Genomic DNA, 288,358 nt, shown 5'->3' with positions numbered 1-288,358 from the left:
GGCCCTAAGTACTAAGGACCCTCAGTTGAGTATTTTGGGGCCAAAAAAGCACTATTTCTATGTAAAACGTAAAAGTAAAGGGCTTTAGGGCCGATTTTCTGTTTGTTTTAACCTATCTCTAAGCGTTTAGGAGATATCGCCCGTCGTAATGCAATCTCCCCCCTAGGGCGCCACCCCGCACCGCGGCATCGCTGAGGTATGTCCCGCACCACTTACTAGAGACTTCCCCTCAAACCCCTCCCCTCCCTCGGCAAGGACTTCGCTCCTGATGACAAGATTTACATACTTGTGGTACAGTATTGAATAGGTTGTTCCTTTTGTGTCATGATTAATGTTGTTAAAGCCTATAATGTCAATTTTAACCCTTCAATGCCGTCCTATGTATTGGGTACCGACCTCTTAAACCTTGATTTTTTGCCGCCAAACGGCCGCGAACCATTCCAGCAGGCTTTGTTCCAAAGTGCTTTTTATGTACAAAATATTATAAGCATGTGATAGAAATGTGTCTATGAATAATAAAGGAATGAAGGGAATGAGCAGGGCTTCCAGGGCTTACAAAGTAAATAGAAATATTCAAGGAAGATGAAACGAGGCAGTAGGTTCACGGATGTATATCACTGTGGATAGATAGAGATAGTTCTTGTGTATAGTGTGCAAAGGATAGGAAGAGCTAAGTTTTTTAGGATGTGAGGAGAAAAGTGGTGAAATAAATACTTTATCATGAACGTGACGTTCATTTTAAGAATAGACCAACAAGGAAAGGAAATGTAATCAAGACAAAATCCAGGCATTGAACTGGTTGGAACAGAAAGTGAAGAAATACTCGGCTCAAATTTATCGACAGTGAGAGAAGTACTATGTGTTTTCTCTATCTCCTAATGGGTTCGAAATTTGTAAGACTTAGTGCGAGAAAAACCGTGAGAAATGCGTCTCATTTATAGTATAAAACTAGAATTCCTGTTTTTACGGAAAATCGGGCGATTGAAAAGTTAGAAAAATGACGCAAAGAATGGATGAACATGCAACGGCATAAAGAGAACGCGAACTACGGTGGATATGAAGAGAAGAGAATCTTTCGTAACAAATCTTGATGATTTGCTTGGCATTACAAGGTGCGGTACCATTGAATTTTTGACGCGCGAGGAGGAAAGTGCAGTTAATCTCTCGGATAAATGTGCTAGGGCTGAAGAAATAAAGTTCTTACGCAAATAAAGAGGAGAACAAAATGCAGTTATTGGTGGAATAGATTTCAATATATTCAAGAAGAAATGAAAAGATGTGGTTCTCCGCTCCTTTTGTTGCATTAGCTCCCATCAGTGACCCGTAGTTCCTGCAAAGACTTGTTAATTACGAAAGTGTTAACCTAGACATAGCGAAAGCAGCACAAAAGAGGTTTTCAAACTACTTGTGGTACATGGGTGAGGAGTTTGTAGGCCTGTCCTTCTTTGACGGATCCATTTCTAGGTGTGAAAAAAAACGTGATACGCCGTATGTGGTCTTGTGTAGGAAAATATGATCCACCGAAGAAGGCATTATATAAACGTAAAGACATGACTAAGGTATCTATACCAAATTTTGTCACCACTAATTCGAGAAAGCTATTTAATGTATTGTAAATATGCATTGCATTCTTCGATGTGAACATACGAGAATGGGATGAACATACAAGAACGATTTGCAAATTATTCGGGGTCATCAAGTGGGAAATGATTGTGCAGCGAGAGGAGTGAAACTAATTCAAGATTTTTGGGCAGTCACGTTGAAGGAAGACAGCTTTCAAAATTTATTACTAACAATAAGTGTGACTTTTCATCGCAATACAATCCTTAAGTGCGGAAAGGCACTTTCATTGCCAAAAGTAGGATGTCAGTGAAAAATTAGAAATACAATGAAAATCTTTTTTATTTTGGTTAATGTACCGAAATTCATGGACAGAGTGAAAATAAATTGATCTCTTGGATTGGAAGTATTGTTATGGCAATTAAATTCTTTCTAAGGTAAGCACATTTCTTCAGAGGCTAGATCTTGACATCAGGAGCAAAGTCCTTGCCGAGGGAGGGGAGGGGTTTGAGGGGAAGTCTCTAGTAAGTGGTGCGGGACATACCTCAGCGATGCCGCGGTGCGGGGTGGCGCCCTAGGGGGGAGATTGCATTACGACGGGCGATATCTCCTAAACGCTTAGAGATAGGTTAAAACAAACAGAAAATCGGCCCTAAAGCCCTTTACTTTTACGTTTTACATAGAAATAGTGCTTTTTTGGCCCCAAAATACTCAACTGAGGGTCCTTAGTACTTAGGGCCCTTGGGGCACGGGTTGCCGTTATTTTAAAGTAACCAAATTTTAACACGTGAATATGAACACCATTTGGATCATTTTGAGACCAGGAAAACATAACTTTTCGCAATTCTGAAAAATAAGGGCCGGCCTAGTGTACACGCTATAAAAATACAGGCCAGTACAATTTAAGGCAGTTTATTTTATGTGCATAGTGAACAATCATAGGTTTGAAGCATATTAAATAAAAGAAATAAAAGCATATTATATTTTAATATATAAATGATGTTACTTTCTATTCATACACGTCGTATTTTTAATATATATTTAATAATAAACAGTTTGCTGAAAAATATAATTTCAATTTTTGTTGAAAAATGAGTGTTACTGGAAAAATTAGTTCTTTAATAATATTAAATCTATATAAAAAATAAATGGATAATAATTATTTCAGTTTTCACTTCTGTCGGCCAGTCCCACAACTGCCCCGCTTTTTATCTTGACTACGGCCTGGTATTTATTCCAGTGGTAACTAACATTTCCATAAGTCAATATTTAAATAATGCTTAAGTTATTTCGGGTATCAGTAAGTAATTAACCCACATCTTAGTGTTCATCGAAAGTTCTTACGCATCACATTAAGCTTTTATAATTTATTCATTTATATACTATAGCTGACCCGGGAAATATTTTTTTATTGCCACATAAATAATTTCTAGAGAATATTTTTGATAAAACAAATCCTGGAGTACAGGTCACTGGGGCGCAGCTAGGAATTAAGGCAGGGGGTGTATTTAGGTGCAACTAATACCAGGGTGCGTGGGGGGTATGGAATACCCACCAGGATAAGCGGTAGGTGCGAGATTAATAAAATGCGGAATTTTAAAGATAAATGGTTCACAATGGTGAGTTTTACGGCTTTCTGAGGGATATTTTATTAATCCTTACACTATTCTATAAGTAATACTAATCCAATTAAGTGAAATTGATTAAACTTAAAAAAATTTCTGAGCTCTGGAAGGGGGGGGTTTTATCCCCCAAACCTAATTTATTCATTCATTGCCTACCAGGTTGCCTACAATAGTTGCTCTCAACAATCAAATGGACTATCCTCTTGGTATAAATAATTAGCGATTAATATGAGACTCGAGATAAAAGTAGGTGGGGAAAAACTTGAGCAGGTAGAGTAATTCAACTATTTGGGCAGCGCATTAGGGGAAAACGGACACAGTAGCAAAGACATCAGGATGCACTTGCAAAGGAGGCGAGGGTGCCGACAAATTCGGGAGGCAACAGGGTGATTTCCTTCATCAAAGAATGCGAAATAAAGGCATTGATTGCGATTCGTTACCCACCATCAGTATATTCATAATACCTATACAAATTATTTGGTTTTATAAATCCCAGTTTAGAGGAATGGCCACGGTCAATTTCAACCTCATTTGAAAAAGGCCAGATTGGCACCCATACGATGCCACTCCACGTGACGTCACAGGGACCTAGTTTCTATACGAGTAGATAGGAGTTTAACATCGTCTGAGATTACCAATGCATGCATGAGGCACAGAGATTGTCTAAGGTCGGAAAGTTTCCTTCGTTTGATAAGGTATTAATAATCCTTATTTAAGCCAAGCGATACCTGCTAGCAGGGTACTCAGCTACCTGCTAGCAGCCTGCGTCGTATCAGCGCTCAAGTCTCGCCCAAAGGTCACCTCACACGCCGACAGCTGAAACCAGAAATGCGTCACACGGGCTTTTCCCATCATTCATACTTAGCCGTTGCGTTTTCGAGCGCTTTAAATTTTTCACTTTTCGTTTAATCGCGAAAAATAGATATCGTCATTCGAAAATCTTAGCGCATGAAATGCGCACTCCAGAATACAAAAATTTGCTTCTGAATATAACTCAAGGTACTCTCTCCAATCGTGGTAAAAGTATATTAACATTAAATTGTCATCCAATTCTGAGCTATCCTGAAAATTTCAGAGCTCTAATTAATCCGGAAGTGGTCGAAATTTGAGTCGCAAGATTTTTTCCAGAAGGACAAACAAGGAAGCGAGTACAGTGAAACGTGGTAAAAAAAATCATATTCGCATTGCGTTGAGGTGCGAAATAGTGCATACATTTCGTTCCTAGTTATGTTTTCTTTTGTCTAAATTATTTGGTAAATATTTGGCGTGAATAGCGTTTTCATTTGTCTAAATTATTTGGTGAATCATTGGCGTGAATCGCGTTTTCTTTTGTCTAAATTATTTGGTGAATCTTTGGCGTGAATCACGTTTTATTTTGTCTAAATTATTTCGTGAATCTTTTACGTGAATCGCGTTTTCTTTTGGCTAAATTGTTTGGTGAATCTTTTACGTAAATCGCGTTTTCTTTTGTCTAAATTATTCGGTGAATCTTTGGCGTGAATCGCGATTTCTTTTGTCTAAATTATTTGGTGAATTTTTGGCGTGAATTGCGTTTTCTTTTGTCTTAATTATTCGGTGAATCTTTGGCGTGAATCGCGATTTCTTTTGTCTAAATTATTTGGTAAATCTTTTGCGTGAATTGCGTTTTCTTTTGTCTAAATTATTTGGTAAATCTTTTGCGTGAATTGCGTTTTCTTTTGTCTAAATTATTTGGTGAATCTTTGGCGTGAATCGCGTTTTATTTTGTCTAAATTATTTGGTGAATATTTGGCGTGAATCGCGTTTTTCTTTTGTCTAAATTATTCGGTGAATCTTTTGCGTGAATTGCGTTTTTCTTTTGTCTTAATTATTCGATGAATCTTTGGCGTGAATCGCGTTTTCTTTTGTCTAAATTATTTGGCGAATCTTTTGCGTGAATCGCGTTTACTTTTGTCTTAATTATTCGGTGAATCTTTGGCGTGAATCGCGTTTTCTTTTGTCTAAATTATTTGGCGAATCTTTTGCGTGAATTGCGTTTTCTTTTGTCTTAATTATTCGGCGAATCTTTGGCGTGAATCGCGTTTTCTTTTGTCTAAATTATTTGGTAAATCTTTTGCGTGAATTGCGTTTTCTTTTGTCTAAATTATTTGGTGAATCTATGGCGTGAATCGCGTTTTCTTTTGTCTAAATTATTTGGTGAATATTTGGCGTGAATCGCGTTTTTCTTTTGTCTAAATTATTCGGTGAATCTTTTGCGTGAATTGCGTTTTTCTTTTGTCTTAATTATTCGGTGAATCTTTGGCGTGAATCGCGTTTTCTTTTGTCTAAATTATTCGGTGAATCTTTTGCGTGAATCGCGATTTCTTTTGTCTAAATTATTTGGTGAATTTTTGGCGTGAATTGCGTTTTCTTTTGTCTTAATTATTCGGCGAATCTTTGGCGTGAATCGCGTTTTCTTTTGTCTAAATTATTTGGTAAATCTTTTGCGTGAATTGCGTTTTCTTTTGTCTAAATTATTTGGTAAATCTTTTGCGTGAATTGCGTTTTCTTTTGTCTAAATTATTTGGTGAATCTTTGGCGTGAATCGCGTTTTCTTTTGTCTAAATTATTTGGTGAATATTTGGCGTGAATCGCGTTTTTCTTTTGTCTAAATTATTCGGTGAATCTTTTGCGTGAATTGCGTTTTTCTTTTGTCTTAATTATTCGGTGAATCTTTGGCGTGAATCGCATTTTCTTTTGTCTAAATTATTTGGCGAATCTTTTGCGTGAATCGCGTTTTCTTTTGTCTAAATTATTTGGTAAATCTTTTGCGTGAATTGCGTTTTCTTTTGTCTAAATTATTTGGTGAATCTATGGCGTGAATCGCGTTTTCTTTTGTCTAAATTATTTGGTGAATATTTGGCGTGAATCGCGTTTTTCTTTTGTCTAAATTATTCGGTGAATCTTTTGCGTGAATTGCGTTTTTCTTTTGTCTTAATTATTCGGTGAATCTTTGGCGTGAATCGCGTTTTCTTTTGTCTAAATTATTCGGTGAATCTTTTGCGTGAATCGCGTTTACTTTTGTCTTAATTATTCGGTGAATCATTGGCGTGAATCGCGTTTTCTTTTGTCTAAATTATTTGGCGAATCTTTTGCGTGAATCGCGTTTTCTTTTGTCTAAATTATTTGGTAAATCTTTTGCGTGAATTGCGTTTTCTTTTGTCTAACTTATTTGGTGAATCTTTGGCGTGAATTGCGTTTTCTTTTGTCTAAATTAATTGGTGAATCTTTGGCGTGAATCGCGTTTTATTTTGTCTAAATTATTTGGTGAATATTTGGCGTGAATCGCGTTTTTCTTTTGTCTAAATTATTCGGTGAATCTTTTGCGTGAATTGCGTTTTTCTTTTGTCTTAATTATTCGGTGAATCTTTGGCGTGAATCGCGACTTCTTTTGTCTAAATTATTTGGTGAATATTTGGCGTGAATCACGTTTTCTTTTGTCTAAATTATTTGGTGAATCTTTGGCGTGAATCGCGTTTTCTTTTGTCTAAATTATTCCGTGAATCTTTTCCGTGAATTTCATTTTCTTTTGTATAAATTATTCGGTGAATCTTTGGCGTGAATCGCGTTTATCTTTTGTCTAAATTATTCGGTGAATCATTTAGCTCGTTTACATGACATGACTTCAGCCCAACCACCTTAATTATTACCTACCGTTGTTTTTCCTAAAAAATCCGCTATTATTGCTCCGCACTCTCATTTGCACCTGTATTATCCTTTCCGACTTCAGGTCAGACCGAGGAGAATGGTGAAGAGGGCAGCTGACCCGTTGTGTGATGGTAAGGCGCTTAACTGCGACAGCGCCTGCAAAAAACTTCAAATCTGCGCCGATTTGGGCGACGGATTCCAGACATTAACAAGTGTGACTTGCGGAGGTAGCACCCCTTACTGCAGCAACAAAGTGACACCCGCTTCCTGCGTGAGTCAAGTTCCAGAGGATTGCGATTCTGGATTCAAGTGCTTAGCGGAAGGGTAAGTGATATCTCACAGGGATGGGTTACGTACCGGAAAATTGCACAAGCCGCTTATAAAAATTTGCTATCAGTGACGAGTACCATTTGCGATTTTCAAAAGTAACCGGCTTCAGGTTTGCCATCGACTAAGTAAGCTATCGTCCTGAAAACGAGGGACTATCCTTTCGTAATAGTTTTCATTCAGCGGCCTATTTCTTCTGAGGCGTACGGCTTAGGGATTTCTTCTAAAGAATCTCGTCTCGCGTTGAATTAAACCGAACAAATTGTTCACAGTATCATCGTCTCCTGCGATTAAAATCGCCAGCGCTTCTACTGGAATCGCATTACCGCCCATTTTGAATGTTTCTGCTGTTTGGTCACGTGACTGATCACTGCTCAGCAACCGTTGAGCAGATCGCAACGACCGGTCGCTCACCGGTGAGGGGTCTCTTGATCCCGGTGAGTATCCGCTGAACGCGAGCAATAACGTGTTTTGGATATATATCAAACTCATTTCGATATCCGATGGATGTCGTCTGCTGCTACCAAACACCTCATAGGTAGCTCGCACGCTTGAGTCTCTAAAAGAGTCGCCAAAAACGAGTAAGATGACCTCAATACGTAACTTTTAATAAATACTCGTTTAAAATTACTGTTTTTGAGTCCTAAAAATCAAGTTTTCAACATCAAAAATACCAAAAATATTCCATGGAGGACACCCTTTTGCCCTGGGGTATTTTCCATGCACTCGAAATCTCTGGTAATTTCAAAACCCTCACTATGCCACCGCTCACGATATTAACTCACAGGGCTTTATGTAGATGTATCTTATCTTTTACAGGACCATCCCGGATCCGAAAAACTGTTCAGTGTACCACTACTGCTATCCGGTAGGGACAACGCTGAAAGATGCGATGGGTTACTGCGATCCTGGATACGTCTTCTCCTCCGAACTTGAAGGCTGCAAACTCAGGACTAGTTCCTACGACTGCCACGTGGCCACGTGTCCTTCCGGCGCCACCGGCTTATACGCATTCCCCTCGGAGCCTCGCTTCTATGTCGTATGCGAAGCAGGGTCTCCCATTTATGTGCTCAAATGTCCGGATGGGAAGGAGTACACCAACAAAGGAATTTGCGAGGTAAGCAACACACCCGAATTGTATCAGGGTGCCTTTATGCTTTTACCTACTAAAGACGTAAATATACGTGTGGACGTTTCTTGACCCGGGATACGAAAGCCGTATATTTCCGTCTGAGATTTTCAGACGGAAATATACGGCTGACCAGAATAGCGAAAGCCATATATATACGTTTCCTAGCTCTCCCCCTATTATGACGGTCGTGGGTGTATAACGTCTTTGTTTCGGGACCCAATAATAATGCGGGGTTTAGGCTTTACCCTCGGAATCCGGGAGCGGGTACCCTGACCCCTCGTCTCTTATTACCCCTCTTAGCGGTAAGGGACAGCGGTCATACAATTGTTTAACCAGTAAGTTTTCGAAATAATTATTTGTTCATTTCTCTAGAAAAAAATAGAAACTTTTCTTTTGCGCAGTAAAGTTTAATGGCTAAATATGTAGCTGCCGCAATAATAGGGTGGTTTCCTATTATTTTTATCGTCTTAATATAAAAATTATTACTCCTGGAGTACGTATTTCATGCTTTTAGATTTTTTAAATCACGATATCTATTTTTCGCGATTAAATGAAAAGTAAAAAATTTCAAGCGCGCGAAAACGCGACCGTTAAGTATCAATGCTTGGAAAAGCCCATGTGACGTCATTCTAGTTCCGGCTGCCGCTGTGTGAGGCTACTTTTGAGTGCCGCTACGATGCAGGCTGCTGGCAGGTAGCAGATAACCTCGCTAGCTGGTTGCGCTTTGCTTGAATAAGGATTATTAATACCCTATCAAATGAACGAAACTTTCCAAACTTAGGCAGTTTTAATAGGTGATTATTAAGACATGTTTCCCTGAGCTCTGCGCCTCATGCACGCATTGGTAATCTCAGACGATGTATAACTCCTATCTACTTGTATAAAAACTAGGTCCCTGTGATGTCACGTGGAGTGGTATCGCATGGGCGCCAATCTGGCCATTTTCAAATGAGGTTAAAATTGACCGCTGCCATTCGTCTAAACTGGGATTTCTAAAACCAAATAATTTGTATATAATGAATAATGGTGGTTTACGAATCGCAATCAATGCCTTTCGTTTTCTTTGATGAAGGATACTACCCTATCATAATTGAGTAGAAATTGTTCAAATTTTTTTTTTAGAATGAGGAGTCTGGTGATTTAATTTCTACCACAAACAGCTCTGGGTTAGAAAGTGCTGAACCAACTAAACGCCTTCAAAGCAAATGATTTGTAGCGATGAATGGCAACTTTTTGATTCCATGTGGTGTGTGGTTCGACCCAATTTAGGGGCAGGGGACCACATTAGCCTCCCCCCTCCCAAAATAGAATCGCCATTGACAGCTAACGGAGGACCCATGTTCATAATTAACGTTTTATTTTGTTGCAGGTGGTTTGCAAAAAAGCCGGCAGATTCCCGAACCCAGACGTCCCGAAATGCCAGGGTTACATCGAGTGCTTGGCCTCCACCTCATACGGACCTCCTTACAAGAGATACGAGAGAAAGTGCCCGGGGGCTCAAACATTCAATCCTTCCTCGAGCAAGTGCGAAAACAATTATACGTGTCCTGCTGCACCTGCCCCTCCTCCAGCAACTACCGTGAAGCCTTAATGAGATGTACGTTTCATCCCCAACGTTGGCAGCCATTAAGGGAGTCATGGCAACACCATTGTTGACCTCCCGACAAGAGACCCTGTTTGGACATGATTAACGGACAATTATTACCGGCTGGTTAATCCCACAACTTCTTAAAGCAATGCTTAAAACTCAAATGTAGTGAGTACCATCGATTATTATCTACGATGTAATCTTTCTCAACACTGAATAAATATCCTCGCAGAATATTCCATTTCTCATTTCATTATTCTCCTCTTCAATTTCCGTATGAAAACGAACACATTTTATTTTTCCTAATTTCCAAAATTCCTGTGTTAATTGTCCATATCTCTTTATAACGAGAGTTCGTTACAAGGAGACATGTTGCACTCACAAAAGAAGGCATCTCGAGAGTGAGAGATTCTATGTGTGATCCTCTTGCACTTCATAACCACAATTTTTCCTTAATTCCTGTGTTAAGTGTACTTACTCGTTATAACGAAGGTTCGTCATGAAGAGACCTTCTGTACTTAAACTAGAACATCTCCAGAGTGGTGTTCGGGATTTGAACGACGATGTAATTTTATGAAAATGTGCGGGAAAATTAGAAAATCGTCAGGGCTTTCTTTCCCATAGGCCCGGGTTCGAGAGATAATCGCAAGTACAGATTTCGCCATGGTTTTCATTCATGGCAAAAGAGCCTGTTTGAATATGGTTATCGAACAATTTTTACAGGCTGGTTAAACCCAGACCTTCTTTGAAGCGATTCTTAAAAGCAAATGTAGTGAATTGCATTGATTACCTACGATGTAATATTCCTCAGCACTGAATAAAAGTCCTCGGAATAAAATTCCATCTCTATTGCATTATTCTCCTCCTTAACTTCCCAATGAAAATGATCACATTTTCCTGATTTCCAAAATTTATGTGTTAAGTGTCCGTACTTCCTATAACGAGAGTTCGTTATAAAGAGACATTTTGCACTCGCAATAGATAATATCTCCGGAGTGGTGTTCAGGATTTGAACGACGATATTTTTTCTGAAACTATGCGGACAATTTAGAAAAATCATTGCGGCTTCCTTTCCCTCAGGCCCGGGTACGAAATAAAATAGCAGGTATAAATTTCGCCATGGCGACAGAATGGGGTGCTCTCATAAAATTAAAAAGGGAATTTTTTTACATTCCTTTATAAGTAAGTTAAATTTATTAACGTATGCGAAATATGACTTCATAATTCTCAATACTCTTGTTACTAGAGAACTTCAAAGTTCGCAAAAATTACTAAATTCTTTCGCGCTACAAGAACGCCCTGTGACGTCAGAATGCGAGTAAGCAGACTGGCTCCATGGCAACAACAAAACAGTAACGACGATAACAAACATCTACGATAATACTGATTCATAAGTTAAAGGGTGTGTGGAGACAGTTGTGAATAGTTTAAAAGTTTTACGGTGCGTATATTGCGCAATGGTTGACTTCGAAAAGACGCATTCTGGGAACATTCTGAAGGTAGATTAATATAGTAATTTTCTAATACTGTGGAAATCGCCGTAGACAATGATGATGAAAAAGTAATAAGCGCTTTTTTTAAAAGTCTGTTCTGCATCTTCCAGTATGCATACATTCTTTAAACCTGCCAATTATTCAGGATAAATATTTCACATGACTGATGATGAAATTGACACATAAAAAAATAAATTGTACAGAGAGATACATAGGTTTTTCTAAAACTGGGACAAATAGTCTACTCTCTACTGGCATCACGTAAACGTATTGTTTTCTGGACTCTGACGTCACGATCAGCCAACATGGCGATGGGTCGTTTGGAGCGCAAGATTCAAGGATAATTTTCAAATTGGAATTTTACGAATAGTACGCAAGTTAGAGAAGAATTGCTTGCATTGTAATTTTCAGCACGAAGGATATTTTTGTATCGCATAATCATCCATTTTCAGTGGAAATCCCCATTGTTGTCATCCCTACAAGAGGCGAGGCTCTATTCAGGATTGATTGTTGAATAATTCATATCGGCTGATAAATCCGAAAACTTCTTTAAAGCAATGCTTAAAAATCAAATGTAGTGACTAGCATTGATTGCCTACGATGTAATCTTCCTCAGCACTGAATAAAAGTCCTCGGAATAAAATTTCATCTCTATTGCATTATTCTCCTCCTTAACTTCCCAATGAAAATGATCACATTTTCCTGATTTCCAAAATTTATGTGTTAAGTGTACGTACTTTCTATAACGAGAGTTCGTTATAAAGAGACATTTTTCACTCGCAATAGATGACATCTCAGGAGTGGTGTTCAGAATTTGAACGACAATATTTTTTCCGAAACTATTCGGAAAATTTAGAAAAATCATTGCGGCTTCCTTTCCCTCATGGCCCGGGTTCGAAATAAAATAGCAGGCATAAATTTCGCCATGGAGACACAATTGTTGTCATCCCTACAAGGGGCGAGGCTCTATTCAGGATTGATTGTTGAATAATTGATATCGGCTCTTAAATCCCAAAATTTCTTTAAAGCAATGACTAAAAATCAAATGTAGTGAGTAGCATTGATTGCCTACGATGTAATCTCCCTCAGCACTGAATGAAAATCTTCGGAAGATCAATCCGTGTCTTTTCAATATTACCTGGGTTATCCTCCTGAATTTCCGAATGAAAATTAAAGAAATAGTGTATGGTTCGACCTAATTTAGGGGCGGGGGACCGCATTAGCCTCCCCCCCCAATGGATTCGATGATAGATACTCGATAGCCCTCGTGTTTTTTAATTATTAATAATACTAACATCTGAGTAAGCGCATAATTACAAAACTGGAGCAGTTGAAGAAAAAATTTATAAAACCTAAATAGCATTGTTGTGGCAGTCTGAGCCACGGCCATTGGAGATGGATACGCTGATTGTAAGTTGACGTTATCGACGGCACCTCATTCATTCATGTAATTAAAACGATTTTGATGTTTTCTAGTGTCTATAATGCTTTTGTGTACAACAACTTCATCCATTTCTTCATTTGAACCAGAAAATTCGTCGTTTAGGACTGCCTGTGCTTGATTCGTAAGGTGAATACAACTTTTTCTCGCCGCTTGGAGATTTATACGAACATATTTTGTGCCAAAATATTGTTATTTTCAACGTGACAACTACCTTTAATCTACTGCTGTTTTTCACAATGCCAGTGGTTGTGATGCACAAAGTTTGACAGGGTTAAAAATTATCTGCCAAGAGTTGTTGAATCAGTGCTCAATTGTGATTGGTTTGTAAACAGTGGTATTACGCTATCGAGAAATGTCTGAGAGACATGTAAAAATTGACAGTCGCGTGTTTACCTTCGTTATTCACCGTAGAGTTTCTATTTAAAGATAAATATCCGACGATAGAGGCTCGAAAGCCCTCATATTTTGTATTATTTATAATATTAATATCTGAGTAAGGGGATAACATATAAAACTGGAGCAGTTAAACCAAAAATTATATAATACCTACATAACATCGTTGTAGGAGTCTGAGCCACGGCCGTTGGAAGGGGGATGCGTTAATTGTAAGTTGATGTTTTCGACGGCATATCATTCATTTAAGTATGTAATTAGAACGATTTTTATGTTTACTAATGTCCGCTTAGCTTTTATATACAATAACTTCATACGTTTATTCGTGGGTACAGAAGAATTCATCGTTTAGGACTATCTGTGCTTGTATTATGGGGTGAATTCCAGTCAATGCGACTTTTGCTCACTGATTGGAGACATCTAGGAACATTTTTGTGCCAAAATAGTGTTATTTTCAACGTGACATCTCCCGTTAAGCTAATGCTAATAATCACAGTGCCAGTGGCTGTAGTGCACAAAGTTTGACAATTTTGAAAAATATCGGCCAAGAGTTATCAGTGTTCCATCGTGATTGAATTGTGAAAAGTGCTGTTACGCTATCGATAAATGTCTAACAGTAGTGTAAAAATTGTCAGTGGCGTGTTAATCTCCGTTGTTCACCGTAGATATGACATTTCACGATCAAGCTATTGAAATAAAAACTGTGTGTGAAGTTTGTTATTCCATTATTTCAACGAATAGTAGTGAAAAAAAAATCACCTGTGTCACTTGCGTGGGCTAATTTAAGGCTTTAAATCAGTGATTAAATAGTAGTCTTCATCATAACGAGATCTGTGACTGTAAGTTGTACGTGATGAATATCAGAATGGTAGAGACTTCCAGTTTTTGATAATTGTATTTGCCTATTTCCCACCATATTTCTATGGTGTGTGCTAGTATATCGTTTGTGGATTTACCTGTATTATTGAAATAGGTTGTAACTTGTGTGTGTTGGCAGCGGAACCGATTCGCGATCTCACATGTGAATTGTGGGCAGATTGTTTTGCTGTGATTGTGTATTCGTGACACCAATGAAATGGTGAAACTCTGTCACATTACCTCGAAATAAAATTTTCTTGCAACCAGAAGTGCATATCTTCTGTTTCTTTAACCGTAATATGGGCAACATATTTTTCTGACGTAATCGGGCAAGGTGAGTCCAATGGACTCTTTTAACTTAAGCTTTTAATTTGAACTATTAAACAGTGAAAAATATTACTTTTCACATCAATTTGAAGATATTGTGCACTATAGAATCATGTAACATAAAATTGATTATTTTTTGTTCAACAAAAGCTTTACATTACTTATTAATTTCATACATAGTCAAACAGCGAGTACAGTGGACCCTTTTGACTAATTCTTTCTGTTTTCACTACATAAAACACCAAATATTTATCGTTACGTGTAAATAGCGATAATTTTATATTATTTTGACAATTCAAACCAAATGTTTGTAAAATTCACATTGCTTTTTTACATTTCGCGCAAACAGACTCACCTTGCCCAGAATTGTGGGAATTCAGGGAAAAAAATTATTTCTAAGTTACTTTAATTCCGAAAGAAGTTTGAATTACTCTAATTTATAGTAAATATAAAATCAGAAGAAGTAAAAAATTTACAACATGCTGACATTTCAATAACATAATAAAATTCTCAAAAATGTGATGCGATGAGTCCATTAGACTCACCTTGCCCGTATTAGGGTTAACTCACCAATGCTTTTCATAGATGGCAGCCTAAATGTTACTTTTCATTATTTATAAAAGTGCCTTTCTTGTGATCTCCGAAATGGCATTAGCTTTCCAAACCCCGTTACCTACACAAAAGGAATCCAGAGCATTTTTATTTCATACAAGTATTTTTTTCTTTCTATTATTTAGGCTCTTCACAAAAGTATTCGTGATGGATTTTCATATATATTTTTTTAAGACAGTGCGGTACCAGTTTTGATGGGATTGGTGGTTCGCCTATCCCGTCGGCCCTAAAAATACTTCTGTCGCAAATTTGTAATTTTCTACCATGTAAATTGTCATTACCTGCGTCTGCTTACATGTGATTTTTGTAGCTTTCTTTCTCAAGTCACTGCTAATTAATGTTTTATTCGACATTTTCTCCTAAAAATGAGACTAAGGGAGCAAAAAATCGTTCATTTGTTCCTTTTATGATATAAATTAACGAATAACATGCCCCGATATATCCATAAATAACACCATTGTCTTATTCAGTGGATTCGAAACACTGTAATCATTTGCCATTGGCTACCTAGCCGTTTTTGGGATGCAGCAGATCAGAATTTTTCATGCGAACGTCAAATCCGCCGCATCGCTCCTCTCCGGCCCCCGGAGAAGTCGTCTCCGCGTAGCGGTGACTCTCCGACCGTCCCATTCGCCACACCGTCCCACAGGGGACAGCGTGACACCGTGTAACGAACGGAAACTCCGCCGGCCGACCAAGTCAATACTATACGTTGTCAGCAGGCCTTTAAATATGTATGGGAGGTTAGGAAGTGGAGGCCATGGATCATCGACGGCTCTTGCCTATAAATAGAGTTTGTTTGTTGATATAAGAAAATATACAGGGCAATAATCATACTCCGTATTCTATACGCCTCACCCATATGGTCCTGCTCCCTAACCAAAAGCAACAAAAACAAGCTTGAAATACGCTCTCGGAAAATCTTAAGAAACATCTTGAAGATACCCACCTGCCTAGGAAATGAGTATCTACACGAGCTTGCTGATGAGCCAACCCTGACCTGGAGGATGAATGATGCAGCAGCGAAATTCTACGACAAAGCAGCCTTGAGCAACGTCAAAACTATCAACGATTTATCAAACGACGTCCCACAATAGGGTGGTTTCCTATTATTTTTTTATTGCCTACATAGAAAGATTATTACCCCTGGAGTACGCATTTCACGCTTTTAGATTTTTAAATGACGATATCTATTTTTCGCGATTAAATGAAAAGTGAAAAATTTCAAGCGTGCCAAAACGCGACGCGTAAGTATGAATGCCGGGAAATCTCTCCGTGTGACGTATTTCTGGTTCCCGCTGCCGCCCTGTGAGGTGACCTTGAGGGAGGCTTGAGCGCTGATACGACGCAGGCTACTAGCGGGTAGCTGTGTACCCTGCTGGCTGGTAGCGCTTGGCTTAAATAAGGATTATTAATACCTTATCAAATGAAGAAAACTTTCCGACCTTAGGCAGTTATAATAAGTGATTATTAAGAGATGTTTCCCTGAGCTCTGTGCCTCATGCATGCATTGGTAACCTCAGATAATGTAAAACTCCTATCTACTCGTATAGAAACTAGGTCCCTGTGACGTCACGTGGAGTGGCATCGCATGGGCGCCAATCTGGCCTTTTTCAAATTAAGTTAAAATTGACCATTGCCATTCGTCTAAACCGGTATTTCTAAAACCAAATAATTTGTATATTATGAATACAGTCATGGTGGGTAACGAATCGCAATCAATGCCTTTCGTTTTCTTTGATGAAACAAACTACCCTATGGTGGGATACCTACCGATATCATCCACAACCTTGGCCAAACACCAGCCCCCGAAGAAAGATTAATTTCTCAATGAATTAATCACCAGCGCGGGAAGCCGTGCACTAAACCAGCAACAGCGGCTGAGAGCCGGAAAGGGCGAAGAGTCGAATCCGTTCCCCGGAGAACGGGAATATCCTCACCTGCAAGAAAGAGTCCGTTTCCCTACTTTAAGCACACGATTCAAGTCCATTCCCCGTAGTAGCATATGGAATGCACTCAAAGAAAGAAGCCTTTTAGCGTACTTCCTGCAGTGCCCAGCGATTGCATAGTAAGAGTCAATCTTAGCTATACAATTAGCAATAGATTATACAACGTTTAAAGAACAACACCCCCCTTGCCAACGAACAAGTGCTCCCCTCCCACTCCCCTCTCTTTTCCATCCCCATCAATGATCTCCTACAGTGACAACCTTTAAATTTTCAAGTGCCTATCCACCTGTGTGCCTTTCCAAGAACGAATACTAAGCAGTGCCTTTGCCTAAATACCCCCAGTGACCCATGTCCTTCGGGGAAATCATTAACCCATACCAGCACCTTCCACAGCCGGACTCAACGACCTTCCATTGACTATTGTCATTTAGAAAACTCAATGTACCCTGCTAATCCTCTCTTTCTTACCCAACACCGCCACCTTCTTTAGCTCTCGTCTCCTCACCCACCTTAACCCTGCCCTCCCCTCGCTGGTCAGATACCTATCCTCACAGGAAAAACCCTTAACCCAAATCAAGGCTGCCCCTTTCCCCCTTATCCCCCCTCTCCCTATTCCATTCCGTGTTTAACCCTCACCCCCGCCCTTTCAACCAGTCCTTATCCTTTCCGATAGATGTCCTCACTGTCACTTGTGTACTTTGTTTACAAATGTATGATGCATGCAAGATCAGTCACCTGACGATGTAACCAAGTTACGAAACCCGGGTCGTGCCCATAATTAAATAACAGTGAACCTTACGAAGTTTTATTTCCTTACTTCCAATATGGAGAGGTTTCACAAAGTAAAGCCTGAAGTTATTAATTATATATTTCTTTAATTTTACTATCTGGTGATTATTTTATATCACTATTATAACCATTGTCAAGATATAAAAGTGAATGTGGCCATATATAGCATCCTCACGCTTGTATTTCTACGAAATAGCGCTTTTTTCAGAAGCACAGTTTATGGAGAATAATGACCGTGATACATACTTAGGAGAGTTAAATAAATATTTAAATTGAGCGTAATGAATAAATTAATTGAATTTCTAAGAAAACATACATCATCCGATGCAAGTACCTAATATACCTTCCGCGAAAACGAAATCATTTACTAAAAAATGCTAATTTTCTCTCCACTTGCCTTCAAGAGATGGTAATTGGGTCATATTCAGAGTATTTTCCTCGAATGGTACAATCGCGTCCATAAATTGCGTTCTCTACGAAGGAAAGGCGACTTTTTTTATTGTTTTTTTTTAATCGCGTCTTCTGTTTCATTAAGAGTATTTGAAGGCGAGGAGATTGCGACGTTTTTTTTTATTTCCTCTTCAATTTTCACAAATGTGGTTATTACACTTTAAAAACACTTTTTATAAGTTAAAAACTACGGGAGCAAAGACACATGCGCACGCCACAACATTAACAATCCAACTCCCTATACACTAGTGATATGGGTCGTTCATGAACGATTCGATCAAAACGATTGAATCACTAGGTGAATCAAATGACTCATGATTCACTTCGTTAAACAAGTCGATCGTTAATCACTCCGACTTCCGGTTTCATATCAATCATTTCCGGTTTCCGTTGTATTTCAAAATTTGGAACGATCGATGCTTGATCTGTTGTCGTCAGGGCATAAATAGTTCTGAGAAAATTAAATACTATGTTATAAAGAACTGAATACTTGCGTAATCTTTTTCTTATATGTTTTCTAGCAGTTAATCAGTATTAATAACACCACTACCCGTAAAAGGAAAATATTAGGATGACCCTTGTAGGAGAATGTTAAGAAGTTGAAGTTGCAACTGTTAACATTTTATTGTGCCGTTCATAAAATTATCCTGCAGATCAGATTCATGCATAGTGTGTGGTGTATTTTGTGTTATATTTTGAGATGTATAGTTTGAAATTAATCTATTAGTGTAAAGAAACTGTGACAGTTTTGCCTTCCCAAATATTTTCATGACACTACTTCCTTCATTTTTGCAATCTAATTCACTCATCTATGAATTCACGATCGAAATAGTATATGAAATGATAATGTGGATATCAATAGAGTTAACAATGCTCTTCGCAGATGCGGCAATATTTATTCGATTATTCAAAGTGATTTATTACATCCATTGATTGAGTCTTTCAATCTTGATTCCTTTGAGTCTTTTCGATCATAATGATTCAATCAATTGATTGAATCACTAAAATGATCGACTTTGCCTATCACTTAAGTCCACTACTCTCTCTCCCGCGCCGTCAACAACAATTGATCCACTCCCCTCTGCTACTCATTATTGTCCGCTTCATTGTTCTCCCCTCCCATCAATCGTCACACCAACAGCCAACTCAAAACGACTCAAAAATAAGTGTTACAAGATCAGCGAAGGAATATAACTCTCGTAATTCTTACGGCCTGGAGTCGCAAGCGCACCAATTTCCTCTTATCAATTTGTTTGAGAAGGAGGAAGTGAATATTTCTCCTCACGGACAAAAAAAGGAGATTAAAAATGTTCGCAATGATTCAATAATGCGTGTAGGTATTTCCAGTCCCGGTCGAAACAAGTTCTTCCACGCTGAAAGGACGAAATTGGCCGAGATATGGAACGTTCGACGTTGGCAGCCATCTTGTTCTCGCGCCATCAACGAATTTGTTTACCTTAGCAACAGTTTATTAGCCAAGGGCGTCGTAAATACGTGGAGGCAATGTTTCCGAGTTTTTAGTTTGGTCAGAGGTCCTCCATCTTAGTTTGAAACTTTTGAACATACCCTATGAATGATATTTTGAATTTATACGAGGTTTTATAAATTCTTACACTTTGAACTTAGAGGAACTTAGGAGCGAGTTATATTCGTGTTGACGTCGCAGTCGAGACCTTAATAACCAATGGGGAATTCCGCTGAGAAAGGATTATTATGCGATAAAAAAATATCCTTCGTTATGAAAATCACAGTGAAAGCAGTTCATCCCTAACCTGCGCATTATTCGTAAAATTCCACTTTGAAAATTGTGTGGTAATCTTGCGCTACAAACGACCCATCGCCATGTTGGCTGAACGTGACGTCAGAGTCCAGTAAACAATACGTTTACATGGTGCCAGTAAACTATTTGTACAAGTTTTAGAAAAACTTCTGTACCTCTCAGTTCCACTTTTTCATAGCATTATATGCTTATTTCATCATTAGTCGTGTGAAACATTTATCCGGAATAATTGACAGGTTTATAGAATTTATGGATACTGTAAGATGCAGCAGTCTTGAGAAATAGCGCTTAACACTTTTTCATCCTCCTCATCTCCGGCGATTTCCACAGTACATGGTTATTAGTCTCACTTTACGTTATGGTGTCACCTTAGCCCCAGCAGTGCAAAACGCTCAAATTTATTAACAGTTGAAGCTATCAAACCACTGCGACTCACCGTAAGCCTTTCTTCCAGACCTCAGGAATGCTCAGTAAAGCTCCGTCAAATATGTTCCGTTTTATTCTTCCAAAAACGTTAACTTCACACGTTCCAACATTGCACCAAGTACACATTAAAAGCGATGAGTGAATGACAGCAGAATGAGTAAATAGACATTAATTTAATGAGATACAAACCGAGATTTATATTACTAGCGAACGAGATTGTCGATTTAATTTACGTTACATTTCAACTTTGCGGCTTATCAACTCCGCGCCAAGAAATCTTCATTACTGGAGAAGAAACAATTGACCATGAATTAATCTACCTTCAGATTGATCCCAGAATGCGTCTTTACGAAGTCGGAGACAGCCTTTACGCAATACGCGCACCGTAAAAACTTTTAAACTATTCACAACTGTTTTCACTAGTGATGGGTCGATCATGAACGATTCGATCAAAAAGATTGAATCACTAGGTGAATCAAACGACTCATGATTCATTCCGGCAAACAAGTCGATCGTCAATCACTCCGACTTCCGGTTTCATATCAATAATTTCCGATTTCCGTTTTATTTCCAAATTTGGAACGATCGATGCTTGATATCACTTTCGCTAGGGCAGAAATAGTAGTGAGAAAATTAAATATTATGTTATAAAGAACTGAATACTTGTGTAATCTTTTGCTTAAATGTTTTCCAGCAGCAATTACTATTAATAACACGAATACACGTAAAAGGAAAATATTAAGATGACTCTTGTAGGAGAACGTTAAGAAGTAGAAATTGCAGCTGTTAACATTTTATTGTGCCGTTCATAAAATCATCCTGCACTTCAGATTCATGCATAGTGTGTGGTGTATTTTGTGTTATATTTTGAGATATATAGTTTGAAATTATTCTATTAGTGTTAAGAAACTGTGGCAGTTTTGCCTTCCCAAATATCTTCATGACACGCCTTCCTTCATTTTTGCAATCTAATTTACTCATCTAGGAATACACAATTAAAATAGTATATGAAATGATATGTGGATAGCAATCAGTAGGTATTACCAATGCTCTTCGCAGATGAGGCAGTATTTAATCGATTATTCAAAGTGATTTATTACATCCATTGATTGAGTATTTTCGATCTTGATTCATTTGGGTCTTTTCGATCATAACGATTGAATCAATTGATTGAATCATTTATGTGACTCGAGTCAAAATGATTGAATCAATAAAATGATCGACTTTGCCCATCACTAGTTTTCACACACCCTTCAAGTTATGAATCAGTATCGTCGTAGATGTTTGTTGTTGTCGCTATTGTTTTGTTATTGCCATGGAGCGAATCTGCTTACTCGAATTCACAGGGCGTTCTTGTCGCGCGAAAGAATATGGTAACTTTCGCGAACTTTGAAATTCTGTAGCAACAAGAATATTGGAAATGATGAAGTGATATTTTGCACGCATCGATAACTTTAACTTATTTTTCTTGAAATGTGAAAAAAATACCTTTTTGTAATTTTATGAGAGCACCCCATTTGCATGGTAATATGATTACAGATTGAAAAACACAGTGGAAACAACAAGTAAGAGACACACACAATGAGTGATTTCTATCAACATCTTTATTAATAATGTGAGCACCAAACAGTTCATGTACACATAACATCCTCAAGGTAATATTTGAACCTTTAAAAGTGAAAAGCATAGAAAGATGGCGTTCTCAACAGGAAAATAACATTTCTGTAGAGAGAACAGGTAATAGTTTATTAGAATATATATCAAAGGATTTAACAGCGATAGAATTCTTTAAAAACTTCGTAGTACAACGTGTAGAAGTGAGTACATTACTAATATAATAAAAACACCATAGTACAAAACACCAATGTACAATTTAATATATATTTTATACGACAATGTAAAATCTTCAACAATACATTAAAAATTCGTTCAAGTGATAAGCACTGATGAATAGTTGTCAATTAACAAAAATAAATTATCGGTTAATAAATCGGCATAGTTAGCGTAATGTATTTTATCATGTGGAATATCGTGACCCGACCAGCTGACAACAAGTCAAGTTGCCATGGAGAATAAACAAAGTATGAAATTGGCATGCTTGGCCTATTTCATTTTCAAAATGGAATGTCTTGACCCAATCCCCCGACGACAACCAAAGTTGCCATGGAGAATAAACAATCAACACGTAACATTGGCCGCCACCACAAGCAAAGAAATTGGGTAGGAAAATAGCAAGTTAATGGTGATTAGTTCTATATGAAAAATACGTTGTATGTTGAGTAGCAAAATGTTTTATTAGCACTGTGTATAATGTTCGTGCGTAAAGCAGGAATATCTAAGAAGTACCTATCGGAAAAATTGCTATCGATAAAAGTTGTCAATAAAGTCTTTAGCGTCACTGGTATTAATTCACAATACGCCTTGTTCAATATACACCAATTTTGTACAAATTCGCCTTCTAGTTCATTTCGGCACGTTTAACCTACGTTTCCATGTCATCTTAAAAAGGAGTAGTATTGATAAATATTTTTTAATTACCGACAGTGATTAAAAACGCTCATTTTTTTGTACCGCGCCCATCTTAACCCGTCGCGCTGAAAGGACGAGTCTATGACGTCACAAACTTCCGATGCCAAATGGCGCAATTACTAGTGTAATTCGTCATCAGATTTTTATGATTATAGCCGTTTTAGGGGGGACAATATAATTATTTTAAAAGTTGAACAATGCTAAAAGAGCCATCATTTACATAAAAAAAACCTCATATTTCAAGAATGTTTTTGCATGGTAGCATACTCGTGCCGTTAGCTACCCTAGTTTAGATATATCGCACCTAAATTCGGATTATCGGGACTCAACCGCATTTAGGATGTTATTCTCTCTTCTTTTTATCTTTGGGGGTGAGCTGGTGTGGCTAAAGCAACTGGAAGGGGTGAGGGGTGAGAGAGAAAGGTTCTCAACACGTGACTATCCCTCGGCCAATCAGCAGACAGCAGGCATGGCCTAGCGCTTCGGAATTTCAGTCGTTCTCCGACGCCAGTCGTGTTCACATTGCGAATCTGCTCATGGAGCAGTGTTGCCTAACTTAACGCGCTCTCCCTTTACGTATTTTAGCATGCCTTTCACAAACGGTACCTCATTAATTGTGGTAGCTGTCAATGTGATGCATTTCTGTGAAAGGATTATCGTCAATACCTTCCAATGGAGTGGGTATATTGTATCAGTGCCGGGCCCATGACATATCTGTGGCCAACCATGACACGAATGTTTCTAGTGACAAACTTGGGCAGCTGTGTACATTTGGCAACGTTGAGTTTACTCCTGCTCCCTCTATCTCTGTCGGTACTACCCCTTCCCCATCAGAGAAGCCCTTCGATAGTGTCCGGACTCTCAAGGCCGTTTTACACGGTACACAGAATTGCGCAATCTGACGTGCGCGCGAAGGCGCAGTCAAAATTGCGTCGTGTAAAAGCGGTGAATTGCTAGAACACATGCGAGAATGCGTGGATGCGAGACGGCAAAAAAATAGCCCCTGTTCCAAAATATCGTTCATGCATTCGCGCAATTCCACGCCATTTTAGAAATAAATGAAGCCCTAACTTGTGCAATTCCGTGCCCAGTGTGAAACGGCCTTCACCAAAGCTCACCCGCAGACATGAAGTGAAGAGATTATGGCTGAAGGGTAACGCAACATTCTCTACATCCTGGAACGTAGACACTATCAATACACAATCGTCCGATCGTAACCTACCTTCAAGGATGAATAAAAAATAGCGGGTGTTCACAAATCCAAGAGAGGTGTCGGACGCCTGGTGGTCAAATTTCGAAGCTTTGGAGAGGTATGAATATAGCTGTTTGAGTCCACGTGACACGAATATTCCAGAAGAGACAGTGATGCAGCGAGGGGGGGGAGAGTTTTGGGGGATAAGAACCCCCCCAGAACTCCGAGAATTTTTTAAGTTTAATCCATTTTCCTTAACCTTTATGCCTGTTCTACACGCTCCGATCAGCTCATCCGGCTTAGCTCAGCCAAATCGCTCAGCGCGAACCCATTCTTAACGAGAGGCTTAAGTCGACCCCTCGCCATCTGATGGCAATGACTGAAAGTCTAAGAACACTTGAGAATCGGCGAGCGCTGAAACATTTTATGGAAAATTTTCTAGCAAAGCAGATAATTACCGGATTTATTTTGGCAGATCAGTGTATTCCCGAGTTATTATCTGTGGTACTTCTACGGAAGGAGATGATTTTAGAATAATTCAGATGATTTTTCGTCTGCTAGGGCGACAATACTTCCTCACGTTTTGTTACAGGTTAAGTAGAGAATTTTGAAGTTTTTGCATCGTAAAAAGTTCTAAATATATATTTGGTATATTATGACTCCGTTAATTAAATATTACGACTGTTTTGGATCATCAATGGAATGGCTATGAAGGTGACCGCGAGAAGATTGCAAGAAGGCTGACGAGAAGGCGACGGCGGTAAAGGTTTTCAAATTTTTTGTTCACTGGGAACGGATTATAACATTCCAGTAAGGACGTTGGTCTCATCCACAATCTCATTTCGAGCACGTGCCGCTAACTTTGTCATTTATGGGCTCAGTGAGAAGAACCACACTTAGAAGAAAACCGAACGCAACCAAATACACGCGCCATGTGAGAGAGAGTTGACGACAACAGCGCAGCGTTTAACTTAAGCTGGCAACGTCTCTACACGGCAAGATCAGCCGCCAGGACGGCTGATCCTAGGCGCTGAACCGAGCGTGTAGAACAGGCATTAGCTACTGGCACAGGGTGATGGTAGATGGTCCCCGGCTGGTAGATTTGTAGTTCACTAGCAGGGTGATTTGATAACATCGCGTAGCTACTAAGTACAGTAGATTCCGTTTAATGGGTCCACCGGTTACTTGGGGCAGCCGCTTAATTGGGGCAGATCTTGAAGAACAGAACCCAATAGAGAGAAATATATCCGAGAGTAATCTCTGCTTAATTGGGACAGCATGCCGCATTATTGGGCCATGAGTCGGCGACATAGACTCTATACTCGCGACGAAATTAAAATTTTTTGTTTTCAGAATACTATTTTTTTTATTTTCCTCCTTTGATTTACTCTTATTTTTCACAAATGTTCCTATTCTTGCCCTATTTTGAAAGCTCTTGTTGTTATACTATCCGCAAGAAAATAGGAATTTTCTTTAATAGGACTTAGTAAAAAGACATTCATTCAGCGTCGCCTGAGGCTGTGAAAAATATTTTTAACAAAAATGTTATAATTCTTAAAAATCATAATAAATTAGCTAGACTCGCTGATTTATTAATCAAATTAATATTTTAATAAACTTATGTTCATTATAAACATTCTTTAGTCTTCTTTCCATCATTTCAACGTTTGTTTACGCCCATATATGTACAGGATAGTTCCCCTAATTGGGGCAGCCGCTTAATTGTGGCAAAGTGCCCAAGTCCCGATATGTCCGAATAAACAGGAATCTACTTTGTAGCTTCAAGTCTACCCCCCTCCTCCTCCTGCCAAACCGATTTTCCTCCGTCTACCCCACCCGTGAGAAGTGTAAACATTCTGCAAAGTCATCTGAAAACTGCGTACGTCCCTGTGTCATTAATTGAGTTCATAGGTACTTCGTTTTTTTTGCATGGATGTAATTACCGCTGTGAAGTGAAGCGGTGTACATTACTTTATTTTGCACTTTGTTAAAATAATTGAATTATGAATTCCAAGGACCAAGATTGAAGAGAAATTTAAATATGATTTTAACTTTTCACAAAAAAATGCAAAGGTTTTCTATAAAAATGTTTTAAAAATATTAAGTAAAAAAACATTGTGCACAGTTATCTGGTGACTCCATACGTCCTTGTATTACTAGTTTATAGATACTTTGTTTTTTTTCATTGAAGTAATTACCATTGCGAAGTTTTATTTTTCATTTTGTTACAACAATTGAATTATGATATCCAAGTCCTGGATAGAGAGATAATTAAATATGATTCTGCGTTTTCACAAAAACATGCAAACGTTTTTTTTCAATAACAATATGAAAAAATATTAAATATTGAAAATATCGAAACCTAATAATCTATAACTGTTGAAAATAGTTTATACTTTCAAAAATTCATGTTGGTTTTGACAAAACTTAAGTAGTTAATTTTGTTATTTATATATGTTAATTGTTGTTCTGGGGGGGGGTTCTAGTTTGTCATCAGTGGATACCGTGCCGTGACGTCACGCTCCGATGACGACGTGTTTCCAAGCAGCCGATGAAGGTTAATTTAATTAAAGACTCATAACTCAGCTAAAAAAAAACATTATTCGTCCGCCAGATTTTCGGCGAATACATTTGCGGTAGGGACCTTCATATTATATTTCTTTTATAAAATAGTGCTTTTTTCAATGACATTCAATGATATTCCACGCAATTGCAAAAACATTATACAATAATATTGGAAATCGGAAATTGGAAAAGGTGGATCGGATCGCGTTGCACTCATCACCGCCCCGCGGACATTTTTGGAAACCGATTTCAATGCGACCGAATCGACAACAGAAATCAGCCTTCTATGGGATGAAATTGTGCCGTCCCCTTACCACGCGGTATCCATAATTTTTTTTCAAGGCGTCCGTGAAGACTACGATTTACGTAATCAATACTGTATGTGATGGCTGGCAAAAATATGCATTCATAAATTAATTTTGTCCGAAACAAAATTTTCATCGGGAAAAGTAACGTCTATATAGCATTTGCTACGTGTGAACTTTTAGTGACTGTCTTGTGGCATAAATAACATGCTAATACCATCCCTAAACAGGCTAAAAGTAATATTTCATTACGTATAACGTTGAATATGCTGCCGTTCGCTGTCAAAATCGAATATTTACACCTACTGTGGTTTCCATGGAGCAAATACAATTTGCTACATACTCCTGAACATGAGCTTACAGCTATCACTTGTGATTACGGCATGTAACTAACAACTTGATCGGCAATTTTTACGTAATAATCGGAACTGAAAGATTTTCTGCCTTCAGTTAAAGGCTGCGGGCCAGCACTAATGTTTATTATATTAACTCAAAGACTTCAATTATTATCGAAGCCATCGATGAACTTTAATAAAATGACAAAATACGTCACGGCGAGTTGCATTGTACCGGTTGCAACGACGACGGTGATGCCACCATCGGCAATTACACTCGCGATTAGACCGTAGTCATAGAAACGCAAACAAAAATAAGACGGAGGAAATATGGCGGGCCAAAATAAACAAGCACACGTCTCCCGGGGCGACTATGCAAGCAGGATGCCAAAATCTTTGTGTACGGTAGGTTGGAAAATTAGAGATAACAAAAGATAAGAGAAGGTCGGAATGATTTACGGGGAAGCGAGGCATTCCAAGAGGTGCTTCCATGACAACGCAATGGCAAACAAAATTCGTGGGAAGAGTGGGTATTGAAATAATTCAGTCGACGGAGTTTAAAAGCAAGGAAGTAATAGACGCAGCAGACGGTAATAACCACAGAAGATTCCTATTAAAATATAAATGGTCAATTCTGATTAACTGACGTTAATAATAGTATTTTTCTATCATCAAAATATTTAGGTAATTAAAAGCTATAATTTGGTAAATTCAAAACATCTCCAATAGAAATTCAAGCCACAAACTAGTAAAAATTACAATCGATTTAGAGTGAAATCGAACTATTAAGCAGTAAATAACTGTGGTGAATAACAGTATTTTTCAACTACAAAAACTATCCGGTAATTATAAACAATTACCAATTACTATCCCATTATATCGAAAAATACGGCTGAGATAACAACAGAAAAATAACCGATTTCTATTGATAAACATTAGTTGCTCTGTAATAATGCATAAGCGACTTTTAAGCTATCATAATTTAGGGATAAATTAAAGTTTTGAGTAGCAGAGTCCAAAGACCGTTGAAAGGAAGAGAATATTTGGGGCCATACCGTAGTTTGAGGCAAATTCAACACTGAATCCGAAAGGAGTTTACAATAAAAAGAAGCAAACCAGGCCCCTTGGGACGTGTTGAAATACCTCTCGATATCTACCCGGCGCTAACGCCAACAATCCATACAGTATCGATGACATTTTTTCATCTCAAAACGCCTTCCTCCGTGATTTACGCTTTGAATGAACAAAACACTGGTGAAAAGCGCTCGAAACACTTGAAAAAAAAATGAATAAAACAAAGCCTGATCCCGAAATTTCACGCTGATCATCTCATCGATTCAAAATGGACCATACTCCACGACAATTCTTTCTAAAAACCTATGAAATAGACGTGTAGACACTAGAACCTCACACTAACTACACTCCCTACGGCTAATATGTGTATCACTCATTCTTTCTATAAGCCGGGCTGAACTCGTTATCCAAACAGCGACGTGCACCTATTTAAGTACATACGTAAATTTTATCATAAAGAGTACAAATTTCCACAACCATTGAGATGCAATATTGTCAAATAAGTGAGCAGAAGACACTTTGAAAACGTCTGCGAGCGATCTTCTTTTTTTTCTCTGTCGTCCACGCACATGTGTGAAGGATGTTAAATTCGATAAGGGGAGGTTTCCTCACAGTTAGGCATTACATTGACGAGACTAGAACATCCTCGCCTTCATCGAACAAACAAATGAAGGGCAAAAATTCAAAGTGCCAGAAATCGGCACCCACCATCGCGAAATTTAAACAAGAGGATCATCAAGTCGGCCTCTAAATGTGTTGTCACCGTTGTCACCAAGGAGATTGTAAATACAACGGAGGCGCTGTATTCGAGTTTAAAGCGTCGCCAGAATTCCGCCATCTTGGTTTGGCAATTTTTCGGACTTGGGCCGTTTTCCAATTCGAATTTATTCACCCTTCGTGCACTTTTCGATCGTCAACTTACGGATGTGACGACAGCAAGGGTGGATCCAATTGGCGAGGGCGCAAGGGAACGAAGGGTAAGTGAACAAGGGAACGTGGATGCTCCCTCGTTCACATGCCCTCGTGGGAAGTGGACGTGAAAATGGCGGCAATGGAAAACTCAGAAATTTTGAACTGGAGTTGTTAGTAATTTTGTGTTTATTATGTGAGCTCTTTTACGTAATATTATATCGGCATTGTGAATTCTAGCTCTTCACATGCAAAAATATGAGTATAAAGGTGAAATTGATTCTCGAATCAACCGCTAAATGTCCTAAAACTACCCCGTGGTCACATTTCGTCACTGTCAATAGTTCGCATTATTTCCGTTCACACTTTATGGCGCCAGTAGAGCATTAGTAAGGGAGCAGGGTGAAAGGGAGAAAGGGAACGAGTGAATAAGAGTGCATACTACGCGGATTGGATAACGGCCTTAGTCCCACACAGTGTATGCATATAATCAAGTATTCTATCCCTTAAATCGCCTCCGATTTATAAAACGAAAACGCAACAATTACTTCTTGATTGTCGTCGTAGTTTTCCAATTGTTTCTCATACTACTCGCTACCTTGGTTTGACAAGGTTCTAACTGACATTTTTGCAAAATTTGGTGTTTTCACTCAAGATAACTAAGTTTATGTTTCTCTACGTGTTGCACCGGTTTTTATTCCTCTATGTAAAATAATAACAGATTTAGAACAGTGACAAAGTTCCAACAGCAAGGAGAAAAAACTAATATTTGGTGTGACAAGGTTTTAACTGCATTTTACTTATTTTATTACTCATATAAACATGTGAAAAAATAAAATAAACAACATATTTTCTTAAAGTAATAATTGCTAGTGTATCTAGTGGATCACTAGTGTATTGCCAAAAATCAAAAATAAATTCCTATTAATAATAGAAATAGAGCAGTTTAAAACTTTGACAAGGTTTTTCTCAAAACCAGCTGAAGGTCAGTTAGAACCTTGTCAAACCAAGGTGGCGTACTGTGTACATTAAACTGTCCATGTAGTCATATCGTTGGCGATAATATATCGTCGCGAACATACTTTCGCGCTATTATTGCGACCGGTCCGCTATCGTAAGATTTCCATTGGCTGTAATCTTATTAATCACCGGTAGAAGTTCATGGGAATGGATATTTTACGCTCGCAAAATGTTATTTTCGGCTAAGACAGTTGCACAGCGGAACCGTAGTGATCGACAATAATTTTTCCTAAGGTAATCTCAAATACCGATTAGCTATATATCGCTAACCGTGAGTGAATCACCGCCATTGAAAAATAGCAGTCACGGCCGGTGACTTAATACTCGAAATCACTGTAGTTGTGGATTCGGTGAAGATAGCTGCTACCAAGTGATGAACGATATATCGATACCTTTGATTGAAGAGAAATAGCAATCACTGCCATTGACTTAATCGCTATAAATAATCGAAATCACTGCGACTGTGAATACGATGAAGATATCTCCGGCTGATACCAACTGCAGCAATTTTACGTATAAATGAAATGATGTCTTATTCATATTTTATGATGAATAAGACATCCTTTACGTAACACACAGCTAACGGTTTGGATATAATATATTTCCCCAACCTGTTTGCTTTGTTGGTATGCATGTATGTTAGTTATCTCGCAAAATATCGTAGTTTAAATAATAAAGTTAATAATAAAACTGAAATCTTATGGTCTATACGAAGATGTAATTCCTGGATAAGAGAACTTTTGAGCAACCGCGTCCAAAGAGTAGTATTAGACGGTACAGTCGCCAATGAGGTTAGAGTCACTTCTGGCGTCCCTCAGGGTAGTGTCATTGGCCCAATCCTATTCCTTCTTTACATAAACGACATTGGCGAAGTAGTACACAGTAAGTTACGATTATTTGCAGACGACACTATAGTTTACAGAGAAATCCGCACCAGCAAAGATACAGATGAACTAACGAATGACCTTGCTGCTACCCAAGCGTGGTGCGATGCTTGGCAGTTAAAATTAAATTTGAAAAAAAATGCGTTGTAATGAATTTCTGGAAGATGAATAACTCCCTACAACATTGCTATATAATTCGGAGTACCCAATTAGAGACTGTTGAATCCGTGAAATATCTAGGAGTTAGACTCAATAATGATCAATAGATCAATAATGAACAATATCGTGGAATCGTTAAAAGAATATTAGGAAAGTACGACGACCAAGTGAGAGAAATTAGCTACTTTTCCCTCGTTAGACCACATTTGGAATACGCTGCCAGTGTTTGGGACCCTCATGAAAAAGGCTTATTAACAGAGTTAGAACGCGTGCAAAGAAGAGCTGTTAGGTATGTGAAAGGTCGTTACGATAGTCTTGTTAGTGTAACTGACCTCTTAGATAAACTCGGATGGGAATCTCTGTCGGACCGTAGATTGAAAAATAGACTAAACCTTTTAGATAAATTCAAGAGCAGTGTCTTTTCTGATGAAGTCAGCCATATCTTACAGACGACAGCATACCACGTTACCATATAGATCATAAAAATAGAATTAGAGAGATAGACCGTACAACAGACAGATTCAGAATGTCTTCTTTTCCACGATCAACAAAAAACCATAAAGGCAGCGTTAGGACCTAGAAATAGAATAGTTGAGTGGTGGTGTTGCTTACTAGCTTACGTATCCCTACGACCTTTTCATTTCGATTAAAAATCTATCTTCCTGACGTTTTTCCTTCACTACTCTCGCTACACAACTTAGTCGATTAATCGATCTTTCGGTTCAATTTTCGATTTATTTTGAAAAGTCGATCTTTTCGTTTCGATTAAAAAAATCGATTGCTCGAAAACTCGATTTTGACTCACATTTTCCATCACTCCTCACGACGTGTACTCCGTAAAGCGTGATCAAACTAGGTAGGAAGGTAGGTAGCTCAGGTAGGGTTTGGCCGTAGAAGCCAAATTATTAAATTTCCCGAGCCACGATTCCATTTTATCGGTGACATAGCCCTCAAGTGTAACGGCTGATGAACACGCTATCATTTATTTCGTCCCTATCGAGTGATAGCTCGAGCGATAGGTTTTCAGGGACCAAAAAAAAAGCGATCGCTCATTGACGATTCATTTCGTGAATAACACGATAGTTCCCACCACCATTTTTGTCCGGTTTCGTCCTTTGCGTCGTTTTCCCATTACTGTTTGTTACGTCACGTCATACAACTTGTGTGGTTGGCCATCCTGACTGACTGACACCTCTTAACACGCTCGAAGAGAAAACGTAAAAAATCCTATTTGACCATGAATTCCAAGTTACAAGTTTCCAACTTCTCGAAGTACCATTCTTCCCTAGCAACGCCTGGTGGTCTGCTAGTAATAAACAAAAGTTTGCTGATAAATTTTCAAACTCTCCACGGTCAAATTGATTATATCGATGTCTAGTTCTAATAACACGTATCTCACTTTTTCGGAGCAAAAACACGATTAATATTTTTAATTGTACACCGAAATTAAAAACTAAAGGTTCATAAAACTGATAGAGAAGCATTCAATTACAAAAAAAGAGTTGTTATTTGCTTTAATTTTATTTTTTTAATGTTATTACGCTTTGTTCAAGATACCTGTCTCAAACTGGGCGAATTTTCAGATACGTGTTGATATTAATTAGCCATCCATATGCTGTCTAATATTTCGCATATATTCCGAGAGAGGAAATAAGATTGAGAGGTCGCAATCATGCATATAAGCAAGTGCTGTCGTTACATACACGATCGGATATAATGATCGCTATATTTACTTAAAATGAAATCGATTGTTTGCGGGACAATTTCAGAAATAAATTCTGCACGAAAATCCATAAAACAACACACGGATTGTTCAAATGGATCAAAATCATAGCGTAGAATGCTCCAGAGCAAATTTTTGGAGCCGATGCTTCTTGCCTTTCGTTTGTTTTCGCAATGCGGAGCAATGATGGGCAAAAATGGCCGACGTAGTGGAAACTGTCGACGCAACGCCAAGCTGTGAAGGCACCCATGCTTCAGGGAATTAGTTTTCAGTCAAATATTCCGATTTCTTAACGAATTAGCGATTGCAGAAGGCCTTAAGACGCCCAAAAAGAAAACTTCCAAGTGACCCATTGGAGCAAATGATTTATACAGGGCGGCGGGTGGCGTCACTAAATTGGTCCCAACATGCCTCGAGTGTCACTATGGTAACGACGGTTTTGTGTCACGATGACTTGCGTACGATTAGCGAAATGGTGGATAATTGCTGTGCATTTATTGGTGACAAGGGAAATCATTCAAGTGAAGCTCGTAGACCTTAAATAGGTGAGTTAAGCTAATAATATATAAATTAATTTATTGTACTTCATTTTGATGAGTGCCTAATTTTTCTTCCCGGAGTTGTTGATATTCAAATTTTCCACGTCACGTGATAAATATGTTGAGTACAATTGTTCACTGAAAAAGGCGCATCGCAACCCGCCCTCTTGCAATACCCAACTCTTAAAGCCTGAATATTACGATAATTTTATCCGCCATTTCCTAGAGTGATCACTCGAAAAATGATCGTCGCCGGCAATTGTTTTTCGCGATCGCGACGAGGATACCCATCGCTATTTTTCATCACTCTTCCGGTCGCTTTTTCCATCCCTAAAACCGTCACTAAAACCCCACGTCAGCCAACAGGAACGCATTCCCGTACGGAGCGATTGCAGCGCAGCGTTTGACAATCGTGGAAACGACACGTATAAACAAACACGCTATTTATATTTTCGTTATGCGGGTCCCATGACAACGATCTATCATATCGAAAGTGATCTGAAAGACGACGGTGGGAGTGACCGTGTGATTCAGAAAAAAGATCATTGGAGCGATCGGTTAAATTCCCGTCACGAAAAGCAATCGCTATAGTGATCATTCACTATAGCGAGTGGCCGTTTTACATTGGGCAAGTCACTGCGCAGGTAAACACTGTTGAAATTGCGAGGATGCGAGCTCGGAATTAGAGCAAAAGCTTTTTCGCCTTCTCGCATTCGCTTATTCTCGCATGCGTACCAGCAATTGGTTCAGGATTAAGGGTGTCCCAGACAAATAAAGGATATTTCACCTTCCCACAAACGTTAATGCATGAATATTCACTGAAAAATGGTTTAGTCTATCCATACCTATTGCAATCAACCTGTGAGCAGTAAGCGCAATTACAAATGACTGTTGACCTCAACACAATATTGAGTTACACAGCAAAATTATCGTATTATATACTTACTTTCCTGTACAAATTCTATGCATGGAAACTAATTATTTATTTATTTACCAAGCCAACCTTACATATGGTATAACTGGATAGCCCACGAATAATATGATTACAAGAGTACTTAGTCAACTTCAACATAGCCTAAGACACCAAATAACTCGTTCGATATTACGAGCAAAAGACTTGTCATAAACATGATCGTAAAGAGACTTTTTAACGCCATAAAACCCAGTCGTTTACATTTTCAGATATAGGTTTAAATACAAATCGGTCTTCAAATACCTTTACTATGTTGTCCACGACCCTACTCGTAACGAATACAAACTTGGACACACATAAAAAATGTTGGAAGAGTATAAACTCCTCATATATCCTTAAACACTCAGAAACATCATCATTATTGATTCAAATTCAATCTAGAGTCTTCTAAAATCCCTAATTCAGCATTTCCTAATCACATTTAACTGCAGACCGGAATGGTCGACACTGTATGGAACCCAAAAATTCCTAATTAACCCTAATTTTATCAATATTTACGCATGAAGTACTGATTCAAATAGAATATAAGTATCTCTGGGTAATTCGCTAAAAAACCACAAAATCGCACATAAACCTTGTCGCAACAACTATAAACGATGCAACAAGTTCGTAGCTAGGAACAAACGACACACAAATTTCTTGTGCAAAAATTGTCAACAAACATTGTTCATGTATAAAGCAAGCTGTTATTGTACACACATTCATATAAAATTACTTGGCAATATCTTTTCTTGAATATTGGTGATCTGGAGCAAACCAGAATTCTGTGTTTAAAAATTGGTATTTTGATACACGAAATGTATTGGTGCTTAGTCATAAAACACACATATAGTTATACATTGAGTATATGTATACTGTGCACCATTGGTTTACACTATTTATACGTATATTTCATGTATACTGTATCATGTGAGGTTTCAGGGTAAATTCAAGGATGTGTGTCCGTGATGCAAGTTTTGTGCATAAACAACATGACGTCCGTACACATTTTCAGGTAAGAAACGGAGCACTGTGCAGCATACTATTGACTTAATTTCCTGCCATCAAAAAACTACAAGGGTGAATTCCGATTCAAGTACACTACATTAGTGCATACTATGCACTAGCCAAAGTACACATACGAGGTGTAATAGTAAACTAGAAATTAGCTACCTACAACCGAAAGTGTTCTTACAAAGATGCGGACATCTACGTATTATAAACCATAACAAATCGCTTAACGCTGCGCTGAGCTCAAGTATAAGTTTAAAAAGTATGAATTCAAATACAGCAGACTCTCGATTATCCGTATGCGGATTATCCGTGTTGCAGATTATCCGTGCATAATTTTACACTCGTTTATAATTAACAAAGGTTTCGTGCTTTCCCGGCGAATGGACTTAGTAAAGAGTTCTAGGGATCGCCACCGGGTCAGGAACTCCATAACTGCCGACGTTTATTATTTTCCGCGATACATAATAAGAAAATGAAAAATGGACGCAAAAGTTTCCGACGTCGCGCGGTGGTTTTGATGCATTCGTGCCAACCACTTTTTTTAAATCCGTTACCTCGCAGCCGCGGGAACATGGTTATTGAAACCAGGTGTTATATGGAGCAGTAGGAATACGTGTACAATCACGTTATCTCCGTTAAAAAGATCGCGATCGAGAGAAGAAAGCTGTTCTTGAACCCGGAAAGCATAATAAAATAACAGAATATGTGCGAAAAATAACAAAAGATTGTTCGATTCACGTAAATTGTGAACATTGAAAGAATTGAATTGAAAGTTTGGATTATCCGTGTTTTCCGATTATTCGCGCATCCTCTCACCATCATTAGCGCGGATAATCTGGAGTATGCTGCAGTGAATGAAAGCCTCCAACTTTCCCATTGACACAATGACTCTCCAAGCAACGCTCAAATATTCTAAGATGGTCAGACAAACACAAGTCTCCATTTTATCCATTAAAATTTATGCGTATCCTTCAAAAACAATGCAGCAATAAGCGATTTACTTTGTCTCATAGTTTGTAGATGGCTAAATCACTATAAATACAAGCATAACGTTAGTTAGCGTTGAATATCCTTTTTAATTCCAACTTAAAACACAAATTACTAAAATATACACGCTTGTGTTGCTACAGATGATCTCTATTTTACACTAAGCTTTGCGACGGTCGTATTTCTCTGAGCATTAACATTGGACAGGAACTTGCTCTGATATTATAAACTAATCCGTGAAAAGAAGTGTATCTTAACAGTGAAATACTTGAACAGTGTTTGGTGTTACAACCAAGATAATAATAAAAGCATTTGTTTTAGCACTCGCTGCATACGTCAAATTATCCCTCTTAGTCCAGAGCATTTGCCTTCCTGCATAATTTCAAGTATTATCTGCAAGAATCCGCCATGCATGTCAATACTAATCACTTCCCATTTTCAGATCTGAAATTTTTATATTTGAAAAGGCGGTAACTCTACTTCACACTCGTTCATTTTGACAGGACTTGTTCTGTGGTGTTGTGGCAAATTTAGCGGTGCCGGAACGCACTTTCACAAGTGCACTATTACTCTATGCTGCTTTCAATTATTCCAGCTAACATAGAATTAACGAATCGAAAAAAAAATTATTTTGATCGGAAACATAGATAGAAATTAGAAATTTCTACGAACCAAAATTGATAAAATGTGTTATCTGACTATCGTGTCTTTTCTTGACCAATTTATAACCCAATTCTGCTCCTGAGCAACATCAAAAATTTGTAATTTTTCAGCTCCATTCGAGAAAGATTTTTAACTAGATGATATCAGGTGTTATAAATTTGAACGATGAAATATGTACCTTCCACGATAGTAATGATAGAGAATAAAATTTTCTCGTTTTTAAATTGAGAAATGTTGAAATTTTATCTTTCCCGTAAGCAGCTCTGGGTTAGATAAGGGTTAACCAGAGCAAGAAAAGGCGTTCCAGTGGCACCACTGGACCAAGAACATCCCGCTAACTACGAAAAGTGCCCCGCGCAGTCCCGTATTCATCTGACTATAGACCTCCCTTTTTTTCCAAAAATGCCCGCGGTAAAAGTAGAGATGGGAGAATAACATTCAAACGCATTTTTTTCAGTTTTCACAAAACTGAAGCCTCATATTTAAGAGGTTGGGACTATATCCGGAGGGGGAATACATTCGAAGAAATACGGTACTTTTCATTCGCTGAAAGATTATGCAATTCTCTGCCACAACCGTCAGTTCCTGTTCCGCAAACTGCCACGACTTCCAGTCCTCAGAAAACTTCAGTTTCATCAACATCTGAGTTCAACCTTCAGTCCCTAATAGCACAATTCCTCACACTGATCATCAAGCGAAAACTTTCCTCATTTCTTGACTAAGACTATGGCTTCCTACTCGATAGACGAATATAGAATATACGAATCGAAAAAAAAAATTGTTTTAATCGTAAAACGTAGATAAAAATTAGAAATTTCTAGGAACCAAAATTGATAAAAAGTGTTATTTGACTATTTTGTATTTTCTTAACTCATTACAACCCATTATTATTACAGTAGATTCCGTTTAATGGGTCCACCGGTTACTTGGGGCAGCTGCTTAATTGGGGCACATCTTGAAGAACAGAACCCAATAGATAGGAATATCCCAGAGTATTCTCCACTTAATTGGGACAGCATATGCCGCTTTATTGGGCCATGAGTCGGCGACATAGACTCTATACTCGCGACGAAATTAAAATTTTTTGTTTCCAGAGTACTATTTATTTATATCTTCCTCCTTTGATTTACTCTAATTTTTCACAAATGCTCCTATTTTTTCCCTATTTTGAAAGCTCTTGTTGTTATACTATCCGCAAGAGGATAGGACTTTCCTTTAATAGGACTTAGTAAAATACATTCCTTCCGCGTCGCCCGAGGCTATGAAAAATATTTTCAACTTAATTATTATAATTCTTCAAAATGACCATAACTTAACTAAACTCGCTGATTTATTAATCAAATTCATAGTTTAATAAACTTGTGTTCATTATAAACATTCTTTAGTCTTCTTTCCATCATTTCAGCATTTGTTTACGCCCATATACAGGATAGTTCGCCTAATTGGGGTGGCTGCTTAATTGGGGCAAAGTGCACAAGCCCCGATACGTCCCAACAAACAGGAATCAACTGTATTATAATCGCTTCTAAGCAATATCAATAAAATGTATCAATTTCCAGCTCAGTCATATATTCAGCTTCATTTAGGTCTAAGATCTAACCTTTATGATGTTAGGTGTTTTAAATTCAAATGACGAAATATGTAGCTTCCACGATATTTATGACTGAGAACAAAGGTTTCGCATTTTTTAAATGAGAAATCTTGAAATTTTATTTTTCCTGGATTTGGATTACGATTTAGATAATATAAGACTCTAATTTCTACTGGATAGACGTGACACTACAAGACACAACAAGCTACAAGGCCAAAGACCACATCTAACGATTAAACCACAACCTCCTTTCGTGAGACGATTGAAGAAAACATCGATGCTGTTTTTTTATAAAATAGAAGACATTTTTTTTCTTAGATTTTTACAAAAAAAAACGTGGAACTTTTTTTTAAAACGTTCCGACACAACCTTGTTTAATGCAGTGATCAGGATGCACGTGTTCTTGAGGAAAATTTACACGTCAAACATCAAACCTTCCGTTGAGCGCAACAGCGTTCTGAAACGCACAAACGTATAACGTTTTTCCATTTTACCCTATCCCTACGTTGTATAGTCGTGTGGATCTACAGGAAGCTATTCATTCAGACATGCTATATATTGTATATAAATCCTGCAATCAAAGTTACTTTGCAAAAATGTATTCCTTCGCTGTTGTGCTATAAATACCCAATATGTTACATTCAATACGATATAGTTAAATTATCCTTACCTTAACATTCACTATGCATTTGTCTGCAAACTACAAATATGGTAGTATCCTTCCAGCTAAGTTTCACTTTGAACCTCGCCTTCGAAATGTTGTTTCAGTTTGGTTACGAGAGCTCATAGCGGACAAACTTCTCACAATTTGTAAGACTGAATACATACAAATCCTTAATCTACGAGAGTCACTCCATAACTAATGCATCCAAATTTCCCAACACCATAACCTTTACTGAGGGCACTTCCAATTTTTACAGTGCATTAACACATCCTTGAGGTACACCATGCCACTTCACAACGTAACCTCCATCCTATTCAATAGCCTTACGCCAACTTGGAACTCAGGCGTGTATTCCTGTTCGGTAAAAATCGGACTCGGCGCGCACTACAGTGAGAGAGGTGTTTGTTCAGTTATGAGGTCTACCACAGCGTCCAATGATCTTCAATGTTGGCGTATGCGTTCTCACCAGATATTCTCAGTGCCCACAGACTAACTGTACTACGATCGACATCATCACCTCTCCACATCCTCTTTCAACCTTTCGAGAATGTTTCCAACCAAAGGCGGATCTAGGGGGGCACGGGGACGCCTTCCCCCCCCCCCCCCCCAGAACCTAAAAAATATGGAAGATTTTAATAAAGTCCCATTATCATTGCGTTCGTTATGTATTTCGAGGTATCCTTGTGCCCCACCCAGAATTATCCTGGACACGGCCTTGCTTGTGCCCCCCCTGCCCCTTAACCTTGATTAAAATGTGTTTGTACACTCCAAATCTAAATTTATAACCATTTAAAGAATCCAGTGGGGCTGTGCGAGGATGGATTATTTTCATCAAGCGACAATATGAAAAAATCTTGAATCTATGGAAAGATCCAATATTTTCTACCTTAATCAAGATATACAGTAAAATGTCTTTATAACGAACCTCAGTGTAACGAAATATTCAGAATAACGAAATTATATTCCGTCCCCCGTTTCCCAACCCTCTCATTCTCATAAAAAAGGAACTCAAATAGAGCTTTAAAAATGTTGCTTTCGATGGACTTCAATCGTGCCTGCCATTTTATAGGACTCTTACCAACAGGCCAGGATAGGTATCGCGTTCGAACGAATTTGAATAGACTCAGGAAGGGATGCTTCAATGCATTCTATTGATTGCAAATGCCTAGAGTAACAGCTGTGTTATCAGGAAATATGAGCCCATTAGTTTTGGAGATCTCCTCGTACTTAAATGTGAACATTCATATTATAACTTGATTTTGAAAGATGCACAACCTATAACGGTACACACATTTTAAATTGCTCATTGTAAAGGTAATAATCACCCATAACTTTGACGAAATTTTAAAATTGTAGAATATTAACCTTCTCACTGCTTCATTGCAGCTTTGGATTACAGCAAGATTGATGATTTATACGACACCTATCGTTATGGTAAATAACAAAGACTGCAGATGACTATTTGGCTCCATTGATACACAAACTTCTATAGCCCTAGCGTGTTTTATAAAATATGTCAGCTCACTCATTAGCCACTTCTTATTCAAAAATTAATTCAACGACTAGAAAAAACTTCTGAGCCACAACAATACGACGTAAATAAATTCAAAGTTCTTTTCAAGTATATGTATACAAGGTGCGATCGAAGCCGGATTGATTTCATTCTGCACAAAGGATCGAAACGAAATCAAGTGCGCCATATTGCGGCATATCTGACGACTAACGGCCGGGACACAATGAACGCTAACGTGAGACGCGAGCCGTTAACGGGAAGTGGTAAAAAGATGGCGGAAGGGAAAGCTTATTAAAAGGGATACAACCACCGTTTACAGAGAGTACGTAAACGCGAGAGATGGGAAACTTTCATCTCTTCCCCCTTGTCCCGTACACGGAAAGCCAATCAGAAGAGCCCGAATTTGGGAGACATGTTTACAGCGATACAGCATTGTTGGCGCCCATTGCTAAATAAAGCAGTTGCTGTTGTGCAACGTGAGCTGAAGAGAAGTCAGTTCAGGTAAGCCATTACTTAATTTAATTTACGTGCATACTATCCTCGTCGATATCAAACATTCTTCACAACTCTTCCTACACGCAAACGAAAAGACTGAAGACCACAAACAAAACCACTGCGCGCGCGTTAGTCAATTTTCTTTCCGGCCACGGGAACGTCAGCTGTGACCGCACGGTGGCGTTCCCCGTCTCGCGTTCTCCCGGATCCCGTATACCGTCTCGTGTTAGCACTGATTGTGTCCCAGCCTTAAAGCGGGAGGTGTTGCGTTCGTTTGCGTCGAGTCATCACGCAGTACATACGTGTCTTAACCAGTTCGTCGAAGGTTGAGGGCAGAGGGTAAGTGACTCCTACTAATACTCCTCCTGACAAATACTCGTACTTTTGTCCCTATGTCCACGTGATGGCAGTCAAGCACATCTTGAACTGAGAGGAAAACGCAAATGCCTGTTCTAAACGTTCGGATCAGCTCATCCAGCTTAGCTCAGCCAAATCGCTCAGCGCGAACCCATTCTTATGCCTCGTTCACATTACGATTGTCCAAGCCATCGTCCCAACGATAGTCGGCCGAACTAGCAGTGTGAATGCATGTCCTGACAATAGTTGACGTGTTTCCGAACGTTGCCACTAATCGCTACCTTGGTTTGACAAGGTTCTAACTGACATTTTTGCAAAATTTGGTGTTTTCACTCAAGATGACTAAGTTTATGTTTCTCTATGTGTTGCACCGATTTTTATTCCTCTATGTAAAATAATAACAGATTTAGAACAGTGACAAAGTTCCAACTGCAAGGAGAAAAAACTAATATTTGGTGTGGCTAACTGCAGTTTACTTATTTTATTACTCATATAAACATGCATAAAAATAAAATAAATAACATATTTTCTTAAAGTAATAATTACTAGTGTATCTAGTCGATAACTAGTGTATGTGCCAAAAATCAAAAATAAATTCCTATTAACAATAGAAATAGAGCAGTTTAAAACTTTGACAAGGTTTTTCTCAAAACTTGCTGATGGTCAGTTAGAACCTTGTCAAACCAAGGTAGCGACTTTACGATGGTCAGGTGCTGGGAGACCGGAAAGGGAAGCGACAATAGAAAGACGAAAAGCTTGTGAAGCTCTATTTTTTTAATGGATTTGTCCTAGGAAGGAAGAATATGGGCGGAAGAAAAATTATTCGGTAAATACAATTTTCTGTTATCCGTGATATCCGATTATTCGTGCCGTCTCTCCCCATCTTTAGCCCGGACAATCGGGAGTGTACTGTATATTTAGTTGGATTGACTTCCGATAGGTGACAGCGATATACGGAGCAGTTAAAATGTTGTCGGTAACCGAGGTGCGTTCCTAACAAAGAGAAGTGATTGAGTTTCTTACAGTGGGAAGCCAGGGTATCTCTCATATTAACCCTTTCGAGACGGCAGAGTTTTCGTCTTAGCATGACTGCTGTACTGAGCCCCAAGAGACTCTTCTTTCTCGTGGTATGGAGCATTTTTGGAGGACATAAGTTAAGGAGGGTCTCGCTGAACCTTTTTCGACCCCTCCCCACTGGGACTCCGCATTATCTCGGACTCCGAGAGTAGTTGTGCTCCCTCCTTTTCGGGTTTACGACCATACCTGCGGCATTGGTTCGCGGTCAACTTATGGATTGCTTATATGTATTTGGCAAATGGATAATTGTTTCTTGCACGTAAATTACAGACTTTGAATTGAATTCCTCATTTTTATCTAAGCATTGTCAAATTTTAAACCAAGTTCTAAGGTCATTATTAACGCATTTAACGCATCAACAATTTCCATGTTGATGTTTATACTTAACTCGAGATATGAGTTAATATTTGTCGTAGAATTTAGTTTAAAAATTGTAAACGCTGCTCAAAAGACAAATAATTCAATTCTTAGTGTATATTTCTTGAGAAATGAACAAATATTTATTTCGAAAATTGACTGTATAAACAATTGAATGACCGCTGTCCCGTACCGCTGAGAGGGGTTATAAAAGATGAAGGGTCCGGGTACGTGCTCCCGGATTCCGAGGGTTAATCCTAAACCCCTAAGCGTCGGGTCCCGAGACAAAGACGTCATAAACCCACGACCATCCTAAAAGGGGGGGGGGGGCTAGAAAACGTATATATATACGGCTTTTGATCTCCTGGCCGGGAAAATCTCACACGTATATATACGCCCATCGTTTTCCGGGTCAGGAAACGTCCACACGTATATATACGTGTACAGTAGGGAAAAGGTTAATAGGTGCTTGCAGCATGTCTACAGTGTTCTGGGGGCAAAAATGGAAACCAACAATGCGCAACACGTCGGGAAAACTTTAAAATATGATTGCGACTCAAAAATTTTAGGGTGAGAGGATCATATCATGATGCAATATCGTGCTTATTGAGCGAGCATGTTTTTGATTAAAACGAGCAGTTCTAGCAGTTCGTGATGGTCCAATAAATGCCAAAACATAGCCTAACTCAGGGCCGTTTTAAGGTCATCCTAGGCCCTAGGCACTTTCAAAGTCGTAGGCCCTCCCCGACTTTCTTTTTATTTATACCCGGATTTCTTTTGTTCTCACGGATGTTTGCTGACAAGAAAACTGTGGGCTGAAATGCTTACAGCACAAATACAGAAAAGTTGGTGACAAGTTTTCCAAATGTAAATATTGCTTTCCGGATCTATCATTCAATTTTTGGAACAATAGGGTGGTTTCCTATTATTTTTTTATTGCCAAAATCGAAAGATTATTACTCCTGGAGTACGTATTTCACGCTTTTAGATTTTTAAATGACGATATCTATTTTTCGCGATCAAATGAAAAGTGAAAATTTTCAAGCGCGCGAAAACGCGACGCTTAAGTATGAATGTCGGGAAGTCTCTCCGCGTGACGTATTTCTGGTTCCCCCTCCCGCCCTGCGAGGTGACCTTGAGGCGAGGCTTAGCGCTGATACGACGCAGGCTGCTAGCGGCTAGCCTAGTACCCTGCTGGCTGGTAGCTCTTGGCTTAAATAAGGATTATTAATAACTTATCAAACGAGGAAAACTTTCCGACCTTAGCCAGTTTTAATAGGTGATTGTTAAGACATGTTTCCTGAGCTCTGCGCCTCATGCATGCAATGGTAACCTCAGACGACGTATAACTCCTATCTTCTCGTATAGAAACTAGGTCCCTGTGACGTTACGTGGAGTGGCATCGCATTGGCGCCAATCTGGCCTTTTTCAAATGAGGATAAAAATGGACCATTGCCATTCGTCTAACCCGGTATTTCTAAAACAAAATAATTTGTATATTATGAATACACTAATGGTGGGTAACGAATCGCAATCAATGCTTTTCGTTTTCTTTGACGAAGGAAACCACCCTATTGCTGAAGGGGAATGTTCCTTTTCTAAACTCAAATTGATAAAAACGTATCTTCAGTCAACGATGGGACAAACACGACTATCCTCCCTGGCATTACTTTCAATCGAAAAGGATTTGATGAGGGAAATGAATATTTGAGGACGTCATACGTGACTTTGCTAAGACAAAGAGCCGAAAAGTTAACGTACTGTAATTTACAGATCTACAGCACTGCAGCTTGACTTGCTATAGGTGCTCATCTCACATGTTTATATATAGTTACTTTAATACAAACATCATTAAATTTAACTGGCATTCTGAACTTGTTTTCACTTTATGTTCTGGCTTTCGTAGGCCCTTGAAAAGTCCGTAGGCCCTATACACAGTGCCTACTGTGCCTAATTGATAAATTGGCCCTGGCCTAACTTACAACAAAACTTAAGGAACTAGCAAACAACACTTTTTAGGAACATGTAGATAGTGTTAAGCGACAGATATGCGTAACAAATACTTCTTCCCGTGAACCAACCTCTTAAAGATATAGCAATTAAGCCAATTTAGCAATAGGTCCTGAAAAACTACAGATGCCGTTCCAAAAGGATGAAGTGCAAAAGACACCAGAAGGTACAGAAAGTCCTCCTCCATAGAAGTAGAAGATAGATGCGTAGTCGCAATATGCAAAATAATATCAAAAATAGATTCGTAGTTGCTAGAGTAGATTCTATTAGAAAGTTCGTAGAAAGTCACACGTCAGTAGAAACACAAGGAATTTCTTTATAAAAAGCCCTTTAGATCCGAGTAGAAAGGTGTGAGTACAAAGTTCACGATACAAAAACAAATTCAGGACGCAGTTTTCTTCGGATCTCTTCGCAGTTCTTACCAAAGAGACTAAGTAGAATGTAATACAGTAAAACCTCTATGAAGTGAACCTCTTTACATCATAAACCTCCATACTTCATACCACCCTTACGGTCCCGTCAGATTTACATGTAAACTTATAGGCAAACCTCTTTGTAGTGAACCTCTTTAATTCGTAAAACCTCCACCTATAATACCAAGGAGACAATCCCGAGGTGGCCTAACTACCTCCGCAAATCGTACCAAGACAACTAGATACCATTAATTCAGCCGCGATTACATACATGGAATGACATTTTCAGCGATAAATGTTTCAACCTTTTTTTCTTCTTATACACCTTTAATATGCTGTAATATTCATGTTAAACAATAGTTGCAGCCATTTTGTTCCATATGAAAGCATACCTAACAGTAAATAAGAAAAAAGGTATCCAACTATCCTAATCATTTTAAATGACTGTTGAATTAAGAGAGATCACGTTGTTTCCTCTCAAATCGTGGTAAAAATCATGCAATAGCGCTCTCTTTCTGTAATTATTAAATAATAAATGAATGTTCACTAATGCATGCATGTTTGTTTAATCACTTAAATATAATGGTTTAAAAGACAGTAGTGCCAATAGTATTAAATTTTTTTTTAATTGTGAAAAATTGCAAATAGTTATTTCTATAAGTTCCTGATAGAGGCTTGTGGTTGGTGGATTGTGGTCTGTCTTTGTTCCGTAAACAGAGGTATATTTAGTTCTTGTAACTGCCACCGGAGGGCGTAGTTGTATTACGATGTTCAGTTTTTCTGTGCGTGTGCTTTCGACGAGTCGTCGTAATTCTCGGTGTGAGTTGAGTCAGTCAGCGAGTGGAACTGATGGTGAAAGTGTGTGGTGCCATCAGCTGCCCCGACCACTCCCCCGCCCCCCAAGTGCGCGCACGTGTTGGCCAAACGACAGACTGGAGGATTTGCTGACTGACTGATGGGTGAAGTTGCCCTCACTATTGTACTGATTAGTGAAAGTCATTATTATCCATTGCTTTCTTTATATTGTTAAGTCGTGAATATATGCATTTTTTTGAACGTTTAAAAACTGTTTCTCTGGTCCCTCGGGTGATAGTTGAAGGAACATCGTTCCTTTTCGTCCCACGACAGTCTTTTATGACTGAAGTCGGTGGTTGTTCATTTGCAATCCAAGTCGGTCCGATGCGGCAATGCGGGGGGTCGTTAAAGATCGAAAATAGGCTGAAAGTCGAGTCATTTGCAATGGTATAATGGTCGCTCGTGGATGAAATACTTCATCAAAAGTGATGCCTCAGTGTTAAAAAAGTTACCTACGCAGCAATTCCTGAAAACCACCACCAACATCTACGAAACTTGTTTTGCCCACCTAGGAAAACGGCTGATAGAGTTGTCTCGCACTCACGATCAAGAGCGTACAAAATTGCGTGTGAGAGATGCCACTCGGTTTGCGTGGGGCAGATGGGGGACTTTCAAGACGACAGTACGAGAACACGAAAGATGTTTCCACGCACATAAAGGAAATTATTAGGATGATTAGAGATGAGTGAAAATAGCACTTCCATTTTAATTTTATCGCACTTTCAATTACGTATTATAGCATTTTGTAGAATCAATTTTTTTCTTTATTTCCGTAACGTATCACTAGTAGCCGAAGACAAAGAGTGATGAAACACAGTTATTTGAAGAAATACGTAATAGTTAAAGTAACAATGGGGTATAAGCCAGTCTCGGTGGCGGCGGGGTAACGTCCTCGTCTGCCAAACAAGAGGTCGCAGGTTCGAGTCCCGCCTGGGTAGGTTTCCCCTGTCCACGGCATGGATGTTCTTGTATGTTTAATTATTAATTTTTTTGAATACAGTGAGTCCTCGTTCTACGTCACCCCGTTTAACGTCATTTCGCGATAACGTCACGAAAATTTTGAGACCGTCATTCGTTTATCGCACCTTCACTTCGCGATAACGTCAAGGCTTTTAAATTTCTCGCTAGAAAAAAAACGCGAAGCGGCGGACGTTGCAGGTTGTTCGTTTTGTGGGCGGTAATACAGTCAGTCAACTTTTCCAGTATATGCTGATGAAATCACCTATATGTAGTGTAATATTTTGACGATCAACTCATCATTCGATCAAAATTTTTCGTTTACAAAAACGCGCCATGAGAATCATTGCACGTAAAGGTTACAAATCTCCCAGCAGACCAATGTTTAATGACATGCTTATCCTCTCGATTCCGCGTGTATATATACAGTGGAACTTGGTTATAATGGCATCGGCTGTAACGTCAACTCGGTTTTAACGTCACATTTTATACAGACCAGCCAAAATTGAACATTTCATGTTGCACGAAAACCCGTTTATATCGTCAACAGATATTGCGACGCTCGGGTATAGCGTCAAAAATTTTGCGATTCTTAGGTTGCAAAAGTGGTAGTGTGATTGTATTATGTCCCAAATTTCATCGAAATCATGTGTAGAAACATCAAAAGCAAAAACAGGTCACAAGCTGGACGTTGAGCTGGTGACGGGATGCAACTCTTTTGTTTATATTTGCAATATTTAATTGTGAATATCATTTTTTATTAACGTTTTTTTTATTATACGCATTCCAATGTACGAGTAGATTTCAATAAACAGTGTTGAATATTGCAGAGCATTTGGGTTTTTACTTGGTCTATTCACTCAGATTTAAGGCTGCTTTCTTATAACGTCACTCGGATATAACGTTAAAAATCCTCTGGTCCCTTTGATGACGTTATAACCAAGTTCCAAAGTATATATATTGTAAACTATTATGTACAGTGGAACCTCGTTAAAGCGAGTACGGGCTATAGCGACACCCCCGCTATTACGAGAGATAGCCGATGCACCGTCAATTGACCCAATAATAAGCGTGTTAAAAAGTTCGTTTTTACGAGGCCCTTTTGGTGTTGGCTCTCGCCTTAGCGAGGGTTTCACCGCCGGAAAAACTTTCATCAAGACTCCTTAACCTCTGTAATTGCTAGCGATCTGTTAGAAATGAAGCTAATGGAGTGCTCAGTTTCAAATTTATGTGGTAAACTGTCGTTTTTGATAAATAAGTAGTTAATTTTGGTGAAAATATTGTGGCGTTAGCATTCGCGAATGCTTGATCTTCTTTTGTTCCTCGGGCGGCAGAAAGCAGTCGTGAGCATACCCGCACGTCCATGAGTTGCATGAATAGAAATCATTTGATGGCAGACACCATGGCCAAGAAAACACCAAACAATTAGCCGTTGTTTGAGTAAGGAAATTTATTGATGCAAATAAACATCACCTTTTGTCTGGATTTATGCTTATGTTTATCAGATAGAAATTTATCCGTCACCGCACCACTCTGTTCCTGTATAACTGTTCGCAACAGGTATACCATATTGGCTATTATTTGCTCCACCTCCGGTAAAGCGACAATTCGCTATAACGAGTGTTTATTGGTGCACCGTGGGGTGTCGTTTTATCGAGGTTGCACTGTATGTTAAGAACAACCTAAAAAATTATACTTTAAATAACTACGTACATAGTCATTATACAAAATCTCGTAGTGATATACACCATAATTTTGTACGAACGAATGTTGATGAAAGGGGTCCCAGAGAAATGGGCATAAAACTCTTTAATAATTTGCCTGCTGATCTCAAAAATGTTAATGATGGTATTTTGTTTAAAAATAAGTTGAAAAAACTCTTATTAAGAAAAATGTATTATTCAGTGGAGGAATATCTGGATGAATGTCTTTAACACTTAAATGTAAATATGTGTACATAGGGTAATATACTGTTTGTTATGTTGCTATCTATGTGTATATATTGTATGACTTGTCGTGCCTTATATCTGGGACATTATCTACTGTACAAGATCACTGGGCAAAAAAAATAATAAAAATAACAACGATAAAACATCCCATTTACCCAAACATATGCTACAAGAAAAACACCAGTGCCGTTTCGACCCTAAAATCCTGTATTGGCAAGTAATCGAGTAAAAGTAATCGAATTACTGCGAAAAATCCACAGAGGAAAAATCATTCGCCTTGACCGGGATTCGAACCTGGATCCCTCGATTTCCGTAAGCTAACAAGCGTGGCTAGTCCCGGTATACTTCAATAAATCTAGAGCGAACACCTCTTCGTGTTCAAAGTTCGGGCTTTGCTCTCCGGCTGTGGCGCCATACGCTAGTCGCATAATATGCTCAGCAGTCCATACCACCTTGTCCGGTAAAGTCCACAAATTTCCACAGGGGTGATTGACGCCTCGGTTGCTTAACTGGCTAAAGCACTCGGCCAGAAATCGAGGGATCTGGGTTCGAATCCTGATCAAGGCGGATGATTTTCCTCAGTGGATTTTTCGCTCTATTTGTGCATTGCTGGTGACTCCGTAAAAGTTATCACCGCGGCCAGTCCCGGTATACTTAAATAATCGAATTACTTTTAACGATTACTTTTACAGTAACTTGTTCTTGCAACAATTACTTTTTAACACTTTGCGTGCATGGAAATACCCCGGTACGCAACGCATTAAAACATAAAACCTGTCGCAAGTGTCTCGTGAAATGTCTTAATAACAAACGTCATTGTAACGAAATATTCAGAATAACGAAATTATTTTCCGTCCCTTATAACGAAATTTCGCATACAGCATATTTCCCGTATTGGAGCTGACTGTATTTCATTTAAGAAAAGATGGTATGTTGTTTGTCAGAGTGAGTGAAATTTCATAAATCGATCGAAAAAGATCATGATTGCACACGTCCGTTGCTCGTAACCGACCTATCAGTTGGTGCACGTGTATTATCTAATCATACCTAATATGGTGTGTATCGTAGAGGAGAATTTAAAATTGGATTAGTAATTGACCCAGCCATGTTGCAGCAAAACTGCTCATGTACTTAAGTTGAATAGATGTCTTACAATACGACCTTACAAAGTGAGTTCACAACCATGAAAACAGTGATTCTTAGCCACCATGTGAAGGAGAAAAATAGCTACAGTAACGTACAAATATATTTACACACTTCCCTCGTTATAATCCTAGATACATTCGAATTAAGGGAATGTCTTAATGTATCGGTCTTTTTAAAGCATAGTCACAACCTTATTACCCAGTCAAATATTCAGTTTCATACAGCATAACCTTTATTAAAATGTGTTTGTTCACTCCAAATCTAAATTTATAACCATTTAAAGAATCCACTAGGGCTGTGCGAGGATGGATTATTTTCGTCAAGGGGCAATGTGAAAAAATCTTGAATCTAAGGAAAGATTCAAGATTTTCTACCTTAATCATGATATACAGAGAAATGTCTTTATAACGAACGTCAGTGTAACGAAATATTCAGAATAACGAATTACCTAAAACGAAGTTTCCCATATAGCGTACTTCCCGTATAATGACATTTCAGTTTAAGGAACGTATTACGGCGGTCCCTAGGATTTCGTTACAAAAACATTTCACTGTAATTCCTCTGGAGTTTTCAATACCATCTATTTCTCAATAAAATATATCGAATCCATGCCAAACAATTTGCTTTTTTATCAGTGGTATATCATCAGGGAGTGCACAGTATGATTATTTTGCATTGACGTAGAAAAAATAACACTGATGAATAAAATTCATGTGCATCAACATGTGTATATCCAGGATAAAATATTTCTCGGTATTTTGTGGAACGAGAACATGAAATTGTCACACAAATGCAAGGGAATTAATATTACTTAGCTAAAAATTTTCCCCAAAGAGGGAGAGACAACGCAAAGAAGAGACTCGCATGATTTTCAAAATGCTAGAGCCATAACCACCTTACTCAGAGCAGCAGACTCCCGATTATCCCGCTGCGATATGTCTGTGTTGCGGATTATCCATGCATGATTTTTCACTCTCGCTCAATATTTTCCGCGATCATTATGAAAAAATAAAATCGGACACAACATCACCGGAATTATGCATAAATGCTATGATACACCGTGCTTATTTTTTCCCGTTAGAATCCCCTTTGTAAAACAGAAGCAATCGCGTGCTAGCTGCATTCACGGGAGCACCATATTCCTTTTTTCCAAGCCTCGCAATGCGCAACCGTGCTCCGTGATCATGGATACACATCCTGCAGCAGTGGCAACCCGAGCAACTTGTGCAAGAGGCGACTACATGGTATGGTGCCAGACGGTGTAGTTTCCGACATCTAGCAGTGGTTTTGAAGCATTTGCGCAAACCACTTTTCTGTATCCATGATCACACAGCCACGGATGTGTGGTTTTCGAAACCAGGCCTTACATGGAGCATTAATAATACGAGTACAACCACGTTACCACCGTTAAAAAGATCGCAAGCTGGCAAAGATAGCTCTCAATGAGTCCAGGAAGCACTCTAAAATAACAGAATAACTGCATAAATAATAATATATTGTTTGTTTTACTTAAATTATGAGTATTACAAGACATTAAAGTGAAAGTTTGGATTATTTATGTTTTCCGATTATTTGTGCCGTCTCTCCCCATCGTTAATCCGGATAATCGGATGAGTGTTGTATTAGGGAAAACTAACTCTGAGGAAGGTGGTAGTTTATTTTTATAGAGACTCTTTCCTAATTTGGGCAATATGTGTGTTAAATACTTCATCAAGGAATATCAAGAAATATTCATCACTTGACTGTGTCACACTAGACCCAGGAAAATTACATCCACAACTTCATAGATCTCGAATCGTGTCTAGATGAGCTTTAGACTCATTTCTTCGATAGGAAGAACCAACTCTGATGAAGATGGTAGCGTCACTGAAAATTTAAAAATCCTGTGTCTCTTTTTCACTGCGTATTTTATACAGTGCATTTCCCAATTTGGGCAATATTTGTGTTAAATACTTCGAGGTATATCAAGAAATATTCATCACTGTACTGTGTCCCACTGTATCGCAAGCCCAGGAAAATTACATCTACAAACTACAGAGATGTAAAACTGTCCCAAGACAAGCTTTTTAGACTCAATTTTTTTCTATCACAACCAACCAGCATTTCACCATGGAATCGACTAACTACGGATTATGCATGCAAAGCGAGATGATTTTGCACGTGCAATTTTAAATGTCACTTCTTTCCTTTCCACTCGCACAATATATCACCAATTATGTATTTTATGCCTAATTTGTTGAGGAAACGCACTTATAAACACAGCAGCATTTACATATGTTGATGTTCATCAATAACTCACTACTCATCCAAGATTAATGCTGATTAATCATGTAATGGAAAACACGTCACTATTGGTCCTCTCTAACGAATTAATATTGTTACACAAAGTTCTGCCGCAATAGAAAAATTTGGTTTCACAAATTTGGAATAATTCGGAAAATTGAACTATTCATTTGTGGGATTCATAAAATATTATGAAGTCTCAACTTTAATTATTTGAAAACGATCCTCATACCAAACCACTAAGGTAATATACAAAGTTTCGTTGAGATAAATTGTTGATATAAATACTGCTGAATCAAGCTAAAAATATTCACTTAACTTAGAAAAAATTACAGCTAAATGTAAAATGAGATCAAGAGGAACGTAATTGAGCACATTTGTTGTTAAGTCAAGAGTAAAATTTAGTCCCGCAATTTTTTGGAATAATTCGGAAAAATGAACACATTTCCACCACAGTTTGATGTCAAATGATGAGGTATTACTATGTACCTCATCACTTACTTTCATTTCACAACCACCAGGATAAGACCACGAATAAAAATCACATTTCATCGTGACGTTCAAACGAACCGAAGTCAAACATCTTAATTTTATAAAATAATAACGAACGTCTGTACAACATAACACTTCCGCACTAAAAAAAATTATGCTCCTTATTCTGAAAAGAAAAATTGGTCACAGGAGACAGAATGAATCAAACAGCTGCCACATCAAGCCTAAACAACTGCCTAGTATATAAAATATTTTCACTGAAAATGTTCCAAAAGAACATTGAAAAAATGGGAAACCTTACATGCACAGAAACTTAACAAGTGGGAATGTTAGGAGCACCATTTTCAACAAAGAAGAGATGAGTGATTTTTCGAAAAATCTGTTGACCAAGCTTGTTTCCATTCTAATCCATATTTGTTGCTATCCAAACAATATTAACAAACCTCTGAGTATGGAAGAAACAACTGCCAAATATCTGAGATATTTTCGCTGACATTATACCGTATTTACCCATAGAAGCCACGCACATTTTTTTCCAGAAAAGACCGATGAAAAAATGGGTGTAAGCTGCTTACGCGAATCCTACAAATTTTAATGTTTAATTTTACCATTTTCCCTCAATTTTTTATCGATTATTTCTCCAGAGTTTAGCATCGAAACCAGGAAACCTTCACAGGAATTACATATCTTACATTATTTGACCTTGTTCATCACGGAAACGTAAATTTTATAGATTTAGCAACGAATCACGACTTCCTAAACAGTGAAATGTCTTTATAACGAACGCCAGAACAACGAAACATTCAGTATAACTAAATTATTTGCCGTCCCCTGTAACGAAATTTCCCGTAAAACGTATTTCCCGTACAACGAAATTTCAGTTTAACGAACGTATTTCGGCGGTCCGTAGGGTTTCATTAAAAAGGCATTTCACTGTATTAGACCGTATCCAAAAAGCGTTAGAAAGTTTTTTTTTCTCTTCTCACGAGCCAGCCCAAAAAACAGTGGTGCCCAGGACACACAAGGGAGCGGCTCAGATGAGTAAATACAGTAAATGAGCCTTCAAACATTAGAAAACCGACCTTACAAAAACAAAAACTTAACAGAATGGGAATGCCATTAGCACGATTTTTAACTAAGACAAGATGAGTGATGTTTTCGGAGAAACTGTTGACAAATCTTGCCATTGTTTTACTCCACATCTCCATCCAAACAATATCAACAAACCACCGACAAGGTACCAAAAGAACTCTTGACCAAACCGTATATATTGCACAAAGAATACCTGTGTGTTTTCTCTTTGACCCAAACCACCAGCCTTATCCATTTGAAATTTTACGGCTCAAACGTTGATGAAAAGATGAGCCCTCAAACAATAGAAAACCGACCTTACAAGCACAAAAACTTAACAGAATGGGAATGTCATTATCACGATTCTTAACAAAGGAAAGATGAGTGATGTTTTCGGAGAAACTGTTGACAAACCGTGCAGTTGTTTAACTCCAAATCTGTCTCCATCCAAACAATATAATTACACCACCCAGAAAGTACCAAAAGAACTCTTAAACAAACCGTATCTTTTGCACAGAGAATACCTGTATGTTTTCTCTCCAAACCCAAACCATCGGCATTATCCACTTGAAATCTTACGGCTCAACCGGGGCGCTGGGTTTGACCGTTGCTTGAGGCAACTGCGAATCTCTTGGAGGCAGCGGGGGTGGTTCCCGAGGCCTCGTCGCACTTTCTGCACTCTCCTCTGGGGGCGCTGACGGCTCCGCGACCTGGGACGCCTCCCCCTGCTCCTCTTGCGCATCGGGTGCCGACGCAGAGGTGGACGGGGGATCCTTGTCGGAGGCATCCTCAGGAGCCTTTGCCTCATCTTGCGCGGCGGCCTCCTCTGCGGCAACACCTATACAAGGGTATAAAATAGTCATGAAAATAATCAAATACAGTAGATTCCAGTTAATTGGGACATATCGGGACTTGTGCACTTTGCCCCAATTAAGTGGCTGCCACAATTTGGCAAACTATCCTGTATATGGGCATTAACAAACATTGAAATGATAGAAAGAAGACTAAAGAATGTTTAAAATGCAACATAAGTTTATTAAGCTATTAATTTCATTAATAAATCAGCGAGTTTAGTTAATTTATTACCACTTTTTACAATTATATCAATTTAGTTAAAAATATTTTTCACAGCCTCGTGCGACGCTGAATGAATGTCTTTTACCAAGTCCTATTAAAGAAAAGTCCTATCCTCTTGTGGATAGTATAACAACAAGAGCTTTCAAAATAGGGAAAGAATAGGAACATTTGTGAAAAATAAGAGTAAATCAAAGGAGGAAAATATAAAAAATATAGTACTCTGAAAACAAAATATTTTCATTTCGTCGCGAGTATAGAGTCTATGTCGCCGACTCATGGCCCAATAAAGCAGCATGCTGTCCCAATTAAGCGGAGAATACTCTGGGATATTCCTCTATTGGGTTCTGTTCTTCAAGATCTGCCCCAAGTAACCGGTGGACCCATTAAACGGAATCTACTGTATTAGGATAGCGATTCGTTTTGCGTACAAATATAGGACACGTCAAGACTATGGGGAGCTCTCATAAAATTTAAATGGCTGTTTTTTTTACACGTATCGATGAGTAAGTTGAAGTTATAAAGGTTTGCAAAACATGACTTCATAATTCTCAATATTCTTGTTACTACTGAGCTTCAAAGTTTGCGAAAATCACCAAATTCTTTGCTGCATCTTCCAGTATGCCTACGTTCTTCAAACCTGTCAATTATTCAGTATAAATCTTTCACGTGACTAATGATAAATGAACATGTTTTGCTATGAAAAAATAGATTGCAGTGAGAAAAAGTACTGAGAGATACATAAGTTTTTCTAAAACTGGGCAAACAGTCTACTGGCATCACGTAAACGTTTCGTTTACTGGACCCTGACGTCACGCTCAGCCAACATGGCAATGGGTCGTTTGAAGCGCAATATTACTATACAATTTTCAAAGTGGAATTTTGCGAATTTTACGCAGGTTAGAGAAGAACTGCTTTCACTATAATTTTTAGCTTGGATGATAATTTTATACTGCAAAATCATCCGCTTTCAGTGGAATTCCCCATTGTGTGCGATCCGGCCCGTGGTGGACCAGAAAATGTGTGTTTGGGGACGTGAACCACAGGTTATGATAAATGAAAGCAAATACCTCCACTCCACAAGCGCTCAACAATCGCCCACTGAACCAATCCGCTCATCTAGGAGCCCAGCAATACGAATACCCTCAGCTGGCAGTGGTTGGAGCACAAATGCCCACCTCACGAAGCTTGGGGAATTGGAGGTGAGCGGTTATGGTATGCTATAGGGTGGATTCCTATTACTTTTTTACTGTCTAAATCGAAAGATTATTACTCCTGGAGTACGTATTTCACGCTTTTAGATTTTTAAATGACGATATCTATTTTTCGCGATTAAATGAAAAGTGAAAATTTTCAAGCACGCGAAAACACGATGGCTAAGTATGAATGCTGGGAAAAGCACGTGTGACGTCGTTCTGGTTCCCGCTGCCGCAAGTGAGGTGACCTTGGGGCGAGGCTCTGAGCGCTGGTAGGATGCAGGCTGTTAGCAGATAGCAGAGTACCCAGCTAGCAGGTGGCACTTGGCTTAAATAAGGTTTATTAATACCCTATCAAACAAAGGAAACTTTCCGACCTTAGCCAGTTTTAATAGGTGATTATTAAGACATGTTTCCCTGAGCTCTGTGCCTCATGCATGCGTTGGTAATCTCAGATGACGTAAAACTCCTATCTAGTCGTATAGAAGCTAGGTCCCTGTGACGTCACGTGGAGTGGTATCGCATGGGCGCCAATCTGGCCTTTTTCAAATGAGGCTAAATTTGACCATTAACATTCCTTTAACATGGGATTTCTATAACCAAATAATTGGTATATTATGAATGCACTAATGGTGGGTAAAGAATTGCAATCTATGCTTTTCGTTTTCTTTGATTAAGGACACTACCCTATTGCCCTAGGAAATATAGCTTTGTATCCTAACGGGTATACTTTTCCTTCCCGCATACACGTTTAAGTGTGTTGCATACAATAAGGGTGACATTCCACGGCCCAATATAATGGAGAACATCCCATTAATAGCGTGTCTATCATGGTCTTTGCTTTGATAAAATTTCACTTACACATGGTTTCGTAGCGCGGAGGGGGTCTGGAACCCCCTCCCCCCCCCCCCCCGAATACAAATTACACAATTACATTGCTTCACCATAAGAGAAAACAAAATATTGAAAAATAATGAATTTACAAATGATTTCTGTGACGAATGAAGTTTTTTCTTTTAAGAAAAGTGACGAAATTAGTCTTAAACCCCCTACTTATGACCCTGTTTTTCAAAAAACTTCCTCCTAGTTTTGGACCCCCCCTCCCGAACGAAATTCCTAGCTACGCCACAGCACACGCACATCTATATAGGTTGTCCACTCCATTTTGTTGAGAAATCATCGCATACGAAGCTCTAAATCAAACGAATTGTGGCCACAACGTTTTCACGTGAAATTCGGGCGGCTTTCAGACGAGACGACTTTCTATAACGCCGTGTGCCGTGCCGTGCCGTGAACAATGGCCGGTGGAAAATCGTTTCATCTGAAAGCCTGTACCTAATGGTCTTATAATCAAATGATGTACATGTACAGTAATTACTCGATGTACGAGCAAGATACATTCCAAGTTCGGCCACAGGCATTCAGCTGCAAAGATATGTGAGGTGCGTTTTTTAAGTAAGCACCGTTTTGAAACATCAAAAAAACCCTCAAAAATTTTTTTAAAATTATAATTGTACATCAAGCCCACCCTTTAAACTAGTTTATCACATGATTTCCATTAATATTAAGGCACTTATCATATCGAACGACAAGCTTTTGTGAACCATATGGTATTGTATTTGAAGCAGGTGACAGTTGAGGTCATTTGCGCCATGAGGGAAGGGTATGGAATGAAGGGTGGAGAGAAATCCGGTGTCGGCATTAGCCTGCTCTTAAACGAAAGGCGCCAAGGGGACCACGGCTTAACGTCCCATCCAACGGACGGAGTGTTGCACTTGAAATGTCCTCTGCACAACATTCAAGCAGGGATCGGGCAGTCACTGAATATTCTTTGCCACCACTGGGATTTGAACCCAGGCCCACGGGGTGGGGAGCCGACACACCAGCCACTAAGGGTCTACAGCCAATACATGCAGATTTTTCTACGTCGATTATTTTTGATTCTTGAAATAGTATGAATAGTAACCTGGGCACGTCATACTATTCAAAGAATCAAAAATCATCGCCGGAGAGAATAAACATTTCCCTCAGCTGATAAGGGAGGCGATATAGAAATAGTGATTCATGTAAAGTACTTCAATAGGGAGGACGGCTATGCTTTAGCTTCATCATTCAAACGGCTCTTCCAACGACGGAATTCAAACCGAGTAAAGCGCCTGACATGTACAGTAGACCCCCGTTATTACGAAGTTAACGGGACCAAAAAAACCGGAGGTTCGTAATAACGAATTTCGTATGAACGTTTCTTATAGGAATCGATAAAAAAAAAACAGTACATAATATACACGATTAAATTACGCGCAAATATATAAAAACAAGAAAATTCGTTTCAGTTTCTCAATAGAAGAATGCGGCATGACGCATTCGAGGGTTGATAACTTCCCGAATGCAGTAATTCCTCGACATACGACCTAGATGCATTCCCAGACCTTGTTCGTAAGTTGAAAAGCCTATGTCGGGACCAACGATTTGCTTCGTAATAAAGAGAACTTCATAATAACGTTGTTCGTATTAATGAGAGTCTACTGTATAAATAATTGCAACTCTGAAGATCATCTCGACCAGAACACGGGGCTGGAATGTACACAAAATTGTCGTCCGCCAAAAATGGGTCGACGCGGAATTACCCTGGAAACCAGTCATCAATTTAATCACAGCGGAAGCCTCCGTATTAACATATGATATGGTAGTTGGAGTAGGCAATCGACAGCTGAGGTCATTAGTGCAATGAGAGAAGAGTAGAGAGTATGGAAGGAAGGGTGGGACGGCATTAGCCTGCTCTTAACGAAAGGTTCCAAGGGGACCACAGCTTAACGTCCCATCTGACGGACAGAGTGTTGTCTAAATAGCATTGATTAACACCTTTTTTAATCACCAAATGTGTTTCACTGCATAGTTTTGGTAGATTTATATTTCGAAGCATCATGACCATCAAACCATCCTTCAGCTGTAAATTGTGCGGTGGTAAGTAAGTCAGGCACAACCAAGAAGATTGAAAATTCAGATGGACAGTTGGAGAATTCATCTTCCTTCGTTACACAATCAACAGATTTGAGTGTCAGCACATTGCTAACGATTTGATACTGAATTACAAAGTTTAAGTAATCCACATCTTTGTTCTTGTTCGGGAACAATAAATAATGAGCTCATCTTTCGACAAAACAAAATTGCAAACATTCCCAAGGGACGAATTGAATCCGCTCACTTCATCAAGTGGAACACGACCATTACTGATAGTCAGCAATTGCTTAGAGATTTGTTTACAAACACAGTAATGATACGTCAATTCAAGCTGGGCTTAGCTGGAATTACAGGCGGTCCTCGACTTTCGTACACTCGACTTTCGTACAATTCGCACTTTCGTACGTTCAAAATTGACACCTTTTACTTGACTTTCGTACGCTAAATTCTGACGTTGGTCTGTAATTTTTTTTAAATTCCCGCGATGTTTATTGCGCATCCCAACATTCAGTTGTTTCAAATGGCAGTATATGCGAACAATACGAACGTATTATAATGAAGGGAATTGTTGGTAGTTGATTCTAAACTAGGTGATTTATTTGGGAGAGAGACTGCCTGCTATAGGCTCCTTTATCAAGAGAAGAAGAAGGCCTTCATTGAAGATATTTTTCAAAAGAAGTTGACTAGACATCATGAAGTAGCTTTCAATAAAACTAGTAAGATCTTTCTAATTGTGTTTTTTCGTTTGAGTGCTGTTTAATTCATGTACACCTTCAGCAACGATATTGCACGAAATATCACCCGAATTCCATTCGTCTTTTGTCTTTTTTGAATAACATGCGAAATATACGCGATCACGAATGTCACCTGCCAAATATCGAATTTTGGTATAAAAATTAAAAGTTATCCAGAGTGCGGGTTCAACAACTACATTTTGTTATGCTTCTTGATATGTCTCTTTATTTATAATGGACGTAATAAGTGGAATATCAACTTAAACGCCAAGAGGAAGTTTCAATCGATAGCCAACGGAGTTCTTGTTTTTTAAACTTTTATTTGCATTTTCTGCGTATTTTCGAAAGAAATTAGATGATTTGAGGAGTTTTATCAACATATTATTAAAATTAAGTCAATTTAAATGAATTCCGTGGAAAAAAAAGGTTTTAGTACGTATATTCCACTCTTTAGGAACGTAACCCCTAAATAGTATGGAAGTCAATGGTTCGACTTTCGTACATTCGACTTTCGTACAAGTTTTCGGGAACGCATTGTGTACGAAAGTCGGGGACCGCCTGTAAATGTTTTTAAAACAATTTTGATATTTTAATGCGTTTTAACAATTAGAATATTTTTAATACTGTTAAGAAGCTCAGGCAATAAAATGTTAAAAACAAAAAAATCTTCTAGTTTTGACACTAGAAACTTTTGCAGTGTTACCAACTCCTAAAAAAATACCCCTAAGAAAAAGGTTAATTTTTTTTAACTTTTACTATTTTTTTAATGTTTATTCTGTTATCCAGGGCTGAGACGAACCCAAAAAAAACTAATATCATTAAAATCATTACATCCGTTCTCGAGATATAAATGGTGTAACTAACAAAATTTTTTACTTTCTTTTATGCGCATAGATTATATAATGCCCATAAGTTTTAACAACAAAAGTGCAATAGACAATATAAGTGCATTCTCATAAAAAATGTGGAATATTTTTTTCTTATTTACTGAAATAGTATCGTCTAGATATTCTTGTATTGAGTAATATTTTTTTTAACAGACTTTGCTTAATTTTATTCTTGAAAACATTGAAATTCGTGGAAGCATTTTTTTAAGTCATTAGGCAACTTATTGTAAAACTTAATACCCATGTAGTAAGGACATTGTTCACAAAGCTGTAACCTGTGTTGAGGGATGAATATTAACCCTTTCGCGCCGGACGTAAGGTGAAGCCGACGGGCATTTTCATACGCAGATAACCTGACGTCAGGTATAGCTGTCGCGGATTTTTCAACACAGACGACCGGACGTCGGCTCTGGCCGATGTGAGGGAAGGGAAGTGACCGCAGAGGTAGAAATTGTCTGATGCATTCAGGCCCGTGATCCTGAGACACCCAGCTTAGCGAGTCCTTAGGGCCACTCCCCATGCAATAAAGCCCTATCCTCCCTCTCATTTATGATCATCCTCAGCGCGGGAAACCGTTGCATAGTAGTTACGTTTTCAATAGTTTTTTCAGAGATATGTTTTATTACATACTACTATGTTTTTATACTTTTAAATGAATTCTTCGTTTTGTTTTGTGCCCAAGCAATTTTTAAACAGAATTTTAGCGTTAAAAATAATGGATTTCCGGACTTATAGTCTTATTACCTTATACTTACTAACTTTGTTGTTATTAACGCTAGAAACCCGTTTCAAATTCCACAACGCTTAAAAAAAAGTGAAAATCAGTTCGGAAAAATGGTATAGCATCCTAAATTACGGCAATACCTGAAGGACCAGCTTCCGTTGCGAGCCGAGATGGCGATCCTTGCGCCGCGTTCTCGGGCGTGACCGGAGACGGCTCCGTGATCGTGATCTGTGCCAGGTGCATGGGCGTCATCTGCGCGGGAGGATGTGGGTTGACGTCGGCGACCACGAAGCCGATGGCAGGGGCTGCTCCCTTGCTCGGAGACTGCTGGACGGCGTAGCCCTGCACAATGGTTGGCTGTCCTGGGTACGCGGCTATCTGCTGCAGTCCGAGCTGTCCTTCTATGGCCTGCAGTTGGCTGGCCTCCAAAGGATAGGGCAGGATGACCCCCGGCTGCTCCCCGATCCCTCCGTACACAGGATTCAATGCCGTCCCCTGGATCTCAATATAACCGGTGCCTGTGGACAAGAAAAAGAGAGGGGATTATTTACGGAGGCTTCCGCGGTGATTAAATAGAGTGTTTTCCTATTATTATTTTAATTGCCTAAATCGAAAGATTATAACTCATGGAGTACGTATTTCACACTTTTAGATTTTTGAATGACGATATCCATTTTTCGCGAATAAATGAGAAGTGAAAATAGGAAGAGTAGGAGAGAAGAGAAGCCTCATGAAAACCTTAATAAGAAGACGGAACAACCTTGTAGGCCACATCTTGAGACATGATGGCCTGATGAAGACAATCGTCGAAGGACAGGTGGAAGGCAAGAACGGAAAAGGAAGACCTCGAACAAAACATATGGAACAACTAAAGAAGGATGTGAAAGAGAAGAAATACGTAGGTGTGAAAAGATTAGCTGATAGGAGAACTGAGTGGAGAGCTGTGTCAAATCAAAATTAGGATTGTTGACCAGTGATGATGATGATGAAAATTTTCAAGTGCGATCGAAAACGCGACGGCCAAGTATGAATGCTGGGAAAAGCCCGTGGCACTGTGATTATTAGCAGTAGCTTAATGGGAGATGTCACATTGAAAATAACACTATTTTCGCACAAAAATGTTCCTAAATGTCTCCAATCAGTGAGCAAAAGTTCACTGACTGGAATTCACCTCATAATACAAGCACAGGCAATCCTAAACGACAAATTCTCCGGTACCTACGAATAAATGTATGAAGTTATTGTTTATAAAAGCATAGTATACATTAGTAAACTTCAAAATTGTTCTACTTACAAACTTAAATAAATGATATGCCGTCGATAACATCAACTTACAATTAACGTATCCTCCTTCCAACGGCCGTGACTCAGACTCCTACAACGATGTTATTTAGGTATTATAAAATTTTTGATTTAACTGCTCAAGTTTTATATTTCATACCCTTACCCAGATATTACTACTATAAATAATACAAAATTTGAGGGCTTCCGAGCCTCAATCGCCGGATATTTTGCTTTAAATAAAAAATAATCAACACGTCTCACAAACGAAGCTCTCACAACTGCTGGCAACTATTACAAACAATCACAACAATTGCTTCGTGATTGCTATGAGTATTGAATCCTAAATTTGGTGACCATCTGACAAAAACTGGAGATTCTCTAAACCTTTTAGTGCGGCGTGCCGATATATCGGCTTTTACCGCTCGGCTGAAAAGTGTGGCACGCCGATATATTGGCTTTTACGTTATTGTTGTTAAATTTGAAGATATTGAAATAAAAAACTTATACATCAGTAAAAAGTATAAAAATTTAGTGATTATTTTCCAATTTAATCTCATTAATTAAAAAAAAAACACTTAAGGATATCTTAAAAATTAACGATATAATGTTTAATTTTTATTAAAATACCCTCCGCATTTTTCAACTGCACCCCGGGAAGACAGGATAGCACTGAAAGGGTTAATATAGTAATATTTATTATACATTAGATGCACTTGCATCCTATTTGCCATTCATTTTTTTTTCGTCGCTCATAATTTGAACAACGTTATCGCGAAGCAATAATGACGTTAAATGATCAAGGGTTTCAATTTTCGGACAACGTTATGGTGAAACAACGTTAAACGGGACGACGTTAAACTAGGACACACTGTGTGTGGTATAAACACTGACCCACCTGTGAGGGCTTGCTGCTGCGAGAGGCCGTTGACGGTCCCGTAGACCTGCCCAGCACTCTGTCCGCTCTTGCGGTTGCGTCGATACAGATAGTAAATGCCAAGGCAGATGATCACCAGGATGAAGAGGGCGACAAACGACGAGGAGACCGTGTTGGAGCGACTCGTTTGCTCCGACATGGTCCTGCTCAGGATCGTCCCTGCAAGAAAAACAGGATAAAGTCACACACACACCACAAAAGTCACAAATATAGTTCATGGCATCCGGCCAAATTTCATGCACGAGGTACGTCCAGAAAGAAACAAAATATCTTTTCAATACTTACAATTTAATATATATCCTTACCACGCTAGACACTACTCGTATTTTACATCACTCTTAAGACTAATGAGGGATGCCAATGGTACCTGCAGAGATGTTGATTTTTTTAGGTTGTCAACTACACAAATTAGAAATTACATCAGTCACCTAACGGACTGGTGAAACAATTATTTGAATAATTTACGCACCATCTGATTTTAACCTATTTTAATGATTACCTATTTTGATTGTTGAAGGATTTCCTATTTTGGTTTTTCAATGATTACTTATTTTATATTTTTACTGATAAATGATTGTTACTGTAAGGCTATTTTCCTTATGCATCCTTCATCTCCTTATGTATTATTTATCTGTGTCCATGTATTCCATGTTAAAGGGCAGCAAACCCCTCAATAAATAAATAAAATAATGAAACAGAAAAAAATAAATAAAGGATGGGAGCACATACATATATTCATAAAATAAATTGAAGGGATAAAGGGAAGTGTTACATGGACATAACATTTTAGCATTCGAAAAATAAACACTGTATAAATAATAACAAATTATGACATACCCTGAAGAAGAAAATATTCCTTTAACAGGGTCCTTGATATATAGAAGGGATGGTTGGATCGGATACCTCGGATATAAATATCCACGGATATTGCCCTTCATCGGATACATCAAATCCAAAGTCGCAGAAGACATTGGATCTGGATCCGAAATTTTGAATAATAGCTTCAGTGAATGCAACGCCCCCATAAGGGTGGAAAGAGTTCTGATTCTATCTTCGAATGCACCGTCGCAAGATATTCATGAGCCGTTTTGTTTGAAATCACTCGCAGAGGTTACGCAGGAGAATTTCTCCCGTGGAGGATAAAAAAGGCGAAATACGACTGGCACATACAGTGTGACTCTTCCCAAGAGATTGAACGCTCATCGGGGGAATCTCAGCGTCAGGATTTTGAAAATGCATTTGGATCCGAAAATATCCAATCCGAAAGATCCGGCTCCGAAAATCAAGGAACTGATCCGGATCCAAAAAAAATCCTGGATACGTCCATCCCTAATAATCACAGAAGTCATAAATATAGTTCATGGCATCCAGCCAAAATTCATGCGCGAGGTACGTTCAGAAAGCAAGTTCCCTTTAGACATAAAGAGCAATTACAGATACAGAATAAAACCTCTATACATCGCAATGGAGGGGACCAAAATTTGGGAAATTTGATGCATGGAGGTACACCATAGAGAGGTTTTAGTGATAGGCATCATTTTTTCATATCCTTTGGAAATGAAAGGAACAATGTACTGTCTTTTAAACCATTATATTTATGTGTTTGAACAAACATGCATGCATTAGTGAGCATATATTTATTATTTAATAATAACAGAAAGCGAATGCTATCGCGTGATTTTTTAAATATGATTCGAGAGAAAACGATGTGATCTCTGTCAATTCAACAGTCACTTAAAATGATTAAGATAGAAGGGCACACCCCAGTCTCGAGGGTGTATCCTTGGTATGATAAGTGGAGGTTTTACGAGATAAAGTGGTTCACTACAAAGAGGTTTGCCTATAAATCTACATGTAAATCTGACGGGACCGTAGGGGTGGTTTGAAGTACGGAGGTTTATGACGTAAAGATGTTCACTACATGGAGGTTTTAACCCCTTAACTGGGGAGAGCAACTATAGTCACAAGCGGACTCCGCTCCCCATGTGGGGAGTGTGACTATAGCCGCGCGCGCCGTCGCGTCGCAATGTTATGCGGAGAAGGCGTGAATATTCATTCTTTATGCATCATTGCATGTTTTTTGCTTTGTCAGAGGTTCTATACCAATACATTTTAAGTATATTGCCATTTTTGTGCAATAGCTTTACTATAAATTTTTTTCGAAAACGGCATCTCCGAAAATCTGTGGATTTGCTCCCCACCAGGTGAAAGATAAGGAAATTTCTGCCCCCAACCAAGGGGTTAATGTACTTCAAAGAAATTTATAGCACTCATTTCTACTACTCTAATCTAATACACTATTTTTGACGTAGACCCTGTAGACCCTCCGAGTATTTGTCACAGCATGATGGGGGGATTTTTACATGTCAATCAATTTGATTTCCACCATAAATTTACGCTGCTTACTCGTTACGTTGGAGTCCCTGGCTTCCTGGCAGCTTCCTTCGTCGATGCAGTCCGCAAAGGGGCAGTTGATGACTCCGTCCTTCACCAAACTGGAGGAGATGCACAAGCCATAGCCACAGTGGAACGAACCCTCCGGGACCTTCTCCCTACATTCTGCAAAATACACGTCATTGAAAAATATCAAACGTGATTTACAGCACATCACTGCGGTATTTCTTGTTATTGATGATAATAATATTTTTGAAGTGAAAACTTCTTATGTCGCATTGAGCACTTTTGTAGATGGGTAAAAGAGAATGGACTCGCGACACCGTCACTACATACATACACATATAATTATGTATATTCTGTATATACAGAGAATACTCCCTGTGTACACAGTACTTGTGGAGGGGTTCAAACCATTAGACTCGCATCACCGCCACCAGTCCATGGCATTCAGCAAGCTTCCCTCTTTCGAACCTGGTGTGCCGTTTGTAAATAGCAGTATTTGAACGGAAGTAATGGCGCAAAACCTCTCTATTTTTCTTTCTTTTTTATCAGTCAATTCTGACGACATACATGAAAATCTGGCCCGTATTGAATGTGTTAAAGGGTGCTCAAGGCAAGCAATGGCAGACTTCAGCTATCGCCAATCATTTCACGTCAGGGCCACGGCTGGAGCCGAAGAAATTTCAAACGCAAAGGAAAGGATAAGCATGCGTAACGCAGAACAGTTCCTGACTTCACAACATATCAATTGATTCCTGCAGACAGTGCTCAAAGTGAGAGTTCCTCAACGTCATCACCGTGCCACGGACATTTTTGAAAACCGATTAAAATGCTACCGAAGCAGCAACAGTGTGAGGCCGTTTACCAATTCGCAATTATTCACCCTCCGTGCACTCTCCGATCGTCAACTTACGGATGTGACGACAGCAAGGGTGGATCCAATTGGCGAGGGCGCAAGGGAACGAAGGGTAAGTGAACAAGGGAACGTGGATGCTCCCTCGTTCACATGCCCTCGTGGGAAGTGGACGTGAAAATGGCGGCAATGGAAAACTCAGAAATCTTGAACTGGAGTTTTAAGTAATTTTGTGTTTATTATGTGAGCTCTTTTACGTAATATTATATCGGCATTGTGAATTCTTGATCTTCACACGCAAAAATATAAGTATAAAGGTGAAATTGATTCTCAAATCAACCACTCAATATCCTAACACTACCCCGCACGTCACATTCCGTTACTGTCAATAGTTCGCATAATTTCCATTCACACTAAATGGCGCCAGTAGAGCATTAGTAAGGGAGCAGGGTGAAAGGGAGAAAGGGAACAAGTGAATAAGAGTGCACCCTACATGGATTAGAAAACAGCCATAGTCTTCTATGAGATGGAATTGGGCCTCCAACACGCAGTCAATTTGTGGTTTTAATTACCACTGGAATCAGAATTGACTTTTCACCTTGGCAAATATTCATTTGCGATTCCGCTTCTAGGCATAGAATCGAGGAATCGACTCGGTCCATCAATGTTCACAGCATAGAATGTGGGAATACTTTTCATTAGAATTTTAGTCAGTTCATTGATCGCATTAATAGCATGCTCAGATTAGCCTCTCCACATACAATGTTTCAGATAGAAACTACCGTCATCATTGCATGCTTATGCGGACATTCAACTTCAGGTATTGGTCAAAATTACAAACAGAAAAGTAAAGGATAAACGTGCAAGACGCAGAACAGTTCCTGACTTCACAATAGATTAATTGATAGATTAACCAGATCTGTAATGCCATAACATCAGAAGCAAAGGACATGCTTGCCCCAGCACAGGAGGAATTTGAGTATTGATGTAATATTGTTCGTTTCGCTGATTGAGGACATATTGAACATCTGTAATCTAAACTTGAGAGAATAGGTGGATTGAGGGGGGGCACAGGCCCCACCCAGTGGCGTAGCCAGAGGGGCATTCTGGGGGGATCCGGACCCCCCCCCCAAATATATAAGACACAATTATTGTCCTTCATAAATGAAAACAAAATATTGAAAAATCAGGTATTTACAAAATGTTCCTTTAACAAATTAAGTTTTTTCGATAATAAAAAGTGTTAAAAAGTTTAAAACCCATTACTTAGTGCCCGATTTTTCAAAAATTTTCCCCCCTGGCTTTGGACCCCCCCCCCCTGAACGAAATTCCTGGCTATGCCATTGTCCCCACCCCGCCAGATGCTTAAAAATAGACAATATTGTTCATACGGTTACTATAAGGTTTGTTTTTTTTCTGTGTATCACATAGCCTCAATCATTTAATTGCATATAAATAACTTTAACATGAAAAAAAGAAAATATTCCGTAAAGTAATCGTTGTATCTTGCTTATAATATCAAGTATGAGATGATCATTTTACCTTTCGGACTCTTGTCGTTGTCCACCCCCCAGAAAAAATCTTGGATCCACCCCTGCTTCAGAGCTTTGTAAATATGTGTGTACAGTTTCATATTTGTACGTCTTAAATTTTAATAAATATATGCATTCGAAATACATGTTCTTTTCGAATCCCCCTATATTAACCCATTGCCATTCATCCTCCGGGATGTATAATAATAATATCAATTACAGCATTCTGCATTCGATAAAAAGGCACACCTATAAATTGCACAAAATACATATACAAGATAATATAAAATACAAACTTATAAAATAGTAAAATATATATAAAATTAATCACTCATTCCGCTCCCAAGTATTCATTTACTGAGTAAAAGAGGTTTTCGAGTAGAAAATCCCTTATTTTACTATTAAAAATAATATTAGATTGGATTTCCTTTAATGCAGAGGGAAATCTATTGTGATAATAATAATAAATATAATAAATACAATAAATATCATATTTAAAAATTCAAATCAAAGAATTCTTTTAAAGAATAAAACATTTTGGGGGGAAAAAAATTCAACACCTTTTTTCCTAAATACCTCAGTACTTATCTTGGTTTTTAGGTCCAGGGGTAAATGATTGTAAATATTTAACGCCAAGGACATTTGTCCATGCTTTGCAATAGTAGTCCCAACAAAATTTGGGTAAAAGTCCTCATGCCTTTCGGTATTGTAGTTATGAATTTAAAATGACTATCCGATTTGAATCCAACCATTTTCAGGTGAATAATATACACAAGTAAGTAAAGTATTTCTAAGGCCATTTACAATGGAAAAAACAATTCTAAAAAGCCACCAGATGACAGCTGCTATCAGGTACACCATCTGGCCAAAAATTTACAAAAAAAAAAACTTGTAAGATAGCCGCAGGATCAACTGATAGATGTCACTATGCATTCTGCACACAGGTACGCTTGTGGTGTTGGAGGCCAGCTTCAGGCCGCGTACCAGTACGCTTGCGGATGCGAATGAGTGAAGAACTTCCATCGCATTGTGCTGCTAATCACAAGAGACCTCGTATTCTTAGTTGACCCTGCAGGGCCAACCGACCCTGGATACATTATCAGCCCCTACATAAAACGATCTCGCCCTACATATGCCACATCAAGCCCTACGTATGGCCGTTTTTGGAACTAAACGGGCCCTACTTGATGTAGGGTATCCGAACCAGCCCTACACCCTACAAAAACATGGCGGCCAAATATCGTCTGCTGATCACTTCGATTAAAGAATCTACGTTACAATGGATATTAAGGGAGACGACCTCACATAAGCCATTTTAAAATGTACAGTAACACAGTAGAAAGGTAATAACACTACCACTTTATAGCCACCAAGTTAAAAAAATTATAAAATTGACTGAACTAATAAGAACAATATAGCGGTATACATCACCTTATTTCTAAAAATATATAATAATATTTTTCACGTTTGGCACTTGGTATACTTTTGGAAAACTAATACTCCGTTTAGGTGTAACCATAGAAAAAGTATTTTCATGCCACTATTTGCCACATAATAAATTTAACTATGGAAGTTGAAAGTGAATGACGAACCTTGATGATGAAACGTAAGTTCCCACATCAATGATCTTAATTATTCCGTACTTTTTACTATCTTGTAAAGACCGCTTTTAAAGTAATTTTAATGCAATAAGGTTCTACTTTTGGCTCGATGTGGGAGTATTTGTAGCGATAATTAAGGTACCGACACGACCTGGAGAATGACACAATTGTTTATTTACCTTGAGCCGTTGCCCTAACAATAAGCCCGAAAATTATCGGAAGTCTTTTCTTAGTTTCATAGTTAGTTCCCATTATGCCACCAGAGTGGAAAATTGGCGCTGTGCCATCATCTGCGTCATCTCACAGGGTTCCCACTCCACCCAAACAATGAAATTCACGGTTTTTTCCAGGTTTTCACGGTTTTTTCAGGTTTTCACGGTCTCAATGTTGTCAAATTCATGGTCCGTTAATAAGTCAACAATAGGACAATCACCGGCCGTATGTCAACTAAAAATTAACTTACGCGTCATACGCCATGAATGTAAACGCAGCAATGAAAAGTGATATCTGTTATGACATCAACGTTTGGAAGATTCAGGTCCAACTAAAGGCCCAACCCAACCGTGCTCTTGCCCGGACGCCGTGCGACATGTCCTTGATTCTTTAATATATGCGAATGCCCTTAGGACCTTCTTCCATCTGGACACCGGAAGTCCTCTTTTAATTCCTCGCCGAGAGATTGTTTTTGCGCTCGTTGTTATTACCGCATAGTAACCGAATTTCCCATACCCAATCTTTCTGAGATCGCGGAAAATATTTATTAAAATTGTTTAAAGAATGTAATAAATCAAGAATCAATTTCATATATTTACAGTAGAAACCTCGATCTATTGTTTTTCAGGGGGCGTGTATGGGCAAACACATGTAGGGGGCCTTTTGTTATGTAGGGACGGATATGTAGGGTCGACTAAGAATACGGTAGATAGATCACTCAATCTTGTTGAAGTAAAGCTTTAACCTCAGTTGCGTTGAGGAGGGAATCTTGGATTCCGTAACTGGTACGCTTCTCCCGTCCAGTTACTGGGTCACTGTTACTGTTACTGGGTTACTGGGTTGGTCACTGCTGCAAATTTGCCCGTTCCAGCACACCACACAGTGTTTTGTTTATACCTGTGACGAGGTCCCTTGTTACGGCCATTGGAGTGTTTCTTTCCCCTGTTGAATTTTGTAAGATTTTCTTACAGAGTAAATTATTAATTGAATCTGCGACATGTATGAAAAATGTTTTAATACCTTGGTATATCTTTTATATGTGATTTTTGAATGTAAGTTTATCATCAGACACTACACCTGATTCACTGACAGTAGATGTTCTGGTTTATTTATGATTGAATATAGACTATAAGGATAATGGAAGGTTTTCTTGGATCTGGAACTTATGATTCTACTTAAATTTAATAAAAGGCCATTGTTTCTCAAGCAGATATCGATTGACTTAAAATTCTCCCGTAGAAGTGATGCATCTGTCTTTGAGCTAATTGTTTAGTGTATTTGCAAGTCATCAGTGTATAAAAGGATATTTATATCCATTAGTGCTGAAGAAATATCATTAAGAAATAAAATAAAAAGGTGGGCCCTAAATGAGAGCCTTGGGGTACTCCCGATTGCTGCAATTAATTCTAAAGGTTTTTAAGGTTGAGTGATGTTTCCCATTCCAGCACACCACACAGTGTTTTGTTTATGCCTGTGACGAGGTCCCTTGTTACGGCCATTGGAGTGTTGTCATTCACCAGTTATCATAATCATAATCATAATTTATTCAACATTAAACATAATACAATGTAATAGTCTTCGTCAAAGAAAAACTAAAGCTAGAATATACAATTTAGAGTATTGCTCTCCAGAAATTCATTGAGTGAATAGAAAGCTTGAGTCACTATCCACGAGTGAAGAACACCTTTAAACTTTCTGTAAGTACAATTTCTTGCCTCTTGAGGTAAGTGGTTGAACATGCAAAGTTTAACATGGTCAAAAGAATTTTTTGTAGTTGACAGCCTACAGTGGGGCTGTAACAGATTATTTTTGAGCCTTGTGTTGTAATGGTGGACATCAGCACCAGTTTTATGGCTGTCAAAGTTCACTTTTACATTTATTAAACATTTAAAAATATATGGACCGTACAATGTCATAATCCCTTGCTGCCTGAATAGTGGTTTGCAGTGTTCCCTTACATTAGAATTAGTAATAATCCTAATGGTCATAGTCATATTTTTATTTCATTTTCACCTCGTCTTACAAAGTGTAGTAAGATGAAGTTGCTGGAGATTGTGACCTGAGTGAATGTGTGTTACGTCTAGAAACTTCCCCATTGGAGGCTTGTTTGTGTACGGAGGAAATTCATCATTACTCCCAGAATTTTAATGCACTTGTATTAAAGTCTTGTAGAAATACAACTTGTATCTGTTACATTTCATCTCGTTGTAAAAGGTCGTGGCGTACCTACCTTGGTGGTGCATCCAATGCATGCACCTGGCGCCCTCTTTGTCTATCTCTCAACCAAGGTTTTGGGGAACCTACCCCATCTCTACCAGCATCGGTACGTTCACCGAGTCTAAGCTACGCCCGGGCAACAGACAAGTAAATCTTTAGTATCTCGCGTAACTTGTCAATGTGGGACTTTGACGTCACAATATTGTAGAGGATGTAATACGATGTTAAGAATACGGCCCTAAATGGACGACAATCTGCTCACCTTGGAAGGCCGTGTACGCAATGATCAGCTCTATCCCTTCTCCCTGCATCAGCTTCTTCTGCGCCACGTGGACGTACGTGAGCACCTCTCCGTCCGCGTCCACAATGGACCCGGGCGCGGCCAGCGTCATCCAGTCGCTCTTGGGGTCCGACGACTCGGAGAGCACGACCGAGTCGGGGTACGGGTTGGGCGGCGGGAACGTGTCGTTCTGCTCGAGGAGAATGCCGAAGAGGACGGAGCCACAGATGCGGGGGGCACGGTCCACCCTCGACTCTCGCTTGAACTGAGACCAAAAACAAAACACAATCGACTCAGAAAATTAGTTATTATTTTACGTGCACAACTAAGTTATCCCTGTTTTTTAAATTCATTTATTTTATTTATTTAACCAGGGTTCCCACTCTAAGTACATTCTAGAATAGTGTGGTTTCCTATTATTTTTTTATTGCCTTAATCGAAAGATTATTACTCCTGGAGTACGTATTTCGCGCTTTTAGATTTTTAAATGACAACATCTATTTTTCGCGATTAAATGAAAAGTGAAAATTTTCAAGCGCGCGAAAACGCGACGCTTAAGTATGAATGCCAGGAAATATCTCCGTACGTCGTATTTCTGGTTCCCCCTCCCACCCGGTGAGGTGACCTTGAGGCGAGGCTTAGCTCTGATACGTCGCAGGATGCTAGCGGATAGCTGAGTACCTTGCTGAATGGTAGCGCTTGGCTTAAAAAAGGTTTATTAATACCTTATCCAACGAAGAAAACTTTCCGACCTTAGCCAATTTTAATAGGTGATTATTAAGACATGTTTCCCTGAGCTATGCGCCTCATGCATTCATTGGTAATCTCAGACGATGTATAACTCCTATCTACTCGTATAGAAACTAGGTCCCTGTGACGTCACGTGGAGTGGCATCGCATGGGTGCCAATCTGGCCTTTTTCAAATTAAGTTAAAATTGACTATTGCTATTCGTCTGAACTGGGATTTCTAAAACCAAATAATTTGTATATTATGAATACACTAATGGTGGGTAACGAATCGCAATCAATGCCTTTCGTTTTCTTTGATGAAGGAAACTACCCTATTCACGGGTTTTTTCCAGGTTTTCACGGTCTAACGGATGAGGATATCCAACAAAATAAATGCAACTCTACATCAATTAAAAATCCATAGAAATTTACTGCCACTTCAGCTAAAAAAGGAACTAGTCACTGCACTCATTCTCCCTCACTTAGACTACTGTAGTCTTGTGTACAATGACTTAACTGAGGAGTTGAATATCAAACAACAACGTCTGTTGAACTCCTTTGTGAGATTCATCTTCAACCTACGGCGAGACGAACATATTACACCATATTTTAAAAAGCTGTCCTGGTTTGACCTTAAATCAAGGAGAAAATATAGCAGGGCTTGTTTTATATTCAATCTATTTAAACATGGTAGCCCTCTGTATTTAAAGGACCTTTTTTTCTCCCCAGTTGCAAAATCACTACTGTTGTTACAAGACAAGACCCTTGTTTTTTGTATGCTCCATAGTTCCGCACAGCTACATTTCAGAAGTCATTTACTGTTGTTGCCTCAAAGCTGTGGAACAGTTTGCCGAAACATGTAAAAGACAGTGCCCCACTGGAAATGTTTAAGAAAAGGGTTGTCACCCACCTACTATCTTGCTATCCATGAACACTGATCATGTAATTCAATAATCATATACAGTGAGTCATCGTTTAACGTCACCTACCGTTCCTGAAAAATGTGACGATAAACGAAATGACGTTAATCGAAGCATAATATCCCATAAAAACAATGTAAAAATTGAATATCGGCTCCTAGGCCTCACAATTCCCATGTGAAAAAATTTTGGCGTATCATATCTGGGGCATTTTTTACAATGGGAATGCCAAACTATGGCATAAATACGAGTTCCTGTCTTCATCGACGACAATAGCAGCAGTGACGTAAACCCTTCTCCATTTTTGTATCTTCCCGCATTTGCTTTTCAGCTTCGCTATAGTGCGGTCCAATGAATACTACCAGATGCTACAGACCGGGGATCTGGTGCTCCGGTCCATAGGCCCTACCCTCGCTACGAGAATTTCTTTTCGGACCGGTCAGGAGCGAAATCAAAATGGCGGAAATGAGCGAGGGCGGGCAAACTGGGATTATGAAATCAAAGAGATGGTTTTAATTGCGAATTGAGGCGGGCGGGCGTCGCCTGGGCATCATCATCGCTGAAACATCGTCGCAGTAACAGGAACCAAAATTATTGTGAACATTTTTCTCTTGGAAATTTTCGTGGAAATTTCTCTGATGCTAAAATTTGCCAAAACCGTAATCGCAATTAACAATATACACACCGTTTTACACTTTGAAAAGACTGACTGTATTACCGCCCACGAAACAAACAACCTGTAACGCCTGCCACTTCGCCTTTTTTCTCGCGCGAAATTTAAAATATGTGACGTTATCGCGAAGCGAAGGGACGATAAACGAATCACGGTCGTAAAATTTTCGTGGCGTTATCGCGAAATGACGTTAAACGGGGTGACGTAGAACGAGGACTCACTGTACACACGATTTCTGTACCTGAAGATGTCGCCTCTGCGACAAAAGCGGTCGTGTTAAATAAATTGTGTGAAAAAGTATTACAACTTTTTATTGTGTGCAATGGATTTTCACAAAGTAAACCCAGAAACAATCGGGCTTGCATAGTATAAGTTATGAAGGTGGTAAAAGATAAGGAATATGTCACTATGAAAAGGCTAGTGGACAGGAGAGAGAAATGGAGAGCTGCAACAAACCAATCTTAGGATTGTTGGCTAATGATGATGATGACTCAAATAGGTTTGGCAAAACAGTACATCCAACAATATGACAGCATTGGCTATCTGTTGCATGGCAGTGCTTAATCCATTTGATATATAGTTAAGTGCAGAGTCTCTCACCTTCATTATATGTCCGCTGATTCTGTTTTGCACACTCTCTCTATATCTAATATTCCAAATTTAATCCCAAAATCCGATTTAAAACTAATACGTAGCATTCTAAACTCTTCCATAGACTGTCCCGATCTCGTCTCCACTCTTTTAAACTTTTAAACTTCCATTCAGACCCACTTGATCACCTTCGCTCCTTCACATATTCGCCCATTCCCAGATTGTCACTAACCAAACGTTCCATCCTCTCCCGCCCCTCTTCCCTCATAGATTCCCTTCCAGATCACATTGACCCATTCTCCATTCCAAACCACTCCTTTACTAACCGCGCTCTTTCCTACCTTAATAGAAACTCTTAAGGTCAATAAGTTTACTTCAATGTGTTATTTATTTAAATCCATCCTCTCCCGCCCCTCTTCCCTCATAGATTCCCTTCCAGATCACATTGACCCATTCTCCATTCCAAACCACTCCTTTACTAACCGCGCTCTTTCCTACCTTAATAGAAACTCTTAAGGTCAATAAGTTTACTTCAATGTGTTATTTATTTAAATGTATTATGTTTGACTGTGTTTTTGCTTTTTATGTTTGTTATACTGTGCCACTATCAAATGGCAAACTATGCTGTATGTGGACAATTTGATAAATAAATAAATATCAATGGATATGTAAAGCAAAATAAATCCGGGGAAAATTTCGTCAAAATAATTTTCCAGGTAAAAAAATAGATCAACTGTGCCTCTTTTGTTAAGAATAACCCTGATTACTTTCCAAAAAATAGTTCTCTCCATAATCATGCTACCAGAACCACCAATGACATTCACCTCAAAGATTACCCTAGCACTTTGTGCCAAAAAGGACCCCTTTTCTCCCTATCAAAAATATACAACAAATTACCGTATGATATCAAATGCCTTCCACCTACGCCATTCAAGAATGCTTTGAAGAAATGTTTAATGGAAAACAACTACTATAGCCTGAAGGATTTTATGTCGGGCTCTGAGTAATCTTTGCCCATCAATCCACAAAAATTGTAACTTTTTCCTTTTAACTGTAAAAATTGTAAATATTATATCAATTCATTTATTTGTAACTATTACTTTAATTATTTACTTTATTTTGACGACTTCCAATGTCACCGGAACATATGTGATCTCTAGGTACAATAAAAATTATCATTATTATCACACGTTGCACAATTACCTGAATGTAATCCGTGCAGTCCTTTTCCGACGCCCGCCTCAGCCTGACCTTCTGCACGACGGCCGTGACCCCTTTGCCGTCCCGTTTCCCCTCCACCTTCCAGCGGCAGTCGTACTTGCGGATGCCCGGCCAGTCCGAGAAGAGGCGCCCACCGTCCCGGACGAGGGCCGGGTGCTCAAAGGTCACGGGAAGCTCTCGCCTGCCCATTCGGGAGCAAACCTGGTCGCTGCTCATCTCGTCTGCGCCGTTGCGGACGAAGAGAGAGAGGGAGACGGAGTGGCAGGTTTGAAGGATTACAAAAAAATATTGGGGGCAATATTTTTTAATATTGACTATCAGATGGCGCAATATCTGGGGAACATAGCAGGCGGGAGGGGGGCGTTCAAACTTCCCATTTGAGCATTAACACACTCAATGCTGAGAAAATTTATTATAACACACCGCCACACGGAAAAAATATTTTGCAATAATATCAGATATTATGTCTTCCTTAATCGTATACAATCATACATAGTTCAAAATTATTAAAATTTGCAATATTAATAAAGAAAATATTTATGCCTTGAATTAAAGGCATCTGCGTATGACGATTACCCTTGGTTATGCAACCCACGGCACTATTTTAATATATAGTATAAATATATAGTATACATTTATACTATATATACTACATTTAAATTATAGTATATAAAGTATAATTTTTATACTATATATAAATTATAGTATATATAGTGTGGTAAATATAGTATAAAACCATAATGATATAAATAAAAAGAAAAACGTAACACTATTACAAATGGACTAGAAACACAACATACTTTCTCTGTGTTTAGGTGCCATGGAAAGTCCTTTGCAGTAACAAAGTGCGGTGCGAAGCCAAAAAATCTGCTGCAAGCAAACGACTTGTATCCAGTCACAGGAGAAGACACACTGAGACGCTGGGCACAATCGCAGGGTCTAGTAGAAGACGCGGAGGCAGATGGCGGGCCGAGAAACCAAACGGGACCGATGCCTTGTATTCAAGGCATCTGCATTGAGTGTGTTAACAGGTAGATTTTAATGGGTTTTGCAGAGCAGAGCATTGTTATGCTGCAAAACTTCTAAACACCTCGACACGACTAAAATTTTGGCAATTTTTCCATTTACAAAACGAAACATTGAAGAGGTTAGGCTGACTTTTCAATTGATGCTTTAATAGGTGGGACTACAAGCATGGAAGTTAGGATCCGGGGTTCTTGCTCCGGGAAATTTTACAAGTACAGCACACTCCTGTTTATTACCCATTCCCCTGGGGCCAAGTTCGACAGCATAAAAGTGGAGTTTTTCGCACTAACTCCACAGGCTAGGTACACACATGGGGAATTTTGTGCACACTACCCAGCTCAATGCTGAATGATTGGGAAACGTATGTCACACTCCAACTTTAAATTTTAGCCAGGCCAAAATAGATATTGACCCTTGAATAAATTGCCAACAAGCTGAAAATTTTACAGGAACGCTAGGAATACCACTCTGACAAAATCCTGAAAAGTCCCCATCGATCCGGTGCGTGCAAAAAATTTTATTCACGGTCAAAGGTCACAAAAATGGGTTTTTTTGCATTTTTTCGCCAACAGTTATGTAGTATGTATTACAATAAAAATTACTCATACCTAAATTGTACATCAGGAGATTATCTACAAAGCTGCCATTACACTTTTATCTCTACCATTTACCATTTCTGAGAAAAAGCCATTCGAAAGTTAGTTGGAGCTGTCTATTAACGTTCGGAGAGCGCAACAATATACATAGTCACGCACATTACAAAGAGTACAGTTGCAGCTAACTTTCGAACAGCTTTTTCTCAGAAATGTAATTGAAATGAATCCGCCGAATGAAATTGCACACTCCGTCCCCTATATTCCTTATCTGTACCTATGAGTGAGATGTCTATGAGTGACATAGGTCATTCTGGAACCAATGTAATTGAGAATCTGGGTGCGTGAGAAACCTCTATAAGCGACAAAAAAAATGCCAATCCCTTGATCTCTCACTTATCAAAGTTTGACTGTAAAACTTAACTTTCTTTTTAATGCAGATATACTAATAGAATATGCAGGCATAGGATTTATATGCACGACAGCCAATAAACATACGCATAACACACACAAATATAAGGTTGAAAAGGTAAAAATGGATCATAACTTTCACTGCAACAAATATTTTACCGGCAAAGAAATCAACAGTAGGTAATTGTCACTACTATTTTTTTACTCAATTAATTTAATATTTATTGATGCGATTAAAAATAATTAGTAATATAATTTATTCATCCTGGATTTAATTTATGAGTAAACATTTATTTGCTACATATTCCTTTTTTTATTGTGATTAAATTCATTATTTTAACAAGTTTAAACAATTCAGGCATGATAAAGTGGATGTTTGACCTGTTGAAATAAAAGGTAGTTGCACTTCATCACAATTACCTATATTTATGCACACGACATGTTTGGGTAACAGAGCCATTGTCTGGTGCAAAACATCACGGCACATGAGAATATCACATTTTTACATTTCAGGAAGAGAATGTACTGTGATGTATTTTAACACTCTGAGTGCCATGGACGTAATATTACCTCCTGCTAATCCTTCTGAGGATTGCCATGGACAAAATATTACGTCTTTCCATTTAATTGGCTTTGTATGCGTGAAGCCGTAATATTTCGCCCGTGGTACTTTTCCAGTTTACTGCTTAGTGGTTCTGTTATTTCAAAAATCAACTGCTCAATGGAAAAAGAATTCTTTTAATGTCTTGAGGACGAAAAGTCCTCTGTAGCTACCGGCACCCATATCTCAGCCTACTTTGTGTGAAAATTCTTTGGTGGAAAGAACCGTTCGTTGATGGTGCAGTGATCCTTTTTGTCATCCAGGATTTTTAATGATTTGCTTGGAACAATGCTTTTGAGTGATTTCCATGGTTTCAATAGCTCAAATTGAGCGCGATAAAAAAATGTCATGCATTTTATGGCGGTACAACATTTGTTGCAAATTTTTATTTTTCAAAAACTGCAGGTTTTCATTATTAAACAATATATTTAAAAGTCAGCAATATAAGTTACTCAACTCGCTCAATAAGAAGAAAAAAGTCCATTTTTATTAGAATACACATCCATATAAATATATTTTTGATGCTAATGTTTTTTAAAAAAATTGCGAATTTAGTAAAAATGGCTGGATTTTTCAGTAGGGCTTTGAAATTAGCGGCCGGTGCTCAAAGTGTTAAGAAGAGATCAAACCAAACCGATGTTTGAACACAACGATTACTGCAATGACGAAATAAACTCAGGTACTATCCTAACTTTGGAATTACTTACTGCTAAATTAATGCGACAATACCAAAGGAAAAATATTAGTGATTATATTTATAAACATGATGAAGATATCATTTAAAAATTGAATACTTTGTTAGTACACATTTTTAGCTGGATGAATTATTATGTGATCATGGTGATCGAAGAATGCACACACTTACGTAATTTTCCACACTTAAATCCAACTTACACTCACCTAGGTTTAAACAGTTAACCATCGTTTTCAACCTTGATGACGATGGTTTTCTACTAACACCTAGGCGAGAGTCAGTTGGATTGAGATGCATAAAATTACAAAATACAGTAAAACCTCTATGTAGTGAACCTCTTTACATCATAAACCTCCATACATCATACTACCCCTACAGTCCCATCAAATTTACATGTAAATTTGTAGGCAAACCTCTATGTAGTGAACCTCTTTATATTGTAAAATCTCCACGTATCACACCAAGGAGGCATCCCTGATACAGTCTAACCTCCAAAAATTGTACCGAGATAACAAGAGACCATTAATGCAGCCGCAATTACGTACATGGAATGACATTTTCAGCGATAAATGCTTCACCCCATTTTTTTTTTTTTTATACACCTTTAAATATGCTGTGATTTTCACGTTAATCATTAGTTATGGCCATTTTGTTCCACATGAGAGCATACCTGACAGTAAATAAAAAAAGGTATCCAACTATCCTAATCATTTTAAGTGACTTTAGTGAATTTAGAGAGATCACATCGTTTTCTCTCGAATCATTTTAAAAATCATGCCATAGCGCTTGTTTTCTGTTATTGATAAATATATGTTCACTAATGCATGCATGTTTGTTTAAACACACAAATATAATGGTTTAAAAGATAGTAGTACCTTTCATTTCCAAAGAATATGAAAAAAATGGTGCCTATCACTGAAACCTCTCTATAGTGAACCTCCATACATCAAATTGCCCAAATTTTGGTCCCCTCCATTACGATGTAAAGAGGTTTTACTGTAGTGTGATATCATCATGATCGAAAAATTACACAGAATTAAACCATAAGTCCATCGTTTATATCATGATATATTAAAAGCAACACAAACTGATTTAAGTTTTAAAAATCATCAGAAATGTTTATTATGAAAAATTTCAATTTAATTTTAACCCTTTTCTCATTGGGTGTAAACAGAGGTAGTGAGAACTCAGAGCTCATTGACGGCAGCCATGGAATTTCTCCTCAAATAGGCAACACATACATAGATGCTCCGCCATTTTTTAAAAGCAATACAAATATAATGACCACTAATTGGCATAAGTTATACAAAAGCCCAGTTTACTAATGCACATCAACTTCAACCATAAACAAGGTTTTTTTATCTCAAGTTGCACTAACAAGGGGAATACACGACCTTCGCATCGCCGATCGAGCTCAAATTTTGCGATTCGGTAGTTTATGGGTACAAATGTAATATGCCGAAGCGAGACGACGCACTTCTCGTAAAATTCCGAGAAAAAAGCAATTAAAAATCGTAAAAAATGAAGATACGCTATATAAACTGTTTTGAACGTTAAACTATGTTAAACAACCGGGCGACAGCCCAGTGGATACGGTGTCCGACTGTGGAGGTGAAGATAGCGAGATCGATGCTTGCTCAGGGAACCTTTTTTTTGTTACTTTTTAAGAATTTTATTGTCTAAATTTTTAAAGCTCGTTTTCTTATCTTCGTTATTACTATGGAATATATTTTTAAAAGAGTTTTTTAAATATTTAAATCAGGAATGGATCAGCTTGGGGTTAGGAACTGAGGATGAAGGGTGGATAGAAACCCGGCGTCGGCATTAGCCTGCTCTTAACGAAAGGCGCCAAGGGGACCACGGCTTAACGTCCCATCCGACGGACGGTGTACTGCACAACTAGTGTAATCCACATTACACGCAGGGATTGAATTTAGGAATGCCCCTTAATTCTTTACCGAGATTTGGATGTGGAAGGCCAGTACACTGCCTCACAACTCCAGTCAATCCTTTATTTGCAATTTTCAGAATGAAACTCATCATAAAGACATGCAAAGCAAAGTGATTTGCGGCACCAAGAACAAGCAGGCGTTTTTTCCACAACCGCAACGACTGTCCATAATTTTTTAAGGAAAACACACGTCATTTACATTTACGAAAAATTGTCTCGTGCCAGCAAGCGAGTCGGAGACCGTAACCACTGTACTGACGCCCATTTGATTATCATAGGCATTCAAAACAGGTAATATAGTGTACCTTCATTTTTTACGATTTTTTTAATTGCTTTTTTCTTGGAATTTTACGAGAAGTTCGTCGTCTCGCTTCGGCATATTACATTTGTACCCATAAACTACCGAATCGCAAAATTTGAGCTCGATCGGCGATGCGAAGGTCGTGTATTCCCCTTGTAAGTAATTTCCCTAGTAGCACCAAAAGGATTATACCTGTATATTTTAAGATTTCGAAATACATCAGTATATAGATTTGAAAATCAGTATATTATTCATATTTTTTTAAATACATGTCGGAAGATCCATGGCCCTTGATATATACCAAAATCTTTAAAATATACAGATAATATCCTAATGGTGTAACCAGGGATCATTCGACATATATAATATTCGATATATAATATACAGATTTAGGACGAGTTATTCGTATTTAATCTATATAAAATCCATATCTAATTTCTTTATCTATTATTAATTTTCTAATTCATTAATCTATGGGGGGCTAAGTAGGCTATAGCCCCTGCCCCCAATAGATCTGCCACTGATAAGGACCCATGTACTACTCTCGAGGCTGAAGTTGATGCAAATAGTGTACTAGGCATTAGCACTGCACGAGTTTGTAAACTTGTTCGAAGTTGAGCAGAAAACAGTTATTTGCTTTAGGCCTCAACAGGAAGAAGCGATTATGACCTCTGAGTTCTCACCACCTCTAACTGCACCAAACATGAATTTCAATAAAAACATAAAGGTAATTTTTTCCTGGGCCGTGAAACAATTACATGCCATCACACCAACATATCTGGCCCAAATATTTTCACAACACTCACGACAGCAAAAAGCCGTGCTTAATTCCATGGTGCCATGATGTCTACTTGATTTATGGAATTGAATTCCTGGTTTGCCGAATGACGTTTTCCATGACGTTTCAAGGTTTCCCGCAGTGAAATCCTCATCGTTCACTACCCAAGCAGCAATCAATATCCCAAAAACATCCAGACAACATTGCCAGCGTCACCATATGACATCCGTGCAATGTCCACGTTAATCCATTCAATTTGGATAACCGTCAAATATCTAAAGAAAACGCCGAACAACGTTGCAGCGGAAATTGAAATTTACCTTTTGGCCATTTTAAAAATTTAGGAATTGGTGAAATTTAATTTTAAATAGCTCTTTATTATGCAAAGATGTTGTTCTCTTTATAAAAAAATAGGATGAAATTCACCAATTGAATATTTTGCCTGTGACAAGACGAAGAAGACGACTGCTTCACCGTTTTCATTGTTTTTCGGGTGTTCTTCTTCACTCTTTCGACCGTAGAAGGCAAACATTTATGTTTAAACAATTTTTAATCATTCATTGTTTTAGTTGAATAAACAATGAGTGAAACGACTTCATATTGGAATTGGGAATTTAGATTCTAATCATGGAAATATGAGTACTAATTGAAACTGTTTGAAGAGTAAAGACCGATTTATAGAAATGAAATAGCAATAGATCTGTACCTCAGAGGCAAGGGACACTATGTCTGTCTTCCTTATTTTTCAGGGGAGAAGTTTCAAGATTAAAAAAAAAAATTAACAGGTAATTATGAGAAGTTTAGTTTACTACACCGATGACATTGTGATTTGAAAATGTTGTCAACTTGTTACCTAACCTTCTTGTCATTACTGGTTAAATCTTTGAAACATCTTAAAACTGCTCTCTTAAAAAATTAGGAAAACGGACATATCATCCATTTCTTCTGAGGTACAGAAATGCACTGCTATTCACGACACCACTTCTCTCACAAAATATCAGCAATGCATTGTATGCTTCACAGATTATGATTGATTCCATTGTCGAATTACAACAGGATGAAGGAGCTAAACACAATTAACTAATTGCATCCAATAATGGGTACTCCGAAGCTCCCCCCTTTCCCCACATCCACTCTACCATCCCTCTAACGCCTTCAAGGGTATAAATTCTACGTACTGATACTTGTAATTGCCAGATGATGATACCCTGTATCGAAACCGGTCGCAAATATATTTTATTTTGTGAAACAGCTAAGTCTTTTCTTAACCTTTGTGCATACAGAAATGCAAATTAGATTTAGTGAAAACAATTAGTGTCACAGATAATATTAGTGAGGACTGGACATATCTGTTACGTCCCACTACCAAACTGTAGATTGTAGATGTTCTTGCCCTTTGTGTCAGGAAGCAAAAAATCATTCAAAGGGGAGTAGCCATGAGGATATGTTCGTGAGGAGGAGGGTTACGAACTGGTGGGTCAAAGGGGGTGGGATGACCTCGATGAGCTTCAGGATAATTTCGTGCGAGTGCTTAAAGTTCAGCCTTCTGCCTTTTTGCGGCGAAAGTCGATTTGATTCCTATGGAAGCGGCACTTTTTTTTCATAATTTTATTAATAAAAGATACAGTGTCCGTCGTGACGCGGTGGAAATCTTTGATATTCAGCTTATTAAAACAACTTGTCTGTTTCCACACCATTTTATTTTCACCGACCATGGTTTCGGCAACTTGTGCCACTGTCAAGGTACATAGCCTTGGGTGACAGCCTTTTTATAGGTTTTTCAGGAGGGGGGATGGGGTGTGTTCATTCCGAGGTTACTGATGACAATGATTTATCCAAAAAATTTCTGTTAAACATGACAAGATTATTTCAAATGACAAAACTAAAGTGGCTTTTCATAATCCATTGACACTAGGTAAATTATTGTTTAACTCTAAAGACGCATATTGTAATGATAATAAAAGTGGAGGGTATGAACTGACTTGTGACGATTGTGAAACCAAATATGTATATTGGCCAGACTGGGAGGAGTTCTAAAACGAGAATGAGAGAACATAGACGATGTTTCGTAATTAATGACGACTCATCAGGAATTGCAGGACATTTGAATGACGAACACCATTGGTGCAATTTTGATACAAAAATTTTACATGTACACGACAAGGGGCGGAAACTGGATTTCTTAGAACAGTTTGAAATTGTGAATTGCCCCGCTGATTTTAAATTATGTAACGACCATACGTTCCCATTCCACTCACCCCTGCTGAACATTACCCTACCTCCAACCCATCGCCCATTGACGTCATCAGTAACCTCGGAGTGAACACACCCCATCCCCCCTCCTGAAAAACCTATAAAAAGGCTGTCACCCAAGGCTATGTACCTTGACAGTGGCACAAGTTGCCGAAACCATGGTCGGTGAAAATAAAATAGTGTGGAAACAGACAAGTTGTTTTAATAAGCTGCATAATTTTATTCTTTCATTTCAAAAAAGCCTGCTGTTGATCATCATTTCCACGATTTTCAATGAAAATTTTATTTTTCCGCGTGGAAATCTTCTCCTGCTATGCAGAAACGTCAGATGTTTTCCCATTTTTTTTTGCACGGCTCTACAAATTTTGATTGACATCTGAGACCCACTTTTTTGTTAGAGATGTTGTCATATGGACCTCCACGTCCACCGTCGGACATCGCCGCAATGTTGTGCTAATTGCATCGCTGCATTGTTGTGAAATTGAAATCTACCTCTCGGCTATTTTAAAAGTACCGGGAATCGGGAGTTGCGGGGGCCCTCTTCCAGAAAAATTTTGAGAATAATGGTTCAAAATGGCGAGTTTTACGGCTTTCTGAGGGATAGAAGTAAGGAAACAATTCATCAGATGCTGCATATGGAGTATGTTTCTCTATGGAAGCGAGGCTTGGACGTTGACAGCAGCAGAGAAGTCAAGAGTGGAAGCATTCAAAATGTAGTGCTACTGAAGAATGATGAAGATAAAATGAATTGACTGAGTGAGTAACCAGGAAGTGCTAAGGAGAGTGGGAGAAAAGAGAAGCCTCCTAAAAACATTAAGCAGAAGAAGGGACAACTTAGTTGGCCACATTTTGAGGCACGATGGTCTGATGAAGACAATCGTTGAAGGACAAGTGGAAGGGAAAAAGGGCAAGGGACGGCCCCGAATGAGTTATATCGGACAGGTTATAAAGGATGTAAAAGAGAATAAATATGTAGCTACGAAGAGATTAGCGGATAGGAGAGAGAAACGGAGAGTTGCGTCAAACCAATCTTAGGATTGTTGACTAATGATGATGATTTGATTAATCCTAACACTATGCAATAAGTAATACTGATCCCCAACTAAGTAAAATGGATTAAACTTATAAATTTCTCTGAGCTCTGGGGGGTGTTCTCCCCCCCAAAACCCCCCTCTCGCTGCACCACTGATCCCGAGAACATTTTACAATGAATAGAATATAATCCTCTCAGTGCAAACCTTTTTGCTGGAGTATGCATTGACAAATTTTTTTGGTCTACACAGAAACACAACGCTAAAAGCTGTGGAGAAGGGTACATATAGGCTGACCCCTGTACACAGTATACGGGTCATTCCAAGTCAACTCAACCAGGGTCCCCCACACCCCCCATCTCAGATTTTGATAATTTTTCCCCTGTTGTTAGTTTCAACCTTAGTTAAGAAAAATCCAAACTATTACAGACCCATTGCTAGTATTTTCCAAGATATGAGTGTTTGAAGTCAATGGGGTACACACAAAAATTCTGCACAGGAGTCAAATTATTCAAAACTACCATATTTGTGACCCTGTAAAACCTAGACCAAATGAGCGAAGCTAGTAAAAATTTTAGAGACTATAAACATGCTGCTATAGTTTTCAAAAATGATATCAAAACGATTTTCACTTGAAAACTTATTTTTCCATAAATGTTCAAAAATTGCACTTTTGACAAATTTCGACAAAAAAGTGACATTTTCAAACACAATATGTAAAAATCACATATATCACATGAAAGCCATAAAAAATCTCTGTAAATATGGTAAAGACCAATAACTTTAAAACAGAGTGAGGTTTTGGGCAATTTTGAATTTATTTGTTGATAAATCTTATGAGAATGATCATTCGGCTAATGTTTTTTGTTGAAAAAATGCCACTTTTTCAACTTCTAGTAACAAAAAAGGGACACCAATTAGGTGACTGAGTTTTTTAATATAACTTGTACGATCCTCCCTCTTTTAGGAAAATTAAACCATCCACTATGTCTACTTAAAAAGTAAGTATCAACTTCCTTTGACGTGCGGAAATATTTAATGAAAATGTCATCATCATATGCGAATGGATTACCTACACGTATCCCGTATCCTCCTTATGAAATCGACGTCTTTCTTTCATATATCTAGCCAATGCACTTTGAATCCCTATGTGCTCCCCCAAAATATTCATAAATTTCTTGAAACAATCGCTATGTAATCGATGACACTTCGTAAGTTTCTTCTACAACTCCGCAGGTGAGCAATGTTATTTCGTTTGGCCCGAGTTATGAAGGCCTCTTAGGCAGGCCATATTATTACGGCCTTTAGGCCATAGCTACCGCCCGACTTATGGCTTTTCGCTCAGAGTAGAATCGCTCGAAGCCATACGTATGTCTCGAGGCCGTAGTTATGGTCGATTTCGACTTATGGCCCGGCCATATGATTAGTGGAATAACCCTGCTGATCAAGTTAAAAAGGGCAACTTACATGTATACCACCATAAACGTTATTCTCGCCGTGGGGATAAAAGTCTCAAATCTCAAAGATTTTGACTCTGGGACGTCATTTTTGCATTTAAAAAAAAGCATTTTTTGAGCCAGGTATTAAGTGTCGTACGACAGGGGCGCAGCCAAGAATTAAGGCTAGGGGGGGTTTCAGGCGCAACTAATACTTTGGGGTGCGGGGTATTGCATACCCACCAGGGTAAGCAGGATTTGCGGGGACCCTCCTCCAGAAAATTTTAAGATTAATGGTTCAAATTGGCGAGTTTTACGGCTTTCTGAGGGATATTTGATTAATCCTAACACTATTCTATAAGTAATACTGATCCAATGTAAGTAAAATGGATTAAACTAAAAAAATTCTCTGAGCTCTGGGGGGGGGGTTTATCCCCCAAAATCCCCCTCCCCTCGCTGCACCACTGTCGTATGATATGTCAGAAAGGAATATTCGTAAATGGTAACATTAGAATTTGTTTACGTTTATCGTCGCTTTCCTCTGCTTTCATGTGATTGTTGACTGTTCACTGAACGGCTGCCTTATCGTCCCTCACCACAACGGCTGGCTTATAGTCGCAAATAGGGTGGTTTCCTATTATTTTTTTATTGCCTGATGACACTTCGTAAGTTTCTTTTATAACTCCTTAGGCGAGCATTGTTATTTCGTATGGCCCATGTTATGACGGCCTAATAGGCAGGCCATAGTATTACGGCCTCTAGGCCATAGCTACCACCCGACTTATGGCTTTTCGATCAGAGTAGAATCGCTTGAAGCCGTACGTATGTCTCGAGGCTGTAGTTATGGTCGATTTCGACTTATGGCCCGGCCATACGATTAGTGGAATAACCCTGCAGGTCGTAACCCCACTCCTCCCGAACATATCGTCATGGCTACGCCCCTTTGAATGATTTTTTGCTTCCTGACACAAAGGGCCAGAACCCCCATCTACAGTTCGGTAGCAAGACGTAACAGATATGTCCAGTCCTCCCTAATTTTATCTATGACGCTAATTTTTTTTGCTAAATGTAATTTGCATTTCTGTAACTCAGAGGAAAAGGATGCTATGTCCGTTTCCTTATTTTTCAAGATAGCAGTTTTAAGATGTTTCAAAGATTTAACCAATTACTAGAAGGTTAGTTAACAAGTTGACAACATTTTTATATCGCAATGTCATTGGTATAGTAAACTAAACTTCTAGTAATTACCTATTAATTTTTTTTTTAATCTTGAAACTTCTCCACTGAAAAATTAGGAAAGCAGACATAGTGTCCCTTGCCTCTGAGGTGCAGATCTATTGCCATTTCATTTCTATAAATCGGTCTTTACTCTTCAAACAGTTTCAACTAGTTTTAAGGTTTTTGCAGCGATTTGATGCACTATTATAGTCCATTTTCGGGTGTACGTCTGCGTGCTTAATATTTGTCTCAACGTTTCATTCCACTTACTGGGAACGTCGTCAGGAGAATGAAAATATAAACAATATTCCACTTTTCATCTTCCTTTTTTATAGTAGATGTTTTAAAGAAGTTGGCTTTTATTTTATTTTTATTTACTTTTTTAAATACCTTGACAACAATGGACCAGTTTTTCCAACGGTACGATAGATGTTTATATTTTCATTCTCCTGACGACGTTCCCAGTAAGTGGAATGAAACGTTGAGATAAATATTAAGCACGCAGACGTACACCCGAAAATGGATTATAATAGAGTTTCAATTAGTACTCATATTTCCATGATTAGAATCTAAATTCCCAATTCAAACATGAAGTCGTTTTACTCATTGTTTATTCGACTAAAACAATGAATAATTAAAAATTGTTTAAACATAAATGTTTACCTTCTACGGTCGAAAGAGTGAAGAAGAACGCCCGAAAAACAATGAAAACGGTGAAACAGTCGTCTTCTTCATCCTGTCATGGTCAAAATATTCTATTGGTGAATTTCGTCGTATTTTTTTCATAAAGAGAACGACATCTTTGCATAATAAAGAGCTTTTTAAAATTAAATTTTACCAATTCCTAAATTTTTAACCCTTAAACAGTGACGTGCAATTCTTGTTACACTGCCAGTGAGAGAGCAGTCTGGGAGACCGCAATAAATCAAAAATTCATAAAATATTACTACGCCATTTTTATCGTTTTGTTTAATTTTTCTTTGAATGCTTAACTATTTTAAAACTTATATTACAATTTTTTCACTCCCAATACGAACCAATTTGTCATAAAAAAATTGCGATTTGAAGCAGGATCAAAAAATGGATGCCAAAAACACTTCCCAATTCCCAATTCCCAATTCAAACATGAAATTTGAGGATTCACTCCGACATCGAAAAAATTCCTGGCTACACCCCTTGTGCGATCGTTCATTTCCCCCCACCAAGGGAAAGTACCCCCTCAAAATAGCGACCCTCGTCTTCAGTTTGGCAGGAGGCCAACGTATACACTCCACTCCGGTGTTTTTTGTCAAACTATGAAGCTAATTTATTTCATTATCCTAATTTAAATTCATTTATTTTTATTTTAATCCAAGATAAACGGGCAACTGCCCTTTTCTAGGACATTGTTTACAAAAACAGTAATATAAAAAGTACATAATATCATTCAGCTTTGAACTAAAGTTAATAATCAACATCAAGAATTATATTTCAAATTCATTTAGGTAGATGCATTCAACTGTGTTTGGCGAGATGTGGAACATTTTGCAGTTATGAATGAAAGTGAAAAAACTTTGTGAATGTCCACAGTATTTAATTCAAATTCTGTTTTTATTCCCCAGTGACACTTAAAACATTATTCGACAAATTGTTAGATAAATTGGACCCTCTTTCATGATCCGGCATTTATGAAATCAGCTGTGACTCGTGTGACGCAAAATATGTAGGTCAAACAGGCCGCAATTTCAAAGTACGGGCAGCAGAACATAGAAGATGTTATGAAAAGAAAGACACTAATCCCAGGTAGCCGCTCATCTCATCGACGAGGGCCATTCGTGCAATTTCAACCCAAAAATATTGGCCTTCGAGAATAAAGGACGTCGGCTCGACGCACTTGAGCAGTTGGAGATCACCAGAAGGAGGAAACGCAGAGTAAATCTCATGAACGACATTGAGTTCCTTAGTCACTCCCCACTGTTAGCCCTGCCCCCGCTAAAACCTTCAACCGAACCCCAATTCCTTACGTATCCCAACCACCTCCCCACTCCATTCCCCCATCCTTTACCCCCCAACCCCCCCCCCCTCTCCCACTTCCACCAACTCATAACCGTACCCCCTCCTTTCCACATGTACATACCAGGGTTGATAAAAATCATGATTTTTTTCAAAAAAATCATTTTTGTTGATTTTTTTTATTTAAATCAGATTTTATTGATTTAAATCGGATTTTATTGATTTAAATGAGATTTTTATGATTCTCCATTCATCAAAAATTCAGTTATTTGCAAAACTAACTATTTGGGCAGCATATTGGAGAATGATCGTTTGCAGAAACAATAAGAGGCAACATACTCTAAACTTAATACAACATTTAGTCAATCAGGGGAGAGAACTATGGAAATGCCAATGGTATCAAATTAAAAATTACACCAGCATAATATAAAATTGCCATTGGAAGTATCAAATGTTCTATATTATGCGGTTCTAAAGCATATGAAGTTTAGAAAAATTCTGTATTTGCAACTTTGTATGGTGCCTACGCTTAGAAGTTAAATCAGAAAACAATTTTTTTTCAACAGATACACTAGTATTCTAACCAAAGCCATTTTTTTTTAATTTTCCTTTCCGCATGTACATATATTAGACTTCTTGACGTAAACCATGCATTTGTACCTGATGATAGCGATGATTCGCTGAAACGCGTCGTACTTGAATAAATGCTGTGGACATTCACAAAGTTTTTCACTTTCATTTAGGTATCCCAAGAGTAAATAAATATCTGTGGCTACAAAGCTCTCTCTTGAAGGCTGATAATGTATTAGCAGCACAAACATTCACAGGCAACAGATTCCAATCTCGTCCGAGCCTATTTATATGGGAGAATGAGATACATAAATTCGCCGAGAATTCTGCTCCGATAAATCATGTGGGTACTTGTGCAAATATTTGAAATACATTTTGTAATAATGAATGCAATCGGCAAGAGAACAAATAACTGAATGAAAAGAAATTTTACTTCTCATTTGTGCTCTACCAATTCGAACGATGGATTTTTCACCCTCAGAAATAAGGCATCATGAGCCTAAACTTCTGCGCAATATCCTTTTTGGCGCTCTCCATTTTTAAAGCAATTGACCTCTCTCAATTTCTCTTCTAGGTTTATGGTTTAATTTTTGGGGTAAACATAAAGGCGTCAGATGAAGTGAAGTATCTAGGAGTTACGATGGCTTCGAACCTATTGCTGGGAACACACAAAAAATATTTGATGAGAGCCCTGAAGAAGTTAGCATTCGTCAAGCGTATTGTGTATTTCGCACTCGTCCGACCATATCTTAAATATGCAACGAGGATATCAGATGCGGTGTAGAAAGACTTAATTGTTGAACTTAATTAAACACATAGGAAAGCTGTGAGATTAGTCAAAAACTGCCACGGGTGTGCAGGAAGCTTAACATAAATGTTTAGCGCATTACGTTAGGAGCCGCTAGAGACCGAAGACTACGAGCCAAGCTTATATTGCTTGAGCAATTGAGAATGGATATCTTTAACAGTGACACGGAGAACATGATATTAGAACGCCACTACATTTCCGGGTGCGACAGAAACGACAAATTAAGAGAGATATTTTGCCGAACGGATAGGTGTGGGAATTCGTTTTTCAGGGACTCAAAAACAGAATATATGTATATTATTGTTTTATTTATTAAGGCCATCTTTCTTGTTTTTAAGCATCTCTTTTAAAGGCTTAAGGGGAGGTCCCCCCCCCCCCATGGCTACCAAACTAACAGGAGAGTTGCAACATGCCAATGCCAAGGCCGATTGGTGAAGGCATTTAAATAAACAAAACAAATTTATCATTACTTTCCTTTACCATGAGCAAGTTCCAAAAAGATAATTTCAATCAACTATCTGGAATAACAATAACGAGAGAGTTAATTTAATTTTATTTAAGAATTTTTGTAAAGTTTATTAAAGAATATTAATTAATTAAATTTGAGAAATGAATTTAAACTTTCCATATTGGGTTTTCACCCTGATAAAAATAAACGTCCTCATTGAGGGTAAAAGAAAGGTAAATGAATGGTAGTAGCCATCATGGTGGGTAGTTACCCTAGTTCAACCCACGCTCACTCTCGGAGGGTAAGGGAAGGGAAGGACAAACCTTCTCCTACCCTTCCTGGGAACTCCTTTGGTTTCCATCCATCTACCCTGCATTAAGGGAAGGGTAGGCCTATACTTCTTCTACCCTTCCTGGGAACTCCTTTGGTTTCCATCCATCTACCCTGCATTAAGGGAAGGGTAGGCCTATACTTCTTCTACCCTTCCTGGGAACTACTTCGCTTACCATTCGTCTATCCTTCATCCAACATCTATTGAGTGTAAGGGAAGAGTATACCCTTCCTTGGGACTCCTTCCCCTGCCATCTGACTGCCCTTCCTCTACACTCAATTAACGGTAAGGCACGTGTAGGACTATCCTTCGTCCATCCTTCCTTGGAACCTCTAAACCTCTTGGTTATTAACTTCTTGATTTTTCTACCCGCATTCCTATTTTTTTCCAGTGTTTTATTGGTTTTAACTCTTTTGGGATCTATCGAAATCACCTTCTACTGCTGCACTGTATTCCTGAGACACAGAGGGCCTACGACTGCTGGGAGGGAATGAAGCCATTGTGTTTGAGACCCTATTATGTGTTTATACTATTCATATGCAACTCGGGCACCGCTCCATTTTTCTCCCGTGAATACCGATGACCTTGAAGGCTTTAGCATAGACCCTCTACTTGGAAGTGAATCGCCCGATAACCTATGACGGCAAAAATTATGTCTCAAACCGTATTGCTTAAAAAAAAAACTCATTTCCACTGGCTCCACGCTTAATTAATGATCAAAATTAACTATTGTCATTCTGTTAACATCTAGCGATTCGATCGATGGATTTTTCTTCCTCAAAGAGAAATCCACTAGGATTGGTAGAATATTAATTGCGTTTCGCTTGGTTACGCTGTTAGTAGGGCCGCCCGCCCTTGTGACGGGGCGGGATTCCTCGTCCCTTCCCTTCCTTCCCTATCCCTTCCGACGAGGCGCTGTCGGGCTCTCCTCCTTCCTTGTTCCTTCCCCTCCTGCGGGCAGAAAAGCTAGCGATTTCAGTCCCTGCCCCAGGAGTATATCCCCGCGAACCCGCCCTAGGGTTTCGTTTCCATTCTCATGTGTGCTAGCACCAGACCTATGTAAAAAGTTTAAGATGGTAGCCCCATAACTATTCAAAGGGGTACCTATATATTCCATAATTATTTAAGTATGTTCTAAAATGTAATATATTTGATTGTAAATGGAATAAAGTTATATATCATTATATTATTATTACTTTATTACTGATTTATTTCTATAAATCGGTCTTTATTCTTCAAACTGTTTTGTGCTATCTCAATTAGTACTCATATTTCCAACAATAGAATCGAAATTCCCAATCCAAGCATGAAATTTGAGGATTCACTCGGACATTGAACAATTCCAGATCAGTAGACATCATCTGTGCAGGTAATAGATGCGTACACTAACCTTGATATCTCAGTGCTCATCTTCGTCATCTGGTCCATCGTCTCAGGGTGGCACGGGTGGAGGCCGCCAGTAAACACCAAGATTCACATGCACACGGCTCATTTTCAGTGGCATAGAACTATAAACAATAATCTTGCAAGCATCCACAGCTACTGTGCACAAACAAACAAGCAAAAAGCAGGAGACGTGTACATGAATTTGAAGAAGCAGCGGAAACTGGCATTACGCAGATAAAAATCAGGCTACTTAGCACATTTTATTAATCATCAAAAAAATAGGCAACAGTAGGGTTTTCAAAGACTCGCCAGTTTTCGTCAGATGGTCACCAAATTTAGGATTCAATACTCATTCATAGTTCACACCAACCGTCCATTTCCAAATTTCCAATTCGAATAATTTTGATTTTTCCCCAGACTCTCAATTGCAAAGCTGTTGCACACAGGGATTTTTAAGAAACATGCAAAGATTCTTTGTGAATTAAAGTTTATTCATTCCAGGAGTGTAACGTATTCCAGTCAAAATTCAATTAAAAAATTTTAAATGTAAGCAGTCTTTGCTTAATCCCTTGCGCTGTAATGACGAGTCTATCTTGTCATTAACTTTCGACGCCAAACCGTGAAATGACGAGTTTAGTTCGTCATCAAATTTTCATAATTTTAGCACTATTTAGAGGAACAAAATAATTATTTTGAAAACTTAACAATGTTATAACATTCACAGCATACATGAATAATTCATATTTCATGAAACATGATGCATTGGAAGGATTAAAATGATTTTATTCGAGTGGCGACAGCTCGCTACCTTGGTTTGACAAGGTTCTAACTGACATTTTTGCAAAATTTGGTGTTTTCTCTCAAGATAACTAAGTTTATGTTTCTCTATGTGTTGCACCGGTTTTTATTCCTCTATGTAAAATAATAACAGATTTAGAACAGTGACAAAGTTCCAACTGCAAGGAGAAAAAACTAATATTTGGTGTGACAAGGTTCTAGCTGCATTTTACCTATTTTATTACTCATATAAACATGTGAAAAAATAAAATAAATAACATATTTTCTTAAAGTAATAATTACTAGTGTATCTAGTGGATCACTAGTGTATGTGCCAAAAATCAAAAACAAATTCCTATTAATAATAGAAATAGAGTAGTTTAAAACTTTGACAAGGTTTTTCTCGAAGCCAGCTGATGGTCGGTTAGAACCTTTAAGTAAATGAAAGATCGTAGCACTTTTCCACAAGAATTTTTAATGCGTACAACGCGTTTCGGCTCACTGAGCCATCATCTGGTACAAGACGCTTGAACACATGTGAAGATCCCTTTTATACCCTTGAGAAAGGAGAGTATTGGAGTAGGAGAGGATTTGACATCTTTGAGGATGGGGGGGGGGGGGGGGGGGGGGGTGGGAATGGGTGTACAGAGTAGAGACAATGGGGAAAGATACAACTACGGGATGTGGAGAACCCACGTTGGAGGGAGGGTTCTGGTCATAACTGTAAAATGACGACACGTGGGGAAGACCATAGCAAAACAGGAGGGGGTGTTGAGACGAGCGAAAAAAGGGACGGATTAGGGTAAAAAGAGAGGCCGCGTGTCTTTTGAAAGTGAGAGGAGTAAGTAGCGACGCAGGAAAAAAAGGCGGGGGTGAGGAGTCCCTTTGGGTTAGCTGAGAAGGAGTGAAAGTTAGCGGTGCAAGGGAGGAAATTGCCAGCAATAGAAAATGGTCAAATGCGTGGAGAGGATGGGCGGACGGGAAACACCCCGTGGATGTTGGGGTCACTTAAGGCGTGGGTGAGGAAAGAATTGCACCATTTGTTTTGGTGAAGGGTATCTTTAGGAGAGGGGAGTGGGTGAAAAACACTTGCTCATTCATAAGCGTATTCAAACCTTGTCAAACCAAGGTAGCGAGCTGTGTTCTCCATGTTTAATAATCACTTTTTATTTCACAGTCTACGTTTATTACAAAATATCAGTCCATTACCTACCATTTAAAAGAGAACCACAGGGAAAAATAAATAGAGAATAAGAGCCCGATATTCGGAAGAATTAATCGAAGTGGTTAACAATCTGAGATTACTGATGAACTCTTCTTGGGAAATCTGTTGTTTTTTTTTAGAAATGATGGGTTGTTTTTTTAGAAAACACAACGCGAAAGAAGACAGGGAAGGCGTGCTCACACTCACCCTGGAACATTACTCTTTCCCCCCCCCCCCCTACCCTGCTCCTCTTCCGAGACCCAAAAAAACGATCCTTATCCCCAACAACCCTCAATATCCCCACTTTTCAACACCCAAACCCCATCCTCCACCTTACACCCTCCCTTCAAGCACCAAGACATACACAGTAAAACCTCTACGTAGTGAACCTCTTTACATCATAAACCTCCATACATCATACCACACCTACGGTCCCATCAGATTTACATGTAAATTTATAGGCAAACCTCTATGTGGTGAACCTCTTTATCTCATAAAATCTCCACTTATCATACCAAGGATACACCCCCCGAGACGGCCTAACTACCTCTGAAAATCGTCCCGAGACAACAAGAGACCATTAATGCAGCTGTGATTACGTGCATGGAATGCCATTTTCAGCAATAAATGCTTCACTCTTTTTTTCTTATATACCTTTAATATGCTGTAATTTTCACGTTAATCATTAGTTGTGGCCATTTTGTTCCATATGAGAGCATACCTATCAGTAAATAATAAAAAACGTATCCAACTATCCTAATCATTTTAAGTGACTGTTGAATTGAGAGAGATCACATCGTTTTCACTCGAATCATGGTAAAAATCATGCGATAGCACTCGCTTTCTGTTATTGTTTAATAATAAATATATGTTCACTAATGAATGCATGTTTGTTTAAACACATAAATATAATGGTTTAAAAGAGAGTAGTGCCTTTCATTTCCAAAGGATATGAGAAAATGGTGTCCATCACTGAAACCTCTCTATAGTGAACCTCCACAAATCAAATTGCCCAAATTTCGGTCCTCTCCATTGCGATGTAAAGAGGTTTTACTGTACAAGGAAGAACTCTTAAAGACTTATGTTACACTTGATAATGTTGCTTGTAACAACAAAACGAGTAGTGTCAAAATAAAACTCAGAGGAAATATTTCAAGGTCCAATTTTACTAAAAAATATTCAATATCAGCAGTACAAAAAATAAATTTTTTCCATTTTAAAGAAATCATGGCAAAGCTTAACAAGAAAGAAAATGTTTCGACAATGATACCACAAAAAAATTTATTATCATTAATACAAAATTATAAGTTTTAATATAAATCGTTACGAACAGATATGTGAATAGAAAGTTTTGATAAAAACAAAAAAGAAAACTGTAAACAAACTTAAATTTAAGGTCTTCAATTAACAGTAAAATCTTTCCTTGAAAGATTGTGATGATTTGATATCTAGTGGCAGAGAATTCCAGGAACCAGAAGTGGAAAGTTGAAAAGAGCTGAAATATATGAGGTGAGTTTGATAAGTAATTCAACAAATTTTTTTTCAAGGCCAATTTTGGTTGAAAAAACTTGGCACTTCTAGTGAAACATTTTCAAACGGTCCGGTTTCATCTCGTATAGTTACATTGATTTCTCATTAACGACCGCACTTTAACCCTTTCGAGACGGCGGAGTTTTCGTCTTAGCATGACTGCTGTACTGAGCCCCAAGAGACTCTTCTTTCTCGTGGTACAGAGCATTTTTGGAGGGCATTCGTTAAGAAGGGTCTCGCTGAACCTTTTTCGACCTCTCCACGCTGGGACTTCCCATTATCTCAGACTCCGAGAGTAGTTGTGCTCCCTCCTTTCCGGGTTTAGGACCATACCTGCGGCATTGGTTCGCGGTCAACTTATGTATTGCTTATATGAATTTAGCAAATGGATAATTGTTACTTGCACGTAAATTACAGACTTTGAATTGAATTCCTCATTTTTATCTGAGCATTTTCAAATTTTAAACGAAGTTCTAAGGCCTTAATTAACGCATTTAACGCAGCAACAATTTCCATGTTGATGTTCATACATAACTCGAGATATAAGTTAATATTTGTCGTAGAATTTCGTTTAAAAATTGTAAACACTGCTCAAAAGACAAATAATTCAATTCTTAGTGTATATTTCTTGAGAAATGAACAAATATTTATTTCAAAAATTGACTGTATAAACATTTGAATGACCGCTGTCCCGTACCACTGAGAGGGGTTCTAAAAGACGAAGGGTCCGGGTACCTGCTCCCGGATTCCGAGAGTTAATCCTAGACCCCGAAGCGTTGGGTCCCGAGACAAAGACGTCGTAAAAGGGGGGGAGCTAGAAAACGTATATATACGGCTTTCGATCTCCTGGCCGGGAAAATCTCACACGTACATATACGCCTGTCGTCTCCCGGGTCAGGAAACGTCCACACCTATATATACGTGTACAGTAGGGAAAAGGTTAAGGAGCTGTTAATGAAGGAATTAATTCTGAGTGGCCAGTTTGAATTAAACTAAAAATGATTCCACACTTTTCAAACATTCAATAATTCTTTCAGGTACAGTCAGTGGCCCATACGCAGTGGGACAGGTGAGATCTAAATTGGAAAAAAGGGGACTTTTCAGCAAGTTAACCCATTAATCCCCAGTGTTGCGTTAACGCAACATTATTGAATCCTAATTCTCAGAACAAGTTTCTACTATTAGAATAATTTTTTCTTCAATTTACTGACTTTTTATAAGTACAGGCGGTCCCCGACTTTCGTACACAATGCTATCCCAAAAACTTGTACGAAAGTCGAATGTATGAAAGTCGAACCATTGACTTCCATACTAATTAGGGGTTACGTTCCATAAGAGTGGAATATACGTACTAAAACCTTTTTTTTCACGGATTTAATTTCAAGTCACTAAATTTTAATAATATGTTAATAAAATTCCGCAAATCATCTAATTTATTTCAAAAATATGCAGAAACTGTAAATAAAAGTAAAAAAAACAAGTTGGCTCCGTTCGCTTTCGAGTGAAACTTCCTCTTGCCGTTTAAGTTGACATTCTACTTATTACGACCACTATAAATAAAAAGACATATCAAGAAGCATAACAAAATGTATTTGTTGAACCCGCACTCTGGATACCTTTTAATTTTTACACCAAAATTCGACAATCGGCAGGTGACATTCGTGATCACGTATATTTCGCATGTTATTCAAAAAAGACAAACGGAATTCGGGTGATATTTCGTGCAATATCGCAATATTGTTGCTGAAGGTGTGCATGAATTTAACAGCACTCAAACGAAAAAACACAATTAGAAAGATGAATTTACTAGTTTTATTGAAAGCTATATGATGATGTATAGTCAACTTTTTTGAAAAATCTCTCCAATGAAGGCTTTCTTCTTCTCTTGATGAAGGAGCCTACAGCAGGCAGTCTCTCCCCCAAATAAATCACCTAGATTAGAGTCAACTACCAAAAATTCCCTTTATTGTATATGTTCGTATTGTTGGCATATACTGCCATTTGAAACAATTGAATGTTGGGATGCGCAGTAAACATCGCGGGAATTTAAAAAAAATACAGACCAACGTCCGAAAGTCCGAATTTAGCGTACGAAAGTCGAGGACCGCCTGTACCTCTAGTTCTAATTTTGTCATTTTCACCAACATTATCATTTATGCAATTGTATTTTTATGACTGATGGCGTTTGGCATAAAAATCGATGCGCACATGCGAGACACCCTAGGAAAAATGACATACCCCAGCATGTCCGTTGAAAGGCGGACTGGGGAATTTCCTCCAACGGAATACTGATAACTCCCGGCGAAGATGTCGAGTGTGCAAATCAAGATAAAAAATAAAAGATGTAACCTAATTTTTTTTTAAATTACTTTTTCTGCATTTATCTGCCGGAGTTTTCCCATTGTTGTGTATACCCAGCATTATGAAAATCATAGCATACTATTAAAATATTTTTATTCCAAAAATTCATTTAAATTAGGCCAAAATAAATTGAAAATGCGAAACAACCGAAGTTAAAAGCCGTGAATACAGTCTGGGGAATAATGGGTTCGCCCCCAGACTGCTGGAATGTTTTTGAATGTTTTGTACGCTAACTTTAACAATAATTTATTCACCCCTACATTTTGTTTTTACATCTGAATACAAAAATTACAAAGAGAAGGATCTTTAGATGGTCTCCAAGGTGATAGGACCAGAATTGAGCCACCATCAAATAACGAAATGCAAGCCAATAAAAACAAAATAATGCAGTAAATGATACAGGAGTGTTATGAATAAATAACATCAAAATAAATTTTCAATTATTTCTTGCGAGAAGAGCCAGTCATTGGCAAGTCTTAACATTACATTTGAGAATTTATTTTTTTAAATCCTAGCAGGCAGTAAATGAAATAACTTCGGCTCCATTGAAAAAAAAACAGCGTTTACATAATGTTAACTTAGGTCTGTTTGATACTATTAGTGACTCACTCCTTAAATTATATTTATCACGTCCTCTCGGCATATTTCCACTTCTGGCAAAAAAACAATATAAGCTATTTGAATAAATACAAATGCCTTAGTGGCAACAAATTTAGTGCCACAAACAAAGGAAATAAGTGCTCATAATTAGGGATGGACGGATCCAGGATTTTTTTCGTATCCAGATTCGGATCAGATCCTTGATTTTTGGAGCCTTCTTTCGGAACGGATATTTTCGGATCAAAATTGCATTTTCAAATTCCTGTCGCTGAGATTCCCCCGATGATTGTTCAACCTCTTGGGAAGAGTCACACTATGTGCCAGTCGTATTTTTCTATTTTTATTTTCCACAGCTGAAATTCTCCTACGTAACCTCTGCGGGAGCTTTCAAAGAAAACGGTTCATGAATCGCATGCCACGGCGCATTCGAAGATAGAATCGGAACTCTTTCCACCCTTATTACACGTAGCATTCACTGAAGCTATTATTCAAAATTTCGGATCCAGATCCGATGTCTTCTGCAACTTTGGATCCCATGTATCCGATGAAGGGCAATATCCGCGGATATTTGGGTCCGAGGTATCCTATCCGACCATCCCTACTCATAATAATTTTTAGACAATATGGATTACCCTAATTATTTTTTTTGCAAAACAAGTGCACACTTAACCCTAATACAGGTAAGGTGGGTCTCTTGGACTCATCGCATCACATTTTTGAGAATTTTATTATGTTATTGAAATGTCAGCATGCTGTAAATTTTTTACTTCTTCTAATTGTATATTTCCTATAAATTAGAGTAATTCAAACTTCTTTCGGAATTAAAGTAACTTAGAAATAATTTTTTTCCCTGAATTCCCACAAATCCGGGCTAGGTGAGTCTGTTTGCACGAAATGTAAAAAGTAATGTGCATTTTACAAATAGTTGGTCTGAATTGTCAAAATAATGTAAAATTATCACTATGTACATGTAACGATAAATATTTGGTGTTTTATGCAGTGAAAACAAACAATTGGTCAAAAGAGTCCACTGTACTCGCTGTTTGACAATGTATGAAATAATTAAGTAATGTAAAACTTTTGTAAAACAAAAAATAATCAATTTTATGTTAAATGATTCTATATTGCACAATATCTTCAAATTGATTTGAAAAGTAATATTTTTCACTGTTTAATAGTTCAAATTAAAAGCATAAGTTAAAAGAGTCCATTGGACTCACCTTGCCCGATTACGTCAGAAAAATATGTTGCCCGCATTAGGGTTAAATGTGCTCGTGTACGCACTGCAGGAAAAACGTTTTTTTTAAGTTTTGACCATTGCATGACCACCCAGTGAGAAATGGGTGGTGGAACCCACGTTACATCTCCACGTGGAACCCACGTGGAGATGTAACGTGGATACCACGTGTTTTTGGCCGTGGAATCAACGTGGAACCCACGTGGAAATTTGGTGGAAAAATTAAAACAGCAGTAGGTGCTGTCCTAAAACCATTAAAACCTCAACCACTCTATATCTAAACCTTCTATATATGTGTCTACAATTTTTCATGCGCTCTCATGGCTGCCTTTCCACGAATTATATAAAAATAGAATGTAAGATACATTTTCACATAACTAGCGTGGTTTCAGGATGATAAATGACGCAATGTCACCAGAGAGTTAAGTTCCACAAATTAGAAATTCTGTTTAACATTTCATGCTAATCACCACAAATCCACTTGAAATCAACGTGGATTCCACGTGGGTCCAACCACTCAATATCCACCACCACCATATATCCACCACTTAACGTGGATTCCACCACCCATTTCTCACTGGGCACCTACCTAATGCAGTTTCCCAGGATTGTTTTTGCTATCTGGGTGGAGCCCAATAGCATTTTCCGTCAATGTAGGCATCGCTAATGTGAGTTAACTCTCCCTGGCCACCTCAGAAGAACAACACGTTTAAAAACATTCCAGTAGTCTAAGGGTTACAATGTAATGCTGGAAAGCGTGTTAGGTTTTGGGATGGGCTGGGACCAAGGAGGTTGTACCGTATAAGCGCGTGTAAGAGGCGCACCTTTTTTCCCAGAAATTGCAGCCGAAAATGAGGGTGCGCCTCTTACACAAACTTCTTGTCTTCCCCCTCCCCTTCACCGGTCGCAAGTCTAAGGGGAACTGAGTGGCCTTGGTTTTCAGTGTGAGTCAGTCATCTGTAATCCTAGGTCAAAAACAAGCAGCAGGCAGGGCAACGACAGTTAAGAAGTAATTGCTGTAATTTCATTTTATAAATCAGAGGCGATATAAGGAATAGAAGACTTGATTATATACACGTACACTGTTTGAGACTAACTCCGAAAATGGTAAAAGCAAAATGGCAGAATTCTGACCACGCTTAAAACTCGAATACAGTGCAAAATTACAGTACAGTACAAAAAAAAAGTTACAGTTACTCGAATATAGTGAATTCTCCAGTTTATTTACAACGTCCTTGGTGGGGACACAGTATTCAATATTTGAGGACATCATTTACTCATATTTTCAAATCATGTACACCAGTGGCCTAATTAGGAATATGCTTTGGGAAGGGGATAGGTTTACTTTGGGGGGGTGATTGGTTGGCTTGGTGGGACAACCCCCTACTCTCACAGTAGTGGGAGGTCCATGAAAATGTTTTAAAAATGACACAATGCCTGGAAATACATTTGACATCGTTTTGGGTCTAAAAATTTAAGCAGATGCAGTTATAACATGTCAAAACTGGACAATAGTTTTGGATTATTTTTTTATTTCTCTTAGGCTTTGGAGGGGATCTATACCCTAATACACCCACCATAATTACGCCACTGATGTACATGAAAAACCATTCGACTTTTCCCATATTTTCTCGTTAGCCACTTGTGGACCCACGTAGCAACGAACCTCTCAGAGACGTCTCACTTTGATCTCGAATGTCTCGAATATCGCAAATGTCTCGGAGATGTAATTGTGAGCCGTTCAGGAAATTTATAAAAAACTTATTTAAACGCCATCAATGCCTTCCATATTATTTTTCGGTGCAATTGCGCAGTTTTGATTACTAAAATCACGACATTTAATGTGGGTTTCTTATTTTCAAAAGGTCATCCATCACAAAATTCGTCGCTAAAAATGATCGAGAAAAGTAGGCCATAACCGTATAATTTGCATTTAATTATTTTTTGCCTACATTTTTAAGCATACCAGAGTACAAACTCTTATGAGACATCTCAGAGACTTATGTGAGACGTCTCAAGAGATGTCACATAGACCATTTTTTTTGGACATAGTGACATCTCAGAGAAGTCTCAGAGATGCCTCCGAAGCTCTCAGAATGTCTCTGAGACGTAACATGCAATATTCGAGACGTCTCAGAGACGTATCGAAGACGTATTTCTGCTGTGTGGGGATTCAATTGTCCACAGTCATCTGTTATGGCTGTTGAAGCGATCGTGGAACCTATAACTAAATGATTTCAAATTATAACTGTCGTCCTTGCACTTTCATTAAAATATAGTTTTATTAAAAAGCTGAAACAAAATGATACAATTTTTATCTTGTGGCCATCAGACAAAAACTGGCGGTTGGATAAAACCCTAAATCACCCAAAAATTCATACTGAAAGGAATACTACTTAAACGACTCGTCACACTATATTATTTAGTCATTATATTATTCATCAAATTTTATATCAGTTTTTCACATTTGAACAAAATCGTCACTGCTAAAAGATGAAACAAAACAAGGCGGGTATCAGCATGACAATTACATATTTTCATCAAGCATTCAAGAATAACTCACATAGAACTAAATAAAATGAATTGGCATGGATTTACGAGAACTATCTTATTAATTATTATACCGTGCGCAACTCTTTTTTAAATCAAAATCTTGGAAATAAGCCACCAATACATAAGAGAAATCGCATGAAAACAATGCCAACACACCACGGAAAAGTCAACGGATACAACATAGAAAACGATTTCTTCGAAACCAATAGGTTTACTAACCACTAAATGTTTCGTTCTCTACGCTTATATCTTTAATATTGGATGTCTGACAAATTTCCCCCTTTCAAATGACACGATTCACAATCATGAGGCCAGCATTAACCTTCCGCCTCAAGGTGCAAGTCACAATAACAAATTCTACCGAGTTCATTCAAATTTATTGATCTCGATCACAGAAATTTGCAACCAAGTAACGAATGAATTTATTATCCTAAAGACAATGATTTTCTAAATAAGCGATAATTAATAATCACTAATAAGGTGACGAGTTTATCTATATACATATTCGTGATAATGCGCGTCGATATTCCGACGGCAATAATCGGTTACATTCTCACAATGATCGCACACGAAATTGAACCTTAATATTCAACAACGTTTAACGTTTCATGAATGCTACGCACACAAAACACACAAGGCAGTGCAAAAAGCTATCGTGAAATATGTGTATCAGTAGTGGCGTGCGACTGACTGCTCAAGTAACACAGTCATTTTTGCAACATTATTTGTAACACGTCAAGACAACAGTAGAAATTAAAATAAGACTTGTATGAAACTAAAATATTCTTGACTCTTACGAGTTCAATGTGAAAGACACTTATGCATGAATATGGATGAATACTTACATTCCTTGTGCGACCATGCGGAAATCATTAAGATATTAGCAGAAAATAAAATATATGAGCAAATTCTACATGATGTGGACGCCATTTTGAACGCAAGCGCCGTGATTGGCTCCGCCCAAAGGTTTCGTTTGTTTACATCATGGTGAGTGGCTATTGGTCAATATTTTGGCTCCTTTTTCAAAAACTGTTCCCATCCAAATGAGTTAATCAATAACTAGGCCAAAATGTCATTCTTTCCCAGGATTAATGGTGAAATTTATTACAGACGGAGATTTTTTGCGTTATATTAGATAATTTAGAAAGATTGATCCCAAATTTTACGAAATTAGAATTTAATCATTTGTGTTGATGCCACAATTCCTCCCAGTAATTCACATGCAATTAAACTTATACAAACAGTGCAATGGTCACAATCGTGAAACTTTACTTACGCACGTGCAACCTTGATGTAAAGAGGGTATAAAAAATAACTGGCGCAGAGTATTTAGTTTTATGAAGAAACCTTGAGCTGGTTCATCTTGTATCTTGCAATGTTTTCTGAAATTAAGTAGGCATAAGAAGAATATACTTTTAGGGTTGACAGCCCTCAATAAAACGGAAAATTTTCATATAATTTAGACATGTTCCACTTTCTTTTCATACCCATATTCTGCTAGGGTTCGGACGCTCAAACACCCACCACTATCTATACATTCAAAAAGCAGCAATAAACAAATTTGGATGAATTTTGATGTTATTTTATATGGACTTCAACTCTACAAAAGTCTCCTCCTTGGAGTGGTACAAGTGATAAATTCCGAGGGTACTTTTTAAAAAAATATGACGACTCCAAAGAAATAATATATGTGATATAGATATTTTGGTTCGGCAGAATGCAGCCCAGTGAGAAATGGGTGGTGGAATCCACGTGGAACCCACGTGGAAATTAGGTGGATATGTAACGTGGATACCACGTGTTTTTGGTCGTGGAATCAACGTGGAACCCACGTGGAAATTTGGTGGAAAAATTAAAACAGCAGTAGGTGCTGCCCTGAAACATTCTTATACATTACCATGGCAATGCATAAGAATGTATAAAAATTTGAAACAGGTTTATACAATTTTTTCATAGGGGATACCATCATTTTCTGCTCCACTATCAGGCTGTCAGTTGAAAAATAAACATATCTAATACAGAAATATTACATTCATGTCATTTATCCTGAATTTTCCCTGTGGGTCCAGTTTGAATATGATTATCTAGAAAATATCTTCTCAAGACATCTTGTAGATATCAGAAAATGGAACATTCAGAAGCCTACAAAATGTCTGGAAGCTATTACAAAATATTTTATGGATATTTTATGCTATGATGATCCTTTATCTCATCTATGAAATATTGTTAATTTAAAAATTTATGAGAAGAACCAAAGCATTGCAATGCACATTTGCTTTCATCATGAAGAACTATCTGCACATGGTTAGGGAAGAATTTAAATTTACTGCTTATTCAGTGGTGGCGTTTTGTTTGGAATTGTATAAGGAAGGACATTAGCTGCTGGGTATTCGATTTAGATATAGAGTGGTCGAGGTTTTAATGGTTTCAGGACAGCACCTACTGCTGTTTTAATTTTTCCACCAAATCTCCACGTGGGTTCCACGTTGATTCCACGACCAAAAACACGTGGTATCCACGTTACATTTCCACCTAATTTCCACCATAATTTCCACGTGGATTCCACCACCCATTTCTCACTGGGAGTTATCTATTTACTCTTACATAATATTAATTCTTAATTGTAAAATTCATTATGATTTTTTTCTTCTAAATTTTAGTTCCTGCATATTTTATAAATTAGAACAAAAAAACTCCTTCAAAGCCAATACATAACCTCATTTAACTTTTCAGCGGAGTGTGAAGCCCACATAACCAACAAAACAGGTGATGATATTGAATGAAAATTAAACTTTTTTTTCATATAAATATTTTTTTTGAGTGATGCTGGTTTTCGGTCACCCTTAAGCCCGTATGACACTTGCCAATTTATTGGCCAATCCATTGGATATTGGATTGTGTACCCACTGACACACGCCAATTTCTAGCCCAATCTCAGTTTCACAATATTGGGCACAATTTCTTGGCCAATCTACAATTTAGAACAGGTTCTATTTTCTCGAGGCCAATCTCCAATCAGAACTCAGTCTTGTCGACTCCTAGTGGCCAAAACTAGAAGCTCTTTGCAAAACATTTCACCTCGGAATTTTAATATCATATATAAAAATTTTACAAGCATAGCAACCCATGAAATAGCTCAAATAATTAATGTGTACTTTGAGAGAATATAAATTCACAAACATCAACTGTCTAAAGTGGGTAATTCGGAAATAACATTTCGGATATGTAATGAATAAAAACGTCGTGTTTCTCCTCGATAGCGTCTATATTTTGTTTATTTTACAATTATTAAACTATTTTTCATGATTTGAGCGCTAAAGTTTCGGGTGAAAGTCCCAATTGATGACACAATCTCTGTTTATTCGATGAACATATTCCAGCCAAAACGAGCCGCTACGTTATCTTGGCTCACCTATGAGATCACCATATTGCCTATCTCTCATCATTCAAGGAACTCACCCGAATGAAATTTCGAGCAATTCGAGAATATCTTTGCAGCCCCTCGAAATAGTTATTAAATTTACAATTATTATGCCACCTCCCATTCTGTAGCTCGCGTCTTGAGATGCTCTTTTGTCATTTTGTGTTATGTGGCGTTCTCTAGTGGGGTATTAGAACACTATAACGGCCAATATTGGTGTAAACACGAATATTACAATAGAGGATTCTCAAGTCCGCCGCTAGAATTGTTGTCGCTCCGCGCGCATTATATTCAGTTTTCAAATATCGCCACCTGCGGCGCCACTAGGCATTAAGATCTACCTTTCACGACGAAATGCACGGCAGCAATAGGGGACTGAGCCAGTAAATCACATTAACCACACTAGTAAAGCATGTGAGGCATTTGCCAACTGAAATGAAACAATCCGACCACTTCTACCATCGACCAAAACGAAATATCAGAGCTGACAATCAAGGGGGAATCTGTTATTAGCAATTTTTTGACGCATTCACATACACGGCAGCAATACGTAACCGAGCCAGTAAATCATATTAACCACACAAGCATGTGAGGCAATTGTCAACTGAAATGAAACAATCCGATCACTTCTACCATCGATCAAAACGAAAAATCAGAGCTGACAATCAAGGGGGAATCTGTTATTAGCAATTTTTTACGCATTCACATACACGGCAGCAATACGTAACTGAGCCAGTAAATACTATTAACCACACAAGTAAAGTATGTGAGGCAATTGTCAACTGAAATGAAACAATCCGATCACTTCTACCATCGATCAAAACGAAAAATCAGAGCTGACAAGCAAGATGGAATCTGTTATTAGCATTTTTTTTTACGCATTCACATACACGGCAGCATTCCTGAACTGAGCCAGCAAATCATGTTAACCACGCAAGTAAAGCATGTGAGGCCATTATCAACTGAAATGAAACAATCCGACCACTTCTACCATTGACCAAAATGAAACATCAGAGCTGACAAGCAAGGGGGAATCTATTATTAGCAATTTTTTGACGCATCCACATTTAACGCACTGGCTATCTCCCTACCGTCTTGATCACGCCCAGAACTTTTACATCATACCATGGGCATTTCAGCTTCCTAAGGAGAAGCCACGGTGTCACGTCCTGCCCAAACAAATTATTTTTTGAAGGAAAACATACCGAGGTAAAAAAATTATTCTACTTAACCATTGTTCACAAAACAGCTTCATGACAACCCACAAATTTCATAATTTAAAGGCCCAAAATAGCATAAAATATTATCATTTTCCCCAGAGGAAGGTATCCTTCTCCCACCCCCTGCCCCTCCAGGTAGTCCTGGCTACGCCCACGTAAGCATCAATAATATTCCTAAGCTGGAAACATATATATAATATAACATATTTTGATATCCTATACTGTGATCAATGGATCCATGGCCATAGATGAACAACTCTCCTCAACAAAGAGGTGATGCCTCCCAATAATTCCAATACTAGCACCTCAAGACTGCACAACAACCAAGACGGTATGTAATAAAGATTTTTACAACAATTTTTAAATAAACGAACCATAGTTCTTTCACTTCAAGTGAAATTCTTCTACAACAATAAGTTGCTGAAAAAAGTTAACTCATACAGAAGAGCAGCAAAAGATAAAGTCAAATAGAAGATCATGCTCAATATTTATTTGACATAATAAAAGGTGGTGCAAAAGACAGTTCACAAAAATGTAGCACAAAAATTTTGACTCCACGGACACAATCAAGGTTCTTCTCGCCCCAGCATTATCTCATACAATAGCCCTTCCATTTCCATATTTTTGAAGTCAGCCGTAATTAATGTACACTTTCATGGTAGAACTACAATGATATATATTCCAGAAGGGATCCAAAATACTATTCCACAATGGGCATAAGTTGTAAGAAAAATAGTCAATGTTCTTTCTTATAGACGATGTTTGGCCAATCAAAGCATATCTCAGAGCAACTGCTGCTTGTGTAGCCTCTTGCCAAACCAGAAGTGGGTGGGATGTGATTCAGCTCAGTTCACCACAGCCACAGATATGCTCAAGAAAGGTGCAGGAGTCTCACAATGCCAACGGGTGCTAGTAACATTGATCTGTAATATTAAAAATGCAAATAAGAATGTGTACACCATGGGCATGCATATAATGAACAGCAATTTTAAGCAATGCAAAGCTGGGGGTCTATTCTCTAACTCGAAGCGCGGTAGCTTTCTGGTGGAAAGATGCTTAATTAAGCTACTTGCTCCCACTTGTATTCTCTAACGCTGAAGCTCCGGCGAAGGGAGCTTGCAGAAGCTACCGGTAGCTTATTAGGCTCCAACCCTTATTCTCTATGGGATTTGAAGCTACTTCCGTAGCTTCAAACTAGCTGCCACGGTAGCTTCGCGAAGCGCGCCCTCGAACCCCGCGCTTCAGCTAGCTACCATCAAAATACATAGGGAATTCCATGGGAATTCCTATGAACCGCCGTGAACCAAGTGGCGCGTGTCGCTAATCTTTTGTTCTATCCCATCAGTCTTTCTTGACACGGCTAGCGATTGAGTGGTAAACAAGAAAAGTGTTGACTATTTTTGCTGTTTTGCGTAATTATTTTCTTTAATGAGGTCGGGAATGCTGCGTAAATTATTTGAAGCCTTCAATTATTGTATTCTTAACAAAGTAGTGGGCATGAGTGACAAATTTCGTGACTAAACATATATGTTTCGGAGTGAACTATCGATCGCGTTAACTAGTTGAATTCATTATTTGGAGAAGAAAAATGTTACTTTCAATCATTTTATATCACGTGAAATCTTATTTTGCATGAAGTCATTACTAGTGAGAAGAAAAACCCCGAAAACAGTGATTATTATTGATGTTGCGAGAGACTGTTGTAGTGACGGTACAAATTGATGCGTTGAAATCATTACCAATGCCAATGTATCCACTGCACAGAGATGGATGTCTTATTTTTGCAAGTGTTTATTCATTTATGATTAACTTTACCGTGCATTATTAGCAACGATCTTTGTTGTGAAGTGATTGTGTGAAGAGAGTTTAGTGTTACATAAATGCAGACCGGAGAGAGGTGGATATATTATTGTGTTATAATGCAATGTAAGGTGTTTCATGATAGTTATTAATAAATTTTTTGCTCTTCCAATGAATAAATGTGTTCATGATATCATTCTGCTTTCATTTGTGTGTCTTTGGCCGTATATACGCATTTAATTTCAGTGCCGGTAGTTAAGTTGGTGTATTTGTTTTGAATTTTGAGAAAGTGTAGCCATGGATATTCCAGAAGCCCACGGAGGAAGTCATCACAAAAACAATAATATAATATGGCTTTAATATTGGGAGAAGGAACTACGTTTAATAGGTTGTTTTTTCACAATGATGGTCAAGTTCTAATGAATCGCCCTCGCTTGCAATAGTGCAAGCTTGGCGGTTGGCATATAATACTTATTCATAAAACCATTTAAATATTAATTTAGCCGTCGTGAGAACGGCACGACAGTAGAGTTTTGTGTAAATATCGATTGAAGCATATTGTGAGCCTAAAATGATTGCTTAGGCCAATCTGAGTGAAATGACGTAACTTTCAAACATAATTTTCTCCACCTTCCCATTAACTTTGTTGAAGATATTCCCGAAATAATATACACTTATCGTATGCACATGTTATTGCGATATTCTCTCGCAGTGCAAGAAGGAACAATCTCTGCACAGAAACAGTTGGTCATCAAAATTTTTGCATCAAACAGGCAAAAGCATAAGGAGCGCTGAGTGTAAAATTCTCGGGAATTAGAACGACAATGTGATAGCATTGGTTTAATGTGTTGGTAGTTTATAAACATTTTCTCTTCATTATATTTACATGGCCTACATGATTATCAATCGTGACATAAACTACTGCATCGATCGAAACTATTGAATTGATATAAAAGCCGCTTAGCCAAATATAATTATGTCTACGTATTTCTATTATTATTCGTATTTCTATTATTATGAAAGCTGAAGGCACTCAGCATTTCGTAATTTACAAAGCACATTAATTTCAACTAGAAGAAAAAGTCAGCCGAGAACGACTACATTATGATTTTCCCGCAGGTTACGAAATGAAACGAGCGATTTCATTGGTTATAAGAGTAAAATCTGAGTTCGCACGAAATATTTCTCATACCCCATATCCGGTCTGAGAAAGCTACCAGAAATTCTCGGTCTGAGAAAGCTACTCCCTGTTAGAGAATAAGGTTGGTAGCCAATTCTGGTAGCTAGTTCGAAGCTACCACGACGGGAGCTTCGAGTTAGAGAATAGACCCCCAGGAGTTAGTTCACTCAAGGTAATACGAGGTAGGTTGCAAAGTTGAATAGCAATGATTAAAACCATCAAGGAGGAAAAGCACGGAAAACATAACTACCAAAGATGCATACTTTACATAATTATCACAGGAATCTATCAAGTAACAATCTGATGTCATAGGTGGATCCAGGGGGGGCACGTGCCCCCCCAGACCCTTAAATAATATGCAAAAGTTTTAATTGCGTTAATATTGTTGCCCATTATCATTACATTCGTTTTGTATTACGAGGTATCCTTGTGCCCCCCAGAACAAAATCCTGGATCTGCCCCTGTCTGATATGCTACCACTTCACAAAAGGGTATATGAGTGTTAATCACCACTTGAATGCTCAGGAAAAGTTTTATTTTCACATATGACTGAAGGGACAGCGGCACCAATAACCACCGCCACCAACAGAAAATTAAAGACTCAAAAATTTGAAAAACTCTACTTACTAATGAAAACTTATGAATAAAGGCAAAACCAATACTTTCTCAACACGTCAATGGTGAGAAATTTCCCCTCTATTGTCCATTTTACGTAACCATGGCCCAAGTCTGTAAGAACCATAACAATGGCCTCCAATGAAAAACCAGTACCACCGACTCGCAGTTTGATGAAAGTTGGCAATTTTCATTCTTCCACGTAGGAATGAAACAGTGTAAAATATTTCTTGCCTATGTCTACTCGTTTTTTTTTCACGACATTTGAAGTCTGGGAGAAACTACAGTTTATCAATGAATGCGGTCTCCAGAGGCACTTGTACTTCCAGTGGGAAATAATTTGTCTCAGCCATACTTTTCATCAAATTCTTATGAAAATTTGCACGTCTACTGTAGAAGTCATGAGGATTCCAAATACTTATTGAAAGTTATGCTAAGTGATATTGAAAAACTCTCTAAACTGTTATGTTTCACTAAAATTTAGAAAAGTTTTCGTCAAAAACATGGTGCTATAAAACATCAATTTTTGACCTGAGGCAATATGTGAATCAAGCCAAATTATTTTTTCTAATATCCATATACATAATCGTGGCTGCATTAATGGTCTCTAGTTGTCTCCGTATGATTTGCGGAGATAGTTAGGCCGTCTCGGGGGTGTATCCTTGGTATGAAGGTTTATGATGTAAAGAGGTTCACTACATAGAGGTTTTACTGTAGCGCTATAGACTTGGTTTGATCATAATCAATTTTAAAAATCAAAAGTATAAGTCTCAACAAAATTTCAACTTACAATCAAAGTGCAATTGATGAGGCAGCTTTAGCAGAGCAATATTTGCTTGAAGAGTGGTTTTATTAAAAATTTCACTGCTCATTTTTTCATTGAACATATTTCTTAGTTGCTACCATAACCTGCCTTGACCTCACATCTCCACGTACCTGAACAACACCAGCATAGATGGTGAATCTTTGTCCTTTGAAATGTTTCGGAGTAGCGTTTCATGAATATGCTTCATACCAAATGAAAGAAACACACCTGAAATAAAGAGAAATAGATAGAAGATGGAATGACAAGATATTTAGAGCACCAAAACAAAGAATGCACACATACCATCAACCCTGACATCCAATAGCTTAAATGCCAAAGAGAAGGAACGGCATAATCCATTATCAATTGAAACAACTATGAGGGGCAATAGCTGATGCTTTCAAATAAGTAGTAGATGTACCACATGACTCCACTTCGTGCCAAATGAAAGAGATAAACCTGAAATAAAAAGAAATAGATACTAGACGGAACTGAATGAATGACAAGATATTAGGAACACCAAAACAAAGAATCCGCACATATCATCAACCCTAACATGTCATAGCTTAAATGTAGTATCATATATTATATGATGGCATGAAAATTCTAATTTCTACACACATTACCATGGCCTTCACAGACAACACTTGCATTCACTGTGAATGAGCTGGTTCAGTGAGACATAAGTCAAAGGACATAAGCCATAAGGAGCCAAAATAGAATTCCACGATGGACTTCAGCCATAAAAAAGATGGACAATGTTCATCTTTATGGCATACAGTTAGCCAATAAGAGCACATGCTGGAAACCAATGTGATCAATGCAGTACCACACCTAACTGAACGCAGGTGGTAAGAATTTCAGTTAACTGTAGCCTTATGTCTACATAATAAACACTGAGAAAAAGGTGAAGGCGTAGAGTATATGAAATGCATAAAAAATAAGCGTCCAAGGGAATATATGTTCAGCCTTCAGGGAGGGCAATATTTCATAACTTAATGAATTTTAATGAAATTAACACATAAGAAGGAAAAAATATCATCATCCTGAGTAGATAACACTGAAAATACTTGTACCATGCCACTTAAAGTGAAAAGCATTAAAACTAATAGTTGGTATGTAAGTATAAGTAATATAATAAGAGCATTAATAGAGTGGAATACTTACATTCACAAAAAGTAACTCTGCAAACTTCTGTATCATGAAAAAAAGCACTATGAAAACACAAGCATTCAGAGTCAGACATAATACAGGCACTCAAATTTTAACTGTTTCCCTCTTATGGTTAAGTCTGTGAATGGAGACAAAAATGACTAACAGCTTATACCCCATTGTATACCAGGCCTAAGTCATGATATTGATTGCTGAAATTTGTTGGAAATGTTGGGAAAAATTCGTGAAATATTATAAAGCCAATTACCATATCATGTGCATCGCATTTCACGCACTTAAGGCAAACAAAATCAAGTAATTTCGCCCCACCCATCAACAGGCTACTGAGTATTGCCTTCATCCTCCCACGTAAAAGTAAATTTTACATTAGAAGGGAAGAAACATAATCTACAATAGATTATATTTCTTCTATTACAATACGAAATTAATTTCTTCACCAGCTCCATTACTTCATGAACATTTACTAACATGATTTAAAAGGATATAAGAGGCAAGAAAGGAATAGGACAAATGACGCCGCATTAGTAAATCAAACGTCGACTGCATGGTACACCAGAAGAATCAGTGGGTGTAGCATAACAAATGTAGACCAGAATTAGGACACTCCAACAGCATTAAATTCATCAAAAGTGAAAGAGTATTTTTGAAACTGCTCACTTAATTACTACACTACAGTAAACAAATACAGTAATATGATTACCTTTCACCATTGACGGCTTGAACAGACAGACCAGCACATATCTGTTACTCATTCACATCATCAATGAGACGAGAAACAGCGAGGTTAAGAATTTTGAGTTCAGGAATAGACATCTCTCTTCCATAGAATAACACCTGAAAAATCCCATAAAAATATATTGACTCAAAGCACAGCTTGCGATTGCACAGACACTACATGTATATATTGCATTAAGCACACTTCATAGGCGGAAAACCACAAATCAGCGACAAACGAGGACTTCACCTTAACTTTTAGGAGAGCGCTGCTTTTATTTATCACCACTGTTTTTTCGCACTGGACCCCGGCCACTTGACGATGGAACCGTCTAAAAGTTTAATGTCGGTACACCGCTCAATTGATCCCTCTGGAAAGTGGTCCTAAAAGCCAACATCTCGTTCTGATAACTCCCTGTTCACGTGGTATCACCCGCCACCATTTCTGCATTTGGGCAACATTCTGAAAAAAATTCATCCAATAACAGCTCCGATTAAATAACACAAGTACATAACTCCAAAGCTCACGCGCAAATTAATAGTAATCCTGCCACAATGCAAGACGACCAACGACGCCATTAGCATATTACGAATGCCAGAATCTAGACCTCGTGAGTTTCTACATGATAATTCCAAATAATGAGCAGTATTATACTATAATCACAGCTTTTTTAAAAGATAAAACCAATTTCTTTGCATTCTCCTGGTCTTTGAAAGCATATTCATAAAGGAACATTGTAATCATGCCGGCATCCACACACAGCGACCACGACACGCCGCTACATTGCATTTCTATCCAAAGCTTCACGGCACAATCACTTGTTGGGCTCATGGAATTAACCTTGAGTCCGGTAATAAATAATAGTTTCAATTTTTAATAATTTCATCAAAATCTACCAAAAATAGGTGATTTACTTACCCTTGCTTGGAAGAGGCTTTCGTTGCGTACGCCCAGCTCCTTACTACGTCTCTTTTGGCAATAGTAGCCTCCTTTCCACCCAGGGACACAGCAACGCCGGTCAGGCCTCATTGCTAAAGCCGAATAAAACTGAATCTACGACTCTCACTACAAAAATTACTGCAAAAATCCGATTAAAGACGGAGCGCGTCGCCCCACTTCCATTAAGCTTAATGGGGAAAATTACTCTGACACAGATATCAATGCCTAGTGGCGCCGCTCTACGGCCAATGTTGGCGATCGAATAAAATGCGCGCCAAACGGCAACAGGTGAAAGGCTACCCATTGGCCCTTCTGGAGACTCCTGTAATGGAGTCCCCTTGGGTGTAAATATTGGTACGTGTCATACGATGCGTAAAGCCCAATATTTTTACCAATATTGGGCCAATTTATTGGCCAATATATTGGCCAATAAATTGGCAAGTGTCATACGGGCTTTAATGCGTTTTGTCAATGAGGCTAGAGCATCCTCACTGAAACTCTGCATACCAGCTATAAACAGTTGTCTTTGATGATGAAAAACAACAAAAGTTACAGTAACGCATTCTTGCTGGGTGAGGCTTCGTTGAAAGTTACATAAAAATATGGCTGTTCATGACTTAATTCCAACTCATACAGCGACTTGGGAACTTTGACATGCCACTGTTTTAACCCTAATACGGGCAACATATTTTTCTGGCGTAATCGGGCAAGGTGAGTCCAGTGGACTCTTTTCACTTATGCTTTTAATTTGAACTATTAAACAGTGAAAAATATTACTTTTCAAATCAATTTGAAGATATTGTGCACTATAGAATCATTTAACATAAAATTGATTATTGTTTGATTAACAAAAGTTTTAATTACTTATTAATTTCATACATATAGTCAAACAGCGAGTACAGGTACAAAACAGGTGATGATATTGAATGAAAATTAAACTTTTTTTTCCTCATACCCAGTGAGAAATGGGTGGTGGAAACCACGTGGAACCCACGTGGAGAATTAACGTGGATACCACGTGTTTTTGGTCGTGGAATCAACGTGGAACCCACGTGGAAATTTGGTGGAAAAATTAAAACAGCAGTTGGTGCTGTCCTAAAACCATTAAAACCTCAACCACTCTATATCTAAACCTTCTATATATGTGTCTACGATTTTTCATGTGCTCTCATGGCTGCCTTTCCACGAATTATATAAAAATAGAATGTGCGATACATTCCCTAGTAGAAAAAAGTGTGTTCATTCAGTGTTCTTTTTATGTTCATTTAATGTTCAAATTGTGTTCCTTCTATGTTCACCGAATGTTCACTTTATGTTCTTTTTATGTGTTTTGTGACAGAAAGAACATAAAAAGAACACAAAATGAACACTCGCCTGTGAACATAAAAAGAACATTATTTGAACACAAAATGAACACTTTTTTGAACATCAAAAGAACACAAAATGAACATTAAAAGAACATTTTGTTGAACAACAAAGAAAAAGCTTTCACGGAAGTCCCATCATTACCATGAACACTTTCACAATTTTGTGAATCAGATGTCAGTGTTTGGATAAGTTTCAAACCATTTTATGTCCAGCTTTTTTCATTAGAAACGAACTTATTTGAAGAAAGCCGAATGCTCAGGCCTTATCCCTGTTTAGTATGCAATAAAGTACATATTGAGAGTGTTTTCAGGTGTTCCTTGATTGCATTCTCGGATCGTTCAATGTCCATTTTTTTATGATATGCCTTCATTTTGGGATAATTTTCGCGGAAATTCATTATTTTAAATTTCTAGAAATATTATGGAAAACTGCTAAAAAATACAGTTTTGTGAATTTCAAGATAGCGAAATTCAAACTCATTTTTGGTAGACAAAGTCTCCAAAATCATCTGTATTACTTGTTTTATGTAAAGCTACTTGTCATGACACATGAACTGCAGTTATCCACAATCACCTCCAAGGAATGAGAATTTTTATACTGGTTTATTTTAAAGAACAACAAAGAAAAATGTTCATTTTGTGTTCAACATAGTGAACATAAAATGAACATATAAAAAAATGTTCAATTTGTGTTCACCATGGTGAACATAAAATGAACACAAAGTGAACATAAAATGAACGCATAAAAAAATGTTCATATTGTGTTCACCATGGTGAACATACAATGAACTCAAAGGGAACACAAAATGAACATAAAGAAAAATGTTCATTTTGTGTTCAACATAGTGAACATAAAATGAACATATAAAAAAATGTTCAATTTGTGTTCACCATGGTGAACATAAAATGAACACAAAGTGAACATAAAATGAACGCATAAAAAAATGTTCATATTGTGTTCACCATGGTGAACATACAATGAACTCAAAGGGAACACAAAATGAACATAAAGAAAAATGTTCATTTTGTGTTCAACATAGTGAACATAAAATGAACATATAAAAAAATGTTCAATTTGTGTTCACCATGGTGAACATAAAATGAACACAAAGTGAACATAAAATGAACGCATAAAAAAATGTTCATATTGTGTTCACCATGGTGAACATAAAATGAACTCAAAGGGAACACAAAATGAACATAAAGAAAAATGTTCATTTTGTGTTCACTGAGATGAACATAAAAAGAACATAAATTGAACATCAAAAGAACACACCAAGAAATTGGTGAACATAAAAGAACACCAAAAGAACATCAAAAGAACACTTGAACACTGAATGAACATATAAAGAACACCAAAAGAACACAATTTTTCTACTAGGGTTTTCACATAACTAGCGTGGTTTCAGGATGATAAATGACGCAATGTCACCAGAGAGTTAAGTTCCACAAATTAGAAATTCTGTTTAACATTTTATGATAATCACCACAAATCCACTTGAAATCAACGTGGATTCCACGTGGGTCCCACCACTCAATATCCACCACCACCAAATATCCACCGCTCAACGTGGATTCCACGTGGGTTCCACGTGGATTCCACCACCCATTTCTCACTGGGTAAATACTTTTTTGAGTGACGCTGGTTTTCGGTCACCCTTAATGCGTTTTGTCACTGAGGCTAGAGCGTCCTCGCTGAAACTCTGCATACTATCTATAAACAGTTGTCTTTGATGGTGCTTCTTCACCAAGAACAACAAAAACCCAGATAGGACAAAATATCTTCTAGATATCTAGAAAATATCTTCAATGTCTTGGATATCTTAAATATCTGCTAGATCTCTAGAAAATATCTTCAAGGTCTTGGATACTTTAAATAATATACCCTTCTTTATCATGCTTAGAATATTCTTGTGCTGCACAGTGCAGACCAGGGAGTTCGCACCTCCCCTACCCCTCGAAATATTTAAACATGTTTACTCTGCTTCATAAAAGAAAAAAATCATTAATTTTCAAATTTGAGGGGGGATCCAGGAGTCCGAACCCCCCCTGAATCATAAAAACACATTTACTTTGCTTCATAAAAGAAAAAAAATGAAAAATCATCAATTTTTATAATTTGTTGAGGGGGGTCCAGACCCCCTTTGACCCCCCCCCCCCCCCGAAATCCGAAACATAGAAACACATTCACTTTGCCTCATAAAAGGAAAAATTGAAAAAATCATCAATTTTTATATTTCGGCAGGGTCCAGTGGGTCCGGAATACACAAAACGATCATACTGATAAACCTTGCCTAATTTTAAACCATCTGGGGGGGGGGGGGCACATGCCCCCTTGCCCCCACATAAATCCTCCTATGTTGGCCGGGATCATTAGCGAATCATTTACCCTGAATTTTCCCAATGGATCCAATTTGAATCTGAATGTCTAGAAAATATCTTCTCAGAGATATCTTATAGATATCAGAAAAGCGGACATTCAGATATCTAGAAGATATTACAAGATATTTTCTAGACATTAGCTGAAGACATTCTAGATATTTTCTAGACATCTAGAAGATATTTTGTGCTATGTGGGAATTAAAGTAACGCATTCTTGCTGGGTGAGGCTTGGTTGAAAGTTATGAGAAAAAGAAAATTATGGTGCGGTACTGTTCATGACTTAATTCCATCTCATACAGTGACTTGGAAACTTTAACACGCCACTGTTAAAACTATCAGGCCGATCTTAATTAAACTTTGCATGGGCATTAACCAACTCAAAAATTTGTTTATGAATATGATTATAGATGCTAGGTGATAAGGAAAATTCTATTCCCAGAACTTAAAAGGCTACCTTCGTGGCTCGGAGCCCTCAGCAATAGGGTAGTTTCCTTCATCAAAGGAAAGGAACCGTCATCAAATGATTTGATGACGGTTCCTTTTGAAATTTAATACAGGCGGTCCCCGACTTTCGTACACAATGCGTTCCCGAAAACTTGTACGAAAGTCGAATCTACGAAAGTCAAACCATTGCCTTCCATACTAAATTAGGGGTCACGTTCCAAAAGAGCGGAATTTACGTACTAAAACCTTTTTTATCACGGAATTCATTTCAATTGACTTAATTTTAATAATATATTAATAAAACTCCTCAAATCATATAATTTATTTCGAAAATACGCAGAAAATGCAAATATAAGTTTAAAAAACAAGAACTCCGTTGGCTATCGAGTGAAACTTCCTCTTGGCGTTTAAGTTGACATTCCACTTATTACGTCCACTATAAATAAAAGGACATATCAAGTAGCATAAAAAAATGTATTCGTTGAACCCGCACTCTGGATACCTTTTAATTTTTACACCAAAATTCGATGTTTGGCAGGTGACATTCGTGATCGCGTATGTTCCGCATGTTATTCAATAAAGACAAAAGACAAACGGAATTCGGGTGATATGTCGTGCAATATCGTTGCTGAAGGTTTACATGAATTAAACAGCACTCAAACGAAAAAACACAATTAGAAAGAAGGTCTTACTAGTTTTATTGAAAGCTATTCGATGATGTCTAGTCAACTTCTTTTGAAAAATATCTTCAATGAAGGCTTTTCTCTTCTCTTGATAAAGGAGCCTATAGCAGGCAGTCTCTCTCCCAAATAAATCACCTAGATCAGAGTCAATTACCAACAATTCCCTTCATTACATACGTTCATATTGTTCGCATATACTGCCGATACTGCAATTTGAAACAATTGAATGTTGGGATGCGCAATAAACATAGCGGGAATTTAAAAAAAATTACAGATCAGCGTCCGAAAGTCCGAATTTAGCGTACGAAAGTCGAGTAAAAGGTGTCCATTTTGAAGGTACGAAAGTGCGAATTGTACAAAAGTCGAGGACCACCTGTACAAATTATTTGGTTTTAGAAATCCCAGTTTAGATGAATGTTAATGGCCAATTTTAACCTCATTTGAAAAAGACCTGATTGGCACCCATGCGATGCCACTCCACGTGACATCACAGGGACCTAGTTTCTACACGAGACTATATGAGTTTTACACCGTCTGAGGTTACCAATGCATGCATGAGGCACAGAGCTCGGGGAAACATCTCTTAATAATCACCTATTAAAATTGTCTAAGGTTGGAAAATTTCCTTTGTTTGATAGGGAATTAATAATCCTTATTTAAGCCAAGCACTACCAGCTAGCATGGTACTCTGCTACATGCTAGCATCCTGGGTCGTATCAGGGCTCAAAGCCTCGCTCCTAGGTCACCTCACACGCCAACAGTTGGAACCAGAATGACGTCACACGGGCTTTTCCCGGCATTCATACTTAGCCATCGCGTTTTCGCGCGCTTGAAAATTCTCACTTTTCATTTAATCGCAAAAAATAGATATGGTCATTTAAAAATCTAAAAGCGTGAATTACGTACTCCAGGAGTAATAATCTTCCGATATAGGCAATAAAAAAATAATAGGAAACCACCCTATTGACAACCAGCTGACCTGGCCAGACAGCCTCTGCATGAGACATCTCAGGAACCTCTCTTATTTCTACTGTATAGATACCTTTTTCTCAACTTATACACGACCAAACTCTACAAATAAGGTACCAAAATGCACAGAATTTATCAGAGAACATGCAACGGCATATCTTTCTTCCTAAATATTGATTTTGTTTCCTTAGATTGGTTTTTAAATAATAATAAAAAAAACCTGTAGATATTCCTGACGTTAACGGTGGACAAACTGATGCAGTTGTTCATTTGCAATGATATCTCGCATTCTTTAAATAACTTTTAACAAAATGCAGCTGATTCCACATTCAAGTCTCCTGTTGATACCTATGTATGAGTCGTCATGTGCGTTTAACAGAAGATAGTGAAATTACTTCCGATGTTGTGTTTAAAGAGGTCATCTGACCTCTATTTGTACATCCTCACATGGCGACAGCAGGAACCAGAATGATGTCACACTGGCTTTTCCTGGCATTCATACTTAGCCATCACGTTTTCGCGCGCTTGAAAATTCTCACTTTTCATTTAATCGCAAAAAATAGATATCGTCATTTAAAAATCTAAAAGCGTGAATTACGTACTCCAGGAGTAATAATCTTTGGATTTAGGCAATAATAAAATAATAGGAAACCACCCTATTGTACCCAGCTAATAAAAATCATAGCTAAAAGTAGGTTTTTATCTCGGATAGTGACTTAGTAAGCACGACCTCCATCTCTTGTGTCACAGTGTTGACATGAGATTCAACAGCTTGTTCAGTAAACCCATTCTGAGATTCGTTTTTGAAGAACATGACTTGGTAGTGTAACTGATAGCACAACTAATCTATATTCGGGTGATCCGGGTTCGAATCCCGGCAAAGCCAAATGACTTTTTTCATATGAAATCGTATCCGGCTCGATTTTGTGGAAGTTCTTTATATCCATGATAAAAAGAAGAACACATAAATAATCCTTGAAAATGACACTTACGTGTTGAAACCATGGTCGGTTGCTGAGTTGTGACATTAAAAGTGTGGAAATTACCATTGTGTTCTTCTTTTTATCATGGACTTTTTTCATGGCGAATCACTTCAACAGTGTAGTTGATACCAGTGTAATTAACAATCCCCTTAAAATTTAGTTTTGAATTAGTTGTAGTTTCTTAGAACTCCTTAATGTTACTGTTATTTTACGTTTAATACCGGTGTAATTATCGTAAATATGATACATTCGTCCAAGGTCCTTATGTTTTGTGACATTGAAACTCCTTAAGGCAAAATTTGGATTTTGGTTTGGACCCTCACTGTAAGGTCATAAGATCAAAATTGTAAAAATTTGCTTGCACTCAACAAAACGTGGGAACTTTTTCGATGTGTATGCCAATTTTCATGAATATAGATCGAGGGGAAGTGTCTAAAATGAAAGGTAAATAATTACACGCGATTATGTACTGAGACAGTGAATATTGAGACCCTGCATTAATATTGCGCAAATGTATCCTGCAGTATAGGCAACACGCAAATGCTAATATGTACTGCGGTGCAGTCTGAGTAACAGGATACAACGCTCAAAACAGCGCAACGTGATATTGGTGCAGTCTACTAAACTAGGGAGGGGTAAAGTAAAAGAAATGATTTCTATAACCTTAATTATCACAAAATAATTTCTCTAACAGCTCATAACTTTCGACCACTCGTTCTTCAACCCCAAAGTCGACACTCCATAATGTCGCAAAAAAATGAATAGGGTAGTTTCCTCCATCAGAGAAAACGAAAGACATTGATTGTGATTCGTTACCCACCATTAGTGTATTCATAATATACAAATTATTTGATTTTAGAAATCCCAGCTTAGACGAATGTTAATGTTCAATTTTAACCTCATTTGAAAAAGGCCAGATTGGCGCCCATGCGATGCCACTCCACGTGACGTCACAGGGACCTAGTTTCTATACGGGTAGATAGGAGTTTTACATCGTCTGAGGTTACCAATGCATGCATGAGGCACAGAGCTCAGGGAAACGTCTCTTTATAATCACCTATTAAAACTGGCTAAGTTCGGAAAGTTTTCCTTGTTTTATATGGTATTAATAATCCTTATTTAAGCCAAGTGCTACCAGCTAGCATGGTACTCTGCTACCTGCTAGTATCAGCGCTCAAAGCCTCGCCCCAAGGTCACCTCACTTGCGGCAGCGGGAACCAGAACGATGTCAAGCGGGAGGTTTCCCGGCATTCATACTTACCCGTCGCATTTTCGCGTGCTTGAAAATTTTCACTTTTCATTTAATCGCGAAAAATAGACATCGTCATTTAAAAATCTAAAAGCATGAAATACGTACTCCAGGAGTAAAAATCTTTCGATTTAGGCAATAAAAAATAATAAGAAACCACCTGTTTCACCTGCAGGTCTACAAGCAGAAACGAAAGTGAATCATGAATCAGAAAATATTCCTGGGACATTTTCCCGTATTGCGGTGAGGATGGATGTTGGAAGCAACGGAAAATTCAGTGCTGAAGCTACGTAGCCAGAGGCCACTGTGGGAACTTCACCCCACCCTAAAAGTTTTTCCCTTTCTCAAACTGCACGTGATACGTTCACTGTGGAATGTACCAAGGGACATATATCCACTGACATTCCATCTGTTGACATTGTTTTATTTCATTATATCTGCTACAGAATTAATTCGTAGTAACAAATCCATAGTTCAATCTCCTTTGCAACATGACAAAAAGTGCAGTAAAACCTCTATGTAGTGAACCTCTTTACATCATAAACCTCCGTACTTCACACCACCCCTACGGTCCCGTCAGATTTACATGTAAATTTATGTTTGGAAAGGAAATTGCTTAGCTTTTCTACAAAACATAGTTGTTAACTGTTAACTAACTGTTAACTTATGATTAACGTAAAAATTTCAGCATAGTGAAGGTGTAAAAGAAATAAATAATCATGAAACATTTATTGCTGAAAATGTCATTCCATGTACGAAATCGCAGCTGCATTAATGGTCTCTAGATGTCTTGATACGATTTAGCCATCTCGGGGGTGTCTCTTTGGTATGATAAGTGGAGATTTTACGAGATAAAGAGGTTCACCACAAAGAGGTTAGTTAGTTAACTAACTGTTAGTCTCTTGTTTTGTAGAAAAGCTAAGCAATTTCCTTTCCAAACATTAAATATGGAATTCTACAAAGTGAAGGCCTCAACAATTGAGTTCATGTAAATTTATGGGCAAACCTCTTTGTGGTGAACCTCTTTATCTCGTAAAATCTCCACTTATCATACCAAAGAGACACCCCCGAGATGGCTAAATCGTACTGAGACATCTAGAGACCATTAATGCAGCTGCGATTTCGTACATGGAATGACATTTTCAGCAATAAATGTTTCATGATTATTTATTTCTTTTACTCCTTCACTATGCTGTAATTTTTACGTTAATCATTAGTTGTGGCCATTTTGTTCCAAATGATAGCATGCCTAACAGTAAATAAGAAAAAAAGGTATCCAACTATCCTAATCATTTTAAGTGACTGTTGAATTACGAGAGATCACGTCGTTTCCTCTCGAATCATGGTGAAAATCACATTATAGCGCTCACTTTCTGTTATTATTAAAAAATAAATATATGTTCACTAATGCATGCATGCTTCTTTAAACGTATGAATATAATGTTTTAAAAGACAGTAGTGCCTTTCGATATGAAAAAATGGTGCCTATCACTAAAACCTCTCTATAGTGAACCTCCATACATCAAAATACCCAAAGTTTGGTCCCTTCCATTTTTATAAAAGATTAGCATAAAAAATATATTTATATCGATGTGTATTTCAATAAAAATGGACTTTGCTCCTCTTTATGAATGAGTTGAATAACATTACTGCTAATTTTTAAATATATAATATAATAATGAAAACCTACTGTTGTTGAGAAAGAAAAAAGTTTCTACAAATGATGTACCTCCATAAAATGCATAATAATTTTTTATTACGCTCAATTTGAACTATTTAAACTAAGTAAAACATACAAAAGTATCGTTCCAAGCAAAGCATTCAAAATCCTGGATGACAAAAAGGGTCACTGCACCCTCAACGAAAGGTTCATTCCTCCAAAGAATTTTCACACAAAGTGGCCTAAGATAAGGATGCCGGTAGCTACAGAGGACTTTTCGTCATCAAGTATTTTTTTGAATTGATTGAATGGTATACATAAAGTGAACTCTTTTTCCATTGAGCAGTTGATTTTTGAAATAACAGAACCATTAAGCAGTAAACTGGAAAAGTACGACAGGCGAAATATTACGGCTTCACGCATACAAAGCCAATTAAATGGAAAGACGTAATCTTACGTCCATGGCACAGAAAGTGTTAACATGCTAAAATAGGTCATATTTTTTAAAGATGTCTTAGTTTCCATACGAATTATCTTGAAAGGATTTCTCCCTTATAGTGAGAGTGGGCCAAATTATTGGCCAGCAGTATGTGAGAAGAGTTCCAGGAGCATATCCATCCCTTGGATTTTTTTACACTTTCACATATCATTCTTTGTGCTTCGTATTATTAGCTTTTTCAATTATTCATTAGTACCTCTCATGCTTTTACATATACCCATAAGAGCACATGAAAAAAATATTAGCTTCATAAAATGCATATTAGGATTTGTAAAAATTTTAAAGTGCAAACCTACATATTCACTACATACTCCTAAAGCAATTTATTGATTAAAATTCAACCTATGATCTTTAGTTTGAATATCATCCAAATTTATTGCTATTTTTTAATGGAGTGGATAAATATTTACGCTGTATGTACTTAAAGGAGCGGAAGAACTAAGTTCTTAATTCCGAACAGTAAAGAGTACTTCATCTGCCCATAAGATAGGTGAATGTGCGTAAATTCATATTATACCATCTTCAATGACCCCAGATTTTATTTATTCATTACACCAATACTTTTGTACATTACCCCTTTCTCCACATCATCGATTACTTCATAAAATTATGAATATTTTCAAAATTAATATTTCAAAATATCTATAATTCTCGTTAGCTTCATATTTTTGCATAACAAGGACATCCCACCCTTAATCCTTTCGAGACGGAGGAGTTTTCGTCTTACAAGCATGACTGCTGTACTGAGCCCCAAGAGACTCTTCTTTCTCGTGGTACGGAGCATTTTTTTGGAGGGCATTCGTTTAGAAGGGTCTCACTGAACCTTTTTCGACCCCTCCACGTTTATAAGCTATGCAGGCTGGTACCAAAAGGGCTAAAATACTATTTTTTTTATTTCAAATACCCTCTGCCAAAGGCATTTTGCATATCCATTGGATTTGGAGCAGTATATTGTACTTCAAAACTCCTCGGCTTGTATTTTCCCCTGACCTGACTAATCAATAGGACTCCTTGATTTTCGCGAACGCATAATTTTGCAATTTTTTGGCGAATTTTGGCACTTTTTTCAGTTTTTAAGCAAATTCCAATGTTTTTGACTTTTTATGCAATTTTTCCATGATTTTTCATCATTTCGCTGCTTTTTAAACTTTAAACAACCAAAAAGCACTTCTCTTTTTAAACAAATCCACGAATATCGTTGAAGCCACGAATTTAAACTACAGGCTCTCGACGCCACCGCATTTCCGCATCCCAAGAACTCTCATTCGAAGGGCTATCATCGACATTTCTAAACCACCAATAATGTCTTTTTCCCAACCAACTAAACATTAAGAACTTAAGAATTTTGTAAGGACTTAAGAATTTTGGTCAACTGCAGATAAAGAGACTACCGTATTTCTCCAAATACAGTCCCCCTCTGAATATAGTCCCCCCCCCCCGAATTTTGAGGCTTCAGTTTAGGGAAAAGTTTAAAAATATGCGTTTGAATATAGTCCCCCCCCCCTTTACTCATACCACAGGCATTTTTGAAAAAAAGGGAGGGACTATACTCTGACATATACGGTAGTTATGTGCTATTAAATTGCGTGCATACAGTGAGTCCTCGTTCTACGTCACCCCGTTTAACGTCATTTCGCGATAACGTCATGAAAATTTTGAGACCGTCACTCGTTTATCGCACCTACGCTTCACGATAACGTCAGGGCTTTTAAATTTCGCGTGAGAAAAAAGGCGAAGCGGCGGGCATTGCAGGTTGTTCGTTTTGTGGGCGGTAATACAGTCAGTCTACACAAAGTGTAAAACGGTGTGTATATTGTTAATTGCGATTACGGTTTTAGCAAATTTTCTGCTAAATGAATTCTTAGGTAGGTGCGCAAGGTTTTACTTGACATAATAGTTTTCAGGAACCTAAAAAGTGATTTCAAGGAATTTTTCCGTGTAGAACTCGAAATTTTTGTCGTCACTTTTTTCGCCGTGTTCACAACAATTTTGGTTCCTGTAACTGCGACGATGTTTAAGCGATCATGATGCCCAGGCGACGCTCGCCCGGGCGACCAACATAGCGAAGCCGAAAAGCAAATGTCGGAAGATGCAAAAATGGAGAAGGATTTTTCGTCACTGCAGCTATTGTCATCGATGAAGACAGGAAATCGTATTCATGCCATAGTTTGGCATTCCCATCGTAAAAAATGCCCCAGATATGATACGCTAACATTTTTTCGCGCAGGAATTGTGAGGTCTAGGAGCCGATATTCACTTTTTACATTGTTTCTTATGGGATATTATGCTTCGATTAACGTCATTTCGTTTATCGTCACATTTTTCAGGAACGGTAAGTGACGTTAAACGAGGACTCACTGTACGTAGACTATTTATTATTTTCTATGCTATGGTAGTTGCTGAGTTAAGTTTGAAGTTTTCAACATTTTGCACTACCTTGTGATCAGTATTCCCCCCTGCGATATGTGTTCCTTAGTAGTACAGCAGATTCTCGATTATCCGGCTGTGGCTTATCGGTATTACGGATTATCCGTGCATGATTTTCACTCTCAATCACTATTTTCCGTGATCTTTATTTTTTTAAATAAAATTGGACGAAAAAACATTGGAATCACTGCGGGTAAACTTTTCTCGGGATTCCCACCACGTTAATGTTTTTATAACGGCGAACGTTTCAAGTACCGGTAAAACGGGGTAAATGGAAACAATTTTCAACTTTGGTTTGAAATTTTGCATATTTGTAGTTGTTCCATGTAAACAATTTTTTGCCCAAACACAGGTCTCTGTTAGACCTATTTGTTTATAGTATTTAATTTTTAAAATTTAATTTGATTATAAAGAAAAAAAATAAAACATGGTGTTTCTATTCAAATTCTATTCTGGGGGTGAATCGAAACAGTACTTCCATTTCATGTTTTTTTTTTATGGAAACGAATCGGGGGTGAATGGAAACAGTTAAATAAGGTATTTTTAATTTGTAATGGATAAATACAAATTTATTTCTCAACATAATGATTTAATTCAGTACGTAAACAAAAGAAGTTACATAACTGTAAGTAAACAAATTGAATAGGTAGACAACTACCGTATTTAACTAGATTAAATTATGATAAATAAATCGTGAGATCAGACTGGTCATCTTTGAAAAAATTTTCTTACAGGGTGAATAAAACACTAAAAATGATTTGTTTCTATTCACCCCATAAATTCTGAACACCTAACCTAAAAAATATGAATAATTTTTGAAATAATATTGTTAAAGTTAAAGCTTAAAATAAGCCTAAATTTTTTATATTAATTAACCCATGTTTTTTACAGCTATTTACTTTTAAGAACACTACGTATTCTGACTTACCTGGAAAGTTCAAAGTGGACAAAAAAACAAGAATCACGTGGTAAAATTCAACATGCCAAACAAACAGGAACCAGTGCTGCCAACCAAACAAACCATTACTTCAATTTCAGCCAAAAGTGTACCAACCTAAAAAATAATAATAGTTGCCGCTATTTACCTATAGTTATGCAGGAAATAGATTATACATAAAAAAAAGAAGTTTCGTTTCTATTCACCCCAATGTTTCCTTTCACCCCGTTCTACGGTACCGTCTCTGCACTCATCTTCAGGGCTGAATATTGATTTATTTAAATGTGATATGTTGATATTGATGTTCAGAGAGGTAAGATAGAGCCAGGTTAGTAAAGACTTTCGGGAATAGGGATAAGGGATCAATACTAGGAGGAAGGGAATTGAGAAGTGAGGGATGGCGGTAAAAAAGTGAGCGTTGAATGAGTGATAATTTGGGAATTGGTGTGTGAAGCAGTGAGGGGGTGCACGTGGGGCGGGAGGGAAATTAAGAAAAGAAAGGAGTTCAAGGACAGCCTGTGATTGAGTTGAGGATATTGTAGATAAATTTAAGGTCACTTTTGAGGCGTACAGAAGAAAGATTTTGAATGGAGAGAGAAGTTAGAATGGTGTTAGTGGGCATATTACTATATTTTACTATACTTGAGAAAAAGTTAGTAAGTTTAGTGAAATTTTTGGCCGTCATCTGAATTGTTCGTTATCAGAGGCGCTTGCTAACTGAGATTTCACTGTACGAGGCCTTGTAGGGCACCAAGCCAAAAGATCTAAAAATATCGCATTCAATATAGAAGAGCAAGCACGTAACAAGCTCACTCTGACATTTAAGCCTCGACCCACATTCCAAGAGTAGTTTGATTTGGAGCGTAGCTCTCGAAATTCGAGGGAGAAGTAAATTTGAGTGGTCACTGATGAATCCATTGGACTAGATATAAGCCGTTTTCTAATTCATCAAGACGAAGCATTACGAAAATATACAATGGGAGGATGTCGAAAATTAAGTTAGAATTTACAATACGAAAAAACAAGCGATAGAGAAAAAGATGTTTGGGGAAAAGGAGTGAGTGTCCTAAGTATTTGTACACGCTGTCTAGAAAACTCAAATCAGTCACTCATTAGCATAACGCCATCAGCACAGCAATTCATTAATACACGAAGTAGACTGCTGGAACTGGGAGCCGCTAGAAAATCGGAGATGACATGATTAGCGCAGAACACTTAAAATGTTCAGAACAAATATATTTCAAAGCAGAGAGCATAGTCATAGAACCGCAGTACATTTCAAGGTCCACCTCAAACTAATGACTACGAGAGATATTTTTCTGGAGGATAATATCGTTATGTTAGAGTTTAAAGAATAGGATAGTGAAGAGTTTGATTTGGAGTGTAGCTCTCTACGGCGCGGAATCGTGGACACTGAGGAAAGAAGACGAGAGAAGATTGGAGGCATTCGAGATGTGGGTATGGAGAAGAATGGAGAGGGTGAAATGGACGGAGAGGAAAAGGAACGACGAAGTGCTGGACATGGTGGGTGAGGAGAGGCAGCTTTTAGATGAGATACGGAGGAGACAGAAGGTATGGGTGAAGTTAGCGCTTAGCGGTGAGGGGATGTTGAAAATGGTGTTAGAATGGGGTAGAATGTTAAGGAAACAAGGGAGGGGAAGGAAAAGAGTAGGATTTTTAGAAAGATTGAAAGGGAGTAGTGGGGGGTGTGCGTGGGGCGGGAGAGTACTCGGAAATGAAGAAAGAAAGGAGTTCAAGGACAGCCTGTGACTGAGTTGAGGATATTGTAGATAAATTTAAGGTCACTTTTGAGGCGTACAGAAGAAATATTTTGAATGGAGAGAGAAGTTAGAATGGTGTTAGTGGGCACATTACGCATGTGAGGTACTCTAAATTTTACTATACTTGAGAAAAAGTTAGTAAGAGATTTAAAGGCGGAGAGATTTGACGTAGCCGACATCGCCCAAATAGGAGAGCAATGGGCTATCACAGGAAGGACAATTGTCGAAAAGTAACAATCACCGCCCGCACGTTAACTAAAAAATTTATCAACCGCGACAGGCACCATGAATTCAAACATATTAATGAAAGTGCTATTCCTCAAGACGTCACCTATCGATATCAAAATTTAGGCGAAGCTGAAGGTTGTGAGTGGCAAAATGGAGGGAGCAGTGAGGTAGGGAAGTAAGGAAGTGTCTGATTTTTTGCCATATTTAATGAACACTTTGTTTGCTGGTCTTCCAATCACAGACTCAAGATCAATGTGTCGTCATGGCACAAGGCTCCAATAAATGCACTTCGAATATACGTGTCGAGATAAATGTGTGGACAGTGTCTCTATGTGGCTCCGCCTTGAAACATGATCCAAATATAAACAGTGCAACCTCGATATAACGACACCTCACGGTGAACTAATACACACTCGCTATAGCGAATTGTCGCTTTACCGGAGGTGGAGCAAATAATAGCCAATATACCTCTTGCAAACAGATATACAGGAACAGGAGTGGTGCGGCGACAGATTAACATCTATCCGATAAACGTAAGCATAAATCCAGACGAAAGGCGATGTTTTTTTTTGCATCACTAAATTTCCTTAGTCGAATAACGACTAACTATTCAAACAATTTATAAGCGCCGCACCGAATAAAAATCATGCAAAGCATTGTTTCTTCAATCATTATATTTATCGAACGACAGTTTACCACATAAATTTGAGACTGAGCACTCCATTAACTTCATTTCTAACAGATCGCTAGCAGTTACAGAGGTTAAGGAGTCTTGATGAAAGTCTTCTGGTGGTGAAACCCTCGCCATGGCGAGAGCCAACGCCGAAAGGGTCTCGTAAAAACGAATTTTTTAACACTCTTATTATAGGGTCAATTGACGGTGCATCGGCTATCTCTCGTAATAGCGGGGGTGTCACTATAGCCCGTACTCGCTTTAACGAGGTTCCGGTGTAGATTTTTCTTTTCATCTGTCAATCGTAGTTCTTTTTCTATAAGTTTGAGAGCTTTCAAAGGTTTTATGACGAAATTCACGGCTATGTCCAGGTTTTTTCACGGTAGACGAAATTCACGGCTAATTCACGGTTTTAAGGCTTTCACGGTTCAGTGGGGACCCTGTAATACAATGAATAGATTCATTTGAACAATGGATAGCCAAGGTTCTGCAGCAGAAGGGAAGAAAAATGGTGACCACTTTTTATTGCAGTTCATTCAAATCTCCATGTATATGTGGTAGTAAATTGAGCAGTAAATTAAATTCTACCAGCTACTTGCTGAGACACCTTAGCTCCACAGTGGGAAAGACTACATTGTTAAGTTTATATTATGGGGACTTTTACCCTCATGTTACTTACAGCATAATCTTCTGGGGCTCTATCCATCAAGCTTTAAAAAATTTTCATCTCCAGAAACGTGCAATGAGAATAATTGCTAACAAAGGTTATAGGTCTCCCAGCAGACCAATCTTCAAGGAATTGCAAATTCTACCGATTCCTTGTGTGTATATTTTATTTACTATTATGAGTGTAAAAAAATAACTTTAATAATTTCATCATGAAAAGTGTTTTTCATAATTACCCCACTAGGTCACAAAGTGACTTGCATTACAATTTTGTACGCACTAAGGTAGCTAAAATGGGCCCAAAGGAAATGGGCATCAAACTGTTTAACAAACTACCTACATGTATAAAAAAATGTGAACAACATCAATTTGTTTAAGTGTAAATTAAAAAGGCTATTACTGAACGATATGTATTACTCTGTTAACGATTACCTTAATAACAGCTTTTAAACCTTTGTAAATAGATTTTGAGAACAGGTAATTATCCTCTTTGAATTGTACATGTACATACTTATGATTTTGACGTCCCTTATATCTTGTATATTTCAAATGTATTTGGTCTTTGGGCAAATAAAGACATTATTATTATTATTATTATTATATTTATTCCTTAAACACTATAATTATATACACAGACACACGCGATGTTGGAGGAAGAACTCGACCGTCACAGATTGTCCTCGTGGTCCGAACGTAACAGCACTTTAACTAGTCCCAGTACTTGATGAGTCCGTCCCAACCCGCCGTGGCCAGTTTGCTTGTCTCTCTCGGATGCCACAGCACCGAGATGCACACACTGTCGTGGGCCCTCCACTTCTTGTACAGCTTTGTCGTCTTCCAGTCCCAAACGTAACACTTGCCGTCCGCATCCCCCGAGACGAGGTAACTAGGGAAGAGAAGATAGGTAACATACAGTAAAACCTCTATGTAGTGAACCTCTTTAAAACATAAACCTCCATACTTCGTACCAACCCTCTGGTCCCATCAGATTTACATGTAAATTTATAGGCAAACCTCTATATAGTGAACCTCTTTATATCGTAAAACCTCCACTTATCAAACCAAGGAGACACCCGTGAGGTGGCCTAACTACCTCTGCAAATTGTACCGAGACAACTAGATACCATTAATGCAGCTGCAATTACGTATATTGAATGACATTTTCAGCGATAAATGTTTCACCCTTATTTTTTTTATTCTTATACACCTTTAATATTCTGTAATTTTCACGTAAACCATTAGTTAAGGCCATTTTGTTCCATATAAGAGCATACCCAACAGTAAATAATAAATAAAGGTATCCAACTATCCTAATCATTTTAAGTGACTGTTGAATTAAGAGAGATCACATCGCAGAAAAGTTTCTCGGGTTTTCCACCGGTTGATGTCGTCCATGTCTCCCGACGTTTCGATCCGCGACTTGCTGATCATCCTCAGGGGATCTTCCGAATGCCGTTCTTCAAAAATTTTTTTCAGTATATATACACTCCATCCGAGTTCAGGTGTAACCTGATTGGTTCACGCTTGTTGAGGTTATCCCGCCATTTTTGTCATATATAATGGACTTCATTATTGGTCTCCAAGCATTGCTGATTTGGAAACCAGTGTCCCTGTTGAAGTTGTTGCGGTTGATGCGGATCTGAATGGCTTCCTTGACAAGGCGGTCCCAGTAGCCATGTGCTCGGCACAGCAGTTTCGTCTCCTCCGACAGCTCGGCATAGCAGTTTCGTCTCCTCCATTCAGATCCGCGTCAACTGCAACAACTTCAACAGGGACACTGGTTTCCAAATCAGCAATGCTTGGAGACCAATAATGAAGTCTATTATATACGACAAAAATGGCGGGAAAACCTCAACAAGCGTGAACCAATCAGGTCACATCTGAACTTGGATGGAGTGTATATATAAGGAAAATTTCTTCATTCTTTCATTCGGAAGATCCCCTGAGGATGATCAGCAAGTCGCGGATCGAAACGTTGGGAGACATGGACGACATCAACCGGTGGAAAACCCGAGAAACTTTTCTGCAACTGATACGCCGGGAAAACCTAAGATCATACAAGAGATCACATCGTTTTCTCTCAAATCATGACAAAAATCATGCGATAATGCTCACATGTTTATATAAATGCATAAATATAATGGTTTAAAATACAGCAGTACCTTTCAACTCCAAAGGATATGAGAAAATGGTGCCTATCACTAAAACCTCTCTCTAAAGTGAACCTCCATTCATCAAATTGCCCAAATTTTGGTCCCTTCCAATACAATGTAAAGGGGTTTTACTGTATTTATTTATTAATTTATTTTACACTTTCACAATAACCCATGGGAAAAAATTTCAAAAAACTTATTACAATAACACTTTACTAAAGATATACCAAAAAAAAAATGTAAAAATAAGTCATAAACACACTGTTATATTAACTATTACAATAATCTTCAAAGAAAATATTAAATAAAATTAGGCATATATAAATAAAATTTTAAATAATTTTTAAATAAAAATAAAGGCATTTTACATGAACATGAATGCATAAAATATATTACTAACAACATTTTGATAGCTTAACACCAAAAATATAATTAGAAAAATGAGTCAATTCCCGGAAATACCAATGATTTGTCAATGTGGTTTCCTCAGGGAATTTCTTGATATCCTAGGAGCTCTCTACCTCCAAATACAGCCAACAGCTTGTCTGGATTCTCAAATATGAGATGGACCACCCAGATAATCAGCACTTTGACCTAAAGATGCCTGCTGGACTGCAGGCGAAACATTAAAAACAACAAACTTACACCTGCCAAAGTCTCAAGGCCGAAATCCGAGATTGAAAATTCGCCCATCTCAACAATGTAAAATCGAAATCATTTATTCCTCGGAATTGTTTCGACGAATGAAAATTCCAAGATAGCCAAAAAACCAAGCAAAAAATCTAGTATCTTGGGTTTCAAGGAATTTGTCCTACTGTCATTCCAAGTTGGTCAAAAAAATGCCAAAGTTAGTCCCATAAGAAAAGCATTGGGCACTTTAAAAAAAATCATAAAAAAATACTAAATACCAATTTACCGCAATGACAACCACACCAAAAAATCTAGTTTTCGACCAGGGAACATCATGTTCCTGAGACATTTATAAATACAGAATAAAATCGAAAAAGTTTTAGTCCCATAAGGCTCCCACGTTAATTCAAGTCGATACATCTCGAAAACTAATCGACTTTTTAAAGTTTTCAGATTTTTCCTTCCAAATGAATCTTTTTTTTTACCTTTACGTCCACTTATCCAAATTCCCACACCTATCGCAGTTTGGGCTGCTAATTTGTACCAATCATCCAATCAGAGAATCAGTTGGCAACTATTGTAGGGACAGAACAGCGTGAGAAACCCAAGGAGACGCTGACAGTCAAGTTGACTGCGTGTAATGAGTAGTGTGTGTCAAGGTCTCCAGTATAAAATAAAGGTGGTAGCAGATAAAAGAGAACTTGATTCTTTTTTGATAGGGTTATTTGAAAAGGCTATTTTAAACTCTTGTTTTATTTTAGATTTCAGCGCAGTTTCACGGAAAAAATACACTAAATAATGGAAAATAGAACCATCATGCAGAATTAAATTTTATGAAATGCGAAATGCTCACTTTTCATCATATTTTTTCCTAAGAAATTGCTTTTATTAAATTATAAGTGGAATGTCAACTTAAGCACATGGAGAAAGTTTCACTTGGTACCCACAGCGGAAACTTAGACTTAGTGTTAGTTAAAATTTCGTGACACAATTTCTCCCCAACCCTCTAGCCCTTTGAAGATGGTGGAGTTCTCTCTCCTTGGAATGACTGCTGTACTGAGCCCCAATAGACTCTTTCGTCCCCTCCGTCAGTGGCGCCGACTCCATGGGGCCTGAGAGGGCCCGAGCCCCCTCAAAAATTCATTATGGGTGTGAGGAAAAAATGTGTCAGGCTTGTCGATTTTCCCCGGAGTGTCCACATATCGAGATTAAAGTTATCAGGGTTCCAATGTTGATCATATGACTCTTCTAAAATGCTTAAAAAAACTTAAAACTCCACTACATATAAAATTTCCCATGGCAAGATCCCCGGTTTTGGCCCCCCCCCAATATTTTTTTGTGAGTGGGCATCCATGGACAGGTGCCATATTTTATTTCATTTGTTTCACAATCGTACAAGTAATTTAAGATAATAATGTTTGGAGAGCGTGACCTTTGTGGGATACATTAGAGGAAACCAACCTAAAAGACGGCAAATTTTGGAATGGTGCCAATAATTTTGTTAATATCCAAATGACTCTGAAGTGTTATTAAATTTATAAGTAAATTATTCGTGAGTCTGTTTAAATCCAACTTGCCGAAAGTCAGTGTGATGTACCTTAACTTGGTGGTGCATCCTGTGTATGCCCCTGGCGCCCTATTCATAAAAAAATACTCTTCAAGCAAAGTTTAGGGGACCACACCCATCTCTACCATCGGTTCTCATCTCAGTTGTTTTCGGACCTCCCTAATAAAGGAATGATTCGAATGGACACGTCTTGGGTTATTTCTCAATGAAGACACCAACAAAGAACTTTCAGTAAAATTAATATATTAACCCTTAACCGGTGACGTGCGGTCTGAGAGACCTCTGCATTTCTAAAATTATGAATATTTTCAAAATATCTATAATTCTCGTTAGCTTCATATTTTTGCATAACAAGGACATCCCACTCTTAAAAATTAATGTTCCTTTTATTAAATTTTGTAAATTTGAATTTCAATTCGATTAGCAGTCTGTGAGACCGTACGTCACTTACTAAGAATGCATCAAGAAAAGGAATAAGCAGGATACATTTCATAGCTACTTACTACTTAGCCTTCCAACTTAAACATTTAAGGCCTTTTTTGAATCTGGCGAAATATTGTTACATAAATATAATAATTATAACTCAAGTGTTTTTGGCATCAGTTTTTTGATTCTGCTTCAAATCACAATTTTTTTTGACAAATTGGTTCGTATTGGGGGTGTAAAAATATTAATATAAGTTTAAGAATAGTTAAGCATTCAAACAAAAATTGAACAAAACAATAACGATAGCGTTGCAACATTTTATGAATTTTTGATTTATTGCGGTCTCCAAGACCGCACGTCACTGGTAGTGCAACAAATATTTCACGTCACTGGTTAAGGGATAAATTTATAAGTAAATTATTCGTGAGTCTGCTTAAATCCAACTTGCCGACAGTCAGTGTGATCTTGTACCTTAACGTGGTGGTGCATCCAATGTATGCACCTGGCGCCCTATTCATAAAAAAATACTCTTCAACCAAAGTTTAGGGGACCACACCCATCTCTACGATCGGTTCTCATCTCAGTTGTTTTCGGACCTACCTAATAAAGGAATGATTCGAGTGGACACGTCTTGGGTTATTTCTCAATGAACACACCAACAAAGAGGTTTCAGTAAAAATAATAAATTAAAGTGCTTCTTTCTAACCGTATTCTTCCTTCTGATAGTGTTACTTAATTCATGTGCAACATGTACTCTTTATCCCTTTTAGTGCGGCACGCCGATATATCGGCTTTTACGTTACTGTTGTTAAATTTGAGGACATGGAAATTTAAAAAAAACTTACAGTGCAACCTCGATATAACGACACCCCACGGTGCACTAATAAACACTCGCTATAGCGAATTGTCGCTTTACCGGAGGTGGAGCAAATAATAGCCAATATACCTGTTGCGAACAGATATACAAGAACAGGAGTGGTGCGGCGACAGATAAACATCTATCCGATAAACGTAAGCATAAATCCAGACAAAAGGCGATGTTTTTTTGCATCACTAAATTTCCTTACTCAAACAACGACTACTTCTTCCAACAATTTATAAGCGCCACACCAAATAAAAATCATGCAAAGCATTGTTTCGTCAATCATTATATTTATCGAACGACAGTTTACCACATAAATTTGAGACTGAGCACTCCATTAACTTCATTTCTAACAGATCGCTAGCAATGACAGAGGTTAAGGAGTCTTGATGAAAGTCTTCCGGCGGTGAAACCCTCGCTTTGGCAAGAGCCAACGCCGAAAGGGTCTCGTAAAAACGAATTTTTTAACACGCTTATTATAGGGTCAATTGACAGTGCATCGGCTATCTCTCGTAATAGCGGGGGTGTCGCTATAGCCCGTACTCGCTTTAACGAGGTTCCACTGTAGATATTGGCCCTTGAATAATTCCCAACAAGCTGAAAATTTTACAGGAACGCTTGGAATACCACTCTGACAAAATCCTCAAAAGTCCCCATCAATCCCGTGTGTGCAAAAAATTTTATTCACGGTTAAAGGTCACAAAAATGGGTTTTTTTGCATTTTTGGCCAAACAGTTAGAATGTATTACAATAAAAATTACTCATACCAAAATTGTACATCAGGAGATTATCTACAAAATTGCCATTACACCTTTTATCTCTAACATTTACCATTTCTGAGAAAAAGCCACTCGAATGTTAGTTGGAGCTGTCTAATAATGTTCGGAGAGCGCAACAATATAATAATAATAATATTTATTGTTCTTGGACAAATTTTCCATTAAGAACATAAAAGATATTTTTTAACACGCTTATTATAGGGTCAATTGACGGTGCATCGGCTATCTCTCGTAATAGTGGGGGTGTCGCTATAGCCCGTACTCGCTTTAACGAGGTTCCACTGTATATATCAGTAAACGTATAAAAGTGTTGTGATTATTGTCCAATTTAATCTCACTAATTAGAAAAACTGCTTAAAGATATCTAAAAAATTAACTATACATGTAATGTTTATTTTTCCTAGTTGCTACATTTCATTAAAATGCCCTCCACATTTTTCGACTGTACCTCAGGAAGAAGGATAGCACTAAATGGATTAAGCAACGATATTGCACGTAATATCATCCAAATTCCGCACGTCTTTTTTGAATAACAAGTGAAAGATACGCGTTCTCCTGTGCAGAGTATTGCCTGGGAAACAGACTGCTAAAGTATGTACAATAGATTCCGTTTAATGGGTCAACCGGTTACTCAGGGCAACGGCTTAATTGGGGCAGATCTTGAAGAACAGAACCCAATAGAGGAATATCCCAGAGTATTCTCCGCTTAATTGGGACAGCATGCCGCTTTATTGGGCCATGAGTCGGCGACATTGACTCTATACTCGCGACGAAATTAAAATATTTTGTTTTCAGAGTACTATATTTTTTATATTTTCCTCCTTTGATTTACTCTTATTTTTCACAAGTGTTCCTATTCCTGCCCTATTTTGAAAGCTCTTGTTGTTATACCATCCGCAAGAGGATAGGACTTTTCTTTAATAGGACTTGGTAAAAGACATTCATTCAGCATCGCCCAAGACTGTGAAAAATATTTTAATTAAATTGTTATAATTATTAAAAATGATAATAAATTAACTAAACTCGCTGATTTATTAATTAAATTAATAGTTTATAAAACTTATGTTGCATTATAAACATTCTTTAGTCTTCTTTCTATCATTTCAACATTTTTTTATGCCAATATACAGGATAGCTCGCCTAATTGGGGCAGCCGCTTAATTGGGGCAAAGTGCACAAGTCCCGATATGTCCTAATTAACCGGAATCTACTGTAATTGGCGTTCCCTACATTGCGGGGAGCAGTAGACGTTGGGGTCGCAAGTAGTGCACAAACCTCATATCCGGAGAGAAGTCGAGCGTGCAGGCGTATCCGGCGACCATGTGTCCCGAGAAGGTCTTCTTGCGGTTCATCTTGAAGCGGTTGAGGGCTGAGAAGATGACGATCTTGTTGTCCATGCTCTGACACGCAAGCCACTTCTGATTCGGCGAGAGCGTGACCGCAGGCATTGAGTGCATGCTGGGGTCGGCAATGTACTTCATGTCCACCGGAATGTCCCTGGATGAGTACGAGAGAGAGAGAGAATATGTTATTACAGACAAGTCGTTCAGGGACAGCACAAAAGGAAAAAAATATAACCCTTTCCTACCAGAGCCTACAAGAGGAAAATGATTTCCATACTACGAGTAGCTTAAGATTATCGTAAACCTCTCTGTTCACTAATGCATGCCTGTTTGTTTAAACACATAAATATAATGGTTTAATAGACAGTAGTGCTTTTCATTTCCGAATGATATGAAAAAATGGTGCCTATCACTGAAACCTATCTATTGTGAACCTCCATACATCAAATTGCCCAAATTTTGGTTCCCTCTGTCACAATGTAAAGAGGTTTTACTATATTAGATTTATATTTCAGTAAACGTAAAAATATTTTGTCAATATTAACCAGTTTAACCTCATCAATTTAAAAAAACTACTTATGGATATGCAAAAAAATATCTTTGTATTGTTTTTTTTTCTTAGTTGCTACATTTTATGAAAATACTAGTGATGGGTCGGTTCGATTCCTCGATTCTCGGCCAAGAACCGGAATCGAAAACGAGTACTTGCCAAGGCGAAAAATCGATTCCGATTCCAGTAGTACTTCAAACAACAAAATAAACGACCGCATTTCCAACAGTCATTAGAATTTTCGCGCCACGTAATCGTAATAACAAAACACATATCTTCTTGGGATGTGCGAGTACTCAAAAATTCAAGTCGATCGAGTAGTTAGTACTCGACTCGAGCGTTTCGAGTCGCATTACGAATGTCGAGTCGAGTAGTTAAGGTTACAGTGCTTTCGAGGCTAGTAAGTCCAGCAATCTGCCGACAGGAAGCGCTATCATGAAACTCATGTAATAATACAGTTTTTAAAGCCGATAAGTCATTCTCATGGCCCTTATATAGGTCCTTCTAATGCCTTGGCCTGGTAGTTTCAGCTTGCCGAATACACGTGACGACGTGGGCGCCGAATACCTTTACGCCAGCCGCGGCGGCCGATCGTCTTCCTACCCGGCGCATACTGTTCCGAAATCGGAAAAAGCTGGAATAAAGTCCAAAATGACCTATTTGGGGATAGAGATATGAAAATTAGCGTAAATACTGATAAATCATTACCAGATATAGATTTACATGCCATTTTACATAAATACGACCCTTTAGTGAGATACAGTGGCCCAAACATGACCAATATTTCAATGCCACGCGAGTTATCGTTTTTCCTCAAAAATCTTTGAATTTATCCAGGTGGTTTTGCGTTGGTATGAGTTTTATGGAATAAAAAACGCAATATTCCTTTGACCTGGTGCTTTGCCTGTACTTTCAATGACTTTTGAGGATTTTGGCTCTCATCTGTCTGCTTTTACAACGCAAAATGGCCGACCCGTTTTTCACGTGAAATTTGACATAAATGTAGACATTATCTTTCGTTTACGAAAAATATAACTCGGAAAATTTGAATCACAATATAAAGTAGAGATTTATAAAGTGTACTAATTAGAAATCTTGGAAAAAAGTTTGTGACGAAGGAAATAAGAGCGATTTCTCAATCGCGCGTCAAGGCTGAGCTACACGCCGCGGAACTCTGAGGCTCGGTAACTGAGGCCGATTTTTCAAGTTTTTTAAAACATTAGCCTTGAAAATCGTCATTTAAAGCATGAATAATCGTCTTCATTGACTTAAAACACATAATTGAGGATGTTAAAAAGGATTATGTATAGATCGACTGGACCATTTAGCGCATTACTCGAGTGAAAATACTAATGATTGGATATTTTTCGTAACCATCCCACGCATAAGAAATATGGCTCGGGTATTGAAGTAAAGTGAAGAGATTAAGTCAGCATGCTTAAGAGAGAGAAAAATGAACTGTTTTCGTGAAAGGCAACGATCGATACCCTTTTTCCCTTTCCACCTTCGCCGAGGTGAGTCGCGCGGAAGGGGGAGTGTTGACACCACAAGGCTCTTTTAGCCTTTTTTTATTACTGCGTCCGTCCGATGTGGTATTCATTTGTAGCGTTTAGTTTCTTTCTTGAACTTAAAAAAGCAAGAGATTTTAAGGTTGATTTAATGACGTGAGAAGTATAGAATTTTTTTGGCTCTACAAAACTAAAGTTTAGTTCTATAGTTTGTTTGCTTCGTCCACTTGAATTCCATGAAGATTCAAGATACAAAAAAATCGTTGATATAATTTTTAATAAAAATTCCAAAGTCTCCGAAATCTTGCAATTTTGGTAGGAAAGTACTTGCTCAGTCACACAAGTGTGTAGCAAATGGCAATTTTCTGCAGCAGCAATACTGTAACATGGATACGTCAAAACCTGCTGGCTGAGCATATAGAATAATTGGTTTTTCTGCTTGAGAATTTGGCCAAAAAGGGCCAAATATTGCATGATTCATAGATGTAGTATGTAATCTTTATTATAGCTGTGAAAATTACTATACTCAGGGCTCTCCCTTGTAGTTTGGATACATATATATGGTTGACATATTACTTGGGGTTAATTAATTTCAATTTTCCCTATGGAACTGTTGAAGAGACATTAGTTTTCATTTGTCTCCTACTTCTGACAATAACCATCAACGATCCTCATTATATTTTCCTTCTTACAATACGCTAGACATTCATCATAGAAAATTGGAGTAGAATATATTGTAGTATGCATTGCTGTATTAATGCCTGGTTCAGAAATTATCATACTCGACTCCACCCTCGTAAGTAATTTTCAACTCGAATCAAGATCAAAAAGTGCTACTTGGAAATCCCTATTATCTTCCGAAGGAGCAAATGCAGACTAAGGAGCCTGTGACAGGTATATGGTCAAGATACAGTGATGCATTTGGAAAAGTACCCAAAGTCACCATAGCAAACATTGTTGAAGCTGAAGTGGAAGCTTATTTATCAGAGATGAATTCACCACCAAATTCCTTCCCTGGGAAATACTGGAAGACTTGTATCTCCTACCCAAGGCTGAAAGTATTAGCGAAGAGGTTTCTTGCCATACTGCCATCCCCTGTGTTCAGTGAAGGACATTTAGTTCTGCAGGAAAAATATGTGATGTAAAATGCAACAGGCTTTATGCTGACAGAGGGAAGATGCTTTGCTTTCTGAGCAAAACTTTAAAGTCTGTAAAAGGAGACTAAATTTGTGAGACATTATTGATATTGATAAGATATTATAAATAAAAGATAGATATTAAATGAGATACTTTTACTTTAAATTTAAACATGAGTGCTAATATTCTAAAGTAATACCTATCATGTAACAACACTTTTCAGGTATGTTCCGTTTTGAAATTTAGCTATTATATTTTAATTACATAGTGATGATATGAAAGATGCTTTTGTCACTGACTCTTTCACAGAGTAATATTTTTTTATGTGGTTTTCTTGTTGCCTGGAATTAAGTGATATTTTTCTTGGAGCCTATGGCATCAGAATCGATGGAATCGGTATCGGTAGAATCGGAATCGAAATCTCAGAATCGGAATCGGGATCGGAATCGATAAAATTCTGGAATCGACCCATCACTAGAAAATACCCTCCACATTTATTGCCAGTAACCCTGTAAGAAGGATTGCACTAAAGAGGGTTGACCCTTGCCTGCTGGCGCCTGAGATAGGAAAACGTTTTCCGTGCTACGAGTAGCATGAGAATATTTTAAACCTCTATGTATTGTGTTCTTATTTATGATAGAGTTACCCTGGTATTTTCGTCCCTCCGATATGGGACCCTGCTCAACGTCCCTTACCCCGACCGCTAGACTAACCCTCTAACCCTATCTTAGCACGAGTCCACGGTCAACTTATTGCATTAGCAGTATATTTTAAACCAAAATTTGCTTTTAATTTTCTAATCTGTACGAATAACTTACATTTGTTTAAGCATTGTGGAATTTAAAATGGATTTCTAGCATTGATAACAACAAAGTTAGTGAACACAAGGTACTAAGACTATGAATCCAGAAGTACGTTATTAGAAATGCTAAAATTTTGTTTAAAATTGCGTACGCACAGACCAAAATGAAGACTTCATTTCAAAGTATAAAAAAATTGTAGTATGCAACAAAATAAATCATTGAAAAAACTATTGAAAACGTAACTACTATGCAACGTATTCCTGCGGTGAGGTTGGTCATAAATGAGTGGGAGGGTCGGGCTTTATTGCATGGGGAGTGGCCCTAAGGACTCGCTAAGCTGGGTGTCTCAGGATCACGGGCCTGAATGCATCAGACAATTGCTACATCAGCGTTCACTTCCCTTCCCTTGCGTAAGCCGTCCTGATGCTAGGTCTTCTGCGATTCAAAATGCTTGTCGTCTCCACCTGACCTTCGACACATAAGGTTTAACATACCTATACACGTCCTGCACCAAAGATTTTAAAGGATAAATTGTTTTAAGGTTTTTAAGTGCGACAGAGGTGACAGACAAGTCGTTCAGGGAACACACAAATGAAAAAAAGTTAAAATACGGCGAAAGATCCACAGAGGAAAAATCATTCGCCTTGACCGGGATTCGAACCCGGATCCCTCGATTTCCGGTCAAGGCGGATGATTTTTTCTATGCGGATTTTACGCACAATTTGTGCATTGCGGGTGACTCCGTAAAAGTTATCACTGTGGCTAGCCCCGGTATACTTGAAAAAGTTAAAATACCTTTACCTTTAGATGTCTCTCACCAGAGGTTTTAAAGGGTGACCAAGTGAGTGGCGTAGTCCACATATCCATATTGCTACACTGTTGACCTCCTCATATCATTAGGTGGTCAAATGCCACAGAGGACAGGGAAGGGTTTCAAGCCAGTAAAAGCAGAAAATTCATGCACAATTCCAGGATTTTTGAGAGAAATTTAACAAAATTAAACATAAAAGGGCCATTTCATCTCAAATCATGTCAGGTGGCCATCACCGATTTCTCTGAAAGTTATATATATGAAAGCAGTATCCTTATGATGAATAATGATCACTTTATCTCAGCTCAGAACTGGACCATTATAAAGTTACCATCCTTTGAAAATTGCAGAGTCAGGCCTCAGAGTAAAAAATGAAAAATCACATAAATGCTGATTACTAAGGAACCATGGCCCGTAAATCAGTGGTTATTGTATCATTTTAAAGAAAAGTCATTTATGTACATTCTGGCATAACTTGCAAGTAATTTGAAGCAATAATAAACAAATAGGACTTGTTTAAACAATAAAAATGAGTCATTATTTAACAATTTATTACTAAAAAAAGGCTACCTTTTATTTTCTTTAAAATTTCTCAGGGAGTAGTTTAAATGTTCTGCTTTCAATTAAAAAAATGAAAAAAGGTAGTATTTTTATACTTTTTGTTTTAAGGCATGTCAAATGTACGCATGTTTTCGACTCTATTACATCAAGATTGCATATCTTCGAGGGAGAAAAAGATGACGTTTCTCTATACTTAGCCTTCATAACAGTGAAAAGTTCATATCTGAATGATTGGTTACATCTATTGACTGAAAGCAAGTTCAATCTTGTTTACTTCCATGGCATCCAATGTGTGCAAACACCCACTGCTACTGACTGGAAATGGTGACTGAGTCGCAATTAGCATAGAGTATTTTTCAATGGCACTTCACATAAGTCTTTCTTCTACTTTGGGCCATGTGGAACATTTCGATGGACCATGTGGATGCATAAACGAGACACTAATGTCATTCTCTTCTAAAGACACTGCAGTGATTTTAGAAATTGACCAGGTTTTTCGGAAACACACAATGAAGTCATTCTTGGTGAGATTTTGAGTACTGTATGTCTTTATAGCTGAATTTGTTAGTGTCACAGCCTGTTTGACTGTGTGGTTTGCCGAGCGGACTATAGTTGTCCCATGTCTGTTAACTACCAAGACATGAAAGTGTTGATGCCATGTGCAGGTGCTCCTTTCACGCAATCATTTTTTTGTCTAAATAGGTTGGTTTCCAATCATTTTTTATTGCCTTAATCGAAAGAAAAAATTATTACCCCTGGAGTACATACTTCAAGAATTTAGATTTTTAAATGATGATATCTGAGAGATCACCTGATCTGAGATGAAATCCCCCAAAACTTATGTGATTACTGAATTAGATAAGAGTTTTAAAACCCCCAAAATTACTACTACTAAAACCACAAAATAGTTTTTCTTGCTTTTACAAGAACGAGGAAAATGACACAATAAATGTCAAAAATGTTAGCACACGCGGAAATCGAGGGATCTGGGTTCGAATCCCGGTCAAGGCGAATGATTTTACCTCTGTGGATTTTTCGCAAAAAATCTTTTATTCACAAGAGGTTATAAAGTGCACTTACACCAAGAACAAAACAAAACAGTTACATCAAACATAAACGCAACCTTGGCAACACCTTTCCGAACTCCACCCAGGCCCTGCAACCACGTTATACATACACAAAAAAGAACTTATTTTAGTTTAAAGTATACCGGGACTAGCCGCGGTGATAACTTTTAACAGGAGTCACCCGCAATGCACAATCGTGCGAAAGATCCACAGAGAAAAAATCATTCGCCTTGACCGGGATTTGAACCCGGATCCCCCGATTTCCGGTCGAGTGCTTTAGCCAGTTAAGCTACCGAGGCGTCATTCCTCCCTGTGGATATTTGTGGACACTATCGGACAAATTAAGTTAGTGTACCGCTATGCAAACCTTTCTGCCCTTGAAGCAAATTAAATATTAAAATCACACTAAATTATGTTGCTTAATACAGTTTAAAAACTCATCCGTCGTATGTAAATATCCTGCACTTCTATGCTCGAATCTGTAATTTATTTGACAACGGGCACTATGTAAATAGTTCTATGTCCGGTAGTGTCCGCAAATATCCACAGGGAAGAATGACACCTCGGTAGCTTAACCAGTCAACGCCCACGGGTGCCATATGGCACCCAGTGCAGTGCTGAGCCAATACTCCTGCAATGCATTTAATATGTGAATTTTAGCATACATTTCGGTGCACATACTTAGTAGAAGGTTTCCTCTATTATTCAGTCAGTTTGAATTGTGTTGAGCTCACATGTATCATATTTTTTAAAAGTGAAATATGAGCGAATTAAAAAAAAACTTTGGGCGCTGACAAGTTAACTTGCTAAAGCACTCCAATTTCTCCATATTTCCGGTGCAACCGCGTCGGTTTGTTGGTGATGACAACAGTTTCGCTAGCACTGCTGTCATCACCAGCGAAACTGTTGTCATCACCAACAAACCGACGCGGTTGCACCGGAAATATGGAGAAATTGGAACCTGAACACCGCGGAAATCTACGTAGTCACATGCTAAAGCACTCGGCCGGAAATCGAGGGATCCGGGTTCGAATCCCGGTCAAGGCGAATGATTTTTCCTCTGTGGATCTTTAGGACTTATTTTGTTAATAAAGTATACTCCAACAAGAGTTACTCATGATTAGAGATGCATGAAAATCGCAAATGCGATAAATGCGACATAGATGCGATGATTGGAATTTTATGATATTTTTACGCAAATTTGCCATTTCGACGGCAAAATTCGTACATTTCGTGCCGAGCGCAGTTTTAAATGCTCCGCCGACACTCACCGCTTAAAGCATGTGAGCGACTGGCCAGCTGCTAGTTGGCTGGCTGAATCTACGTGGGCGTGAACCACAAGTGGGCGCGGTCAAGCTTCACCTCTGCCACTATAAGATAACTTAGATACCTACCCCATTCGATCCACCATCCACTCTCATGACACTAGGGCTAAAAATAGCCTAAATACTAATTACTGTAGGCTGTTTAAGACCAACAACCAGTCTGACAATTTGGGAGTAAAATTATTTAATAAATTACCCAGCAAAGCCAGATCAGTGAGCATCACTAGACTGAAAAATGTGCTGGAAAAGTGGCTGTGCAATTATCCACTGTACTCAATTCATGGGTATTTTGAGCTGGACTTTTCTTCTCTTTTATTTTAAATGTAAATTTAAATGTAATCTTTGTAATGTATGTGTTTCTAATGTTTTAATCCAATGTACATGTTTTGTATGTTTCGTTGTATTGAATGTTTTCATAAATGTGTTGTATACAGCATCCGCGAGGGCCAATCCTCGCCGTGGATGAATAAAGATAATCGCTACTATATGTCTCATTCCTTAATTTATTATTGTTCTACAACATAATTATTTAAAATATTCTGTATATTGTCATATTAACTGTGTTTCACTACATCTTGTCGTCATCTACCTCATTATGAAAATAAAAAAATAGACGCTACAAAATGCGATAAACTGTTATTGAAAGTGCAATAAAATAAAAATGAAAGTGAGATTTTCGCGTATCTCTACCCATGATCAATGGGACTGTCAGCATATTTGTAGTGATCCGGAAATGGAAGATTTCCATTTCCAAAATATGTATAAATATGGTGTTGTGTGACGTCTCAGAATAGCCAGCTATGACAAACTATGCCTCGGGATTTGCACATTTTCACTTTCAAGAACGCCTAACCTTCCTCCTCCCCTTCCTCTTGGACGAAAACATCCTGGTTCCACCTCCCTATATAATGACACGGTGGAGATGCTATTGTCACTCACGCACTCAGGGACTCACTCAGTAACTCATAATCAGTCACTGGTCACTCGTCAGTGGTCAGTCAGCAATGTAGCCCTCAGTTGGAGTCTAAGCGCGGGTCTTCTGGCCCGTGCGACCTAAGCGCCTCGCTATCCACCCGTGTCATCACCAGCAGCTCATTTCCTTCCCGAGACATTGGTAATATTCTTAATTTTGGCTATTCTGGACACACATATTCACTATTACTTCATGCCTTTTGCTTGAATTGATTTGGGAAAATGGGTTTTTAATGGAAATAAACATTGGGTCAAAAACTTCAAATACGTTTGTGAGTGATTATTCGCTTCCCGACACCAAGGGCAAGAACCCACGCGCAATTCGAAGCGTGCGACGCGCGACACTTTTCGAGGTGGCGGGCCGCTGCACCCTTACATATTGACCCACTGCATTCTGCGCGGAAGTTAAACTGGGGCTCCCTCCAACAAAGAACAACGAAAAGGGGTCACGACTCACCATTCCCAGACACGAAGACTCTTGTCGTCAGACGTGGTGACAAACCTCCGGTTCTCGTCGACAAACGTGATGGTGTTGACGGCTCCCAAGTGACGGTCGTACTCCTGAACTATTTCACCCGAACGGATATCCCACTGCAGAAAAAAAAAGACAACAGCAACAACGATAAGACCACAAATCACTGCGGGAATCTTAACCCAGGATTTCAACTAATTCAACTATTTTCAAGTATTTACTGGTTTTCAAACTTGTTAAGTGTGCATTTATTTGTTCGTCATTGAGATTTCAACTATTCATAATTAATGTTTTATAACATTAACCTCAGGTCTGTTTGAAATCGAATATCATATTTGTTGGAGTAAATGATTTAGCATTATTCATGTTCTACTTATTTAGTTATTTAATTATTATCTCATGTTCTACCCTAAATGTTGTGATGGGTATACGTGCATACTTAGGTTTTCTTGCTATGATTGATTGAGTTAACTTCAAGGTTTCATTTCTATGCCCTGATGTGTTAGTTGTGCTGAATTTCATTCGGAAATATTTTATACATTTTGTACAAGTTTATTTTGTGATCTCTTTTGTATGTGATATTCATCTTATGTTCTTAATGGACATTTTTCCAAAAACAATAAATATTATTATTATTATTTTCCAGTCAGTTATGATAGGGTACAGGAAAGGGTTAATTTTGTGTCTAATACTCATTGTTATACATCTCTCTATTCTTTTGACACTTGAAAGCTTTTTAATTATTATCTCAGAGTTAACTTACGTCGGTAGTTTATATATTTATTTTTATGATGTGTGACAATGATTAATTTTTATGGTATGATAACACATCATAAAAATAAATATAATTTACAAGCGCGATGTGCCCGCTCCCAGCAGGCTTCCCCCGCTCTTTTCAATGCAAGTCCACAGAGGGATAGGCGCGTTTCTAATTTTAAAATGTAGAAAAAAAGGCAGGGTAATTGGAATGTTCATGTACAAATTGAGGTCAGAGGACAACACTTCATTGGAAGTAATTACACTATCCTCTGTTAACACTTGTTTAGCGTTTTCCTTAATATTTACAAAAATATTTTGAAAAGATTTCACCCTAGAGAATGCTACATAAAGTTGGCCATGAGAGAATACAGGGTCAGGCAGGAATAAGCCAGCTCTTTGCAAAGTCTGATCCTGAGCCTTGTTAATAGTCATCGCATAGGAAACCTTAATGGGAAATTGTCTGCGAGCCAAATTAAAAGGCATGGTGGGATCCGATGGCGTTAACTGTATTCTTGGGATGAGGACAATCTTGCCGGAATCGATTATTATTTTTTTTAATCGATTATATTTTTTATTTTTTTAAACCAATTTTAGGAAACAATAGCAATATTTAGGAAGTAAGATATGCTGTCGCATGTTCCCTGATAAATTCTGTGCATTTTGGTACCTCATTTGTAGAGTTTGGTTGCGTATAAGTTGAGAAAAAGGTATCTATTCAGTAGAAATAACATAGAGGATTGACTAAGTTATCTCTGAGGTAATAATTAAAAAGCTTTACTATCAAAATAGATAGAGAGAGAACTATTTTGTGAACGACGGAAGGAAATTCCAGAGATTACGACTAGGTATGAGAAAAGAATTGAAATAAGCGTTTGTATGAGGTATTGGATGAAGGAGGGGTCAGTTCTGGTGATTCTAGAATCAGAAGAAGATTTTGATTTGAACATGGAAAAAGATATGCTAGTTATTCAGTCTCCACACGTTGCGTACGGATGGCGAGAATTCTCGTCATTTTTTTCCCGAACGTTCCGGACGGATGACAAAGATTCTCGTCATTTAGGCGCGTCAACCTAAACAATTTTAAAGCGTGCAATACGTAATCGTAAGGACGTTTTCAGTTGTTGTTTGTTATTCATAATGAATTGATGCATCATAACGTTTGATTGGGTAAAGTTATATTCTAAACATTAGCTTTTTAACCATGTTTAAACCAAAGGCATTACACCCTAATAGGCACATATTTCCCAGAATCGGCACTCCTAGGAATTTAAATACCCCAGTACGCAACGTGTTAAAAAGGGGAAAAAGAAATGGCCTACATCTCATGAAATGACTTAGGCTGGTCGTACTTTGGAAGCATACTCAGGCGGATTTGTGCTCACGCTATACAACCGTGAACGAGTGGCTTTGCGTGGCAAATCCCATATCCCAGAGTCAGACATACCCGTGTCCATTGCATGCGCCAACTTGCAAGGAGATTCCGGCAAAGTCATGCTCTCGCTATGCATCCCGTTTTAATTGGATCTGTCGCTCGTAAATGCTTGTATTTCGACTTCCTTTGTCTATAATTTTCTCTTTACTATTCAAAATATAACGGAAAGTGACTTGTGTCATCTGGTAGTCGTCAAAAAACATTGACGGTTCATATTCCAAATCCATATGCAAATGGTTGTACTCGCCCATCGTCCTCTTCTTCTGATAAATTGGGTTCACCCAACAAGATCTTTTCTTACCAGCTATCATCTGATGTCTTACTAGGTAAGTACTGTCATGTGCATGTGTGATTCCTCGAAATCCATATTTACCGATAACGTTGCTTTTCAAACATAGCCAACTCAGGTATGTCTGTAACGAATACACACGTCCACTGGCAGCGCAAGTTCGCTTGAAATGGACGAGCCCTACCCTTGTAGCTGCTCATCTTGTTGCCCCTTCTTGCCTCTTGAGTACGCGTGAACGTGAAGCAGCCTGAATACGATTCCAGTGTACGACCAGCCTTAATGTCAAAATGGGTGAGAAAGCACAATCGCATAGTAGTTACTCCCTCAAAGCTCTCGTTTAATTGAGCTCAAAGATTGTTTCTGACAATTATAATCGCACATTTTCATCCAACTTTTATTATTCAATCCCATTTTTAAGTCCAGAATTCTAAATAATTTGTTGAAAAGGCTGGATTTTCCAAGAAAAACCGTTTTGATGGTAACTGCAAAGTTCAAAAAAATGTTTGCGACACCATAGCTCAGTAACTAAGGAGATGCAACCCCATATTTACAGTACAAAAATGCTTATAGCTGTCTCCGGTAACACCTCCTGAAGTACTTCTGATTCCTTCTCAAACACCCTTTATATATACACCCATGCCTCGTATGACGCAATTTCAATATAGCGCAAATTCGTTCCTCTGGTAAACATGCCTAGCCTTATCCGCACTACGCAAGAGAAACACACGCACACGGAGTTGAAGGTCACGGGGTGCAAAACCCTCAGAAACGCCTTGCAGCTGCACAAAGGAATTCCTCCTCTGAAGGGCGGCTTCGCAAAATGCGATTCGCTGCCCAACTATATAATATCCGAAGCGAAGGCCAGCATTTACCACTGCTTTACGGCAGTCAAAAAGAACGAACGAACGGCTCCGAAATATGCAGAGTATTTTGAAAAAAGATTCAAAGGCAGGATCACCAGGGAATACCATTACCACAAGTTCAAGAGTAATGTGAATTCCTTCGTTGACATGTGGTGTCAGGGCGGCGTCCTGTGTGAGTTAGAAGACATGGAAGCCGTAGACCTGATACTGAACATGAGGACGGAGCCATAAAAGAAAGAGCATAACAACAAGGGCGGAGCCTTCCAGGGGCATCGCCACTCGGAGAGGGGGGGGGCCTCATGCACAGAGGGATGGGGTCCAAGGATACGGTAACCAGCCCCTTCAGCGGACCTCCCCTGTGCGCAGCCGTTCCCCTCAGAGAGTGGAAGGGCGATGGAGAAGACATTGAACGAAAGAAAATGAATGAATGAAAATGAAAGAATAATGATGATATTGATGAATAAAACTAGGTGGTGACGGAAATATTTATACCTTTTAAAAAAACCGCCCTTAGAATAATAATAGTAATACTAATAAACACAGAGTTGGGAAATGCCTTACGCAAATGATCTTTTTATCCGACGTGCCAGCCACAAACAAGTGTTGCTTGTCATCGTCAGGGTTGAACTTGGCACAGTATGGTATCTTGCGGCTTGTAAAGCGATTCACGCACTGCCCCGTCTCCGTATCCCAAAGTTTGATGTAACGATCGTAACCTACAAAAAGACAAGAAAGTTCGTACATTTTACAAGTGGAAAATCAGTAACAGTGATAAAATTAAATTAAGCAACTTCCAAAAATTAATAATACACATATCCCTCAGGTCTACACAAATTTAATTGACACTGTTTTCGCTACAATAACATGTCTGAGTCTAAAACTTAATTCAAGTTATCTTCCCGCTCAGCCACAGAATCAATCAATACTCAGTACTTATCGATTATCGCCGAACATTTTTAAAATCATCAAAACAATTCAAATAAGAGGGCATTCAATTTATTCACGCTTTAGCATTAAATCTGTTTTTTTTCTGGATATTTTTTCATTACTATCATCATATGAATGTTATTGCTGTGTTATTTCAATTGCTCTGTTGTCATCTTTAGAGAGATGAACAAATTTGAAATGTATCTGTAATATTTACCTTCCTGTACAGCAAATTGTTACACCATAGATAATTTCAGTAATACCCTCATTTTCCTTACCCTCAACAATATTCTTCAGCACTTTGCAGAGACAAATGTATTTCTGACCGTCAGGTTTTATACTCCATTTGTCTCCATGCGATATTATATTGGAATAAACATTTTTTTACCATATGCAAAAAATGGGGGTTGAGCTTCTACGGCCTCAGAAATTATAGAAAACGAATTCTCAATCGGCTGCATAATTTCCTTGTCCCCTTGCCGATCCCAGACGATGCTGTCTTGGAGCAATTATTTTTCTCCCGGAACATTGAAGCCATCTATAGGTGAGTGAATGTGCGAGTGACTGCTTATTGAGTGCGTGTGTTCCCACAGATACTTACTTATACTTACTTCCCATTATTTTACTTATACATTACCATGGCAACGTATAAGAATGTATAAAAATTTCAAACAGGTTTATACAATTTTTTCGTAGGGGACAGGCCCCACGAAGGATATTGTTGTGAATGTTTGTTGTGAGTGAATGTGCGTGTGTTTTGGGCTTTGCGGTTGAGAGACTGGTGTTTGGTCCCTGAGGGGAATTCCTCCCCCTTCCAGCAACACCAACACAGTGACATTTCTGACTCGCAAGGTGGACGAGCAGGGAGAATTGTACGGCCAATTGAGAATTCGTTTTCTATTACTTTTTGACCATCATATTTCCTGTAATGTTTTGTATTTACTTGCAACATTAGCTTATATCATTAAAGATTTAAAGTACTGCGTTTTTCGATTAATTTTTACAGATGATTTGCTTCCAATGCCATCATTAAACCATTCAGTTTTTGACACAAATTTTGAGTTTTTGAACTCAAAAGACAAGCAAAAAAGTAAGCTGGAACATATATAGGCACAGATACATTTTATATTTACTTCAGATCAGACCTAGAGATGGCACAAAAATTTATTGAAAACAGTTTATCATAATGTAAATTAATGATATTTAGGAAAATTGCCCGTAATTTTTAATTTACCAATTTGCAAAGAGTTTCACCAAATAAAGTCTGAAACAACTCCGCATTTTTTTACTCATTGAAGCTATCATGAGAAAAAGGAACTCACCAGCGGATAAGAATTGGGTGCCAGTATTGTTGAAGCAAGCATCTCGGACGGCTTGGTGATGTCCGTAATATGTCCGAACACATCTGCGTTCCTTGTACACTTCCCAGAGCTGATCGAGGGAAGGAAAAAAAGAGAATTTACCAAAACTGTCACATGGGATTAACACTAACTATGGTAATACAGTAGATTCCGGTTAATTGGGACATATCAGGACTTGTGCACTTTGCCCCAATTAAGCGGCTGCCCTAATTAGGCGAACCCTCTCGTACATGGGCATAAACAAACGTTGAAATGATGGAAAGAAGACTAAAGAATGTTTATTATAGAACATAAGTTTGTTAATCTATTAATTTGATTAATAAATCAGCGAGTTTAGTAAATTTATTATCATTTTTAAGAATTATAACAATTTAGCTGAAAATATTTCTCACAGCCTCGGGCGATGCTGAATGAATGTCTTTAACTAAGTCCTATTAAAGAAAAGTCCTATCCCCTTACGGATAGTTTATCAATAAGAGATTTCAAAATAGGGCAAGAATAGGAACATTTGTGAAAAAACAAAGAGTACATCAAAGGAGGGAAATATAAAAAAGTAGTACTCTGAAAACAAAAAATTTTAATTTTGCCATGGGTATAGAGTCTATGTGGCCGACTCATGGCCCAATAAAGCGGCATGCTGTCCCAATTAAGCGGAGAATACTCTGGGATATTCCTATCTATTGGGTTCTGTTCTTCAAGATCTGCCCCAATTAAGCGGCTGCCCCAAGTAACCGGTGGACCCATTAAGCGGAATCTACTGTACATCTGAATATCGATTCATACAAATTGGTGATAAAAATATAATAATAATTCATTACTCGTACATTTTTTTTACATCTGAATACAAAAAAACAATAGAAGGAGCTTTAGGTGGTCTCCAAGGTGATAGGACCAGAATTGAGCCACCATCAAATAGCAAAATGTATGCCAATAAACATAATAATGCAGTAAATGATACAGGAGTGTTTTAAATAAATAATTTCGAAATAAATTTTCAACTGTATATCAAAATGATATCAGAACATAATAATTCTGCTTCAATTGTATAATATTCAAAATAAAAGAAAAAATTTACATCCTAAAATTTTAAAATCCAATTGTACATGTTCATTTACTGATGCTATCTTGTTTTTTGTAACATCTTTATGTCTTAAAATTGTTTCCTTCAATCATAACAATTTTACCAACAGTAAAACCTCTGTACAATGACTTTGTTGGGACCAGAAAAACCATTATTTTGCCGCAGGGGATTTAGTTGTACCAAGGAGATGCGCGGATTGCATCTTCTCAGGGACACCCAAGTGTTCTGTGCACTTTACGATATGTGTCTAGTAAATTTCTCAATCTCGCTTTATTCTCCTTAAATACCTTTCCTATAGCGCGGGAAGCACTCTAAGATAACAGAATAACTACATAAATAATAATGTATTTTTTCTTTTACTTACATTATGAACATTACAAGACATTAAAGTGAAAGTTTGGGGTATCCGTGCTTTCTGATTATTCGTGCCGTCTCTCCCCATAATTAGCACAGATAATCGGGATATTAAATTATTCTCATTTTATTCTCTGTCCGATGTAATTTGCCTAGTGCTGTTTATGGACTGCATTCAATTAATAAATAAAGTACGGTATTTTAAAGGAGGCGATGGACAGCTGAGGCCATTTGCGCCATGAGGGAAGGGTATGGACGTAAGCAGGGTTGCCACGCTAACTACATTATAAAATTCATGGTTTTTTTCCAGGTTTTCACGGTCTAAATGTCATCAAATTCACGGTCTGTTGGTAGGCCGTTTTAGGCAGTAATATTGGTCACGTAACAATCATCGGCCGCACGTTAACTAAAAATGTAACAAACGCAACAGATGCCTCGAATGCAAACGCAGCAATGAAAGTGCTCTCTCTCATGACGTCACCTATAGTTAGCAAAATTCATGTCCGGCTGAAAGTGTGTGAGTGGGAAAGTGGAGAGAGCAGGGAAGTGAAGAAGTAGTGCCTGATTTTTCAACAGGGTAAACAACTTTCAATCGCAGGCTTAAGGTCAATGTGCTGTCGTGGCACACACAGACCAATTAATAATTGCGCTTTCGAATACACGTGTGCAGATTAATGCATGGACTGTATCTGCACGTGACTCCACCTTGAAACGTGATCGAAGCATCGATTTTTCTTTTAATCTGTCCTTCGTAGTTCTACAATCGAGTTTGAGAGATTTCTAAGGTTTTATGACGAGATTCACGGCTATTTCCAGGTTTTTTCACGGCAGACGAAATTCACGGCTAATTCACGGTTTTAAGGTTTTCACGGAAGAGTGGGAACCCTGGTAAGGGTGGAGAGAAACCCGGTGTCAGCATCAGCCTGCTCTTAACAAAAGGCCCCAAGGGGACCACGGCTTAACGTCCCATCCGACGGACGGAGAGCTGCACATGATATTTCCTCCACACAACACACAAGAAGGAATAGGGCAGTCTATGAAAATTCTCTGCCTCCACCAGGATTTGAACCCAGGTCCACGGGGTGGGAAGCCAACACTCTAGCCACCGACCTGATCCCCAATAAATAAAAAAACAGTAAAACCTCTTTACATCGTAATGGAGGGGACCAAAATTTGGGCAATTTGATGTATGTAGATGTTCATTATAGAGAGGTTTTGGTGATATGCACCATTTTTTCATATACTTTGGAAATGAAAGGCACTGCTGCCTTTTAAACCATTACATTTAAGTGTTTAAATAAACATTTATGCATTAGTGAACATGTATTTGTTATTTAATAATTACAGAAAACAAGTGCTATCACTTTACCACGATTCGAGAGAAAACAATGTGAGCTTTCTTAATTCAACAGTGATTTAAAATGATTAGGATAGTTAAGGATACCTTTTTCTTATTTAATGTTGGGTATACTTTCATATAGAACAAAATGGGGATAACTAATGGTTAATGTGAAAACTACAGCATATTAAAGGTGTATAAGCAAAAAAAATATAAGGGTGAAACATTTATCGGTGAAAATGTCATTCCGTGTGCATAATCGCGGCTGCATTAATGGTCTCTAGTTGTCTCGGTATGATTTGCGGTGGTGGTTTGGCTGTCTCGGGGGTGTCTCCTTGGTGTGATAAGTGGAGGTTTTACGAATTAAAGAGGTTCACTACAAAGAGGTTTGCCTATAAATTTACATGTAAATCAGACGGGACAGTAGAGGTGGTATGAAGTATGGAGGCTTATGACGTAAAGAGGTTCACTGCATAGAGGTTTTACCGTGAGTAATACAGACCTTGACTCGGCAGTCCATGCTGCAGGAGAGGAGTAAATGGGCAGTCTTTGGGAACCATCGGATGGCCGAGATGCCCTTGGTGTGACCTCGCCACGTGTGGATGTTGGCCTTGGGCAGGAAGCAGCGCTCGGGTGGGGAGTCGGCCGCAGAGTGGTGCAGGTTGATGCCAACGTCCTGGGGTGGGTGCAGGAACGAGCGGTTCTGGTAATCCACGGCGTCCTTGACTGCAATATCACGGACGTAGGAGATGTACCAATTTAAGAAAAGAGGATTGCATAAATTTTCTTGGATATTACACGATTACTTATACCACTGCTTTTTTACTTAGCGCGACCCAGGTTTTGATGAATTATCATCATCTTCAGGTGCATGATTATCAACAAGGACAACAGGAACAATTCCCAAAATGCAGAAGACATCATTAACCAAAAGAAAGCCTTCCTCCCCTACGTGAAAGGAACAACGGATAAGATCGGTAACATCCTCCGGAAATTTTACATTAAAGCCATTTTTAAACCACACGCCCAAGTACGACACCTCCTCGGAAATGCCAAGGATAGGACGCCACTTCAAATTGAAGGAGTATACGAAATCCCCTGCCGATCGTGTGAGAAGAAATACATCGGGGAAACCGGACGAACAGTCAAAACTCGGATAGAAGAACACAAGCGGGCCATTCGACTGGGTTACCCTTTAAAGTCAGCCATAGCGGAGCACGAAGCCACCGGACCTGCGATCGATTTCGAAAAATCAAGAGTCATCGCGAGGATAAAACATTTTAAAACCAGACTCATCCGCGAGGCCATAGAAATAAAGAAAAACAAGAACAACTACAATAGAGATACTGGATTAAGAATCAGCAATACCTGGAACCCAGTCATTTGCAACATTTCGTTATCTTCCCCCTCCAGTCCGAACTCCCCACACCCTTCGCCCACCCCTTCCGCCTAAAATATATAAAAAGATAGCAAAAACTCAATCCTAACACTATTCCCTTGAAAAAGTGACCAGCAGTCGGTCGCGAAACGTCGGGGCTATCTCCATCACGACACGCGGCATACACCCGTATGTGACTTATTTTCAATCATCATGAGCCGCGAAAGCTTCAATCAAGAAAAAAGGTCCTCTGACCTCAATTTGTGCACGAACATTCCAATTAAATTTGTACATAAGACCCTGCCTTTTTTGCCAACATTTTAAAATTAGAAACGTGCCTATCCTATCAGTGGACCTGCATTGAAAAGAACGGGGGAAGCCCGCTGGGAGCAGGCGTAGCACGCTCGTTATCTTATTATTGTTACCTAGTTACCTAACGGAGGAAGAGATTAATTTTAAAGCGGACGCAAGAATAGGGGAAAAGGATGGGTCTAAAGATATATTCTTTTATCAGAGTGCTGTCCTGACTTTCAATAATTTTTAAAATAACCAACTGCTCTCTGGAGTCCAATTCACGGCTGTCGTTGCATAATTATAAGATATTCATTCAAAAATCGCTCTTATAGCAGTTGCACATTAAGTGCTTAGCAAAATTACTTTTATCATCTTTGTTATTTTTGTAAGCAACATTGACATCTTAACATTTAAGTGCATAACATAACGTAACCATGGTGATTGCTAATTCTTTCCCAGGAAAAGATGTTTGAGTCATAACTTTGCAAAGCCTAGCAATAAAGTTATTTTAGAAGTGCAGGAACAAGTGACTTTGTACCCAGACATGCGCACGGGTTCAAAGTTAAATACACCACAGGATGAGGTTCGACATGAAATAATGTTTGACTTAGCCGGGATTCAAACAAGGATCTCCCGATTGCCGGTCAGGCGTGTTAGCCAGTTTTACCACCAAGCCATATTCTCAGAGCGAACTTCGGGATGGGTTTTACCGAACAAGATGTTGACGTCACAAGGCCACACTGTGGTACATGTGGCGAGGGTCGTGCTTACTAAGCCACTGTCGGGGTGAAAAATCCTTATTATGCTGCAGGTCTGCAACAACAAATTTCAAAGTACAGTGAGTCCTTGTTTAACGTCACTTACCGTTCCTGAAAAATGTGACGATAAACGAAATGACGTTATTCGAAGCATAATATCCCGTAAGAAACAATGTAAAAAGTGAATATCGGCTCCTAGACCTCACAATTCCTACGCAAAAAAAATGTTAGCGTATCATATGTGGGGCATTTTTCATGATGGGAATGCCAAACTATGGCATAAATACGAGTTCCGGTCTTCATCGACGACAATAGCAGCAGTGACGTAAATCCTTCTCCATTTTAGTATCTTCCTGCATTTGCTTTTCGGCTTCGCCACGGTGGTCGCCTGGGCATTATCATCGCTGAAACATCGTCGCAATCACAGTAACTAAAATTATTGTGAACACGGCGAAAAAAGTGAGGACAAAAACTCCGAGTTCTACACGGAAAAATTCCTTGAAATCGCTTTTTAGGTTCCTGAAATCCAATACGTCAAGTAAAACCTTGCGCACCTACCTAAGAATTTATTTTGCAGAAAATATGCTAAAACCGTAATCGCAATTAACAATAAACACACCATTTTACACTTAGTTTAGACTGACTGTATTACCACCCACAAAGCGAACAACCTGCAACGCCCGCCGCTTCGCGTTTTCTTCTCGCGCGAAATTTAAAAGCCTTGACGTTATCGCGAAGCGAAGGTACGATAAACAATTGACAGTCTCAAAATTTTCGTGACATTATCGCGAAATGACATTATACGGGGTGATGTAGAACGAGGACTCACTGTACTGCAGGAACAAGTGGCTTTGTACGCTTGGTGGTGTAATTAGTTAGCACACCTGACGGCAATCGGAAGATCCAGGTTCGAATCCCAGCTAAGTCAAATATTTTTTTCATGGGGAACTTCATCCGTTGGTGTATTTACACCTTAAATGTTGCCACATGCTTTGACTCAACCTTCGGCAGCATGCTCAGACTTTCTTTTCAACACAAATGATTCTAATAGGGTTTGTCAATCATCACTGCATGCAGCCAACAGGCCAAAGCCATGGCAAACATATACCTCATTTAAAAACTGAATTCTGTATTTCACTTTCTGCAATGAAAATACAGCATCAGAGTTGTAAGAGGTCTACTGAATTACAATAGGGTGGTTTCCTACTTCTATTTGGTTGCCTAAATCGAAAGATTATTACTCCTGGAGTACCTATTTCACGATTTTAGATTTTTAAATGACAATATCTATTTTTCACGATTAAATGAAAAGTGAAAACTTTCAACTGCGCGAAAATGCAAGGGCTAAGTATGAATGCTGGGAAAAGCCCGTGTGAGGTCATTCTGGTTCCCGCTGTCACCATGTGAGGTGACCTTGGGGCGAGGATATTGTGCACTGCTGTGATGCTGACCTGGAGTACCCTGCTAGCAGGTAGCGCTAGGCTTAAATAAGGATTATTAATAAACTATCAAATGAAGGAAACTTTCCGACCTTAGGCAGTTTTAATAGGTGATTATTAAGAGATGTTTCCCTTAGCTCTGTGTCTCATGCATGCACTCTGATTGGTGGTTTTGCCTAGTCTTTTGTATTGTCTTGAGCACAGGTTTCCAAGTGCTGCTCAGATCATAGCCGGAGTCTCTATTGATGGTGTTATTAGACAGTCTAATTTCAATCGACTCTTTGATGAGTCGATCCCAAAAGCCATTGGATCGGCAGAGCATCTTGGTGTCGTCAAACTTGACAGTATTTTTGCATTCCATCCAATGCTCTGCGATGGCTGACTTTTCGGGCTGTCCTAGGTGGAGGTGGCGCTTATGTTCTTTGGGCCGCGTGTCTATAGATAGATAGATATAAAAGATGTAAAACTCCTTACTATCTAATCCTTTGTGGCTGCATCCCGGCTAAGTCGAATATTTTCTCATGGCGAACTTCATCCTTTGGTGTGTTTAACTTTGCACCCGTGCGCATGACTGCATACAAAGTCACTGGTTCCTGCAGTGCTTTGAAATTCGTCGTCGCAGACCAGCAACAAAATAAGGGTTTTTCACCCAGACAGTGGCTTAGTAAGCACGACCCTCGCCACATGTGACACAGTGTGAACTTGTGATGCACAAGAAATGGGAATTTTATGGTGGTATAATTATTTAACAATCTTTCACAGCATAAATCGATAACAAAAAGCCTTTTCTAAGAATTCTACCGTGAATAACCACCGAAAACGTTTAAATAAGGCCACTAAAGGCGCAAAAGGGCGGAGGAAACAAAAGCGAACACTCTTTCATGACTTATGAAAAAGGTTTCAAATTATGAAACTCGATCTTACCAAGTGCCAATTTTCCAGTCCCACTGACTTCGTATAATCGAGAGTTTACTGTAGAAGGTTTACTGTGTGCGTTCCGTAGCGTATTTTAATGTATTAACGAGTTGTGACCAAAAATTTCACCAAATAGTAACCCTTATGGGATTGTCAAAGTTTTGGCTTTTCCTACCAAACAAGATGTGCCCCCTCCAGTATAACCTCCTTGGTGGCCAGCCATGACTCAAACATTTTCAGTGACAAAGTAGGACAATTAAAAGTACAGAGACAGGATGAGGTGGCGAGGTTCAAGTAGAAATTTTGCACCTTGTTTAATGGGGTTAATTTGGATGACTATCCTCAGGTTTCTCATTTCTTCAATCTCCAATGTTTGTTTGTCTGCAGGTGGTAAAACGGATTTCCTGAAAACTGCTTTTAATGAGAATATTTTCGAAAATTAGCTTCTCTGCGACCATTAAGTATCACCATTCCAAAATTTCTCCTGGGTAACAGAAGTAATCTTAGTGCCAGAAATGATGGCATTTCAACCATTTTGTTCAACCATGGGAAACGCTGTTCAGGATTGCAACGTTGTTTCTCTTAAGGTAACACATCATCTGTGGTGTTGCTTTTGAGTAAATAAGATTAATAGGCTTCATTTTCTTGCCTCCAAATGAGTAATTGAATCTGGGAAACATACATCTGATGTGATTGAAAAGGATTTCATGCTCATTTACCGTAAAACCTCACATATGAGACTTTTTCTGGTTCCGGTTCTGGCTTAAATCAGAACTATATGTACAAAAAGGTATGATTAAGCCTTCTAAAAATAATGAGCAAGAGTTATCCTGAGAACTATACTCCTTCTCAATACCAACTCTTGATTTTACACACTTTGATTTGACACAGTGCCCATATTTCAGTCCCTGCAACTCCGTGAAATGAAAATTTTACTATACAGAGACAGGATGAGGTGGCGAGGTTGAAGTAGAACTCACTGTGAAGCACTGTCTTCTCCTCCAACGGCTTGTCCTCGCTGTGTTTGCCACGCTTTTGTCTCTTGGCCAAAATCTCCTCCAACTCTGCCGCCTCCTCCTGACAAGTAAAACGAATACATAGTAGCAGATAAGAGGTTAAAATGGCATGAGAGTATCGAAAAAAGATCTGGTGCTTTCCCACAGAAAAATAATAACATTCATTGTGCCTAGAGAACACACATACAGCCTTTTCACCAAAATTTTTAAAAGATGCTTCAGATGAGAAATACGAGAAAAAAATTATCAAGCGTAATTACGAGGGTTGTACCAAGCAAGGTTCCCAATGAGCTACAATGTTGAGCAAAGGTGCTAAGCTAAATCCCACAACATTGCCGTGTGCAGTGGTTCCCCTACTCTCGAGTCCGCCAGTCCACGATTCACTTTGTCGCTCATTATTGGCTTAGCAACCGTCAACAATGAAAGTGATGATCCCCGTTCCCGCCAAGCGTGAGGATCGAGCAGTAATCAGATTTCTCCTTGCACGGAAGTTACCGCCATTGGAGATTCATCAGCACCTGACTGAACTTTATGGTGAAGAGTGCATGCCCGTTCAGCACGTCCGCAAATGTTGCAGAGCTTTTGCTGAGGGCTGCATGGAAGTCCACGATGAAGAACGAAGTGAAGACCGCTGGTTTTGGGTTGTCCAGAAGATCAACAGTGAGCTGCTCAAAGATCAGAGGGTCACTGACCGTGAATTTGTTGAACGCATTTCTGAAGCTTCTCACAGCACAATTGAAAGAACTTTAACACAAACGTTGGGTTATCGCATGATGTGTGCTTGCTGGGTCTCCCGGATGCTGATTGATGGACTCATGGAGCAACGCCTAGACGCTGCTCGCAAATTTCGTCAACAATTTTAAGGTAGGGGGCAACAAGGAGAAGTTGTTGGTCTCTATCGTCACCGGAGATGAAGCGTGGGTATTTCATTATATCCCCGAAACAAAACTCTTAGATGGCAAATGCTTCAAGAGCGACGATGAAGTCCGAGCACAGGTCACACACACTTCCTCAACGGGTTGGCAGGAGACTTCTTCAACTTAGGGATAAAAAAGCTGGACCACTGTCTTTAAAAGTTTGTCGAAAAAATGGAGACTATGTTGAAAAATAGGCAAAAGTGTAAGCTTTTCAACGATGTGAAAATTAATATCAATAAAAAAAGTTTTGTATTTGTAAAAAATATGGGAACCTTGCTTTTGGTACAACCCTCGTGTTTGGTCGCCATGGGCATTCATTATTACCCATTAGCAAGTTCACTGCCATTCCGGTCATAATGACAAAAAACGTGTACTTCATCTTCTCACTGTTATGGTCACGTCAACATTTCTCCTCCCTTGTTTCTCGGCAGGTCAAAGAAGTACAGCAGAACCCCAATCTATTGGTCCTGCATTGATCGTTTTCCCGCATTCATCGTTCCCTGTTCCTGGATAAGAATCTTTACATCAGACAGAAATCTGTAATAGCAGTGCAAATGCAGAGTGGAGTGCAAACATTTTTTAGCGAGGCGGCTTGTTCCTTTAGGATATTTGAAAGAGATATTAGTCAAATCAACAATATGACCTAAGTGTCTCGATACAGTAATAGTATCCGTGTAATCAACTAAAATCTTGTTTGTATCCTTTAACAAATATCATAATTTCACGCCAAAATGCTGCGTTTCCTGGGTCGTAGGCAACTTAGCTAAACATTCCCGCATTCATCGTTTTTTTTTCGTCCATCCCCCTGAAAAACGATAGATAAAGGTTCCACTGGATTTATTCTACGTCGAATCAACAATATGACCTAATTGTTTCGATAAAGTAATAATATTCCTGTAATTAGCTAGTCTTGTTTGAATCCTATGAGGCATATCATAATTACAGGGAATTATGATGCCAAAAATGCTGTGTTTCCTGGGACATAGGCAACCTACCAAACGTTCCCGCATTGATTGTTTTTCCACATTAATCGTTTTTTCGTCCATCGCCCTGAAAAACGATAGATCGTGGTTCCACTGTACAGTGAGTCCTCGTTCTACGTCACCCCGTTTAACGTCATTTCGCGATAACGTCACGAAAATTTTGAGACCGTCATTCGTTTATCGCACCTACGCTTCGCGATAACGTCACGCCTTTCAAATTTCGCGCGAATAAAAGGCGAAGCGGCGGGCGTTGCAGGTTCTTCGTTTTGTGGGCAGTAATATAGTCAGTCTATACAAAGTGTAAAACAGTGTTGTTTATTGATAATTGGGATTACGGTGTTAGCAAAAATTTCTGCAAAATGAATTCTTGCGTAAGTGCGCAAGGTTTTACTTGACATAATGGTTTTCAGGAACCTAAAAAGTGATTTCAAGGCATTTTTCCGTGTAGAACTCGGAGTTTTTGTTGTCACTTTTTTCGCCGAGTTCACAATAATTTTGGTTCCTGTAGCTGCGACGATGTTTCAGCGATGATGATGCCCAAGGTTTTTAGACTGTACTCTAAGAACCTTAAATGATGCCCAGGCGACGCTCGCCCGGGCGACCACCATAGCGAAGCCGAAAAGCAAATGCTGGAAGATACAAAAATGGAGAAGGATTTACGTCACTGCTGCTATTGTCGTCGATAAAGACAGGAACTCGTATTTATGCGATAGTTTGGCATTCCCGCCGTAAAAAATGCCCCAGATATGATACGCTAACATTTTTTTCGCGTAGGAATTGTGAGGTCTAGGAGCAGATATTCACTTTTTACATTTTTTCTTATGGGATATTATGCTTCGATTAACGTCATTTCGTTTGTCGTCACATTTTTCAGGAACGGTAAGTGACGTTAAACGAGGGCTCACTGTATATACTTCACTGTCAAATTTGGTCAAGCATTATTTGTTTTTAACACTTTCTCTGCCGCATTTTCAGACGAATTCACCAATTGCACCTAACGTCTTTTCTTTTTTCTTTTGCTGTAATTCAGTAAAACCTCTTTACATCGTAATGGAGGGGACCAAAGTTTGGGCAATTTAATGTATGGGGGTTCACTATAGAGAGGTTTCAGTGATATGTACCATTTTTTCATATCCTTTGGAAATGAAAGGCACTACTGCCTATTAAACCATTATATGTATGTGTTTCAACAAACATGCACGCATCAGTGAACATATAATTATTATTTAATAATTGCAGAAAGCGAGCGCTATTGCATGATTTTTACCATGATTCGAGAGGAAACGATGTGATCTCTCTTAATTCAATAGTCACTTAAAAAGATTTGGATACTTGAATACCTTTTTTCTTATTTACCGTTAGGTATGCTCTCATAAGGAACAAAATGGCCACAACTAATGGTTAAAGAGAAAATTACAGAACATTAAAGGTTTATAAGAAAACAAAAATAAGTGTGAAACATTTATCGCTGAAAATGTCATTCCATTTAGGTAATCACGGCTGCATTAATGGTCTATAGTTGTCTCGTTTTGATTTGCAGACGTAGTTAGGCCATTTCAGGGGTGTCTCCTTGGTATGATAGGTGGAGATTTTATGAGATAAAGAGGTTCACTACAAAGAGGTTTGCCTATAAATTTACATGTAAATCTGATGGGGACCGTAGGGGTGGTATGAAGTATGGAGGTTTATGATGTAAAGAGGTTCACTACAGAGAGGTTTTTACTGTACTTGGGTCCCCTCCATTTTAGTTTTTGTGTGCCTTCGGCCACGTGCACCGCGTTGGTCACATTGTTTATGCATCACCAGAGTAGCCGTGACCAATGTCTCGCTATTGGTGGCCGAAAAAAAGAATCGTATATCGGTCATTATGGCCAAAACATCGAGAAGATGAAGTATGCGTTTCGGTCATTATGACCGGAATGGCAGTGCAAATAGGAAATTGAATGCCCATGGCGACCAAATAATCATGCTTAATAATTTTTTCCTCATATTTCTCATCTAAAATATCTCCTATATTATTTCTACTGTATAGATACCTTTTTCTCAACTCATACGAAACCAAACTCTACAAATGAGGTACCAAAATGCACAGAATTTATCAGAGAACATGTGACGGCATATCTTACTTCCTAAATATTGCTATTGTTTCCTAAAATCGGTTTTTAAATAATTAAAAAAAAAACAAAAAAAAAAAACAAAAACCGGTAAATATTCCTGACGTTAACGGCGCACAAACTGATATATATGTTCATTTGCATCAATATCTCCCATTCTTTGAATAACTTTTATCAAAATGCGGCTGATTCCACATTCAAGTCTCCTGTTGATACGTAAGTATGAGTCATCATAAACGTTTAACAGAGGATAGTGTAATTACTTCCAATGTTGCGTTTAAAGAGGTCCTATGACCTCAATTTGTACATGAACATTCCAATTAAATTCGTACAAAAGACCCTGCCTTTTTTTCCTACATTTTAAATTAGAAACGCGCCTATCCCTCTGTGGACCTGCAATGAAAAGAGCGGGGGAAGCCCGCTGAAAGCGGGCGCAGCACGCTCGTCTTTTTAAAAATGTTTGGCAATAACCTTTAAGTACCTAACATTAATACGGAGGGTATTATTGATACAATGAGTGTGTACTCACATCATTTGGCTTCATGACTCTCCTCTCGTCCACATATCCGCCCCACGGCCCAAGGAACCCCTCCACGTCGTCCGGGTTGTCGTTCTTCCTCCTCCTCCTCTTGTCGAGGGGACGGGCGGGCGCCGACTCGAACACCGTCTTCCCAGCCTTCTCTTCGGCCGCCTCCGTCTGACCTATGTAGCCCTCCTTTGGAGCGGCACCATCCACCGTGGGATCAAGCGCATAGCCTACACACACAAAGACATACAAATTATAATCGGTTCTTTCACTCTTTCCGTAATTCAACCTGAAGGTTGGTTTGGATAGTTGAGGGTAAAGCTAAGCCAGATAAGCCACTGGTATATAAATATCACACATTCAAGGTAGGAGGACCAGAGATTAAAAAAAAACAAATTACGTTACTGGGAGTATATAATCCAGTCTGAGCAGTTATCTACGTTATTACTCAATATAAAATAAATAATTACTTGTAACTCACGCCAGACTAAGCCACTGGTATATAAATATCACACATTCAAGGTAGGAGGACCAGAGATTAAAAAAAAACAAATTACGTTACTGGGAGTATATAATCCAGTCTGAGCAGTTATCTACGTTATTACTTAATATAAAATAAATAATTACTTGTAACTCATGCAATCACTCAATGATTCAACCTTAACACTACAAAGACCGGACAGCATTCTGTTGAATGAGAGTTCACATAATAGAGCTATTTTCCTTTTATTGGTTCATTTCTAAGGGTGTTGGAACATGAATTTGAATAAAAGCTAATGCCTTTACTGACGCAGTCGTTTCACACACTGCCATTCCAGTTACATTTTCTTAGGTGTCTCTGTACATCCCAGTAGTTGGTTTGCGGTCAGCTGTGTACGGACGATGTAGGTCATCCGCCATAAATGTATTGCCATGTAACCATGAGAGGTGTTGATAAAGCATCGTAAAACTGAAAACCTACTTGCAGCGGGAAATTTAAACATAACAGTAAGGAAACAGTTTATCAGAACTTACATTTGGTGTGTACTCCTATACGGAAGTGAGGCATAGACAAATAGAGCAGCGGGGAAAGCAAGGATAGAGGCCTTCGAAATGTGGTTCTATTCATAAGAATGATGAAAATCAAATGGATTGACCGAGTTAGTAACGAGGAAGTCCTAAGAAGAGTAGGAGAGAAGAGAAGTCTTGAGATGAAAACCTTAATAAGAAGATGGAACAACCTTGTAGGCCACATCTTGAGACATGATGGCCTGATGAAGACAAACGTCGAGGGACAGGTGGAAGGCAAGAATGGAAAAGGAAGACCTCGAACAAAATATACGGAACAATTAAAGAGAGATGTGAAAGAAAAGAAATACGAAGCTGATGGGAGAACTGAGTGGACTGCGTCTAAACAATCTTGGGATTGTTGCCCAGTGGTCATGACGATGAAAACTGAGAAGTGTTACGTAATTATTCCTGAAGTGATGTAGAATCTGAGTTTTTCCCGGCATATGCTCTGCAGGAATATTTCTCGGGTTTCCCACCGGGTGTCGTATCGGGATGTAGTTCCCAAAGTTTCCATGACAGACTTAGTCATGGAAACTTTGGGAACCACAACCCGATACGACACCCGGTGGGAAACCCGAGAAACATTCCTGTATTCCTGAAGTGGGTCGGTCTCACTTTTTTTTCATTTATGGTTATTATTTCACTCACCGTAGCTCGCAAACGTCCTCCGCTGCGTCTCAAACTGGAACTCGCTCATGTGCGCCTCCTCCACGTAGCCAGAGAGCATGTTCTTGTGCGCCTTCTGCTGCTCCGTCTTGAACGGGTGTTCGGGGCCCACGTCGGGCGCAAACAGCACCTCGCACTTGGGATTGAACTTGATCTCCTTCGTGTCCCTCGCAATCTGCTTCGACCATCCGGCTGAGCCCTACAGGAAGGAGACAGTGCAGACGGAGGAAATGAAGACGTGCGCAGAGCGCAAGAGGAGTCCCCACAGCAAACGTCCTCTCAACCAGCTGCGGATGGACTCTCTTTTCATAACATAGACAGGGTGTCCCATTTATCTTGACCACCTGAAATAACTTTTTGTCCAGGTGCAAATTCAAAAATGTGTCAAGCAAATGTTCATTAGCCGTCAGGAGGACATTGATCAGCATGATTGCCTTCCTCGTAGCTTTGTTTTTTTACAAAGATATGAACAGCTGTATGGCACCATAGACGTGGACGAGGTTGTGGTCCTGGGCTCAAAGTGATTTTGTGTTACGTTTTGACTTGCTGGTCATTAGTTTACTGCTAACTCCAGTAAGTGGACAAGTTTCTTATGTTTTCATAACGTTCTCTTTATATTAATGGTCCACTATGCTACATATATGAATAAGTCTTTCGGAGAGGAAATTAATTGCCGAATGAAACATATATTTCCGACATCATGAAAGATAGTCCTTTCATTTCTGCATTTGCATTCACAGCAGCTGTTGCATTTGTTAAATTTTTAGTTAACGGTCGGCCAGTGATTTTTATGGGATATACAGGGTGTCCCATTTATCTTGACCACCCAAAATAACTTTTTGTCCAGGTGCAAATTCAAAAATGTGTCAAGCAAATGTTCATTAGCCGTCAGGGGGACATTAATAAGCATGATTGCATTCCTAGTAGCTTTGTTATTTACAAAGATATGAATAGCGGCATGTCTTTTTTAAATGGCATCATTTATTTTTTATTCGGCAATTCATTTCCTCCAAAATCAATTTTACCATGCCAATTACGGTCTACTCCCTACAGGAAGGAGACAGTGAAGACGGAGAAATTCGGGCTTTGCTCTCCGTCTGTGGTGCTATGTGCACAGTTTTGACCGCTGGTCGCATAATATGCTCAGCAAAGAGTTTGCAAATGCTGGAGTAAAATTTGTTTGTTGAAGCTGAGAAAATGGGACTGAGAAACAAATTTATATTTCAATAGGACAATGATCTCCAGCAAACGGCAAAGAATACATCTCTGTGGATCGTGTATAGCACACCCTAACATTTGAAAACCCCTCCACAATCACCAGACCTCAATTTGATAGAACGTCTGTGGAGCATTCTGGAGGCACAAATAAGGCTGGACCAAGCACCCCCTATCATCACAGCAAAATTGGTCCATTAAATACAAAATCACCTCCAGGCAGTCCTGAAAACCAAAATGAATGCCACAAAGCACGAAGTATTGCGTTAAGTGAGCCTCATGACTTCATTTTATGTGAAAAATTCAGGTGTACGAACATTTTTATGCGATACATTTTAAGTCTTTTTTCAATTTTTTTAAAGTTTCGAAAATTTAGAGGTGGCTCGCAGGGCATTATGTAAATGTAGATGAAGGAGTTCCACCATTTTGCTCCACCAACCATCGCGATTCAACTAACAGTAAAGCCAATTCGCATTATTCCTCTTTCATTATACCCATATACCGGACAGACACTATGAGGGTTCTAGGTGAAGCCTTCAAAGGATACAACGAACCGGGGCCGGGACCCAAGCCCGTGGCTCATACGCCCGATCACCCGGGGAGGGGGAGGAGAGGAAGGGAAAAAGCAAAGAGGCGCCGCCGCGATGGGAGCCTGCCGACGCCTCTGGGAAAGGATGGGGACGGAAGGGACGGGACGAGGGAAAAACACCCCAACGCTATAGAAGCGAAGGGGGCCCTACTAACAGCGAAACCAAGCGAAACGCAATTAATATTCTACCAATAGGGTGGTTTCCTATTATTTTTTTATTGCCTAAATCGAAAGATTATTACTCCTGGAGTACTTATTTCACACTTTTAGATTTTTAAATGACGATATCTATTTTTCGCGATTAAATAAAAAGTGAAAATTTTCAAGCGCCCGAAAACGCGACACGTAAGTATGAATGCCGAGAAATCTCTCCGTCTGGCTCCCGCTGCCGCCCTGTGAGGTGACCTTGAAGCGAGGCTTAGTGCTGATACGACACAGGCTGCTAGCGGTTAGCTGAGTACCCTGCTGGCTGGTAGCGCTTGGCTTAAATAAGGATTATAGAAGTGATTATTAAGACATGTTTCCCTGAGCTCTGCGCCTCATGCATGCATTGGTAATCTCAGACGATGTAAAACTCCTATCTACTCGTATAGAAACTAGGTCCCTGTGACGTCACGTGGAGTGGCATCGCATGGGCGCCAATCTGGCCCTTTTCAAATGAGGATAAAAATGGACCATTGCCATTCGTCTAAACACGTATTTCTAAAACCAAATAATTTGTATATTATGAATGCACTAATGGTGGGTAACGAATCGCAATCAATGCCTTTCGTTTTCTTTGATGAAGGAAACCACCCTATTTTAACTTTCGTTATCATTAAATCAATCGATTAGACTACCACTGGGTGAAAATTCATGCTGAATGAAGATAGGGTAGCAAGGGGTGAATGGGATCTATTTTTTTTATCCCCCAACTATTTGGTAGAATAATTTTAAAAACTATCACACACTATTTCTGAAACCTTAAATGAGTCAAAAAATACATTTTGGCATTTGCATTAATTCATTCAATATCTCAAAAAAATCTTAAAACAGTATCACGTCAAAGTTTAATCAGACCTTTCAAAATTAGGAGAAAAGTATTAGAAAGCTGTTTATTTTTTTAAACATATTAACACAAGATAAAAAACTATACAAAAAATTTTAATAAAACCACTTTAGAATACCTACAATTTAATGCATTTACATTTTGGTGTACCTAACAGATAATCAGAAGAAAAAAATTCTTTAAAAAATGCAGTTAACCCAACCACCCCCAGGTTCTTATTCCCTCTAATTTACCCAACACAATCTTTATAAACTTTCACATTTTTTTATTCGGTAAGATGTGTTTCAAGGGCTACGGCATCCTTCATGTCATATGTGTGCATAGGGGATTTGTCCAGTTAAAATCTTTGTGGTCATGAATGATGCCTTAGCATCAAAATGCATTTTTCAAAATAAAATAAAATGAGTGAACATTTACAAAGGTCGAGTATTTTCATAACATTACCATCTTGAAATTTGTTAGTGGGGACCTAGGTTTTGGCCTAAGGAATAACATAAATAAGCTACCACACCGCCCTTCCAAAGAAATGCAGGGCTGTGGATAAAATACTACCTCCATGGTATTACAGTAGATTCCGGTTAATTGGGACATATCGGGACTTGTGCACTTTGCCTTAATTAAGCGGCTGCCCCAATTAGGCGAACTCTCTCGTATATGGGCATAAACAAACGTTGAAATGATGGAAAGAAGACTAAAGAATGTTTACAATGCAATCTAAGTTTATTTAACTATTAATTTGATTAATAAATCAGCGAGATTAGTTAATTTATCATCATTTTTAAGAATTATAACATTTTTGTTAAAAATATTTTTCACAGCCTCGGACGACGCTGAATGAATGTCTTTTACTAATATTAAAGAAAAGTTCTATCCTCTTGCGGACAGTATAACAACAAGAGCTTTCAAAATAGGGCAAGAATAGGAACATTTGGGAAAAATAAGAGTAAATCAAAGGAGGAAAATAAAAAAATAGTATTCTGAAAACAAAAAAATATTAATTTTATTGTGAGTATAGAGTCTATGTCGCCGACTCATGGCCCAATAAAGCGGCATGCTGTACCAAATAAGAATGCTCTGGGATATTCCTCTATTGGGTTCTGTTCTTCTACATCTGCCCTAATTAAGCGGCTGCCCCAAGTAACAGGTGGACCAATTAAACGGAATCTACTGTATTAGTGTAAGGGAACACTAAAATGATGTCTCATTTTCTTTACATACACCCCTATATACACGGTCATACGGCCCCTGACCGATCCAGCAAGGTGCAATTTAATGTTCTCCTTAGGCTATTAAGGAATGGTGTAACTATGGGGGAGAGCCAGGGGGATACATTACCCACCCTCCCCCCCCCCCAAATAGCCTCAGAGAAATAAGAATAATATTCAAAGCTATTGTGTACTTTTGACATTTAGTAAATTTTAACGTAACCTTTTAATGAAACCCAAATTTTAAGAGCAAAAATTATGTAAAATGTATTAGCAGGCAGGGTTGATAAAAATCATGATTTTTTCAAAAAAATCATTTTTGTTGATTTTTTTATTTAAATCGGATTGTATTGATTTAAATGAGATTTTTATGATTCTCCATTCATCAAAATTTCAGTCATTTGCAAAACTAACTATTTGGGCAGCATGTTGGAGGATGATCGTTTGCAGAAACAACAAGAGGCAACATACTCTAAACTTAATACAACATTTAGTCAATCAGGGGAGAGAACTATGGAAATGCCAATGGTATCAAATTAAAAATTACACCAGCATAGTATAAAATTGCCATTGGAAGTATCAAATGTGCTATATTATGCGGTTCTAAAGCATATGAAGTTTAGAAAAATTCTATAATTGCAACTTTGTATGGTGCCTATGCTTAGAAGTTAAATCAGAAAACAATTTTTTTCAACGGATCGGTGGTTTAATAACAATAAGTTATTTGGGGTTAAGTGGTTCATGCACTTTAATAATTGCTCATGGTCTTTGTTCTTCTGGTATGTTTTGTTTAGCTAATATTTCTTATGAACGTGTTGGCAGACGAAGATTATTTTTAAATATACACTAGCATTCTAACCAAAGCCATTTTTTCAATTTCCATGTTACATGCATTCCTATAGTATCATTTCTATTTAAGAGCCACCATTGTGCTGATAACTGTCGATTCATTGTATCAATTAAGAAATAAAAATCAAAATTATACACTAACAGCTTCCTTTTCTTGACTTTATCCGGAACCAAAACATCAGAAAGGATCTCAAAACTACTCCTATTTTAACGAAACTAAAATCTGCTCTAGAAAAATTTGCCCTTACGTTTGATAAAACAAATAATGCACTGTTAAAAAATCTTTGGGACTACGAACCTCCGCTGAAACCAAAACACCGCCTCCCCAGATGTGCCCTCAACCCTGACCATATCCCTATCCCCTAATTCCCTGTCCAGTATTATTATGCCATGACTCTTCCAATCTGTAAAACGTGATCAACTAATCTGCCTGCAACATTACTAAACGAAACGCCCAGGAGACAGCTGCAAAGCTGGGAACTGCGGAAAACAACAACAAGAAATATACTTGGACTTTTCTTGACTCTTTAAAAATCAAACATATAGATCACATTATGATGTTAATCACCTGATTTTTTTAAAATAAAAATCAAGTGATTTAAATCGTGATTTAAATCAATCAACCCTGCCGTAAAGGCATGTCATTTTTCCAAAATTTTCCCATACAGAGGGGAGGTCGCCCTTCCCCATCCCCTCTCATCCCCCAAAGCATAATCCTAGATACGCCACTGCTATTAAGTATTATATGTAATATATTTTGGCATGTGTATTCCGTAAGATCAGTGTTTTTTTCTTTTGCCACCTTATTTATCTAATAATGCTTTAATTTTGCTTTAGTGTGCCATTATTTTGTTAAACTATGCTAAATAATACGCCACTGATCTTTCGGTATAAATGTGAATAGCAAAAGGCTTCATAGATCATGTAAAAAAACAGCTATTTTGTGTGCGAAGGTTCTATGTCGTCCTGTGGCACGGAGAAATGAAAAAAAAAACACTGACGCTGTCATAACTGCGAATCATTGTGATTCTGAATAGGCAATTCACTCCTTTTCGTAAAACACCAAAACAGTTAGCAGCTAATGATTTTACCATGCCAATTACAGTCTACTCAACTATGGTACGATTATAGACTTCCGAAATGACTGATAACGGTTTCCGACATGCAGTAAACAAAATGTGGACAACACAGGCCCACACTTCATTGGCATTTTCCATAGAGTATGCTCTATGGCATTTTCAAACTGTGATAAATTGAGAGCCACCTTTACGTTTAAGAAGACATTGGTCAACAAAAGATCTACTTCTCACTTCGGCTCATCCTTCTTACTTCGGCACTAAGTAGAAATATTACACCAATGGTCGAGTAATAAGAATTAAACAATATAAAGTTGAATACGAGCGTACGTACATCATAATGGAAGTGACATATGACAACAAACTACGAAGTCATTCTGATGACTAAATTGCGAGGTTCAATTCATTGATCAAATTAAACATTACGCACTTAAACTAAACAAGAATAACATTTTGATCATTCCGTGAAATAGGAACTAACTTTAGGATTAATAAAGATGAAATTTTTAGAAATATAGAGAATTACAAACCATAGGGACAACATCTGGAGCAGCGCATATTTGAAGAGAGGTTTGCAGCGAAGCAATTGACTTTCCAGGAGGCAAAGGCTTCAAATGACTCAACAAATCTTCACTTGCTTTTTTCTTCTCGTCTCCTGAACCTTCCTCATCACTGCTACCATACTGGCATATAGACAACATCGTGAAAAGGCAAGTAAGATAATCTGGTAAACTTGGTTTGAGTCCCGTTTCAAGAACAGAGGGATAAAACGGGCACACTGAACACTTAAAAATTCCTCGGAAAAGCTTTCACTCCGACCACTTTGTTCACATGCACACTACTTCATTCGTATGCTTAAGAAACAGCACTAAAAATGCAACAAAACATCGATTCCATTTTCCAGTACCAACGACGCCATGTTATGTTACCAAAACGTAAACACGAATATTACAAAAGGGAATAACCAAACGTAGTACAAAAATGTTCTCACTCACTGCGAATTTATGGGTTTGCAATAGTGGCCACTCGCGTCGCTTACAAACAATGTGATCCGAGTTTCATGGCAAAATAAGGAATTATTATGGGGTTTAAACCGTAATTTATATCTATCGTTATATTACTTATCAAATTTATATCTTTTCAATGATATTACTCGCAAAACATTATGATGCAAATTATTGGAAAAAACGGGATCGCATTGCACTTATCACCGCATCGCGGACATCTTTGGAAACCAATTAAAATGCGACCGAAGAGGCAACGGAAATGAACATTCAATGGGAAGGAAGGGAGTCTCCTCTTCGCAGTCCCCTGTTTCCGAACTTAACCAGCTGAAGACAGAAGTGCGGCACCTTGTGAACCTCGTGAAACACTTCCGTGACTTTTCCATGCGTATAGAAATTTCATATTATTTCCTTCTCATATGCTCTTTTCTGGAGGGAATGAATGTGGATACTTAAGTTGGGGGTGGTAAACTAATTAGAGCTGTGACATCGACGGTTTCCGCTGTATTGCGAAAGTTGTCTTCTTGTATCAAGGTTGTGTTTTAGTATCAAGCAATCTGACGCGGATGTTAACGAAAAATGGTTAATTACAGCTTTCTGAAGGCTCCTTAGGCCGGGGGACAATTAGCTGGCCTGGCAATATGTGGTACTGGTTATTCAGTTTCCTTTAATGCTCGTGGTGCTCGGAAAGCTGTCCTTGGTATCGATAGGTTTTGTTAATCTTTCTCGGATATGCCTCAAACGTAGGAATCCTTCAGGCAAAGTAGCAAGGGAATTAGATGCATTCGAGTAATATTAATGAAAAATCTATCCGCGACTGTAGTTGCCCACTTTCTTTGGATTTTATCTGCCTGCACATGCTCAAACTTTTGAAGAAAAAATTTCAAAAATCTGCTATTAGAATCTTAGCCCAAAAGGGCATCGTTATTATGACGGGAATGAAATGCGTCCGATTTCATGAAGTTATATACTACAAGAATTTAGGTACCAAAAGTGTACGTGTAATAATTTGTTTTAACTCAAAATTGGAAGGAAATTTGATGACAAAGATAAAAGCATGCATGATATGGATGTGTATGTATATTGTGGTGCCGATTAAGGAACCAAGATGTTGTGCTTGCTGGCGTGGAGGTACGACATACGCATCGCGAGAGGTCATACCGCGGCTTGTCAGTGGGATCTGTTGCGGGCCCCTCATAACTGTGGATCGGCCGGCACATGAGACATTGCTCGGGGCCATACATTCATGGATGAGCTCATGACAATGTTTGAGGAGGAGGCTGCTCTTGACTTGTCGTCAGGTGATTCCATTTCACCTCCGCCTCCGCTCATCCCAATTTCAGAGATGGACCGGTCTCGGGCCTCTCAGCCAGCAACAGCACCACCACGACCTCAGCCAGCAACTTCACCACCACGACCTCAGCCAGCAACTTCACCACCACGACCTCAGCCAGCAACTTCACCACCACGACCTCAGCCAGCAACAGCACCACCACCACGACCTCAGCCAGCAACTTCGCCACCACGACCTCAGCCAGCAACTTCGCCACCACGACCTCAGCCAGCAACTTCACCACCACGACCTCAGCCAGCAACAACGCCACCACACCCTCGGTCAGTATCTCGTCCACATTCATCGGCATCACCAGCTACATCACCATCCCGACCAGCAGCGCAGCCCTCCTCATCACCACCACGTGCGTCACCCTACAGCCTACCGCCGGAAACGCAGCCTATGTCACCACCACCACCTGCATCATCACCAGCGGTAGATTCACCGATGTCGCCACCATTCGAAGAACGCTGTTCGCCATCGCCGGAACCGAGATCTCCATCCATCGTTGTCCTCGATTCGCAGTGGTCGACGGAGGAGGAGACTCATTGTCAGTGGCCATCGGTATCATGTGCGGGCTCGCAAGTGCGTCAATCTTCCAGTATTTGGGCGCGATTCGAGTCCGCTACACCGTCACCTCCTCCATCTGTTATCACGTGCCCAAAACGAGGACCCGTGGGTGATGATGATGATGATGTGGTGTGTGTGAGAAAGAAGGTGCGTAGGGGAAAGAATATTTAGAAAGTGATTATTTGTTTGTTTTTGTATATATTTTGCGTGGTGTTGTGTTTTTGTTTGGACTTTCAGCTATTTCAGTTTCATTTTTATATTTCTATTTTTGATTGAATAATGTTAATATTTTTTCTTACTTATATAAAATTTTTAATTTTTCATGGGATTTCTGTTATATGTAATTTCATTTCTTATGTTTTATTTTTTTTTGCATTTTTAGTTTAGTTTTATAAGTATATATTTTTATTTTGATACTTGACGCATTCTTTTTTTTTGGACTTCAATTCAATTAAATTTTTACTTTGTTTTATTTGAAAATGGGAAATATATAATGAATTAAATTGTTTTTCAAACTTTTATTTCTCCATATTCCTACTTATTTTCCTCTCTTTCCTCACTTATTTCAGAAACTCAACCCATTTGTGAGCGAGATGCTCACAAGGTACATGCCGGCTAAAGTGAAGTTTACCCCACTGAGTTTGAAAATGCTATCGATTAAGTCTCTTGTGCATTCCATTTATGAAGTTCACCCAGTAGACGATTCATCACTGAGAAACCTTTGTCGATCCCTCCCTATCCCATCCCGTTTTATTGATGAGCAGATTTCCCATAATTTCATTAAACTGTTTACTCAAGAAGGTTCACCACAGATATCTGCTCAATTCTGTTCTCTACCACTTCAAGTCTCCTATTACGTGTACCTGTGGGAAAAGTATTTCATATATACTTTTTCCATGAATAATTATTCCCAGACTGGAGAATACAACAGATACCCTCAATACGAATGCCACTACATTTACTCATTCTCTAAAGCCGATGTCCCACGGTCAAATTTGCGTCAAAATATTTCAAGAAGTCACGAGTGTTGCATAAAAAATTAAGTGTTCCCAATGTACCATCATGGCCAACGCAGCAAGAAGTTTTAGGGGGAAATAAAATTTTTAAGGATGTGAGAGATGCCACAACGCAGACTGAAGAATTGTATTGATATTATGAAAATAAATAATTATTGTTATCCATTCTTTTAATTTATCACTTAACCTCTACACCCTCAGACCATCATCACCAAGAGGGTGACTGTCCCAGTATCCTCAGTTCATCCACGAGACGTTTTTTTTTTTATTTTCGATATTTATATAGTATACTTTCATTGCAGATTTAGGTAAATGTTTGTTAATATGTTTACAGGTATCCATTAGTAATACATGAAATGTGACCAAAAATATTATTCCCTAACTCCCTAATGTCATTCAATTTTTTATTGTCCAACCCCTCAAGAGACAATTACTTTGGAGGGTAAACCACCGGTATGTTTCTCCATTAAAGCGGGGCTTGGACGTTGACAGCAGCAGAGAAGTCAAGAGTGGAGGCAGTCGAAATGTGGTGCTGTGGAAGAATGATGAAGATAAAATGTAACAACCGTATAAGTAGGAAGTCCATGATAACAGAACGCAAATGGTGTAAAATTCCACACTTTAATTCAAAACTCGACAACGGACAATGGGTTAAACATAATTAGGTATGTCATTTTCAAGGTAATTATACATGAGATGTTGAAACCATTGTCCATGGTTGAATTTTGAAATAAGGTGAGGAAATTTAAATCATTTGTGTTCTGTTATCATGGATATATAAAAATTCCAAAAAATTAAGCCTGAAATTATTTTATACGTTATGAGGAAGTACAAAGAATAGTGGGAGAAAAGAGAAGTCTTCTTAAGGCCTTAAGCAAAAAACAAGATAACTTAGTTGGCCACCTGATGAAAACAATAGTTGAAGGACAGGTGGAAGGGAAGAAGGGCAGTGGCGTAGCCACTGGGGGGGTTCGGACCCCCCCCTAAATATAAAAACACAATTATTGTCTTTCATAAAAGAAAACAAAATATTGAAAAATTTACAAAATGTTTCGCTAAAAAATTAAGTTTTTTTTATTATGAAAAGTGTTAAAATTAGTTTAAAACCCATTACTTAGTGAATGGTTTTTCTAAAACTTTCCCCCCTGGTTCTGGACCCCCCCCTCCCCCAAACGAAATTCCTGCCTATGCCAGTGAAGAAGGGCAAGGGATGACCTTGAATGAGGTTCATAGGACAAAGGGTTATAAAGAACGTAAAAGAGAAGAAATACGTCTCAATGATAAGGCTACCGCAGTGGCGCCGACTCCATGGGGCCTGAGGGAGCCCGAGCCCCCTCAAAAATTCGTTATGGGTGTGAAGTTAATTCCTCCTTATCCTTTTACCGACCTATTTCCTCTGGCATGCCCCAAGGCACCATCCTATCACCAACCTTATTTAATCTCTTTGTCAACGATACTCCTACCTCTCCTTCCACTTAATAGTACCTGTATGCCGATGACACCACGATCCTATCTCAGAGTTCAGACCCGGAACGTGCAGCCGACCAACTTCAAGACCATCTCGACGACTACGAGGATTGGGCAAAACTATGGAAACTTTCCGTCTATGCAACAAAATGTACTCATATTGTTTTCTCCAGAGGTCCCAAAGCTGGCGAGGGCCCCTCATTGTTCTTCGGAAAAACAAAAATTCCAAAACAGCTAATAGTAAAATATCTCGGCGTCCACATGGACAAAAAGTTAACCTGGGCACATCACATAAAAACCCAAATAGGCAAGGCAAAAGCAGTTAGAATAAGCTTACTACCAATTATAAAAGCTTCTTCCCCGCTCTCGCTCAAGACAAAACTTTTACTTTACTCCAATACCATCGAGCCTTTACTCACTTATGCATCTCCAGTTTGGCTCCACGCTGCAGCATCCCACTTAGAACGTCTACAAACCACTGAAAATGTCATCAACCGAAGAATCGTCGGCGCTCCGTGGTTCATCAGCAACCGGAGCCTACGAAAGGACCTGAAGATCACTCCATTGCTGCACTGTCTAAAGAGCTCACTTCATAAATTTGCTAAGTCGCTGCCATTAACAAATAACGAACTAATCGCTCATCTTAGGGATTACAACCTTCCTGACAAAACTAAACATAAACTCCCAAAAACCGCCTTCCTTCCCTCTAATTAATTAATTTAAGGAACTGCCATGACTCACATCTAGCCGGAAACCATAAAAACTGAAACAAGTAGTAGACAGCCTCTGGCTGGGAACTACTGATACCATAAAGAAAGTGAAATATGTTGCGTGCGGAGAAAAAAATGTGTTGGGCTAGTCGATTTTCCCCGGAGTGTCCAGATATCGAGATTAAAGTTATCAGGGTTATAATGTTAATAATAATAATTTTATTATCCCCAGTAGACAATATACAGAGTAGGTTATAAAAAAGCCTACAATTAGTAATGTATAGGGTACGTCAAAATTTTGGCATACAAAAACAATGCAAGTATAAAAGGCACAGGAATGCAAATTAAAGGAAAAAAAAACATATCTCAGTTTCAGGTTACGATAAACAAACAATTCATATAGGCAACTTGTCTGTCAGAAATTCACTTATTGTGTAAAAATATTTTTTCACTTTGTTTTTAAAACTAATAATACATCAGTAGATTTGATGCTCTCTGGGAGTGAGTTGTATATTTTTGTCCCCATTGCAAATACACTGTTGCTGGATATCTTTGACATGTGGTGTTTTGCATGGATTGCATTTTTGTTTCTAGTACCATATGCATGTATGCTGTTATTGAACTTAAGAAGATGAAGATTATTTTTTACGACTACTACAGTGCAGAAAATATACAAACTGTTGATCATATGACTCTTCTAAAATGCTTAAAAAACTTAAAACTCAATACTTATAAAATCTCCCGAGGCAAGATCCCTGGATTGGGCCCCCCCAATATTTTTTCTAAGTCCGCACCCCTGGGCTACCGGGTAGGAGAGCTACGTCAAACCAATCTTAGGATTGTTGACCAACAATAATGATGAAATCACCAGTCACAGTATGGTCTCTAGAGGAGGTGACCGACAGCTGAGGTCATTCACACAAGGAAGGGTGAAGAAAAACCCCACATAAGCATTAGCCCTCTCTTGTAGGTAGATATCAAGGTGATCACAGATTAACGTCCCTTCTGACGGACTAAGTGCTGTGCTAGAAGTGCCCCTCACAAAGCACTCAAGCAGAGATCAGGAATTCAACGAAAAATCTCTGCTACCACCTGACTTTTAACCCAGATTCTTGCCACCACACCAAACCCAGCACTCACTTACGTATTACACTTAGCACTGACCCTGAGGATGGAACATTTTTATATGTACAGTAGATTCCGTTTAATGGGTCCACTGGTTACTTGGGGCAGCCGCTTAATTGGGGCAGATCTTGAAGAACAGAACCCAATAGAGGAATATCCCAATAGAGTATTCTCCGCTTAATTGGGACAGCATGCCGCATTATTGGGCCATGAGTCAGTGACATAGACTCTACACTAGCGACAAAATCAAAATTTTTTTGTTTTCAGAATACTATTTTTTATATTTTCCTCCTTTGATTTACTCTTATTTTTCACAGGTGTTGCTATTCCTGCCCTATTTTGAAATCTCTTATTGATAAACTATCCGTAAGGGGATAGGACATTTCTTTAATAGGACTTAGTAAAAGACATTCATTCAGCATCGCCCGAGGCTGAGAGAAATATTTTCAGCTAAATTGTTACAATTCTTAAAAATGATAATAAATTTACTAAACTTGCTCATTTATTAATCAAACTAATAATTTAATAAACTTAGGTTGCATTATAAACGTTCTTTAGACTTCTTTCTACCATTTCAAAGTTTTTCATGCCCATATACGAGAGTTCGCCTAATTGTGGCAAAGTGCACAAGTCTCGATATGTCCCTATTGACCGGAATCTTCTGTATTTATTTCCAAATAACCCAATTTTTTTTACGAGGTCTGATAATCTTCTCAATTCCTTTTTGACCAGTAAAACATTTTTTATCATGAGGGATAATAGAAGAAGTCAAGACTAACGTTTTATTGGAAAGCAAAAACTAGTAGAGGTTGATGAATATAAGGTTAAGGTTATTTGGGAAGCAGGATAACTAGCGATGGGAGAAGCAAGAAAGAAATTATCAGCAGAATAGCCCAGACAAAGAGAGCATTCCACTGAAAGAGAGACCTACTAACCAGTGGTGTAGCGAGGGGGAGGGTCTGGAATCGCCCTGAAATATAACAACACAATTACTTTGCTTCACGAAAGGAAACAAAATATTGTAAAATCGTGAATCTAAAAAATATTTCTATTAAAAATGAAGTTTTTTCTTTGGTGAAAAGTTTGAAAATTAGTTTAACACCCTTTACTTAGTACCCTGTTTTTTTAAAAATTTATTCTCCCTTGGTTTTGGAACCCCCCAAACAAAATTCCTGGCTACCGCACTGCTGCGTACAGTGGGAGATTTAAACATGGAATCATAGAAATAATTTATAAGAACCCACATTTGGAGTATGCTTCTACAGATAAGGGTGCTCGCATAGTGAGGAGGTAAGAGGTGGAGAAAGAGGTTGTGGTACCTTGAGGTAACACAAATGCATTGTGTATTACAGGCATGCACATCCCTGATAAAAATAAACTCCTCCATTGTGGTGAGGTCTACCCTCCAATGAGGGTAAGGGAAGGATAGGACTTCCCTTCCTATACTCTTAAGCAAGGGTAGACGAAGGGTATTTTAGAACATTGGTGGGTAGGCCCTCTCCTTCCTGGGGGGAAGTGCAGGGGAAGGGTTGGGCCAGCCTCAATGAAGGTAGAGGAAGGATAGACGGATGATAAGGGAAGGAGTTCCAAGAAAGGGTAGACAAAGGATAGTCCTACCCTTCCTTTACCCTCCTTGGAGTGTAGGGTGTGGGTTGTGCAAGGGTAAATACCCACCATGATGGGTACTACCCTTCCTTTACCCACCATGGGGGAGTTTACTTTTATCAGGGATAGTGAGCAGGTCGAGATAGAGTTGTACCTCGTAGTTCACCAGGAGGTCGCACGGGACCGCTTTCAAAGACAAATGAGTTTGTCTTTCGAGCGGTGTGCCGCGAGGTATATTGGGAGGCTTCTCCGTGATTGGTGTGTTCAAAGCCCCATTTCATGTGACATCCTATTTTTTTCCTGAAATTTATCAGGGTAATACTTAATTTGGAAATACGGATGGTGATGTTCTCCCAGATCTTGCTGCACTTGATTTATGGGATGAGCACTGAATTCAAGATAACTTAACAACCAATCAGCCACCACTTATATGCTGATGACCAATGGCTCCGACTCCATGGGGCCTGAGGGGGCCCGAGCCCCCTCTAAAATTCGTTGTGGGCGTTAGGAAAAAATGTATCAGGCTTGTCGATTTTCCCCAGTGTGTCCAGATATCGAGATTCGAGTTATCAGGGTTCTAATGTTGATCATATGACTCTTCTAAAATGCTTAAAAAACCTAAAACTCACTACTTATAAAATTTCCCGGGGAAAGATCCCCGATCTGAGCCCCCCCAATATTTTTTGTAATTGGTCATCGCTGCTGATGACATGTGGTCACCATCATCACTACTACCACTTAACATTGTAAAAATGAATTGTAAATGTAATTCGTTTTCTTTGATGAAGGAAACTACTCTATTATGAATCTGAATTCTGGGACTTCACCAACTTAACTCCACGTCATAAAGCCAGCCCTAAATGTTCACTATGGATGTAAATTCATGATAACCTTGTGTTTGTAATTGAGTTAAATTAATTGAAGATTACATACTTGTGATGATTATTTTTTACAAAATACTTTTTACTTTTAATTTATTCCTTATGAAATGCAATGTTTATTTCAAATTCACTCCATGCAAGAATTGTCACTTGATCGTAATCGAGGATTACTGTACTGATTTCACTGATTAACCTAGGTCTACAGATAACTTCAAATCCCCAAGTACCATAATTTGCTTGTTTACATTGGTACAGGTGTTATAATTGAATCACACATGAAATTGCAACTTTACCAATTTCTATGATTCAAGTAAGACTTAACACGTTGCGTATTTAAATTCCTAGGAATGCAGATTCTGGAAATAAGTGCCTATTAGGGCGTAATGCCTTTGGTTTAAACATGGTTAAAAAGCTAATGTTTAGAATATCACTTTACCCAATCAAACGTTATGATGTATCAATTCTTTATGAATAACGAACAACAACTGAAAATGTACTAACGAATACGTACATAAAATTGTTTAGGTTGACGCGCCTAAATGACGAGAATCTTCGTCATCCGTCCGGAACGTGTTCATGTAGAAAGAGTAGTTAATTTTTTTCCAAATTAAATTCGAAATTAGCACCTAAACTAGAAAAAATATATTGTTATTCCAGCATTTAATAATAAATATGTAGAAAATCCAGTGTTCATAACTCATGAATTAAATCGAATTACATGTAAGATTCAGACCAGCGGTCCACATTTTTACTGCAATATGTATCCAACAGCTGCCTTTTACAAAGTAATTAACTGTAGTTGAGCCAAGTAACTTATTTTTAGAACTTTTACCAACACTGATGACAGTCACGAAATAAATATCATTTCCCAGAGTCGTCAAAGCAGAGAATTGATCAGGAATGCAGAATCAAATAAATAACAATGACATCCTTATTAAAAGTTTTCTTTATTTAATTACATAAATCGTAAATACTACTCCTTAAAATGCAATTATATTTTGAAGATACATCAGTAAAACACCACAATCAGCAACACTTTTTCTCTCTCCTCCAATAGAAAAAAAACTAATGCATAAAACACATACCTTACATTTTTTCTTTCTCCTTCTCATCCATATGTAATTAGATGCATTTATATAATCATTTATATTTTTTCATGCTTGTGGATTTATAGACAGTAACTATATCGATTATTACAATAATTACTTTCTCCAAACGATAGAAAACGAACAGTGTAACTCAAAATGGTATACATTCACTCACATACAATATAATTATAGCAGCATCAATAATCAAGGACTTACGTACGTATTTAAAAAATTGTATTCACTCCCACCAAACATTTAAACTCTCGCTATGTCACTTACAAAAAAATTTACCAGATAAAAAAATTGTTCGAACGTAATAATAATAATGATGATGTTGATAACATTTAAAAGTCATTTTCACTTCGTAAACACAACCAAACACTGATCTATCTTGGTTGAAAGGAACACAGCTAAAAAAAGTATAGAAATAAAAACGGTCAAAGAGAATCGAAAACGTGGCGAAAATACAAAGATATTGTGCGCGAATACGACAATAAGTACTGCTATTAAGCGGCTGATAACTTTACTTTCTAATGGACACTAAAACTCGACGTTTCAGACAAGCTCTAACCATGATTTCTGCTTTTTTTTTGTTTCATTAATAAGAGGCTTTATCTTTTTTTTTTTTAAATTTTAAGGTGGGTGGGTGGAAAGACCAAATGAGACAAATTGGATTAAAATATATATATCAGTACAATTCCTCAAGGGACTTGAATAAAAACAATTTCCTACCCCCAAAGAAAAAAGTACACAAAAATCACAGACAACTCATAGACACAAAGAAATAAACAAGATAGTCCTATAGTCCAGTCGGCCTGAGCTGCCACATTAGATAATAGAAGGGTTTGGTAACCCTGGAGACAACACGTTACGTTGATCACGGAGAGGGCAGAGGGACAAAGACACAAACGCTTCCACACGATCACTTCTCACAAGCATTCATGCGGAGGCTAGTTTGATGGTTCAACTGACCAAGGTAATTTCTGATACAACAGCAACAATATGGATTAATGTCGGGCAGTTGAATTCTTCATGTTTAAGTGACACTCATGGGTGAACATAGAAAATCAAATACCACTGACTAAAGAAGACCATAACAGTTGACAAATGCCACAAAATAGATGTCAATCAATGATTGCAGACAGTTTCTGGATCATATAAGATTAAAGACCCAAAAATGTTGACCACTAAATACCATCCAAGCCCAGCAGCAAATTAAGATCATCGTGAAGTAATGCCAATCGCCTCGCCATCATGAAGTAACAACTTCAGCACCACTCAACCATAGATTCAATTAGTAGTTACTTCATTCAATGTTCACCCTTGAAAATGTCAGAATACACCGTTGTGTATTTCAGCATTGTAAATTTTGACCTCGGTACACAACCAATCAAAAAAAGCCTCCATCATTCAAACGGATCGTTCACACACACACATATTCCAGAGGGTAGGACTCAAGGATTACTAACCAGATAAGGTTTACTCTAAATACAAACAGACACACAGGGAGGAGAGGTTGAAACGAAAAAAGACATTGCACCATATTGTGTAAAACGTTCTTATAACACACGTCATGAGATATATATATATAAAATACTTTCAGTTTTTTTTTTAACCCTGACTGCCCGGAAGATAAACATGAGCGACAAACAAACCTATTTCTGCCTCAAGTAAAAAAAAAACGAATGATGAAAATGGATAACAGTTGGTATAGTCACGATCTTAAATAGCACACAACCAGATGTTCCGACCTGAGCCCAGTGCACGCAACATGAAACGTTGGCATACGTTCTTAAATTATGTGATCCATGTACAGCAAAAAAACATCCGGTGCAGAATGAGAGGGATAGCCTCATGGATATAATGTAATGAGAGCAATTACGGCTTTTATTAGCTGGACTGGGTATTGATCCCTTCACCAAAATGATACACCTAATTTGTCGCTTTTTTTCATTATGTCCTAACTTCTAAAGCTCATCTCAGCGAGTTATGTAGCTTTCTCCGTAGCGTTCCGCAGTACTTAAAAAATCCCCACTCTCTCGGTGACGTTCGAGCGCATCGAAATACTGCACAGTCACACAAACCGGACACAGGAAATCTGAAGTCAACCCCAACAATTCTCACTCGAACCTCCGACACTTAGCACGTTATCTAAGAGCACCAACAAACATAATACCATTGAAAAACAAAGATTTAGATTTATTCATCATCAACTTGAAACCCCTATCTTGAACAGGTCGTTTAAAAAGATACCATCTCGATGAAGTCGATAGCACCAAATGGATAAAGAAATGAACAGAATAGTAAAAAAAAACATACGATCATCACTCGCACATGAGATAGCTGACGAAAACAGAAGACCTGTTTCTTCACACACAGAGCTATAATTTAAATCGCTTTAACTAGGGTGTCATCGAGCCCTTCGCAAGTTAATAATTTAAATTGGCTATTAGCGATGGAATTTAAAGTTCAACACACACCCTCCTACATTTCCAGTAAACGGACAAGACGTCTTTGTGTGCGCGCAACTGCATAAACACGGCCCTGTTGGAAGATGAATGCTCAGAAAAAATGTTTTATGGGGCAGGAGAAAAAATAAAAGACGGGAACATCACATCACTACGATCGAATGTTTAGTAGCCACAGCCCGATTCGTCATTTTTAATCCGAACCCTTCTCATGATAGCTCACACAAATGCACAACTACATCTAATGCGCTAGAGAACGATACCAAGATGTCTATAAATTCCTCACGTTGAAGTGCAAAGCTTTTAATCCCAAGTTAATATTAGATTTTCCCCCTAACGTTTACACATTTAAAATTTTTACACCAACATTTAGGTCTTAAAAATTTGAGTGAAAAGGAACAGTGAACACGATTGAGGAACGTGGAATGATGATTCAAGCAGCCACTTTAACAGCTACCACGCAGAGGGACAGAGAAAAAAACAGACACCACAGAATCAGGCTGAGGCATCATTCGATCAGTACACACGCACACACATACGCACGCAACGCAAAACATTCAGGAGGCAGGAAAACCAACAATGGGTACAACACACGTTTCAGTCCACAACGCCGCTGACAAATTGGCCGACTTTGCCACAGTTAACACGGGCGTGCAATAACATGCTAATTACCTTTGCCCGGAGTTGGAACGCGGCAGACACATCACATTTAAAAAAAAGAAACACAAAGAAATACACATACCAAAGAAGTCTTTGAAAGTCATTTTTTTCTCATGATTACCATATAAAAAATGCAACAATACTATCTTTTTTTTTTAAAGGAAAAAGAGAAGAGAGTTTTTCACAAGTGGGAATTCAGTTGTACGGGAGGGGTAAAGAAGGATTGATTGTACGACTTCACGCAGCACAGGTGACGTCCAAACATTGACGGCAAAGCACAGACGAACAACAGGCCAGCCAATAACACCAAACAGGCCGCACAGAATCTATTCGACGCCCCATTAAGTATACATTATAAACTGACAGATTCCGTAAGTTTTGACTTTTTTTTTTTTTTTTGGAGAAATACTGATTCGTTTCATTACATCATCGGCAGGTTTTGCTGCGAATATCAGCATATGTGCAGTTTGAAGATGGGAGACATATCAGCAATAAACCATGCCTCACGTATTCATCTTCAATACGATAGGAAGGTGGAAGAGTCTATTCCTTTTCGATACACTAGAGCCGTCCAGAGCCATTCATTGCCACATTTTTTAAAGCCTCAAACAGCGCATTCCACCGATTATGATAACCTTCATTTTTAAGGGCTCTTAGGACAATTTTAAAGAGACGCATCACCTTCTCATGGACTATAAGGTTTGAATAGAATAAGGAAGGTACGTTATGCTCCAAACCACATAATAGGCTCCAGTGATCTCAAAAAGGCCGAGCATGATAGATAAGTGGATACCGTTAATTGGGTACACAGAAACTACCAGGCATCATCACCATCAATAATTTATCTTTATCATAACCGTTTAAATTTTAAGTCAGACTAACGACTCAATCTTTAAATTACATGATTCTCTCGACAGGTTTATCAGTTATGGGGCTGTAGCGTCATCAGTGCAACCAGGATGGTATTGAAGGGGCAGCAGACAAGAATAGGAAGACAAGTGTCGAAGATGATAAATATGGCACAACCTTTAGTAAACCTCCTCTTCAAGACAACTTGAATAAGCCACTGTAACGTTTGCATGTCGGAATACATGAGTCTTAACCATAAAATTATGTGTAAAACTTGAATTTTCAACTTCCGACACACAAACATCGTAATATAACGCACACAAGCTTAGAATCCAATTGAGATTGGAAATTATTTATCCCAAATGTGTGGCGTGGAATTCCTCCACGTGATTTTATTATCTCAACTTCAACTGTTCCCCACTCAGGGAGTTAGATAAATAGCTCAATATTTTAATTGTATAGACCTCGAAAAAAGAAAACAGATATTGCCAACAGAGAGGAGCATAGAATGTCCATCTCTGGAAGACGATAACCTGCTTACCCTCATAGATGATGAAATTAGGAATGGGTCAGCTCTTCGGTTCCACAGACTTTTGAGCCGAAGCCAAGAACAATCAGTAACAAAATAATTAGCCCAAAAGAGTGTCTGAACACTATTCTTGAGCATAATTAACGTTACAGGCTTAATGTATGGAGTGATTGATAAGGAACCTACTGCTTGCGAGATAACTTGATGCGTTATTTCTTAAAAAGTCATTTCCATCACGTCAAACGAAAATGGTTACATTTCCGTTCGAAAATCAAGCAATGAAAATGAAAAACTCATTGGAGAACCTGAACGTACAAACGAGTGGGACCGAATCGGCCTTAAAACTAAAATAGTATGGATCTTTGACTGATCCAACGGACTCGATCAGGGAAGGTTTCGCTGAGATAACAACAGAGAGTGGATTGAGTAACGTGAGATTTGATTTGTGCGGCACATACTAATGCCCTTGGCTCATCTGTCACGTCATGACGTTCACAGTTACGAAGAGGTTTCACCAAGAGTACGACACGAGCTGGTTCTTCCTTCGTGTCTTGCCGTCGTCCTGTGGGTGTAGAGGGAAGGTTAGGAAGGGAAGTCCTTTCGGCTTGCGTGCTTAGAGGTCCGTGTCGTACCACGCTGCCACTTGGTTGTTGTCCTGCGGCGGCTGTGGCGTCATGGCCTGCTGCTGCGCGTCGTACATGGGGGAGGGTGGGGGGAGGGAGGAGTTGGAGGGGGGTGGCTGCAGGTGCTGGGGGGCCATGGGGAAGGGGGGGGGAGGGGGAGACAACCTCCATGGGGTCAAACGAGGGCGACCCCACCCCCTGCCCACCACCACCTATCTCCAGACCCTGCATCGACTCTACTGGTATCGTGTCATAACCTGCAACAGAGATAACACAATGAAAGACAATGAAACAATTTGTAGAGATGTTTTAAGGCTTAACACTTTCACATCCACAAGCAGGGATCCCACTCTAACTCTAAATCATAAAATTCACTGTTTTTTCAAGGTCAAAACGACGTCAAATTCACGGTTTGTAGATGGGGAATTTTGGGCAGAAATATTGATAACGTAACAATCACCGGCCGCACGTTAACTAAAAATGTAACAAACGCAACAGATGCCGTGAAAGCAAACGCAGCAATCAAAGTGATATCTCTTCATGACGTCACCTATCGTTAGCAAAATTCAGGGCTGGCTAACGGTTGTGAGTGGGAAAACGGAGGGAGCAGGTGTGTAGGGAGTGAAGAAGTCTGATTTTTCACCAGTCTTAATGAACACTTTGGTTAATGGTCTTCCAATCACAAGCGTAAGATCAATGTGTCACCATGGCACAAGGACCAATCATTGCGCTTCAAATATGCATGCGCAGATAAATGCGTGGACAGTGTCTGCACGCGACACGGCCTTGAAACATGATCGAAGTATCGATTTTTCTTTTGATCCGTCAATCGTATTTCTACAATCAAATTTAAGAGATTTTTAAGGTTTAATGACGAAAGTCACCAGGTTTTTTCCAGGTACACCAAATTGGCCACCGAATGAGTGTCGTGGCATTTTAGTCAGAAATATTGATCACTTAACAATCATCAGCCGCACGTTAACTACAAATGTAACAAACGCGACAGACGCCGTTAATGCAAATGCAGCAATGAAAGTGCTGTCTCTCTCTCCTGACGTCACCTATCGTTTGCAAAATTCAGCTCCGGCTAAAGGTTGTGAGTGGGAAAATAGAGAGACCAGGGTGCCAGGGATGTTAAGAGGAGTCTGAATTTTCACTCGTGACCTAAGTGTCAATGAACACTTTGTTTACCAGTCTTCCGGCTTTGGTATTGGATTAAGGTCAATGTGTCATCATGGCACACGGACCAATCGTTGTGCTTAGAATGTACATGTGCAGATAAATCCGTGGCCATGTCTGCAAGTGACTGACCTTGAAACATGATCGAAATACAGGCATCCCCTGAGTTACGTAAGAGATGCGTTCCGGCAGACTATGCGTAAGTCGAAATTTACGTAAGTCGAACCTTTGCGTTGGCGCTTCAAAGATTGCTGTATAACAAGTTGTATCGTATAGCAATGAGCGCAACCACATACGCCACCACATCCATCGCTAGAACTGCAAATTTTCACGTTGATTGCTGACTTGGGATTTATAAGCGATTTTTCTACAGAAATTAATGAAATTTCCTTCGAGGAATGACAAAAATGGGTCACTTTGTTATTTTTAGCACGTAAAAAACTCTATAACTATTCGATATTTTTTCTTCCATAGGTTGTACGAGCGAATATCTACTTCTTCGCGCTCGCATTCGAAAATTAATGTAATCATTTGAAATACGGTTATCGCTTGCGTAAGTACGGATTTACGTAAGTCGAGACATACGTAACTCGGGGGATGCCTGTATCCATTTTTCTTTTAATCTGTCCATCGTAGTTTTACAATCAAGTTTGAGAGATTTCTAAGGTTTAATGACGAAATTCACAGCTATTTCCAGGTTTTCACCGTACATGAAATTCACGGCTTATTCACGGTTTTAAGGTTTTCACAGTTGAGTTGGAAACCCTGACAAGCACACTGGTACACGGCCTGAATCTGGCCTCGAACACCACAAGTGTACCAGTGCGCAGAATGCATTGCGATATCAATCAGTTGATCCTGCTCCCATATAACGAATTTTTTTGTAAGTTTTTGGCCAGATAGTGCACCTAATAGCACCTGGCATCTGGTGGCTATTTACAATTTTTTTTCCATTGTAAATCGTCTCAGAAAATATTCATACTTTGACCAAATGTAAGAGCAGCTAAACTCATGACAACAAATCAAAATTTGGTCGAAATCAGTCAACAAATACTCCATTGTATGTCTTATTTAAAACCAACGCCACTAATGTATTCAAATTCTTTAAAAGCCAGCCATTTAAATCCCAGGGGATGAAACCGATTGGGTTAAGGTAGTTATAGTGCCTCAGTAAAAGTGACAAGAATTTGATGAAACTTTGGTCACATACACAGTAGATTCCGTTTAATGGGTCCACCGGTTACTCGGCGCAGCTGCTTAATTGGGGCAGATCTTGAAGAACAGAACCCAATAGAGGAATATCCCAGAGTATTCTCCGCTTATTTGGTACAGCATGCCGCTTTATTGGGCCATGAGTCAGCGACATAGACTCTATACCCATGACGAAATTAAATTTTTTGTTTTCAGAATACCATCTTTTAATATTTTACTCCTTTGATTTACTCTTATTTTTCACAAGTGCTCCTATTCTTGCCCTATTTTGAAAGCTCTTGTTGCTATACTATCCGCAAGAGGATAGGACTTTTCTTCAATAGGAATTATTAAAAGACATTCATTCAGCGTAGTCCGAGGCAGCGAAAAATATTTTTAACTAAATTGTTATAATTCTTAAAAATGATAATAAATTAACTTAACTCCCTGATTTATATACAGTAGATTCCAGTTAATAGGAACATATCAGGACTTGTGCACTTTGCCTCTATTAAGCAGCTGCCCCAATTAGGTAAACTATCCTGTATATGGGCATAAACAAACGTTGAAATGATGGAAAGAAGACTAAAGAATGTTTATAATGTAACATAAGTTTATTAAGCTATTAATTTGATTAATAAATCAATATAACAACAAGAGCTTTCAAAATAGGGCAAGAATAGGAACATTTGTGAAAAATAAGATTAAGTCAAAGGAGGAAAATATAAAAAAAAAATATTCTGAAAACAAAAAATTTTATTTTCGTCGCTAGTATAGAGTCTGTGTTGCCGACTCATGGCCCAATAAAGCGGCATGCTGTCCCAATTAAGCGGAGAATACTCTGGGATATTCCTATCTATTAGGCTCTGTTCTTCAAGATCTGCCCCAAGTAACCGGTGGACCCATTAAATGGAATCCACTACACTTTGAAAGATGCACTTTCAATGTGGCACAGAAGAAGGGATTCCGATGCAACCTTTTTGAGAATTTTGACCGTAAAATTAGGATAACTCAACATGGATATAAAATCCGACACGAAATTACCAAAAGCAATAGTGCTCCATCTTCATAATCCAGCACAAGCTTACACGAGGACATAAGTAGTGTTATGATCAAAACATACACAATACATCAGCTGTGGACAAGAAATTTAACATTGTCCATACATTGCATGAACATATCTTGATGGATAAAAAATGGATGGATTATAGCCCTTCCTGTTTACATAATACAAAGGCAGGAATAAATACTTACGTCAGTGCAAACGACTAAAACGTACATGAGAAACTAACAAGCAACTAAATTAAGACTACAATTAGCTAATACAAAGCGTTAGCACGTTAAGAAGCAAGACTAAACACAGGCTGAGTAATAACAACACAAGAAACATGCCATTAATACCCCAATTCAAGTAACACACTAAATACAATAGCTATTAGTAAATTGTACAGCAGACTTATGACAAAATGATATCAGGTTCAATTACTTTGGAGAAAGAAGTACATAGATGTTTCGTAGAGCATAATAAAGAATGATTTTAACTATCCGCATGTTACCGAATATTTTCCTATCCTCAAACAAAATATTTCACCCTTGCGCACCCATTAATTAGTTGAGAAATCAGGATGGCTCATTCCATAACTCAACTAACCCTAACACAGTTTTTCAACATAACAATAACATGCATTTTCTTTAAAAAATAATTATTGACATACTACTGACATTTTTTGCAATCTAAATGTCAGACTCATATATAAAACATTACTCATTGGTGTATCCCCACGTTAGCTCTGATAGGTGACAGTAAAGCTCATCCGAGACTAATGTCGGCATCAAAATGATGTGCCGCTGTACTTAACAAATTTATACCTGGACTTCAGTGCATGCCATAATAATGAATAATAATAAAAAAAATAATAATTCATTTTAAGGGAAATTTTACTCTCAATTCTGATTTATTTTTTGTTTTGTGAAAAACTCAAAAATCAACACAAGAGTGCTGTTGAGCAGTAGTTTTGAAGCATTCGTGCAATCCACTTTTCTGCATCCGTGATCACACAGCCACGGATGTGTGGTTTTCGAAACCAGGCCTTACATGGAGCATTAATAATACGAATGCAACCATGTTATCGGCGCTAAAAAGATTGCGAACTGGCAAAGAAAGCTCTCAATGAGTCCAGGAAGCACTCTTAAAATAACAGAATAACTGCTTGAATAATAATAATATATTCTTTGTTTTACGTGAATTATGAGCATTACAAGACATTTAAGTGAAAGTTTGGGTTATCCATGTTTTCCAATTATTCGTGCCGTCTCTCCCCACCCTTGGCATGGATAATCACGAGTGTACTGTACTACGATACTGCACTTAAAATTACGAAAAACACATTTCAGGCCACCAAATGAGTGTTGCGGCATTTTAGCCAGAAATATTGATCACGTAACAATCATCGGCCGCACGTTAACTACAAATTTAACAAACGCAACAGATGCCGTGAATGCAAACGCAGCAATCAAAGTGATATCTCTCTCCTGACGTCACCTATCGTTTGCAAAATTCAGCTCTGGCTAAAGGTTGTGAGTGGGAATATGGAGGGACTACAGTGCCAGGGAAATTAAGATGTGCCTGAATTATTGCAAGTGTTGATTAACACTTTGGTTACCAGTCTTCCGGCTTTGGCACAGGCTTAAGATTGATGTGTCATCATGGCACACGGACCAATAATTATGCTTCACCTATGCGTGTGCAGATAAATCCGTGGCCATCTCTGCAACCTTGAAATATGATCAAAATATCCATTATTCAATTTATTCTGTCAATTGTAGTTTTACCATCGTAAAATCAAGATTGAGAGATTTTCAAGGCTTTTGGACAAAATTTACGGCTTCTTCCGTTTCTTTTTCATGGTATACAAAATTCACGGCTTATTCACGGTTTTAAATTTTTTATGGGTGAGTCGGAAACCCTACTCCTTGTTATCACGTAGCTACAGATTGGTCAGTGGGTACATATTTGATCTCGAAATCGAAAAACAGCCCCTCACGTTGACAGTTGAATAACTGTGGGCACAGCCATTAAATGCCAAATTACAACGAATGTAAGTAAAAGCCACAACGACAAAATACCCATCTTAATCAAGTAAGTTGTGTTAGTTGAGGGTTATTGGACAGTGAACGAGAAGCCTCGATGCGCGCACACGCAACAGGAGGCGACGCAATACCGACAGGAGACTCACCTTGGGGCTGATAACCTCGTCCCGTTGGTCCGTAGATGCTGTCCGGAGTTAGCATGTCCTGTATACATTCGTCAGGGAATGCAAGCGCAGTGGGCACATAATACCCCAAAAGAGGATATATAAATGGAAAGGAAAACAAAACAACAATGAAATAAAGAAATTCTAATCCAGCCAAAAGAATATATAAATAATAAACTCAAATGAAAACAAAAATCAACACATTTGTAGAAAAAGAAACCATATACCAAGTAACCACAAAATTAACAGCGTACAGTGATGCAACTCCCATATTCGGAATAAACGTAGATCCCTAATTAGAGAAATGAACTAGTAAGGTTGACTCATAAGTACAAAAATCCAACTTATAGTAGTGTTGCTCTCTGAGAAACCAAATTGCAAGTCATTGAATCGGAAAGAATGGAATGAGAGTCACTATGAAAACAAGGCCTTCCCCATCTATACATTCTCCCAGAATTTTAAAATAAAATTACCGCTTGATATTGGTGAAAATACTGAAAAGTAAGATTCCACGACCGTCGGCCCAATTTCACACGGATCGTTTTCTTGCTCGGGATATGACGCTTTGTTTTTCTATTGTTTGCGGATGCATTTGTGTCAAGAACAATTAATTCCCTTCTCTTCCTTTCTATAGGCCGTTTTACACGGGCACGGAATTGCGCAGGTTATTCATTTCTAAAATGGCGAGGAATTGCACCGAATGCATGAACGAAATTAGAACATGGGCTATTTTGCCGTCTCGCATCCACGCATTCTCGCATGTGTTCTAGCAATTCACCGCTTTACACGCCTCATTTTTGATTGTGCCTTCGCCACATACGTCACATTGTGCAATTCCGTGTACTGAGCAAAACGGCCTAAAAAGTATGAACGCAAGCCGCAAGCTTTTCATGAGTTGGCGAAGTCATTAGACTTCTGATTCATTTGCTCATTCAGGAAATACCTCACATTGAGGGAAGGAATCCCTCAATAGAGTGTGAAAAACAATAAATCACATAACGTCTGAAAGTGAAGAGAGGCTGATAAGCTGGTACCTGCTCAGCATAATTTTGTGATATCATCAACTAATCAGCAAAATGGTTAAGGCAGTGTTTCCCAAACTTTTTCGAGCCACCACCCCCTTGGATCCATCAACCCATACTCAACACCCCCCTAATCGTTATCTTTAAAATAATAATCAGAATAATATACTAAACTAATCAGAATAAATAATATACTAATCAGAATAATATACTAACCAAATGAGGAACATTGTAATAATTAAATTAAAAACATTGACAAATTAATGACTAATAAATAATTAAGTTCTCTGTGTCGTGAAGTTGTACCAATGATAGACCAAATGAAACTAAACCCCTTCTAACGTTTCCCTTGCGCAAGAAAGGCTTGGAAATATTTTTTAAACCGTTCTTACTTTAAAAGGTAAGAAAACACATGGTTAAAATTACTTCCAGATGCGGGAAACAGATTAAACATTAGAAGCGAAGCTTGAAAATGAAGACAAAAGGAAGGTTACGGAACCTTCGCATGTGTCACATTGTCAGCACCCTCCGGCACCCCCCTGCCGCCCCCTTCGCACTTTTCGCCCCCCAAGGACTACAGCAACACCCCCCCCCAGGAGGCGGTAGCGCCCACTTTGGGAACCACTGGGTTAAGATCAAAAATGAGTAGCGGAAGAGGTGGGCCACAGTTCAAAAAACAGAAACATACGAGTCTTCTTTACCTTTTAAACTCCATCTCAATTGAAAAAAAAAAAATTATTACGCTAGCCCACTGCTGAAAACAATTTGTACAAAAACTGTACAAACGTCGATGCTCGCTAAAGAAAGGAGGTGAACCATTAAAAAAAAATTATTATCTACCGCAAGCATCTAGTGCAATAGCAATGCAAGATACGTCACCTACAGTCCAGCCGCCGAGAGTTGTCCGTTGTCATTTAGAAGGGGTAGGGGTAAGGTTGCCAGGTAAGATAGGGAAACGCCCACATCACACGTAAGCAAAAGGGTTCCGTGAAGAAAGCAGCCAGAAAGGACGACGAGCGTGAACGACCCAAAGGAAGAATCCTTTTTTTTGGTGATAAGAATAAAGGGCTTGTTTTGGTGGCTCACGATTATTTCAGTACTTCATATGCATTTGACAACGTCGCATGAATAGGGGATGGTGTGGGGTGTGTTTGGAGGACAGAAATTGCTATTTTTCATTAAATTTTATCTAGTTCTTTAGAGCCAGAATATTGTCAACATCCATTTCTGGGCCTGTAATTTCCTAACATTTTCCGGGGAAGGACCCTAGAATCCCCTATTAAACCTTTCCCGCCAGCGCTTACTATCGGAAAACGTTTTCCGTGCTAGGAGTAGCATAAAAATATCTTAAACCTCTCCGTACGGAGCTCTTTTTTGGGGTGGAGTTACCCTGCTATTCCCGTCCCTCTGATCTGGAACTCAACTCAACGGGATGCCCGTCCCTCACCCCAGCAAGTGGACTAGACCCTTTAACACACTCAATGCGGATGCCTTGAATTCAAGGCATCCCGCGCTAGCCCAGGACGCGGATGCCTTGAATACAAGGCATCGGTCTCGTTAGGTTTCTCGGCCCGCCATCTGCCTCCGCGTCTTCTACTAGACCCTGCAATTGTGCCCAGCGTCTCAGAGTGTCCTCTCCTGTGACTGGATACAAGTCGTTTGCTTGCAGCAGATTTTTTGCCTTCTTTTTATTATAATATATTTATTATAATTTTATTATAATCTTTAATATTTTCTTTAATAACAGTGCAAATTTTAATAATTTTGAACTATGTATGATTGTATACGATTTAGGAAGACATAATATCTGATATTATTGCAAAATATTTTTTCCGCGTGGCGGTGTGTTATGATAAATTTTCTCAGCATTGAGTGTGTTAACCCTATCTCAGCCCACCTCACATGTAAACAAAAGGGTTCCGTGAAGAAAGCATCCGGAAGGGACGACAAGGGTGAAGGATCCAAAGGAAGAATCCTTTGTTTTGGCGATTTGCAGAATGGGCTTGTTTTGGTGGCTCAGGCGTGTTTCAGTGCTTCATATGCATTGGACAACATTGTACGACTAGGCATGGGTGTGAGGTGCATTTGGGGGACAGCGATTGGTCACAAACTGTGCTGGCACAGGGTTCTACGCCCCTCCTTTGCATTTACATCGGACAACTCTCGCCTGTTGAACTGCACACTAGTTCTGTCACTATAGGTGACTAGATATTATACAACATCGACTAAGTCATGCACTAAACACACGGAACTGAAAAATTCATAGAAAATAACCAAAACACTACAAATGAATGATTTTATGCAAATTGATGATGGCAAAACTAACTATCCTGAGCAGTGAATGTAACAGAAAAAAATCCCCTAAGAGCTTAGCATATAAGCAAACGTAGATTTTGCAGTACATACATTTATAATTATCAGTGCCATATAATCACCTTGTGTAAATCCTAAATATAAGAATGAAATTCATCATTCACTAAAACTGGATATATAGCATTTTAAATAGTATAAAATAAATAACAGTTATAAAGCACTTATGATTAATGATTTTAAGAGTGAAAACTCTACAGGAAAAACCATTTGCCTTGACTGGGATTTGTACTCATGTCTTACCAATTCATGCCATAATTTCTAACTCTCAAACTACCTTCTTCTGAACTATTCTTCTTCTGCAGAGTTTTGCTGGCTTTATAGGATGGGATGTTTTACATTGCCAGGCATACATGCCACAAGACAGCATATGTATGTGCCCATAGTGCCACAGTCCCAAGGCTTAAGTATTTAGAATGCTGAAGCGTCCACCGTAGACATTATTCAAGGAAATAACTCCGGACCAGCCCACAGCATACCTTTGTGGAGTCATTGGAAAGTATGCATTTACAGGCGGTCCCCGACTTTCGCACACAATGCATTCCCGAAAACGTGTACGAAAGTCGAACCATTGACTTCCATACTAATTAGGGGTTACGTTCCAAAAGAGCGGAATTTACGCACTAAAACCTTTTTTTCACGGATTTTATTTCAATTCACTAAATTTTAATAATATATGTTAATACAATTCCTCAAATCATCTAATTTCTTTCGAAAATACGCAGAAAATGTAAATAAAAGTTAAAAAAAAAATAACAAGAAATGCGTTGGCTATCGAGTGAAACTTCCTCTTGGCGTTTAAGTTGACATTCCACTTATTACGTCCACTATAAATAAAAAGACATATCAAGAAGCATAACAAAATGTAGTTGTTGAACCCGCGCTCTGGATACCTTTTAATTTTTACACCAAAATTCAACATTCGGCAGGTGACATTCGTGATCGCGTATATTTCGCATGTTATTCAAAAAAGACAAAAGACAAATGGAATTCTGTTGATATTTCTTGCAATATCGTTGCTGAAGGTGAATTAAACAGCACTCAAACGAAAAAACACAATTAGAAAGAAGATCTTATTAGTTTTATTGAAAGCTATTTGATGATGTCTAGTCAACTTTTTTGAAAAATCTCTCCAATTAAGGCTTTCTTCTTCTCTTGATAAAGGAGCCTATAGCAGGCAGTCTCTCTCCCAAATAAATCACCTAGATTAGAGTCAACTACCAACAATTCCCTTCATTGTAAACGTTCGTATTGTTCGCAAATACTGCCACTTGAAGCAATTGAATGTTGGGATGCGCACTAAACATCGCGGGAATTCAAAAAAATTACAGACAAATGTTAGGAAGTCCAAATTATGCATACAAAAGTCAAGTAAAAGGTGTCAATTTTGAATGTACGAAAGTGCGAATTGTATGAAAGTCGAGTGTACGAAAGTCGAGGACCGCCTGTACTAGCAAAAATTTCACCAACTGAATTTCTTACTCTGTTTTACTCTTGTGGAATAATCCCGACGAAGTCAACAAGTAATAAGCAGCTTCTTCCTTAAATAATAATGAAGTTCTAGCTTTAGCCACAGGACTAGCTCTTTGAGCAAAATCATGCTGCCCATTATACAACCCTGCAAAACGACTTCCATATTTGCCCACAACTGGGCCCCTTTCAGTCCCATTCCACATTTTGGACAAAGAAATGGGCAATGAACTCACACACTGGTGAAGTAATCAGAAACCTGAATTTGAGTACACCTACACTCAATGAAAAATTGCAGAGCACAAACGTACTAGCTCCACCACCCTTAGAAATTGTGCCTCTAATTACAGATTCATTTCCTCTCCTAAAGACTTATTCAAAAATGTAGCACAGTGGACCATTAACATAAACACAGTTTTATGAAAAATGACTCACTCACTAGCGCTTAGTGCAGGTACGCGGGTATTGGAATTACTCCACTTGCTGACGTTGACAGTGAACAAATGAAAACATAGTAAAATGCACACCAGTCATTCAGTCAACCATCGTCCGTTGCATTGCCGAATAAAAAATTTAGGGTGGTATTTAAAAAAGACATACCGCTATTCATATCTTTGAAAAATACCAAAGCTACAAGGAAGGCAGTCATGCTGATTAATGTCCCCCTGATGGCTAATGAACATTTGCTTGACACATTTTTGAATTTGCATCCGGACAAAAAGTTATTTCGGGTGGTCAAGATAAATGGGACATTCTGTAGTGGAGCTGGCTCAGACTGTGATGGCCAAGGAAATGACCTCACCTGGCGGTTTGGTCGCTATACAGGCGGTCCTCGACTTTCGTTCAAAATTGACACCTTTTACTTGACTTCCGTACACTAAATTCGGACTTTCGGACGTTAGTCTGTATTTTTTTTTTTTAAATTCCCGCAGTGTTTATTGCCCCCCAACATTCAATTGTTTCAAATGGCAGTATATGCAACAATACGAACGTTTACAATGAAGGGAATTGTTGGTAGTTGACTCTAATCTAATATATTTATTTGGGAGAGAGACTGCCTGCTATAGGCTCCTTTATCAAGAGAAGAAGAAAGCCTTCATTGGAAAGATTTTTCAAAAAAGTTGGCTAGACATAATCAAATAGCTTTCAATAAAACTAGTAAGATCTTCTTTCGAATTGTGTTTTTTCGTTTGAGTGCTGTTTAATTCAAGTACACCTTCAGCAACGATATTGCACGAAATATCACCCGAATTCCGTTTGTCTTTTGTCTTTTTTGAATAACATGCGAAATATACGCGATCACGAATGTCACCTGCCGAATGTCGAATTTTAGTGTGAAAATTAAAAGGTATCCAGAGTGTGGGTTCAACAATTACATTTTCTTATGCTTCTTGATATGGTTTTTTATTTATAGTGGACGTAATAAGTGGAATGTCAACTTAAACGCCAAGAGGAAGTTTCACTCGATAGCCAATGGAGTTCTTTTTTTTTTAAACTTTTATACTTAATGCATTTTCTGCGTATTTTCGAAAGAAATTAGATGATTTGAGGAGTTTTATGAACATATTATTAAAATTTAGTGAATTGAAATAAAATCCGTGAAAAAAAGGTTTTAGTACATATATTACGCTCTTTTGGAACGTAACCCCTAATTAGTATGGAAGTCAATGGTTCGACTTTCATACATTCGACTTTCGTACAAGTTTTTGGGAACGCATTGTGTACTAAAGTCAGGGACCGCCTGTAACCTATTCGCTTCGTGTATTGTATTCATGAGAGCCAGGACACACTGGGAGAGCTCATGGGGCAGGAGGGATAGTACCAAGAGAGAGAGAGAGGAGGAGCAACCTTAACATTGCCAAATCTACATAGCCGCCCTAGTTTGTCACTAAAAACCCTTTCGTAGGCTTTCGCGGTGTGGTGAGGATTCAGAGTGGAGATTTTCGGGGTTACCACCGTGTAGATTCATCTCTGCAGATGACAGTTTTGCCGGCGTTGCAGCAGGCTTCTTCAGGTCAATGAAGTGGAGATCTGTGGTATCGCCCGTCTCTTACAAACCCCATCGTCTGTAGAGATGAATCGACGCGGTAGTAACCAAGAAAACCTCCACGCTGTCACTAAAAATGATTGTGCCGAGACATTATATCGACTCATTAGGAAGGTACTGAGGGTAATTCGTTCACAGAAACTCATAACATTGCCAGCTAACGCGCTGAATGCGGCACCGTTAAGGAAAGGCATACTTAGACACACACAAGGAGAACGCGTGATGTTTGGCAACAATGCTCCACGAGCAGATTCACGATGTGAACTCAACAAAGGTCTGAGAGCGACTGACTGAGTCCACGCCCACTGTCTTCCAATTGGCAAAGGGAAAAACGTGTGTCGAGAAGCTCTCTCCACCCTCTCTACCCTCACTTGCTATAGCCAAACCAACTCACCCTCAAACATAAAATGTACAGAGAATAAGTGCATATTTAAGTATGCCGGGACTAGCCACGGTGATAACTTTTTACGAAGTCACCTGCAATGCACAAATAGTGCGAAAAATCCGCAGAGGAAAAATCAATCGCCTTGACCGGGATTCGAACCTGGATCCCTCGATTTCCGGCCGAGTGCTTTCCGGGTTCGAATCCCGGTCAAGGCGAATGATTTTTCCTGTGGATTTTTCGCACTATTTGTGCATTGCGGGTGACTCCGTAAAAGTTATCATCGTGGCTAATCCCGGTATACTTAAATAAGTCTAGAGCAAACACCTCTTGTGTTCAAAGTTCAGGCTTTGCTCTCCGGCTGTGGCGCCATACGCACGACCTGGACTGCTAGTCGCATAATATGCTCAGCAGTCCATACCACCACCTTGTCCGGTACAGTCCACAAATTTCCACAGGGGAAAATGACGCCTCGGTAGCTTAACTGGCTAAAGCACTCATTTGGAAATAGGGGGATCCAGGTTCGTATCCCGGTCAAGTCGGATGATTTTTTCTCTGTGGATCTTTTGCACGATTGTGCATTGCGGGTGACTCCTGTGAAAGATATCACCGTGGCTAGTCCCGGTATACTTTAAACTAAAATAAGTTCATTTTTGTGTCTGTATAACGTGGTTGCAGGGCCTGGGTGGAGTTCAGAAAGGCATTGCCAAGGTTGCGTTTATGTTTGATGAAACTGTTTTTTTGTTCTTGGTGTAAGCGTACCTCTTGTGAATAAAAGGTTTTTTCCTGAGTGTGCTAACATTTTTGAAATTTTTTGTGTCATTTTCCTCGTCCTTGTAAAAGCAATAATAACTATTTTGTAGTTTTAGTAGTAATAATTTTGGGTGTTTTAAAACTCTTATATAATGCAGTAATCACCTAAGTTTTATGTTGACTTTTGTTAAATTTCCCTCAAAAAACCTGGAATTGTGCACGAATTTTCTGCTTTTACTGGCTTGAAACCCTGCCCTGTCCTCTGTGGCATTTGACCGCCTAATGATATCGGGAGGTCAACAGTGTAACAATATGGATGGAAATAGAGGGATCCGGGTTCGAATCCCGGTCAAGGCGAATGATTTTTTCCTCTGCGGATTTTTCGTACAATAAGTGCACAGTGCGTTTTAGCGTGCCCAGTGAGCAAATGACAACAACGACGCCGCATCGCGACGACGCACTCACCTGAAGGTCTGGACCCATGCCCAGCTCCCCTCCGTTCCATATGTTCTGCTCTTCTCGGAACAGCGAGTTGGTCAGCTCCATCGAGAGCCTCTTCTTGTAGTCGTGCGGCTTGTCTTCAGACATGCGGAACAGCACCGCAGCGGCATACGTGGCTGAGGAAGGAAGGAGAAAAAAACACCAATGCGTCAACCGCCGTAGCCACACAGACTTCCAACCAGAAATTTTCAAGACTTTTAAAGAAAATTTTTAAAAATTTTCACAGTTGTTCACCAATTCATGGGGAAATATCCATCTAGACAGGAGAGAAAGATGTGATGCGTAGAAAAATTAGGGTAAATAAAAAACCTTTAAATAAAGCGATTGCAGTGGCCAATACTTTGTGGAACTCCCTTAGCACAGAAACACAATAGGGTGGTTTCCTATTATTTTTTTATTGCCTAAATCGAAAGGTTATTACTCCTGGAGTTCATATTTCACGCTTAGGGATTTTTTAATTATGATATCTATTTTTTGCGATTAAATGAAAAGTGAAAATTTTCAAGCGCACGAAAACGCGACCGCTAAGCATGAATGCTGGGAAAAGCCCGTGTGACGTCTGACTGCTGCTGTGTGAGGCCACCTGGGTACAAGGCTATGAATGCTACTACGATGAAGGGTGCTTGCTGCCGAGCATGGCAGTAGCGTAGAGTACCCTGCTAGCAGGCAGCGCTTGGCTTAAATAAGGATTAATAAGAAATCTCTCCCTGAGCTCTGTGACTCATGCATGCATTGGTAATCTCAGGCCATGTAAAACTCCTATCTACTCATATAGAAACTGTCCTTGTGACGTCACATTGAGTGGTATCGCATGGGTGCCAATCTGGCCTTTTTCAAATGAGGTTAAAATTGACCATTGCCATTCGTCTAAACTGGGATTTCTAAAACCAAATGATTTGTATATTATGAATACACTAATGGTGGGTAACCAATCGCAATCAATGCCTTTTGTTTTCTTTGATGAAGGTAACTACCCTATTCCCTGGCAAATATCTTCATTTACTTCTTCCGATATGTTGAACGTTGAATGCATTGAGGATTCTTCTGACCACTGCCAAAACTTTCTCGGCAGAGTTTTCCCTTCATCTGCCCTGCGTTCACCACTTACCACTCCAGTTTTATGCTCAGACACTGTTTTCCACACATTGTATTAAGAACAACAGCCAAGTGAAAACATCATTGCATGCATACAGGGAGCAGTATTTATAAACACAAGGGCAAATGGAAGGAGAGTATTTCCTCTCAACCCTTTCGCACCGGACATCGAGTGGAGCTGACGGGCATTTTCAAACGCAGAAGACCTGACGTCGGACATAGCTTTTGCGGATTTTTCAAAGCAAACTGCAGGACACCGCTCTGGCTGACCGCTGAGGGAAGCAATAGGGTAGTTTCCTTCATCAAAGAAAACGAAAGATATTGATTGCGATTCGTTACCCACCATTAGTGCATTCACAATATACAAATTATTTGTTTTTAAAAATCCCAGTTTAGACGAATGGCAATGGTCAATTTTATCCTCATTGGAAAAAGGCCAGACTGGCTCCCATGCGATGCCACTCCACGTGACGTCACGGGGACCTAGTTTCTATATACGAGTAGATAGGAGTTTTACATCGTCTGAGATTACCAATGCATGCATGAGGCACAGAGCTCAGGGAAACAACTCTTCATAATCACCCATTAAAATTACCTTAGTTCGGAAAGTTTCCTTCGTTTGATAGGGCATTAATAATCCTTATTTAAGCCAAGCACTATCCGCTATCAGGGTACTCCGCTACCTGCTAGCAGCCTGCATCTCAGCGGCGCACACATCCTCGCCCCAAGGTCACCTCACTTTGCGACAGCGGAACCAGAATGACGTCTCCCGATATGTGATGGTGCTCCCCTACATTGCATGGGCACTGGGGAGTGGTTCGATAATAAAACTCCCCTAATGTAATGAAGGTAGAACTAATACCTATTAATTTCTATGCACTTATGATTTTCTCCAAGCTGAATTTTCAGTGCAGGCATTGTCTCCATTGAATAATACGTTTGTTAGAAGAATTCCTTTCATGAAATAACATTTATTCACGTCTCATAGGAGGTAAAAACTGAGCATTAACTTTAGTTCACCACCAACAAATGATATCTTTACAATTTAAAATCATACTTCACAGGTTCGTAAGAAGGCATTGAATGTTAATGAATTTGGTCGCACATACAGGAACTTACACTACAAGCTACTAAATCATGGAAAATTCAATGAAAATAATAAAATTAAATGTCACAACAAAAATTGGGCTACTTTTTGGGGCCCCTGAATTTTGGTATTATGAGATTCTACTGTAAATGAAATGCAAATGGAAGTGGTGTCAACACTTTAATCCGGCCATAACCGTTTCAAAACCCACTAAGATTCCTTAACTTTCGCCACAGCTGAAGCAAAATTCAAACGCGTTCAATAAAATGTATTTAGCGGCCACTAAATAGGGTAGTTTCCTTCATTAAAGAAAACGAAAGCCATTGATTGCGATTCCTTAACCACCATTAAAGTATTCATAATATACAAATTATTTGGTTTTAGAAATCCCAGTTTAGATGAATGTCAACATTCAATTTTAACCTCATTTGAAAAAGGCCAGAGCGCATAAGGAAGGCAATCATGCTGATTAATGTCCCCCCTGGGCTAATGAACTTTTGCTTGACACATTTTTGAATTCGCATCCGGACAAAAAGTTATTTCGGGTGGTCAAGACAAATGGGACACCCTGTATACTATGTGAGCTTCACAAAATTGTGATAAAAACCCATTAATATACAAAGGCAGAATTAAGATTCATTCTTGGCACTGTATAAAAATAATTACGAACCCTTACGCTTTGCAATATAATTACCACTCCAGTTCCATGCTCAGACACTCTTCTCCACACATTGTATTCAGAACAACAGCCAAGTGAAAACATCATTGCATGCGAACAGAGAGCAGTGTTTATAACCACAATAGCAAATGGAAAGAGAATTTAAGTCCACCACTACTACAGAAGACTCTACCTATTACTACCTTCACGGGACCAAAAATTTGAAGGTTTGCATTGGAAAACTTTGAAAGAAGATTTCCAAATTTCTGAGAAAGATCCCTTCTTTTTGAGAAATAATGACAAATACTTTACGGTTTTGTAAGATTTTGAATGTTACAATGCTATTGACCTTTTCCCTGCTGAAGACGTAAATGTACGTGTGGACATTTCTTGACCTGGGAGACGAAAGCTGTATATTTTCGTCGGAGATTTTCTTACACTAGTAAACGAATACTGAATATTTAAGTTTCCTAGCTCTCCCCCTTTTATGATGGTCGCGGGTGTACGACGTCTTCATTTCGGGACCCAACACTGCGGGGCTTAGGCTTTACCCTCGGAATCCGGGAGCAGGTACCCTGACCCCTCGTCTTATGTTACTCCTCTTAGCAGTAAGTGACCGCGGTCATACAATTGTTTATCCAGTCAGGTTTCGAAGTAAATATATCTTCTTTTCTCAAAAAATATAAACTAAGAATTGAATTCTTTGTCTTTTGAGCAGCGTTTACAATTTTTAAACAAAATTCAATGATAAATATTAACTTATATCACGAGTTCAGTATGAACATCAACATGGAAATTGTTGCTGCATTAAATGCATTAATATTGACTTTCGAACTTAAATACTGACTGTAAAACGGCCTTGATGCAAATTTATACTCAATAATTGCACCATATTTGCTTCTACACAGACTACCACTATGCTACCAATTCAGCCAGTTACTTCGTCTTCACCACTTATAGACTCACTTCTCCTCGTACGTGTCAAAATTCAAAACTAGATACTTTTTGGGCTTTCATTCATCTGACAAACCTCATTCATTCAAATGTGAGCACATAAAGATGAATTTTCCTTTTACAACCTTGTGTTTTGGCCTTATTGATCACATAACATCCGACAATATCTTTTGAGGGCAGTGACTCATAGTGCTCTCAAACGTTGAATGCATTGAGGATTCTTCTGACCACTGCCAAAACTTTCTCGGCAGAGTTTTCCCTTCGTCTGCCCTGCGTTCACCACTTACCACTCCAGTTTTATGCTCAGACACTGTTCTCCACACATGGTATTAAGAACAACAGCCAAGTGAAAACATCATTGCATGCATACAGGGAGCAGCATCAATTGCCACAGTAGCAGACGGAAAGAGAGTATTTCCTCTCAACCCTTTCGCACCAGACAGTGGAGCCAAAAGTGGAGCTGACGGGCATTTTCAAACGCAGAAGACCTGACGTCGGACATAGCTTTTGCGGATTTTTCAAAGCAAACTGCAGTACACCGCTCTGGCTGACCGCTGAGGGAAGCAATAGGGTAGTCTCCTTCATCAAAGAAAATGAAAGATATTGATTGCGATTCGTTACCCACAATTAGTGTATTCATAATATACAAAATATTTGGTTTTAGAAATACCGGTTTAGACGAATGGCAATGGTCAATTTTGTCCTCATTTGAAAAAGGCCAGAATAGCACCCATGCGATGCCACTCCACGTGACGTCACAGGGACCTAGTTTCTATATGAGTAGATAGGAGTTTTACATCGTATGAGATTACCAATGCATGCATGAGGCACAGTGCTCAGGTAAATATGTCTTAATAATCACTTATTGAAACTGCCTAAGGTCGGAAGGTTTCCTGCATTTGATAGGGGAATAATAATCCTTATTTAAGCCAAGCGCTACGTGCTAGCATCCTGCTTCGTATCAGCGCTCAAAGCCTCGCCCCAAGGTCACCTCACTTGCAGCAGCGGGAACCAGAACGACGTCACACGGAGTTTTCCCAGCATTCATACTTAGCCGTCGCGTTTTCGCCCGCTTGAAAATTTTCACCTTTCATTTAATCCCAAAAAATAGATAGCGTCATGTAGAAATCTAAAAGTGTGAAATTCGTACTCCAGGAGCAATCATTTTTCGATTTAGGCAATAAAAAAATTATAGGAAACCACCCTATTGTCTGTCGCCTTGTTGCAATGATAAATAAATGTCTATGGCCCCCAAGGACAGTAACCTAACAGCATTAAACACGTTGAGTACCAAGCGGTTTAATAGCGACTTCCTCGTAAGGCTATGTGCGAAAATAAAAACTAACCTCATTGGTAATTTTAATTTTGTGCGGGAACAATACTAAAAATAGGCCTCGTATTCTCGTTTCCCTCCGGGTAGAAATGAAATATTTATGTTTCGTTTCACTTGCCATCCCTAAAGAAAACAGCAGGGTAAGTCCACGCCAAAAAAGATCTCCATAAAAAGAGACTTAAAATATTCTTATGCTACTCGTAGCACGGAAAACGTTTTCCAATTGTAGACACCGGCAGGGAAGGGTTTATGTAAATTTACATGCTCTTAAAACAGATTCCTCAGCTAGAAATACATTACACTCCCGATTACTTGGGCTAATGATGGGGAGAGACGGATATAATAATTGGAAAACACGGATAAGCTAAACTTTTACTTATATATCTTGCAATGTTCTTAATTTACCTAAAACAAACAATATAATATTATTTATGCAGGTATTCTGTTATTTTAGAGTGCTTCCCGGACTCAATGAGAGCTTTCTTCGCCAGTTAGCGATCTATTTAGCAGTGATAACGTGGTTGTACTCGCATCATTAATGCTCCATGTAAGGCCTGGTTTCGAAAACCACACATCCGTGACTGTATGATCACGGATACAGTAAAGTAGTTTGCACGAATGCTTCAAAACCACCGCTCGATATCGGAAACTACACTGTCAAGTACCATACCACGTAGTTGCATCTCGCACAAGTTGCCCAGGTTGCAACGGCAGTGCGACGTGTATCCGTGATCAAGGACCGCGGTCGTGCACTGCGAGGCTTGGAAAGCAGGAACACGATGCTCCTGTTAATGCAGCTAGCGCACGATCGCTTCCGTTTTACAAAACGGATTCTAACGGAAATAATAAGCACGGTGTATCCTAGCATTAATGCAGTAATTCCGATGATTTTGCATCCGATTTTATTTTTCTGTAAAGATCGCAGAAAAAATTGAGCGAGAGTATAATTCATACTTGGATAATCCGCAACCCGGATAAACCGCAGCCGCATAATCAGGGTTCTGCTGTAATCTCGATTCAACACAAAATAGACTTCTCTTTACAATCATATCCCCTGTATTAGATTAATAACATAAAGCAAGAATATACTGAACTCACTACGCATCAGTGGGAATGTATCTTACTGTTTCTTGGAACCTTATAACGTATCTACATAATTACTACTCCAGTTTGATGCTCAGATACTGTTCTCCACATATTTTAATTTGTATTAAGAACAACAGCCAAGTGAAAACATCATTGCATGCAAACAGGGAGCGGTATTTATAACCACAAGTGCAAATGGAAAGAGAATTTAAGTCCACCACTACCAAAGTAGACTCTCGCAATTAATAGGGTAGTTTCCTTCATCAATGAAAACGAAAGGCATTGATTGCTATTCATTACACACAATTAGTACATTCATGAAATGCAATTTATTTGGTTTTAAAGATACCGGTTTAGACGAATGGTAATGGTTAATTTTATCCTAATTTGAAAAAGGCCATATTGGCGCCCCTGCGATTCCTCTCCACGTGACGTCACAGGGACCTAGCTTCTATAAGAATAGATAGGAGTTATACATCGTCTGAGATTACCAATGCATGCATGAGGCACAGAGCTCAGGTAAATATGTCTTAATAATCACCTTATTAAAACTGGCTAAGGTCGGAAAGTTTCCTTCGATTGATAGGGAATTAATAATCCATCGACCTCTTTTTCCATCGAGCAGTTGATTTTTGAAATAACAGAACCACTAAGCAGTAAACTGGAAAAGTACCATGGGCGAAATATAACGGCTTCACGCATACAAAGCCAATTAAATGGAAAGACGTAATATTACGTCCATGGCAATCTTCAGAAAGATTAACAATATCAACCATAATATTACGTCCATAGCATGTGTGTTAAACCTGCAAAATTAAGAGCAGTTCTAATACAACAGTGTGTGTGGCTGTAAAAGATGTGCGTACTAAATTGCTCCTGCCAGCTTAAGCCAAACGCATTGCCTCCAAATCTCTAGCAGCTCCCAGCTTAATTTGACTAAAAGGTGAGTAACACAAAAACTGCTCACTTAAAGCTGTTTTGGAAGAATTACACAGCTTTCCCTTATATTTTAATTTAGTTCGTGGACAAAAATCTGTCTCAATCAAATCCCATACTCCTGCCACTTGTGCTCCATCATTGTTATTTGTAATATTATAATTTATTTAATATATTTGCTGAATAAGAATTACTTTTATCAATTTTACTAACCCATAGAGAGCTGAAAAACAGAGATGAAAGATTATGAAGTACTTATCACTCCCATCATTATGTTTCTGTAGTACAGGCATCCCCCGAGTTACGTATGTCTCGACTTACGTAAATCCGTACTTACATAAGCGATAACCGTATTTCAAATGATTACGTTAATTTTCGAATGCGAGCGCGAAGAAGTAGATATTCGCTCGTACAACCTATGGTAGAAAAAATATCGAATAGTTATAGAGTTTTTTACGTGCTAAAAATAACAAAGTGACCCATTTTTGTCATTCCACGAAGGAAATTTCATTAATTTCTGTAGAAAAATCGCTTATAAATCCCAAGTCAGCAATCAACGTGAAAATTTGCAGTTCTAGCGATGGATGTGGTGGCGTATGTGGTTGCACTCATTCCTGTACGATACAACTTGTTATACAGCAATATCTGAAGCGCCAACGCAAAGGTTCGACTTACGTAAATTTCGACTTACGCATAGTCTGCCGGAACGCATCTCTTACGTAACTCGGGGGATGCCTGTACTGTGCAGGTCATTTTTGCATCAATGATTTTCACAGGAAATATTATTGTATACATCTGAAATGGCATTTTAAGTAGTTCAAATAGGTATTACTTTCACTCTTTTCCCAAATGGGAACATTGTGTGTTCCAGTATTTAGCTTTCATGACTTGTTAAGCCAAGCATGGCATCACAATAGGTTAGTTTCCTCCATCAAAGAAAATCATCAATTGCGATTTATTACCCACCATTAGTGTATTCATAATATTAAAATTATTTGGTTTTAGAAATCCCAGCTTAGATGAATTTTAATGGTCATTTTTAACCTCATTTGAAAAAGACAGGATTGGCACCCATGCGATGCTACTCCAAGTGACGTCACAGGGACTTAGTTTCTATACGAGTAGATAGGAGTTTTACATCGTCTGAGATTACCAATGCATGCATGAGGCACAGAGCTCAGGGAAACATACCTTAATAATCACACATTAAAAATACATAAGTTCGGAACGTTTCCTTCGTTTGATAGGGCAATAATAATCTTTAATAAGCCAAGCGCTACCTGCTAGCAGGGTACTCTATGCTACCTGATAGCAGCCTGCATCATACCAGTGCTCAAAACCTCGCCCCAAGATCACCTCACCCTGCGACAGTGGGAACCAGAATGATGCCATATGGGGTTTTCTCAGCATTCACACTTAGCCATCACGTTTTCCCGTGCTTGAAAATTTTCACTTTTCATTTAATTGCAATAAATAGATATACTCATTTAAAAATCTAAAACTGTGACATACGTACTCCTGCAGTAATAAATCTTCCAATTTAGGCAAAAAATAATAGGAAACTACCCTATAACATTTAGGTGTTCTGATAAGATGGTGAAATAACTGGATATTAGAAATACAATCTTCAGCTTAAATCCCACTGATATACATCTTGCACTGTCTCATAAAAATTTGAATACATTAAAAAAATCTTAATAATTCATGGATCATGAATTCATCCACGATTGACTTTTTCACGAACATGTTATTGTGTACGTGCCAAAATCTGGATCTCATTCAAATAACGACATGGAAACTTAAATTAGGACAATTCAAGGGAACGAAAATGATTCTTTGGTCTCAGTTGCATGCTCAGATTCTGGGCTCGACACAGTGTGTTTCAGAGGGCCCCGTATATTTCATCATTGCACACGACCAAACTGCACAGTTATGTATTCACCAAAAGAAGGATGATGCATCACTAGATCCCATTAGATTTGTCGCATTTTGTAACACTCCCATGTTATATAAAACCAATGGTTTTAAATTATTTACGCTGTGTCATTCACACAGACCCAAAATGGCAATTCATTACATAGGGTGTCCATTTAACCCTTTGCGGTCCAACGTCGAGGCTGGCTCGACAAGTCTAGTGCTGCGAGCACTAGTCTTGTCGTAGCATCAGGTCTAACTTCAAGTTAACGGCAAATCAGGTAATCTCTTGAAACATTGCCCTTGTATAAATCGCTTCGCCTTGCGATGTCGAGCTGAACTCGAAGTAAGACCTGATGCTATGACAAGCCAAGTGCTTGTAGCACTAAACTTGTCGAGCCAGCCTCGACGTTGGACCACTAAGGGTTAATCAAAGCAGAAAAATTCATGCATAATTCCTGGTTTTCTAAAGAAATTTTACAAAATTCCTGGTTAATCTCACGTGATCACTGAGATGGATAAGAATTTTTAAAATGCCCAAAATTTCTTCAATACTTTTAAATAATATTTTAAGAGTTTAGGCTGTCAATTTATAGTCTTTCACACATTCAATTCGAGCCTGATTTTCATTTAAGTCGTCAAAATGGGCCATTATAATAAGAAAGAGAAATAGGGAGTGGTTTTCGCACCATAACTTGCGTTCAAATGCTGCTATTTACAAACCGCACCCACGATTTGAAAGAGGGAAGCTTGCTGAAGACCATCCACATGATTGGGAGAGTCTGAAGTGGATATTGGTCACGTACGGGGGCAGAGAAAGGGCTCCTCACCCAACCAGCAGAGCACATTAATTGACATACTCAGCAAGGAATGTGTTAATAGCTTGGGGAGTGGGCAAAGGATTAAAGAAAAACAGAAAAAACACGGGTCTCTCAATATTTTTAACTCTATCACATTAGAAAATGATAAAGAATTAGTAAGCGAGCTCATTGCAGCACTGATGAACACTCACCGACGCCTTCGTTGCGGGAATGCAGAAGCTCTGTCAGTGGGGCCGTGGCACCCTCTTGCTCAATCATCTCTGCTCCCTCCTTGTCGGCAGCCAGCTCACAGAGAACGCCCGCTGCCACACGCTGAATGTTCTCTATCTCGTTGAACAGCAACTGAGGAGAGTGAAATGCAAACAGATTTATAAGATATGACAGAGACAAGCCAATAAACGCTTGAATTCTTCCAGCAGGTAGTAAGAAGTAGAGAGACATGACCACGTCATGTGATTTGGTCTAAATCACATGCACGCGAATCCACAAATTTAAAAAAATCCTATAATCAAAGCGTATTTTGGAAAGGAACTTGGTTTTAAAAAAATCACTTTTTAAGTGAGTACCTTGTGGAATGGGAAGCAAGAGAAATGAAATGAATGATAAAATAAGAAATTTTAACCCATTTTAAGTCAGTAAACACTTTCATTCTTCCAGCAGGTAGTAAAAAGTGAAGAGACATGATCACGTCATGTGACTTGGTCTAAACCTCATGCACGCGAATCTACCAATTAAAAAATCCTACAATCAAAGAATATTTTGGGAAGGAATTTGTTTATAATGTATTTTGAGTGCACTTATCTGATGCTAACGATTCCAAAGGTTGAATCCCCATAAATTTCATCATGAGCTTAATACGCTTTATGCTTATAAAACCAGGGGAACTTAGAAATGAAGAAGCAAACTAAGACATCACACATCCCTCAATTATAATTTTTTCGGATTTGAATTATGAAAATGGCAGATATTTGGTCCCACAAACCTTTTTCTATATTATAGGGATTCAGGGTTTAGAAGGCTCAATTACCACATCAACACTCAATGCCATTATGAAGTTTGACAATTTAGCAAAAATTGCACCCCTGGGTCTGCCATAAGCACAATAAATTAAGGGTGCATCCATTAATTACGTGAGGCATTTAGAGGGGGAGGGGTTCAAGCCTATTCACACCAAATCGCAAGCTGGGGAGAGGTGGGATCATGGCAAGTACAACTTAATTATATTTCGGCAAGAAACTGTGTAAAGAGTGATTCTAAACTGAGATCTTAGTAACTCTAACCCTTTCGAGACGGCGGAGTTTTCGTCTTAGCACGACTGCTGTACTGAGCCCTAAGAGACTCTTCTTTCCCCTGGTGCGGTGCATTTTTGCGAGACACTAATTAAGATGGGTCTCACGGATAATCATATGCCCAGAGCTCTAACCTTTTTCGACCCCTACCCGCTGGGACTCTGCATTATCTCGGACTCCGAGAGTAGTTGTGCTCCCTCCTTTCCGGGTTTACGACCCGTCCTGCGGCATTGGTTCGCGGTCAACTTATGGATTGCTTATATGTATTTGGCACATGGATAATTGTTGCTTGCACATAAATTGCAGACTTTGAATTGAATTCCTCATTTTTTTCTGAGAACTGTTAATAAAAGATACAGTATCTGGCGTGATGAGGTGGAAATCTTTGATATTCAGCTTATTAAAACAACTAGTCTGTTTCCACACTATTTTATTTTCACCGACCATGGTTTCGGCAACTTGTGCTATTGTCAAGGTACTTAGCCTTGGGTGACAGCCTTTTTATAGGTCTTTCAGGAGGGGGGAGGGAGAGAGGGGAGGGGTTATTAAAGTGTATTCATTCCGAGATTACTGATGACGTCAATGGGCGATGGGTTGGAGGTAGGGTAATGTTCTGCAGGGGTGAGTGGAATGGGAACGTATGGTCGTTACATAATTTAAAATCAGCGGGGCAATTCACCACTTCAAACAGTTTTAAGAAATCCAGTTTCCGCCCCTTGTCATGTGCATGTAAAATTTTTGCATCAAAATTGCACCAGTGGTGTTCGTCATTTAAATGTCTTGCAATTCCTGATGAGTCGTCATTATTTACGAAACATTGTCCATGTTCTCTCATTCTCGTTTTAAAACTCCTCCCAGTCTAGCCAATATATTTGGTTTCACAACTGTCACAAGTCGTTACCACCTGACTAATTCCAACACAAGGTTTCTATACTCCCTCTCTTACCTCATGGTGCAAATGACCCCAGCTGTCAGTTTTCTCCCTCTAAATACCACGTCATAGATAATATGGAGCACCTGGCAGTGGCGTAATTATGGCTGGGGGATGAGGGGATAGATCCTCTCCAAAGCCTCAGAGAAATTTAAAAAAATTTAAAACACAAGTCTAGCTTTGATAAACACCACCTGCATCCACTTAAAGTTAAATTTTACGTGTCAAAATGATGCAGAACATATTTACAGGCATGCCATTTTTTAAATTTTTACGGGAATCCCCGTTGCCTTGGGAGGGGGGGGGGAGGGAGAGGTGGGAAGGTCAAACTATATTTCATTTAAACCCACAGATACAAGTTGGGTCAGTTTTGATCTGCGCGCCGCGTAAGGAACTTTCCCCCGGCTCAATTCGTCCCGCGGATGAGGGATTAGCCATGTTTGTTTGAACGCACAAATACTATGGTTTAAAAGACAGCAGTGCCTTTCACTTCCCGAAGGATATAAAAAAATGGTGCATATCACTAAAACCTTTCTATAGTGAACCTCCAAACATCAAATTGCCAAAATTTTGGTTCCCACGATTACGAAGTATAGAGGTATTACTGTAATGTGTAAATCTAGCGGGAAATTGTTTAGTTCAGAAAAAGTTCAACTACCATGACATAAAAAAGAGAAAAAATTCTATTGATGGCCTTCCATTCGTAGCTCAGTCCCATGTCGTCCACATAGACAATTCGGATGACGAAAAATAGAAGCATCATTGCATACAAAGGAAGGCACACCAAACGAACAAGGAACCTTCATTAAGAGCTCCTCATCAATTGCATTTATACTTCGCAGTTGCCTTTTTCTCAATGGAAAAATGAACCATTTGACACCTTATATCATGGCCTTGGAGCAACGTTATCGTAAGTAGAAAATTAATGATAAGCAACCTGCAAAAGGAATTCTAACCCGTGAGGAATGTTGGTGCAGTTATGTTGATTACAACAATATCTAGCTAAAACACAAATATTCACACAACGCCCATCGGGACTACACTTCAAGCAGGTTCGTGCAACCCAGTAATAACCTTCTGTCGGTCGCAATGAATCTGACAGGTAGAGCTCGAGTGTTTTTTCATTCCTCCTTGCCACTAGACAGTATAGCCATCGACGCTGTTTGTTTTGACACACTATTGCAACCTTTCCACTTTTATATCAACAGATGAGTGGTGGATTATTTTGCACAATCAAGCAAATTAACATCACAATAAAGCAGAATAACAGCACAATTAAGCAAAATAATAGGAAAAATGACTTGGCAAAATAAAGAACACTGATTTTAAAGAATTTACATACTAAAATACATTACATGATAGCAATACTTAATAGCCTAAAGAGCATGTTAAGTCGCACCTCCCTGGATCAGCCCAGGGCCCTATGACAGCGTGTTAAGGGGTCTATGCATAGCACGTAAGACATCATCGTAGTGTAAGACCACACTAATAATGATTCTTTAATCTTTTAAGTTGTACCACAGAGCCATGCTTGGAGGTTATTATGTTCTTACGCACATTGATAGCTAAGTTCTAACAACACGTATCTCAAAAATAGCAGCTTTTCAGGAGAGCAAAAAAACGATTTTTTTACTTGTACACTGAAATTAAAAACAAAAAGTTCATAAAACTGAAAAAGAAGCATTCATTTACAAACGAAGAGTTGTGTTTTGCTTGTATTTTATTTTTTTAATATGTTATTAACAATCTTTGTTTAAGATATGCCTCAAACAGGCCGAATTTAAGATACGTGTTGTTAGATCTTAGCCATCAATATTTGCCTCTTCGGCACATTGTGCCTGAAGTCAGCAATTGAAATATTCTGCCTGACGGAAGATCAATTGATCCTTACAGCATGCATCTCTTACCTGCACAAATATGGGAATGACCAGCTGCCCTCGGATGACCGCCCTGTTGTGAGACTCCCGCGCAAGAATGTGCAATGCTCCCACCGTGCCCTCCACTATTTCCTCCATGCGCACGCCATCCGTGTACGTGCCTCCGCCTCCTCCGCCTGCGTTGCCCGTGCCCCCGCCACCACTCGCCACCGACGTGCGTTGCTGAAAAACAAAACATTTATCACCATTATCATCAGAGTAAGTACTCGACATATGAACAAGATGCATTCCGAAACCTTGTTTGTAAGTTGAATCTGTAAGAAACTTCACAACAGTTAAATTTATACTTTGTAGGTGTCAGTTCCTCTATGCCACAGCACTTTGCAACATGTAACCTCAAAGGCATGCTTAAATTTTTAGAATGCTCATTTCCCTTATGGAACGTAACCCCTAATTAGTATGGAAGTCAATGGTTCGACTTTCGTACAAGTTTTCAGGAAAGCATTGTGTGCGAAAGTCGGGGACCGCCTGTACATGTATGTGTAATGAATTAATCATGCTTGAATCCATGAGAATCCTACAGTCAACCTACTGCATTTAAAATATTATGACGGATAGCAATTCAGTGATTATTTCATTTCATTTTAAAGGCATCTCTAATAAATTGCTTTCAGATTTTAAAACCTCTTCGATTTGTCTGAAAGTTAAGCTATAGAAAATTAATAGTCCACGATAAATTAATTGTGAAATGCAATTACTCTTAATGTAAATAACTATAAAACTAAGTGCAGATTATCAGAATCCCTCAGATTACAGACATTTTTAACTGCTCCATTGCGTGCAACTATTTTTCAAAAACTTTCTTTCTTATTAAAACATTTAATAACAAAGTGAAGAATTCATTTTAATTCCATCTAAAAAAATTCCCGTTCCTCAAGAATTTTCGTTTCACTGTTATAGTCAGATGAACACTTATAGAACTGATTACTCCGTGAAAAAGCTCTTATCACATTCTACGATATCAGTGTATATTTAGTTCCGTCACATTTAAATACATACCGCATATTCCTACGAGTCAAATTAATAGTAATTATGGTGAAGAATTCATTTTTATTGCCAACCTGTATGGCTTTTCGTCAGGATTAAATGATGATTCACCGCCTTTCATGGGTGGCATCAACGCAGTCAAGCAGAATTCAAATCATTCTCATTGAACAATTTGGATTTGGCAGATTTGAATCTTTCGCTGCTCATTTTGAACGATTTGGATTCGGTGGATTTTAATCTTCCATCAATCGTTCATCTTGAACGATTCGAGTGGAAAACGTACATTCAATTCATTCGGTTCATGCCCTTGAATCGTTCATTTTGAACGATTCATTCATGAACGACACAGCCCTGGTGTGGAGGCATGTCGACAGACGAAAGCAGTCAGACCCGATGGTCCGGCTGTTAGTCCTGTCAGACCACCAACCGCCCTAGCCCGATTTCTGTGGCATCGCAACGTCTGTACCGTTATCGCCTATTTTTTCTATCGATTTGAGGTTTCGTTTTGCCAAGTAACTCCATGAAACACTCTTTGTCCATCCTCAAATAATTTCGGAAATCATTTCCATCCAATTCTCGAAGCAAATTCATGTGGGTGAAACTTCAAGCAGCCACTTCTTAGCCCGTTTTTTTTAATTCATCAACGAGAACCTAATGGGTAATTCCACTGAAAATGGACGATTATGTGATAAAAAAAATAGGGTGAACCGGAGTTGGAACCCCTTATTCACCAATTGGCGCCGCTCGTTATGGTTACTGCATTTTTTACAACAAATCCCAGATTTATTATCGAAGTGACCCACTTGTAAAACGTTCGAGCATGATTTCGATGGAATCTGTGGATTATAAGAAGAATTTGGATGAATGTTTTTTGAAAGAGGTGAAATATTCTAACGGACATTTTGCATTGTTGCCTGTATACGGTCAAAAGTATGTGTTAGATTGTTGTATGAAAGAAGGTTTCATCGGAAGTCAAATTAATTGTTTTTTTTTCTGTAAAATTATAAATTTCTTATTAATTATTTATTTTATGGTACAAGTACAAATAAAATTATGAATTTTAATTGTATTTTTGCAGTAATTTTACATGTTTTTGAAAAAGTTTATTGTGCGCCGACCAGGGGTCCAACTACGGTCGTGCCAAAAAATATCCTTCATTATGAAAATTACAGTGAAAGCAATTCTTCTCTAACCAGTGCATTATTCCTAAAATTCCACTTTGCAAACTGTATAGTAATCTTGCCCTCCAAACGACCCTACTGCAATTGAAGGGCTATTGTTCAAGAAGGGTGATTGCACAACGCAAACACACAAGGCCACTTACCCTCTGCGTGTCCTGGAAAGCCCTGAGGAGGAGCCGCACAAGGTGATGGATGGCTCCGTGGTCACGCAGTGGAGCGTGGTTGGCCGGGCAGAGCGCAAGGTTGCGCACCAGGCCAATGACGGCCTTGACGAGAGGCCAGCGCGAGGGTGGGTGCAGCAGCTTCACGATGGCCTGCAGCCCGTAGTTGAGCCGCACAGCATTCTGGGCCATCTCACTCTCGACGTGTCGAGACGTCAGGTGACGGAGGGCACACACCTGTTGGTTAAAGAAGGATCAAAAATAAAGAGTGAACTCCCAATTATCCAGGCTCATAATGTAAGTATAATTAAGTTTTAAATAGGGAATTCTTAGGGAAATATTGAGCCTCATGTTACTTTGAATTCAAACATGATAATCCTGGTGTCTTTATATCCAATTTCATTTTTCATAAAGATCACGGAAAACAACTAAGGAAGGTAATACTCATGCATGGATACTCCGCAACACAGATAATCTGGGCAGGGATAATTGTCCAATAGCTGTAATTTCCAGTGCAACATCAATTTTACGTGCCTTGAAGTAACACAATATCTTGATTTCACGTAACGACACAAGGCCAGCCCAGAAGCACAGGGAATTGCGACAGTAAAACTAAGATTCCTAAAGTCTTCCCTTCTTTTTAAGCAGTTTCCTGAATCTGAGCCACGTAATCTCGGCCCCTAGGAACAAACTTATCTTGATTTGAGCCAGTTTCATTCCGGTTTTGCAGTGGGTAGCCTCAGCACAAAAGAGGAAACAATCTCAAATTAACCTAAACTTAATATTTTGTCACTTTCTCATAGAAATACACATACCTACAGCCATAAACTGCTTGAAACATGCAGAGATGCATGAACACAAGGCGGCAAAATAGCCTCTCCTCTAATGATGACATCTACGATTGAGAATAAGATGCATCTTGAAGACATGTAGTTTTGTGCCCATAGCAGAACTAAGTTCCATTCATGCCATTCTCTCGATGACTTTATATTTATTACAGCAGGTAATAAAAAGATTCACACTTATCAGCCTCTTACTCAAGTATTTCAAAAAGGCAATGTGATACCAAATCTCCTTATAATAATTAAAATGCAGCCAATATTTTCATGGTAGTGGGAACTACGGATCAGTTTGTGGCATGCTCAGACAAAGTTCTCCACACATGAAACTTCAGAGACGAAAAATATGGTCATCACTGCATGCCATAGATAGGAGATCAAACAGATCTTTAACCGAAACCAAGATTCATCAAATTCAATCAAGAATATTATTATTAAGTTGAGCACCCTGAATCTGGCACTGAATAAACTCTGGTGATGCAGGATTTGGGATTTTAGCAGATTTTGGGTGATGTGGAAGTAAGGAGTATAACTGGGAGGTCTGAAATGTTTGCTACAAGGAAATTCTATAAGTTACAATGATTCTGGATCAACAGCACATAATTTTAAGGAAAACACCTATGAAAGAGAGATGTTCTTCTACAGAAAAGAGAAATTATGTTAACATCAAATTTAGACTGAGATACCACAGCTAATTTCAATTGTTTTTAAATTAAACACACAAACACTTCCAAATTTGCACATAGATGATATAAATATTTGTTTAAAAAAAACATGAAAAACTATTTCGTAAAAAGATGCAATACTAACAGCTGCAACATGAGGATAAAAAAAAAGGATATACATAAATGCTAATACACCGAATTTCAAGCCAAAATTTTTTTTTTTTAAAACGGAGGCTGAGTGTTATTTTTAATATTAAGTAGCAAATTAACTACTACTTTTACAACTTAAAAACGTTGGGCCAATGACAGTTTTTGCACCCCCCCCATTCCCCATTGAGGACAATATATCAGCTAATCTAAAGCCTGAATCACGCAATCATTTTCTTTCGTCATGATGGGTTAAGTGATCGCTCTATAGTGATCATTTTTCTGAATCACACAGTCCCTCGCGTCGTCGCTTTTCGCACCACTTCCGATATCAAAGCTCGTTGTCATAGGACCGCATCATGAATATATAGAGCGTGTTTGCTTATCTGTGTCGCTCCCACGATTGTCAAACGTTGCACTGCAATCGCTCCATACAGGAATATGTTATTATTGGTTGATATGGGGTTTTAGTGACGTAAAAAGCGACCGGACGAGTGATTAAAAATAGCGATTGGAATCCTCATCCTGATTGTGAAAAGAATTGTGCGTGACGATCATTTGCGAGTGATCACTCTAATGATCGCGACAGTGATCACTCGGAAATGACAGATAAAATGATCACGTGAATCAAGCTTAAGGATTTAACATCCATACGATTCGACAACAATCCTTGAGAAAATAATAATATTGGGTACTCACAGCGGGCTCGGTGATCTCCTCGCGGTCACCTGCGTTCAGCACGGTGCGCACGAGGGCATCCACGCCGCCAACTTGGCACACGGCCACCTTGTTCCTTTGGTTGTTGCACGTCAGGTTTGAGAGGATGCCAGCGGCACAGGTCACCACATTCACGTCTCCAGAGGAGAGCAACTGGACCAGCGACTGCAGCAATCCCTCCAGACCATCCTGCAACACACAAACAAATCCTCGACACTCATTCTCAAGACGAGCGAAAACACAGGAACAAGATAAGACGAGCTGCACGGCTTGTGGCAATGCCAAATGAGATGGGTGAAAATTGGTTATACACGATGTCCAGCATTGGGGTTGCAAGGAATTGCTTTTGGTGGGGGTCCAAAACCAGGATGGAAAATAGCTGGGATTTGTAAAACCAAATAATTTGTGCATTATGAATACACTAATGGTGGGTAATGAATCGCAATCAATGCCTTTTGTTTTATTTGATGAAGGAAACTACCCTCTTGGGCAATGCTAAGTAACTGTGGGGATCCATAACCACACGCCATTGGTAATAATAATAATAATAATAATAATTTTTATTGTTCTGTTGGTCCAAGGAATAGAACATAGAACATGGTCAAGAGAATATTACAGATAAAAGGAGATACCAAACACACAAAAAAACGACACAGATCAATTATACATTATCACACATATATTCGTCTAGATAGTAATAGGCTTTGGATAAAAGCAGCCTTCTCAATTCGCGCTTGAAGGTTGCAATGTTGGACTGAGTTTTTACATGCGGTGGTAATTTATTAAAAATAAGGGAAGCTGAGTGATGAGTTCCCTTTCTAGATAAGGCACAGGGTTGCCTTCTCAGGTGAACATCATTTCTGCGCCGAGTGAAATAATCATGAATGGTAGAGCTCGGACAGAACAAATCAGGATACATTTTGACAAATAGTGCACAATAAAAAATAAACAGACATGGTAGTGTCATTATCTTGAATTTAAGAAACAGTGGCTTTCCTGGAGATCTGATGGAAACAGCAGCAATTGCCTTCAAAGATCTCTTTTGCATGGAGAAGGCCCTTGTGGCAGCACTGGTGTTGCCCCAAAATATCACACCATAAGACAGGTAGGAGTGGATTTTAGCAAAGTAAACTAGCTTTAAGATCTCCACAGAGGTGGTGGGGGCAAGTTTACGAATCATGAAGATACCAGATGAAATTTTTTTGTTGAGATTATCAACGTGGAATTGCCAGTCAAGATTTTCATTTAGAGTTAAACCCAAGAATTTAGTACAGTTAGATTGCTTGATTGAATTATTACTGATAGTTCGGAGTAAAGGGCTTGAAGTCGGGGGAGAAATTTTGTTATGGAAGTGGAGAAAAGATGTTTTGAGGTCATTTAATTGTAAGCTGTTATTATGGCACCATTGACCTATAGTTGAAACAGTAATTTGAGCAGCATTCGTTACTCCTAACAGCGTATCGCTAAGGTTCAGTGTAGAAGTGTCATCAGCATATAGGGTCACCTTGCACATAGGTAGGTGATATTTGAGATCATTGATGAAGATGACAAATAAAAGAGGGCCCAGGATTGATCCTTGAGGGACCCCACAGTTCGATTTGAGAGGGTTGGATCGAAGTGTGTTAGCACCAGCAGCAAAAGTTGTATTTAATTGAACCATTTGCATTCTATTGGATAAGTAAGATTGTATCCAGGCTAGAGCATTGCCATTTATTCCAATGTGGTTGAGTTTAGAGAACAGGATATTATGATTTAGGGTATCAAAAGCTTTCGATAGGTCGAAGAAGATCCCAAGTATTTCTTTCTGATTGGAAAGACCCCAAGTGATATCATTAATGAGTTGGAAAGCTGCAGATATTGTAGATCTTCCCTTGATGAAGCCATGTTGGGAAGAATTCAGCAAGTTAAAATGGGATAAATAATTCATTATGCGATTGTAGAAGAGTTTCTCAAAAATTTTTGAGAAAGCTGAGAGTAGTGCAATAGGTCGATAGTTATTGGCTTCAGTGGTGGATCCCTTTTTATGGATTGGAATGATGACAGCAGTTTTCAGGTAGGTAGGAAAATGACCATTGCAGATAGACAAATTAAAAATGTCGGACAGGGGAGCAGAAATAATCCTAGCAACTAATTTAATGATAGGTATAGGGACTCCATCATATCCTACTGACCAGGAATTAGAAAGAGAGTGGATGATGTTGGCAACCTCATTAGGGGTAGATGGGGAGAGAAAAATTGACGAGGGTGTTTTATCCCAACTAAGAGAAGGTAGATCTGTGTTATTAGCAGTTTGACAGAATTGGCTATTAAAACAATTTGCAATTGCAATAGGGTTCAAAACAGGTAGGTCATTAAATTTGATAAAAGTTGGTCTCTGTTCAAAGTTATTTTTAGTTTGTTGGTTAATAATCCTCCATGCAGCTTTGGAGGGGTTATTTGAAGAAGCAATGACATGGCTATGACGATTTTTCTTAAATTCCCTAATACTGCATTTGTATTTATGTAGAAGAGCTTTGTATTGATTGAGGAGGGATGGATCAGAAAACTTTGACAGTCTATGCAGTTCTTTAACCCTGGCATTCATATTTAGGAGCTCAGGAGGGAATTTAATATTTTTGCTTTTATAGTTAAACTTCCTGGTTCTTAAAGGAAATGAATGATTAAAAAGCAACAGAAAATCATTCAGGAAGGAGTTAAACCTAGCATCAACATCGAGTGGATTGCCATGGCCTTGTTCACTCCATGTTGTATTAGCCACATTATAAATAAATTCCTCACAGCTTTCCCTGTGGTAAAATCGTTTAGTTACATACATAGGATCAATGAGTATAGCATCAGATATGTTTAAAATGTAACATGCTCAGATATTGTTCTCTTCAAATAATGTCTAAGATTAAAAGACCTCTGAGCATCATTGCATGCCACCAATGCGGATGGGAATTTGTTATTTTCATTCTGTCTTCTAGATCCCCGATTGACATGACTTTTCTCTTCTAGGAATTTACAAAAGAATAAAAGAGGAACAGGAGAGGGTTAGACATGAACAAGATCTCAAAATACTGGATTTCTCTAAATATCCCCATGTTTTTAAAGGCTAGATAATAAAAAAAAAACAATCTTTAGTGAAAAGCAAATCTCAAAAGCTTAAATGATCAATATTTTTGTGCTTTAGATGAGCAACTAAATAAAATGTGTTATCATGATAACAAAAATAGTGTCTCACGTGTAAATTGTTTTTATAATACGTTCTTGGTCATTAAATCCATCGGTAAATAATTACCAGCATATGCATAGCCTTAATTTGAGCATGACGAATGAATAATTTTTAAATCTTTCTTTAGGTAAATGGTTGAAACATTTCAAAAAATATTTTTTCTTAGTACCACACTTCACAATCCTTGGAACTCAATTTCCAATCATTAGTATCTAAAGCAAAAATCTGGAATAATAGCCAGTATGCACGGCATGCCTCTAAAAATATGCACCAAAGGAGCTTCCACTGAACTTTCAGCCATGGGTGCCCTGTGTTCACAAAATGCTAATTGGAACACGATTAATTGGGGAGTGGATGTTGGGGAGTGGAGGTCAATGGGGAACTTGCATGGGTCGTCGATTGCTCTTAAAACTATTTTGAATAAGTAAATTAAAGTAATATATTAGCTCGCAAAAAATACCTTTTGTTTCTCCATTCAACATCAAAAGAAATAAAAAAATTGCATTTAAAATCGAGAAAATTTCTCTGAGCCGAACACTGCACGAAGACAGCCGAGCGTTGCCGAGGCCAGGCGTGATGTCATAAGTGCCTAAACAACCGTAGGGAGCTGGGAAATACGCTTAGCGCATGCTGTAAAATTTTTTAAATTTAATTTTGAGGGAGTATTTAGCCGCTCATCGTCAATTTATTTTGTTCTGTTATTCTAGGGCAAGTTTTCCTATTGCTATTGTGCCACGATTATTATTTGGGATATTAATAATGCGACATCGGGATGATGAAGTAAGTAATTTTCTGTCCGCCTGTGAAATTAACAAAATTCATGCAAGTTCCTCATTGGTGAGTGGATGTGCTGCTAGTCTCAGCAAAGATGAAGAGATAATTTCACGAATGCAAGTAAACGCACTCAGAGAAAGTATCAGATCGCTTCTTTCTATGGAAACTAACCACTTTGGTTCCGGCATCGGAGAGGTTCCTGAGCGTCCACAGGCAGTTCTGCACGAGGCGCTGCGAGGGATCTCCAAGATGCATGGCCAACGCCTGCATTCCGCCTGCTTCCACTATGGCGGGCTTGTTGCTCGAGCACACAGACAACACTGAAAAAGGTCAAGAGAACAAATCATTCATTCAAAATCCACAGGGCACCCGAATAAGACATAAAATGCACCGCCCAAAATGAATTTAAAAAAAAAACACTAAAAATTAAGGAATAATAAAAATGAATTTCACTATCCAGGTTCACACAAACTAAAGTGAGTCCTCGTTTAACATCAATTACCGTTCCTGAAAAATGTGACGATTAATGAAATGACGTTAATCGAAACATAATATCCCATAAGAAACAATGTAAAAAGTGAATATGCTCCTAGACCTCACAATTCCTATGCAAAAAAATTTTAGCGTATCATATCTGGGGCATTTTTTATGATGGGAATGCCAAGCTATGGCATAAATACGAGTTCCTGTCATCATCGACGACAATAGCAGCACTGACGTAAATCCTTCTCCATTTTAGTACCTTCCATCATTTGCTTTTCGGCTTCGCTACGGTGGTCGTCAGGGCGAGCGTCGACTGGGCATCATCATTGCTGAAACATCGTTGCAGTTACAGGAACTAAAACTATTGTGAACACGGCGAAAAAAGTGACGACAAAAACTCTGAGTTCTACACGGAAAAATTCCTTGAAATCACTTTTTAGGTTCCTGAAAACCATTATGTCAAGTAAAACCTTGCGCACCTACCTAAGAATTCATTTTGCAGAAATTTTTGCTAAAACCGTAATCGCAATTAACAATAAACACACTGTTTTACACTTCGTTTAGACTGACTGCATTACCACCCACAAAACGAACATCCTGCAACGCTCGCCGCTTCGCGTTTTTTTCTCGCGCGAAATTTAAAAGCCTTGACGTTATCGCGAAGCGAATGTGCGATAAACGAATGACGGTCTCATAATTTTCGTGACGTTATCGCAAAATGACGTTTCACGGGGTGACGTAGAACAAGGACTCGCTGTATCCATTTTCTACTGATGAATTCTTCTCGGGTTCTCAGCCATATTAATTCTGTCGTATAAGCCAACGTTTCGAGAGAACACTCGTCTCCCATCCTCAAGGCCGTGTTACTATATGGAAGTCCAATTTGCAATTTGAGTGTGAAATTGGACTTTTTACTATTGGTTTACACGGGGAAAATCATTGCGCTGGTTTGCATTGAAAAGATTTGTTGAAATTGCGAGAATCCGAGCTTGCAATTAGAGTGGGGGCTATTTTTCCATCTCACAACAGTGCATTCTCTTGTGCCTTCTAGCAATTCAACGCTTAACCAGATGCAATTTTGACTGCGCCTTCGTACATGCGTAAGATTGCACTACGATAAGAGCGAGTAAAACGGTCTAAGTTACACTAGTACAGCATTTGCAGCACAAAATATAATTAATCAATCAGGTCATAAAATGAGGAACGTTCTTCCAGCACAATGATATTTGAAAAGTGTCAGATGTTCGCTTTTTGGATCAAGCAGTTGCATGCTCAGATATTTTTCTCTACACATCACTTTTTAAGAGACGAAAAATATAAGCATCATTGCATGCAACCAATGGGCAGTAATACTAGCGAGACAGTATGAAACTCATACAGAGTTCTATGGGCCAAAAAGCCAACTCACCCTTCAGCACCCTTGAAGTTGTCCACAACAGCTTCTCATAGTCGTACGAGCGCAGGATGCGCACCAACTCGACAGGGCCTTGCGACGCAAGGATTATCAGCTTGCTCTCCTGGTTGCCGTAGGCAAGGATCTGCAGGCAGTCAGTCACAATCGCCAAGAACTTGACATTGTTTCTCTGGAGGAGGGCAACCATCTTCTGAAGCCCACCAGCGAGTCGAACTGCCATCTTGGAGCCCTCCTGGTGAAGCAGCAGGTTGTGAAGGGTCGTGATGGCGTAGAAGAGCACAGACTCCACAGGGGAGCTGAAGGGAAAGAGAGGGATGGGGAAAATAAGATTAGACAAAAGTTTAAACCCCTTGTGCTGTAATGACGAGTCTAGCTTGTCGTGAACTTTCGATGCTAAACCTTGCAATGATGAGCATATCTCGTTATTGCGTGGTTTGGCATCGAAACACCCCGATTTCTCTGAGCTGCATCAAACCCAACCCATCCCCAAGAAACCACTAAACTTTCAACAATCGGGAATCCAGGGACTCAAATAAGACACGATTTTAAAGGCAATTGCAAAAGAGCCAATAATCAGGTCATCAAGTTAACTTGACTTAAATTATTTTTAAGCTTTTTCCTTTCAGAATGATGGGCCACACATCAGGTTTACAAAAACTGGATTTCTGTTAGTGGACTGAATTTAATATAAGTTGCTGGACCGTATGTTTGGATTCTACTTAACTTCTGAGAATAATCTGTCCGGAGAACTTGATAGAAAGAATGAGATTTACGAATTAATTAGCCAGGCACTAAGGGCCTTATTCTTAGTCGACCCTGTAGGGTCAACCGACCCTGGATACGTCATCAGCCCCTACATTTACCGATCTCGCCCTACATATGCCACATCAAGCCCTACATATGGCCATTTTTGGAATGAAACGGGCCCTACTTGATGTAGGGTACCCGAACCAGCCCTACACCCTACAAAAACATGGCGGCCAAATATCGTCTGCTGATCACTTCGATTAAAGAATCTACGTTACAATGGATATTAAGGGAGACGACCTCACACAAGCCATTTTAAAATGTACAGTAACACAGCACAGAAAACTTATTACTATCTTGTACAGACCGCTTTTGAAGTATTTTAAAGACAATTAGGTTCTACTTTTGGCTCAATATGAGAGTATTTGTAGCGATAATTAAGGTACCGACACGACCTGGCGGACGACACGTATTGTTTATTTACCTTGAGCCGTTACCCTAACAATACACCCGAAAATTATTGGATGTCTTTTCAGTTTCATCGTTAGTTCCCATTATGCAACCAATGTGGAAAACTGGCGCTGTGCTATCATCTACGTCATTTCAGAGAAGTTGACGACGGAATCACCCCCCACCACTTATGTATGGTCGACTGAGAAGCGAATTTAGGGGCCTTTTGTTATGTAGGGACGGATATGTAGGGTCGACTAAGAATACGGCCCTAAGAAAGGGAGACAGTTGCTCCCAGACACAAACGTACCTCTCCAGCACTTAATCGCAAAATGTACAGTAACTAGGGATGCCGCTATAAGGGTGACTACTTTCATAATTTAGCCATACTTCTGGAGTTTCTCCCTTGTCACAATCTAATCTCCATGACTATGCAGACCTACATGAGTCCTAAATTAAGATTCTCTGCTTATCGGGCACAGGAATCACATAGCCATGCCGGAGTCAGTATTAGAAACATTGAATTGCTTCAGCCCAGCTCAAAACATGAGGAATGTTCTTAGAGCAAGGACGATAGTTGATAAGGGACAGCCATTTGCTTCTTCGGATCGCCACAGTTGCATGCTCAGACATTTTTCTCTACACATCAAGTTTAAGAGACGAAAAATATAAGCATCATTGCATGCAACCAATGGGCAGTGAAAATAGAAAGATGGCATGTGACTCTTGCAAACTAAAGACGATAACAAATGAGGAAAAACATTACCACGGCTGTTACAACATTATTTAATTCAATTTCCCCGACTTTTATAGTTATCAAGTTGAATTGATGATGAAATACAACTACCTCCCACAAACAACCTCCTATGAAAGACATCTAGTGGACATTGCCGCATGAATGACTTCCATACTATTCTAAATTTGACGCATAGCTTTGAATTCGACAATGACCGCTAGATATCTTCTCCTTTGGAGGTAGCTCATAAATAGTCATATGCAATTGTTATCCTACTCCATCATGTAATCATACATAATAATTTATGCCTGATGATATTTCATCGAAGCCCGGGTTGCTTTATGTAAAAAAGTAGAGGTATAAGTAAAAGTTAACTATCCAAGAAATCTTAATCCTTTCGAGACGGCGGAGTTTTCGTTTTAGCATGACTGCTTCACTTCGCCCCAAGAGACTCTTCTTTCTCGTGGTACGGAGCATTTTTGGAGGGCATTCGTTAAGAAGGGTCTCACTGAACCTTCTTCGACCCCACCATGCAGGGACTTCGCATTATCTCGGCCTCCGAGAGTAGTTGTGCTCCCTCCTTTCTGGATTTACGACCATACCTGCGGCATTGGTTTGCGGTCAACCTTTGGATTGCTAATATGTATTTAGCAAATGGATAATTGTTGCTTGCACATAAATTACAGACTTTGAATTGAATTCCTCATTTTTATCTGAGCATTGTCAAATTTTAAAATAAGTTCTAAGGCCATTATTAACGCATTTAACGCAGCAACAATTTCCATGTTGACGTTTATACATAACTCGAGATATAAGTTAATATTTGTCGTAGAATTTTGTTTAAAAATTGTAAACGCTGCTCAAAAGACAAATAATTCAATTCTTAGTGTATATTTCTTGAGAAATGAACAAATATTTATTTCGAAAATTGACTGTATAAACAATTGAATGACCACTGTCCCGTACCGCTGAGAGGGGTTCTAAAAGACGAAGGGTCCGGGTACCTGCTCCCTGATTCCGAGGGTTAATCCTAAACCCCGAAGCGTTGGGTCCCGAGACAAAGACGTTGTAAACCCACGACCGTCCTAAAGGGGGGAGAACTAGAAAACGTATATATATGGCTTTCGATCTCCTGGCCGGGAAGATCTCACACGTATATATACATCCGTGGTCTCCCGGGTCAGGAAACGTCCAAACGTATATCCGTGTACAGTAGGGAAAAGGTTAAAATTGCTATTGCACTCACCTGAGCAGCTTGACGAGTGCCGGTATGCCTCCGCTCTTGAATATGGCCAGCAGTCCCTGTCGGTGGTGGGACAAGTTGTGCAGGGTCCCGACGGCACCCTTGGTCGTCTCGAGGTCGTTGCTGTTTGAAATGGCCCTCACCAAAGCGGCCACCATCTGCAGACGCACGATCCAGACACAAGGATTACAAAGGGCCACAAATTCTCCTTCATTCACTCAAAGTGCAAGATCCCCACCCCAAGCACAAACGTAGACCTCTTTCAGACAATCAGACCTGACGACATTCATAAATCACATCACTTTTCGGGGCTGCCCACGGACTTCTTGCGTCCTGGGGTAGAGCTTGCGTGAGAGGCTCCCCTCACCCGAAGAGAAATAGCATTTGAACTTTTAACTAATCCAAATTATCGTCCTCTCAACTCGGTGGCCCGAGGCAGTCTTCCCAAATTACTGTATTTATTTACTAAATTAGAGAATTTCACAAATAACATACCGGGTGTATCTAAATGAACATCTGAGTTTTCACGCTTTATAATATTTATTACACTAAACTTAAAGCCATAAATTATGCATCAAATAAAAGAGCAACTCAAACAGTTTTGTTTGTTGGCAATAATGTGCATGTTCACTCACGTTTTCTGCTGCCATCTGTTAGAAAACGCTAGTAGCCAAGATGGCGACTCATGAAGTCAGATTTTCGTGTTTTACAGTTTGCAAAGATGGAATCTGTAGTTATTGTGCAACGTGCGTTCCATAATAGGTTCGGTTGTGATTCTCCAGGTTATAATAAAATCCATGCCTCCACTGCTAGCTGACCATTCAGAATCAATGCAGCATGACTGAAGCAGCTGCTGCAACAATTACTAGAGAGACGTTTAGGAGGAGCTCGCATTTCGTCTTGATGTGTGCCATAAGACGAATAGAGCTCACATTGAACACTTGTACGCTATCGTAGAAAACTGTTTGAGTAGCTCTTCCCTTTGATGTATGATTAATAACTGCAAGTTAAGTGCAATAAACTTTAGAATATGTTAAAACCCCGATATTCATTTAGAAACACCCGGTATATCTGTCAACGATAATTACTACCTCTAATGTATTAATCAGATAGGTCAATGAAATGTTGATGTGCCAATGAGTTTTCCTTTCTATACTGTCGGTATGCACTTCAGTCTCATTAATTTTTACTGAGCTAATAATATTGCTAACTCATCCCATTGATTTTTATTGAACACTGTTAATGATATTTTTTTCTTGTGGATATATGTATTACTCTTTGTACTTCAGGGATAATGTCTGTTTCACATTTTAAATTTTATTTATCGGGTTCGGGCACATTCAACAAAATTATTAGTTGTTATCCTCACTGACAACCTTGACTGGTCATCACATATTGACAATATAATGAATAAACTATCCACTGGCATATATCCTCACCTAACTTATGGCATCATCGTTTGGGGTAATGCTAGCTGCTGCCACAAATTCTTCTCTATGCACAAACGTGCAGTGAAAGCCATGGCCAGAGTTTCTATGCGATCACCTGGCTTACCTCTTTATAATGATCTGAAAATTCTAACATTCCCATTGCTGTACATTCTCAACTGTGCCTCTTTTTGTTAAGAATAACCCTGAATACTTTCCAAAAAATAGTTCTCTTCATAATCACGCAACCAGAACCACCAATGACGTTCACCTCAAAGACTACCCTAGCACTTTCTGCCGAAAAGGTCCCTTTTTCTCCCTATCAAAAATATACAACAAATTACCGTATGATATCAAATGTCTTCCACCTACACCATTCATTCATTAAATATTTCATTGAAGAAATATTTAATGGAAAGCAACTACTGTAGCCTGAAGGATTTTATGTTGGGCTCCGAGTAATCTTTGCCCATCAGACACAAAGATTGTAACTTTTCCTTTAAACTGTAAAAATTGCAAATATTATATCGCTTCATTTACTTGTAACTATCACTTTTTATTTTGACGACTTCCAATGTCACCGGAACATATGTGATCTCTACGAACAATAAAAATTATTATTATTATTATTTTCCTTTCATGCTTCTCCCCAATAATTCTGTCAGAAAATTAAAGAAAATGAACTCCCTCACAATAACTTGATGTTTATTTCTCCAAATCACCTCACCTAATATTTTTCCTCGCCAAGAACGTGTTGTCTAAAGTCTGGATTGTCTGAAAGAGGTCTCCCACGACGCGATTCGAATAGATGCATGCGTACATACATCAAATCTCATGCAATCAACACACATCAGTCACTCCATGCTGTGACATGCGCACAGATGCATCACGCAACGCAAGAATAGACTTGTGGAGAAGCTGTTGAGTAAAAACTATAGGCAAAAACCCAAAGGCAAGACAAAAAAATCCATTTGGAATGGAATCATGGCATTTCTACCACGTCATGTTCTATGCTGACTTTCTGGTTTCTGCTGCAACTTTGCGTTTTACGCAAAAGCTATTGCTTAAAGAGCAGGCAGGGTCTTCATGGAATAACAGAAAGCGATTAAGACTTAATTCACACATATCTTCTCTCCAGCAAATAATAATAACTAATAGTCAATCACTGCTCACTTGGCAAAAGTCTGAAATTTGGCAATGAAAAAACTGAAGCAAGCCCGGATGGTAAGTGCTGAAATAAATGTATAAAAGTGATGGATATGCTAACGTTTGATTAGAATAGACAAGCACATTCCATTCCCCCCGAAGCAGTCAAAACTGAGCATGCAAAAAGAAAGGAGACATTCTGAAAAAAAATTAAAAATGAGGAGATCCTTTAATAATTAAAACCATCACAAGTAATGAATAAATCATGACTTTTCACCATCTATCCCAGGTTTACGTCATCAAAAGATGGATTACCTTTCAAAAGGAACTCAAACATGACGGAAGGATACAAAAAATATTAACTATCAAATTTAATGATCAATAAATTACAGGAAAATTATCTACAATATCCCTCATTGAGAAATTCAATGTGAATTCAGCAGTGTTGGTAAGTAATAGAGTTGAAGTAATCATACCATTCGTAACAATTTTTTTTGCCGTAATTTGTACAAGTAACGATTCCTTTTTACGAAATGTAATTTTTACTGGTAATTTGCTCCTCATGGTGAAACAGAAATCATTACTTCCGTTTTATGTACTTGGTTGTAATCTACATTTACTTTACTCTCTCCCTAGCTTGGGTTCAGCAACATTTAAATTGTAGCACAAAATATGACACACTTTACGTTGGGTTTTCCAGCAAAATTTTACATTTGATGCATCACGCAATGTAAGAATAGACTTGTGGAGAAGCTGTTGAGTAAAAATTATAGGCAAAAACCCAAAGCCAAGACAAAAAAATCCATTAGGAATGGTATCCTGGCATTTCTACCACGTCAACATTTTACAAAATTCCATGTAATTCTTACAAGATTACTGCAATGGAGAAGAATTTTAAAACTCCCAAAATTACTTCACTAATTTTAAATAATATTACATTTGTGTCTTTAGAAGGACAACAAATAGATTAGTTATCACACACTGTATTTAAAATTTAAATTTATTCAATGCAAGCCAGGAAGCTGCTTCGACTTCATTCTTAGATGTTGACGTCACTTGGAATTCTATTCTTCGTGTTTTCGAATCTTAATAGATTCAAGAGTGCTAAACATTTCGACTCTGCTGTCTTGCCTGTGACGTTTTGATGTGGCTGTAAAAATTCTGCTAAGATACTGCCCTAAAATTACAAAAAATACATTCAAGGCCAGAACATTTGTGCGTTGAACTGGAAAAATTTTGAATGAAATAAATTTGAAATGAAAGAATTTGAAACTTCACATCGGAGTAAAATTTCATGAATAAGTCAAGCATAATTGCAGGGACTAAAAGATTCACGCACAATTACCGATTTTCTCGGTCGCCTGAAGCTGTAACTGTAATTTTACAGATTACCTTTTCAATTCATTTGTTTTTATTCGTAATTGATTACTTTTCTAATGAAGTAACTGCAATTGAGCCCAGTTACTTTTTCTCAATACTTTTACCAACACTGATATTCAGATTGAATATCTCCCACACCATAAGCTGGAGGGGCACAAAATGCACAGATATTCTTTCTATACACACACTATACGCAGAGAATAAAATCATCAGTGCAGTGGAATATTAAGACTGTAACCACAACCTTTTTTTCTTTGGCTACGCCTATAATTAGCACTGGAAGTAAAAGCAAGACAGCCATCGATTAACACAGAACGGGAACATTCACAATTTCATGCAATGCCATTCCTGCATGCGTTGGCATGATCAGCAGAGTTGTAGACATCAGTGAAGGCCTAGAAAGAGGGACTCCCTATCAACATAAAGATTGGATGAATGTTTCGATAACTTATTCAAGCAGTAAATAATGAGTGCATGAACAGGATTAAGTCTCCTGATTTGATACGATGCGCATTTACATGGTTCAATAATGAAAAAAAAGCATATTAAAGCATTTAAGGAAAAGAATTTAGCTGGAATGTAATTAGGAACGACTTATTTGCCATTAAAAATGCTGGTGAAAGCATTCGCAACCGTTCTGAAAATGAGAAGTTACTGATATAATTTCACAATCACTTATTTAAGCTAAATTGTAAATGAACATTATCCTGCTGACATTTTGGCACACGAAGTTTAAAATTTCTCATGATCATGCCATGAACAGACTTCAAATCAATGATTCGTGAGTTTTCTTCGTGGGATGGTGACACGATAGAGTCAAAAATAAACGTTGTAATATTCCACACAGTATTTATTGAAAACGCTCAATTATCATGACTTGATGAAGCTCCCCAAGACTTGATAATGACCAGGAAACATCAAAACCTGAAGTTTTTCCCATAATTCCTGTGTGGAAAACAACAATGTTTATTTTTGAATGTATCATGAACAGACTTGCTGCATTTCATAAGATATTATTGAATCTAAACTTGGCCTTCAGAGATGGAACACAACTCTGCCCTAGAAAATAATTGAGAGATTAATTGTATTCACCATCTATCATGAGGGAATATCCGATTAAAAATCCAGGGGTCCCAAGAGAGCACCAAGGATAAGGGTTGAGGAGATCAAAGGGAAAGAGAATGCATGTGATTAGTAACAATACATCAGACCACCCGAACACCCAAGCAACTCAACGACAACAAAACATAACTAGTTTCATGCCAATAGTTCCACCAATATAAAGAAATGTAAAAAACCTTATAATTCCAAGTAAATTTAACGTGACGGTGACTATCGACACACAAAAAAAATTCCCAAGTACTAAATTAACAACAATTATGCACACGAATCTTGGCTAATTTTTGTGCAACATGCTTTTCAATTTTTTTTGTTATTTGTACATTATAATGATTCATGGTGCCATTATTTCACAAACAATTCCAGTTTTCCCCAACTTTCTGAGGACTATGTGCATTAGCAATAATTTTGGAGTTTCTCACGTTCCTCAGGAAATTGAACAACCCAAGTCGGAGTCCAGGTTTGGGCGGGCATTTCAACGAAGATCCGAATTCAAAACATATAATTTACACCATGCAATACAAAAAAAATCTTTCTTAGAAGACTACTCATGTCTTCCACAGTGAATGATAAAGAGTCTGCCGCGTTTAGAAAAGTCAAGTCTGTTTCCATTCTCTGGGCTGATGTCAGGTCCGAGTGATAACGTGTTGCTTACACTTTGTGTGTCATCGCCCTTTAATCAGTGATGGCCACACGATAGAATCCATCACGATTCAGCTGGAGCAGAGTTCATGATAACTTGGAATTATGCACTTCCAAAAGTTTTCCCAGATTTTGCAGTCCAAATTACTTAAATGCCCCTGACTATACATACATCAATGGTAAAGCAAACTTCATTAATTATGAGTGCAGTAAAACCTCTATGTAGTGAACCTCTTTACATCATAAACCTCCATACATCATACCACCCCTACGGTCCCGTCTGATATACATGTAAATTTTAGGCAAACCTCTTTGTAGTGAACATCTTTATCTCGTAAAACCTCCACTTATCATACCAAGGAGACGGCCTAAATACCTCTGCAAATCGTACCAAGACAACTAGAGACCATTGATGTAGCCATGACGCAGACATGGAATGATATTTTCAGCAATAAATGTTTCCCTCTTATTTTTCTTATATACCTTTAATATGCTGTCATTTTCACGTTAATCATTAGTTGTGGCCATTTTGTTCAATATGAGAGCATACCTAACAGTAAATAAGACAAAAGGTATCCAACTATTCTAATCATTTTAAGTGACTGTTGAATTGAGAGAGATCACATCGTTTTCTCTCGAATCATGGTAAAAATCATGCGATAGCACTCGCTTTCTGTTACTATTACATAATAAATATATGTTCACTAATGCATGCATGCTTGTTTAAACATATAAATGTAATGGTTTAAAAGACAGCAGTGCCTTTCATTTGTGAATGATACGAAAAAATGGTGCCTATCACTGAAACCTCTCTATAGCGAACCTCCATACATCAAATTGCCCAAATTTTGGTCCCCTCCATTACAATGTAAAGAGGTTTTACTGTATTTAGAAAGTTAGCCAAGCAGTAAGAGAAGTAGCAGAAAATAAGTCAAGTCCTGCAGAGTGGGGAGAGTTCAATCAAATAAAACTGCTAGCATACTAACTGGTATACCTTGTACATTCTGCACTATGTCTCACAATAATTTGACATCAGGCCCAAAAAATGATACAATGCGTGGTATTCCCCGAAAAATATAATGTGCTCATGTTTTTTTTGACATATCTTTTTGTTTTGTTGCTTTGCCTTTTCGGCAGTTACACCATGAGCTTCAATGCCTGAAAGAAACTTCAGTGCAATTTGGTGTGTGATGGATAGTGATTGTGGATACATTTATAACTAATGACTAGAGGTCCATGAAATTCGCAAGACGCGATATCGCAAAATCGGTAAATAAAAACGAAATTTTGCGTTTAAAGGTTAACTAACAAAAAATCATATCTTATGAGTCATAATCTATTAAAGCCTAAGCCTTCATCGTTTAACGCTGCCGACGTTCATTTGCTCTGTCTCATTACGATTCCAAGGCTTCTTTAGTCTTGCGCTTAACGCATCCGTGTAATATCGCATTATAATAACACCGCCAAGATTTTCTATAACACCAAAATTACATGATTATAAAACGAATTTTAGCAAAAAATAAAACCACTTTCACGGACCTCTACTAATGATCTTGGAAATTATCATTGATGAGTGACAATTATGCCTGTCAATACAACACACTGCACAATATAACCCTTTTGCGACATGAATTGTAGGCTCCACAAAATTACCTCAGATTGCAACCTTATTTCTCACCATATTCTCATTTCCCTGAATGAACGCAGGTGAGGAAAGGAATTTCATTCGTGTAGCAAGAAATTCCCTCAACAATGCTTGAAAGCCTACACTAAGGAGATGTCGACTGCATCTTGTAACGTCCAAATCGAATAAATGGTGAAGACCAGTTGACAGAGAGTGACCACAAATGATATGATGTCTCCATGTTCCTGGGTTTCACCGCGTGGATTTTCTTTGTGACGACAGTTTGAATTGAAAAATTGAATCCCGACATCGACCTGAAGACGCCGGTTGGAATACCGGCGAAACTGTCGTCACAAAGAAAATCCACGCGGTGAAACCCAGGAACATGGAGACATCATCTAGACAACGCCGCGGAAAACTACGTATCAACAAATTATATGCTATCACAGCTACCTGACATCAACCCGAAACAGACTCAGTTTTTGAAATGTCTACAGCCATGTCATAGACCCTGTGAAAAAACCCATGATGCTTTATGTAAGGAAAATGCAGGAGAACACCATGAACAGATTGACAATATAATACTATTGACAGGATTTTCACTTGTTAGTTAATAATAAGTCGTATATACACACATGTAGTTGCTACATAACATTGCAGGCACTAAAATAGAGAAAACTAAACACACAACTAAATGTCACAGGAGTTTCACTGAGTTGGAATTGAAGGCCTTACGTCTCAATTATGCTGTTGTTGTGATTTTCCAAACGATTAATTTAAAAATTCAGGAATTCACCAAAATCTATGGAATTTTCTCATTCATCTCATCTGGTTATAAATAATGGTGCAGATACACTCCTTCCAATAACAAAAACACCACAAAGTTATTAATGAAACTTTGACCAAAATATTGATATAATTCCAAAGTAAAACCTCTCATCCCAAGAGCAATTCGAAGTTTTGACGACAGTTTTCAAAAGAATATTTCAATACATTTTCAAGCGGGATATTTAAATAACTTCTTTCAAACAGATTCCATCACAAGAGAGAGAAATCCTTCCTGTCTCAATAAGGTGAAGTTCAACTCAGTTTTCAACCCCGGTGACATTTTAAGTCAACTTAAAATGTTTTCTCCAATTTTTTTAGTGCCAACAATATAGTCTAAGAGAGAAAACATAACAGGCAAACACACACGACACTTAAAAGAAAGATTTTATTCACCATCTGCCGTTAAGTCCCATTAAGTTCAAAATTTTTGCGTGCAAAGAGAATTGTTCAATGGTTAGTACATACAAAAGAAGAAATGGATCAATTAAAATAGTCGCGACCAATACACTACAATAACCAAACAAATGGATTAATGACAAGTGAAATGAATGAAATATGACCCACACATGACCCTTACATGAAAATATTTTTACCATCTTTTGTAAACTGTGGAAAAATCAGTACAGATTGAGTATAATGGGCCAATTTAATATTGGAATGCGTCTTGCATTTATAAAATGTATTCCTCCTCCGCTTGCCTGCCAAGGCATTTTATTCTTCTGGCACCAATTAAGAAAAATAATTATTGAATGAAGAGAATACTTCAATTTTTCCAGGCTGAGGCAAACATTAACTCTGAACACTTTGTGATAAAAACAAGTCACTATTTCTCCGATTAGCTCATAAATAAAATTAATCTTGAGTTCCGAGTTCCCAACATGATCTCTTTGCTGTTGCACAGTAATTTTATTTTTACTTTGGCATTTGCCTCACAATAACTGAAGTATATTAGACATGTTTTACTATCAAATAAACAGCACACATTGTAATGTTAACATTAGCTTTTGAATATCAAAGTTTACATTTAAAAAATCTTTCAAACCTGATATTGAAATGGCAAAATACAAAATTTTATTATAGAGCAAAATAAAATTTTACAAGGAAAAAGGGAAAAATTTTACTTTACCCATCTCCAAAAAAATATTTTTGGGGTTCTGCAATATTCCTGAAATCATATTCCCTGACCTTTCCGCGAGAAAAATCTTCACTTACCCTCTACTGTTTTTCATCCTCTTACAAATTATTGCATGGCATTATTTCTGGGTCAGCCATCACAGATGACATCGCCTACGATTCAAGTTCACCAAGGAAATAAACTGAGTTTTTCTAACACCTTGTTCAAGGTAGCTTCGGCATTAAATTTTCTGGGAGAGAAACACGACGAAACTGAGCACAAAGCAGAGGAATTTTCTTTTAATGTTTCTATAAACGTTAAACGATGAAGTATAAACTATGCTATACAAGGCAATTAAATGGTTTTACATGGAATTAACTCACATAAAAGGGCCAATTTACTTTATCTTTCCCAGTAAAAGATGCAAGTCCTGATCCCACAAATAGCATAAGGTATTATCATGACGTGAATTTTCCCTCTCCCGCCATGGACTTTCCCTGACTTATCCCTAATCCATTTCAAATTCCCTGAGTTATCCCTTGATTCCATTTCCCTGACCTATGATAACCCTGCCATGTTAGTTAGAATAAACACACTGAAACATTAATTGGTAATACATGTATTGTACCCATTTTGCTCACGAACATGTCCCCCCGGGGCACGTGACAGTCAAGAGAGGAAACTAAGATTGGTCTGATTTTGGTAGTGGTGTTCACTGGCTGGAAGAACCCAGTACAGTGGAACCTCGATCTATCGTTTTTCAGGGAGATGTATGAAAAAAACGATGAATGCGGGAAAACGATCAATGCGGGAATGTTTGGCTAGGTTGTCTATGACCCAGGAACTCTGGATTTTGGCAAGTAATTATGATATTCATTAAGGGATTCAAACGAGATTTTAGCTGATTAGCAGAATATTAGTACTTTATCGAAACACTTGGGTCATATTGTTGATTCAAGGAATATCTCTTTCAAATATCCTAAAGGAACACGCCACCTTGCTAAAAAATGTTTGCACTCCACTCGGAATATTCACTGCTATTATGGATTTCTGTCTGATGTAAAAATTCTTACCCATCAAATGCCATTTCAAGTACACGTATTTACGAGAGCAATGTGCATAATATGCCTAAAACAACCGCTTTTGCCCATGCAGTGATTGGTTGTGAGATGGATCAAATTATACGACGGGACCGTGATCTTCAAACAATCAATGCAGGAAAACAATACTTCAGGGAATGATAGATGCGGGAAAAAATTACATTGACTTTATGGAACTTTATTTGGGACCAGGAACGGCGACCGATGAAAGCGGGAAAACGATCAATGTGGGAACGATAGATTGGGGTTCCACTGTATTCCGCCAACCAGGTCTGTCAAGGGTATGAGTTTGCGGTAGACAGCAGGGACTAAAAATAAGGTGAACTTCCTCTCTAACTTCCCCTGTTTTTCCCCGAGTCGACCCTTTTCCCTGCCACGCACCATCGTGTGCACAGCTTTTATGGCCCCGTTCATGTGAACACAATGATGAAAATGCAAATATGATGGGATTCCTCCATAATTATACACACGTATCCCTCCACCTCTTCTTAAATGCATCCGTACCTGTGGGCTGTTCATTATGGCATGGCGAGACGCTTCCTTCTTGGAGAGCTGATGAACCATCATGGCAGCCTGGGACACGACCACCTGATCCTCGTCATTCAGCAGCTTGATCAGCTCCGGAATGGCACGAGTTGCCAAATCTGCATCATCCTAAATTCACAGAACACAAACGCCATTAACAACAATGCACAGGTATATTCAACCTACAGCTCTGGCTTAAACAGCTCAATCCATGCATCACACCATTGCTTTGGTCAATTCTAAAGGTCTGGTCACACGGTACATTAACACCTATATGTTAATGTCTGTTTGCGTGAACGATTTTTGTGGACCGGAACGGAACGTGTACGAATGCATGAACCAAATTCGAACAGGTTCTATTTTCTGTGCATGCATTCGCAAAAGTTGGGTGGTTACACGGTGAATTTTGCTGTTCATTCTCGCATTCATAAATTTAGACATTAACCCATACGTTTTAATGCAATAGAGTAATCATGCCTTAAGTTTTAATTTCTAATCAACATGAAATAAAATATTGATGATGCCACTGCTGATGGTGAAGGCCATTAGCATAATATGAGAAATAATTTGCTATGGCCCTGCTGTCAACTGAAACTAAATCATGTGCTACAAATTTGCTCTTTCAAACATTAACGCTAAAAGACCAGAGACATGGCCACCATTAATTTGAGCGTGCAATGGAACAAAGTATCTGCATGTATTCATGACAAAGAAGACCATCAATTGCAGATTTTTCTACTTATTTAGATGGAGACTATTTTGTTGTACTTTGTTTTGTGTGACTTGTGATGAATAAAAGCATTTTAATTTTATTATTTTAAAGAACTAGATATTCCTTTTAACTGGGTTAGACTGGTAAAATACAAGATGTATTAAAAGCCTCTTTCAAGTCACAAAGGAAAGTACTTAAAATTTCAATTATTGGTAGTGAACAGGTAGAAGACTTAAAAAATCATTATCAATTTGTCTGGAACTTTTTATAAGTTGAATACAAAGGTATAGGTTTTCAAACGACCTGAATGCTCTCGACAAAGGCAAATGCAGGCAAAGCATTCGAAATAATGAGCACCCTGCAACAGGGCAAACTCAAGGCCAAACATGAGCGGTCACCTCATAGTTTCTATAGCTTAACAACTGCACGTTTTTGCCCGTAACCCTTGACCAGTGACGTGCAATTCTTGTTACACTACCAGTGACGTGCGGTCTGGGAGACCGCAATAAATCAAAAATTCATAAAATATTGCTACGCCATTTTTATTGTTTTGTTTAATTTTTCTTTGAATGCTTAACTATTCTAAAACTTGTATTAAAATTTTCACACTCCCAATACGAACCAATTTGTCATAAAAAATTGTGATTTGAAGCAGGATCAAAAAACTGATGCCAAAAACACTTGAGTTATAATCATTATATTTATGTATCAATATTTTTGCCAGATTAAAAAAAAAAGGCCTTAATGTTAAAGCTGGAAGGCTAAGTAGTAAGTAGCCATGAAATTTATCCCGCTTTTTTCTTTTCTTGATGCATTCTTAGCAAGTGACGTGCGGTCTCGCAGACCGCTAATTGAGTCCAATTGCAAATTTACAGAAATTAAAAAAAGGAACGTTAAATTTTAAGAGTGGGATGTCCTTGTTATGCAAAAATGTGAAGCTTAACGAGAATTATAGATATTTTGAAATATTAATTTTGAAAATATTCATAATTTTATAGAATCGCAGCAGTCTCTCAGACCGCACGTCACAGGTTAAGGGTTAACGTCATCAGGAATTTTTGAAAAATATTTTTTTCCTATTGGCAACAGCTAGTCAGCGTGAAAACTTCACTAAAAGGTTTTTTTCCCCCCTGAACATCATGTTGGACGTGGAAATAAAAATAAGAGGATCTTTTGCTCTCCGTTCATGGGATTGGATCATGATCTCACTCACCTGATAATTGATGAGGTTGACGACGGCGTGCTTGAGCATTTGGCTTGGCTCGGCCAAACGCTGCACGGCCGTTGGCTGCTGAGGGTCAAACTGTGTCGACGGGATCTCAAGGCCCTCCTCGAGGGTCTCCGGGAACATGGCAGCTCTCACCCTCTGGGAGCGAGTCTGGCTCAGCTGCTGGTTCATTTCTGATGCATCCAAGGAGATGGAGATAGACAAAGACTCTCATTAAGATCTAGCGGGTGCTGTGCGCTGCTTGTAACTACTATCAGAAGTTGGCAAGTCAAAGTGTGCATTATTTTTAGTACCGTACTTCTAATATAGCCCCCCCGAACTTAGTCCCCTCTAATTTTGAAGCTTTTTGGCAAGCATTTAAAAAAAAAAAAGCTTTGGGGAAAAAATTTAAAAAATGCATAGGAATAGAGTACCACATTTACTTTTAACACGGAAATTAAAAAAGGGGGCATATTATTCAGATAAATATGGTACAACTGCTTCAGTTTATCTTGTATTGTAATTATATGTTTAGTAGTGCATCTGATTTTCCACTCGATGTCAGCACAGAACAGAGACTCACTCGAATCACACTGCAACCAAGTTTTTGTATATTTCTTCTAACAATTAACTTTACCTAACTCTGCAGAGAAAAAAAATCACTTGTACCCGTAGGCTTCTTAACACCTCACATGTATATTGGTATTTTTTTGATTGCTTGTAGCACCCTGATCTGCACAGAACTAAATAGAAACTTTAACCGACCAATCCTCAAGATTGACCGAATTTCACTGACATGAAGAGGTCAAGAAGAACATTCATCGAATGTAATAAGTATTACTCACCGTCGACTTGCTCCTGGGTGAACCCCTGAGCGAAGCCCTGGTCCAGATCGAACATGAGGGCGTCAGTGGAGGGGTTGCCATCGTTCATGTCATTGGGGTCGTTGGGCTCCTTGCCCGTCAGGGACGGTGCCTGGGTCGTGTTCCCGGAGTGGATGCCAGAGTCACCCTGGTAGGACGCCTGCTGCCACATGAGCGTCTGCTGATCCTTGGGAACCATATCCACGCCCCCCTGCTGGTTGTACCCACTGTGAGACACTGCGAAGAGGATGAGATGCATTAGAAACAAACGGGAAAGGTGAGAATTTTTCTTAACACCTCGTCAGGCGCAACACAGTACATTCCTGATTATTTGGGCTAATGATGGGGAGAGACGGCACGAATAATCGGAAAACACGGATAACATAAAAATTTCGGTAAATGTCTTGAAATAGTCATAATTTACATAAAACAAACAATATATTATTATTTATGCAGTTATTCTGTTATTTTAGAGCGCTTCCCGGACTCAATGAGAGCTTTCTTCGCCAGTTCACAATCTTTTTAGCTGCGATAACGTGGTTGTACTTGTATTATTAATGCTCAATGTAAGGCCTGGTTTTGAAAACCACACATCCGTGGCTGTGTGATCACCGATTCAGAAAAGTGGTTTGCACGAATGCTTCAAAACCACTGCTCGACGTCATTAACTACACTGTCAGGCACCACACCACGTAGTTGCGTCTCACGCATGTTTCCCGGGTTGCAACGGCTGCGGGACGCGTATTCGTGACCACGGTGCGTGGTCCCGCACTGCAAAGCTTGGAAAACATGAACACAGTCCTCCCATTAATGCACCTAGCACGCGATCGCTTCCGTTTCACGATGGGGATTCTAATGTTTATAAGCATTAATGCAGTAATTCCAATGATTTTGCGTCCGCTTTATTTAAAAAAAATAAAGATCGAGGAAAAAATTGAGCAAGAGTGAAATTCATGCATGGATAATCCTCAACCCGGATAAACCGCAGCCGGATAATCGGAAGTCTGCTGTATTGGGGTTGCTGAGTTCAGGTGCAATTTGACAGACAGCCACAGATGTGAAAAAACATTATTGACTCTTAGCATGGCTCAGCAGGTCACCACAGTTTAGTATAAACAGCAGACTCCCAATTATGCGGATGCGGTTTATCCATGTTTGCCGATTATCCCTTCTCGAGTTCACGCTACTTTGACGTTTTTCGCGATCTTTATAAAAAAATAAAATCGGACGCAAAAGCACCAAGATATCTGAATTTTAACGCAAGGCTACACTGAGGTTATCATTTCCATTGGAATCCCCTTTGTAAAATGGAATTATTTATTTACTTGCAGACACGGTTTTTTCAAGTGTACTTGGACTCCTGCTCTGTAATTGCAGACGATGATCAGCGGACGGAAAAAAACTCTTGATTAATTTTAGAAGATTCTACAGCAATAAAGCAATCGTAAAGTAAGAGAAATGTTATCGACGATCCCTAATTATATATTTTACCGTATATGTCTGAATATAGTCCCCCCTTTTTTTCCTAAAAAAGATGGTTTCCTATTATTTTTTTGTTGCCTAAATTGAAAGATTATTACTCCTGGAGTATTTATTTCACGCTTTTAGATTTTAAAATGACGATATCTATTTTTCACGACTAAACGAAAAGTGAAAAATTTCAAGCGCGTGAAAACGCGACGGCTAAGTATGAATGCTGGGAAAACTCCGTGTAACGTAGTTCTGGTTCCCGCTGCCGTAAGTGAGGCGATCTTGGGTCGAGGCTTTGAGCGCTGACACAACGCAGGATTCTAGCAGGTAGCAGAGTACCCGGCTAACTGGTAGCGCTTGGCTTAAAAAAGGATTAATGATACCCTATAAAACGAAGGAAACTTTCCGACCATAGCCAGTTTTAATAAGTGATTAGTAAGAAATGTTTCCCTGAACTCTTTGCCTCATGCATGCATTGGTAATCTCAGACGATGTAAAACTCCTATCTACTCGTATAGAAACTAGGCCCCTGTGACGTCACGCGGAGTGGCATCGCATGGGCGCCAATCTGGCCTTTTTCAAATGAGGATAAAATTGACCATTGCCATTTGTCTAAACTGGGATTTCTAAAACCAAATAATTTGCACATTATGAATACACTAATGGTGGGTTACAAATCGCAATCAATGCCTTTCGTTTTCTTTGATGAAGGAAATTACCCTAATGCCTGTGATGAAAATTAAGGGGGGACTATATTCAAACCCATTTTTTTATTTTTTTCCCGAAACTCAAGCCTCAAAATTAGGGGGGAGGGGACTATATTCAGAGGAATACGGTATATCGCACATTCGGAATTAATGCCGTGGCCTCACAGTAGAAATACAAGTACAATCACGTTATCACAACTGAAAAGATAGCGGTCGGGAAGAGGAAGCTCGTTACGATTCCGGAAAGCAATCTAGAATAACAAACAATGTGCGCTAATAATAATAGATTGTTTGATTTGAGTAAATGTTTAAAATTACCAAAAATTAAAGGAAAAGTTTGGACTACTTGTGTTTCCTGATTATTCGTGCCAACTCCACCCATTATTAGCCTGGATAATCGGGAGTGTGCTGCAATAGTGAATATGTACTCCAGTTTGATGCTCAGACACTGTTCTCCACGCATGGTATTAAGAACAACAGCCAAGTGAAAACATCATTGCATACAAACAGAGAGCAGTATTTATAACCACAAACAATACTTTTTTTCAAAGGAGAACCATCCCTTTTTTTAAATTAATCGATCATATGGTTCACATTTCCATTTCCAGGGTTCCCACTCTAACTACATTATAAAATTCACGGTTTTTTCCAGGTTTTCACGGTATAAATGTCATCGAATTCACGGTTTGTAGATAGGGCATTTTAGGAAGAAATATTGGTCACGTAACAATCATCGACCACACGTTAACTAAAAATGTAACAAACGCAACAGATGCCTCGAATGCAAACGCATCAATGACAGTGCTATCTCTCATGACGTCACCTATCGCTAGCAAAATTCATGTCCGGCTAAAAGGGTGTGAGTGGGAAAACGGAGAGAGCAGGGTGGCAGGGAAGTGAAGAAGAAGTGTCTGATTTTTTGCCAGGGTTAACGTCTTCCAATCGCAGGCTTAAGGTCAATGTGCTGTCATAGCACACATGAACTAATTAATAATTGCGCTTCGAATACACGTGCGCAGAAAAATGCGTGTACAGTATCTGCATGTGACTCTGCCTTGTAACATGATCGAAACATTGATTTTTCTTTTAATCTGTCTATCGTAGTTCTACAATCAAATTTGGAGAGATTTTTAACATTTTATGATGAAATTGAAATGAGGCTGAATTAAGAAATTCATCAATGGTACTGGTTTATAATAATCCTAGGGCATGTCTACAGTATTTACTACTCCAGTTCCATGCTCAGACACACTTCTCCACACATTGTATTAAGAACAACAGCCAAGTGAAAACATCATTGCATGCGAACAGAGAGCAGTATTTATAACCAAAAGTATACTTCTTTCAAAAGAGAACCATCCGTTGATTCCATTAATCGATCATTTGGTTCGTATTTCGATTTCAGCAGAAAAATTGATCATTTCATTTTGATTAACACCTTACACTTCAATTCATTCTCTGAATATCGTGCTTCTTTCTCCATTTATTTTTTCTGTGGTTCATTCTACATGGAGTGATAGGTAATGAAATGATTTTGTGATCAACATAGAAGAGTGAAATAAAGAGCGAATATAATATCATACTGTTCACGAATGAACCTTCTTCCCGTAAGATCATCGATAACACAGCTATCGCTGATCGTACAAAATCTTTACTTTCATTCCTTCCAAATCACCATATTTCATGATATATGAGTTCTTCATGTACATTATGGATGTTTTAACATCGCTAACCTTTCATAATATTTATATTGTTCCCCTAAGTAGCGCTAAAATTATAAAAATATGACGATGGGCCACACTCCTCATTGTGCGAGGTGACATCTGAAGTTCATGACGAGATAGAATAGGGTAGTTTCCTCCATCAAAGAAAACAAAAGGCATTGATGGCGATTCGTTACCCACCATTAGTGTATTCATAATACACAAATTATTTGGTTTTTGAAATACCGGTTTAGACGAATGGCAAGGGTCAAATTTTATCCTCATTTGAAAAAGGCCAGATTGGTGCCCATGCGATTCCACTCCACGTGACGTCACAGAGACCTAGTTTCTACACGAGAGGATAGGAGTTATGCATCGTCAGAGGCTACCAATGCATGCATGAGGCACAGAGCTCAGGGAAACATGTCTTAATAATCACCTATTAAAACTGGCTAAGGTCGGAAAGTTTTCTTCGTTTGATAAGGTATTAATAAACCTTTTTTAAGCCATGCGCTACCAGACAGGAAGGTACTCAGCTACCCGTTAGCATCCTGTGTCCTATCAGCGCTCAGAGCCTCGATCAAGGTCACCTACCAGGCGGGAGGGGGAACCAGAAATGCGTCGTACGGACTTTTTCCCTTCATTCCTACTTACGCGTCGCGTTTTCGCTCGCTTGAAATTTTTCACTTTTCATTTAATCGCAAAAAATAGGTATCGTCATTTAAAAATCTAAAAGCGTGAAATGCGTACTCCGGGTGTAATAATCTTTCGATTTAGGCAATAAAAAAATAATAGGAAACCACCCTATTGCCATTTTAGTGCAAGTGGTGCAACTATTCTACCTAGATTTTGCTTTTCCAGAAACTTTCATGTGGCTTTGTATTTTTTGCTTGTATTGTATGTCTTCATTACTGCAATCCCATACGGAATACAAACTGAGCTGTTCATCGTCAGTGAACTGAAAGCGATAATTTAAGCTTCCACTTATAGAATATTTATGCTGAATTAAGACGAAAAAGCCTTTGTAAATTTTCACAGACTTTTTTTATCATGTGAAAAAATCAGAATTGTATCACACATTTTTTTCTTCCCAAAATAAAAAAAAATGTATCCCATCAATATAAAAAATTCTGTGATAATTTATAAAGACTGTATATTTTCATTCAGTCTGTGTAATACCATGAACACTGGTTAAAAGAGACAACACACTACCATTGCACAAGGATGATAGGCAAGACAGGGTGCATGCCAACAGTCCCATTTTGAAATATTGCTGACAGGGTTCCCAATCTAACAAAATTATAAAATTCACTGTTTTTTCTAGGTTTTCACGGTCAAAATTGCGTCAAATTCACGGTCTGTTTGATAAGCCATTTTAGGAAGAAATATTGTTCTCCTAAAAATCACTGGCCGCACGTTGACTAATAATTTAACAAATGCGATAAGACACCGTGAATGCAAACGCAGCAATGAAAGTGTTACCTCTCTCGACGTCGCCTATTGTTAGCAAAATTCAGGGCCGGATAAAGATCGTTAGAGGGAAAATGTAGGGTTATAGAGAAGTGAAGATGTGTCTGATTTCTCGCCAGGGCTAATAATCACTTGGGTTAAAGGTCCTCCAATCACAGCCTTAAGGTCTGTGTGTCGTCATGGCACACAGACCAATAATCGTGCTTCTAATATACGTGTGTGCAGATAATAAATGCATGGACAGTATCGGCGAGTGACTGACCTATTTTTCTTTTAATCTGTCAATCGTAGATCTAAAATCAAGTTTGAGAGGTTTTTAAGGTTTTACGACGAATTTCACAGCTATTTCTAACTTTTTTTCACGGTAGACAAAATTCACGTCTTATTCACGGTTGAGTGGGAGGCATGGCCGACCTTTCCCACATTTTCAGGCCAACTTTCCAACAAAGGCATTCACAAATGGGGATTTCACGGGCAAATGTAGCAAAGTCTTAGATGGGGAAAAAAGTCTAGCAGAAGGCGTACACTAGAGAAGTGCCAAATTGGGTACGCACCCTGCCTCACCATTAGGAGTGCAAAAAAAACATCCACCTCACCACTCGAATACGGAAATATTTTTTTTTATTTATTTATTTTATTTTAATAAAGACATACACATACAGCAAGAATGCCAATTTAAAGTGCTCTTATAACAACAAATATTAAATAATTTAATAATAATTATTCATCACAAATTTAAATAGAATAAAAGAAAACAACAAACATTTATCCGGCTATCTAGTCATTTATGCGATAAATATGTTAATGCCCGATGAGTAAAATTTTAAGTGTCAGACCAAACGGATCAATATCACAGGGAAGAGAATTTATTATAGAAGGAAGTCTAGGGAAAATTGAGCGCTTAATTACAGATAGCCTGGGTGTATGAATGTGGAGTAAAGAGGTAGATCGGGTGTGGCGGGAAGGTACTCTAATGTTGAGGAACGAAACAATTTAAGGACTGTCTAAGTGGGAGTTAAGGGTATTATGGCGTAAGGGTGGGTAAGGGTATATAAGGGTATTGATGTCCGATTGAAGTCGGAGAAGATTTGAGAATCAACCATGATTTTCACCTTCTTGCTGTTGTAACAACTCTTGTTCACAGTACAAAAAAACAATCGGAGTCATGTCATGATGAAAAGTGGTGTTCTGTCGTATGTGTCGTTGCTCCAGATTTTTCTTCGCAAGTACTTTTCCGGGACACTTGTGCTTGTGATTGAGTCAATTTGATTTGCTAAGTAATGGTAAACGGACAGGTTGTCGCTCCTGATTTTTCTTTGTTAACACGTTGACCGCCATGATGTTTTTAGTAGATATGTCCTCTGACGCCATTAGTGTTTTTCATTCCGTTAACTATTCCCGGATCATAAAACATTTAATGTGATTTTGTACTTTACTTTAAAATAAATATTTATATTCTGACACCGCAACGATCATGGCCCATACGTTAACAAGAGATTTTGGTCCCTCCGGCATCAGAAATCCACATCCTGAAACAGTCGCTCGGAGGCTGGTCAGTATGACCGGCGTGGCGTGACAGGAGCCACTCAACTCCGGTCATTATGACTGGCATGGCGGTCAACGTGTTAAGGACTTACTCTGGATAATTGTGTTGTGATATTGTTGTGATTTATGAGTTTGATTTGATTTTTGAAGTATAGTTGCACATTCTGCTGTGACCAGAGAGTTTTTCTCCCACCACAACCAAATATCCAGGATATTTCCAAGACTTCTCCGACCGACATTAGGGCAAATGACTTTGTGAAGCTGCTTGATGATGATACATTGTCTCGAGCTTTCCCAGAATGCAACGATTGGACTGAAGATACCCGGATTCATTGCCATATCCCAAAAATGTGGCCAGTCATGCATTCGAGAGACAGGGTTCTCACTCATTCAACTGCATTATAAAATTCACGGTTTTTTCCAGGTTCTCACGGTCTAAATGTCTTCAAATTCACGGTTTGCAGATAGGGCATTTTAGGCAGAAATATTGATCGCGTTACGATCATCGGCCGCACGTTAACTAAAAATTTAACAAACACGACAGACGCCGTGAATGCAAACGCAGCAACGAAAGTGCTATCCCTCCTGACGTCACATATCGCTAGCAAATTTCAACTCACGCTAAAGGTTGTGAGTGGGAAAATAGAGAGACCAGGGGAGTTAAGAAGAGTCTGAATTTTTGCAAGTGTTCATGAACACTTAGGTTACCAGTCGTAAGATTTTAAGTTATGGTGTAGTAGTTCCCAAAAAAAAAAAGACTTAGCACCACTGAAAGACCAATCATGACTGATGATTGGTCTTATTTATTTTTTTATTATTGATGATGATTGATTACGATGTTTATTTTTTTTATTGATTTGAGATTATTTTTTCATATTGTACACAAACGAACCCTCTCCTGTGAGAACTTCGAGAACATTAATGATCACTTGGACTGTCTCTTAAGTAATTAATTAATTAATACTCCAGTTTGATGCTCAGACACACTTCTCCACACATTGTATTAAGAACAACAGCCAAGTGAAAACATCATTGCATACAAACAGAGAGTAGTATTTAGAATATAGATAATAGAACAAGCAATACTTTTTTCAAAAGAGAACCATCCATTGTTTCCATTAATCATTAGCTTTTCATTTCAATTAACACCTTACACTTCAATTTATTTTCTGAATGCTTGCACTCCTATCTTCATTTATTTTTTCGTTGGTTCTTTTTAAATGTCTGCAGTCACAGCGTCTGCTGCGTTTAATAAATTTTTAGTTAACGTGCGTGATTGTTACGTGATCAATATTTCTGACTAAAATGCAGGGGTCTCACTCAACCGTGAAAACTGTAAAAAACTATGAATAAGCCGTGAATAGGGTGGTTTCCTCCATCAAAGAAAACAAAAGGCAATGATTGCGATTCGTTACCCACCATTACTGTATTCATAGTATACAAATTATTTCGTTTTTGAAATACCGGTCTAGACGAATGGCAATGGTCCATTTTTATCCTCATTTGAAAAGGGCCAGATTGGCGCCCATGCGATGCCACTCCACGTCAATAATGAACGTCATCCTGGTATGAGCCAAGACTTACAAGACAAATGAAGTTTGCCACATATAAGACAATTGAGGTAGTGATGGTAGTTATGGTGTACCAGTTTCCTGAAAAAGGACTTCACACCACTAATGGAGCAGTCATGAGTGATCGAGATTTTTTATGTGATCAATTCATGAACGAGGTCACTTCGACGAAAGACAATTTTTATGACCGTTCGTGACTGAAGTCTATTGTCTATCATTCGCAATGGACAAGACAAATTTCTAAGATATCGATACCTCCACAGCACAAACGCTCAACAATCCCCCACCGAATCAAATCCGCTTATCTAGTAGCCCAACAATAAGAATGTGCTCATCTGGCAATATAGACGGAGCACAAAAGCTCACCTCCAATTCTCCATGCTTCGGTTGTTGTTACGCCAATGGATATTACTTATCACTGCTACGACTGGATATCAATCGTGATTAACATACAATTAGGGCCCCCACGCATTGGCAACTTTTCCAAAGCAACTATTTAGTTGCTTTATGGAAGTCCAAATGAAACACACAGCATTGACTGTGGCCCTGCACACAGGCGACTTTTCAGTTGCCGCAAAGCAACTACGTAGTTGCCTTGTAAAAGTTGTCAGTGGGTGGGGGGGCCCTTAAATAAATCTGTTCATCACAATAACAACCCTTCTCACATTTGACACCTGCCAAGACTTCACTCGTACTGCTGAATTAGAGGAACTATGAGGAAAGACAAATTAACTTCAAGTTATTTTGCCATAGAGTCATTCATAGCTTGCATTCCCATTCAAGCGCTGAATTCATTAATCCCATTTATAAGCTTAGCAAATCGTGGAACTCATTACTGGCTGAGTTACAAACCTTTGGCTCGTGCTTTGCATTTAACCTTCACCCTAATAAAGACGAAAATATGCATCTGGACGTTTCTTGACCTTGGGAGACGAAAGCCGCAAATTTTCGTCAGAGATTTTTCTACGCAGGTGAACAAACGCCAAATAAATACGTTTCCCAGCTCTCCCCTTTTATGATGGTCGAGGTGTACGATGTCTTCGTTTCGGGACCCAACACTGCGGGGCTTAGGCTTAACCCTCAAAATCTTTGAGCAGGTACCCGGACACCTCATCCTATATTACCCCTCTTAGCGGTCATACAATTGTTTATCCAGTCATTTAAAAAAATAAATATTTGTATCTTTGTCAAAAAAAAAAAATAAAATAAGAATTGAATTATGTCTTTTGAGCAGCATTTACAATTTTTAATCGAAATTCTACGATAAATATAACTTATATCTAGTTTCAGAATAAACATCAACATGCAAATTGTTGCTGCATTAAATGTGTTAATATCGACGGTTATTTCGTTCAAAATTTGACGATTCTCAGAATAAAACGAGGAATTCAATACATAATCTGCGATTTATGTGAAAGCAACAATTATTCGTATAGCTAATATATACAAAAGAAGCATAATTGACCGCAAACCAATGCCGCTGGTAGGATTATTAACCCCAAAAGGAGGGAGACTAACTATCCTTTGAGTCCAAGATAATGAGGAGTGCCCGCTAGGAAGGGACCATAGGTTGGTGCTGAGAGTGCGTTTTACCAGCGAGACCCTTCTTAACAATCTCCTGCAAAATCATATAAAAAAAAAATTATCTTGTAAATTGGGTATAATTGCTGTATGTGAGCTTTTGAAATAAATAAATAAAAATGCTCAGTACGGAGGGGACAGAAGAGTCTCATGGGGCTCAGTACAGCAGTAATGCTAAGGACAGAACTCCACCGTATCGAAAGGGTTAAGGAGAAAGATAAAGGTACATTCAAACTTGTTACTATGCCAACTGATGCATAAATAATTGATCTAAGTCTGATTCAAAAATCTCTCTGTAAAGTATCATATTCTTATGAATAATATAATTAATTATATAAGATTGTCAAATGCTGTGTACATTAATAGTTACATTCGTAATAGTCTCTATTTTTTACTTTTAAACTGAGTGAACATATACTTTTTATCATATAAATTTTATTTGCACCTACAGAAATTTGAAAATATTATGTGAAGGGTTTATCCCCATTAATCTCAGTAAAAAAATAAATAGAGGTTGGTGGTTGGTCACTCAAAACGTACGTTGGTTTCGTATCAAATCCATGTTTTGTAACTTAAATTTGTAGAATGGTGACCTGATAGGTTCAAAAATAAAGGTTATTATAATCCACACGTAATATAAAGAAAACTCACAGTTACAACCTTTTTGAACAGAATTACCTCTTGCCCCTTTAAAATGACATGAAAAATTCTAAACCGGTAGAATTTAAAATAGAGATGTGCGAATAGTATCCGCGAATACTCTAATACTAGAAAGTATTCAATATTCAAGATCTCGAATAATTATGCTAAAGGTACAACCTCGAATACTTTGAATTTCACGCAATACACAATCGCACGTAGCAATGTAAATGCCGAGACGGCATGCAATAATTTTTTTGCAAGGTGGTGCGACCGTTTGAAAGCAGCAAAAAAGGAGTTCGAAGCAATGATAAAGATGGGAGTCGTATGCCCATCGCAAAGCAACTGGAGTTCGCCCTTGCATATGGTGCCAAAGAGAGGGGTGGAATGGCGGCCATGTGGAGATTATAGAGCCCTCAACGGTGTGTCCCCTTAGAATACTTGAAAGAGATGTTAGTTAAATCAACAATATGCCCAATTGTTTCCATAAAACTAAAATATTCCATTGATCAGCTAAATTCCTGTTTGAATGCTTTAAAGGAAATCACAATTACTCGCCAAAATCTTGTGTTTCCTGCTGCTTAGGTAACCAAGTCTAACATTCCCGCATTCATCGTTTATAGTATTCGAGGTATTCGAAATTGGAGGTATTCGAATATTCGAGCAATGATTTAATATTCGAATTCGATATTCAAACATAATTCACAGTGTCCGGCGATATATGGTGGAAATGTTTAATGTTCATGATGATAAAATAAAATAAAATGGTTAATTTCCACACACTTTTTTATTAACGAACTACCGACCCGGTTTCGACCCGGTTATCGACCTCGATATTCGAGTTTGAGAAATCTGCTATTCGACTCATCCCTAGTTTTAAATAAATATTGTGTGGTACATAACCTTTATTTTTGAATCTAACATGTTGGCTGTCATCATCCGGACTGAAGTCGGTGGTTGGTCACTTTGCGATTGAAGTGAAAGAAAGTACTTCATGATCTAGGAAAGTTTCCCATCATACACTACTGAAGACAATCACTTGCAAACGAAATTCTCCATCAAATACGACACCTTAGCCAATCGTGGTTTTACAGACTCACCCCTACCACTTTAATTTAATTGTGCCCCTATCTTCTATTTATTTTTTGTGTTTTTTATTAATGGAATGGTAGGTAACATAGGCGCCGACTCCATGGGGCCCGAGCCCCCTCAAAAATTCGTCATGGGTGTGAGGAAAAAATGTGTCAGGCTTGTCAATTTTCCCCGGAGCGTCCAGATATGGAGATTCGAGTTATCAGGGTTCTATTCCTGATCATATGACTCTTCTAAAATGCTTAAAAAACTTAAAACTGACTACTTAGAAATATCCCAGGGCAAGATCCCCGGTTTGGGCCCCCACAATATTTTTTGTACGTCGGCGTCCCTGGTAGGTAATGAAATGATATTTTGTAGTTTAAAGTATACCGAGACCAGCCGCAGTGATGACTTTTACGCTGCATGGATCAAAATTTGAGCATAGTTGCTAGAGATGTAGCCACAACTATTTTTTCACATCGGGCTGAGTCCATAAAAATAAGTGAGCAACAACCTCTGATTCCTGGGGGAGTGGCAAGCACCCCCATAATCAAGGTTACAGTCCAGCTGGTGAGACTTGTCCGATGGAAAATGATGGGGGATCGGGTTGGTGTAGTGGCTAGAGTGTTGGCTTCCCATCCGGCGGGCTCGGGTTCAAATCCTGACAGTGGCAGAGAATTTTCACAAACTGCCCGATCCCTGCTTGAGTGTTGTGTGGAGGATATTTCACACTCCGTACATCGGATGAGATGTTAAGCCGTGGTCCCCTTGGCACCTTTCGTTAAGAGCAGCCTAATGCCAACGCTGGGTTTCTCTCCACCCTTCCTTACCGACCCTTCTCTCATGGCGCAAAAGGGTGGTTTCCTATTATCTTTTTATTGCCTAAATCGAATGATTAATACTCCTGGAGTACGTATTTCACGCTTTTAGATTTTAAAATGACGATATCTATTTTTTGCGATTAAATAAAAAGTGAAAATTTTCAAGCACGTGAAAATGCGACGGCTAAGTATGAATGCTGGGAATACTCCATGTGACATCGTTCTGGTTCCCGCTGCCGCAAGTTAGGTGACCTGGGGCGAGGCTTTGAGCGCTGATATGACGCAGGATGCTAGCAGGTAGCAGAGTATCCTACTAGCTGGTAGCACTTGGCTTAAATAAGGATTATTAATACCTTATCAAACGAAGAAAACTTTCCGACCTTAGCCAATTTTAATAGGTGGCTATTAAGAGATGTTTCCCTGAGCTCTGAGCGTCACGCTTGGATTGGTAACCTCAGACGATGTAAAACCCCCATCTACTCGTATAGAAACTAGGTCCCTTTGACGTCACGTGGAGTGGCATCACATAGGCGCCAATCTGGCCTTTTTCAAATGAGGTTAAAATTGTTTATTAACATTCACCTAAACTGGGATTTCTAAAACCGAATAACTTGCATATTATGAATACACTAGTGGTGGGTAACGAATCGCAATCAATGCCTTTCGTTTTCTTTGATGAAGGAAACTACCCTAATGACCTCAGCTGTCGGTCACCTCCTCCAAATACCATATCTATATACCATGGAAAATGAAAAGGAGGGGAGGAGAACTGTACGCCAGCATGCTTTCGCGAGCTTGAAAATTTTCCCTTTTCATTTAATCGCGAAAAGTAGATATCATTATTTAAAAATCTAAAAGCCTGAAACACGTACTCCAGGAGTAATAATCTTTTGATTTAGGCAATGAAAAAATAATAGGAAACCACCCTTTTCATGAACTTTCAGAGATACAAGCATTCAAAAATTTCAAATATTGAATTTGGTGCCTTTCGATTAGGCCAATATGATGCAGTGTGGCATAGAGGAACTCACACTTTGGGCATAAACTGAATAAAGAATCATTGAATCCGGTGCGAAGTTAGTAACTGTTCAGCATTTCACCCGTTCTTCCTTATTGCGGAGAGCGATTTTTTTTCGGATTTGGCTGCGTCGCATGCCCAGGTAGAATAGTTCATCACAATCGTGAGTTAACGCGTAAGTGTAATGTAGTTTTTGCATTCTGCAGGATAAACACACTCCTCGATGCTTAGCATACAGTCCGGCTGGCATGATGATCCGATGACAGTTCAAAAAGAGGGGCAGAGAACCCTGAGCCAGCACGGTTTGCAGCCAATCGCTGTCCCTCAAACGCACCTCACACTCTCACCTAGTCATACAACGTTATCTCATGCAAATGAAGTACTGAAATAATCCTGAGCCACCAAAACAAGCCCTTTCTTTGAATCACCAAAACAAGGGATTCTTCCGTTTGGGACCTTCACGCTCATCGTCCCTTCTGGCTGCTTTCATCACAGAACCCTTTAGTTTACGTTTGATGTGGGCGTTTCCCAATCATACCTTGCAACCTTGCCCCCTATCCCGAACTAGACCCTTCTAAAAGTCATCGGACAACTCTCGGAGGCCAAACTGTAGGAGCGGCCTTCCTGACATCTCGGACCAAATCATGTTCATTCATGAATTGCATATTTCTCAATTACCTACCACAACCTTAGGAATAAGGTCAATCCTAGGCAGGCATAACTAACAGAAAACTTAATAAAAATTCACTATTCCTAACATGGCTCAAGATCTAAAAGGCACTACATAAATGCCAAGGTCCTCTGCCTAAGGAGGATTATTTAGGTCATATGACACAACCACCAGGTGGAATTTTAATACATGTATTTACCAGAAGAATTAAGTCCTCATCCACTGCATTACATGTTCTTCACATTTATTTCAAGTTCAGCGTTTTCAAAATGGTTTCCATTTAACACTCTCACCGCGCTAGCCTAGGACGTGGATGCCTTGAATACAAGGCATCGGTCCTGTTAGGTTTCTCGGCCCGCCATCTACTAGACCCTGTAAAATGCCCAGCGTCTCAGTGTGTCTTCTCCTGTGACTGGATACAAGTCGTTTGCTTGCAGCAGATTTTTTGCCTTATTTTTATAATAAAATATATTTATTATAATTTTCTTATAATATTTAATATTTTCTTTATTAATAGTGCAAATTTTAATAATTTTGAATTATGAGTGCAATGACGAGTGTATCTCGTCATCGGATTATCATCATTTAAGCACTATTCAGAGGAACGATATAATTAATTTGAAAGCTTTAAAAGTGTTAAAAAATTCATATTATACATAAATAATTCACATTTCATGAAACATTATGCATTGGAAGGATTAAAATGACTTTATTTGAGTAGCTAAAGCCTTGTTCTCCATGTTTAATAATTAAATTTCATTTCACAGTTCTACGTTGATAACAAAATATCATTTCATTACCTACCCAGGGTACCCATTCACACTACATCATAAAATTCACGGTTTTTCCCAGGTTTTCACGGTCTATATTTTGTCAAATTCACGTCCTTTTGATGAGCCATTTTAGGAAGAAATATTGATCACGGAACAATAACCAGCCGCACGTTTACTACAAATTTAACAAACGCGATAAACGCCAGCAATGCAAACGCAGCAATGAAAGTGCTCTTCTTACGTCGCCTATCGTTAGCAAAATTTAGAGCTGGCTAAATGTTGTGAGTGGGAAAATGGAGGGTGGCAGGGAATTGAAGAGGTGTCTGATTTTTTTCCAGGGTTAATGAGCACTTTGGTTACCAGTCTTACAAACACAGGCTTAAGGTCTGTCTCTCGCCACGGCACACGGACCAATATTTGTGCTTCGAATACACGCGTGTAGACAAATGCGTGGACAGTGTCTGCGAGTGAATGACCTTGAAACACGATCTACATATCGACATTTCTTTTGATCCGTCAGTCGTAGTTCTACAATGAAGTTTGAGTAATTTTTAAGGTTTTTTTGTAAAGCATCACGAGCGAGGAATGTGAGACTCAAGATAAAGGAGGGTGGTGAAAAACTTGAGCAGGTTGAGCAATTCAACTATTTAGGCAGTACGTTAGAGGAAAACGGATACAGTAGTAAGGACATCAGGAAGAGAATTGCATTAGCAATGGAGGCATCCATGAACAGGAAGGAGCTTCTGAGAGGATCGTTGTATAAGAGTTTGAAGAAAAGGTTGGTGAAGAGTTTGATCTGGAGTGTAGCTCTCTACGGTGCAGAAACGTGGACACTGAGGAAAGAAGACGAGAGAAGATTGGAGGCATTCGAGATGTGGGCATAGAGAAGAATGGAGAGGGTGAAATGGACGGAGAGGAAAAGGAACGACAAAGTGCTGGATATGGTTGGCGAGGAGAGGCAGCTTTTAGATGAGATACGCAGGAGACAGAAGGTTTGGATGGAGTTAGTGCTTAGCGGTGAGGGGATGCTGAAAATGGTGTTGGAGGGAAGAATGTTGGGGAAACGAGGGAGGGGAAGGAAAAGAATATGATTTTTAGATAGATTGAAAGAGAGTAGGCCTTACAGTGAATTAAAGAAGGCAGTGCTGGAAGGAAAAGGAGGCTCCCAGATCACCTCTTTAGCACTCCATGGAAACCTACCTTAATCGGTAGAACACTATTATAATAATAATAATAATAATAATGACGAAATTCATGGCTATTTCAAGGTTTTTTTCACGGAGGACGGAATTCACGGCTTATTCACGGTTGAGTGGGAACACTGCTACCATTTAAAAGAAAACCACAGAATAAAATAAACAGAGAATAGGAGCACGATATTTGGAAAAATTAATCGATTTGGAAGGGGTTAAACAGCCACACAGGTATTGGGCAGTCTGCCAAATCTTAACCTCCGCTGGGACATGAACCTACCCAACAGGGTGGCTTCTACCCAACATTCCAGCCAAAACCCCGATCCCTTACAAGAGCATGTCAAGTGAAAAAATCCCACAGGGGAAATTTAATACATATCATGCTAACCCAGATCTCTGATGAATTCATCTCAGATGAATTTGGGCCATGTTTGTTTACCACTTAAAAAAATATAAATGAAGAGATAACTCCTGCCCAGAATTACAAAAATTAAAATAAAAACAGTCCTAAAACAGCCAGTTCCCTTGTATATAGGATGGATGTACACAAACAAGCTGTCTTGTGACATGTTGTGTCTGGTGCTGGATATGGTTGGCGAGGAGAGGCAGCTTTTAGATGAGATACGGAGGAGACAGAAGGTATGGATGGAGTTAGTGCTTAGCGGGAAGGGGATGTGGAAATAGGTGTTAGAGGGTAGAATGTTAGGGAAACGAGGGGGGTAAGGAAAAGAATAGGAATTTTAGATAGATTGAAAGAGAGTAGGCCTTACAGGGAATTAAAGAAGGCAGTGCTGGAAGGAAAGGGAGGCTTCCAGATCACTTCTTGAACACTCCATGGAAACCTACCTTAATCGGTAGAATACTATGATAGGTCCTCTCTACTGTATTTACTTAGACTCCAGTTCCATGCTCAGACACTGTTCTCCACACATTGTATTAAGAACAACAGCCAAGTGAAAACATCATTGCACGCGAACAGAGAGCAGTATTTATAACAAGAAGCTATACATTTTTTCAAAAGAGAACCATCCATTGATTCCATTAATCGATCATTTGGTTCACATTTCGATTTCAGCAGAAAAATTGATCTTTTCATTTTGATTAACACATTACACTTCAATTCATTCTCTGAATGTCGTGCTTCTTTCTCCATTTATTTTTCCTGTGGTTCATTCTACATGGAGTGATAGGTAATGAAATGATTTTGTGATCAACATAGAACAGTGAAATAAAGAGTGAATATAATATCATACTGTTCATGAATGAACCTTCTTCCCGTAAGATCGAGAACACAGCTATCGCTGATCGTACAAAATCATTTATTTGTTCCTTCTTATTCACCATATTTCATGAAATATGAGTACTTCATGTACATCGTGGATGTTTTAACATCGCTAACCTTTCATTATATTTATATAGTTCCCCTAAATAGTGCTAAAATTATAAAAATATGACAATGGGCCACACTCCTCATTGTGCGAGGTGACATCTGAAGTTCATGACGAGATAGAATTGCCATTTTAGTGCAAGTGGTGCAAATATTCAGTTTCCTAGATTTTGCTTTTCCGGAAACTTTCAAGTGGCCTTGTATTGTATGTCTTCATTACTGCAATCCCACACGGAATATAAACTGAGCCATTCGTCGTCAGTGAACTGAAAGCGATAATTTAACCTTTCACTTACAGAATATTTATGCTGAATTAAGACGAAAAAACCTTTGTAAATTTTCACAGAATGTTTTATTCTCTGAAATTATGCATGTAAAAAATCAGAATTGAATCACACATTTTTTTCTTCCCAACATAAAAAAATTTATCCCGTCAGTATAAAAAATTCTGTGATTATAAACAAAGACTGTTTTCATTCAATCTGTGTAATAGCGTGAACACTGGTTAATAGAGATAACACGCTACAATTGCACAAGGATGATAGGCAAGACAGGGTACATACCAGCAGTCCCATTTTAAAATATTGCTGACAGGGTTTTCACTCCAATTACATTATAAAATTCACGGTTTTTTCCAGGTTTTCACGGTTTTCATGTCGTAAAATTCACGGTCTGTTCGATAAGCCATTTTAGGAAGAAATATTGATCACATAAAAATCACTGGCCGCACATTAACTAAAAATATAGCAAACGCGATAAACGCCGGGAATACAAACGCAGCAATGATAGTGCTCATATGACGTCGCCTATCGTTAGCAAAATTTAGGTCTGGCTAATGGTTGTGAGTGAGAAAAAGGAGGGTGACAGGGAAGTGAAGAGGTGTCCGATTTCTCGCCATGGTTAATGATCACTTTGGTTAAAGGACATCCAATCACAGCCTTAAGGTCTGCGTCGTCATGACACACGGACCAATATTTGCGCTTCGAATATACGTGTACAGATAAATGCGTGGACAGTATCTGCAGGTGACTGACCTATTTTTCTTTTGATCCGTCAATCATAGATCTAAAATCAAGTTTGATAGGTTTTTAAGGTTTCACGACGAATTTCACGGCTAATTCCAGGTTTTTTCACGGCAGACGAAATTCACGGCTTATTCACAGTTTTAAGGTTTTCAAGGTTGAGTCGGATGCCTGGCTGACCTTTCCCTCATTTCCAGGCCAACTTTCCAACAAAGGCATTCACAAATGGGGATTTCACGGGCAAATGTAGCAAAGTCTTAGATGGTGAAAAAGGTCTAGCAGAAGGCAAACACTAGATAAGCGCCAAATTGGGTACACACCCTGCCTCACCACTAGGAGTGCAAAAAAAACATCCACCTCACCACTCTAATACAGAAATGTTTTTTTTAAATTAATTAATTAATTTTATTTTAATAAAGACGTACACATACAGCAAGAATGCCAATTTAAAGTGCACTTATAACAACAAATATTAAATAATTAAATAATAATTATTCATCACAAATTTAAATAGAATACAAGAAAACAACAAACATTTATCCGGCTATCTAGTCATTTATGCGACAGATATGTTAATGCCTGATGAGTAAAATTTTAAGTGTCACACCAAACGGATCAATATCACGGGGAAGAGAATATATTATAGAAGATAGTCTAGGGAAAATTGAGCGCTTAATTACAGATAGCCTGGGTGTAGGAGTGCGGAGTAAAGAGGTAGATCGGGTGTGTCAGGAAGGTACTCTAATGTTGAGGAACGAAACAATTTCAGGACTGTCGAAGTGGGAGTTAAGGGTATTATAAATGAATTTGATGTCCGATTGAAGTCGGAGAAGATTCGAGAATCAACCATGATTTTCACCTTCTTGCTGATGTAACAACTCTTGTTCACAGTACAAAAAAAACAATCTGAGTCATGTCATGATGAAAAGTGGTGTTCCGTCGTATGTGTCGTTGCTCCAGATTTTTCTTCGCAAGTACTTTTCTTGGACACTTGTACGTGTGATTGAGTCAATTTGATTTGCTAAGTAATGGCAAACGGACAGGTTGTCGCTCCTGATTTTTCTTTGTTAACACGTTGACCGCCATGATGTTTTTAGTGGATATGTCCTCTGACGCCATTAGTGTTTTTCATTCCGTTAACTATTCCCGGATCGTAAAACATCAAATGTGTTCTTGTACTTTACTTTAAAATAAATGTTTATATTCTGACACCGCAACGATCATGGCCCATACGTTAACAAGAGATTCTGGTCACTCCGGTGTCAGAAATCAACTGTTAAACAGTCACTCGGAGGCCGGACAGTATGACCCGCGTGGCGTGACGGAAGCCACTCGACTCCCGTCATTATGACCGGCATGGCGGTCAACGTGTTAAGGACTTACTCAGGATAATTGTGTTGTGATTTTTTGTGATTTACGAGTTGTACGAGTGATATTGTTGTGATTTAAGAGTTTGATTTGATTTTTGAAGTATAGTTGCACATTCTGCTGCGACCCGAGAGTTTTTCTCCCAACACAACCAAATATCCAGGATATTTCCACGACTTCTCCGACCGACATTTGGGCAAATGACTTTGCGAAGCTGCTCGATGATGATACATTGTCTCGAGCTTTCCCAGAATGCAATGATTGGACTGAAGATACCCGGATTCATTGCCATATCCCAAAAATGTGGCCAGTCATGCATTCGAGAGACAGGGTTTCCACTCAATCTAAATTATTAAATTCACGGTTTTTTCCTGGTTCTCACGGTCTAAATGTCTTCAAATTCGCGGTTTGTAAATAAACCATTTTAGGCAGAAATATTGATCACGTAACAATCATTGGCCGCACGTGAACTAAAAAATTAACAAACACGACAGATGCCCTGAATGCAAACGCAGCAATGAAAGTGCTATCTCTTCTGACGTCACATATCGTTCGCAAAATTCACCTCCGGCAAGAGCTTGTGCGTGGGAAAATAGAGGGACCAGGGAAGTTAAGAAGAGTCTGAATGTTTGCAAGTGTTCATGAACACTTAGGTTACCAGTCTTCCGGATTTGGTATGGGCTTAAGGTCAATGTGTCATCATGGCACACGGACAAATAATTGCACTTCAAATATCCATGTGCAGATGAATCCGTGTCTGCGCATGACTGACCTTGAAATATGATCAAAATATCCATTTTTCTTTTTATCAGTCAATCGTTGCTCTACGATTGTAAAATCAAGATTGAGAGATTTTTTACGAAATTCACGGCTATTTCCAGGTTTTTTCACGGAATACGTAATTCACGGCTTATTCACGGTTTTAAGGTTTTCAGGGTTGAGTGGGTACCCTGAGAGAGAAACCAAACAATAGAGATGATGCAAGAGGAGCATAAAATATGAATTTTAACAAAGATTTCGTGCTTCCTCACTCCGCTAAATAAATTCAAGGGCCTTCCAATGATGCAAATTTCTTTTTCTCGGGTTCATCTCGTGTTTATGTTAACCACCTGGCAATATTTCTCTACTCTTCTCGATGGCTTCCATTTTTGCCATTATCGTTTTTGGACTGATTACTCTTAAATATACCACGCATTACATACAATTGAATTTGACAAATATTCCCCAATCCATAATAATCCTAAGCCATATAATTCACTTTCGCTAACTGAATAGGATGTTGGTAACAAATAGTAGTAAATAAATGTACATTTAGATGGAAAAAAATTGAAAATACACCTTTCCTAACCAAGAAAATGTGTAAACAGGTATGAAAAGGAATAAAAGAGAATTTGTGGCTGACAAAAATAGGAAAAACGGTGGCTGACAGAGAAATGAGAAAATAAAAAAACCAGAGGATTGAAAGAAGAGAAAGACTGCACAACGGAGAACGAAAATGGCAGTAATAGAGAAAGATCTGTCGCTCCAAAGCCAGACAGCAAAGGATAAACTACGGGGAGTTTGAGACAAGGGGTCCTTTGAGAGAAGACTCGTGTTGAAACAACGGATGAGGAAATGGAATGTATGGAAGGGCAATGGAATACCGCGAAGAAACAGAGACCGAGGAATAGAAATAGCCCTGAGGATGATGGCCGAGTTGGGCATCAAAACGTCAGCAGTTATGCATTTCCTGACCCGGTGGCGATCCCGAGACCTCTTCCCTAAATATGAATTTTAACCCTTACGCTGCGGCAAACTCTCTGGAGAGTTACTTGTCACATGGGGCAGAAAAGTTAAGGGTTCAGTATGTTGGACAATAAACTCTATTGCTTCCCGGAAAAAGAGAAACTTTTCAAAATAAGTACGAGGAAAACTACAACTCCTAAACTATGCGTAAAAAATGATCTGGAGATAAGACAATCCTTCCCGGAAGGAGTGAGGGTACGGAAAGGGAAAGTTCCATGACAGTTTACAGGAGAGGGAGGACGAATAGGTGCATTCACAGCCGCCTACCGTGCGATCGTACCAGGTACATTCGCAGCAGCAAAAGGGTTAAAAGTTATAATAACACATCAAAGTATGAGCAGGGTGTTAGCGACGCAAGGACAACACTAGACCTGTTATGTTTACGCCGGGAGATATTTTGCTACTGTATGGCTTAGTCAACACAGCCACTCATTCAAAATGAGTTACCTTATGATGAATACATGTCAAGACTCAATTACAAGACAAATGAGGTCTGCCGCAAAGAAGATTTTAAGTTATGGTGTAGTAGTTCCCAAAAAAAAAAGACTTAGCACCACTGAAAGACCAATCATGACTGATGATTGGTCTTATTTATTTTTTTATTATTGATGATGATTGATTATGATGTTTATTTTTTTTTATTGATTTGAGATTATTTTTTCATATTGTTCACAAACGAACCCTCTCCTGTGAGAACTTCGAGAACATTAATGATCACTTGGACTGTCTCTTAAGTAATTAATTAATTAATACTCCAGTTTGATGCTCAGACACACTTCTCCACACATTGCATTAAGAACAACAGCCAAGTGAAAACATCATTGCATACAAACAGGGAGCAGTATTTAGAATATAGATTATAGAACAAGCAATACTTTTTTCAAAAGAGAACCATCCATTGTTTCCATTAATCATTAGCTTTTCATTTCAATTAACACCTTACACTTCAATTTATTTTCTGAATGCTTGCACTCCTATCTTCATTTATTTTTTCGTTGGTTCTTTTTAAATGTCACTCATTCAAAATGTGTCATCCTGGTATGAGCCAAGACTTACAAGACAAATGAAGTTTGCCACATATAAGACAATTGAGGTAGTGATGGTAGTTATGGTGTACCAGTTTCCTGAAAAAGGACTTCACACCACTAATGGAGCAGTCATGAGTGATCGAGATTTTTTATGTGATCAATTCATGAACGAGGTCACTTCGACGAAAGACAATTTTTATGACCGTTCGTGACTGAAGTCTATTGTCTATCATTCGCAATGGACAAGACAAATTTCTAAGATATCGATACCTCCACAGCACAAACGCTCAACAATCCCCCACCGAATCAAATCCGCTTATCTAGTAGCCCAACAATAAGAATGTGCTCATCTGGCAATATAGACGGAGCACAAAAGCTCACCTCCAATTCTCCATGCTTCGGTTGTTGTTACGCCAATGGATATTACTTATCACTGCTACGACTGGATATCAATCGTGATTAACATACAATTAGGGCCCCCACGCATTGGCAACTTTTCCAAAGCAACTATTTAGTTGCTTTATGGAAGTCCAAATGAAACACACAGCATTGACTGTGGCCCTGCACACAGGCGACTTTTCAGTTGCCGCAAAGCAACTACGTAGTTGCCTTGTAAAAGTTGTCAGTGGGTGGGGGGGCCCTTAAATAAATCTGTTCATCACAATAACAACCCTTCTCACATTTGACACCTGCCAAGACTTCACTCGTACTGCTGAATTAGAGGAACTATGAGGAAAGACAAATTAACTTCAAGTTATTTTGCCATAGAGTCATTCATAGCTTGCATTCCCATTCAAGCGCTGAATTCATTAATCCCATTTATAAGCTTAGCAAATCGTGGAACTCATTACTGGCTGAGTTACAAACCTTTGGCTCGTGCTTTGCATTTAACCTTCACCCTAATAAAGACGAAAATATGCATCTGGACGTTTCTTGACCTTGGGAGACGAAAGCCGCAAATTTTCGTCAGAGATTTTTCTACGCAGGTGAACAAACGCCAAATAAATACGTTTCCCAGCTCTCCCCTTTTATGATGGTCGAGGTGTACGATGTCTTCGTTTCGGGACCCAACACTGCGGGGCTTAGGCTTAACCCTCAAAATCTTTGAGCAGGTACCCGGACACCTCATCCTATATTACCCCTCTTAGCGGTCATACAATTGTTTATCCAGTCATTTAAAAAAATAAATATTTGTATCTTTGTCAAAAAAAAAAAATAAAATAAGAATTGAATTATGTCTTTTGAGCAGCATTTACAATTTTTAATCGAAATTCTACGATAAATATAACTTATATCTAGTTTCAGAATAAACATCAACATGCAAATTGTTGCTGCATTAAATGTGTTAATATCGACGGTTATTTCGTTCAAAATTTGACGATTCTCAGAATAAAACGAGGAATTCAATACATAATCTGCGATTTATGTGAAAGCAACAATTATTCGTATAGCTAATATATACAAAAGAAGCATAATTGACCGCAAACCAATGCCGCTGGTAGGATTATTAACCCCAAAAGGAGGGAGACTAACTATCCTTTGAGTCCAAGATAATGAGGAGTGCCCGCTAGGAAGGGACCATAGGTTGGTGCTGAGAGTGCGTTTTACCAGCGAGACCCTTCTTAACAATCTCCTGCAAAATCATATAAAAAAAAAATTATCTTGTAAATTGGGTATAATTGCTGTATGTGAGCTTTTGAAATAAATAAATAAAAATGCTCAGTACGGAGGGGACAGAAGAGTCTCATGGGGCTCAGTACAGCAGTAATGCTAAGGACAGAACTCCACCGTATCGAAAGGGTTAAGGAGAAAGATAAAGGTACATTCAAACTTGTTACTATGCCAACTGATGCATAAATAATTGATCTAAGTCTGATTCAAAAATCTCTCTGTAAAGTATCATATTCTTATGAATAATATAATTAATTATATAAGATTGTCAAATGCTGTGTACATTAATAGTTACATTCGTAATAGTCTCTATTTTTTACTTTTAAACTGAGTGAACATATACTTTTTATCATATAAATTTTATTTGCACCTACAGAAATTTGAAAATATTATGTGAAGGGTTTATCCCCATTAATCTCAGTAAAAAAATAAATAGAGGTTGGTGGTTGGTCACTCAAAACGTACGTTGGTTTCGTATCAAATCCATGTTTTGTAACTTAAATTTGTAGAATGGTGACCTGATAGGTTCAAAAATAAAGGTTATTATAATCCACACGTAATATAAAGAAAACTCACAGTTACAACCTTTTTGAACAGAATTACCTCTTGCCCCTTTAAAATGACATGAAAAATTCTAAACCGGTAGAATTTAAAATAGAGATGTGCGAATAGTATCCGCGAATACTCTAATACTAGAAAGTATTCAATATTCAAGATCTCGAATAATTATGCTAAAGGTACAACCTCGAATACTTTGAATTTCACGCAATACACAATCGCACGTAGCAATGTAAATGCCGAGACGGCATGCAATAATTTTTTTGCAAGGTGGTGCGACCGTTTGAAAGCAGCAAAAAAGGAGTTCGAAGCAATGATAAAGATGGGAGTCGTATGCCCATCGCAAAGCAACTGGAGTTCGCCCTTGCATATGGTGCCAAAGAGAGGGGTGGAATGGCGGCCATGTGGAGATTATAGAGCCCTCAACGGTGTGTCCCCTTAGAATACTTGAAAGAGATGTTAGTTAAATCAACAATATGCCCAATTGTTTCCATAAAACTAAAATATTCCATTGATCAGCTAAATTCCTGTTTGAATGCTTTAAAGGAAATCACAATTACTCGCCAAAATCTTGTGTTTCCTGCTGCTTAGGTAACCAAGTCTAACATTCCCGCATTCATCGTTTATAGTATTCGAGGTATTCGAAATTGGAGGTATTCGAATATTCGAGCAATGATTTAATATTCGAATTCGATATTCAAACATAATTCACAGTGTCCGGCGATATATGGTGGAAATGTTTAATGTTCATGATGATAAAATAAAATAAAATGGTTAATTTCCACACACTTTTTTATTAACGAACTACCGACCCGGTTTCGACCCGGTTATCGACCTCGATATTCGAGTTTGAGAAATCTGCTATTCGACTCATCTCTAGTTTTAAATAAATATTGTGTGGTACATAACCTTTATTTTTGAATCTAACATGTTGGCTGTCATCATCCGGACTGAAGTCGGTGGTTGGTCACTTTGCGATTGAAGTGAAAGAAAGTACTTCATGATCTAGGAAAGTTTCCCATCATACACTACTGAAGACAATCACTTGCAAACGAAATTCTCCATCAAATACGACACCTTAGCCAATCGTGGTTTTACAGACTCACCCCTACCACTTTAATTTAATTGTGCCCCTATCTTCTATTTATTTTTTGTGTTTTTTATTAATGGAATGGTAGGTAACATAGGCGCCGACTCCATGGGGCCCGAGCCCCCTCAAAAATTCGTCATGGGTGTGAGGAAAAAATGTGTCAGGCTTGTCAATTTTCCCCGGAGCGTCCAGATATGGAGATTCGAGTTATCAGGGTTCTATTCCTGATCATATGACTCTTCTAAAATGCTTAAAAAACTTAAAACTGACTACTTAGAAATATCCCAGGGCAAGATCCCCGGTTTGGGCCCCCACAATATTTTTTGTACGTCGGCGTCCCTGGTAGGTAATGAAATGATATTTTGTAGTTTAAAGTATACCGAGACCAGCCGCAGTGATGACTTTTACGCTGCATGGATCAAAATTTGAGCATAGTTGCTAGAGATGTAGCCACAACTATTTTTTCACATCGGGCTGAGTCCATAAAAATAAGTGAGCAACAACCTCTGATTCCTGGGGGAGTGGCAAGCACCCCCATAATCAAGGTTACAGTCCAGCTGGTGAGACTTGTCCGATGGAAAATGATGGGGGATCGGGTTGGTGTAGTGGCTAGAGTGTTGGCTTCCCATCCGGCGGGCTCGGGTTCAAATCCTGACAGTGGCAGAGAATTTTCACAAACTGCCCGATCCCTGCTTGAGTGTTGTGTGGAGGATATTTCACACTCCGTACATCGGATGAGATGTTAAGCCGTGGTCCCCTTGGCACCTTTCGTTAAGAGCAGCCTAATGCCAACGCTGGGTTTCTCTCCACCCTTCCTTACCGACCCTTCTCTCATGGCGCAAAAGGGTGGTTTCCTATTATCTTTTTATTGCCTAAATCGAATGATTAATACTCCTGGAGTACGTATTTCACGCTTTTAGATTTTAAAATGACGATATCTATTTTTTGCGATTAAATAAAAAGTGAAAATTTTCAAGCACGTGAAAATGCGACGGCTAAGTATGAATGCTGGGAATACTCCATGTGACATCGTTCTGGTTCCCGCTGCCGCAAGTTAGGTGACCTGGGGCGAGGCTTTGAGCGCTGATATGACGCAGGATGCTAGCAGGTAGCAGAGTATCCTACTAGCTGGTAGCACTTGGCTTAAATAAGGATTATTAATACCTTATCAAACGAAGAAAACTTTCCGACCTTAGCCAATTTTAATAGGTGGCTATTAAGAGATGTTTCCCTGAGCTCTGAGCGTCACGCTTGGATTGGTAACCTCAGACGATGTAAAACCCCCATCTACTCGTATAGAAACTAGGTCCCTTTGACGTCACGTGGAGTGGCATCACATAGGCGCCAATCTGGCCTTTTTCAAATGAGGTTAAAATTGTTTATTAACATTCACCTAAACTGGGATTTCTAAAACCGAATAACTTGCATATTATGAATACACTAGTGGTGGGTAACGAATCGCAATCAATGCCTTTCGTTTTCTTTGATGAAGGAAACTACCCTAATGACCTCAGCTGTCGGTCACCTCCTCCAAATACCATATCTATATACCATGGAAAATGAAAAGGAGGGGAGGAGAACTGTACGCCAGCATGCTTTCGCGAGCTTGAAAATTTTCCCTTTTCATTTAATCGCGAAAAGTAGATATCATTATTTAAAAATCTAAAAGCCTGAAACACGTACTCCAGGAGTAATAATCTTTTGATTTAGGCAATGAAAAAATAATAGGAAACCACCCTTTTCATGAACTTTCAGAGATACAAGCATTCAAAAATTTCAAATATTGAATTTGGTGCCTTTCGATTAGGCCAATACGATGCAGTGTGGCATAGAGGAACTCACACTTTGGGCATAAACTGAATAAAGAATCATTGAATCCGGTGCGAAGTTAGTAACTGTTCAGCATTTCACCCGTTCTTCCTTATTGCGGAGAGCGATTTTTTTTCGGATTTGGCTGCGTCGCATGCCCAGGTAGAATAGTTCATCACAATCGTGAGTTAACGCGTAAGTGTAATGTAGTTTTTGCATTCTGCAGGATAAACACACTCCTCGATGCTTAGCATACAGTCCGGCTGGCATGATGATCCGATGACAGTTCAAAAAGAGGGGCAGAGAACCCTGAGCCAGCACGGTTTGCAGCCAATCGCTGTCCCTCAAACGCACCTCACACTCTCGCCTAGTCATACAACGTTATCTCATGCAAATGAAGTACTGAAATAATCCTGAGCCACCAAAACAAGCCCTTTCTTTGAATCACCAAAACAAGGGATTCTTCCGTTTGGGACCTTCACGCTCATCGTCCCTTCTGGCTGCTTTCATCACAGAACCCTTTAGTTTACGTTTGATGTGGGCGTTTCCCAATCATACCTTGCAACCTTGCCCCCTATCCCGAACTAGACCCTTCTAAAAGTCATCGGACAACTCTCGGAGGCCAAACTGTAGGAGCGGCCTTCCTGACATCTCGGACCAAATCATGTTCATTCATGAATTGCATATTTCTCAATTACCTACCACAACCTTAGGAATAAGGTCAATCCTAGGCAGGCATAACTAACAGAAAACTTAATAAAAATTCACTATTCCTAACATGGCTCAAGATCTAAAAGGCACTACATAAATGCCAAGGTCCTCTGCCTAAGGAGGATTATTTAGGTCATATGACACAACCACCAGGTGGAATTTTAATACATGTATTTACCAGAAGAATTAAGTCCTCATCCACTGCATTACATGTTCTTCACATTTATTTCAAGTTCAGCGTTTTCAAAATGGTTTCCATTTAACACTCTCACCGCGCTAGCCTAGGACGTGGATGCCTTGAATACAAGGCATCGGTCCTGTTAGGTTTCTCGGCCCGCCATCTACTAGACCCTGTAAAATGCCCAGCGTCTCAGTGTGTCTTCTCCTGTGACTGGATACAAGTCGTTTGCTTGCAGCAGATTTTTTGCCTTATTTTTATAATAAAATATATTTATTATAATTTTCTTATAATATTTAATATTTTCTTTATTAATAGTGCAAATTTTAATAATTTTGAATTATGAGTGCAATGACGAGTGTATCTCGTCATCGGATTATCATCATTTAAGCACTATTCAGAGGAACGATATAATTAATTTGAAAGCTTTAAAAGTGTTAAAAAATTCATATTATACATAAATAATTCACATTTCATGAAACATTATGCATTGGAAGGATTAAAATGACTTTATTTGAGTAGCTAAAGCCTTGTTCTCCATGTTTAATAATTAAATTTCATTTCACAGTTCTACGTTGATAACAAAATATCATTTCATTACCTACCCAGGGTACCCATTCACACTACATCATAAAATTCACGGTTTTTCCCAGGTTTTCACGGTCTATATTTTGTCAAATTCACGTCCTTTTGATGAGCCATTTTAGGAAGAAATATTGATCACGGAACAATAACCAGCCGCACGTTTACTACAAATTTAACAAACGCGATAAACGCCAGCAATGCAAACGCAGCAATGAAAGTGCTCTTCTTACGTCGCCTATCGTTAGCAAAATTTAGAGCTGGCTAAATGTTGTGAGTGGGAAAATGGAGGGTGGCAGGGAATTGAAGAGGTGTCTGATTTTTTTCCAGGGTTAATGAGCACTTTGGTTACCAGTCTTACAAACACAGGCTTAAGGTCTGTCTCTCGCCACGGCACACGGACCAATATTTGTGCTTCGAATACACGCGTGTAGACAAATGCGTGGACAGTGTCTGCGAGTGAATGACCTTGAAACACGATCTACATATCGACATTTCTTTTGATCCGTCAGTCGTAGTTCTACAATGAAGTTTGAGTAATTTTTAAGGTTTTTTTGTAAAGCATCACGAGCGAGGAATGTGAGACTCAAGATAAAGGAGGGTGGTGAAAAACTTGAGCAGGTTGAGCAATTCAACTATTTAGGCAGTACGTTAGAGGAAAACGGATACAGTAGTAAGGACATCAGGAAGAGAATTGCATTAGCAATGGAGGCATCCATGAACAGGAAGGAGCTTCTGAGAGGATCGTTGTATAAGAGTTTGAAGAAAAGGTTGGTGAAGAGTTTGATCTGGAGTGTAGCTCTCTACGGTGCAGAAACGTGGACACTGAGGAAAGAAGACGAGAGAAGATTGGAGGCATTCGAGATGTGGGCATAGAGAAGAATGGAGAGGGTGAAATGGACGGAGAGGAAAAGGAACGACAAAGTGCTGGATATGGTTGGCGAGGAGAGGCAGCTTTTAGATGAGATACGCAGGAGACAGAAGGTTTGGATGGAGTTAGTGCTTAGCGGTGAGGGGATGCTGAAAATGGTGTTGGAGGGAAGAATGTTGGGGAAACGAGGGAGGGGAAGGAAAAGAATAGGATTTTCAGATAGATTGAAAGAGAGTAGGCCTTACAGTGAATTAAAGAAGGCAGTGCTGGAAGGAAAAAGAGGCTCCCAGATCACCTCTTTAGTACTCCATGAAAACCTACCTTAATCGGTAGAACACTATTATAATAATAATAATAATAATAATGACGAAATTCATGGCTATTTCAAGGTTTTTTTCACGGAGGACGGAATTCATGGCTTATTCACGGTTGAGTGGGAACACTGCTACCATTTAAAAGAAAACCACAGAATAAAATAAACAGAGAATAGGAGCACGATATTTGGAAAAATTAATCGATTTGGAAGGGGTTAAACAGCCACACAGGTATTGGGCAGTCTGCCAAATCTTAACCTCCGCTGGGACATGAACCTACCCAACAGGGTGGCTTCTACCCAACATTCCAGCCACCACACAAAAACCCCGATCCCTTACAAGAGCATGTCAGGTGAAAAAATCCCACAGGGGAAATTTAATACATCTCATGCTAACCCAGATCTCTGATGAATTCATCTCAGATGAATTTGGGCCATGTTTGTTTACCACTTAAAAAAATATAAATGAAGAGATAACTCCTGCCCAGAATTACAAAAATTAAAATAAAAACAGTCCTAAAACAGCCAGTTCCCTTGTATATAGGATGGATGTACACAAACAAGCTGTCTTATGACATGTTGTGTCCGGTAACAACAATCTGCAGAAGAAGATGACTTGATAGGAGAAATAATAGGGCGCCTTGTGAGAATTCGGGTGATCAAGGTTCCAATCCTAGTCACGGCAAACGGTTCCAAGGAATTCCAAGGAAGGAACGGAATTGAATTCTATTCTTCTTTTGAAGAAAAACGATATTAGTAGAAGACGTGGAACTAAAATAAAAATCATTATTTTTTCAGGCAAATAATTTAAAAAAACTGATAAATCACAGTCATAATTTCCTTAAAAGTTTGGTCTAAAAAACCTTTTCTGTGCGAAAAAGTTACAACTTGAACAACCACAGCTAGTTTTGCGAATCAGCGGGGAAGATCTCATCATGATGAGCCAGCTGCACCAACATTCCAGTCCAGTGCACCCAAAGCCTCCGTTGTCAAAGAGGAGGTGGAAGGACTGACTGGACATCTGCGAAATATGCGACCTCCTCTATCCTCTTTCTTGATAATAAGAATTTAATGGAGCTCTAACCTGCGCAATTACGTGCCGTGCGTAAAACTGCCTTAACCTCTTCAGTGGTACGCCCGGAAAAGTTCCGGGCCTTGCCCCACTGCCCAAAACGTTCTACCCCGGAAGATTTCCGTGGTAAACTTAGAATCTAGTTCGTTCACTCCCGAAACCTTTCCGGGGCCATGGTACTATTATGCTAGTAGTTTATATGTTGCCCATTAGATGTCTCACTCTTATTAGGAAGCTTATACCACCTAGCGGTGTTTTTGGGTATTGTTTAGTGATATGTATAGTATGGTGTGCACTGTGCAGTGTAACCCTGAACGATGGCAAAAAGCAAAGAAAAGAAACTTCGCCTTGATGAAATTTGTTCTTTCTTAGAAAGAGAAGATGACTCAGAAAGTGAATATAGCCCATCTGAAAGTCAATCTGACCTAGAGTGTAGTAGCAGCGATGATTACGAGTCATATGAGGAACTATCTGACGCGGAGAGTCCAGACATTTTGCCGCAAAATGTTTCCCCAGGTACACAAGAACGTAATTTCCAGTGGACTCAATATGACATTGACCAAGCAGAAGATGGGTATGGGAAACCAACATTTGCTGGTGTTGCAGGTGTGTGTGTTCCACTTAGTTCAGATGTTTCTCCTCTGCAATGCTTCGAACTTTTCTTCACTGATGAGTTCGTGCACCATGTTGTCGTCGAGACAAATAGATATGCCAATAAGTGCCGCGAGGATGCTCTAAATTCAGGCGTTGGTTCCAATGCGAGGATAAGGTTGTGGAATGATACATGTGAGAATGAAATTAGACTTTTTATTGCATTGATTTTGGCAATGGGTATTATTAGCAAGCCCGAATTGAAGCTATATTGGACCAGAGACTACATACTTCAGACTCCAATTTTTTACGAAACGTTTTCTCTGAAAAGGTTTCAGTTGATTCTGCGTTACCTGCACTTTGTCAATGATGAAGATACGGGCAACACTGATCGCCTCAGGAAAATTAGGCCACTGCTGGAAATGCTTCGATTATCTTTTAGAAAAACCTATTTGCCGGAACAAAATATTTCGGTAGATGAAAGCCTTATGCTATTCAAAGGAAGGTCACTGATGAAACAATATATTCCTCTAAAGAGATCAAGGTTTGGTATAAAAATATTTTTCATTTGTGAATCTCAATCAGGATATGCCTGGGACTTTTTCATTTACACTGGTCAAGGGGAGGAAAGGCGGGGTGATGAAAGTGCTTCGCGGAAACTAATAAGCCATGCTTCTGTTACTAAACTTGTGATGTGTCCCCAACTTATTGCGAAAGGATATGTTATATTCATGGACCGGTGGTTCTCAAGTCCAAATCTATTCCAAGAGCTGCAATCTCATGGTTTCGGAGCCTGTGGAACAGTTGACTTGCGAAGAAAGGAAATGCCGAAAGAACTGCAGACAGCAAAATTGAAGAAAGGTGACGTACTATGTTACACATCAGGAGTTTATTCTGCAATAAAATGGCGTGACAAAAAAGATGTGACAATGTTATCCACGTATCACAGGGGAAAAATATGTGAGACAGGAAAAGTAGACAGGAAAACCAAAGAAGCAGTGAAGAAACCAGACGCCGTGATAGAGTATAATGCTAATATGGGAGGAGTGGATCGATTGGACCAAAAAATAAAACCGTACGAGTGCCTCAGAAAAAGTCTCCGATGGTACAGGAAGCTATTCTTTCATTTGATGGACATTAGCATTGTAAATGCTCATATTGTGCATGGAAAAAGTGGCAGAGAAAAATGCACTCTCCTACAGTTTAGGCATAAAGTTATTCATGGACTTCTAGAGAAGTATGCCATGGAAAGAAAAGTGGCCAAAGGAGGAAGACCCTCGAAAACTGACCCACCTGTTCGTCTTACTGAAAGACATTTCCCAACGCATATACCAGCCACAGAAAAGAAGAAGTTTCCCAGTAGAGTATGCCGAGTTTGTCCCGGAAGGAAAGAAACTAGGTGGGAATGCAAACAGTGCGGGAATATTCCATTGCATCCCGAACACTGCTTTGAAATGTATCACACAAAAAGAAAGTATTAGATTTTGTTTGAAATAGCAATAACATTATTTGTTTAAATTGGGTATGCTTATATTAATTTACATCATGGGGCACAGTATGATCATACTTTAAATACCTGTAATGTGCTTAATACTATATTAAATATATTTTTGTAAGACGTATTTACTTTTTCAATCCATTTTTAAGCTAAACATTATAAAAACCCGCCCTGGGGGTACAACTTGGGGAAAATTTAAACACCACTGAAGGGGTTAAACAAGGGTAAAAAAGTGACATTTAATGTTGAAATAACTCACAAGCTGTGATACCTGCACTGCCACACTGATTTAATATGTGAGCACTGACTCAGTTTGAGTGCCAGTTGTCTTGCTAATTTGAGAGATTCACAGTGTATACTATAATACTTTAGAGTATTTCGTACGTTAAATGACACGGATATTTATATTCATCTTAGATGATTCCCATCACGTAATTCCCGCTGTATGCACGCGCATTTTGAGGAAAAGTTTGAATTCTAAGCTGAGGGAATAGAAATTTTAACTACACTTAAAAGAGTTTGGTCAAACCCACAACCGTATGCATGTTATCTTATCCTTATCTAAAAGTTTCAGGACACGCCCATTTTCTGTGCATTATGCCTTTATAACGCGAGCGTCAAAATTTTGCTGTCACTGTCTGCGGGACATGAGCGGGGAAGACATTTTTCCGTCGACCCCGGGCGTGTGTCTAGCACAGTGGTTCCCAAAATTAGTATGCATAACTTGTTTCACATACTAAACAATCCTAGGGGTGGGCGAAAGTGCTTCGAGTACAAATAAAAATGTACTAATTCATTACTTATCTTGGTGTCGGATGGGTAACTTAAACGTTGCAGGAGCCATCATATAGATGAGAAAAGACGATCGAAAACTAAACTGTTGCAAAGGTGAACAAATTGACACACACTGTTCAATTTTGTGGTAATAGCAATGTTCTCGAGAGCATCCTAATTAGATTGGATAAAAAGTCTATTGAGAATGTGTCCCACACAAAATTCCTTGGTGCATACTTATGTAGTAATATGTCCTATGAGATGAACATTGACTTCTTAGCCAACAAACTAAGTTCAATCTGCTATCTATTAAGACACCTTAGGAACTCTGTTGATTTAAATATTCTTCTTACATTGTATTACGGTATCTTTTATTCTCGAATGTCATACAATATAATTTTTTGGGGCTCATCCCCTCATGCCTCCAAGGTGTTCACATTACAAAAACGTGCAATTAGAATCATTGCAAAAAAACCTTTTGATGCTCCCTCCAAGCCTATTTTTAAAGCACTTAACATTCTTCCACTCCCGTGTGTATATTTATTATCAATTTTAATTTTTGTACGTTATAATCTTGATTTTTTTATGCTCAATTGTGATGTTCACAAATATGAAACTAGGAATTGTAATAACCTTCATTATCATTCCATTAGGACTAACAGATCAAAGCTGGGCCCACGCGAGCTGGGCCTCAGAATTTATAATAAACTTCCTGCGCATTTGAAATCAATTCAGTCGATGGAGTCATTCAAAAGGAAGTTAAAATCTTTTCTTCACGAGAAGAATTATTATTCTGTTAACGAATACCTATTTCATTCCTCCTATTAAGCATTAATATCCTGTGAACATACAATTATTTATAATCTATTATATATATATATATATGCATTTTTTTCCTTTTATGACGTGTCTTATATCTTTTGCTGTAAGGTCTCTAGACAAAATAAATTATTATTATTATTAGTTTGTATCAGAGGGTTTTGATATAATTTCGAGGGACGAATTAATGTTTTTAATACAAAAACCATGCCTCGACCCACCCTGACATAATCCAACCCGCACACATAATTTCGCTAATGCCGTCATAAGCCCATCTTTTGAAGTCAGTCGACACAAATAAGAAATAAGCCGTGCGCTACCCAACCCACCCCTCCGGTCCTACAACCATACACTAGGAATAAGCCATTTATTCGCTCGGATTTTACAAAATGTAGAGAGGAAAATTTGCACACTTTACAAGACACACCATGCCCTCTCTATACCCAAACGCAACAGTTTGTTTTCGATCGTCTTTTCTCATCTATATGATGGCTCCTGCAACATATAAGTTACCCATCCGACACCAGGATAAGTAATGAATTAGTAAATTTTTATTTGTACACGAAGCGCTTTAGCTTTTCTTTAGGATTGTTTAGAATGTGAAATGAGTTATGTATACTAATTTTGGGTAGGATCCGACGGAAATTGGCGAGTCGATAAAACTATACCTTTGCCAAAACATCTTCATCAAAATGACAACATGGGTGTAACCCGAAAGTCTACCTACCGTGTTCATGATTATGTTTGTGCTCAGAAAACCTTACGATTGCAGGCATTTTTTCATCTGATATTGTACAATTTACACTTCAAATTCTTAGGCAACTTTCCTCCAATAAATTAGATGAACAATGTATCATTTCAGACTTCAATCCATCAATTTTGAATTTTTCTTACTCACAACTTATATTAATCCGACTTCAAAAGTGGTAATTGCCTAATTCATAACTTCCACCAAGGTGTCAACAGCAGCTACTGTTTTCAGTACCGAAATAACTGCTTTGTAAGAAGTAGCAGCATTGCTTTCCACTTTGCAGTAGTTGGGATACTGCCACCAAATTTCGGAATACATCCTAAGTACCAACATTGCTGTACAGCGAAGACATTGTGACCTCAAAAAAAAAATTCCATGCGAACCACAGCTTCCACAACCAATGAATTCCTTCAAGTCTATTCCACTATAAACAAGATTCTTATCACCCACAGGGCTGTAGGAAAGAAACGGAAGTTAACCTCGACGGTTATGATTTTGTCCCAATACTCTTCTAAGGAATACAATTTATGGAACTTTTCTCATCCCTCGGTACCAATTAATACTTATCGCTTAGCAATGCATCTAAAATTAGCTAGAAACTGCTTAAACACAACAATAAACCACTTCCGATTCTTCACCATGAAATATAAAAAGCTGGCGTTGATTTCCTTTAGTTTGCCCATACTTGCATCAGGGAATTGGATGGTAAGAAATTAATCCGCCACAACAACAAATCCAAAGCAGAACACAATGATCAAACACTTCACGTACAAGAATGCAATGAGGGATAACCTCGTTGTAACCAAAGGGCAATCGTGATTAAACAAAAGGATATGCGTGATAAGTCGTTTGGCAGCATAAATTAATTTTTTTATCGGCAGTACATTGCCGGTTTCAACTTATTACTTATTTTTAAATCTAGTTGTGTTACCTTGGCCCACACTTTTTTTCCCAACATCTGCAGCACCTATTCTATCTTCCTCAACTTAATATTTATTTACTCTTCCAATAATTCAATCAACGGAAATGGGCGACATTCTGCATTTAAGACCGTTTTCGCGAGGTTCACACACACACAAATAACAGTTCACTTTATAAGACTATCATTTGTCGGGCAACAATTCTCATCCTCCAATAACGTCCATTAACACTACACGAAATAGGATAAATAATGGATGTCCATGCAGTTCCCGTTCATAGACGGGTCGCGGAGATAAGTAATTACAAAATTAATTAAACGAATAACCAACAAGTAATAGAATATTACATCAATGCGATATAGCATTCGTAAAAGCACTTTAAAAATATATATCTATTTATGGTAAATATTAAATGTGGCTACTCACTCGGTCTCACTTGGGAGGGTTGCATTTGGTAACTCATTTTGCTGAATATTCACGAACTCCTGAAAACAATAAAAACAACTCATTAATTGGCATAGCTAATTAAATACGCGACCATGACAAAACCTCTAAACTATCAGCACACCGAAACCCTACTGCACAAGCGAAAAATCAATACCCGCCCAACTAAGAATTCCTTAGTATACCAGCGAGAGATAACTGGAGGCTGAAATCGTTCAGTAGTAGGCATATAAGATGTAAAACGGCCGCCGAATTGCAAATTGGCACCACAAATTCTTATGTTTAGGTATGCAGCGTTTCACCTGTCACCCAAAATATTGGCGTCACCACACCCATTTAAATGCATAAATACAAGAAAACTAGCAAATAAAAAGTATTCCATTACACCGCTTATTCCGAAAACACCTAAATACTAACCTTAAGATAGGAGAATCGCCAACAATAAGCGTTAAACGCCTAAAGTCGAAGTTTTCGTTCACGTTTCCTTTACTCACCACCAGTACGATAAGATGGCGTCGACGAACTTGCAAGTGCAACAAGAGCGTTCTCGATACAAAATAGTTCCCGGAGTATGTTGAAAATCGGATTGGAAATATTAATGCCGGTATTCATTGATGTAAAAATATAAATTTGTATTCATAAATAATATATTAAAAAATAAAACGCTTAGTAGAGCTTATCAACTATCTCTCCCACCTTTCGGAATAATTCGTGGAATGTTATGATGTATCCCTCCACCCTCGTAAATCTCGTAATCCACCGTTTCCTCGTATCTGCCGTATGATCAATGATCCGTCAATTGGCTGATCAATTGCAGTGTAAATATGAGGGAAAAGAATGCACGATGCCTGCTCATTACATGAGCTCAGTTTTTACCGATAATTGAGTAGTAATCAGCTGAGATTAATTGGTCAACTTACTTTCTTCTACTTGGGTCAATGCTTTTGCTCCCGCTGCAAATATATGACCATTTATAGGTCATGTGGAATTAGTCATCAAGTGGGAGCGTTATCTCCAATTCTATGATTCATCTGTACTTCGTGAATCAGGTAAAATTGGAATCTTGGAATTTTAGTGTGAAAGCGATGATAGCCGTTGAGGAAAATCGTTTTTTTATTTCGTTGTCGGAGGAAGTTTTCGAAGGCTTCCTTAGTAGAAAATTGCATTGATTCGGGTATCTTCAGGGCATAATGGGATTGTGAAATTAAATGTGACTCTGAAATAGTCCAATATTAGTATTACAACCATAGTAACTCCGCGGCAGTAGTATCGTACAAGTGCCAAACGTACTCAGATTGTGTTGATGACGAAGCAGTAATAGTATGTTTCTTCGTAGCCCAACAGACTGAATTTCCAAGTACTGGTGGAAGATAACGCCTGATGTGGATATTGTGTTTTCTTTTTTTATCAAATTACAATTAGCATAGGAGGACATCTTGACTCATCTCCCAATAACAAAGGG

General features: G+C 38.6%; 4 protein-coding genes and 1 long non-coding RNA gene across 7 annotated transcripts in view; 2 read left to right on the top strand and 3 right to left on the bottom strand.

Moving 5' to 3' along the window:
• LOC124170291 overlaps nt 1-10,134 on the top strand; it is a 15,682-nt gene extending 5,548 nt beyond the window's left edge. The window contains exons 4-6 of the mRNA XM_046549004.1: nt 6,934-7,175; nt 7,998-8,295; nt 9,680-10,134. Of these exons, the coding sequence (XP_046404960.1) occupies nt 6,934-7,175; nt 7,998-8,295; nt 9,680-9,901 (762 nt within the window). The 3' untranslated portion in view covers nt 9,902-10,134. The remainder of the gene's footprint in view (nt 1-6,933; nt 7,176-7,997; nt 8,296-9,679) is intronic.
• Nucleotides 10,135-110,720: 100,586 nt separating this feature from the next.
• Nucleotides 110,721-117,815, bottom strand: LOC124170295. Its single transcript, XR_006867422.1, has 6 exons — nt 117,459-117,815; nt 116,790-117,002; nt 116,526-116,659; nt 114,956-115,111; nt 114,784-114,880; nt 110,721-111,175 (listed from the first exon to the last, which is right to left on the bottom strand). It is a non-coding gene; the product is annotated as an uncharacterized LOC124170295 (long non-coding RNA).
• Nucleotides 117,816-135,012: 17,197 nt separating this feature from the next.
• On the bottom strand, nt 135,013-178,898 carry LOC124170144 (pre-mRNA-processing factor 17). Its single transcript, XM_046548835.1, has 10 exons — nt 178,367-178,898; nt 171,837-172,053; nt 170,142-170,368; nt 165,563-165,659; nt 160,301-160,524; nt 156,986-157,094; nt 155,298-155,452; nt 151,379-151,512; nt 142,120-142,341; nt 135,013-135,313 (listed from the first exon to the last, which is right to left on the bottom strand). The coding sequence occupies exons 1-10, from the start codon at nt 178,535-178,537 to the stop codon at nt 135,136-135,138; spliced, it is 1,734 nt and encodes a 577-aa protein (XP_046404791.1). The 5' UTR covers nt 178,538-178,898; the 3' UTR covers nt 135,013-135,135.
• A 1,050-nt stretch (nt 178,899-179,948) lies between these two features.
• LOC124170434 (histidine-rich glycoprotein-like) lies at nt 179,949-180,612 on the top strand. Its single transcript, XM_046549155.1, has 2 exons — nt 179,949-179,971; nt 180,117-180,612. Exons 1-2 carry the CDS (start codon nt 179,949-179,951, stop codon nt 180,610-180,612), a joined length of 519 nt encoding a protein of 172 aa, XP_046405111.1.
• A 7,863-nt stretch (nt 180,613-188,475) lies between these two features.
• Nucleotides 188,476-287,552, bottom strand: LOC124170217 (armadillo segment polarity protein). 3 transcript variants are annotated; one of them, XM_046548916.1, is made up of 16 exons: nt 287,314-287,552; nt 286,879-286,937; nt 249,402-249,656; nt 248,563-248,750; nt 246,617-246,766; nt 244,492-244,494; nt 235,736-235,890; nt 232,551-232,852; nt 230,831-230,979; nt 226,654-226,860; nt 224,286-224,540; nt 221,945-222,136; nt 218,009-218,159; nt 207,898-208,049; nt 199,371-199,428; nt 188,476-194,021 (listed from the first exon to the last, which is right to left on the bottom strand). In XM_046548916.1, the coding sequence occupies exons 2-16, from the start codon at nt 286,913-286,915 to the stop codon at nt 193,486-193,488; spliced, it is 2,790 nt and encodes a 929-aa protein (XP_046404872.1). In that variant the 5' UTR covers nt 286,916-286,937; nt 287,314-287,552; the 3' UTR covers nt 188,476-193,485. The 3 variants fall into 3 exon arrangements, with proteins under 3 accessions (XP_046404872.1, XP_046404871.1, XP_046404873.1); XM_046548915.1 differs by lacking the exon at nt 244,492-244,494 and adding an exon at nt 243,464-243,468 and having other exon boundaries at nt 235,736-235,891; nt 287,314-287,551; XM_046548917.1 differs by lacking the exon at nt 244,492-244,494 and having other exon boundaries at nt 287,314-287,550.
• Between the last annotated feature and the right edge of the window lie 806 nt (nt 287,553-288,358).

Source organism: Ischnura elegans, chromosome 13, assembly GCF_921293095.1.
Source record: "Ischnura elegans chromosome 13, ioIscEleg1.1, whole genome shotgun sequence".
In the NCBI taxonomy this organism is placed as follows: Eukaryota; Metazoa; Arthropoda; class Insecta; order Odonata; family Coenagrionidae; genus Ischnura; species Ischnura elegans.
This window is presented reverse-complemented; position numbering and strand designations above follow the sequence as displayed.

Bases quoted from the DNA above. Each gene is read 5' to 3' on its own strand.
- LOC124170144 (XM_046548835.1), bottom strand. From the start codon at position 178,537: ATGTTGTCTATATGCCAGTATGGTAGCAGTGATGAGGAAGGTTCAGGA. The intron at 155,453-156,985 runs GTGAGTTCCTTT...GTCTTTTTGTAG, and splicing joins CACCCAATTCTTATCCGCTG to GTTACGATCGTTACATCAAA. The intron at 142,342-151,378 runs GTGAGTCGTGAC...GTACTCATCCAG, and splicing joins AGTCTTCGTGTCTGGGAATG to GGACATTCCGGTGGACATGA.
- LOC124170434 (XM_046549155.1), top strand. From the start codon at position 179,949: ATGTTGTGCTTGCTGGCGTGGAG. The intron at 179,972-180,116 runs GTACGACATACG...ATGTTTGAGGAG, and splicing joins TTGTGCTTGCTGGCGTGGAG to GAGGCTGCTCTTGACTTGTC.
- LOC124170217 (XM_046548915.1), bottom strand. From the start codon at position 286,915: ATGAGTTACCAAATGCAACCCTCCCAAGTGAGACCGA. The intron at 218,160-221,944 runs GTAAGAGATGCA...CACTCTCCTCAG, and splicing joins TCATTCCCATATTTGTGCAG to TTGCTGTTCAACGAGATAGA. The intron at 194,022-199,370 runs GTGAGTCTCCTG...TCTCTGTTGCAG, and splicing joins ACGAGGTTATCAGCCCCAAG to GTTATGACACGATACCAGTA.